The 233986-nt window shown below is 44.2% G+C and overlaps 2 protein-coding genes and 1 long non-coding RNA gene across 3 annotated transcripts; 2 read left to right on the plus strand and 1 right to left on the minus strand.

The window, feature by feature from the left end:
• The first annotated feature begins 14442 nt into the window (after positions 1-14442).
• Positions 14443-45821, plus strand: LOC134528835 (uncharacterized protein K02A2.6-like). The gene is made up of 3 exons (XM_063362501.1): positions 14443-14609; positions 14742-15646; positions 45802-45821. The coding sequence occupies exons 1-3, from the start codon at positions 14443-14445 to the stop codon at positions 45819-45821; spliced, it is 1092 nt and encodes a 363-aa protein (XP_063218571.1).
• A 4796-nt stretch (positions 45822-50617) lies between these two features.
• LOC134529908 (bone morphogenetic protein 4) lies at positions 50618-193774 on the minus strand. Its single transcript, XM_063364466.1, has 3 exons — positions 193625-193774; positions 115019-115136; positions 50618-52049 (listed from the first exon to the last, which is right to left on the minus strand). Exons 1-3 carry the CDS (start codon positions 193772-193774, stop codon positions 51301-51303), a joined length of 1017 nt encoding a protein of 338 aa, XP_063220536.1. The 3' UTR covers positions 50618-51300.
• LOC134529094 (uncharacterized) lies at positions 69270-73423 on the plus strand. Its single transcript, XR_010074461.1, has 2 exons — positions 69270-69412; positions 71655-73423. It is a non-coding gene; the product is annotated as an uncharacterized LOC134529094 (long non-coding RNA).
• Positions 193775-233986: the final 40212 nt, after the last annotated feature.

The following is a 233986-nucleotide window of genomic DNA, read 5'->3' on the forward strand; positions in this document are numbered from 1 at the left end:
TATGTTAAACTGTATATATTTCACTTAAAACCCTCCAAAAAGTTGTTTAAATAATATTAGAGGGTAGTGACAACACCGAAAACATAACCAACCTAGCCATTTTTGTTTGACTTTAGTTTCTATTAAATATTTGAATGTATATAGGACTGGTATAAAATATGGTGGATATATGGTGAAATTTGACAAACAGAATCCTTCCAAACGAAAACGAAAGTGGTAGTATGCATTTCAGTCTAAACAATGAAAGAGAACAAGAGGAGGAGCTGTCATCATGAAATTAGGAGTTGTCAGGACACAGCATGTTTTGACATAGGTGAAGCCACTTTTTATGTCGCTTTGGCCATTGCCGCCGTCCGGGTTCTCGTGTTCGAGACCGGGCGTGTATCCTAGCGGTAAAACTGGCTCCGATTTAAATTGTGTTCCGGGAGGGCACCAGGTTAGCTCAGCTTCTAACCAAATTTGGGTTTCGTGGGTGTGTGGCCACTGCGTGGCCCGCTAGGACCGTCGGCGAAGTTCGTGGTTGGAGGGGTCCCTAGCTGGTATCACATCACAGACCCTGTGCAGCATAATAGACTGATTCCTAGCTGAGATGGGAAGGCTTAATACAATAACAAACACGAACTCGAGATTATGCTGTCAATGACATGTCGCGCACAAAGTGCGGAGTGGTCGTTTAATCAGCTGGACAATTACAGTCGCAATTACACTTACATTATACTTGCACGGCGTACAAGGAATTACCCTACAAAATTACACTTGTTTAAAAATGAGTGCTCTGATGCACTGTCACTAGTTTAAGCCCTCATGCCAGACGAGGTTGAGGGGGAGGTTGATTGGAGACGGTGAATCCCGAAAATTGCTAATTTGGCGGCGCCCGTATTCACCTGTGTGAACCGCGGCCCACAGTTAGTTTTACACGTAGCGGTTGTCGGTGCCTCTGCACTCGACATTGAATAAAAGTTCATTGGTAGCGGGAGTCGGCCCGTGCCGTAAGGCGAACTACCCCGCGTAATGTCTCGTGCGGGGAGTTTAAAGTTTGTCGCGGCCTCGTCTTTGGTGAAGATGTGGAGACGGGGTGGACGTCGCTCGGTCGTTCAGTTGTTGTGTTGTTTGCCCGGCGCCAGCTCTTGGGTAGAGCAGCCTCACACTCTGAGGCGGGAGTGGACCGTTCGGCCCAGTGCAGCTGACCGAGGACGTGCTGACAAGGAGTAGCTAGCAGGAAGATTGGGTGTAGAAGAGAGGGATGCCCGCGGTCTCACGAAGAGTCGCTAGCGGAAAGGATGGAAGTTGGAGAGATGGATGCCCGCGGTCTCACGAAGAGTCGCTAGCAGAGGATTGCCCGCGGTCTCACAAGGAGTCGCTAGCGGATGGGTGGGCAGAGAGAGGTAGAATGAGAGAGAGAGAGAGAGAGAGAGAGAAGGAAGCCCGCGGTCTCACTAAGAGTCGCTAGCTGAGGAAATCTAAATGAGGAAGGCAAGCCAATAATACCACTTTTGCTTGCGATAATATTTATTCTCCCAGATTGGCTGGGAGAGGAGAGCTTACAATGGTATTTCTACTCCCAGATTGGCTGGGAGAGAAGAGCTTACAACGATGGTTTTCTCCCAGATTGACTGGGAGAAGAGAGCTCACAAAGGTATTTCTACTCCCAGATTGGCTGGGAGAGAAGAGCTGTCTAGGCTTGTTAGCCCGCACAATTTATACAAGTTTCTTCTAGAACCATTTGTGTTAAAGTTTTACATATTTCTATTTCTTTTGATCTTTTGGATTTTACAATATTATTTCCACATCTACAAAACATACTTACAATATCCACTTAATAATCTACCTAAATATTTACAATAATAACATATATAAAATAACTATAATACTATGTCTCTTTATATTTACAACTGCATCTGGTGGCGAGTGGTGGCACTACCATGGCCATGGCTGGAGTGTTGCGCCGCGGACAGGACTGTGACCCGGGTTTTTTGTTTAATAAAGAGGAGGTACGACGTCAGACGCCCCCCCCCCCTGGAAAAGCCCGGGTCTAGGCCGTCCGCACGCCCTCCAGCAGGTACATGATGCCTTCTCTCCTCGTAGTTGTGAGCGTCAGGGCCGGCCTGCTGGTTCCGGACTCCCTGGGTCGCCATTCACCAGTGTGTCCAGTTCGCTGCCGGTGACGTAATCTGCCAGGTACAGTGGGGGCCGGCGGCGTCGTCGGCGGTGTCTCTGGTTGTCCTCAGCTGGTTCCTCCACGTTGACCCGGAATTCGGCATCGGCGAGGGAGGCTCCATGCCCCCACCCACCTCGGGTAGGGGAGGGTGGTTCTGTTGTCTCAATGTCTTCCGGTTCTGTCACCAGGGGCTGCTCCTCTGTGGTGTTTACGCCCGCCTCTGGTGTCCCCGTGACATCAAGGATCTGAATTCATGCTGGGTGCCTCCGGTGCTGTCGCCTCGGGGTCGTGGCAGGGGCTTCTGCAGACCTCTCCATTCTTGTCCTTGGGCTCGGTGTTCCCTGGAACAGATGCTGCATCCCTTGGTGTGTGACAGATTGGTGGTTGTCCAGCATCGGTCCTATCACATCTGGAGTAGGGTCCTCCATGGCATTGTCCCCTTCCGGGAGTGCTGTTTTCCGGATGTGGTCCCGGTGTACTTTTCGCCTTTGCCTACCCCGGCGCACCAAATACATACTTTGACTTAGCCGTTTCAGGATGCGGTGTGGTCCCGACCACCTGGGGCTCAGTCCAGCACAGTATTTCCTAATTGCATTGGACAGGGGGTGTGTGCGGACATACACGTGGTCACCGGGCTGTAGCTCCGGTGGTTGTCGTGTGGTCTGCGGGGTTATCTGCTGAGTGTAGGCCCTCTGGTGTTCTCGGGCTGTTGTCAGCTCAATCTCTTGCTGCCGATATAGATCTACGGGGTCTTCCCCTTTGTCTGACACTCCGTGGGCCGTCCATTCGCCGGGCATGGTCCGTATCTTATCCAGTCCTTCTGCTTGCTTTGCTCGTCGACGCTCAGCATCTGAGGAGGTGCGTTGGGCATCGAGAACTCGTTGTTTGAGTTCGATCAGGTCCGCTGGGGGTGGGTCATCATCTTCCACAGTGAGCAGGCGACAGGTCATGTCTCTTGGCCTGTGGTCGTGTGATCTGTGGGAAGGTGGTATGCTTCCTAGTGTATATACTGCCAGGCGCTCACATTTACCTAAATTTACCAGGCCTGATGCTGGTGAAATCAAGGCATCCTGCTCTACCAACCATGGCTGTCCGAGTACCAAATCTTCTCTGAGTCCTTATACCACGACCGCTGAAGTTTGGGTCACCATCTCCCGTATACCCACAGTGATGATGGCATCTCCAATGGCTGTCCCGGTTCCAGTGTTCGTAGCAAGGCGCAGGGCACAGTGTCTGGGCGTGACTTCTGCGGGTGGTATACAGTGCTGGGCGACGAACACATGGCTCGCCCCTGTGTCTATAAGTGCGGCAGTCTGTCTCCCGTTCAGGGTGATGGGGATCCGCATCAGTCGGTTTTCTAGCGTGGTGAGCTGCCCCAGTTGTTCAATGTTGTTCTCTGTGGCTTGCAGCCGGGGATTGGCTGGTACGGGGTTTAAGTCTGTAGGTCCTACACCCCCTACTGCCCGTTTTCCCGCCGGTTGTTGTTGCTGTTGGTGTCTCTGGCAGTCCTGATGCCAGTGATACGTGCCCTGTGAGCATCCAAGACGGCACTGTGGTGGTCGACCTCCATCGCGCCGATTGCTTGCATTCCGCCATTCTGGAGATATGTTCTGGCTTGTCCCACCAGGTGGGCCCTCGATCGCCTGTGTTGCTGTCTGCCATGGACGTTCCTGCGGTATGGCCCTGCTTGTCCCTGCAGGTGCTCCAACCTGATGTCTGGGTCCTCGTTCGGGGATAGTTGTCCCAGTCCGACGTCCCAGGAGGTGTCGTAGGTTGCCTTCTGTAGCTGTTGCCTGTTGTATGTAGTCCTCTATCGTCCCATTGCAGTATGGCCTGAGGAATGGTTGCAATTCTTCTCGCATTAATGCAGTAACTTCTGGCAAAGCTTGCTCGGGGTCTTCTCCTGGGGCTATGCGCCGGTACAGCCGCATCTTGTTTGCCACGAACTGCTCTACTGACTCTGAGTCCTTTTGGGTATCGCCGTAGAAGCGAGCCTTACAGCTCATGACTGCCATGCGGTCGTCGAAGCGCCGTGTTAAGCGGGTAGCGAACTCCTGCCACTGCATGTCATAGCGTCCCCACAGGTTCCACCACTCACGAGATTGCCCGCGCAATTGTTCACTCGTGCGTTGTGTCCATTCTTCTATCTGCACCCCGGATTGTGTCAACCGTCCCTGACACCACAGCACAAACTCGCATGGGTCCTCATGCGCTAGCCCACTGAACTCCGGTAGCACTACGCGTCCTGTTGCGGTAGCTGTCCGCCCCATATGCACGTTTGGTTGCACTGCTGGGCTTGCAAGGACTTCCCAGTCTATGAGGTTTGCCCCTGCCTTCTGTGTTGGTGCCTGTGTGGGCCTTGGTGTTGCTATTGTATCCCAAAACAATGTACCAGTTGGTAACTCTGATCTCACTAGTTTGCCCTCAGATGTGTTGTGCCACAGTCCCTCTCCTGTCATTAGGTCAAAGTCCCTTGGTGGTTAACCTGTTTCGCGTGTGGTTGTCAGTCTGTGTGGTAGCATTGTTTACGAATTTCTACACTGTCTGTCCTGCACCCATTCTTCTACACTTGTTTAGTAAATATACAGTTCGAGTCGCCGAATGCTGCTGGCTGTTCGTGAACTCTGGTAGTCTCGATGATGAAGTGCCCCACGTTGGGCGCCAAATGTCGCGGCCTCGTCTCTGATGAAGATGTGGAGACGGGGTGGACGTCGCTCGGTCGTTCAGTTGTTGTGTTGTTTGCCCGGCGCCAGCTCTTGGGTAGAGCAGCCTCACACTCTGAGGTGGGAGTGGACCGTTCGGCCCAGTGCAGCTGACCGAGGACGTGCTGACAAGGAGTAGCTAGCAGGAAGATTGGGTGTAGAAGAGAGGGATGCCCGCGGTCTCACGAAGAGTCGCTAGCGGAAAGGATGGAAGTTGGAGAGATGGATGCCCGCGGTCTCACGAAGAGTCGCTAGCAGAGGATTGCCCGCGGTCTCACAAGGAGTCGCTAGCGGATGGGTGGGCAGAGAGAGGTAGAATGAGAGAGAGAGAGAGAGAGAGAGAGAGAGAAGGAAGCCCACGGTCTCACTAAGAGTCGCTAGCTGAGGAAATCTAAATGAGGAAGGCAATAGTGATGGGTCGTTCGTTAACGATTCGTTCAAAAAGAACGAATCTTTGAGAGAACGAAATCTTGCGATTCGTTCGCGATGTAAAGAACCGGCTCTTTGAGAGCCGGTACCTTGAAAGATTCGGTAGAACGAAAATGCGGAGAGAACGAGAGAACCGGCTCTTTGAGAGCCGGTACCTTGAAAGATTCGGAAGAACGAAAACGCGGAGAGAACGAGAGAACGAGATGAGAGAACCGGCCACGCGCCCGGTCTGATTCGTTCGTGAAATGATTCATGACGTCAGGAGTCTGAAGAATTAGTAATCACAGCGTGAGCATGTTCATAAGAGCAAACGATAACTGATCAAATAAAATAGGGTAACATGAAAAGTATCTATACCTGAAAATGTCAACTGTTAAGTAGTGGTTTAAAATTGCGTTTTCACATTCACATACATAAATTTGGGGGAAAAAAAAAAAACATGAATTAAAAATAACAGGGAAAGTAACTACAAATGTTCACACTTACCATTTAGGTGTTAATTAATGTACCTACTTCATTTTTCTCTCTTCATACTGAATCGCAGTAGTAGTATTCAATTTTTGTCTTTTTTTCTCTAAATGTGTTGGTCTACATGTAAACACTTTACTCTCTCTAGAGTGTAAATAGCCTGTATATTAATATTTGTAACTTAAAAAGTAATACAATATAAATAATCTTGTTTCATATACGCAACTGTGATTCACTGGCTACGAAAAGCAATGTTCAAGTACTAGCTATAATAGTGCGATTACAAATTAAAGTTAAGAAAGATCACTTTCGTACCTAACATTCTTAGATTTAATGCTCCCGTATTATATAGAATCACTGCATGAAGCATTTGCAGCGATCAACAGTCAATAATTTTATAACAGTCAGTATACAACTAGACGTTTGAAATTTCATTTACCCATGCAGAGTAGATAAAGATAACCACCCACGCGATCCAGCCTCCTCTCGTTATCGGGTCACGCGATAACGAGGGGAGGCTGGAAGCAAACACGTAGCCAATACTCTAAAGGATGAACGAATTACGACACCTGATAAAAGAGCCAGATCCTATTCACAGAAAAGAACGAAATGACCGAGATGAACGAATCGTTCTGAACGAATCTTTCACGGAACTGATCCGAAAGTACCGGTTCGGTCAAAAGAACCGTTCTGCCCATCACTAGAAGGCAAGCCAATAATACCACTTTTGCTTGCGATAATATTTATTTTCCCAGATTGGCTGGGAGAGGAGAGCTTACAATGGTATTTCTACTCCCAGATTGGCTGGGAGAGAAGAGCTTACAACGATGGTTTTCTCCCAGATTGACTGGGAGAAGAAAGCTCACAAAGGTATTTCTACTCCCAGATTGGCTGGGAGAGAAGAGCTGTCTAGGCTTGTTAGCCCGCACAATTTATACAAGTTTCTTCTAGAACCATTTGTGTTAAAGTTTTACATATTTCTATTTCTTTTGATCTTTTGGATTTTACAATATTATTTCCACATCTACAAAACATACTTACAATATCCACTTAATAATCTACCTAAATATTTACAATAATAACATATATAAAATAACTATAATACTATGTCTCTTTATATTTACAACTGCATCTGGTGGCGAGTGGTGGCACTACCAGGGCCATGGCTGGAGTGTTGCGCCGCGGACAGGACTGTGACCCGGGTTTTTTGTTTAATAAAGAGGAGGTACGACGTCAAGTTAAGCGGCTGGGTTAGGCCCCACACCATAAAAGAACCGGGGATGCAATGGGAGTTTACGTAAACAAAAAATAGGTTTAGGTTTTTGACTATAGTTACCAGAAATACTGCTCAGTGTGGAACAAAGGATGATGGCTCCCCTTGGAACACACGTCTGCCCCGGTCCGCGAGTCGCTCGGTACTGGAGTTTGCCCTTGGCGCGAGGGAAGGTGTCAGCATTCTCTCGCGCCAAAATTGCTAAAGTTCTGTTATTCGGAATTTATTTCAATAATAATAAGCTGAGAGCAGCTCTAAATTCATACATTAATTATTCTTAATTAAGCTGATTGTCAGATGGTCTTTAATAATTACTGTTATGTAATTAATTTGTGTAAATTAAGTTTAAATGTTCAGAGTCACACGAGAGACTGTTCTTCTCTTGCTGACTACTCCAGTGGCTAGTTATACATAAAAAACAGGGAGGTAATATTAACGTTAACACAACATGTATAATTAATTAATTCTGAAGGCCGCAAAGGAGGCACTCACAAACTTATTACCTATGGCAAGTTCACACGTGAGTGACTCGGGCACTCCTGCGTCGCACTTTCCTTGGGCGGGGGTTTTAATTAATATTTAAGTTACTATTCAATTATGTTTGATTGTTAACGAACGAGGGTCGAGGTATTTAATTAATTAGACACGGCCCTTGGTTCTACCTTGGCATCGGAGGCTCGCCTAACTCGGTAGGGGTGCATTCCGTTAGCGGGGTGGCATGAAGACGATGAAGACACTTCGACATCATCGATATGGAATTCTTACGGTAATCTGGGTGGAGACGATGCCTTATACTGTGATTGTTACAGTGACTCTGAGGCTGTTGACAAAGGCATAGACTGTGATGATACACCTAAAGCTTACAAGATCGAAGAATGTGGAGGTGTCCTGAGACCAAAACGATGGAAACGATGTGTTATAATAAATAAATCTGATAAATCTTATTATGATCACTGGGACGATGTGATATTAAAAGTATTTATAATACACAAGCAAGTAAGATGGTGGTAGAAGAGATTGATTACACATCATGGAAAGATCCAAACATATTGGTTGACCGGCTAAGACTTTGATGCCAAACATTAGTGCTCCTCGAATCCGCACAGACCGCTATGGCGCATCGCCGCCTCGCCCCGAGCATGTGCGACGTGAACGCACCTGGGTGCAGGTTGGTGCAACGCCTCGAACGTAAGCTGCCCTGCCTAATCGACTGTCGCCCGCGCGAAAGTCGACCAAGGGGGTACTGTTAGGTGACCTGATTACCTGGACTTTGAAATTAACATTCAGCACTCTAAAAAACAATATTAATTAAGTAATGACTATGCTTAAATATTAATTGTAATTCTGGACATTAGCGCGATCAGGCGGCGTGCATGGCCCGGGATTACTTTTGCACACAACACGTTTTCGCGGGAGCGAGACTGGGGAGTCGTGCAGACGTCACAGCCATCGCCAGTTAATCACCGCCCTCCAAGGAGACGAGACGCGAGTCGCCCGCGGAGCCTCTCGACCTCCGCCCTTGCCATCTCTACCGGAATTGCGTGAGTTTTCAGCACATCAGAAATGTGTCCTGTAGAGCGCGGCTCCCAGTAAGCGGGTCATGCACGACGCAGCGCATGTATAGCGTGCCTGACAATAAACCACTTTGAATCGAGCCCCGCGTATTTGTTACAACGCCCGTAGTATAGCGTCCCTGGTGGCTAAAACAGCCGGGGGTAACTCTGACGGAACGACCCTTACTGCCTGCCGGCCACGTGGCGACATCACACCCTGAGTCAAGAGTCTCGGCTATGCACTAGCACGTAGCTATTATTGCTAGTTGGTGTACAGAAGCAACTCCACACCCTCAACATCACCTTGGCAGAAGGCAGAAGGCGTCAAATGGCGCCCACCTAGTATGGCAACATAGCAACGCCGCAAATGCCATCCGAATCGCAGAAAATCCGGCAGAGTTACGCGTAGGGACAGCACAAAGGGGAGAGAAAGCGTGCGCAGACGTGCAGGCGCCGTGGAACGGGACGCGCCAGGGGAATCAGGCCACACCACCCCCCTCCCGCCCTAAGATCGTTCGCTCACTCCCTCCCGCATTCCACGGTTCCACACCCCCCCCCCCCAGTGCAAATCGTTCGCTCACACCCTCCCGCCAAACCCCTCGCGAGAGAGTGGACTGCCCCGACCGATCGCGCGCCGAGGACAAACGAGCGCGCCCGAAGATCACCGAGACGCCAGAGTACGTCACCAGCCGCGGCCGCGTAAACAACCGCGAGGCGCGTGCGTGCGGGCAAGACCGCTCGGTCGTAAGCGCAAGGGGGCGCACCCCCGGATCTGCCCGGGCCCGCCACCGATGCTTCATCCCGACGCTCGGGTCAAACAGCCGCGGATCGCGCATGGACAAGAGGCCGGACATAGCCATCACCATGGAGAGCTATGAAGCCGGGTGCGGCAAGCCGCACACCACCAGCCACAGCACCAGTGAGTACCCCCACCTGTACTGCACCTGCGAAACGGTACGCGTCAAGATGGAGGGGCAACCCAGAACCCAAGCGGGTCCCCATTGCGCCGCTGTCCACTGTCCCGGTTACCAAGGCGAGATAGCGAGATGCCAGCAGTGCGGAACAATTAAAACCGCGCATGCGCAGACGCCCTGGAATTCGTAAATTTCCGGGACGGACTTTTTCTGTGTGGGGGGTGCGAGCGACGCGCACGAGGCCACCCAGGGGGTCAGCTAGCCACCACGTCCCGCCCCCTCACCGGGCCTATTATCCTCCCGGAGTTCGCGGGCCTCAACCACGAGGATCCGCGCGTGTTTTTGCAAGCCTGCGAGGCGAGGCTCGTGCGGCACCTGATACCGCGGGAAGAGCGGGCAGAACGCGTGAGCGCGCAGCTGCACGGGGAGGCGCGCGAGTGGTGGACCCAGGCGGGCAGCTACAACGCAGACTGGGAGGAATTCGCCCCCCAGCTGGAGGCGCGCTTCAATGACACCCGAGCTCTGAACACGTGTCGGAGTGAGATGTTCAGCCGTTGCCAAGGGGACGGGGAGGCGGTGGAGACGTTTGTTTATAACAAGCTCAGACTATACCGCCGCCTAACACCGGGGGGTCAAACTAGCGACATACTGCCCTTCATAGTGGAGCTAGTGTCCCCCGAACTTCGCCCATTCTTGCGCGAAGCGGTGACTCGCGGGCTGGATGTTTTTCTCGCACGAGCACGAGCCGTAGAGCATGACCTCCAATCAGCTCGCAGCACCAAGGGCGTCGCTACGCCCCGGTCAGCCCCGTCCACCAAGGGGGCGGCGCGCGCAGAGGACGAACGTGCCGTAGTGCCGTACACGGACCCGCCGCCGCCGAGGGGCAACTACCGGCCCACCGACCCGTCCCCGATGGGGGAGGGGATGCCCTTACCGGGCCCTCCTCACCGTGGCGCAGTACAGACGCGTCGCGACGACCATCGCAGGGGAACACAGGGCGCCCAGGACAGCCGGCCACCCCGCTGCCGCTACTGCGCGACAGAGCAGTACCACTGGCACACAGAGTGCCCGACCCGCGAGGCAGTCTGGCGAACGCGAGGGGGTGTGGTGAAGCTCCCGGGAAACATTGTCTAGGGGGCGGTGACGCAGCTGGCCACCACCCCCCAATTAACAGCCCAGCTCCACCGAGAGACGCACCCTGGCGCCGCGGAACCACCCAACCGCCACCCCGCCCACCTATCACAGTTGGAGGGGGCCCGCCTCACCTGTTCGCGAAGTTCGCGGCCCGCCCCAGGTCGCCTGCGAGCGACGCTGTCCACCTGACGTCGGCGCCGCCCCTGCACGCTGCTGCGGGAGCCACTCAGCTGCCGTCTCACCCACCTGGTGCGGGTGGGGGCGGCTCGCCTCACCCGTTCACGGCCTGCCCCAGGTCGCCGGCGAGCGACGCCGTCCACCTGGCGTCGGCGCTGCCCCTGCACGCTGCTGCGGGGGCCACTCAGCTGCCGTCTCACCCACCTGGCACGGGTGGGGGCGGCTCGCCTCACCCGTTCACGGCCTGCCCCAGGTCGCCGGCGAGCGACGCCGTCCACCTGCCCTCGGCGCCGCCCCTGCACGCTGCTGCCGGGGCCACTCAGCTGCCGTCTCACCCGTTCGCGGCCTGCCCCGGGTCGCCGGCGAGCGAAGACGATCACCTGGCATCGGCGCCGCCCCTGCACGCTGATGAGGGGGCCACTCAGCTGCCGTCTCACCCACCTGGCGCGGGTGGGGGTGGCCCGCCTCACCCGTTCGCGGCCTGCCCCAGGTCGCCGGCGAGCGACGCCGATCACCTGGCGTCGGCGCCGCCCCTGCACGCTGCTGCGGGGGCCACTCAGCTGCCGTCTCACCCACCTGGCGCGGGTGGGGGCGGCCCGCCTCACCCGTTCGCGGCCTGCCCCAGGTCACCGGCGAGCGACGCCGATCACCTGGCGTCGGCGCCGCTCCTGCACGCTGCTGCGGGGGCCAGTCAGCTGCCGTCTCACCCACCTGGCGCGGGTGGGGGCGGCCCGCTCACCCGTTCGCGGCCTGCCCCAGGTCGCCGGCGAGCGTCGCCGATCACCTGGCGTCGGCGCCGCTCCTGCACGCTGCTGCGGGGGCCATTAAGCTGCCGTCTCACCCACCTGGCGCGGGTGGGGGCGGCCCGCCTCACCCGTTCGCGGCCTGCCCCAGGTCGCCGGCGAGCGATGCCGATCACCTGGCGTCGGCGCCGCCCCTGCACGCTGCTGCGGGGGCCACTCAGCTGCCGTCTCACCCACCTGGCGCGAGTGGGGGCGGCCCGCCTCACCCGTTCGCGGCCTGCCCCAGGTCACCGGCGAGCGACGCCGATCACCTGGCGTCGGCGCCGCTCCTGCACGCTGCTGCGGGGGCCAGTCAGCTGCCGTCTCACCCACCTGGCGCGGGTGGGGGCGGCCCGCCTCACCCGTTCGCGGCCTGCCCCAGGTCGCCAGTGAGCGACGCCGATCACCTGGCGTCGGCGCCGCTCCTGCACGCTGCTGCGGGGGCCAGCCAGCTGCCGTCTCACCCACCTGGCGCGGGTGGGGGCGGCCCGCCTCACCCGTTTGCGGCCTGCCCCAGGTCGCCGGCGAGCGACGCTGATCACCTGGCATCGGCGCCGCTCAGCACGCTGCTGCGGGGGCCAGTCAGCTGCCATCTCACCCACCTGGCGCGGGTGGGGGCGGCCCGCCTCACCTGTTCACAGCCTGCCCCAGGTCGCCGGCGAGCGACGCCGTCCACCTGGCGTCGGCGCCGCCCCTGCACACTGCTGCAGGGGCCACCCAGCTGCCGTCTCACCCACCTGGTGTTGGTGGTGGCGGCCCGCCTTGCCTCGCGGCCTGCCCCATGTCGCCGGCGAGCGACGCCGCCCACCTGGCGATGGCGCCGCTCCCGCACGCTGCTGCAGGGGCCACATAGGACTGTCGGCCTAGGCTGGGCCGAGTGGGGCCCGAGGCTGTTGCGCTGATCCGCATCCCGGTGGAGCTGAACGGCCAGCCCATCACCACGCTGGTGGACACCGCAGCCACGCATACCTACGTCGCTGCCCACCTCATCCCTGAGGCGGACCTGGTGCGGGAGGTCGTCATCGTCCAGCTGGCCACCAATGGGGCCAGCACGTTCACGACGGGGCGTGCCCAGGTAAGGGTCGGCGTAAGGGATTTTGTTAGTAGCACCAGTGCCCTAGTGGTGCACGAACTCCGCGACGACCTGATCCTGGGGCTGCCCTGGTTGGAGCAGGAGGACACCACAGTAGAGGTCCGGGGGAAGCGGGTCCATGTGGGGACCAGGGGCCGACGGGCGGTATATGGACTCAACTACAGGACCCCCTCACCGTGGGGCGAGCCCCTCCACCTGGTGGACCTCCGCCATGGTGTACCTCCCGTACATGTGCCCATGTTTGATGCGGTCTTGGGGCAGCGGCCCCAGGTGTTTGCCGCCGCGGACCTACTGCGCCGCATCACTATCACAGAACATTGCATACCAACCATACCACACCGGCCCCCTTTCGAGAAGCCCTTTGGGTTTGGACCTCGTGAGTGGCTCGCTATCAGGGATCAAATCACAGAGATGTTAGAGGATGGCGTCATCGAGCCAACAGAATCCCCATACAACTGCCGGATCGTCATGGCTAGCAAAAAGGACGGATCTCTCCGTTTTTGCATTAACTTCAAGCCCGTCAACGACATCGCCATCCCAGCACCACCACCCCTCATTAACATCACTGAGGCACTCACCGGGCTGGGGGACGCCCGCATATTTTCGTCTCTAGACCTCAAGTCGGGGTACTGGCAAGTCCCAGTACGTCCCGAGGACCGCCCCAAGACAGCGTTCACGGCCCCCGATGGGCGGCACCTCCAGTTCTGTGCGATGCCGTTCGGGCTGATGGACGCCCCCGCGACGTTCCAGACCATGGTGGTCCGCGTCCTGGACGGGTACATCGGCGAGTTTGCCACCGCGTACCTGGACGATGTAATTATCTTGTCACGGACGTGGGAGGACCATGTTCACCATCTCGCGATGGTCCTCGAACGGCTCGCCACACACGGACTCACGTGCTGCCGCCCAAGTGTCACATCGGTGCTGCGGAGCTGGAATTCTTGGGGCATATTGTCAGCGCCGAGGGATGCCGGCCCATTCCCGCCCAGCTCGACCTCATCGACAGCAAACAGGCACCCCGCACCATGAAGCAGCTCCAGAAACTGATGGGGCTGCTCAACTGGTTGCGGTCGTTCATACTCCATTTCGCCACTATCACCGCACCCATGACCGACCTCCTATCGCCCAAGTCAAAGTTCCGGTGGACGACCGCCGCCGAGCAGGCCCTGACCGCGATGAAGCAGCGATTCAGAGAGTGCCACACCCTATCACGCCTGGACCCAGACGAACCCATCTTCGTCCAGACGGACGCCAGCCAAGAGGGCATGGGGGCGGTGCTCTACCAGGAAGGGGGGGACGGGGAGCGGCGAGTGGCCGAGTATGCCAGTGCCAAGTTCGGTCCTGCAGAACGCCGCTATCATGCAAACGAGCAGGAGTGCCTTGCGGTGGTGTGGGCCCTAGGGCGCTATCGGCACCACCTCGAGGGGAGGCTGTTCACCCTGCGCACTGATAGCCAGTGTCTGCGGTGGCTGGACTCATCCCAGGGGCGGAAGTCCAAATTTACCCGCTGGGCTCTCATGCTCCAGGGCTTCGCATTCCGCGTCGAACACGTCCCTGGGCGGGAGAACCAGCTGGCAGACGAGCTGTCCCGTCACCCTGACCCCACTACTGTCTTCCAGGACCCCCAGGGCTGGGAGGAACTCCTGCCACCACCTCACCCACCAGCCAGCGGCACCACGGCACCCGCACCAGCGGCCCTCTACGCCATCCAGCGGGCGAACCCTACCACCCAGGCAGACACACCAGCCTACTCGCCCTAATGGAGCATGTGAGGCAGGCCCAGGTCGACGACCCCGACACGCAGCGCGACCTGGCCGCGTGTGGGGAAGGGGTTCAGCCCCATCAGCGTAGTCTGGACGGGGTTTTGCAGAATCGGGCCCCAGGTGATATGGACAGCTGGCAGATCCATGTGCCCCCTGCGACGAGGCAAGGGGTCCTTCAATTTTTTCACGACCATGATCTGGCCGGCCACCCAGGGGCTGAACAGACCCAACATGCACTCCGAAAGCTGTTCCACTGGTCAGGGGTAGCGCGGGATGTCCGCGTGCATGTGCGCAGCTGCCAACAGTGTCAGCAACGCAAGGCGCGCCGTGCGGACGGGGTAGAACAGCAGCGCCCCCGACAACCGGAGGAGCCCTTCCATACTGTGGCCCTCGACGTCATGGGGCCCTACCCCCGCACGACCCGGGGAAAGCGCTTCCTCGTTGTGACCACCGACGTGTTCACGCGATGGTCAGAGGCGTTCGCCGTGTCCAACGCACGCGCAGGGACGATAGTGGCCATCCTGGACAGCGAGGTGTTCCCTCGCTATGGGTACCCAAAGACGCTACTAACAGACAACGGTACCCAGTTCACAGGGAGACGTTGGGCGGCAGACTGTCGACGCTGGGGAGTTGAGCATCACACTACCCCGACGTATCACCCGAGGGCGAACCCGACGGAGCGACGCAACCAGGACATCAAAGTTCAGTTGCGCCTCCGCCTGGGGGATGATCACTCGAAATGGGATGTACACCTGCCCAAGTTGCTCTACTGCCTGCGCCGGCGAGTCAATGCCGTTACCGGCCATTCCCCCGCGGAACTGCTCCACGGTCAGAACCTCGCCCTACAGGTCGAGCTGCGGGTCGCTGAGGCAGCAGGGGCAGTCACCCGCCCACCAGCCATTGACCTAAGGGAAGAGGCAGGACAGCACCAAGCCCAGTTCCTGGCCACCCGAACCCCGCAGTCAGCCACTCTCCCAACACCACTGGAGCCAGGGCAGATGGTCTATGCCCGGTGTCACCACCTGTTGTCCGGCAGAAAGAACTACTGCGCGGGGCTGAGCCTCAAGTGGGCAGCCCCCCGGGAGGTCTTGCGACGCCTAGGCCCCACCACATACCTCATCAGACTCCCAAATGGTAGGGCCACAAAAATCCACAGGGACGACCTGCGCCTCGTTTCCACTGCCGAGGATCCCTCTAAGGGTAGGGAGTGCCCAAGGGCCCCCACCCCAAGCGCACCAGCCTCACGTGCCACGTCACCAGTCGGCCAATCACCCTACCACCAACCCACCACCATGGACACCACAGCACCGACATCACCACCCCCATCACCAGCTCCTCATCCTACGCCACCAGCCATGCCACCAGCCACACCACCACCCATCACCTCACCCGCCGACACGCAGGACGTGTGCCGACCCACCATCAGAGCTGACGCACCATCACCGATGTCACCGTTCGCATCACCAGTCACACGCCCCACGTCACCGACCATGTCACCTGTCACGACTTCCCGCCATCTTAGCCGAAGTGCGAGGAGCGAGCTAAGGAGACTTGGGCGTCTAATTGACCGGTTGGACCCAGGGGGCGAATGCCCCAGCGGGCCAACTACCATGACCGCTCAGCCATGCTCCGAGGTATTTTACCCCCCCGACCAGCTTGAGGTCAGGCAGTCCCACCGAGCGCGCAGGGCGCCGACGAGAGGATGCTGCGAGGGCAGCAGCCAAGAGGTACCCATTTCTCCCCCCGGCAAGGGGGAGGGTGGTGACCAGACAGCTCCCGGAGTGGGAGTGGGGAACATTAGTGCCGAGGGACCACGACAGTCGACCCGGGTCCGCCAAAATCCAGGGCACCTCAGGGAGTTCATTTGGCGCCCACTACGACCACCAGTAGACCGGAAACCACACCCCGACGTACCCCGCCTCAGTGTCATGTCTCTGCTTCCCCCGTTCGCCCAAAACACAGCAGCCCCGGGACCAATCCCCCAAGACAGTGTTGGCCTCAGTGCAACGAGGCAATGCGTGTGATCGGGGCGTCGATGACCATAGCGGCCTCAGGAAAAGGGGGGCATTTGACGCCAAACATTAGTGCTCCTCGAATCCGCACAGACCGCTATGGCGCATCGCCGCCTCGCCCCGAGCATGTGCGACGTGAACGCACCTGGGTGCAGGTTGGTGCAACGCCTCGAACGTAAGCTGCCCTGCCTAATCGACTGTCGCCCGCGCGAAAGTCGACCAAGGGGGTACTGTTAGGTGACCTGATTACCTGGACTTTGAAATTAACATTCAGCACTCTAAAAAACAATATTAATTAAGTAATGACTATGCTTAAATATTAATTGTAATTCTGGACTTTAGCGCGATCAGGCGGCGTGCATGGCCCGGGATTACTTTTGCACACGACACATTTTCGCGGGAGGGAGGCTGGGGAGTCGTGCGGACGTCACAGCCATTGCTAGTTAATCACCGCCCTCCAAGGAGACGAGACGCGAGTCACCCGCGGAGCCTCTCGACCTCCGCCCTTGCCATCTCTACCGGAATTGCGTGAGTTTTCAGCACATCAGAAATGTGTCCTGTAGAGCGCGGCTCCCAGTAAGCGGGTCATGCACGACACAGCGCATGTATAGCGTGCCTGACAATAAACCACTTTGAATCGAGCCCCGCGTATTTGTTACAACGCCCGTAGTATAGCGTCCCTGGTGGTTAAAACAGCCGGGGGTAACTCTGACGGAACGACCCTTACTGCCTGCCGGCCACGTGGCGACGTCACGCCCTGAGTCAAGAGTCTCGGCTACGCACTAGCATGTAGCTATTATTGCTAGTTGGCGCCCAGAAGCAACTCCACACCCTCAACATCACCTTGGCAGAAGGCAGAAGGCAGAAGGCGTCAACTTCTACATGGCTCGCTTTGTGCAGGAAACTATTCGTGCATCGAAGAAATATCCTTCATACTCAAAGAACTGAGGAAAGCTGGCTACATACAATAATGGCTTGTTTTACTTGCATTTGTATAATGTTGAGAAATAAATTAAATATTGAAAGTAAAAATTTAATGTTTTTATTTCTTGTATTCTGATTTCTAACTAAGACTTAGTTCTCGTAACTTGTGCTTCCAAATGTGCTGCCTTTATGTTGGTCGTGATTCCAAATGTGCTTCCGTTTTTGATTGTGCTTCCAAAATGTGCTGCCTTTTTGTTGATGGTGCTTCCAAATGTGCTGCCTTTTTGATTGTGCTTCCAAATGCGCTTCCTTTTTGTTGATGGTGCTTTCAAATGTGCTTCCTTTTTCGATTGTGCTTCCGAATGTGCTGCCTTTTTATTGATGGTGCTTCCAAAATGTGCTGCCTTTTGTTGATGGTGCTTCCAAAATGTGCTGTCTTTTTGTTGATGGTGCTTCCAAAATGTGCTGCCTTTTTGATGGGATTCTTGGTCCTCTTGTAAGTGTAAAAACATGTTACATTGGTTTAATTGAATATAATTAGCTGTCGATGAAGAAGGTCATGAGGATCGGAAATGACTGGTCTATACGTCTGACATTGTTCATGACTTGGTCTCGCGGTCCGAAGACACTTGGTGTATATTTATGGATGGTTTTCTACATGAACATTTTAAAGGTTATTCTAAGTATCAAAAACTAGACTTTCGTGTTAGTCTTATCGACAACGTATTTAATTCGTCGAACATTGTCGTATATTGTCTTGAGTTGTTTTTCGTAGAGTGAATGATTGATAAACTCCGCGAAAGGTAATGGAAACCAAAATATAAAATTTAATATTTAGTTACACTTGTCACTGGTCAAAAAGCAAACCGACTACAGGAATCCATTGATTCAATATGTGAATTAATGAGTTATTTTTTCCGTTACTTTTGGAATTTTTCCCGAATCTCTAGGTCAATAAATACAAATATCAAAGATGGAGGCCGTAATGGCTTATAGGATGATGGTTGATTTGGAAACTATGCTTCTTTTAGGATTTTGATCATTATTTATTGAAATTGATATTTTTTTACATAAAATTAAGATGTTTTGCATCGCCCAGGGATCTAACCCAGAACAGGATTCGTCGAATCAATAAGTATATTAATTGCAAATTTATTTAATGAATTTTGGATTTTTTTCCCTGAATTTCTAGCTAAATAATTACACGATTCCAAGGTGGCACCCAAATTTCAAGATGGCAGGGCATCTCAGTAATAATAAATTATTACTGCACTCTAGCAGGTTAGAATAAAACTAGCATGATGGTAATTCACTCTATAAGGCGAGTACACACACAAGATGGTTTCCTCCAGCAGACGAAAACAAGATGGTGACAATGACCTCTATCAGGTGGTAGCACCTGGTAGCATGTACTGAACACAAAATGTCGGATCCATGATGGTCGTCAAGGTCAAAGTCAAATTTCAAGGTAAAGGTCAAAGTTTAAGTTCAATGTCAAATTTCAAGGTCAAGGTCAAAGTTTAAGGTCAAGGTCAAAGTTCAATGCCAACAGTCGAGTTCAAAGGTATGAAGAACAGAAAATTATACTATCATGTCGCCAGCACAATCTAGCAAACGAAAACAAGATGGCAGCCTCCAGCGGACGAAGACAAGGTGGCGGACATGATGTCATATCAGTTGACGATATATATATCTTGGTATTGGTGGTGTGAGGTCGGTCTAGGTAGCTTCCATGGAGGAAGGATCTGTTGTTTATTTTTTTTTGCTCTTACCAGTTTCGAACCAAGGACGGGAATCGATCTGATCAATCAGTATTCTAATAAGTATTTTTTTTGATGAATTTTTGAACTTTTTTTCATTAAAATCGGATAATAAATAAAGATTTTCAAGATGGCATCCGTAACGATAATTGATACAGTGGTAACATAATTCAAAATGTCGTGTGTGGTGTAAGATGCTTTTATTACTTTTTATTGAGAATTTTTTTAAATACATTAATAAATTACTGGTTTACTCTCGCCAGAAATCGAACCGAGGACTGAAATCGTTTAAATAACTATACATTTGTAGTATGCAATTTTTAAAATATTTTTGGGAATTCATTCGGAATATCTAGCATTGAAATTACGGATTTTCAAGATGGTGACCGTAACGATAATTGCAACAGTTACATCTTAATACAAGATGGTGGTTCTGTCTCGAACAGCTGATATTATTACTTCAAATTAATGTAAAATTACAAGTCCGAATATGCATGTTATTTTTATATATACCTTATTTAATTCTCAGTCTGATAAATGTCTGGATGTGTGTGCGGTTTAAGTATGTTTTCCAACCTAGATATCAGGACTGCGATGGTTCGAATCACAGTGCTTCCAATGTATTTTGCATAAAAAATTAAATTTAATATGTTGATAAGGACCATAATAGCTATGGTAGGTAATGGAACATCGACCTTATGTGATGAGACAGAGCGATGCTGGCACTCTTTAGGAACAAACAGCAGAAACAAAGTCGACGGTATCCAAGATGGAGACCTCCAGTGGAACAGAAAAAAATCAAGAGCGACGCTGGCGCTCTCTAGGAACAAACAGCGGAAAGAAAGTCGACAGTATCCAAGATGGCGGCCTCCAGTGGAACAGAAAAAAAATCAAAATGGTGACCATGACGAAAATTTCGTCATGAGTGAGTCGGGAACTCGATTTAAGGATGGCGGATGCAATGTGGCGGTCCAAAATGGCCGCCAAGGTCAAGGTCAATGGTCAAGGTCACGGTCATCCAAGATGGCCGACATGATGTCACAATCCAAGATGGCGGACTGACAATCACACTCCACAGCCAGAAGCCAGGGCTCGGATGCCCTTTTATATACTACTATTGGCTGATTATTTAATTTACTTATTGGAACGCCAGTTGGCGTTAAATTTCATTCAAATTACTCAAACTCGCAGTCGGACGATCATACATACAAATATCAATTTTTTGACCTTCGGAAAAATGTTTTTTTTTTTTTTAGTGTGCGTGTGTGTGTGCGTGTGTATATATATATATATATATATATATATATATATATATATATATATATATAGTGTCTTATGTCCTTTACTATACCCTTGAAAATATGCGCACAAAATTTCATGATGATCGGTTAAGTAGTTTCTGTGTGAAAGCGTAACAAATAAACAAACAAACTCACATTTGCATTTATAATAATAATTATAATAATAATTAGTAAGGATATAGAATGCTTGACACTCGACGGCCAAAGACGAAAAATACTCGCAAACGCGTGAGACAATAGAAAGAGAGAACAAACGGTTTCGTCTCTCACTCGCACTGGCTAGTCATAACGGAGAGGCCCGAGATAGCCGAAGACCCTTCGTTTGTGTTTAGTTCACACGTACGCTCGCCCGCACACTAGCCCCACTTTTACAATTATGCTTTACTACTTTCTCTCCAATATTTCTAGCTCATGTTTACAAATACGAAGATGGATCTGGGAACTTTTTTAAATGTATTTTTTGATTCTCCACAACTTTTGTTTAAAACCTTTTTCGCTTAAACGCTTAGATTCTGAGAAAAACTGAGTCAAACCAATTTTTAACCCTTTTCTCCAAAAACTTCACGTCTAATTTCAAAAAGATTAACACCATTCGATTCAGCGTCCTCGAATTACCCTTATATCAAGTTTTCAGGTCTGCTGGTAAAAAGTGCTTACTTTGCCTCTCATTGACTGGCCTAAAACGGCCATTACAACTAGCATATGGCATGCTACACTATATACCTATCCTCCCTTTTACTGTTTTCCTATTCGACTGCTAGTGCATGCGTTGGAGTGACATAGCCTCTGACGTACTCTCCTCCTCTACAAGTTGCCCTACCACGTATCTAACTATTCCCCTCATGATACCGTAATTTTTGTAACGCTAGAAAATTGTAGTCCCTTCAGCAAAGAAGTTTCACTTCAAAATGGAAGAACATTTGGAAGCACATTAAAAAAAGAAGCACATTTGGAAGCACGTTCAAAAAAGAAAGCACCTCTGAAAGCTTATTCGAAAAAGGAAGCACATTTGGAAGCACATTCAAAAAAGAAACCACCTCTGAAAGCTTATTAAAAAAAAAGCACATTTGGAAGCACATTCATAAAAGGAAGCTGTATTATGAGAACTCAGTCTTAGAAATCAGATTAAGAGAAATAAAACTATTATTTTTGAAATCCAATTTTATACACAAGCAAGTAAAACACATCATTATTGTATGTAGCCAGCTTCCCTCCATTCTTTGAGTATGAAGGCTATTTAATTCTTCGTTGATATGCGAATAATTTCCTACACGGCGTACATAGGTGTTACTATTTTTTAGTATATCTTTTCGTCTGCGTTTTTATTTGTTACATATCGCCGGGGTGGGTGGGGTGCGTTCCGGTGGTTTTTATTTTATGTATGCTTATTTGCTATTTTTTTTTATTACCTCGGTAACTTATGTCAATCGTGCCGCAGCTAATTACTTAACGCTACGTGTTAACTGCAGGGGTCCTAACTATGCTATCCTAATATTATATAATTTAATTATGCTTATTACTTAAAGCATTTTTTAAAGACATTATTATGCTTATAATATGATGTGTGGGGTTATAGTTGCGCAGTTTATGGGTGACGCTCCAGCGGACAACATCTCGCTCTCTCTGCGCGGGATTTTTGAGGTTATGTTTCTTTAGTCATAGCTAGTATGGCGGTGTTTGTTTTTTTTAGGCATACTGGTGGTGGGGGTGTGGTAGACATAGCTAGTATGGTGCCTTTTTGGGGTTATGTTTCTCCCAGGTATTTATTCATAGCTAATATGGCGGTGTTTGTTTTAAGCATACTGGTGGTGGGGGTGGGGTAGACATAGCTATTATGGCGCTTTTTTGAGGTTATGTTTCTCTCAGGTATTTAGTCATAGCTATTATGGTGGTGTTTGTTTTAAGCATACGCTGGGGGGTGGGGTTGCGGTATTTGCTAATGGTTTAGACATAGCTAGTATGGTTGCATATTTTTTCGAAATTTAAAGACATGGCAGCATATGTTCGTTATTTAATTCCCCACATTTCATCTGGTCCCGTGGTCTAGTGGTCAAGGCGCCTGCCTTGTAACCATGACGTTGGTGCGTCCCCGGGATCGAATCCACCCAGCACCCAGGTTTTTTTGTATACAATTCCCGCCTTCGGAGCGACGGTGGCGCGCTCCGGTAACTAAAGGCTGAACTAAGATGGCGGCCTCCAGCAGACGGTGGCGCGCCCTGATAACCAATGTCAACAACAATGGCGGCCCCCCACGTGACAAGATGGCGGCGCCCAGGCTGGTACTGGCAGGGGGTGGCCACATCTGGATGATTATATGGCAACCGGGTGAAGCCGTTTTTTTTTTCCACCTCATGGTCGGCGCCATTTGTTACCCGCCCAAAACATTGCGTTTAGTGTGTGTGTTGTATTGCAAAAACCTTTCAAAATGACCTTATTTTAAGGAAGTGATCGTGGCTAACGTTGAAAATTCAATTTCGGTACTTATATTAAAAATGTTTTACAGTATTAATTTGGAACAAAATTACTTAGTAGTAATACAACTTGTCAATAAATCAGTGTATTCGACCTGCAAATTGAGTTTACTCACATAATTATATAAGAACAATTTATTTTGTCCACTTTTAATTATGTTTCGTAATATTCATAGTTTGTGCCTCATTCCCAGGAGTGATATTTATGTGAAACAAGGTTTAAAAATCATCACGAGCGTGCCGAAATTCAAACGCATTGAATAGGATTTACTTTTCATCACAAACACAGTTTATTCTTGGTTATTTTACAAAAAAAAACTCTTAAAAAAAAGACTGATTTGGTCCAGCCATTCAATCCATTTTAAGTATCTATAATGTAAGTAACCTAACACAAACTGTTAATGCCGATTGACACTAGTAACCTAACCTATCTAATTGTTCAAACAGTTAACTACTTGATTAATCGCAATGCCTCCTTACAGAATCAATTTTTTTTACGTAGAGCTATGCATTAGTTATTTCAGAAACTTTTGACAAGATTTGATTAATTTTTAGGTAGCACACCACTTTTTGAGAAAACATGTTTTTTTTTTTTTACTTGCCATGTTTTTATATAATTTCTTACTTGGACAGTTTGATACTATAGTTAACCATTTTAACATGTGGTTCTGTTAGGTTTAGGCTTATGTATTACAAATCTGTATTATGAGAATGTTCAGTTGGGTTAGATTAGGTACACTAAAAAATAGTGTGAATAGTTTGGTTGGGATTGGTTAGGGGAAAATATCCTTAAAAAAAATTTTTTTTATGTATATTTCTCACGCTCTGCGTTATTTAAGAACGCTATGTTATATTCTGTGTCAGAGTTTTGTATAAGTTTATTTGCAATGTGAGAACACTTGAATTTGCTAGTTTGAGATTAGACGAGTACACATCACTGGCAAGTACTGAAAGACTCGCTCACAATTTTTTTCTACAGCAGTGTTGCACATGAAATAAGGTATTAATATATTTTACTTAGCAGACCTGACAATATTAACCTAAACCTCAATGTGCGAATCTTAGATAGCCCAGAGTACGTAACCTAGCCTGAAATGGCCAAACCAACGACAACCACATATCTAGATCTTGAATTTATGAATAATGTTGACGATTGCTAAACTAATGCTGTAATGTTGTATGGGTCCTTACCAACATTTCACACATATCTTGTCTTTTTTTTTTACCTGACCTTGAACCCAACATCCAACCTGACAAGTTTTCCACACATTGTCGAACTTTGATCGAGCAAGCTGGGTGTATTGTCAGTTGCACAGTGGATGCAAGTTGAGACAAGTGTAGCTGTTTGTGCTGGTGTGTTTTGTTTTATATATATATATGTAAACAAAAGAAAAAAATATCAACTCTTGTGGTCTAAAGATCGGTTGTGGACCGGAGCAAGTTAAGCTTTATGACGGGGTACCCTTCTTTTCACATATTGTTACAATCATTTTTGCTTTCAACGTCCCATAAAGCCAGTTGTTCCTTATATAGTTCGATGAACTCTCGTCAAAAATTGTTTGTTATCATTAAACTTTATCACAACACTAGCCTTAATCACAGTACTGCTAAACTAACACTGCTGATTTGCACAGCCACTACAAAAGTAAAACTGTAGGCTAGTCAGATGAGCCGCTCGACAGATCTCCATACACGTTGCAATCCATATCAGGCGCTCAGTTCGAGTTGGACAGTGCTGTTGAGTCGAGCATCCAACCCAGCAACAAATCCATCGAGCATGTTGGTTTGAAGCTCACACACTGTCAAATATGTTCAAGCCGGCGGATCCCAACATGTTCGATAGTTTTGGGGGGCTTAAGATAATAGAAAAAAAAACTGAAAACACTACAAACTCATGTGTACTGCTGCCAACTGTGGGGTTGTAGAGTTTTTCGAACAGCCACCTGCATACAAGTATTGTGGTCAATGCATAGACCAGGTGAAAGACTGCATTAGAGTTAGTTTATTTTGTGAACTTTCTGTATATTACAGTAGAGGGTAAAATATGTTACTGGAAATTTATCCTACATAGAGAACACCTGCGTTACTTTAGAGGATAGCCATACAAAGTAAAAAAAATATCAATGTAAGCCACAAACTATTGCAGGGAGAAGTGATAAAGTTTTTAGTTCACCAGATTGCGGTCCAACTTTTCTGCTACATACATCTATGATGGTGGTTTCTGTCTGTTCTGATACTATATATATATATATATATATATATATATATATATATATATATATATATATATACATACACACACACATATATACATTTTCCCAAAATCTTTTTTTCTTCATTGAATCGTATATTGCATTAATTTTTTATTAAGGCAAAATTAGAGCACTGAATTATAGTTTTCTAAATTATTTCTATCCTATCGTACAAAATCTTGAGAAGGTGAATAAAATTTAGATACCCCTTCTTTTTTAACAGGCCCACCCTATTTGTTTAACAGTTTGAACTATTTATTATGTGATCTAATCATATCAGTAACATTGAAAATTGTTCAAGTTAAACTTGCGAGCACAATTAAAAAACTTTACTTTAAAAACATCAAGTACATTTTGACATCTTAATCTATGCTTAAATTTCAACGATTTCTTTAAATGACAAGGCGTAATTACATTAGGAAAGTGCAGTGACAGAATAAACAGGTGGGCGGAAACTGATGTACCCAGAAAACCAATCGGATCATGGCAACGTTTGCCACATACCAACCAGCAAAAAATTCTTGTTTGAACCTTCCAGGAATTGAACCTGGATCACCCCATGGTCTCTATTTTTAATGGAGGATGCGATGATCAAAGTGTCGCTGTATGCAGCTTCATATCAGAATGTTATATCAAATCTTTTAAGAAAGGTGGAACAGCTAATAAAACACTGTTACACAGCAATTAATAATGATAAAAAAATTCACACATTTGTAAGTTACTGTACTATGTGCCATTAATAACTATGCTTTTAAGTGATACATTTCCAATGCTACAGTACATAAAGCAAATTTACGAATCCAGTTATTTAATAAAGATCATAAGTTGAACTTAAAGAATTTTTTTAGAAAGTTAAGTGAGTATACCCATCTTAAAAATAATTTTGGAGAATAGTGTTTGGATACAGGCTGGCCTGTTGTGAAAAACTAAACAGTAAATAAATTGGTAAAAATACTTTCCTGGATCTATTTTACTGAACTGTGAACACTGTTCAAAATTTCATAAGCCACTGAATATTTTTATTATGACATAAACTTAAAGAAAGTAATTTTTAAGTCATTATAACATGCCTACTTATGAACCAGTTTTTTTTACTGTACGTGTGTGTGTATACAAATACATACAAATGGAAATACATCCTGTGTATTAAATTGAACAAATTAAATGTCCAAACTTACTGGCAAAGATTTGTGAGACAATAGATTGTGGAATACAGAAGAAAAATTTGAATAATAATTACGAGTTGTTAAGGTAAGAATGGAGCCATTGCACACATTTCCATTTATTTTTTCCTATAGGAACTTACCAGCAATCAGAATGAGGTAAAGACAATTATTGCTTTACAAGAATCAGTGCAATTTTAAGGTTCCTATATACCCCAGTAAACATAATCATGGGTACTTCAGCATTCAGTTTCAAATGTTTTTACTACTTAGCTCAAAATAGCTCTCAAGCTCTACCTCTTCGAGTTTACAAGTTAGCACATGGTTACTTGTATAATGTTCTGTTTATTTTTTATATCTCCATGGCAATACATTAACTTGAATGCAGATTCACAGGTTAACTAACATACATAAGCAAAAAATACTCAAGTCTCCAAAAAGCTATAATTTTTTTAATGTTAAATAAAATGATTGGTCAAAGTACAGTAATAAAAAATACAGAATGTGTAATGTATTAAAAATCCTCATGGTTAAATGTTAAAAAAATAATTTTTTCATAAAGCATTTTCACGAAGACGGGCACGGTACAATGACAGCTTGTCAAAATCATTCTCATGAAAATGCTGCGAACAAATCCTAGTTTTTTGAGTAGGTTTCCAGTTCTTCCTCCTCGTTGCAGCTATCCAAGTTTTTCTTTCTTCATTTTTAGGGAACCTAGAAAATATTCAGGCTGTCAGTGCAAAGTGAATCAACAAGGGACAAATATGATTAACCGTATCACTAGAACTACACAATTAATTTTAAAAAATACTCATCCGCTCTTAATTCATTGATTGAATAATAAGAACTAATTATGAACAACTGGTATAAATACTTCACACAGAAGTTCAATTAACATGAGAACCATTTTTCAGTAATTTTTGTAACATTACCTTTAAAAAAAACCTATACTCAGTATATACGTATTCTGTAAATCTACTCTCTTACTTGTGACAGTGCACAACTGCTTACATGACAATACAGTATTTTTAAGTAGCTAACCTAACTAACTGTACAATGATTTTACAACATGTAAAATGAGAAATGGATTTTTACCTGTGACCATTTGAATTTTTGATTGATTAGGTAAGCACTATTAAAATTAGGTACTGTAAAATCAGTTGTATGGTAGGATATGTTAGTTATATTAATAATACTATTAAATTGGGTGAGTAGGTTGTTAGGTTAGTTACATTTAAAAATTTCTGCAAAATTGTATGAACAGTTCCTGGTAAGGTTATATTGATAAACAATACTGTAAAATGGTGTGAGTAGTTGGATTGGCATTTTTTAATTCAACAAAATTCTTTTTTATGCTATAATCCAGCTTAATTATGAACACCTTCCTTCCTATCTTAAAAAAATCATAAATGTTTCATATAGTTACTATTTTACAACTTACGTTATTCCATACATAGATACGCATTAAAAATTGTTTTGTGAACCTAATACCTAACTAACTAATTGTTTGTCGTATATATTAATTTGACTAGAATACTAGTAACTAAATTAAGCAATTCTAATGACAAATTTTAAATAAGATTACAATTCAAAACGAAGCTATTTGTCGTCCCGATGTACAGAGATAGGTTAAAAACTTTATTTGAAGAGACGTTAATCGTTTACTTTGTGCGTATCACCCAGATATTAACGTTATAAAATGTAAATTACATGGCATGCAATCCCTTTATAGACATATTTTACAAAATTATTATTTTAAAAGCAAGCAAACAATTTCAACGCGCATGCATGCCCGCGTGCAGGAGTCGACTTCTGATTATAGCAAGTAAAACAAATACTGTATCAACTATTTGTTCAGATTTTACAATGACAAAAATATTAAAATTGTACTCACTGATGAAATGTCACCCCAGGAATCTTTCTATCTGTTATATTTGTACATCCAAACGCAGCGCACGTAACCATGATAAGCGGTAAACACGCAATGTTTTGGGCGGGTACAATATGGCGATGGTGACGTAGCATGTGGCTTCAACTACGTCACAGTATGCCATCTCCTGTCAATTCCTAACTCCATGGGTACTGGGGCCAGTGTTTACATTTCTGTGTTTACATCGGTCCCAGTAACGGCTTACTACTCCTACTGTTGCCACATGTCCAAATGAGCACAATTGAACATATCAAGATGCTGAAGAATGTATAAAATGGCAAGAATATTGATGTACCATTCCGATCCTGGATCCTGGAAACATATCCTCGCTTGTCTCAAAGTCAGCGTATCAATTGGATAGTAAAGTCCAGCTTCGATACGGAAAAACCAAGATACATCATCATCGGGTTTTAGACTGGAAGACAGTTCAATGCAGGAGTGAGACACTCTGGGTTCGATAACTGCCAAGTATGTAATGTAAAAATATTTTTAAACAGCGAAAGATACCTGTATATTACATGAACATGGACTTTGGAAATGGAATATTTCTTCTCGCATATCAAATGTATGCCAAGTTTCAGCAAGCAAACTATGGTTGCGGACAGTCACCGATACTGAGTCCCGACAGTTTCAAGAACAAGGCTCCGTTAATGGTGTTTGGTGTTTCCAAATAGAACGATCGAATAAATTAAAACATCATCGACTGTAGGATCGATATATCAACGAGTGGAAATATTCCACCAAACACTTATGCTATTTGTCTGATACTTCACATCGACTTGCATTGTACATTTTCAATAAACAAGCTTGTGAAAATTCTCTCATAAATACCGGTGCATTGTGAGATTTATTTAGACACAGACGGGCATTGCTAGCATCAAGATGTACTGCAACCTGCAAAGTTTTTAGAACCAAAATGGATTCTACCTCAAGAAAATTGCCGTCAACGAGGACTACTGCAAGACTCGAACCAGCACCTTTCGGCCTCCGTATCCCTGGAAAAAATTGGACGAAATAAGTAAATGCTCAAATGAATGGCTATACAAATACTACCATGGCCTGGAGTGGGACGAAGGTAAAAAACATACCACCAAGTGAAATACTCTCTAGATGATTTGCTACTGCAGAATCCGCGTGGCATCATTTATGTCACTGGAACTGAGCAGAATAAATGGCTGAGCAAAGTTTTCAATGGAGCCACCGAAATTGTATACCTGCAGACTGACTACGGCTGTCCTCCCCTGCACAAGCTTACTGCAATGTATGGCGAGCTACGACACGACATGTTTGAACGAGTATGTGCCTGTAAAGACTTGCAGCTAATGCAGCAATTGCACTCGCAGTGGAAGTAGAGCACTCATATATAAAGGTGTGCAATGGTTCGTGTATTCAGTTGTCGTTTGACCTGCAAGAAGAGGTTTTCGTTTCATCCTGCCACTGTGTACGTGAATGTAAGACCTAGCTTCAGTGGTGTCGAGTACAGCTACTGAAATGCTGGATATCTGCGCACATATATGGAAACCTGTGATGGAGGCGTTCAGCACTGGCGGTTTTCCCACTTTCCTATGTTCAACATAGTGACTCAGCAGCTGTTAGTTTGCTGCGAACCTGGAAAATGTGCTGTCTATCACATGAGTCCGCCCAAGATCCTTCCAGGCAGAATTGCGGAAGTAGTCGCTTTATCTGCACATGCAACATGAAACTTGAACATGTTGCAACCTGTTGCTACCTGCGATGCATTTATGCAGACGCCCAAACGACATGCGTCTCGCCGTAGTTCAGTCAGTGATCCTTTCCTAATAAACACCGAGTCAAAGCCAAGTCGCAGCCTGGCCGCAGACATCGTCGAAGCAGTCTTTGCAGAAGAATATGACCAGTCGATACCCGTGTTCCTGATCCCGAGACCAGCCAACCAGTTGGAACCGTAATCGATGAAGCAGTACCCTGAGTCTACGAGGTAGCCCGTGCAGTCATAATTGTTGGTTTAATTTATTGCAACCTAAACAGGACAGGATAAAAATGGACGAAGGTGTAACCTAAGCATAAGTAGATGTAATATAGCCCTACAGCTACAATTTTAGAAGCTACAATTTTTTCCAGTCATGAGCTGAACCCAGTACTTAATACACTATTGTATTAAGGTAAACTAAACCAGAGAATTTATTATTTCCTTTACAGTGAAACCTAATTAAAAATTACCATACTATAAAACTTTTAATATTTACAGATGTCACCAAGTAACAGTTAAGTATGAACTATAAAGTACTTCATGTAAAGATAACAGCAACTACATTGTAAACATTCCAGAAATAAATATGCGGCAATTGCCACAATATTTTGGCAGTGTTTACTGTCGTAATGGTTAACAATTGGGCGAGCATTTACCTGAAGACCTTGGGTACATTTAGGAACATCAGGGTAAAGCTTACCATTGCTATCTTACTCTATATTTGGTACAGACATTTTTTGGTATCAAAATGTCACTTTTTTAAGCCTAGTCTAATGCACATTTTCTGCTTGAAAATAATTCCTTTTAAAGTGGTGCCATAATCTCTTAATTAATATAGAAATTTTGATGCACAATCCGACAGTTTTCTTTGAATTGTGTTAATTATGCAGCATTTTTCAGAGCTGAGTTTTAATAAGGGTTTTATTCATATATTGTGTTATCGTTCTAGTCGGAACAGGTCAGCCCATTAAAAAGTCTTGATTAACTAATGTAAGAGAAAATTTTTTTAAAAATAAATGTCACTTTCAAAATACCTAGTTGGTGAAACGAGACAAATATTCTAAATAATTCAGTTTCATAAGAGTTAAAAAGTTACCCTTTAAACAAATTGTGCCTCAAAATTGAACAATTTATAACCTAAGGACGGTTTTAATTTTGACTCACAAAATTATCACCAACTGCATTCGAATGGGAATACTAAGAATACGTATGTAGCACACACTGCAGTAATTGGATAATTAAGTACAGAAGCTGTATGATGGACTGATCACGTTAACCAATTAATGATAAACAGTACAGTCAAGTTCATTTGAGAGATTTTATTGAAGTTCTGGATAATGAAATATTGTTACTTATGGTTATGGCGCGCCCAGCTGCAGGAATCAACACAGTCTCGTAGACCCGTGACAAATAAATTAAAAAAATCATGCAATATGAGACTGGTACCTCTGTTCAAAATGGCACAGGCAACAATGATGGCTGCTGTTGGCAGCTTGTTTTGTAAAACAAACTGTAAGCTGGGAAATTGCTGCTTCTAAATGCCAAAAATTTTTCACCAATCAATTTCTTGACGTATGTGAAATTAGGTTAGCATATGTACTTATGATTATAACAAAAGTCTATGTTGAAAAATTAACACTTTTTTTAAAAAATAAAATGAAAAAATTACTTTATAAACAAGAAAATAATGATATGAAAATATTAATTGTATAACAGTATCTCGTCAAACACAAAGGGTCATGGTGGTTGAGTGATACAACATGTGCCTCCAACCAAGGAGATCAAGGTTTGATTCACAGCCATGTCTAAGCCAAGTGTTCCGCATGTGGGAGAAATGACTCGGGTGTTATGTGGTTTATTTCCTCAGGGTATTTCAATCACCCAAAATATCCACATTCTACCAAGTTTCTAACTAAGACCATCATAAACAAATTATATAATTGATTTAAATATAAATATCATATTGACATAAACCACGTCAATTTGGGGAGAGAAAAAAACTAAATGCCACTTTTAACCACAGCACTAATTTTGTCAATAATTAATTATGCTTTTCAGTCATGATCATGTACATGCATTTCTTTGTCTGTCTTTGTCTTTACGTTGTGTCCACCTCTAAACTATTCCTACTGACAGTGGGCATGTCACAAATTTGTTAAACGATAAACAACACAATGGATGAACTGAAGCAAAAATGCTTAAATACAAGATGGCGGGTAATGATACCGTTCAAGTATCTGTGGATAACCGTATGACGTAAATCCTACCTTCTCGTAACTATTTCTTGTACGTTTTTCATATCCTGCACAACGCCTTATTAATCACGAGTCAGTGTATAATTTTGCCAGATTTGCTGAGATGTTTGGTGGCTGCGCGCGTCTTACAAGACGGCCACGGCGATGACGTCACGAGGTGAGCGCCAGAGGACTGACCCGCCGTGACTCACTGCTGAAACCGGCAGCTGCGTCACGCGGCCGCCCTTCCCCGCCCCACCGCGCCGCCGGCCCGCCCTCAGTGGCCCCGGTGCATCCGTGACAGGCAGCACTCTTCCGAAACCAACCGTCCAAACTCGTGACCGCTTATGGCTGTGTGCCGTGCGCGGTGAACAGGAACTTCACCTCGCGTTGTGCACCTGATTTCTGTCCAAACTGTTCGTTTACCAGGCACCATACTTTTCTAACGTTCATAGGCCGCCATTTTTGGTCTCGCACGCAATGAGACGCCGACTCCCAGCCAGAGCAGCAGTTCCCCGCGGTAAAATAAATGCTTCACTGTGATGTAACCAACAAAACAAACCACACAATTTTAAGGTTATGTTCCTTAATGTTTATAGCATCCTGTGGTTCAGTTTTTAGCACTGTAGTTAATATAATATGGCAGCAAAAAAATAATAATCACGAAGCTTTTTTAAGGATATATCTACGTAAACATTTAGAAAACGTATAGATTTTATATTTCACCCCTACTACACATTCATACCTTCACATCACCTACCTAAAGCAATAAGTGCTTTTAATTTTTCTTTATTTGTATTTGTCTAGTGTTCTGTTCGAAATATGGACATTAATGGGAAATTGAAAATAAATTTGTATTACTTCGTAACTTAATGTGCTGGTCAATACCAATGTCGCAAAAGGAAAAAAAAAAGCTTTCAAAACTTTAATTGCTACGTGTAATGATGTTATTATGCCGGATATTTGATCTTAAGGTTTGATAATTTACCAGGAAAGAACATCAAAATATTCTAAGGTAAATTAGCAGAACCATCGTCGAAATTTAAGTTTCAATTTGGGTTAAGAGTAAATGTTTTCCAAGTTTTCTGGGGAAGGCCGAAGTAAATGGCTCATTACCCCGCAATTTCCGCGGCCGCTACCGACAGTTTGTTGTTTTCCGCGTTTGCAGGTGGCACAGTGTACGTCGCTCATATACAGCGTGCCCATAAAACTATGTCCCAGTTATAAAATCTAGTAACTAGTATCAGCTGTAAGCGTTGTAGAGTGTTCGTACAAGGTCACAATCAAAGAGTAACTCAAACAGTTTTAGATAAGCGCATTCGCGAGTACTGCTTTGTTGTTTTCTCGCTTGCAGCGCCACCTTACGCAAAATGGCGACTCCTGAGAGTAGTTCTGCAATTTGCTAAGAGTGAATCTGTAATTTCAGTTCAACGTTGCGTTTCGTTTAAAGTTTAATCGTTTAAGTCCCTGATCGTTGGATTGGTCGTAATGGTCGAGACGACAGAGCTCTTTTTCGCTGGCCTCCACGTTCATCTGACTAAGCCATGCGATTTTTTTTCCCTTGGGGATTTATAAAAGATCGTGCTTTCGTTCCGCCACTACCTAACAATTTACCAGAGTTGAGACACAGAATTAAAGAGGCTATTTGCTTCCATTACTCCGGACGTGTTAACCAAAATGTGGGAAGAATTGGACTTCAGGTTGGATGTGTGCCGTATAACTAAAGGTGCACATATTGGACATTTGTAAGAAAAACTAGGTAGGTTTACCTTCAATTTGATGAATGATTTGTTGTAAGCAGTCTAAATTAAACTGTTATAATATACCATTGAAACTGGGCCATTATTTTATGGACATTCTGCGTTCTTGTCATTGTTCAGAAACTACCTAACAAAATGTTTTGTACAAAATTTGTATGTTCTGTTTCTTAAGATATATAGCTTTTAATGGTCAAAGAATTAATATTTTTGCTTTTATAATATGTTGGCAACAGTAAAAATAAAACAACACAAGTTTATCAAGAGTTATGAAATGTGGAAGTCATGTTATCGTCACCACAGATTTTCCCCTAAATTAGTCATATAAACGCATGGAATAAACATAAAAGGATTAACGTTAAAGAGTTTTTGAGTAAATGGAATCAGCAATAAGGCTAAAAATTGGTACTTACAGCATCATAATATCAAAAAATATATGTAGGCTATATAATTTTGACTTCTTAAAATAATAATTTAAAATATTTATCAATAATTTCAACACTATAATCTGTTTTGATCAATAATATTATATTATAAAAACTGACAAAATTTATGAGTTCTCAAATATATTCATGAGTATATCAGACGTAATTATTACATTATCTTTTTAAAAGCACTGCCAAATTAAATTATTTATTTTCTAAACCATTCCCACTTGAACTTTATGGTAGTAAAATTATTTATGTCTAGAAATAATTTACATTTTAATTACAATCATGAAATTATATTTTAGATTTGAAAATTTGATATTCTGTTGAAAAATGGTTAAAAAAATTTTTTTTTAATTAGTTACACTTACTTGTGGATAGCACAATAGCCATTAAAGGAATAAAAGGTCATTTTGCCGAAACGTTTCAAATAACAGACACTGGTTTTAAAATGCAGAACTATTATTTTTAGAGGTAAGGAGAAACGAAGCTAAACTTTGCGAGAAATTAATTAGCTACGCTAAAAAAAAAGAAAAAGGCTGGTTATATTAATAATCTATTGTTTTTAATAGTGATATTAGAAAACAAAGGCTGTATCCGAATACTGGCCTAATGGATCCCTTAGCTAAGGGATCCACTAAAAGTGCATCGTAGTGGACGCGGCCATCTTTGTGTTGAATCCGAATTCTCACAAGGGATGCCGATGCATCCCTTCACGCATCCACTAATTCGAGATTTCTAGGGATGCGACACTCGCATCCACTAACGCGTCCCTACATCCATTAGCTTCGGAATCGGGTTTTATTTTGTTTGTGTATAATATTACTTCAGATTTTCAGCATAAGATTTGTTAAAAACATTATAAGCGAAAGTGATAACTTAAACAGAGACAAATGAAGGCGTTAATAAATATAATAAAAATACGAATTTAAACTTAAAGGATAATTCAAAACTCATAAGTATTTTTAAAGTTTACAATTTATAAAATGTATTTTAATTGGTTCGCTAACATGTACCTGTATAACATACACGTTACATTATTTTTTAATTGGTAGGTATTTATTATTTACGTTTTGCTGAATATTCGTAGATATCCCTACACAAAATGGCTGCGTAAACATTAGTACGACTGACAGTCAACAGGTGGTGCTAGCAGTAAAAGTATTCGGATACTATCCATCCATTAGAAATGCGTCCTCTACATTGTGGCTGCATTTGCTAAGGGATGTAGGGATGTGTGTGCTAAGGACGCATCCCTATGTATTCGGATACAGCCAAAGCCTTAGAAACTTATATCAGCCTCTGTGCGAAAATTTTAATTAATGAATTTAAAACTCTTTCACTGTAGTAATGTATATTTATAAGTTTTAGCATTGTAATATCAGTACTGTTAGAAAGAATTGATACGTCATAATTAAAGAAAAAAAGTTAATTTCTGAAAACTAAGCAAAAAGAACAATGTCTTATACGTAGAGACTGGAAAAATTCGCGGATTGATTTCACGACAGCCTGAAATTCAAATAATTATACCTTAGTGCTGCCTCTGCTATTAGCTAATTTTTTTTCCTAACCTAAATTAAAACTAAGTGTGTTTGGGAGGGGTCTGGATTAGGGACAGACTCTAAGGGCGGTATTCCAAAACATTCAGGTAAGGTAGCGAATAAGCACTACCTTGTTAGGATACAACTGTAACCTATCTCGCAGACTGTATTCCAGAACGCGTCCCAATCCAATTCCTTTTAGGAAACGAAAAAGCAACTGTTTTAATAAACTGTGCCCTGTACGAGGCTAGAAACTGATTTCAATGCATTCTAGCGGATGTTTGGCAACCATCGATGGATTTGCTACGCCTAAATCCTTCAGATAGCAGCACTATCGTGCGAATTAATTGGCGTAATTTTAATTTTCTCAGGTAATTTTAAAGTTGTTGATTATTTGTTTTTATGACCATTTAACTATTCAAATATATTCCAGAATAGGTTTTGCTATTATAAAGTTTTATTTGACACACTAGGTAATTTTAAAGTTGTTGATTATTTGTTTTTATAACCATTAAAGTAATCAAATATATTTCAGAATAGTTTTTGCTATTATAAAGTTTTATTTGACACACTAAAACACATTATACATCCCCCGATTATAATTAAAATGACTATATATGAGTTAATGGCGCCAGATGCGATTCAGCCATCTGTGAGGGGGGTGACAGTAGATAGGACAAACTGAATCCTTAAAAATTAGATCATACCATGTTTCACCAACATCGGAAAAAAAAAATATATTACAAATTTTGATCTCTTTAGTTTATTACATATCCAGTTATTATAATTACATACGGCCATCTTTGTATTGTCTCGTGGTAATAATGGGATTTGAAAGTGAAAGATTATATTTTTTAAATTGCTGCGTGGCATATTGCCGAAAACGAAAATTAGAGGACGTTGGCCTGTCGTTCTCCATTTTACCTGCTAGCTACTTCTGTAGTTTTTGAATTTGAAAATTAAAAAAATATATAATAGTGGAAAATAAATATAATAAACAGAATTAAAATTCATTACTAAACGATCATCAGTTTCAATCTAATTATATAATTTGGACTTTACTAGTGCAGAAAAATATTTTATAAGTACACACACTTGCAACTCAACCTTTAAAATGATATGGTGGTCGTGCGGTTAAAGGCGTAACGAATCAAGTATTCTCCAGGCCTGGTGTTCGCGGGTTCAAGTCCACCTTGAATCAAGATATTTTTTTCTATTGCGGAAATTTTTTTCTTTTGCGGAAATAGTTTAACGTCCCATTATAAGGACTAACATAAAGAAATTTCACAATATCTGTATCCTTTATCGAAAAAATATAAGATATGGTGACTACAAAGGTGCCAACTATCACGCGCTAAACCTTTCTCAGGTTGTATCTGGCTGTAATTTTTTCGTTGTCAAGTTGCAAAGAAATGGTATGATCGCAAGGGTTTTGTTTACAAATTTAAGCAAACTATCATTACTATGGGAGTGGCGCCTCTCCCTTTACTTACTCTATGATCTGGGAGAAATCAACGAAAAAGTGAGCTCTGCGCATGCGCGTGATTTTGGCAACGAAACGGCAACAGATAGGACACCAAAAAACAGTGCCCTAAAAATAAGGTACTGGCCGTGTCCTATCGTGCATTTGGAATATGGTTAGGGTACAGGTATCGCATATTCAACACCTAAACCCTTATTTTTGTGTCTTGGAATACGGCCCTAAGTGCGTCTCAGGCCGAAGCCTATACGCTCTAATCATGCAGGGGTTAGCCATGCGGGAGCTCACAACTCACCTGGATGACTCTGGGCCAGTGAGAAACACTCAACCGTAGCTGTATCGAATCACAGGCCGCTACGTTGGGACACCTTCACAAGACAGCAGCCAATGAGAGGGTGGCATTTGACTGAGTGTACGTAGAACTATAAAGTTCATCCTAGAGGTCATGGAACCCACGAATTTTTCCGGTCCCTACTTATAGGGCAGTAAAACTTCCAATGTGAGTGTTTGAACTTGCGGTGTATCATTGTTGTAGCTGCATATAAACCATTAAGCTAATAACGGCTTCTGTGAAGGCTTTAATTTTTAACGCCGCCGAATACTTCTACACTTCGCACGAACATAAAGTTTAGCACAGCGACTCACATAAATGCCCGATGATTTTATAGTAACATCACAATTGAAACAACTGAGGAACATTTTTCGATACAGCAGTTCCCAAAGCCGTCCGCTCTGTGCCATGTGCGAGAGCACCCGGGAACCCGAAAGCATAAAAACAAAAAAGATGCAATTGTGAAGGAACGGTTACACGTATCAGCGTTCGCCCGAATATTCACCTTCGGCCAACCTCGGGTTTATTTATATTTATTTATATTTCTCTGTTTATTTTAATGTAGCTATACTAACCTAACTAACCGTCCATAGTGTTTTAAAGTGTTTTAATGTAGCTAACCTAGCCGACCACTTTTAATATTTGAATTCATTTTTCCTGCGCAAAAATAAAACAAATCCCGAGGTTGGTCGTGAATATTCGGGCGTGTTCGGGCAAGGACAGAACTTGATGTACATCTTAGGCTTCTCATCAGTGTTTAGTAGCCGACCTCCGTGGCGTAGTCGGATACACACCGGCTTACGGTGCGAGGGGTTCTGGGTTCGAGTCCCGGGTACGGCATGGGTGTAAAATTTACATGATGATAATTGATTACCAATGATGATTGCACTACGATACAATGACCCAATTTACATACTGATATTTGATTGATTGATAAGATAACATATGATAACGATGCGCATAAGGACACGTTACTCTGTGGCTGCTGGCGCATCCGCTGAAGACCACCCGAAAAAAAAATAAAAATAAAAAAAAATCAGCGTTTAGTAAACGGATATATGATATTTGGTTTTACGGCACATTTCATACACTTACATTACGTACCTAGAGCAATTATAAATACACATCTCCTTCGATAAAGGAAGTTGAACAAATAACCTTACGAATCTCAAAAACATTTTGCAATGTATTGATTTTTTTGCTGCCGTATTATAGCGAATACACTGCTAAAAATTAAAACATTGGAGGCACTGTGATATGACACAGAAAGCCTAATGAATCTAGAATATTCTGAGTACTGTGAAAGTATAAAGTTAGGAGACATTTTGTTCGTATAGCCTAGGTGTTATTGAAGCTTTGGTAGACTGCCGTAGTGGGTCTAGTATCGTGTCTGTGAGACATGTGAGTCTAAGATGCTTGGTTTACGTATGTTGCTATATAGCCCTCAAACAAGCCGAGTATCGCATATGTATGCTGCAGTAGACGTAGTATACTACACCTAGTTGTACTACACCTAGACACGTGTATTCATTTCTTTATAGTAGACGCAAGGTAAACCGAGTAGTCATTGTAGGTCTCGTGGTTCGGAAACGACTGTCTGTGATTTGTATTGAAAAACAGTACTGACATAGGTAAATAAATACAGATATTGCTGCTGTGCTCTACAATAAATTATATTATCTTGATACTGATTAAAACTTATTTTACAATTGGTTACAAAATATATAGTTTGTTGTTTAGCATACATATTTCAATTTGGCAGCTAGTTATTAAGGTTACTGTGATATGACCAAAGCGGAACTACTGCTAGTGTTGTGTATTGTTACGAGGATGCTAAGAGACGTGGCCGGCCAGCCTGTGAGATTACTAGGGGAAAATTCCTCCCCCCTCCCTTCTGGAGAAGGCAGGACACAGGTACAAGGACCTTCAATTAGCGGAGGCTTTCTGACAACCAACCGTCCCCTTTACTCTTCCCCAGTGCCTTCAAGTCTCTCTGGAGGGTTCGGCAAGTTCCCAGAGCCCCGTCGCACGAAGTGGTGTAACTAGGACGCTATTTTTCTCGCAACTTCGAGTGTTCAGTCAGGGGACTTTGATGACGGGACACTTCGGAGGGATACGATAGCTTTCCAAGGGTGGGACTTGAGAGGTATTAAAAGGTTGACCGAAATGAATACGGTGAGTGACCCCTTGGCGAGTGATAGCGGGCGACGAGAGAAAGGGAATAGTGATAGAAGACTGGAGCATTGGGGACGGTGTCGCGGCGCGGCGGACGAGTGAGTATTGCAGAGTGTGTGGTACCGAGGTGTGTGGTAAGAGACGAACTCTAGATATCAGAATAAACAGTGGGCTTATGAAAGTGTGGATAGTCGTTTAGATTGTTGTAAGTTAGGAAAAACTTGTACATAGTAGTTAATAAATAAAAATACTATAATTTGGGCTATCTTTTTCGAATATGTATTAACCACATTTTAAAATATGATTGCTGTGATGATGTAATAATTAGTCGGAAGAGGTGGAAGTAAGAAGGCGGACGTCGCATAAAGTATGAACTAGGCCTTGAGGGTGATTTTCGTGCCAGTCAGCAAATGAAGGTTGTTGTTCGAGTTAAGCAACGAGGGTGGCTTTTGAAGTTGTGAGTAGCTAGTTTAAATAAGTCAGTTTAATAAATAATTTAATAATTAATTGTGATGTTTGTTCTCGTGGTACTTTAAAATGGAAGCTGTTTTCGACTATGGGAGCTAGTGGCAGTCCCTCACGACCTTGAACTGGCGAGCACAGGCTTCCCCTTCTTCGCCACTGCGGCGGGCGAGCGCTGTCAAGCGGCAACCTCACACTACAAGGGGAAGGGCGCAGTGCGAGCGACGCGAATACGGGGACGCACCACAACGCCGAAATACCACAACGCCGAAATGCCAAATTGACCGCAACGCCGACAGCTAGAAAACTGCTCTGTACCACAACGCCGAATTACCACAACGCCGAAATACACTAACGCCGAAAAATGTCATTGCAGGACTGCCACAAAGGTTGGGTTAGGTTAGATTAGGTTAGGTTAGACTAGGTTAGACTAGGTTAGGTTAGACTAGGTTAGGTTAGACTAGGTTAGGTTAGACTAGGGTAGGTTAGGCTAGGTTAGGTTAGGCTAGGCTAGGATAGGCTAGGTTAAGTTAGGTTAGGTTATATTACGCTAGGTTAGGCTAGGTTAGGTAAGGTTAGATTTTATTGTGGTATTTCGGCGTTAAGGTACATTTAAGAAACACACACAAATTCATTCAGTTGTTATTTCGGCGTTGTAGTACACAGCAGTTTTCTAGCTGTCGGCATTGTGGTCAATTTTGACATTCGGCGTTATGGTATTTCGGCGTTGTGGTAACCAATCAAGTTACAGACATCCGTGACGTCAGTGCAGAATAAATAGTGACGCGACATATTTCCCGATTAGAAATATTTTCTATTTCCCATCGCGTCGCGGGCGTGGAGTTACTGAAATGAACGCCAACATTTTGTTTCCCAAAGATGAGCAAGCTGGTGCGTTGGTAATTTTATTATTATTTGAGCATTTCTTAAGGTATTGTTTGCTACACTGATTTGTAAAATATCATAAATGCGTTCGCGCGTGGTGATTTTTTCCAATTGAATGTTAAATTTTAATCAAAACACGTTTCGCTCAAACACGTTGACTAAAAAAAAAAAATAAAACCTGAAAGCGTTCATGGCTGTCGTATGTTTGTGGGTGTGTAATGGCAAGGAACATTTGATATTTATTAGTCTATTTTTGTTCGTCGTCTTGGTCAGAACCACATGTTTACAATAACGCGGTCGCATCGCGTCATAGCGATATTGTGATCAGAGCATTATGCAATTATTTTTTAATCTATCTGTGGCAATGGAATGCTTAAGCACGCAATTTCGATGCAACCGAGCATAGAAAGGTTATATTGCTTTGGAATTCCCAGTAAGTACTTCTTTTTTTTTTAACTAGGCGAATTGAAAACTTTTAACAAAAAAAAAACACTTTTAGCTATCTGAAAATTTTTTTATAAAACAACTTTTGAAATAAATAATCTCAAACAATCCTAATGTCATGGTTTTATTTTCTTCCTAAGGGGAGAGGTTTAAAATATAAAAATAAACTTTGTTTTAGTTGAAAAAAATTGGAATGTATTCAGCCAGTGAATTTCCTGTCTTTCTTGAACTCATAATGTTTTATTTAATAATTTTTTCATATAATCTATAGGAATACCTTATAGCTTTGTTTAAAAATAAATCTGTATATTTTTTTCTCTCGAAAACATTCGTCTTACTTAATAAGTTTAGGAGATACGATATGTTTTAACAAATATAGACCTACCTCGTTTTCATCCCCATTAAAAGACATATTTTAATAAATGCAAAAAAATACCAATATGTAATTATAGATGTAATTAATTTTTGTCTCGAACTTAATTTTCTAATTGATTTTGAAGTGCTTTTTTTGTTTGTTTTAAAAACATACCGACCCCTTTTAACAACCTTAGGTTTTGAATTTCGCAAACTGGTAAAATTGTGTTTCGTAATATTCATATGTTTATTATTGGTACCCAAAAAATGGATTATTCTTAATTTATTTCAGTGCTATTATTATTAAACTTAAAACCATACTTACACATTTTCAACGCTTACGGGTTGCATTTTGCAAAATAGTAAAATTGTTGTTGGTATATTTCGTAGGTTTATTATTTGTCACTTGTACCTTTTGTTATGCTTGGTTAACTTAGGGGATATAATTTACTATCTTCAATTTATATTTACCTATTTTTCACCCCTTAGGGGCTGACTTTTACAACATTGTAAAACTGTGTATCGTAGTTTTCTTACAGTATGTTTATTATTGGTACTAAAAATAATTTGTTATGCTTCATTTTATTCGGAGATATAATTATTTTAAAACCATATTTATCATGTTCACACCTTGTGATTGCATTAGGCAACATTTAAAAATTGTGGTTGGTAATTTTCGTAAGTTTATTATTGGTACTCTATATAATTAATTACCTTTATTAAATTCGGAGTATAATTATTCATCTTAAAATCAATTAATACCTTTTTCACCCCTTAGGATTAGATTTCGGAAAAATATATAAATTGTGGTTGGTCGTTTTCGTGTGTTTATTATTGGTATTCAATATCAATTATTATGCATAATTAAATTCGGAGATATAATTATTATTCTTAAAAACATACTTACCTCTATTAAACACCTTAACACTTTTTATTTCACAAAATATAAAAATTGTGGTTGGTAGTGTTGGTATGTTATTTGTTATTTATTACACTTGATTCAATTCTTAGTTATAATCAATAATCTTGAAAACATAGGTACATACTACATTTTCATACCTCAGGTTTTGAATCTCACAAATTATAATAATTTTTAGTTGGTAGTTTTCATGTGTTTATTAATGGTCCCCAATATAATTTAATACGTTCAACTAAATACTGAGATATAATTAATAATCTTAAAATCACACTTCTCCCTTTTTTTTACCCCGTACGAGATGAATTTCGCAAAATGTAAAAATTTAGGGTGGGAGTTTTCATGTTTTAATTATTGGTACCTAAAATCATTTACTACCCTTAATTATACATGACGAAAAAATTATCTTAATAACATACTAACCCTATTTCAGCCCTATGGAGTTGAATCACGCAAAATATAAAAAACTGTCGTTGATAGTTGTCTTATGTTAATTGTGCTTAGTTAAATTTAGACATATAATTATTAATCTTAAAATATACTTACTCCATTTTTACCTCACAGGGGTTGAATTTTGCAAAATATAAAAATTGTACTTTTTGTATTTGTATATTTATTATTGGTAGTCCGTATCATTTATTACGCTTAATTAATTTCCGAGATATCATTATTCTTCTTTAAAACATACGTACCCGTCTTTCACCCCTTAGAAGTTGTTTTTCGCAAAATTTAAAATTGTTGGTTTGATATTTTTGTATGTTAATTATTAGTACCTAATATATTTTGATTAGCTTCATTAGTTTCAAAGATATAATTAATCATCTTAAAACAATTTTCACCCCTTTATCACCCCTTTAGGGATGGAATTCTGGAATTATATTTAGCCTAGTTAGCCAACGACCTTTCTAATAAAAATAAGTTCATCAAAATCCGACAAGTAGTTTTCGATTGATGCTCGAACAGACAAAGAAAACATGTAAATAAGCGTTTTCAATATTTTTTCTTAATTTCATCCAATGTACAGACTTTTTGCCTCGAACAGTTTTACTATTAGTATGTATAACGTTTAGGTAGTTACACAAAGTTGTCAAGTTCATGGCTGAAGAAATAAGCACGGAAAAATTGTCAGCATTTAGTAGAATCTTGGTGGAGAGAGTCCCATATCATCTTTTTGATAATATTATGGCGAGAAATGTTATCCAAAACAAAAAGAATTTGTACTCAAATACTTTATTTATATATGGACATCCATTAAAATTAAAACTTAAGAATCTTGTACTTATACATTTTTCATTACATTTTCTATAATTATTTATTTATTTAAAAATAAATTTTTTTCAATCAAATATGGTGGAGTATATGTATTGCGTAAATCAATATTGAGGCCAGGATGGCGAATGCCCAAAAACCAAATAACTTCTTTGATTAAAAAGAAAGTAATATTTTCTGTTACTTCTTGATAGGTCAATTTTAAATTTTTTTTCAAGGTCAAGTTTAAAGGTTTATAATCGGAATATCAAGGTTTATTTTTCTAGATTTTGGAAGATCTTTTGGGACCAGTTGTAAATAGGTTAAGTACTTGTAGAACTGAAGATCGTGGTAAAGATCAAGTAAAGGCTTCACAATAATAGGTATTATATTCGTCAAGGTCGAGGTCGTATTATATGGGTAGTGAGTATAATTTAGAATTTAAAAAGATCTGATCACCGTTTTATTAAGGAGGAATTCAAGAATACAGTCTCCAGTTTGGATTTGTGACGTCACGGCAATAATCTTGGATGACCTTAAATTTCACATCTTTGAAGAAATTATTTTAGTCTTTAAATTTTTCCAAACTTTACTTTTAACTTTGAGAATATTTTATTTTTGAGGGAGAATTTACATCTTGAAATTTAAAAAAAAGAATATTTCGGCAAAATTATAAAACAAATCGGAGGTATTATTTCTTTGAAGAAGGGTCGTTTCATCTAAATGCCTTATCTGATGCCATTATGTAGCTTAAACTTGGATTTACTTAAGTATTAAAAAAAATTTCAAAGCAGTCGTGAGGACTGCCGATAGTAGTGAAAACTTTAAAACTATAAACTATAAACAAACAGTTGTTATTTTTGAATATCCAAATTAATTATCACACAGCAAATTTGTTTTATCACGTTAGTAAAATAACTCCTAAATTACTATAAATTCGCATTGCATAGTAATTGTCGGTATTAAAAAAAAATAATGATGTTCTTAATTTTTAGGTTATATTGCTACAAAGACTCCGTTTTCTTCGTTATTCAAACTATGTATATATATGAGAATATTAATATATCTTATACTCACTTATTACTGCACAACAATCGTATACTTAAGATTTAAAATAAAAATTGTACAAAAACACAATTTGAACACTGTATACACACATTCGATTCACATATGCACAGCACTGATGTACAGGGACTGAAAACTCGTACTGGCTGCGCGCGCACCACTGAGTGTGTATGTATATGTATATGTGTATATATATATATATATATATATATATAGATACACACACACACCATTCACGTCACGTGACCATGTCGATGACGACTTACATGAATTTACTCCCCATCCAAACCTTCCTATAGAAGTTTTCACTTCAAAAATCTAAACAAAATCCTAGGAAATTGGAAAATAAAAGCCTGAATATACGTAACAAATGCACCACCTCACATTCCAAAATGGCAGCAGGCCTCTTGCGTGCTACTTTCTGGCTTCTGGGTTGAAGCCGCGTACGTGGAAATGAGAATGTGCCCTGACGTTTTGGTGTGCCTTGTTGCAGTCTTTAGCAAGAGCGATTAGATCCTGAGGCATTGTTATCCTGATGCATTGTTGTTTATATAAGTCTGGCCAATCAGTAGGCATCTGCTTAGTAGGTGCAGCAAGCTTGACTAATTCCTGTATTGTGACAGCTGATGATTATCGTAAAAAAAAGAATGCCATATATTACTTAGCCTGTAGCCATCTTCTCTGTTGATGTTGTAGGATGTTTTTTTTTATTTCTGTAGCTTATCTGATCAGACTGTGGTTGGTTGTAGTTGGCAATATTTAAACTGAGTTGAGCTTGGTCGAAGTGGATTTTGCATGTCCTGTTTCATTTTAGAACTGTGCTATGGCTTAACGGTTTCTTTTGTATTTGATATCTGCTAAATATTCTTTTACGCGAGCAGAGATCCTTATGCCAATTTGTCCTACATAGGGTCTTGTTGTCTTGTTGCAGAAGCAGGACACTTTATAAACTCCTGTCAGGTTATTAGGTAGTTCTTTGTCTTTCGCAGAGTGCCTAAGATTGTCTTCAGTTTACTGACTGGCTTCTGAACTGTTCTGATGTTATGTTCTTGTAGTATGTTGGATACTCTTTCTGCAGTCCCCTTCATGTATGGTAGTGCTTCAAAATTATCTTTGCGGTACTGTTTTTTCTGTGAATGACTCTTGCTATTTCTGTCTTTTATGTAACCATCAGCTACCCGAGCCAAAGTGAAATCTCAGTTCTTCTTTTATACTGGATACTTCGCAGATATACTGTGCTCTGTTGATCAGTGTGGAGATTGCTGCTTTCTTGTGGATTGGAGGATGTTGGTAGCTTAATTTAGGTATTTCAGTGTTGGTAGGTTTTCTGTGCATTGTTGTGTTTTAATGTGCTACCACCTATATTGACGATAACAACCAGGAAAGGTAAAGTACCTTCATTTTCCACTTCCACAATGAACTTAATGTATTCATTAATAATGTTCGCAGGCTTCTGAAGTAGCTTGGCATCTGGGTTGTAGCCGTGTCCTTGGCACGTTTCGGTCGACATTGCAGACGCCATCATCAGGGAGCAGTTACCTAGTTGCCAATGTGGGATGAATGTGCTAACATTTGGTTTTTAGTAATCCATCTAGGACCAAAGCCAAGAACCCCAATGCAAGTGTTATGTTTAAGTCAGTTACAATACATTTTTTTCTTATTTTTTATATTTTACTCCTTTTTAAAGCATTTTCTCATGCAGTTGAGACATTTTAATATACGTATTCCGTAAAAATGTTTCGAAGACTCTTTGTAATATTTTGCTAATGGAACTATGGCAACCCACACACAAAGAAAAATAAGTTATAAACCGCTAGAATGGCATTATAGAGTTCGTTCACTATTTTACTCTCATTGTTCGAATGAAAATAATTGGCTGAGAAGTCTCGTAAGTAATCCACATCGTTGCACTCCAGAGACTTGAACGCTGTGGAGTGAAGAGATGAGAGAGTGCAAGCGGCTCAAGACTAGGTGTGGCATGAACCTCCCCTAGTGGGGCGTACCTCCCTCTGATAGGCAATCTCGAGCCACGAAGCGCGCCTCGCGAGCCAGCAGACACGCGGGCGTGGCGGGAAGGTCAAAGGTCGGCGTCGGAGCGCGCCCTGCTGGCGAACCCGACAGCCCCTCGCTTTGACTCACACGATTATTTTTATGGCGCGCAACGTAAATGGTTCATTGTGAGTTCACGAAGATAAAAATAAACCTCGGCTTTCTATTTCCAAACTTCATTCATAACATTCTTCATCCACCCCTGGGACCTGGCGCGGCGCTACCAGCGCTCCAGAACTTGCTGCTGTGTGTGAAGCGCGTACGGAGTCCAGGTGTGGTGTGCATGCAAAAAACACACCTAGCAGCTGGCGCGGAGCTACCAGCTCTACCAGCTATACTAGCGCTACCAGCTTGACCAGCAATACTAGCGCTACCAGCGCTACGTAACTCGCTGTGTCGAGTGCGTGCGGAGTCCAGGTGTGGTGTGCATGCAAGGAACACACCTAGCAGCTGGCGCGGCGCTACCAGCTATACTAGCGCTACCAGCTTGACCAGCAATACTAGCGCTACCAGCGCTACGTAACTCGCTGTGTCGAGTGCGTGCGGAGTCCAGGTGTGGTGTGCATGCAAGGAACACACCTAGCAGCTGGCGCGGCGCTACCAGCTATACTAGCGCTACCAGCTTGACCAGCAATACTAGCGCTACCAGCGCTACGTAACTCGCTGTGTCGAGTGCGTGCGGAGTCCAGGTGTGGTGTGCATGCAAGGAACACACCTAGCAGCTGGCGCGGCGCTACCAGCTATACTAGCGCTACCAGCTTGACCAGCAATACTAGCGCTACCAGCGCTACGTAACTCGCTGTGTCGAGTGCGTGCGGAGTCCAGGTGTGGTGTGCATGCAAGGAACACACCTAGCAGCTGGCGCGGCGCTACCAGCTATACTAGCGCTACCAGCTTTACCAGCAATACTAGCGCTACCAGCGCTACGTAACTCGCTGTGTCGAGTGCGTGCGGAGTCCAGGTGTGGTGTGCATGCAAGGAACACACCTAGCAATTGGCGCGGCGCTACCAGCCCTACCAGCTATACTAGCGCTACCAGCTCTACCAGCTATACTAGCGCTACCAGCGCTATGTAACTCGCTGTGTCGAGTGTGTGCGGAGTCCAGATGTGGTGTGCATGCAAGGAACACATTGCATTCGTCACCTGTCGTCTTTCAACATTGTATGAACTTACTACTAATCAAAGATCAAAAAATGTATTTTATTAAGAGTTTTTTAGAGATTGTTTTTAGATTTACCATAGAAAAAATTATTCAAAAAAACCTAAATATCTTCTGAAACCAGAATTAATCAAGACAAGACTATCAATTAGTGCATGGACATTAGTATTTTTTTTACAGAAAATAGCAATGATTAGATGCCCTTTTATGATCCTCTCAGTCATCAAAAAAGAACCGGGAATGGATTAATTTACCACAGGAAAATAATACTGAGAAACGTAATAATCACTGACAAACCAAAACTTTTTTTTTTGTTTTGTTACGAAAACGAAAACCACTGCAAATTTATATGAGTCAACACGGTAGAATATGTTGCAAACAAACATGTGGGGCAAGTATAAATAATAAACATAATGAACGCCTTCGGTCTTAAAGTAGATAGACGTACAACCTAGGCAGATACTGTAGGCAGTTTACGAATATTGCATAAAATTCATATCCAAGTATTAATATAGCGAGGGAAGCCAAGAGAAAATAAAGACATGACATAAATTTAAGACATAATAATTTATTTCAATAAATAAACAACTTGCTCAAAAAATTATTCAATACCTAATACACAACATTAAAAATATATAAAATAACATTCACTGTTATATACAATACACAGTTAATATCAAAAGCCAATACGTCAGTTCTGGCTTTGTTGGCTTAACAAACTATACGAACTATACTTAAATACAAAAGTTACTACTATAAACTTACGGAATAGCTATATTTCAGTCAACACAAAACATTTTAATCGTTTTATTACAAATTTTAAATGTTTTTGATAATTTAAAATGAGGTAAATAAAACACATTTAAATTTGTAAATAAAGCTAATAATTTTTTTTAGTACTAAGCCAGCGTTTTTAATAATATCTTAAAAGTCACAACGTTTTATTTGTGAGACAGGTATTTATTTTCAATGGGGAACCATTCTTGCGTCGTGAAACTTTGTTACCTCTTGTCACATCTAAAAGCGTTGGAATTTAGCCATTCAAATAAACTACGTTAGAACTAAGATCCGAAACATTTCTTTGAAGAAGAAGAACTTTCCCGAAGCCCATGGTTATCACGCTGGCCTTGTGACCTGGTATCGCTGCATTCCTACTTCTTTAACAGAACTCGGAGCGCTAGAGCTTTCAGGCGCTATGCTGCAACTTTAAAAACTTACCTCTCTGCAAATGTAAATGAAACCGTATTTTTTTTTTAACTCGATTCACAAGATTCAAACATATCTAACGATTCTTTTTACATGCTAAATAGGATATAAAATGAAGGTAAAATAATAACTGTATTTAATTTTATTTGTAAACTGTTACAAAAATTTGTAGCCAAAAAGTGTACACCGAAAAGCTAGAAATTCATCGATAAAAATATTCGGACGGCCTTGAAGAGATTTGTTTTTAGTATCGTAATACGTTTAACAGCTAAATATATATATTCCAAGCTAAAATCATGTCTATAGGCTTTATTTATTTATAAACTACGACGATGAATTTAATATTAAACATGGGCCTTATTTTTGGCATACTTATTACTATGCGGGTACATTAGCATTTCTTTTTTCATTTGTCCATTTCTAATTTCGTATGGTTCAATACAATACATATATGCAAAAAGCACATGTGTACGAAAGACATGAGGAAAAAACACTTCTCTTACTCAGAGAATATCTAGTTGATGAAAAGTTTTTTTTTTTACATATAACTACATAATTTTTCAATTAACATTTTCAGAAGTTAAACAAACAGATTCAAATACATTTTTTAAAATAATACTTTATACTTGTTTCATTATTAAAGCAGTCAACAACGTCGTCACTACAATTAGGACAAACAGCTTATTTCCCTGAATAATGTTCAAATAACATCTAATATTTGTGAGCATAAATAGTAATTTGTTCTGATATTAACATTTTTTAAATTTAAGATGCAAATTAAATTTCAAATATAAATTTCATAAAATTTCATAAGCGTAACCGAAAATGTTTTGAATATACTATACTTTATTTAATGTTTATTTACTTGACTGAACAATTTTACACATTCCAGATTTCTCATAAAAAATTACTTGCAATCAGTCAAAATATTAGGATAAATAACACTAAAATTGTTCAAATTGTGTATATCTAAACTTGTAGGATATATCTGCTTGCTCCAAATTTATTCTATGAAGCTTAAATTCGAAAGCTTACTATTCGATTTTGAAAAACACAATTTTTCGCAGAATCGTTATTACTATCGACAAATAAAATTCACTTTATTTAAACATATTATAAATAACGTTTAAGCGAATGCTATGACATAAATACTACACCTCTACAATTGAACTACAATCAACTTTAGACAAACAGTAATATCACAGTCAGGTTATTGCTAGAACACGTAGTGTCGCTTAGTAAGGTGAACTCTGTGGCAAGTCTTTAGAAACCGCAAAGTTAATGCACAGAGCTTTCTCTAAATAAGCACTATTTCTAACACCTTAAATTCCATTGAATAATTTCCACTGAACCCGTAATTTTAATCGACAGTTCGTCGTCATCGTTAAAAAAAAAAAATTCACCACGCTCGCTCAACTAAACTTTGGATTAAATACTGTACATTAATCATCTAAATCTTTGGAGGAATCGAAGAAATAGTTAACGCATGTTTCAAAAACTATCCGCCGCACACAGGCGGCGCGGCAGCGTTCATTTGGCAAACACATCAGTCGGAGCAAGACTAGCCGAAAGGAGATTTAAGAGCACTTGCAATCGATGACACTCATCCCTTCCCATTTGGTCACTTTGAGCTTGGAGCCGTCGTGCTCGTCGCGATGCAGGATTTCGAGGTCGGACAATTCGTAAGGGGCGCAGCACAGCTTGGGCGCGCGCTGCCGGTTCTTCTTCCAGATGAGCGACTGTATGAGCGCGTGGTGGTGCGCCGGGTTGAAGCTCGGCGGGCACCGGCCCTTGCAGAAGCCGGCGTCGAACTTCTTGGGCTGCACGATGAAGTCGAAGCCCTTGAGCTCCTTGAACACCACCTCCATGGAGTGGCGGCAGCAGCGCTGGTCCTTGCGGCAGCCGCCGCGCTGGGCCGCACCCGGGGGAGCGGCGGAGCGCGACACCCGGGTGGCGCGGAGAGGGTCTCCGGCCAGCACGTTCAGCACGATACCCGGGGCCGCTACAACCACCCCGCAGCGCTCGCCCGCCAGCTCCAGCCCCAGGTTCGAGGCGTTGCTGCGGGCCCAGGCGCGCACCGCCGCAGTCACGTCCAGCTCCGTCCAGGTGGGCGCCCAGGACACGGGCCGCCGCTCCAGCAGGCGTCTCTCCTCGCGGCCCAGCAGTTGGTAGGCGCCCACGTGGGCGGCGCGACACCCGGTGGTCGACACCAGCGCCCTCAGCACCGCCTGGTCGACCTCCGCCCCCCTCGGCAGCACGCCGTCCAGGCGGTAGTACAGCCACAAGGAGGCGCCCGCGCGCAGCGGCTGTGCAGGCTCCGCCGCTCCTGCAACACACCTCCGCCTGGTCACCTCTGTGCTCAGTGCTGTCAGCGTGTTCCAGACACGCCGTGCTCCTCAGCCACAAGCACGTAGCAGCTGTGCAGGCTCCACCGCTCCTGCAACACACCTCCGCCTGGTCACCTCTGTGCTCAGTGCTGTCAGCGTGTTCCAGACACGCCGTGCTCCTCAGCCACAAGCACGTGGCGGCTGTGCAGGCTCCACCGCTCCTGCAACACACCTCCTCCTGGTCACCTCTGTGCTCAGTGCTGTCAGCGTGTTCCAGACACGCCGTGCTCCTCAGCCACAAGCACGTAGCGGCTGTGCAGGCTCCACGGCTCCTGCAACACACCTCCGCCTGGTCACCTCTGTGCTCAGTGCTGTCAGCGTGTTCCAGATACGCCGTGCTCCTCAGCCACAAGCACGTGGCGGCTCTAGCCGCTCCACCGCTCCTGAAACACACCTCCGCCTGGTCACCTCTGTGCTCAGTGCTGTCAGCGTGTTCCAGACACGCCGTGCGCCTCAGCCACAAGCACGTAGCGGCTGTGCAGGCTCCACCGCTCCTGCAACACACCTCCTCCTGGTCACCTCTGTGCTCAGTGCTGTCAGCGTGTTCCAGACACGTTGTGCTCCTCAGCCACAAGCACGTAGCGGCTGTGCAGGCTCCACCGCTCCTGCAACACACCTCCTCCTGGTCACCTCTGTGCTCAGTGCTGTCAGCCTGTTCCAGACACGCCGTGCTCCTCAGCCACAAGCACGTGGCGGCTGTGCAGGCTCCACGGCTCCTGCAACACACCTCCTCCTGGTCACCTCTGTGCTCAGTGCTGTCAGCGTGTTCCAGACACGCCGTGCTCCTCAGCCACAAGCACGTAGCGGCTGTGCAGGCTCCAATGCTCCTGCAACACACCTCCTCCTGGTCACCTCTGTGCTCAGTGCTGTCAGCCTGTTCCAGACACGCCGTGCGCCTCAGCCACAAGCACGTAGCGGCTGTGCAGGCTCCACCGCTCCTGCAACACACCTCCTCCTGGTCACCTCTGTGCTCAGTGCTGTCAGCCTGTTCCAGACACGCCGTGCGCCTCAGCCACAAGCACGTAGCGGCTGTGCAGGCTCCGCCGCTCCTGCAACACACCTCCGCCTGGTCACCTCTGTGCTCAGTGCTGTCAGCGTGTTCCAGACACGCCGTGCTCCTCAGCCACAAGCACGTAGCAGCTGTGCAGGCTCCACCGCTCCTGCAACACACCTCCGCCTGGTCACCTCTGTGCTCAGTGCTGTCAGCGTGTTCCAGACACGCCGTGCTCCTCAGCCACAAGCACGTGGCGGCTGTGCAGGCTCCACCGCTCCTGCAACACACCTCCTCCTGGTCACCTCTGTGCTCAGTGCTGTCAGCGTGTTCCAGACACGCCGTGCTCCTCAGCCACAAGCACGTAGCGGCTGTGCAGGCTCCACGGCTCCTGCAACACACCTCCGCCTGGTCACCTCTGTGCTCAGTGCTGTCAGCGTGTTCCAGATACGCCGTGCTCCTCAGCCACAAGCACGTGGCGGCTCTAGCCGCTCCACCGCTCCTGAAACACACCTCCGCCTGGTCACCTCTGTGCTCAGTGCTGTCAGCGTGTTCCAGACACGCCGTGCGCCTCAGCCACAAGCACGTAGCGGCTGTGCAGGCTCCACCGCTCCTGCAACACACCTCCTCCTGGTCACCTCTGTGCTCAGTGCTGTCAGCGTGTTCCAGACACGTTGTGCTCCTCAGCCACAAGCACGTAGCGGCTGTGCAGGCTCCACCGCTCCTGCAACACACCTCCTCCTGGTCACCTCTGTGCTCAGTGCTGTCAGCCTGTTCCAGACACGCCGTGCTCCTCAGCCACAAGCACGTGGCGGCTGTGCAGGCTCCACGGCTCCTGCAACACACCTCCTCCTGGTCACCTCTGTGCTCAGTGCTGTCAGCGTGTTCCAGACACGCCGTGCTCCTCAGCCACAAGCACGTAGCGGCTGTGCAGGCTCCAATGCTCCTGCAACACACCTCCTCCTGGTCACCTCTGTGCTCAGTGCTGTCAGCCTGTTCCAGACACGCCGTGCGCCTCAGCCACAAGCACGTAGCGGCTGTGCAGGCTCCACCGCTCCTGCAACACACCTCCTCCTGGTCACCTCTGTGCTCAGTGCTGTCAGCGTGTTCCAGACACGCCATGCTCCTCAGCCACAAGCACGTAGCGGCTGTGCAGGCTCCACGGCTCCTGCAACACACCTCCGCCTGGTCACCTCTGTGCTCAGTGCTGTCAGCCTGTTCCAGACACGCCGTGCTCCTCAGCCACAAGCACGTGGCGACTCCAGCAGCTCCACCGCTCCTGCAACACACCTCCTCCTGGTCACCTCTGTGCTCAGTGCTGTCAGCCTGTTCCAGACACGCCGTGCTCCTCAGCCACAAGCACGTGGCGACTCCAGCAGCTCCACCGCTCCTGCAATACACCTCCGCCTGGTCACCTCTGTGCTCAGTGGCTGTCAGCGTGTTCCAGACACGCCGTGCTCCTCAGCCACAAGCACGTAGCGGCTGTGCAGGCTCCACCGCTCCTGCAACACACCTCCTCCTGGTCACCTCTGTGCTCAGTGCTGTCAGCCTGTTCCAGACACGCCGTGCTCCTCAGCCACAAGCACGTGGCGACTCCAGCAGCTCCACCGCTCCTGCAATACACCTCCGCCTGGTCACCCAGCTGCAGTGCTGTCAGCATGTTCCAGACACGCCGTACTCCTCAGCCACAAGCACGTGGCGACTCCAGCAGCTCCACCGCTCCTGCAACACACCTCCGCCTGGTCACCTCTGTGCTCAGTGCTGTCAGCCTGTTCCAGACACGTTGTGCTCCTCAGCCACAAGCACGTGGCGACTCCAGCAGCTCCACCGCTCCTGCAACACACCTCCGCCTGGTCACCTCTGTGCTCAGTGCTGTCAGCCTGTTCCAGACACGCCGTGCTCCTCAGCCACAAGCACGTGGCGACTCCAGCAGCTCCACCGCTCCTGCAATACACCTCCGCCTGGTCACCCAGCTGCAGTGCTGTCAGCATGTTCCAGACACGCCGTGCTCCTCAGCCACAAGCACGTGGCGACTCCAGCAGCTCCACCGCTCCTGCAACACACTTCCGCCTGGTCACCTCTGGTCTCAGTGCTGTCAGCTTGTTCCAGACACGTCGTGCTCCTCAGCCACAAGCACGTGGCGACTCCATCAGCTCCACCGCTCCTGCAACACACCTCCGCCTGGTCACCTCTGTGCTCAGTGCTGTCAGCCTGTTCCAGACACGCCGTGCTCCTCAGCCACAAGCACGTGGCGACTCCAGCAGCTCCACCGCTCCTGCAATACACCTCCGCCTGGTCACCCAGCTGCAGTGCTGTCAGCATGTTCCAGACACGCCGTGCTCCTCAGCCACAAGCACGTGGCGACTCCAGCAGCTCCACCGCTCCTGCAACACACCTCCGCCTGGTCACCTCTGTGCTCAGTGCTGTCAGCCTGTTCCAGACACGCCGTGCTCCTCAGCCACAAGCACGTGGCGACTCCAGCAGCTCCACCGCTCCTGCAATACACCTCCGCCTGGTCACCCAGCTGCAGTGCTGTCAGCATGTTCCAGACACGCCGTGCTCCTCAGCCACAAGCACGTGGCGACTCCAGCAGCTCCACCGCTCCTGCAACACACCTTTGCCTGGTCACCCAGCTGCAGTGCTGTCAGCATGTTCCAGACACGCCGTGCTCCTCAGCCACAAGCACGTGGCGACTCCAGCAGCTCCACCGCTCCTGCAACACACCTCCGCCTGGTCACCTCTGTGCTCAGTGCTGTCAGCCTGTTCCAGACACGCCGTGCTCCTCAGCCACAAGCACGTGGCGACTCCATCAGCTCCACCGCTCCTGCAACACACCTCCGCCTGGTCACCTCTGTGCTCAGTGCTGTCAGCTTGTTCCAGACACGTCGTGCTCCTCAGCCACAAGCACGTGGCGACTCCATCAGCTACACCGCTCCTGCAACACACCTTTGCCTGGTCACCCAGCTGCAGTGCTGTCAGCATGTTCCAGACACGCCGTGCTCCTCAGCCACAAGCACGTGGCGACTCCAGCAGCTCCACCGCTCCTGCAACACACCTCCGCCTGGTCACCTCTGGTCTCAGTGCTGTCAGCTTGTTCCAGACACGTCGTGCTCCTCAGCCACAAGCACGTGGCGACTCCAGCAGCTCCACCGCTCCTGCAACACACCTCCGCCTGGTCACCTCTGTGCTCAGTGCTGTCAGCCTGTTCCAGACACGTCGTGCTCCTCAGCTACAAGCACGTGGCGACTCCAGCAGCTCCACCGCTCCTGCAACACACCTCCGCCTGGTCACCTCTGGTCTCAGTGCTGTCAGCTTGTTCCAGACACGTCGTGCTCCTCAGCCACAAGCACGTGGCGACTCCAGCAGCTCCACCGCTCCTGCAACACACCTCCGCCTGGTCACCTCTGTGCTCAGTGCTGTCAGCCTGTTCCAGACACGTCGTGCTCCTCAGCCACAAGCACGTGGCGACTCCAGCAGCTCCACCGCTCCTGCAACACACCTCCGCCTGGTCACCTCTGTGCTCAGTGCTGTCAGCTTGTTCCAGACACGTCGTGCTCCTCAGCCACAAGCACGTGGCGACTCCATCAGCTACACCGCTCCTGCAACACACCTCCGCCTGGTCACCCAGCTGCAGTGCTGTCAGCATGTTCCAGACACGCCGTGCTCCTCAGCCACAAGCACGTGGCGACTCCAGCAGCTCCACCGCTCCTGCAACACACCTCCTCCTGGTCACCTCTGTGCTCAGTGCTGTCAGCTTGTTCCAGACACGCCGTGCTCCTCAGCCACAAGCACGTGGCGACTCCAGCAGCTCCACCGCTCCTGCAACACACCTCCGCCTGGTCACCCAGCTGCAGTGCTGTCAGCATGTTCCAGACACGCCGTGCTCCTCAGCCACAAGCACGTGGCGACTCCAGCAGCTCCACCGCTCCTGCAACACACCTCCGCCTGGTCACCTCTGTGCTCAGTGCTGTCAGCCTGTTCCAGACACGCCGTGCTCCTCAGCCACAAGCACGTGTCGACTCTAGCAGCTCCACCGCTCCTGCAACACACCTCCGCCTGGTCACCACTGTGCTCAGTGCTGTCAGCTTGTTCCAGACACGCCGTGCTCCTCAGCCACAAGCACGTGGCGACTCCAGCAGCTCCACCGCTCCTGCAACACACCTCCGCCTGGTCACCTCTGTGCTCAGTGCTGTCAGCTTGTTCCAGACACGCCGTGCTCCTCAGCCACAAGCACGTGGCGACTCCAGCAGCTCCACCGCTCCTGCAACACACCTCCGCCTGGTCACCTCTGTGCTCAGTGCTGTCAGCCTGTTCCAGACACGCCGTGCTCCTCAGCCACAAGCACGTGGCGACTCCAGCAGCTCCACCGCTCCTGCAACACACCTCCGCCTGGTCACCTCTGTGCTCAGTGCTGTCAGCTTGTTCCAGACACGCCGTGCTCCTCAGCCACAAGCACGTGGCGACTCCAGCAGCTCCACCGCTCCTGCAACACACCTCCGCCTGGTCACCTCTGTGCTCAGTGCTGTCAGCTTGTTCCAGACACGCCGTGCTCCTCAGCCACAAGCACGTGGCGACTCCAGCAACTCCACCGCTCCTGCAACACACCTCCGCCTGGTCACCTCTGTGCTCAGTGCTGTCAGCATGTTCCAGACACGCCGTGCTCCTCAGCCACAAGCACGTGGCGACTCTAGCAGCTCCACCGCTCCTGCAACACACCTCCGCCTGGTCACCTCTGTGCTCAGTGCTGTCAGCCTGTTCCAGACACGCCGTGCTCCTCAGCCACAAGCACGTGGCGACTCCAGCAGCTCCACCGCTCCTGCAACACACCTCCGCCTGGTCACCTCTGTGCTCAGTGCTGTCAGCTTGTTCCAGACACGTCGTGCTCCTCAGCCACAAGCACGTGGCGACTCCAGCAGCTCCACCGCTCCTGCAACACACCTCCGCCTGGTCACCTCTGTGCTCAGTGCTGTCAGCATGTTCCAGACACGCCGTGCTCCTCAGCCACAAGCACGTGGCGACTCTAGCAGCTCCACCGCTCCTGCAACACACCTCCGCCTGGTCACCTCTGTGCTCAGTGCTGTCAGCCTGTTCCAGACACGCCGTGCTCCTCAGCCACAAGCACGTGGCGACTCTAGCAGCTCCACCGCTCCTGCAACACACCTCCGCCTGGTCACCTCTGTGCTCAGTGCTGTCAGCATGTTCCAGACACGCCGTGCTCCTCAGCCACAAGCACGTGACGACTCCATCAGCTCCACCGCTCCTGCAACACACCTCCGCCTGGTCACCTCTGTGCTCAGTGCTGTCAGCCTGTTCCAGACACGCCATGCTCCTCAGCCACAAGCACGTAGCGACTCTAGCAGCTCCACCGCTCCTGCAACACACCTCCGCCTGGTCACCTCTGTGCTCAGTGCTGTCAGCCTGTTCCAGACACGCCGTGCTCCTCAGCCACAAGCACGTGGCGACTCTAGCAGCTCCACCGCTCCTGCAACACACCTCCGCCTGGTCACCTCTGTGCTCAGTGCTGTCAGCATGTTCCAGACACGCCGTGCTCCTCAGCCACAAGCACGTGGCGACTCCATCAGCTCCACCGCTCCTGCAACACACCTCCGCCTGGTCACCTCTGTGCTCAGTGCTGTCAGCCTGTTCCAGACACGTTGTGCTCCTCAGCCACAAGCACGTGGCGACTCCAGCAGCTCCACCGCTCCTGCAACACACCTCCGCCTGGTCACCTCTGTGCTCAGTGCTGTCAGCATGTTCCAGACACGCCGTGCTCCTCAGCCACAAGCACGTGGCGACTCTAGCAGCTCCACCGCTCCTGCAACACACCTCCGCCTGGTCACCTCTGTGCTCAGTGCTGTCAGCATGTTCCAGACACGCCGTGCTCCTCAGCCACAAGCACGTGGCGACTCTAGCAGCTCCACCGCTCCTGCAACACACCTCCGCCTGGTCACCTCTGTGCTCAGTGCTGTCAGCCTGTTCCAGACACGTTGTGCTCCTCAGCCACAAGCACGTGGCGACTCCAGCAGCTCCACCGCTCCTGCAACACACCTCCGCCTGGTCACCTCTGTGCTCAGTGCTGTCAGCCTGTTCCAGACACGTTGTGCTCCTCAGCCACAAGCACGTGGCGACTCTAGCAGCTCCACCGCTCCTGCAACACACCTCCGCCTGGTCACCTCTGTGCTCAGTGCTGTCAGCATGTTCCAGACACGCCGTGCTCCTCAGCCACAAGCACGTGGCGACTCCATCAGCTCCACCGCTCCTGCAACACACCTCCGCCTGGTCACCTCTGTGCTCAGTGCTGTCAGCCTGTTCCAGACACGTTGTGCTCCTCAGCCACAAGCACGTGGCGACTCCAGCAGCTCCACCGCTCCTGCAACACACCTCCGCCTGGTCACCTCTGTGCTCAGTGCTGTCAGCTTGTTCCAGATACGTCGTGCTCCTCAGCCACAAGCACGTGGCGACTCCAGCAGCTCCACCGCTCCTGCAACACACCTCCGCCTGGTCACCTCTGGTCTCAGTGCTGACAGCTTGTTCCAGACACGTCGTGCTCCTCAGCCACAAGCACGTGGCGACTCCATCAGCTCCACCGCTCCTGCAACACACCTCCGCCTGGTCACCTCTGTGCTCAGTGCTGTCAGCTTGTTCCAGACACGCCGTGCTCCTCAGCCACAAGCACGTGGCGACTCCATCAGCTCCACCGCTCCTGCAACACACCTCCGCCTGGTCACCTCTGTGCTCAGTGCTGTCAGCCTGTTCCAGACACGTTGTGCTCCTCAGCCACTCGCACGTGGCGACTCCAGCAGCTCCACCGCTCCTGCAACACACCTCCGCCTGGTCACCTCTGTGCTCTGTGCTGTCAGCATGTTCCAGACACGTCTTCAACCATCCGTTCACTTTAACAGTCATCCTAACTTACAATGTATTGCAAATTAATATTTTTGACGTGACAACGTCTAATAAATCGATGAACGCCGGCTGCACGCACGAAAAAGTGTCCCGTTACGCTCATTGTACGCTTGCGCTACATCTATCTCTCTTCCACTCGATTGGAACAACCATCGATTTGACTTTTTCGTGGCACACATTAAACTTGAAACACTCCCATTCGTTTCCTACTTTTCCTATCATCGGCCTATCTTCAACAGAATAACACAGATTGGAAGAAGTTAAATAGCAAACGTGTATAAAATTTATAGTTAAAACAATCTCTTCGTTAAAGTAATAAACATATTTGAATTAATGAGTGCAAATAAAAGTAAATTTATCAATTAAATTGTAGATTTCATTTCACTTCTTCTTTGTATCCATACAAAATAGTGATTCAATAAAAATGATTCAATTTTATTCATAAAAAGTATGCAATAATTTCATCAATGTTTTGTTATGACGTCACGCTTAACTATCTTCAGTAAACTTACTTTACAGACAACCAATTTTTTTTTGTAAAATCTCTTTTAAGTCTTGAACATCCTACAATCAGAATAGGTTACATTAATTTTATATTTCTTTAAGTTTGTATCGCACTGCTGTCTATTTGCAATAGTAAATCATAAATCACATATATTTTAGACTCTTTTTTTGAAATAATGCAATGTTTGTGAGTGGTATCCCTACTTTCCTGTAATATTTATGTGAAACATAATGTGCCGTATGTGACTGATTGACTGATTGACAGATTTGACATCGATTTGTTTGCTAATGGCAGCTCCCGACTAAGCGTGTTTTCATAAAACTCATCGCAACGCATAATACTAGTCCTGATCAAGTGTCACTTACAAGGAGAAGCATCATGCACTTAATAATCATTGTTGATACAATCGTAAAACACTTAGGTAACTTCAAAGATTTTAAAATTTTACATTAAAGGTCCAGTATCATTTAATTCAAACCCCAAACGCGATGTTTTAGAACTTTATAAATTAAAATTATCTTGACAGCAAACTCGTTACCAGACAGCTTTAGACAAAATAATTTCTGGCCTCCGAACAAACTTCGAAAATACTCATGCTCAAAATTCGAAAATTGTTTGACGGCCTACCGTATTTTTGTTTTTTGTCAGTATCATCAAGGTGGGGTCTAATACGCCATGTTGATATTATCATTTTCTCGTAATTTTCATTATTTAGGGGATTTTTTGTAAATCTGCTATACATAACTTGCATTTGTTGTTCTGTAACAAAGTTTTCAACAGATAGTTACTAAGTGTGATATAATTGCTGTAAAAGGTCGAGTACGTGAAAATAATTGCAAACATTTGCTCAACTTTTTACAATCATTATATAACACTTTGTAAATATCTGTTAAAAATATTTGTGACAGAACAAATACGCCCGTAAGTTTTTCATTCCGCCCCAATAACCGGGCGAACAGACTGGTAGTCAGTGAAACTTAACGGGTGACGAAGGTCAGTGAACTGCGTAAAAACGTGTTAGACCTAGTATCTTGTGGAAGTGTATACGACATTCCAGAACAAATGGAAAGATGGCGCCTGTGGGGTGTACAACACCCCGAGGTGGAGGCGGAAGAGTGAACACAGTACGCATGGGGGAGAAACTCTTTACCGAGACTGAGACCTAGTTTTTTGAAGTAGTTATGGGCCCGTCCGCTAGATAGTAGCTTTCATAATATATTGCTGACATAACTGCATTAATTTATTAGTAGAAGTAATGTATAAGCTATTATCAGGAAAACAAACCAGTGAAAATTCACTCTATTTAAGTAGCCACTAATTTTGAAGTGTAATACAATGAGTTTTTGCACCTCCTACTCCTTTATTGATTATATGACGGTTTATTACAAAACATCATTAAGTATTTTCGCATCGATTAAATTAGTTATGCGCCGCCAAGGAGATAACTTAATATAACAAAAAAAACTTTGTATGAGAATCTCTATTCCGATTTTTTATTTGCTGGTAGTTATGGGCCCGCCCAACAGATAGCGACACATGTCGCGTGAAACATGGTTTCAGTTTCCACTGTAGGAGTCGCACTTCTTTATTTACCTCCTTGTTCTGTGACAGTACGACAGTCACCAGTCCAGCACACACCCTGGCTGATCGAAGAAAGTAGTAGGAAACCATCGGTCGGAGCCCAGCGAGTCGGCGACGAATATGAAACATGACGTCGGGATGCGACTGGTGGATGATTTGTCTGAGAAATCAAACTGCGAGATGCTGCGGTGGGTCGCGGGTTGGAGTCCACTACGAGCTAGTGGCAGAAGCTGCCCATTGGCTCGACGAGTAAGCAAGTTGCTGTTGAAACCCGTGAGACGACCCGGCCCAAGATATTGTTCAAGGAGCGAGTTTGAAGAGCGGCCCCCGCTTGGTAGGTCTTGTCTCCAGTCAGCAGTCCCAGCAGCGAGTAATGGAACACCGAGGAGGAGGAGGACTGGCAGCTCGAGTGGCGAGTCCACACTCGCCCAGCGAGTACTGATCGGGGAGGCGACCAGAACATCCCAGCCAGTTGGCGAGTTGGGAGGAGCCCGTGGCACTGCAGGCGAGTCACCTGGCGAGTGTGTGTGCTGGGAGAAGCAGCCGCAGTCGCTATGAAGCATCAAGAAGAGACGCGATCCCTGGCTGAGCGAGCCGCTACCCCCATGACCCGACCTGGCTACTCAAGGCAGTAGCTGATCCAAGGGGAAGGAAGCGAGTCGGGAGCGAGCAGCCACAGTCGCTATGAAGCATCAAGAGGAGATGCGATCCCTGGCTGAGCGAGCCGCTACCCCCATGACCCGACCTGGCTACTCAAGGCAGTAGCTGATCCAAGGGGGAGGCAGCGAGTCGGGAGCGAGCAGCCACAGTCGCTATGAAGCATCAAGAAGAGATGCGATCCCTGGCTGAGCGAGCCGCTACCCCCATGACCCGACCTGGCTACTCAAGGCAGTAGCTGATCCAAGGGGGAGGCAGCGAGTCGGGAGCGAGCAGCCACAGTCGCTATGAAGCATCAAGAAGAGATGCGATCCCTGGCTGAGCGAGCCGCTACCCCCATGAACCGACCTGGCTACTCAAGGCAGTAGCTGATCCAAGGGGAAGGAAGCGAGTCGGGAGCGAGCAGCCACAGTCGCTATGAAGCATCAAGAGGAGATGCGATCCCTGGCTGAGCGAGCCGCTACCCCCATGACCCGACCTGGCTACTCAAGGCAGTAGCTGATCCAAGGGGGAGGCAGCGAGTCGGGAGCGAGCAGCCACAGTCGCTATGAAGCATCAAGAAGAGATGCGATCCCTGGCTGAGCGAGCCGCTACCCCCATGACCCGACCTGGCTACTCAAGGCAGTAGCTGATCCAAGGGGGAGGCAGCGAGTCGGGAGCGAGCAGCCACAGTCGCTATGAAGCATCAAGAAGAGATGCGATCCCTGGCTGAGCGAGCCGCTACCCCCATGACCCGACCTGGCTACTCAAGGCAGTAGCTGATCCAAGGGGGAGGCAGCGAGTCGGGAGCGAGCAGCCACAGTCGCTATGAAGCATCAAGAAGAGATGCGATCCCTGGCTGAGCGAGCTGCTACCCCCATGACCCGACCTGGCTACTCAAGGCAGTAGCTGATCCAAGGGGGAGGCAGCGAGTCGGGAGCGAGCAGCCACAGTCGCTATGAAGCATCAAGAAGAGATGCGATCCCTGGCTGAGCGAGCCGCTACCCCCATGACCCGACCTGGCTACTCAAGGCAGTAGCTGATCCAAGGGGGAGGCAGCGAGTCGGGAGCGAGCAGCCACAGTCGCTATGAAGCATCAAGAAGAGATGCGATCCCTGGCTGAGCGAGCTGCTACCCCCATGACCCGACCTGGCTACTCAAGGCAGTAGCTGATCCAAGGGGGAGGGAGCGACCAGCACTTCCTACAAGCAGCAAGGCCTGTCAAGTCTACATATTCGCCCTCAATTATCAGCGGGGAGCTACAGAAATAATTACTGAGCATTTGGACATTGTAAATAAATTTTCTTAAATGGCTAAAGAATAGCTTTTTTTTTTCAAATGAAGTCAATGGTTTATTTTATATTTATGTAGTCAGTTGGACAATGATAATGGACGTCTAGTCAGATTTTGTATGTTCGTTGTAAATAATGCAGAGTTAAACTTTTTTTTTTTTTACGGATTCCTGTTATACTTTGCGATAGTAATTTTATAATAGCAGATTGTATACAAAATAGTCATTTTCGCTAATAAATGGTAACTTTTATTTGGTTACAATACTTAATGGTTATTGGTTATTTTGTCCTAGCTTTGGCGAGGCGAGTGATTTCAATTGATCAAGTTGAACTCGACAAACCATTTTAAGAGCATTATTGTGTTTTAAAAAACTTTGTATAGTAATATTTGTCATAAGAATAATCGGGTATACTCTACTTTGATCTTTCTGCTGTGTAATTATCCACCTGCATAGCCCATCGCCTGCCATAAACAAAGGTACAGTGTTAACTTATATTAATAGTCTTTAACTATTATTGATGACTGGAAAATGAAAAAAATCATCATGACGTCAGAGGACCTACCTAAATACTTTATTTTCTCGTTATTTTTAAAGGTACTTGTATTTCTCATTTTACCAATATACATGCCATTGTAAAAACTATAGGTAACCGACAGGCCCTAATTTACAAATGGGCAAACTGGGCATTTGCCCAGAGCGCCAGTTTTCGAGGAGCGGGAGAATTTGAGTTGTGATCAAAATAGGACGTAAAAAGAGGGACAGGAAAAATAAGTTTAACGTGCAGTAAAGTTTTGATTTTTTTTAAAAAAGTAAAATAATATTAATAATGTTCGCAGGCTTTCACGGCCATTGTCTGAATTAGCTTGGCTTCTGGGTTGTAGCCGTGTCCTTGGCGAATAATTCACCGACGTTTCGGTAGACATCGCAGTCGCCATCATCAGGGAGCATTAGTAAGGTCGAACCGAAACGTCGGTGAATTATTACACAAGGACACGGCTACAACCCAGAAGCCAAGCTACTTAAAATACTATAATTTAAAGCGCAGCATAAAGGCGTGTAATCTCCCCGCACTCGTCGCAAGAGAACACATGACCGATTGCAGGTTGCCGAGTGGGGGGTGGAGGGGGTAAGCCAGACGAGCGGGAAAGGAGGGGAATGACAGGGTGGGCAGCTGTGAGAATGTCGCAGTGGAGGGGGTAACACAAAACATCTCTGTCTCAGTCTCTCTTCTTTGAATTCTGTTCCTCAGTTCTAGTTGAGACGCGTGGGGCGTGTCTGCTTTTTTTTTTTGTATTTTCGTTATAATTCTTAGTGTTTCTGGGTCTGTTATAATAAGTTAAAAGTTAAGTGGTGCTGAATATAAAAAACGCGCTGCTAAAAACCAGATTGACGAACTTGAGCTGCTTAACAAAGTGCCAAAAATAGGAACATATTTTTTTTTTACTTCGACTAGTTTAACCCCATCCTCTTGAGTGTCAGTGTTACTCGCCGAGACCATCGACTTCGTCACCGACCCCGTTTAACTTGACACAAGAAGACCTGCTGGAGACACAGACTGACCAATCTTGCGTCAGTGTTAACCTCGATGACGAGCCTGAAGTTGTCCAACAGCAGCAGTGCGGAACCAGCTCGCACGCAGAGCCAGATGTAGGCTTAACAATTTCATTCCTGCTGCTCGGAACATCAAGTCAAACTTAGTCGTTGCGAAAGTTCTTAAAAAAAAATTGGTTGTCTGTAAAGTCGGTTTACGGACGATAGTTTAACGTGACGTCATAACAAAACATTGATGATATGATTGCATACTTTTATGAATAAAATTGAATCATTTTTATTGAATTATCACTATTTTGTATGGGTACAAAGAAGGCGTGAAATGAAATATACAATTTAACTGATAAATTTACTTTTATTTGAACTCATGAATTCAAATATGTTTATTACTTTAACGAAGAGATTATTTTAACTATAACTTTTATACATGTTTGCTTTTTAACTTCTTCCAATCTGTGTTATTCTGTTAAGGATAGGACGATGATAGGAAAAGTAGGAAACGAATGGGAGTGTTTCAAGTTTAATGTGCCTCGAAAAAGTCAAATCGATGGTTGTTCCAATCGAGTGGAAGAGAGCTAGATGCGGCGCAAGCGTACAATGAGCGTAACAGGACACAGCGTAACGGGTCATTGTGCGTTACGGGACACTTTTTAGTGCGTGCAGCCGGCGTTCATCGATTTATTAGACGTTGTCACGTCAAAAACGTCCAAAACGAAACATAATGATGGATTTTTCGAAATCGCAGTGAACTTCTAAAGACGCCAAAATAACTTTGTCTCAAGCTATGTTTAAAAGAACTGTTCCTAATGGGGACACAGTATTACGAGATTGGTTGTTATACTTGCAGACAACTGGTAACGTATTCTGTAATCCGTGCTGTTTATTTTAACCAGCCAATACAAAAACACATGTTTCCACCGGTTTTAATGTCTGTAAGCACAATTACGAACTATTTAATCACCGTGAACAGTTACATGACCATAGGGGCAATATTCTTACGTACATCACGGGACAAAAATAATTAATGCAAGTTGATAAAATTCTGTTCACACAATATGAAGAAGTTGACTTCTGGCGAAGTGTACTATCGTTAATAGTTTCTTTTGTCAGATTTGTTGTCATCTTTGTGTTGGCAGAATTTTTGTTTAATTTCATTGTTGCGTTCGCATGTGCACTGATGAACTGCCGTTGTGCTGTCCATGTTATACGTTCCTCTGTTTGTTGCAGTGTTATCCAAAGTTGTTTTGTTTGTATTCATTGTTCTTATCGCAACGGTGTCAGGTCCGTAACTTTCCACCATGACTTTTTTTCGGACGTAACCAAGATTTGAATTGGGCTTTGCCGCATCATCTTCCAGCACCGCGCGTGCAAGCTACAAGTTTCAGAAGTCGTCCGCCAGCACGAAGTCATCGTCACGTGATCAAGTGGCGAGCACAGAGTAGGAGAATCTGGAAATAATGTTCGTTACTTCGCTGGTGGTATGAATACGACTCCTCAACAAGGCAACTCTACTGGAGTCGGCGCGCTGGCGCTGCACCGTCGTCGAAGAAAAGTTGCGTTCACGCTGCCCCCGACCACCGCCGAGCCGAATAGTTTTTCTTTGCTCTTTTAAGTTTTGTCTGTGCTTTTTTTCAGTTTTACGAGCTGAAAACACATGCACACAAGCTAAGCGAGGTATATTTTTTCTGCAAGAAGCTATTTAAAGAAGAAGACCAAAATGTAAACCAATATAGAAGCATCTCATCACTAATTCAAACCCAGTAACATTAGGAAATATGTTTGTGAGTTTGAAGAAAATAAGTATTTAAATGGTGAAATTTTTTTTTTTAACAATTGGTTTTTAAAATTAAGTTTTCAGGAACGTACATTAACGGATGAGTGATCATATTGTCGCGGGTTGAAATTTAGCAGGGTTGTTGAAATCAAATTTAGGGACTTTACTGACGGGACTCTGGGCTGGCTGCTCTGTTCACTCGTCAGCGCAAGTGGCGTGACCATGTAATTGGGGCACGGGGCCGGCGCGGCGCGCTGCGGGCTTGCAGAATTTTGTTTGTTTGTTTGGCCGCGCGCTGGCGCAGCCACGGGCCGCAGTTACTGGGGCGCGCTGTCGTAACAAGCCGCGCGGTGTGGCCTGCACATTGGGGTAGAGGGGGGGTAGTCTTCCCAGATGTTCTAGTTAGTTGTTTAGTAAATTTGACTTCAATAACGAGCTTTTGTTATGGTAGGCGCGGCAGGGCGCGCGAATTGAAGCGCAAGTGAGTGGTGACTCGGGGCTCACTCAGGCGGAGGCTATGCGTCTCACCTGTGGTCACGAGTTGTTAGTTCGTTCGTGATGTAGGAATTCAAGCTTTCGGGCGGAAGCTATGGCCGACGCCAGAGGCCACGAGTCGTTTAATTTAAGTTAGGTCATAATGTAGTCATCTTCAAGCTTTCGGGCGGAGGCAATGGCCCTTGTCACTAGTCGTTTAGTTATAATTTTTTAAAATGTAATGTTCGTTCGGATTTTAAGGGCAGGAGAGGCCCCTACGTTAGTTTTAAGTAATCGATCAAGAAAGGCTTTTCGGAAAATGTGAGTATGGACTTATCTTTGTTTTAATTTTAAGTATTAATTATGATTTGAGGTATTCGGAAGGACTAGGGAAGTGTTTAGTGAAGTTCTCTCATTCTCTCTCTTGTAAGGTCGTTCAATCGTTAAGGAAGTAAAGAGATTATTGTTTTAAATTGTAATCCCGCTATTTAAATGTTCTTTAAAATGATGTTGAGTATTTGACTTTAAGAATAAAATAATTTTAATTAAGTATTATGTTATTTTGCAAAATCTCCTTAGTTCAGCTCTCACCAGACATCCTGTACGGGATGACGAACCTATGATCCTAGGTACAGTAAAGTATTTTATGAAGTTAAGACTAGTTGATGCCAAGCGAGTTGTTTCTATGTAAAGAGCTACGATTCTCGCCCCCCCCCCTCTGAAGGTGGATCGTGACAGAAATGGTAGAGTTCGCCGGATAGGTTCTATTTCTGGAGAGAGAGAGAGGTAGATTTTTATGTTTATTATTAAGTTAGTTTCAGCTTCTGATAGCAGGTTATTAAGAGTTTACTTGAGGAGAGGATTACGGAATTTTAGTCTATAGTGGAGGAAGTCTTTGAGATTTTTTTTTTGACGTAACAGATGTTTATTTGAGGATACTTGTAAGGATAAAGTTTATAGTGATAAGTTGTTTTAAGTCGTTGAATTTATTGTAGATTTATATCGGGGATTATTACGTGAGGAGAATACGTTATAAGTTAAATGCTTATTAGAGATAATGCAAGTGGTTTAATTTAATTGAAGTTCATTTTAAGATTGTAGGTTAAGAGAATTATAATTTAAAATAAAGTTTTTTGTCGTAAATAGGAATTATTTTCAAGAGAAGTTTGTTTTGTTTTCGTGCGCGTAGGAGACGAGACGTACGAATTAAATCAGTCGAGGGAAGGATAAACGTTAGAAAGGAATTAAAGAGAAAACGAGAGTTTATGTAAAAGAGAGTTATAGAATTTATAGTGATGTTTTGTTTTAATTAGAAAAATGTTGAGAGTTGTTTCAGAACGACACGTCAGTGGACGTGGCAGAGTGAACACGTGACGGGGAGGTGCTGAGACCTAGCGGAGAACGGAGGAACCGCAAGCGAGGGTTGGCGCACCTGATGGAATTCGGTGACGTCACGGGCTCATACGGAGACGTGGACGGCCGTGACCTTGTTTTGATCAGCTGTACGGTAACTTAGCGATAAGAAAATAGACTATTGGTTAAATAAATTTAAATTTAAGTGTGTTTTAGAAGAAGAGGAACTTTCAGTATGTAAGTAATTTATTTTAAGAAGTGTATGATGTATAGGCTAGAAGTGTTTCGTTGTAAGTTGTTTATGTTTTTGTTAGTTAAATTCTACCTCGGTTTTAAAAATATTTTTTTGGGATTTGTAAACATTATTAAGGAGGTACACTATAAAATCGATAAGCATTGAGAAAACTGGGAAGGCTAGATTTTGTGTGTAGAGGGAATTTACTCCAAAAGAACAGAGAGACAAAATTAATGTTTTCATTAGGGCGAGGGACCCTAAGGTGAGGCGTTGTGTCCCTGGGAAGAAAGGGAATTGTAGCGCAGACCATAGGAGATGGGCTGACTACGGAATTAAGGGTCAGGAGAATCCTGAGAGTTGTGAGTAGTTTGGGGCAGGAGTTCCCCATGGTAGTACCGAAGTGGCTATCCTGTATGGGATAGGGTACCATTTCAATGAAGTTTGTTGGTGGGGTTAGAGCCCCCTGTGTAGTGGGCCTATAGCAGATAGGCACTACAGTGAAATTTTTGGTTATTTTGTGAGGTAAATTCCATGGAGGTTAAGTAAGATTGGATTCAGTTAGGAAGGAGGGAAATGAGAAACATTGCTGTAGAGAGTTAGTGTACTTTCCTAATGTGAAATTGAATTTTACTAAATTAATTTAGGAGAAAGTTTTGTTCGGTAAATAAATAATAATGGAAGATAGCTAGATAATTAATTAATTTTTTTTGAGTAAGGTGTTTTAAGTAATGAAATAAAATAAGGTGAAGTAATTTGAATAATTGGGGAGGAGTTTCTTTAAGAGTTTAGATAATTGTTTTTGAATTTATTGAGATATTCAGCCAGTGAAGTTTGAGTGTGAGAGATACAGTGAGATTTTAAGGAAATCGGTTGTTTATTAATTAGGACAAATGAGATTTTATGATTAAGAGTCAGTAAGCATAGTTAAAATTTACGACATGATATTTGTTGACAGTTTACAGTTATTAAGGAGAAAACAGAGTAATCTATTTATTTTTATTTTAAGGGTTTGAAGATAAGATTATGAATTTTTTTTTTTGAAAGTTTCTTGGGCATGTTTGAATAATTTTTATTTGGATTTTAAGAAATTACAGAGAAAATTTAATTGATTTACATTAGTTTGGAAGTATGGAGGTTTAGTGTTCGATTAGCCCTAACTTGATGGTCGGATCCCAAAAGAATGCCGTAAAACCGATAGCCAATTGAGAGGAATGCGGTAGGCGCTTGTGTAGAGGGGTTGTGGGAAAACTCCTTGGGACTGATGGCAGATCAGGGGCCCTAAATAGTGTGTGATGCTGTAAAACCAGTGCAGGGAAAGCCTGGTATGCTTAAATTTTTGGGCACAGGTTAGGTAAACCTGGGGTTCCATGGGATTTAGTCATGTTAGCTGCTGTGAGACATTAAGATTTCCAGGCTCCATAGTAAATTCAATGTAAATTTTTGTTTTCTTAAAATAATAAATTTGTTTTTAATTTTTTTGAGATATTTGATTTGTAACAGTGAATACAGACCCCGAGGAATAAGAGTTGTCATGCTGTGAGAGGAGAAGGTGGTAGGCCTAAAAGGGTACAGGCACCACAGAGGTTATGTGCATTGCATAATTTAAATATAAGGAAACTTGAGAATTTGAAATTTTGTTGTTGGTTTGTACACCCATAAGAAGAGTATAGGCAGAATTTTTATTGTTATGAGATGTCTAATTTAATTGAAAAGAAGAAAGTTTAAAGATGCAAGGTAACATTATTATTGTAATAATTGAAAGAGATTAAGAGGTAGAGAGAAATAGGCAGTTTTTGTTTGTAAGTACTAAAGTTTACAAATAGAAATTTAGTAACTAAGAATGAATAATAAGTTAAGTCTAGTGTAAAAGTTTTTTTTAAGTTTGTTAAGTTAAGAGTCACAAGTAAATTTTTTTTTTAGAGAGAATGTCTTTGATAGGAAGTATTAGAAACTTATGGGAATTTTAGGGTAACATAAATAATGTAGGTAATGAATAATAAATAGATGGTAGGTCTTAAGTTAAGATTAACATTTGAAGCAGAATTTAATTAAGAAGAAGGAAAATAAATAGGCCTAATGAAAAGAACAAAAAAGGATTTTATGGTAAAGCATTTTTTTTAAGTAATAAACAATGAATAATAATGTTGTTTCAGGGTAATGTGTACTAATAATACAATTTTTTTTAGGACCAAAGAACAGGAATTATGTAATTTAAATTAACATGTATTTTTGAAACTGTTACAGATTCCTTAAGATGAGCTGAGCAGCAGTCCAGTTTACAAGATGACAAGAGTTCGAGAGACAAGATACAAGATCACTGAAACAAGAGCCAAGACTGAAGATTCAAGAGAAGAGAAAGCTGGCAGCCATGGACTTACAAGTGGAGATTAATAAGGTCATGTAAAGTTTTATTTTTTTTTATGGAAGACAGTAACTGGAGTTTTTTTTTTGTTATAAACATTATTTACAGAACTTTTTAGGTTATAGTAATGTAATGGAACTAGTGAGTTGTGGTAGCTGTCAAAAAGAACTAATACCTTAAGTTTAATTTTTAAAGTTAATTTTCTTAATTTACAGAGGGATTAGTAGTTTTTTTTAAACCTTATTTAGGTTGGAATTTAAATACAATAGCTTATTATAAATGTGTACGAACAGTTCAAGTTCACAGTACTGATAGGTAGGTCAGATGATCTTATTGATTTTGATGATTTGTTGTTTTGAGTTGATTTTTAAGTGTTGTGAATTAGACAATGAAATAGTTCTGAAAACTTAAATTATTTCAAGCTAAGAAATAGTAAAGTTAATTGTAACTCAAAGGACACCAGAATTTAATTTTTTTTTGAATTAGTAATGTTTGAAAATTTTATACTTTACAAGAAAGGTTATAAACAAACAGATCGGATGGAACAAGGATGCAGTAAATCACAATTTCATTTAGAATTATTGATTAGCTTTTGAGGTTATGAAGTAAAAGTAATTATAGTTTAAAAGTTTGAATAAAAAAAAATGTTTTTTTTTATTTGTTTGAAATAGAAAGTTTAAAAGTTAATTAGTCATGATCTAGGTGGGTGATGGGGTGGGAATTGGCCACTCTTTTTCCCTATAACCTCCCTAACATGGCCTTCTATTACAACTAACAGAAATAAAGAAGAAGAAAAATGAAGAATTATTAGTTAGAATGTTTCTTTCATGAAGATACCTGATGAACTTTTACTGTTTGGAAGAATAGAAGCAAGGTTAGTCAGATATTTTTACTCAGAAGAAGAAGAAGATAAAGCAGTTTTATGACTCGACAAGCCAGAGATTGGTGTTTCCCCTCTGCGCTTCTATTGACTACGTTGTTTACTCTCATGGGATAGCTGGTTCGGCACCATGGAGAGAGATTGGTGGGCATTGTGGTTGCCCCCAGAAGAAAAGAAGAGTAGAAGAGGTTATGGGTGGGTCATGTGAACTGACCTTCAACCCAGTTACTTCGTGGGGACTATTTGCTGTATAGAGAAGATCAAGACTCAAGAGTTAGGGAAAATCATTGGAGGTCATGTTTCCCTTCCTTAAGTTTTTCCTATCAAATTATTTGCCTGATTAGATTATGCTAAGGGTGGGATACTTTATGTTAGCAGTTGAATTAATTAATTTTATTTTTTTGTGTGTTTGCATCCTTGCCCATCGATTGCAGTTTAGTAGTTAGTTTTGTATTTGTCAGGCGTGATGGTAATGCCTGTTGATGATGTTTCAGAATTGTAATCTGTTCGTGATGAGGATGGCACAACTCCGAAGCAGATGTGGGGAGAAGTTGTGAGCTGCCCTGGAAGCCAGTCCAGTAGCTGTTGGAGTTGAGTGGTGTTTGCTGATGGCCAGCCCAGGGAGCTACTCTTCTCGACAACACTGACTTCGAGGAGTTGCACCAACCTTCACGAGATAAGAGTTTAATTAATTGAAACACTGTAAGGACACTTAATTTTTTTTGAAGAACGAAAGAAGTATGGTAATAAACGGAAACCGAAAAAAAAAAATAATAATAATTATCAAGAATTTGCACATTGTTTAACGAATACTGAGAAACTAAGAACAGTAATTTAATTTGTAAAGAGAGCTTCACTAACAGAACAATTTATTTTAGAATTGAGAACTCGAGCCTCTGAAGGTTCCTGTGAGAACAAACCAGATAAAAGTTTTACATTTAATTTTATGAATACTTGTTGTTTTAAAATAAATCTTATGCAGAATCTAGATGTATGTTCAGACAGCAAGGAACTAAGAAAATTATTATTTTTGTGAAATGAGGAATTTATAGTTATGGTTTAATGGAAAAAGACAATTTGTAATTTTGAGGTAGCTCGATGGGGCTCGAGCTCTGTGAGGGGAGGGTTATGTCGCGGGTTGAAATTTAGCAGGGTTGTTGAAATCAAATTTAGGGACTTTACTGACGGGACTCTGGGCTGGCTGCTCTGTTCACTCGTCAGCGCAAGTGGCGTGACCATGTAATTGGGGCACGGGGCCGGCGCGGCGCGCTGCGGGCTTGCAGAATTTTGTTTGTTTGTTTGGCCGCGCGCTGGCGCAGCCACGGGCCGCAGTTACTGGGGCGCGCTGTCGTAACAAGCCGCGCGGTGTGGCCTGCACATTGGGGTAGAGGGGGGGTAGTCTTCCCAGATGTTCTAGTTAGTTGTTTAGTAAATTTGACTTCAATAACGAGCTTTTGTTATGGTAGGCGCGGCAGGGCGCGCGAATTGAAGCGCAAGTGAGTGGTGACTCGGGGCTCACTCAGGCGGAGGCTATGCGTCTCACCTGTGGTCACGAGTTGTTAGTTCGTTCGTGATGTAGGAATTCAAGCTTTCGGGCGGAAGCTATGGCCGACGCCAGAGGCCACGAGTCGTTTAATTTAAGTTAGGTCATAATGTAGTCATCTTCAAGCTTTCGGGCGGAGGCAATGGCCCTTGTCACTAGTCGTTTAGTTATAATTTTTTAAAATGTAATGTTCGTTCGGATTTTAAGGGCAGGAGAGGCCCCTACGTTAGTTTTAAGTAATCGATCAAGAAAGGCTTTTCGGAAAATGTGAGTATGGACTTATCTTTGTTTTAATTTTAAGTATTAATTATGATTTGAGGTATTCGGAAGGACTAGGGAAGTGTTTAGTGAAGTTCTCTCATTCTCTCTCTTGTAAGGTCGTTCAATCGTTAAGGAAGTAAAGAGATTATTGTTTTAAATTGTAATCCCGCTATTTAAATGTTCTTTAAAATGATGTTGAGTATTTGACTTTAAGAATAAAATAATTTTAATTAAGTATTATGTTATTTTGCAAAATCTCCTTAGTTCAGCTCTCACCAGACATCCTGTACGGGATGACGAACCTATGATCCTAGGTACAGTAAAGTATTTTATGAAGTTAAGACTAGTTGATGCCAAGCGAGTTGTTTCTATGTAAAGAGCTACGATTCTCGCCCCCCCCCCTCTGAAGGTGGATCGTGACAATATATTGTTCATAGGTATTTCAACAAGGATAGCGAGGTGCCGTCCAGTACGCAGTGTCCAGACCGTAGTTACTTCGGACTTAGTGTGTCCGAGCCGCTGTTATAGTCGCGTAGAAACAGCTACAGCCGCGGCAACAGCCCAGAAAGGCAAGGATAGCGAGGTGCCGTCCAGTACGCAGTGTCCAGACCGTAGTTACTTCGGACTGAGTGTGTCCGAGCCGCTGTTATAGTCGCGTAGAAACAGCTACAGCTGCGGCAACAGCCCAGAAAGGCAAGGATAGCGAGGTGCCGTCCAGTACGCAGTGTCCAGACCGTAGTTACTTCGGACTGAGTGTGTCCGAGCCGCTGTTATAGTCGCGTAGAAACAGCTACAGCCGCGGCAACAGCCCAGAAAGGCAAGGATAGCGAGGTGCCGTCCAGTACGCAGTGTCCAGACCGTAGTTACTTCATACTGAGTGTGTCCGAGCCGCTGTTATAGTCGCGTAGACACAGCTACAGCCGCGGCAACAGCCCAGAAAGGCAAGGATAGCGAGGTGCCGTGCAGTACGCAGTGTCCAGACCGTAGTTACTTCGGACTGAGTGTGTCCGAGCCGCTGTTATAGTCGCGTAGAAACAGCTACAGCCGCGGCAACAGCCCAGAAAGGCAAGGATAGCGAGGTGCCGTCCAGTACGCAGTGTCCAGACCGTAGTTACTTCGGACTGAGTGTGTCCGAGCCGCTGTTATAGTCGCGTAGAAACAGCTACAGCCGCGGCAACAGCCCAGAAAGGCAAGGATAGCGAGGTGCCGTGCAGTACGCAGTGTCCAGACCGTAGTTACTTCGGACTGTGTCCGAGCTGCTGTTATAGTCGTGTAGAAACAGCTACAGCCGCGGCAACAGCCCAGAAAGGCAAGGATAGCAAAGTGCCGTCCAGTACGCAGTGTTCAGACCGTAGTTACTTCGGACTGAGTGTGTCCGAGCCGCTGTTATAGTCGCGTAGAAACAGCTACAGCCGCGGCAACAGCCCAGAAAGGCAAGGATAGCGAGGTGCCGTCCAGTACGCAGTGTCCAGACCGTAGTTACTTCGGACTGAGTGTGTCCGAGCCGCTGTTATAGTCGTGTAGAAACAGCTACAGCCGCGGCAACAGCCCAGAAAGGCAAGGATAGCGAGGTGCCGTACAGTACGCAGTGTCCAGACCGTAGTTACTTCGGACTGTGTCCGAGCCGCTGTTATAGTCGTGTAGAAACAGCTACAGCCGCGGCAACAGCCCAGAAAGGCAAGGATAGCGAGGTGCCGTCCAGTACGCAGTGTCCAGATCGTAGTTACTTCGGACTGAGTGTGTCCGAGCCGCTGTTATAGTCGCGTAGAAACAGCTACAGCCGCGGCAACAGCCCAGAAAGGCAAGGATAGCGAGGTGCCGTCCAGTACGCAGTGTCCAGACCGTAGTTACTTCGGACTGAGTGTGTCCGAGCCGCTGTTATAGTCGTGTAGAAACAGCTACAGCCGCGGCAACAGCCCAGAAAGGCAAGGATAGCGAGGTGCCGTGCAGTACGCAGTGTCCAGACCGTAGTTACTTCGGACTGTGTCCGAGCCGCTGTTATAGTCGTGTAGAAACAGCTACAGCCACGGCAACAGCCCAGAAAGGCAAGGATAGCGAGCGGCCGTCCAGTACGTAGTGTCCAGACCGTAGTTACTTCGGACTGAGTGTGTCCGAGCCGCTGTTATAGTCGCGTAGAAACAGCTACAGCCGCGGCAACAGCCCAGAAAGGCAAGGATAGCGAGGTGCCGTCCAGTACGCAGTGTCCAGACCGTAGTTACTTCGGACTGAGTGTGTCCGAGCCGCTGTTATAGTCGCGTAGAAACAGCTACAGCCGCGGCAACAGCCCAGAAAGGCAAGGATAGCGAGGTGCCGTCCAGTACGCAGTGTCCAGACCGTAGTTACTTCGGACTGAGTGTGTCCGAGCCGCTGTTATAGTCGCGTAGAAACAGCTACAGCCGCGGCAACAGCCCAGAAAGGCAAGGATAGCGAGGTGCCGTCCAGTACGCAGTGTCCAGACCGTAGTTACTTAGGACTGAGTGTGTCCGAGCCGCTGTTATAGTCGCGTAGAAACAGCTACAGCCGCGGCAACAGCCCAGAAAGGCAAGGATAGCGAGGTGCCGTGCAGTACGCAGTGTCCAGACCGTAGTTACTTCGGACTGAGTGTGTCCGAGCCGCTGTTATAGTCGCGTAGAAACAGCTACAGCCGCGGCAACAGCCCAGAAAGGCAAGGATAGCGAGGTGCCGTCCAGTACGCAGTGTCCAGACCGTAGTTACTTCGGACTGAGTGTGTCCGAGCCGCTGTTATAGTCGCGTAGAAACAGCTACAGCCGCGGCAACTGCCCAGAAAGGCAAGGATAGCGAGGTGCCGTCCAGTACGCAGTGTCCAGACCGTAGTTACTTCGGACTGAGTGTGTCCGAGCCGCTGTTATAGTCGCGTAGAAACAGCTACAGCCGCGGCAACAGCCCAGAAAGGCAAGGATAGCAAGGTGCCGTCCAGTACGCAGTGTCCAGACCGTAGTTACTTCGGACTGAGTGTGTCCGAGCCGCTGTTATAGTCGCGTAGAAACAGCTACAGCCGCGGCAACAGCCCAGAAAGGCAAGGATAGCGAGGTGCCGTCCAGTACGCAGTGTCCAGACCGTAGTTACTTCGGACTGAGTGTGTCCGAGCCGCTGTTATAGTCGCGTAGAAACAGCTACAGCCGCGGCAACAGCCCAGAAAGCAAGGATAGCGACGTGCCGTGCAGTACGCAGTGTCCAGACCGTAGTTACTTCGGACTGAGTGTGTCCGAGCCGCTGTTATAGTCGCGTAGAAACAGCTACAGCCGCGGCAACAGCCCAGAAAGGCAAGGATAGCGAGGTGCCGTCCAGTACGCAGTGTCCAGACCGTAGTTACTTCGGACTGAGTGTGTCCGAGCCGCTGTTATAGTCGCGTAGAAACAGCTACAGCCGCGGCAACAGCCCAGAAAGGCAAGGATAGCGAGGTGCCGTGCAGTACGCAGTGTCCAGACCGTAGTTACTTCGGACTGAGTGTGTCCGAGCCGCTGTTATAGTAGCGTAGAAACAGCTACAGCCGCGGCAACAGCCCAGAAAGGCAAGGATAGCGAGGTGCCGTGCAGTACGCAGTGTCCAGACCGTAGTTACTTCGGACTGAGTGTGTCCGAGCCGCTGTTATAGTCGCGTAGAAACAGCTACAGCCGCGGCAACAGCCCAGAAAGGCAAGGATAGCGAGGTGCCGTCCAGTACGCAGTGTCCAGACCGTAGTTACTTCGGACTGAGTGTGTCCGAGCCGCTGTTATAGTCGCGTAGAAACAGCTACAGCCGCGGCAACAGCCCAGAAAGGCAAGGATAGCGAGGTGCCGTCCAGTACGCAGTGTCCAGACCGTAGTTACTTCGGACTGAGTGTGTCCGAGCCGCTGTTATAGTCGCGTAGAAACAGCTACAGCCGCGGCAACAGCCCAGAAAGGCAAGGATAGCGAGGTGCCGTCCAGTACGCAGTGTCCAGACCGTAGTTACTTCGGACTGAGTGTGTCCGAGCCGCTGTTATAGTCGCGTAGAAACAGCTACAGCCGCGGCAACAGCCCAGAAAGGCAAGGATAGCGAGGTGCCGTGCAGTACGCAGTGTCCAGACCGTAGTTACTTCGGACTGAGTGTGTCCGAGCCGCTGTTATAGTCGCGTAGAAACAGCTACAGCCGCGGCAACAGCCCAGAAAGGCAAGGATAGCGAGGTGCCGTCCAGTACGCAGTGTCCAGACCGTAGTTACTTCGGACTGAGTGTGTCCGAGCCGCTGTTATAGTCGCGTAGAAACAGCTACAGCCGCGGCAACAGCCCAGAAAGGCAAGGATAGCGAGGTGCCGTCCAGTACGCAGTGTCCAGACCGTAGTTACTTCGGACTGAGTGTGTCCGAGCCGCTGTTATAGTCGCGTAGAAACAGCTACAGCCGCGGCAACAGCCCAGAAAGGCAAGGATAGCGAGGTGCCGTCCAGTACGCAGTGTCCAGACCGTAGTTACTTCGGACTGAGTGTGTCCGAGCCGCTGTTATAGTCGCGTAGAAACAGCTACAGCCGCGGCAACAGCCCAGAAAGGCAAGGATAGCGAGGTGCCGTCCAGTACGCAGTGTCCAGACCGTAGTTACTTCGGACTGAGTGTGTCCGAGCCGCTGTTATAGTCGCGTAGAAACAGCTACAGCCGCGGCAACAGCCGAGAAAGGCAAGGATAGCGAGGTGCCGTGCAGTACGCAGTGTCCAGACCGTAGTTACTTCGGACTGAGTGTGTCCGAGCCGCTGTTATAGTCGCGTAGAAACAGCTACAGCCGCGGCAACAGCCCAGAAAGGCATGGATAGCGAGGTGCCGTCCAGTACGCAGTGTCCAGACCGTAGTTACTTCGGACTGAGTGTGTCCGAGCCGCTGTTATAGTCGCGTAGAAACAGCTACAGCCGCGGCAACAGCCCAGAAAGGCAAGGATAGCGAGGTGCCGTCCAGTACGCAGTGTCCAGACCGTAGTTACTTCGGACTGAGTGTGTCCGAGCCGCTGTTATAGTCGCGTAGAAACAGCTACAGCCGCGGCAACAGCCCAGAAAGGCAAGGATAGCGAGGTGCCGTCCAGTACGCAGTGTCTAGACCGTAGTTACTTCGGACTGAGTGTGTCCGAGCCGCTGTTATAGTCGCGTAGAAACAGCTACAGCCGCGGCAACAGCCCAGAAAGGCAAGGATAGCGAGGTGCCGTGCAGTATGCAGTGTCCAGACCGTAGTTACTTCGGACTGAGTGTGTCCGAGCCGCTGTTATAGTCGCGTAGAAACAGCTACAGCCGCGGCAACAGCCCAGAAAGGCAAGGATAGCGAGGTGCCGTCCAGTACGCAGTGTCCAGACCGTAGTTACTTCGGACTGAGTGTGTCCGAGCCGCTGTTATAGTCGTGTAGAAACAGCTACAGCCGCGGCAACAGCCCAGAAAGGCAAGGATAGCGAGGTGCCGTCTAGTACGCAGTGTCCGGACCGTAGTTACTTCGGACTGAGTGTGTCCGAGCCGCTGTTATAGTCGCGTAGAAACAGCTACAGCCGCGGCAACAGCCCAGAAAGGCAAGGATAGCGAGGTGCCGTCCAGTACGCAGTGTCCAGACCGTAGTTACTTCGGACTGAGTGTGTCCGAGCCGCTGTTATAGTCGCGTGGAAACAGCTACAGCCGCGGCAACAGCCCAGAAAGGCAAGGATAGCGAGGTGCCGTCCAGTACGCAGTGTCCAGACCGTAGTTACTTCGGACTGAGTGTGTCCGAGCCGCTGTTATAGTCGCGTAGAAACAGCTACAGCCGCGGCAACAGCCCAGAAAGGCAAGGATAGCGAGGTGCCGTCCAGTACGCAGTGTCCAGACCGTAGTTACTTCGGACTGAGTGTGTCCGAGCCGCTGTTATAGTCGCGTAGAAACAGCTACAGCCGCGGCAACAGCCCAGAAAGGCAAGGATAGCGAGGTGCCGTCCAGTACGCAGTGTCCAGACCGTAGTTACTTCGGACTGAGTGTGTCCGAGCCGCTGTTATAGTCGCGTAGAAACAGCTACAGCCGCGGCAACAGCCCAGAAAGGCAAGGATAGCGAGGTGCCGTCCAGTACGCAGTGTCCAGACCGTAGTTACTTCGGACTGAGTGTGTCCGAGCCGCTGTTATAGTCGCGTAGAAACAGCTACAGCTGCGGCAACAGCCCAGAAAGGCAAGGATAGCGAGGTGCCGTCCAGTACGCAGTGTCCAGACCGTAGTTACTTCGGACTGAGTGTGTCCGAGCCGCTGTTATAGTCGCGTAGAAACAGCTACAGCCGCGGCAACAGCCCAGAAAGGCAAGGATAGCGAGGTGCCGTCCAGTACGCAGTGTCCAGACCGTAGTTACTTCGGACTGAGTGTGTCCGAGCCGCTGTTATAGTCGCGTAGAAACAGCTACAGCCGCGGCAACAGCCCAGAAAGGCAAGGATAGCGAGGTGCCGTGCAGTACGCAGTGTCCAGACCGTAGTTACTTCGGACTGAGTGTGTCCGAGCCGCTGTTATAGTCGCGTAGAAACAGCTACAGCCGCGGCAACAGCCCAGAAAGGCAAGGATAGCGAGGTGCCGTCCAGTACGCAGTGTCCAGACCGTAGTTACTTCGGACTGAGTGTGTCCGAGCCGCTGTTATAGTCGCGTAGAAACAGCTACAGCCGCGGCAACAGCCCAGAAAGGCAAGGATAGCGAGGTGCCGTCCAGTACGCAGTGTCCAGACCGTAGTTACTTCGGACTGAGTGTGTCCGAGCCGCTGTTATAGTCGCGTAGAAACAGCTACAGCCGCGGCAACAGCCCAGAAAGGCAAGGATAGCGAGGTGCCGTCCAGTACGCAGTGTCCAGACCGTAGTTACTTCGGACTGAGTGTGTCCGAGCCGCTGTTATAGTCGCGTAGAAACAGCTACAGCCGCGGCAACAGCCCAGAAAGGCAAGGATAGCGAGGTGCCGTGCAGTATGCAGTGTCCAGACCGTAGTTACTTCGGACTGAGTGTGTCCGAGCCGCTGTTATAGTCGCGTAGAAACAGCTACAGCCGCGGCAACAGCCCAGAAAGGCAAGGATAGCGAGGTGCCGTCCAGTACGCAGTGTCCAGACCGTAGTTACTTCGGACTGAGTGTGTCCGAGCCGCTGTTATAGTCGCGTAGAAACAGCTACAGCCGCGGCAACAGCCCAGAAAGGCAAGGATAGCGAGGTGCCGTGCAGTACGCAGTGTCCAGACCGTAGTTACTTCGAACTGAGTGTGTCCGAGCCGCTGTTATAGTCGCGTAGAAACAGCTACAGCCGCGGCAACAGCCCAGAAAGGCAAGGATAGCGAGGTGCCGTCCAGTACGCAGTGTCCAGACCGTAGTTACTTCGGACTGAGTGTGTCCGAGCCGCTGTTATAGTCGCGTAGAAACAGCTACAGCCGCGGCAACAGCCCAGAAAGGCAAGGATAGCGAGGTGCCGTCCAGTACGCAGTGTCCAGACCGTAGTTACTTCGGACTGAGTGTGTCCGAGCCGCTGTTATAGTCGCGTAGAAACAGCTACAGCCGCGGCAACAGCCCAGAAAGGCAAGGATAGCGAGGTGCCGTCCAGTACGCAGTGTCCAGACCGTAGTTACTTCGGACTGAGTGTGTCCGAGCCGCTGTTATAGTCGCGTAGAAACAGCTACAGCCGCGGCAACAGCCCAGAAAGGCAAGGATAGCGAGGTGCCGTGCAGTACGCAGTGTCCAGACCGTAGTTACTTCGGACTGAGTGTGTCCGAGCCGCTGTTATAGTCGCGTAGAAACAGCTACAGCCGCGGCAACAGCCCAGAAAGGCAAGGATAGCGAGGTGCCGTCCAGTACGCAGTGTCCAGACCGTAGTTACTTCGGACTGAGTGTGTCCGAGCCGCTGTTATAGTCGCGTAGAAACAGCTACAGCTGCGGCAACAGCCCAGAAAGGCAAGGATAGCGAGGTGCCGTCCAGTACGCAGTGTCCAGACCGTAGTTACTTCGGACTGAGTGTGTCCGAGCCGCTGTTATAGTCGCGTAGAAACAGCTACAGCCGCGGCAACAGCCCAGAAAGGCAAGGATAGCGAGGTGCCGTCCAGTACGCAGTGTCCAGACCGTAGTTACTTCGGACTGAGTGTGTCCGAGCCGCTGTTATAGTCGCGTAGAAACAGCTACAGCCGCGGCAACAGCCCAGAAAGGCAAGGATAGCGAGGTGCCGTCCAGTACGCAGTGTCCAGACCGTAGTTACTTCGGACTGAGTGTGTCCGAGCCGCTGTTATAGTCGCGTAGAAACAGCTACAGCCGCGGCAACAGCCCAGAAAGGCAAGGATGGCGCGCGAGCGGGAATGCTTCAAAAATGTGTGGGGGAGGGGGTGGAGCCAAATCTGATTCATACCCGGACTAATAAACACGTGCCAGGAGGCTGTGTGGGCTTCTAGGACTCCCAAAACATTTGCCTCGTGATGTGCTAGCGGCGCACTGCCCCGCATAAATAACTCCCCCGCTCCGAGTCGCCCCCAACATTCTCGCGTCAAGACACATTCGTACCCCATGAATTTTGTCTTGTGACCCGTATATTTCGCGAGTTAATTTGGCAGAAAGCTGGACTCCATTGACCTCTATTTGTGAGCGCCGAGTCAGTGGTTCGGAACCTACCGTCTTCTCCAGGTCTCGTACATTCGAGTGGAACACAATATAAGTGGGGAAAAAAATACGTTTCGGAAACAGCCATATTTTATTTTGAAGCTTGATTTGATTACTTTAACACAAAATAGCATTCGTAAGGTTAACTACTATTGTCGAAAAAGCGTAGCTTGTCGTGGAAACCTATATTCAGTATTGATAAGTTTATACAGATTTGAGTCCAGGTTTATCCTGACAAAAAAAAGTTGGAAGCTTCTACACAACTTATGGTATATATAAGTGATTCCAAAGTCTGGTTGGTATACGTCTCTGAAGTTGTGGCTGTAAATAACACAGAATTTTTTAAGATAGAATGTGGAGATTCTGAATTATGTTTAATTGAATGAAGTTCTAAACTCAACGCGAATTTTGTCTCAGCTTAAAATTTATTTAATTGAATAATTGGGGGTACCAACACAAGACCAAAAAAATGTTGTTAGCCTCAACTTTAAATACGGATACCAATCTTTGAAATCACTTTATACCATAAGTCGTATAAATGTTTGACGTGACAACGTCTAATAAATCGATGAACGCCGGCTTCAAGCACGAAAGAGGATGACTCATTGTCCCGTTACGCTCATTGCACGCTTGCGCCGCATCTATCTCTCTTTCACTCGATTGGAACAACCATCGATTTGACTTTTTCGAGGCACATTAAACTTGAAACACTCCCATTCGTTTCCTACTTTTCCTATCATCGTCCTATCCTTAACAGAATAACACAGATTGGAGGAAGTTAAAAAGCAAACATGTATAAACGTTATAGTTAAAATAATCTGTTCGTTAAAGTAATAAACATATTTGAATTAATGAGTGCAAATAAAAATAAATTTATCAATTAATTTGTAGATTTCATTTCACTCCTTCTTTGTATAAAAGTTATAGTTTAAATAATCTCTTCGTTAAAGTAATAAACATATTTGAATTAATGAGTGCAAATAAAAGTAAATTTAGCAATTAAATTGTAGATTTAATTTCACTCGTTCTTTGTATCCATACAAAATAGTGATAATTCAATAAAAATGATTCAATTTTATTCATTAAAGTATGCAATCATTTCATCAATGTTTTGTTATGACGTTGTCACGTTAAACTATCATCCGTAAACCGACTTTACAGACAACCAATTTTTTTAAAATTATTTTGTGGTGAAAAATCTACAGCCGAAGCTTGTCTGTCGAATTTCGACTTGGCTCCCAGAACGTGATTGCGAGATGGTCGTGCGGAGACTAGTGACGCTTGCTCGGAGTTGTGAAAGCGAGACATGTTCCCACTGGAGCAGCGCTGTTAGGGCCACGTGCCACAGTGACAACTAGCGCGCCAGATCTTTCCCGGACATTGAACCCATTGCAGGCCATGAATAAAAAATGGCAGGAGGACGCGACGATCGCCGCCAAACCATAAATAATCGTTCCAGTCGCGAAGCGGTGTTGTTCACAGCTGCGGTATTCGGTCGCCCGGGAGAGACAAGACTTGTAGATGTAGCGCAACGCACGAGACCGTTTTTTTTCCCCTAACCTAAGTTAAAACTAAGTGTGTAAGGGAGGGGTCTAGGTAGGGAAGACTCTAAGTGCGTCTCAGGGCAAGCCCTATACGCTCTAAACATGCGGGTTTTTAACCATGCAGAAAAGGTCACGTGCATCATGTGCTAGGAGGGGATTGGCCAGCCATGGCAGACGTTTTCGCCATGACTAACTCCCCTCACTCTTAATTCTAGACTAAAACTAGATAAGTTGGGCCCAGGTAAAACCTCCATAGACAGAGGGAAAACCCTGGGCACATACATGCGGGATGCAAAGGTCATGCATTATTACAAGCAGGTGGATTACAGGAATAGAAGGATGGTTCTGGAAGAAGAGTGGGGCGTGGTACAAGTTCTACTATGCAAGGGGTGGGGCACTTGGACTTTTAGTCCGCATTGGTTTGGTCAGGTCTGGTCTTTTGGGGGCGGCTTATGCCGTTTCCCGTCGTGCTGCCAGTTAGCACTCATTGTGGCTGAGTAATATGATCGTGTAAGTGGGGCGGTCGCGAACTGTGGCGTCGGACTAGACACCAGAGTGGTGACAGAGCTTCAGGTCGACCTGTCGCCAGTAAAAGGCTGTCGGTCAGTTAGAGAAATTGCCATCATCTGTCATTGAAAAGTCCTAGCTGCAGTACGGAGCGCGACGCACGAGACCGTGAGGCAAGGTTTATGTATGACGAGGGGGAGGGGGGGGTAGGGGCAGGAAGGGCAGGAGGGGCGGATGGGTGGATGCGTGGAGGGGGAAGGGAGGGAGAGCGACCCTACACCTGCCTTGTGCCTGGCAGCCTCGCTGCAGCGCGCGCGGCACGCTTCTGCCCTTCCGACAAAACAAACAACTCCGTTTGCTCATAATTTGAAACATCCCTCTCTGTATTTCGCGCCGCGCTAAAATTAGCGCCGTGCCAACAAAATGGCGTCCGGAAATAGGCCGCGCAGTAAGGCAGCGAGCCTGTTTCATCGACAGTGCAAACAAAGATATCGTATTAATAAATCGAGCGTAAAAATAAGTAATCCTGAAATACCGCAGCAAGCATGCGAGCAATGCGCGCGCCTGGTGCGCAGGTATCCTGAGCGCACCGACCACGTGGGTGCGATGACGTCACAGCCCCGCCCCCGGCCGTTGCGTCAGCTCGGGCCTCGTGACGTGAGCGTAAACGGAACAGATTGTTGGCTCAATTGAGACCGACACTGCGTCTGCTTCCACGTAGCCGGCGACACATTGGGAGGGCGGGTTCCTTCCAGTTCCTTCCTAATTGATGTCTATTAGATAAACAAACTGTTTCTGAACAATTTCCCATGCCGATATTTTTGACGTGACGTCTAATAAATCGATGAACGCCAGCTGCACGCACGAAAAAATGTCCCGTTACGCACATTGTTTCGTTATACTGTGTCCCGTTACGCTAATTTTTCTGTTACGCTGTGTCCCGTTACGCTCATTGTTCCGTTACGCTGTCGGTGAGTGCAGTAATAATAGGTTATGTTACAATTGACTAAAAAATTATGGTGATTCATATAATTGATGATAGATATTTGATTATAGTTTATTTATATGAAAACTTGTTCATAATTATATTTAAACTTTATAGCTAAACGCCAGTTTTGAAAATTAATTACAAGTCATTTACACGTGAACTGTTTCGTCGACTGTTTATGAAGTGAAGTGAAAAGTTAATGTGGTTTTCATTGCTTATTACAACAACAATTTCGGCAATAAAGGTTAATTATTCTTGCATTTTAAAATTCTGATTACTAGTATAATTTCAAGTATTTATTCTTTTATTATTAAAATAAAAATGATTCAATTGTATTCATAAAAGTAGCAATCATTTCATCAATGTTTTGTTATGACGTCACGTTAAACTGTCGTCCGTAAACCGACTTTACATACAACCTATTTTTTTTTTTAAATAATTAACAACTTCTCAAGTTCACAACAAGCAAGGTAGGGTGTGTGAAGAGAATATGATTATTTACACTACGAAACAATGCTGTGAGTGATCACTTTATTCGCAATTCCATGATGGCAATCCTGGTTCACCCCGGCTGGATCGAACACTGGTGTTAGCGTGTGGAAAGCTGAGCGGATGTTACTGTGGGTGTTAGCTTTCAAGGTTAATGCCGTTGTGGCCACCTACGAATGCCACTACAACTAAGTTGAAGGGCTTCATTGCAAGTCGCTCTCTGCCAGGTAAATCTGTCAGTCTAGTTCTCAGTTTGAGTCATACGGCCCTCTTAACTTCAGTTCACACGCAGTTAGTACTACTGCCACCACAGCGGGGTGAGTAAACTTAACTTATTGTTAGGAAATTACTCACATGTGAAATACAGTAATGTGATAAGAATATACTAGGTAAAAGAAATAGTTTACTTGCAAATAATTGAATTCAGCTCAAAATTACAAAACACCGCGCAGGTAGACAGTGGCAAACATTGAAGCGGTTTTATATACCAGCCCAGCAATTCTGGTTTCGGTGTACCGTGGTTTCACAAAAGGCAAATTCTAGTGTTGTTCGTAGCAGTGAATCATGACTAATTCCTTGCGTAAAAGAACAACAAACAAACAGGTACTGCATAAATACTGGATACAGTTACTATTCTCCAAGAATTGCACAACCCTTAGCCAAGTAGGTTAGGCAACATACACACAACTGGAGCGAGTTATATACCTCGTTTAGGGTAAAATTTCTATCTAGATTCCTCATTCCACTCCAGGTTCAATCCGGATTGAAATATTACTTAAAACACTTTGTTGTTGACTGAAGTTGGAGTGAAGTGAGATAATCCACTCCACTTGTTGAGGTGGACTGGACTGAAGAATCCGGATTGAGATTTTACTTTAAACACGGACTGGAGTGAAAAGAAAACACGCACGAGCAAGCCGCCGCCATATTGCATTGTTTGTTATTGGTCTCGTTGCATTTCAGGCATAATTTGTGAAAATAGCAAAAAAAGAGCAGAGAAATGTGTGGATAGAAATGGAAGTAGAGTTATTGTTAAACGTAATGATTGAAAAACATATTTTAAGATTGCTGGACGGAAAAAAAAATATAGGAAAGGTGAGATATTTGAGTTAGTGAAGGCATAAATTGACAGTGCGGGGTTCAAAAGAACAACAGAACAGATATAATTAAATGGAAAGGATTGAAGGCAAGTTTTTTTTCAGTCCATGTTGATTCCAACTTCGATCTTGTTTAAATTTCAATCTGGATTGTGATATTTACCATAAACGCATTTCGTCAGTCTATGTTCGTTACACATTAACTCCGAGTTCACTCCACTCCAGGTTCAATCCGGATTGAAATTTTACCCTAAACGAGGTAATAGTGGATAGAGCTACTACCCACTTAAAACTGCAGGTCCCCTTAGCTGTGCAGGTTAGGCAAAAAATTGGTTGTCTGTAAAGTCGGTTTACGGACGATAGTTTAACGTGACAACGTCATAACAAAACATTGATGAAATGATTGCATACATTTATGAATAAAATTGAATCATTTTTATTGTTTTATCACTATTTTGTATGGATACAAACATTGAGTGAAATGAAATCTACAATTTAATTGATAAATTTACTTTAATGTGCACTCATTAATTCAAATATGTTTGTTACTTTAACGAACAGATTATTTTAACTATAACTTTTATACATGTTTACTATTTAACTTCTTACTATCTGTGTTATTCTGTTAAGGATAGGACGATGATAGGAAAAGTAGGAAACGAATGGGAGTGTTTCAAGTTTAATGTGCCTCGAAAAAGTCAAATCGATGGTTGTTCCAATCGAGTGGAAGAGAGATAGATGCGGCGCAAGCGTACAATGAGCGTAACGGGACAATGTGCGTAACGGGACAATGAGTCATCCTTTTTCGTGCGTGCAGTCCGCGTTCATAGATTTATTAGACGTTGTCACGTCAAAAAAAAAAACATACCACCAAGCGAATCTGTGTGAAGGAAGCAGTTGATTTACGGACGCCTGATCAATTCAAGAATGCTGCAGCAACTATCAAACAAGTTATGTACAAACCTGTCATTTCTCTCCTGTATAAATGTAATATGTAAGTGCAAATTTTAAACGAGATTACATAAAATATGGGTGGTTTCGCAAAAATACGTCACATATGTTACAATTATTGGTAGTCTTCACACTCGACTTTGCTGGAGATCCGGCAGTGTTGCGAGTGTTAGTACCCATTTTTTTAAATTATTTTTTTTTTTCATAAATGTAGTGATTTGTGTTTCCTTATGAAGGACTCTCAACACGAAAGAAAGGAACAAATAGTACGAGCATTTGTACATCCATGTTTAAAGGGAAAATGTAATTACTAATATTAATGTGATAAATAATCTAAACGCACGTTCGATTTGAATGTAGTCTTCAGAAACTAGCAATTAATTTCTCAAATAGAAGCGGCCTAAACGAGCAGTTTCTGTGTGTTCCTGGCCACTTCGAATTGGATAATTTTCCCCGAACATCGTTTTACATAACAAGAGCTTTATCGTACACGATTTTTATCAAATGTGACAGTATTTATTTGTAGTCTAGTAATGATTACTTAAAAAACAATTTGAACACACGGTATATGTACATATGTTATGCATAAACTAGCCAGTGACAGTATTTGCTTAACATTGAAACTTTTACCAGTGGGAAAAAATATCCCTAAAGGATAGCCCAATTAAATACATTTTAATTTATTAGCTAAACTTTAAACTATTAATTAAATTACAATTATTTAAATATCTGTTCTCAGATTCACCACTCTTTCATTAAGACCACAATTTGCTCTCCCCACTGGAACTCGGCTTGACAGTAGCTCTCTCTACTGCTCGTCTCTTACCGCGCTCTTCTGTCCCAACTCACTGCCTCGCACCACTCACTCGTCCGCCGCACACATCGCCGTCCCGGATGCTTCAGTCCCCGATGCACCAATCATCACACACAAAGCCCGTCACTCGTCGTCCGCTATCGCTCACCAAGGAGTCATTCACCCTCTTCACTTCACTGCCTTCGCAGGTTAGTCTCGCCTTTATATATTTGCAAAGTTCTGCCATGAAAAGGCCATGTAGCCCTCTGAAGTGGCGTGTCGTCAGAAGCTACGAGAAAATGGCGTTCTAGTTACGCCACTTCACGCGGACGGAGCTCGGGGAACGTGCCGAACCCTCGAGAGCCGCAGAGAACCCCCGGGCTCAATGTCAAGGCAACGAGGAAGGGCGAGGAGTAGCAAGGCGCCATACCTAATCGGATTACCGTGCAGCAGTAATCGAGGGTCGGGTGCTACCTGCATCGCACCCCTCCCGAACGCTGACGCGCGGGCTGCTAGCCAGTCTCGTCGCTAGTTTTAGTAAAACTAATATTAAAGTTATTTAAAATCTGTATCATCTGGAAATACTTTCCCAAGAAGTACATTTAACGCTTAGAAAAAGCAACTTCTAACTGCAGGAAAATGTTCAAATTTGAAATAAATTGAGCTAAAAAACTTTGGAAGACGTCTCTGTGCTTCGGCCTTCGCCTCTCCTTACCCTCTCTCTCCCTCTCCTATATTTCCTTCGCCCCCACTCCGACCTACCTCGCTTCCCCTCGATCCCCTCCCTAGCGCCCTTCTGATCATCGCGCATGCGCTCTAGCCTGTGTTTTTAAAGTCTATAGAGCGTAACTTTCTACAGCGAGGGTCCCGGAAAGGTTCTTCGGGTAAGTTATGGCAGTCTGATGTCATGGAGCTTGGTTGTTTGTGTGTTGTGGCCGCGCCTTAAACACGAAGTTGGACACAGTTTCGTTCTTCTAAATTCTTGTTTCGGCAGCCACAGTCAAAATTGTGTCCTGGTTGACTTGTGTTCAGGCTGCGCGCCATTGTCTTGCGCTCCATGACTTTTCCTCAGGTTTCTCCTGGAGGCACTCGTAAAGTTTAAATATTTTAGGAATGATAATCCTTTTTGGTCTTTCTTCAACGTAATAATTGTCTTTCTTGGCGGTTGACCCGCGTTTAAAATAAAGACAAATAATCATTGTCTTGTTTGAAACCACCTTGACCATTAGTCCTTTGGCATAATGTATAATGTAACTTTCACCCGCAGTATATCCTAGTCGCTAACGTTCGCTTGTATGCCATACTTAATCGCATTACACCTTTTCTTGGTATCTTAAGAGTTAATACCATTTTTGCATTAAATTTAAGATGTTCGCAACCTTGTACCGTTAGGACTTGTAAATTTCCGTTGTTTTTTGCACACGCTTCTGTATTAAGCCCTCCCTTGCTTGTTATAGTTTCTTGTGTCAAAGGACAAAATGTATTTACGCTCGTTTCTTGTCTGTTCCTAGCCCCATGGGCCTTGAAATTCTTTGGGGGCCTTAAAGTACTAGTGTTTTAAACTCTGAATTTCTGTTCTCTATTCACGTACTTGCATCTTATTTTGCTATATTTAAAGTTCTGAATGTTTTAAATTAATATGCTTGCTTCTTTTGTTGTTTTCCGATATGCGGCTTGTAAAGTAACTAAGTAGTTAATTTTGTAAAATAACTAGTTAATTTTGTAAAATAAAATAAGGGACGTTACATTTTTTCGAAATCATGTTTTTAATTTATAAACCTGACTGGTATACAGCAATTATATGCTATTATTCTGTGTTGGTACCAAAACAAACTTTTATTATTGATTTTTGATATTCGCTCGTGACTCATCAGCAAGAATTCAACTTATATTGGGAGCAAGTCACTATACTTCAAAATGTATTTCTTTATCACTGATATTAACTTTTATCGATCTGAAATAATATTAAAAAATATTCTTTACTACTTTGACAGCTACAATTTGTTCCCGTGGTTTAATTTTGTATTCAAAACATGTAAAAAAAATATTAATCCGAATTTTAGCTATTGCGAATTGGTTACATTAAATTATATAATCTAATAAATATTGATTGCGTAATTTGTAATATATCCACACATTAGATCTAATTGAAACCAGTACTGTAATAACTTTAGCAAGGGACATGGCTAGACCTTTTTTTTTTATCCAAAACAATTTTCTCCTAATTTTATACTTTTGAAACACAGAAAGGTTGTGTTTTGGTTGGATGTCGAAGTCTCAAAACAGTATTGTATTGTAAAATACAATTATACATTAGCTACAAGACAAGGAGACTGAAGAATGCAAATCTCTTGCAGGTGAGTAAATAGTTCGTAATGGACACTCGTAGAGCTACGCAGACGACCAGCTAGTAACCCGCCCTGTCACTGACGCTTGGTTGTTGACTACGACGACGTGTCCTCAGCTACGACAAGAGAAGAAACGTAGCAGAAGCCATGTGCAACAGAGGTGGAAGAAACATAAGTAGGAATTTCGAACGGAAATAGAAATAACAATCATGGGAAACATTTTCCTGGTTTGGGCGAGATATAGCTGAACACTGCACTTTAAGTAGCCGCGGACAAAATATTTGCAAGTATTAGCCCTATAGATATATTTTGTGGTGCAGCAAAATAGTACTGCAGTGTCCAGAAAACCATTTATTAGCAACAGCACAATTTGGAATTTGTAAAACGTCATATGATTGACACCAACAATCTATTTTTCCTGTTGAAGAAATTTATAGGGCCCGCCTAGTCGGGTATTTGTTTTGGTGAGGTGTTTTGTTAAGTGTCGTGTATTTCTAGCACGGTATCAAGTCTCCCAAATGGCGCGCAGTCTTCTCGTCGTGCTTAGGGCAGTGATGGGATGTGTGCGGTAATCAATCCTAACATTATATTGCATGGAAACGAAGGTAATGGTGCAATTGGAGTGCTTTCAAGAATCTCTATAGAGTGTTTTATTCCTAAAAAAAATTGGTTGTCTGTAAAGTCGGTTTACGGACGGTTTACGGACGATAGTTTAACGTAACAACGTCATAACAAAACATTGATGAATGATTGCATACTTTTATGAATAAAATTGAATCTTTTTTTATTGAATTATCACTATTTTGTATGGATACAAAAAAAGTGAAATGAAATCTACAATTTAATTGATAAATTTACTTTTCTTTGCACTCATTAATTCAAATATGTTTATTACTTTAACGAAGAGATTATTTTAACTATAACTTTTATACATGTTTGCTATTTAACTTCCTACAATCTGTGTTATTCTGTTAAGGATAGGACGATGATAGGAAAAGTAGGAAACGAATGGGAGTGTTTCAAGTTTAATGTGCCTCGAAAAAGTCAAATCGATGGTTGTTCCAATCGAGTGGAAGAGAGACAGATGCGGCGCACGCATACAATGAGCGCAACGGGACACAGCGTAACGGGACAATGTGCGTAACGGAACACTTCTTCGTGCGTGCAGCCGGCGTTCATCGATTTATTAGACGTTGTCACGTCAAAAAAAAAATATTCTGGTAACTCGCGTTTTAGCCATTTTACCTCTACCGAAAAAAAAAAAAAAAAAAAACTGTTTCAAAACTAAATCCGGGAACAGAACTACTCATTCGCCCTCAGCGCTTTCTTAAATGTTTATCGTACTCAGACGCCACTGTGATATTTTGAGCGGTTTTCAAATCGCGTGGTTTGTTTTTTTCTGAAGCTCTGCACATCGTGTGTGTGCCCGGGTAGGCAGGGCACTTAATGCCAGCATCAAACCTTTAAACTGTTTCCGAAGCGCATCTCTGAGTAGCCGGCAATTCGCTTGCCGCAACTGGGTCCTCCCAAACCAAGCACGCGCGCTACTGAGAACTGTGTCTCGGCGACTTGGTAGTCTCCTAAACCCGACAACCAAGTTAGTGGCTCTTCCATCTTTTCAAATGTTCTTTGTGCGAGCCATTTTCTGTTTGCGCTTTCGATGCGGGTAAACAAATAATAGAGGACTGCGGGCTTTCCACGCTGTTGTTATGATTGGTCACGCATTCAGAAAGATGGGAGACGATCTTCGGTCCAGTCAATACTTTACTACGGCCCATGACTGCTACTTCCCCAGTTCACTGACCTGTGAGGCGCACATCCGTCTGAGCTGGTGGCCGCGATCAAGTAGGCTACCTCATGCTCGCCAGACATCCGTGACACACACTACGAGCCCGAGCACAGGCCTGCCTCTCGGCATGGACGAGCTACGAGCCAGGGCACAGAACTACGAACCCTGGCACAGAGTTGTACCACGGCATGGACGAGCTACCGAGCCAGGACACAGAGCTACGAACCCTGGCACAGAGTTGTACCACGGCATGGACGAGCTACCGAGCCAGGGCACAGAGCTACGAACCCTGGCACAGAGTTGTACCACGGCATGGACGAGCTACCGAGCCAGGGCACAGAGCTACGGACCCTGGCACAGAGTTGTACCACGGCATGGACGAGCTACCGAGCCAGGGCACAGAGCTACGAACCCTGGCACAGAGTTGTACCACGGCATGGACGAGCTACCGAGCCAGGGCACAGAGCTACGAACCCTGGCACAGAGTTGTACCACGGCATGGACGAGCTACCGAGCCAGGGCACAGAGCTACGAACCCTGGCACAGAGTTGTACCACGGCATGGACGAGCTACCGAGCCAGGGCACAGAGCTACGAACCCTGGCACAGAGTTGTATCACGGCATGGACGAGCTACCGAGCCAGGGCACAGAGCTACGGACCCTGGCACAGAGTTGTACCACGGCATGGACGAGCTACCGAGCCAGGGCACAGAGCTACGAACCCTGGCACAGAGTTGTACCACGGCATGGACGAGCTACCGAGCCAGGGCACAGAGCTACGAACCCTGGCACAGAGTTGTACCACGGCATGGACGAGCTACCGAGCCAGGGCACAGAGCTACGGACCCTGGCACAGAGTTGTACCACGGCATGGACGAGCTACCGAGCCAGGGCACAGAGCTACGAACCCTGGCACAGAGTTGTACCACGGCATGGACGAGCTACCGAGCCAGGGCACAGAGCTACGAACCCTGGCACAGAGTTGTACCACGGCATGGACGAGCTACAGAGCCAGGGCACAGAGCTACGAACCCTGGCACAGAGTTGTACCACGGCATGGACGAGCTACCGAGCCAGGGCACAGAGCTACGAACCCTGGCACAGAGTTGTACCACGGCATGGACGAGCTACCGAGCCAGGGCACAGAGCTACGAACCCTGGCACAGAGTTGTACCACGGCATGGACGAGCTACCGAGCCAGGGCACAGAGCTACGGACCCTGGCACAGAGTTGTACCACGGCATGGACGAGCTACCGAGCCAGGGCACAGAGCTACGAACCCTGGCACAGAGTTGTACCACGGCATGAACGAGCTACCGAGCCAGGGCACAGAGCTACGGACCCTGGCACAGAGTTGTACCACGGCATGGACGAGCTACCGAGCCAGGGCACAGAGCTACGAACCCTGGCACAGAGTTGTACCACGGCATTGACGAGCTACCGAGCCAGGGCACAGAGCTACGGACCCTGGCACAGAGTTGTACCACGGCATGGACGAGCTACCGAGCCAGGGCACAGAGCTACGAACCCTGGCACAGAGTTGTACCACGGCATGGACGAGCTACCGAGCCAGGGCACAGAACTACGGACCCTGGCACAGAGTTTTACCACGGCATGGACGAGCTACCGAGCCAGGGCACAGAGCTACGAACCCTGGCACAGAGTTGTACCACGGCATGGACGAGCTACCGAGCCAGGGCACAGAGCTACGAACCCTGGCACAGAGTTGTACCACGGCATGGACGAGCTACCGAGCCAGGGCACAGAGCTACGGACCCTGGCACAGAGTTGTACCACGGCATGGACGAGCTACCGAGCCAGGGCACAGAGCTACGAACCCTGGCACAGAGTTGTACCACGGCATGGACGAGCTACCGAGCCAGGGCACAGAGCTACGAACCCTGGCACAGAGTTGTACCACGGCATGGACGAGCTACCGAGCCAGGGCACAGAACTACGGACCCTGGCACAGAGTTGTACCACGGCATGGACGAGCTACCGAGCCAGGACACAGAGCTACGAACCCTGGCACAGAGTTGTACCACGGCATGGACGAGCTACCGAGCCAGGGCACAGAGCTACGGACCCTGGCACAGAGTTGTACCACGGCATGGACGAGCTACCGAGCCAGGGCACAGAGCTACGAACCCTGGCACAGAGTTGTACCACGGCATGGACGAGCTACCGAGCCAGGGCACAGAGCTACGGACCCTGGCACAGAGTTGTACCACGGCATGGACGAGCTACCGAGCCAGGGCACAGAGCTACGGACCCTGGCACAGAGTTGTACCACGGCATGGACGAGCTACCGAGCCAGGGCACAGAGCTACGAACCCTGGCACAGAGTTGTACCACGGCATGGACGAGCTACCGAGCCAGGGCACAGAGCTACGGACCCTGGCACAGAGTTGTACCACGGCATGGACGAGCTACCGAGCCAGGGCACAGAGCTACGGACCCTGGCACAGAGTTGTACCACGGCATGGACGAGCTACCGAGCCAGGGCACAGAGCTACGGACCCTGGCACAGAGTTGTACCACGGCATGGACGAGCTACCGAGCCGGGGCACAGATCTACGAACCCTGGCACAGAGTTGTACCACGGCATGGACGAGCTACCGAGCCAGGGCACAGAGCTACGGACCCTGGCATAGAGTTGTACCACGGCATGGACGAGCTACCGAGCCAGGGCACAGAGCTACGAACCCTGGCACAGAGTTGTACCACGGCATGGACGAGCTACCGAGCCAGGGCACAGAGCTACGGACCCTGGCACAGAGTTGTACCACGGCATGGACGAGCTACCGAGCCAGGGCACAGAGCTACGGACCCTGGCATAGAGTTGTACTATGGCATGGACGAGCTACGAGCCAGGGAACATAGTTACGAACCCTGGCGCATGGTCTTACCACGAAATGGGCGAGCTACGAGCCAGGGCACGGAGCTACGGACCCTGGCACAGAGTTGTACCACGGCATGGGCGAGCTATGAGCCAGGGCAGAGCTACGGACCCTGGCACAGAGTTGTACCATGGCATGGACGAGCTACGAGCCAGAGAACATAGCTACGAACCCTGGCGCATGGTCTTACCACGGAATGGGCGAGTACGAGCCAGGGCACAGAGCTACGAATCCTGGCACAGTGTCATACCACGGAATTGACGAGCTACGAGCCAGGGCAGAGCTACGGACCCTTGCAAAGGGTTGTACCATGGCATGGACGAGCTACGAGCCAGGGCACAGAGCTACGAAACCGGGAACAGTGTCGTGCCACGGCATGGACGAGCTACGAGCCACGCTAGAAGAGGATATTGTAGCCAACAGCTAAGCGACAACGATTCTAGTAGAGACCAGAACATTTGTCGGATCGATGTGGCGATAGCGTGCATTTGAAAACACACGTTTGGCGTGAGTGTGAAATGTAATCGCTGCTTGCCAGACACGTCTGGAAAAAGGCGCCGAGTCAATTTTTAAACTCGTGCCAACGGCAGCGCCTGGAAGACAGCCAAGACCTCGCACGGCTACAAACCAGTGGAAAGATGGCAGTGTCCGTCACATCTGCAGCGCCTTGTAAGCACAGCATGCTGGTTACTGAACCCATCACTTGCTTCACTCGCTACTCTTGGCTAGGCCACAATACAAACATTCGTGTCAGTTTATCGTGATTGTATTAATTGCAAAGGCATTCGTCCGTATTAGCGTCTTCCTGTAATGTCGAGTGTTTAGAAGTATTATCATCGATTGCACCTTTTTCACGATTCTAGGTATAGGTTTATTTGTGCTAGTACCACAACTGCCACAAGAACGAAGATCCGTAGTCTACAGCGCGAAAAACAAGTTGCGTGACTTCATCAATATGCGTAATTAAACCTCGAAGCTCAAATAGAAATATTTTTATTTTATCTGACAATAATTTGCGATAGTTTTTTTTTTTCTGACGAGCTCGGCGGCAGTCTCGTCAACATGGCCGACCTCCCAACAAGATGGCGACGGTGCCAGCAACCGCCCGCTGCCCCACGCCAGGTTTTCATCATCGCTCGTCTTGTTTGTCCAGTTTCCTTTGAAAAACATGGACAATGATGGGAAAAGGAAGGATTGCGAATTGCTTATGGCTACGAGGAACACCTGTATTTCGCGAATACATTTCGTGTCAAGGTATTTCACAAAATACTGTAGCTTTTCTCCTGTGGTTATTGGCTGAGGTCGGTGAGAGGTGTCGTCCCGCTCTGACGGGGCCAATGAGAATGTGGTCCCCGTACTGCTGCACCCTCACAATTTGCCATGAGCATGACTCTTAGAAAAAGCTACAGTGTTTTGTGAAATACCTTGACATGAAATGAAAACGCGAAATACGGGTGTCTCTATTTATGGCGTGTTATTTAACCTGCTGATCAGTACCATTTCGATTTCAACCGATTGTGAGTTATGATTTCCTACTAAATGTCACGATTCCACAGGAATTTCATCGATAGAATTTATAAACAACTAACCCGAAAATAATTAGGAAAAAAAAATAGAACATTTTACTGAGATAATTAGGCAAAACCATTGTCGGGATTTGTTCTAGGTTGGCTCGGAAACGATGCTTGATCTTCTAAATTTTGCGGCGGAGGGTAAAGTGTCAGGACCGCCGCTGCCCTCGCTGGACCGGAAACCCACCGCGGGCGCGCGTCGATACAGGCGGCACTATCAGCCGCGGGTCAATTTTCGCCCTCTTGGGCCACGCTCGTTATCGCCGGCCGTTATCCGGCCCCGCTGATTGGCCGCCTGCGACTGGCCGCGCGGAGAGTCGCCCCTCGCGCGCCGGCGACCCTGCGGACACGGCGGAGTCCCCTCGCCCGGCCAGAGGCAAGTCTGCAGGCACGGCCGTCAGTCGAGAAGCCTTCATTTACACACACGAGAGAGCCACACCCGAAGTTACCCGAAGTTCACGCTCGCTTTTTTGACGTGACGACGTCTAATAAATCGATGAACGCCGGCTGCACGCACGAAAAAGTGTCCTGTTACGCTCATTGTACGCTTGCGCCACATCTATCTCTCTTCCACTCGATTGGAATAACCATCGATTTGACTTTCTCGAGGCACATTAAACTTGAAACACTCCCATTCGTTTCCTACTTTTCCTATCATCGTCCTATCCTTAACAGAATAACACAGATTGGAAGAAGTTGAATAGCAAACATGTATAAAAGTTATAGTTAAAATAATATCTTCGTTAAAGTAATAAACATATTTGAATTAATGAGTGCAAATAAAAGTAAATTTATCAATTAAATTGTAGATTTCATTTCACTCCTTCTTTGTATCCATACAAAATAGTGATAATTCAATAAAAAAGATTCAATTTTATTCATAAAAGTATGCAATCATTTCATCAGTGTTTTGTTATGACGTTGTCACGTTAAACTATCGTCCATAAACCGACTTTACAGACAACCAATTTTTTTTTGTTCATTGTAAATAAATATACAACTCATGATAACTAATGGTCAATTATGTTAGGTTAGCTACATGATAATTACTTTAAAACATTGTGGACGGTTTATTTGTTTAGGATAGTTACATTAAAGATACTGTGAAATCATGTAAACGGTTTCCCCCAAATAAATACACCTGTTGTGGTACGGAAAAAAAAAGCGAGCATGAACTTCGGGGAACTTCGGGTTTGGCTCTCTCGTCTGTGAAAAGTAGGCTTGCCAACGTGAGTATTCGGGTATGCCCAGAAGGACGAGTGAATCGTAGGCTTCCCGTCGGCTGGGCCAAGTCTGCAGGAACGGCCGTCAGTGGGGAAGCCTTCATTTCACAGACGAGAGAGCCACACCCGAAGTTACCCGAAGTTCATGCTGGCTTTTTTTTCCCCCGTTCTATCTCATATCATTAATGTAGCTATCCTAAACAAATCAACCGTGCACAGTGTTTTAAAAGTATTTATAATGTAGCTAACCTAACCTAATTGACCATTAGTTATCATGAGTTACAATGAACAAAAAAAAAACCCGAATATGCACGATCGGGCGTTTGGCTCTCTCGTCTGTGAAAAGAAGGCTTCCCCCGTCAGTGTGCTGGTAGTTACTTACGCATGCGCACAACTGTGGACAACAGCCGTCGTCCACCGGTGCTGGGGGACAGAAGGTGCCGAACCATAGAGTTCCAGTCTGAAGACATTCCGCTCCATCCCCTGTGTTGTAACCGTAGTGACCAGCATCAAAATAAGTTGTCACTATGGCAACGTACCCCTACCGTACTTTCAACAATCCACCCTTATAGGCTTTAACGGTGTTCTCAATTTTTTTAAATAAAACTATTTTACACAATAGAAAATATAGTTTGAACAGGTAAATAACAACAGCTACCATTCAGACTGCAATAAAAAAAAATTGGTTGTCTGTAAAGTCGGTTTACGGACGATAGTTTAACATGACAACGTCATAACAAAACATTGATGAAATGATTGCATACTTTTATGAATAAGTTTGAATCATTTTTATTGAATTATCACTATTTTGTATGGATGCAAAGAAGGAGTGAAATGAAATCTACAATTGAATTGATAAATTTACTTTTATTTGCACTCATTAATTCAAATATGTTTATTACTTTAACGAAGAGATTATTTTAACTATAACTTTTATACATGTTTGCTATTTAACTTCTTCCAATCGGTGCTTTCTGTTACGGATAGGACGATGATAGGAAAAGTAGGAAACGAATGGGAGTGTTTCATGTTTAATGTGCCTCGAAAAAGTCAAATCGATGGTTGTTCCAATCGAGTGGAAGAGAGATAGATGCGGCGCAAGCGTACAAAGAGCGTAACGGGACACAGCGTAACGGGACAATGTGCTAACGGGACACTTTTTCGTGCATGCAGCCGGCGTTCATAGATTTATTAGACGTTGTCACGTAAAAAATGGTTTGTTTCTAACAGACATCACTTTGACATATGGAGCAGTTGCCCAATCGCGTGGGTTCTTTCGGAGCTGAGCTCGCCATCTGGCATCTAACACCCCATCATCATTGGACGAACTCTCGCTCTGCCTGAAAACATAGGATGGATGGAGTATGCTAAACTTGTACCAAAAACTAATGCAACTTGCATAACGCGATTTTCCCCACAACAGCGACAGGGCCACCGAAATTCCCTAACAGAGCATGAATAACAATGCATTTTGAATCGGTGGCCTGTTCAAAAGAAATGATGAATCACGTGACTAATAAGTATTATAAGCCGATAGTTTAACGCTCTAGTTTCGCACACGCTATTTTATGAACACCGAATCTTTCCTAACATTTATAATCAACCACGATGTTTGCTTATTACAATGAAGACGCAAGATGGACGTCGACATAGACATATCAACCAATGTTCTCAACTACTTCCGTGCAATGCAAGTGTCCGCAATGTTTCACCAGTCACTTCTCCCGCGGCAACCAACATGGAGGAACATCAAGCAACGTTTGCTTCAGGGTCATGTCCAAAGGCTATATCTGACCCAAGTAAAACATTCCCAAGAATATTTCTGTGACTGCACAAGAACATTTTAGCACTTTTAAAATCTAAACTGTAATGTAATTTTTGGCAACATGTTTATGTTGGTTTTGTATACGTACGAGGCCTTGTTTTTTCATGTGTAGCTCTCAATTGATAGGCGACAATAATAAATTTTCCATGAACTCTTAGCATGTTTTTTTACGTGTTGTGCAGTTGTTTTTCGTTTCACTGTAGAGATCTTAACTATGCAACTCGGCCTGTGGTGAAGGCTATTTCTGTCATGGGGTCTTATTTTTTGTAGTTTTTTTATGTGATATCTCTGCTGTTATCTTTTTCCCTTACCACCCAAGAGCATGTCTAATGTTGGCAATGGATAAGTTCAACCCGACTTTGGTAATAAAATTCTAAAACTTATCGGGTCACGTACTATGTTTTCTCACATCGCTGTCCACTAAATGAGAGTACCTTCTTTATTCACGTCTAACATTTTGTTCTTTGCAATGCCAATAAAACCTCAACTATATGTAATCATCGCCATACTTAAAAGTAAACAAATTCACAAAATTACAATGATAAACATTTTTTGTCAAAAACTACATTGTTTTAGTTTGTAAACATGTGTTTACGGAGGTAACATTGTAACGCACCCTTGAAACCCCTTACATTTATAGATAATGCAAGTAGGGAATTTGATCTACCCTTTGGATTATCAGTAGTTGCGCGCATTGTGGACAACCAGAATTAGCCTGTTATCAGTCACTTAATCTCTCTTCGTTACTGATAACACAAATAATTTGCCGAATGAAATGAATGATTTGAATTCGTACCCTCAATATGTCTGTACTAAAGTAGTTCTAGGTAAATAGAAAACCTTTTTCCATAAAATATAAACTTTTAGTTTTTCAATTATACGACGCACAACTCAGCAAATACCCATAAAAAATGTTTACAAAATGTTTTGAAATTTTTGAATCTGTGAAGGCTATGGAACAGTTTTGGAGAACTGGGAGAATCAGTTGCTTTCACCTATTCAACTGCCTCGAAAAAAACTGTGACAGTTTTCTAAATTTAATTTGGAAAAATAATTTCTACTTATGATGTTTCTCAAACCAGCATGTACGTATGCTCAAACTACTGTGGTATTTGCAGTAACTAGAAATAAGAAAATTATCAAAGGCAGAACAGCCTGTAGCGGGAGAACGCAATCAGCGCGTGAGAACGCCATGAGCGCGGGAGAACGCTATGAGTGCGGGAGCACGCAACGCGAACAGAGCACGCCATGAGTGCGGGAGAACACTATGAGTGCGGGAGCACGCGACGCGAACAGAGCACGCCATGAGCGCGGGAGAACGCCATGAGCGCGGGAGCACGCGACGCGAACAGAGCGCGCCATGAGTGCGGGGGGACGCCATGAGTGCGGGAGCACGCGACGCGAACAGAGCACGCCATGAGCGCGGGAGCACGCGACGCGAACAGAGCGCGCCATGAGTGCGGGGGACGCCATGAGTGCGGGAGCACGCGACGCGAACAGAGCGCGCCATGAGCGCGGGAGCACGCGACGCGAACAGAGCGCGCCATGAGTGCGGGGGGACGCCATGAGTGCGGGAGCACGCGACGCGAACAGAGCGCGCCATGAGCGCGGGAGCACGCGACGCGAACAGAGCGCGCCATGAGTGCGGGGGGACGCCATGAGTGCGGGAGCACGCGACGCGAACAGAGCGCGCCATGAGCGCGGGAGCACGCGACGCGAACAGAGCGCGCCATGAGTGCGGGGGGACGCCATGAGTGCGGGAGCACGCGACGCGAACAGAGCACGCCATGAGCGCGGGAGCACGCGACGCGAACAGAGCGCGCCATGAGTGCGGGGGGACGCCATGAGTGCGGGAGCACGCGACGCGAACAGAGCGCGCCATGAGCGCGGGAGCACGCGACGCGAACAGAGCGCGCCATGAGTGCGGGGGGACGCCATGAGTGCGGGAGCACGCGACGCGAACAGAGCACGCCATGAGCGCGGGAGCACGCGACGCGAACAGAGCGCGCCATGAGTGCGGGAGGACGCTATGAGTGCGGGAGCACGCGACGCGAACAGAGCACGCCATGAGCGCGGGAGCACGCGACGCGAACAGAGCGCGCCATGAGTGCGGGGGGACGCCATGAGTGCGGGAGCACGCGACGCGAACAGAGCACGCCATGAGCGCGGGAGCACGCGACGCGAACAGAGCGCGCCATGAGTGCGGGGGGACGCCATGAGTGCGGGAGCACGCGACGCGAACAGAGCACGCCATGAGCGCGGGAGCACGCGACGCGAACAGAGCGCGCCATGAGTGCGGGGGGACGCCATGAGTGCGGGAGCACGCGACGCGAACAGAGCGCGCCATGAGTGCGGGAGGACGCCATGAGTGCGGGAGCACGCGACGCGAACAGAGCACGCCATGAGTGCGGGAGGACGCCATGAGTGCGGGAGCACGCGACGCGAACAGAGCACGCCATGAGTGCGGGAGGACGCCATGAGTGCGGGAGCAGGTGCGTGGCCGAATCGCAAACACGTGAAAAACTCGCCCGTGTCGCAACAGCCGTGACATCTGCACTGAGCCGGTCTCTTCGTACCATCGACCCAGCTGGGTCTTTTTTTTTTCTTTCATTTTTTACTTATCTGGTTCAACTTGAAAGAAAACAAGCCATTGCAATGTAGATGACATCATTAGGTCATCCACAAATAAACAAAACAAAGTCTGTGATAAGGATTCCGAGAATATGGGTATTGTAACTTTGTTAAATTGACTGTTCAAATTGCTGTGCAAAGCAAGGTCTATATCACATTTATTGGTGTCTTCGTTTAAGAATCTGGGTTCATGGTTTTATATTCGCAACTTGAAAAGACGATGACATAGCTGCAAGATAAATAACAATAAGAGAACTGCTGAATGCAATAAATCCATTGAAGCAGTTGTTAGAATAATAATTCTAGACATAATTTGGCGGCGTGTAACTTTTTCCTATGTATCATAATCTATTTTTATCCTTTTTCGTTTTAGGCTATTCTGTTGGGAATTTAAAACAGTAGAACCTAAACTTATTGTAAAATAATGTGCTATGTTGAATGAAATATGTGCAAGGTGTGTACACAAAATATTAGAAATTCAATACTTTTTTCATATAAATCGATATATATTGTAATGAAAACGTTTAACTTGTATACCAGATACATTTTAATTCGTGATTCTTATCGTAGGGAACTATAGATTAATCTAAAATAAATAAAGAATATGGTATATGACCTATGTGCCCTTGTAAAACGAATTTAAATATGTACGTTGAGACTGAAGCCTTTTTTTTTTCAATAGCCACTGCTAGGGTAAAACAGCTTTTGCCTCTGGTTAAAATGACTCATGATTCGACCAAACTACCTGTATATCTCCCTGGATTTAATAAGGCCCAGGGTTGTCAATAAAATGCCAAACATATTGATTTTTTTTCCTAACCTAACTAAAACTAAGTGTATTTTGGAGGGGTCCGGGTTAGGGAGGGACCTAGGTGCGTCTCAGGCCGAAGCCTATACGCCTAGTCATGCTGGGATTAGCCATGCAGGGAGAGAGTCGCATGCATCATGTGCTAGGAGGGGATTGGCCACCCATGGCAGCGATTGGCGCCATGACTAACTCCCCTCACTCTTAAATATAGACTATAACTAGAGATAGGTTGGGCTTAGGTAAAACCTGCATAGACACAGGGAAAACCCTGGGCAAATTTGCATGCATTAAGTGTAGGAGAATACAGGAGACAGAGGATGGTCTGGATGAAGAGTTGGACAGAGTAGAAAAGAGTCTACAATGCTGGGGGTTGGGCACTTGGACTCGTGTATCCAGGACTGGAGTTAGTGACCAGGGACGCAAGCGCCCCTGGTGGTGAGTGGTTACACTGACCACTCACTCCGCCGCCAGCCAACACCCAAACATATTGTGGGACACGGTGATACACGGTGAGACGCGGAGAGACGCGGAGAGACACGGTTAGACACGGTTAGACACGGTTAGACACGGTTAGACACGGTTAGACATTATAGGACCTGCTAGTACATGGTGTTGTAGATATAAAGTTGAGGTCAGAAAAAATAATTTTCGTTTAAAAACTATTTTAACTCTGTTTACATATACAGTGAGAAGTGATCCATATATTCTGACAAAATAACAAAGAAGCACAGAATTTTAGAAAAAAAAAAATATATATATATATATCAGCTAGACAAAAGCTGAAGCTGTTATGAGAACATGAAAAAAATAACTTAAAATAGGCCTACCTTATTATAAATTTAGTAAAAAAAAAAATAGAACACGTGAACGGCAAGCTAAAATGTTGAGTTTTAATCGATTTGTCCTAAAACTGTTACGAGGAAAACTATTCGATCCAGCAAAAACCATTTTAGTTCTGAATGCATGAATACTTTTCAAGTTCGACTAGCTGTTTAAGGATGAAAGAACAATCTTACTTTTTGCTGTATAGAAGACAATTTACCATTAGTGAATTCCAACGCTTTTTTTACACGCAGTATTTGTGTTAATTCGACAAACAGTCTAATATTTTTTATTACAGTTTAATTGTTAATTTATTTTTATTTTATTATTGAAAGGATAAATCGGTGAAGTTTGGATTCCGTGCTTGCGCAAATTACAATCTAGTAAGAACACTCCTTTGAAGCAATTGGTGTTTAGCAGTTTAAAATAATAAAAATTTATTTACCCCTTTTTTTACACTTTGTTAACAATATTCACTTAATTAACCAGGAAATTTAGCACTCACGAAAGCAAGCTTGTTATGTGAGTGCATCTAGTGACTTCAAATTACATGCGGTATTTTGACGATAGTAAACATTTGTAAAAGTATAATAACTGAGAAATAAATATATAAAATATAACCTAATAAACCTTACATTAGTTTTATAAAGATGAAAGTTATAAAATTCGATAAAATGAATAAACAAAAAAAAAAGGGGGGGGGGGCTTGTCTATAGTGTCAGTTTACGGACGATAATTTTACGTGATAACGTCATAAGAAAACATTGATGAAAAATTGCATACTTTTAAATTTTCTAATATTATTTACAGTTTTTGCAAATTTAATTTAAATAATTTGTTTAAATATAATCACGAGCAATTAGTCACGAGCAATTAGTTTAAAAACCCGCCTTAACCTGTTTGATATTATAGAAGATTTTCTCGCACGGTGGTTGGCCGGTTCTTGCACGCTCGGCTCAGGAGGAACGTGACAATTTTTCGTGCGTGCAGCCGGCGTTCATCGATTTATATGACGTTATCACGTCAAAAAAAAAGTGTACATTATAACTGAATGCAGTCAACTGAAGCACGCAATTGACGCCGTGAGGAATATTCCCAGGCCTGGAAGCCTTCTTTTCACAGACGAGAGAACCAAACGCCCGATCGTGCATCTTCGTTTTTTTTTTTTGTTCATTGTAAATAAATATGGCGGTGTTGATAAATGGATACTAATGGTCAATAAGGTTAGGTTAGCTACATTGTAAATACTTTAAAACATCGTGGACGGTTGATTTGGTTAGATAGCTACATTAAAGATACGCAGGGGCGCAACAACTAAATTTCCAAAAGGGGGGGGGGGGGGAATATACCTTTTTATAAAGAATCATCGATCCCCCTATTGAAGAGGGTGGTCCGGGGGTTCTCACCCGGGAAAATTTGTATTTCAAGGTGGGAAATGGTGCTCTTTAAGCAGTTTTATTATCTAAAAATTGATTACACAGAACCGTGTTTGCCCTCGTTTGCCCCCACTTCAAAGTTTCAGAGGGGGGGGGGGCAAAATACCCTTGTCGTCGTCCCCCCTGTTGTTGCGCCCCTGAAGATACGGAAAGCGAGCATGAACTTCGGGGAACTTCGGGGAACTTCGGGTGTGGCTCTCTCGCCTGTGAAACGAAGGCTTCCCGCCCAGGCCACCAACGGGCGAAGGCGGGGGCGCGGCCGAGAGATGCCAGTCTTGTGTGTTCCAAGTTTAACGGCCGCCGCGGGCAAGCGTGGTTTGTAACACTCGCGGAATGCCCGCTCGATATTTCGGGCCAGAGGCAGAGCTTGCAGCAACTCGCGCTTGCAGTAAGTAGCAATCTGAGGCCAAGCCACCCAGGGGTCCTCATCGAGGTAACCTGGGTGTAGCAAAGAAGAAAAGTTAGTGCTCTTGGTACGCCCTCACGGGTTTAGTTCCAGGAGGTGGAGGAGGAGAGGCCAGGCCGGGCTTTGCCCGTGAATAACTTGCAGTAAGTAGCCCCGAGGCCTGTATTGCAATTCACAACAACAGCGTCACTTTACGGTTCGTCGCAGTTCCTTCCTTCTCTCTCGGCAGTGTATTTCCCTTCGTGCGTCGACGACGTGAAACTAACAAACAAGCGTAGCTTGGCTTCTGGGTTGTAGCCGCGTCCTTGCCAAATAATTCGCAGACGTTTCGGTCGAAATTGCAGTCGCCATCATCAGGGAGCAGTTACCTACGTGCGATCTCTACTCAGTAGGTAACTGCTCCCTGATGATGGCGGCTGAAATGTCGACCGAAACGTCGGTGAATTATTCGGCAAGGACGCGGCTACAACCCAGAAGCCAAGCTAATTCAGACAATGGCCGTGAAAGCCTGCGAACATTATTGTTACGCTGATTATCACTTCAATTTAACAAGAAGATATTTCGCGAGCTGATTCGAAAAAAAAAGTCAAGATCGAAACGTCTGTATTTCGTAGGCCTACGGCTACCGCAAACGGACCACAGTCTGTTGCTATGACCCAATGGTAAAAAGACCAGATAACATTAACCTCTACAATATGTCAAAAAACGATATTTTCTCTAATATGGGCAGGATTATTAAGTCTTACCTGGAGGTCATTAAACCTGAGAAAAAAACTATGGTCCTGCGATTACAGAAACGTTTTCAAAACAAGCAAATTATTTTAAAGACAATATTTTCTCGAAATACACGTCTACAGTTATCTCAAGATAGCTGTCAGATTGATCGGTTTCGGAACATTTCAAACAGTTACATCTTTGGAGTGCAAGAAATTTAATAATTAACCGTGCGCGCAACATGAGCAAAAAAGTCCCATTCATAAGTTATTCTGATGCTGGCGGAGACTGGCCTGCGAACACACACACTGCCTAAAAACACCCAGTATGAAAAAATAAATTGGTTGTCTGTAAAGTTGGTTTACGGACGAGTTTAACGTGACGTCATAAAAAAACATTGATGAAATGATTGCATACTTTTATGAATAAAATTGAATCATTTTTATTGAATTATCACTATTTTGTATGGATACAAAGAATGAGTGAAATGAAATCTACATTTTAATTGATGAATTTACTTTTATTTGCATTCATTAATTCAAATATGTTTATTACTTTAACGAAGAGATTATTTTAACTATAACTTTTATACATGTTTGCTATTTAACTTCTTCCAATCTGTGTTATTCTGTTAATGATAGGACGATGATAGGAAAAGTATGGAACGAATGGAAGTGTTTCAAGTTTAATGTGCCTCGAAAAAGTCAAATCGATGGTTGTTCCAATCGAGTGGTAGAGACAGATGCGGCGCAAGCGTACAAAGAGCGTAACGGGACACAGAGTGACGGGACAATGTGCGTAACGGGACACTTTTTCTTGCGTGCAGTCGGCGTTCACCGATTTATTAGACGTTGTCACGTCAAAACATGACTCTGGCAGAGATTTCTTTCGTCAGAGGCTCTGGGAAGACGTGACGTGGTCGGAGATATCTCCGACACAGTGCCACACTTGCTGCTGACACAGTTTCTGTTCGCTCGCTGACAAACGTGTCAAGCACTCGGCTGCAAGCGGCCGCAAGCTTCCACGAAGCGATCATTGTGAACCGAGGTTAGTCCTCGTTTCACGAGTTGACGACACCTGTGATTCCCGTATTATCACTTTTCTTAAAACACTGAAGCTTTTCTGTTCACTTTTATTTTTGTCAGCTATTATGCAGGTGAGTAATACATGTTCTTTTGAGCAAAAATCACGCAATCATTAGCCCAGTACCCAGGGACATAGCCAGGGAGATAGCCAGGGACATAGTCAGGGATATAGTCAGGGACATAGTCAGGGATATAGTCAGGGACATAGTCAGGGATATAGTCAGGGACATAGCCAGGGACATAGCCAGGGACATATCCAGGGACATAGCCAGGGACATAGCCAGGGACATAGCCAGGAGGTCCGTGGGTCCGAAACACTCCCTTAAAGGATTTAAATGATAAATTTAAAAAAAAAAAACTAGTGAAGACAGACTAAGAAAATTACAGAAACTAAGCTACATAAGGTTACAGGGAGCTTTATTTGGAAGGATTTTTGTAATCCATATAGTGAACTACAATAAATGCATACCTAGCTCCACATACCTCATACACAGAAGCAGCAGGAATTGTATTTGCAAGAAGTCTATATTTAATGCCAGTTTGCACTCATGTTACTGTAAGCATGTGTTTCATACAAACTTGACATGTGTGTCATATGTTAAATAACATTTTTATATATGTATGTATTTATGACTTGTATTAACAAAAGCATCAAACAATTGACCTAAGAAAAAAAGTATCAAAAAATTTTAAAAAAGTATTTTTAATGGGCAAAATTATACTTAATTTCTAAATGCAAACGTTGTTGGACTTCTAAAATTTTACTATTACCTGAAATTTGAGTGTGAATTAAAAAAAACTCATTTTAAAAGAAAACTTTCTTATAAAACATGATATAATGGTTATACTGGACATCCTCCACAAAACTCTGGCCCCGACCCTGTTGTGCGTCTCACGAACAAGACGTTAGATACAGCCACACTCTGGATAAGTAAAGTGGGGAAGGCACGAACAAGACGTTAGATGCAGCCACACACTAGATAAGCAAAGTTGGGAAGGCACGAACAAGATGTTAGATACAACCACACTCTGGATAAGTAAAGTGGGGAAGGCACGAACAAGACGTTAGATGCAGCCACACTCTGGATAAGTAAAGTGGGGAAGGCACGAACAAGACATTAGATGCAGCCACACTCTGGATATGTAAAGTGGGGAAGGCACGAACAAGACGTTAGATGCAGCCACACTCTGGATAAGTAAGGTGGGGAAGGCACGAACAAGACGTAGATGCAGCCACACTCTGGATAAGTAAGGTGAGGAAGGCACGAACAAGACGTTAGATGCAGCCACACTCTGGATAAGTAAAGTGGGGAAGGCACGAACAAGACGTTAGATGCAGCCACACACTGGATAAGTAAAGTGGGGAAGGCACGAACAAGACGTTAGATGCAGCCACACACTGGATAAGTAAGGTGGGGAAGGAAGTCGCCCTGGCGCGGAGCTGCTCTCCGATTGGTAACACGTGACGCACAGTTGGGCGAGGGGTGGGGGGTGGGGCAGACGCAGGAGGAAGTAGTCGCGCCGGTCGCCAAGGGAAGTAGTGTCAGCTGCCTCAAGGTGTGTGGTGGAGGGGAAGGCCACACCTGGCGCTGGCAGCCGCCTCACTGCGCGTGCAGGCGCGAGTGTTGTCGGGTTTCCAGCCCGCGGGCCGTGACGTGGCATTCTCAACACCCAACCACAGCGACCAGAGCGTCATTCTACAAGCTGCCCAACTTAACGATAGCGCCTGCGGATGGTTCCATTTGACTAGCTCATTCATGCGGCCAGTGACTGTAGCCACGCGCACAGGAGCCAGGCAACTGACGGACCGTGTGGCTTGTCGTCAGTATTGGAGAACAACACAACGAGAGCCCGTCATCGCTACCGCCGGACCCACGTGTTGCAGCACAAACCTGTATATATTACAATTCCTGAACATCGGGAGACGCACCAATCGTAATGTTGTGCCAAGTGAAAATTTACAAAAGCAAAATTGTTCAAAGCCAGTCTCTGGGAAAAACTGTTTTTTATATAAATAATATTGCAGTATACAAATTGTACTTTCAGCCAAAATGTTTTTTTTTTGTTTTTTTTTTTTGTTTTTTTTTTTTTGGGGGTATCTAATCGTTGTAGGTAATAACTTACTGTTGGTTCAGTTAAAGTAAAATAAAATAATACAAGCACAATAAATAACCTTCAACAAAAATATTAACTCTATAATTGAACACACGTTTTTGAGTAAATAAGTTTCCATATACTACTCGGGAATAAAATAATTATTTAATGTAACTGCACACCTGTTAAATGGAAAAGCGAACTGGTTTTATTTCACTCAGCATTTAAGAATGATGGACATTAAGTTGAAATTTTCTTGTTCCTTTGTTTGAGTTGGTAAAATAATTTTTATACAATTTCTTAAACCAGTTTAATAAATAGGTAATTAACTAATAATATAAAATTTAAACTCGGTAGCATTTTGAACTCGTAACGTAAAATTAGCACAATTATTTCTGTGAATTATCTCGATGAAGCGACTAATTGCATGTAATTTTATGGCTGTACCACAAAACTGCCTACATTAAATCAGACACCAATTCCCTTATTTTTTTAATTTTAATATTATTGGATTTTCGAAATAGCCAGACAGGGAAATTCAAGTTAATTAAGTCAAAAGTTGCATATATATATATATATTATATATATATATACTAGGAATTTAATTTTGTTACTTTAACTTCAATACATCACTTCCAAAAATGCAACAAAGTTGCCTAATCACACTTTTAAACGATTTTAACTGTAACTTAATTAACCTAACCAACAATTTGCAATATTAAAATATTTTTAATGTAGCTAACATAACCTAACCAACCATTCACAAGTTATCAAAAATTTGTAATAATTACGCCAAACCTTAAAAACTAACATTTTGGAATTTTTATTGATATTTCTCGTAAATTTGGCTTTCCTTCAGAACTAATTTTTTTACCACTCAAAAAAAAGTCTAAGCGAATCCCCTATAAAATGAATTTAAAATTTAAATCCTCAAAGTATTGATTTCAAATAAATAAAGAGAGGAATAAACGAACATTTAGGAACGCGGCCTTGGAATGAACTGGTGTGAATCTTATGTTTCCCTACGAACCTCCGGCAGTTACGTTATGTGCCGGATTTGATAATGAGTACGGCAGTTCTCAGCGAGCAACAAGAGAACTATTTACAAGCACCGCGATATCGCGGCGATTAACTTTAAACTTTATCAGCAATACAACGCTGTTGTTGTGCATTTTTAAACGGAAAACTAACTGGCAATTAGTAGATACTTATGCAAGCAACCTTTTTCAATTTATTTTTAAATTTGCTTCTGAAGCAATTATATCCGTTAATTGCCATATTCTATGCTTGTGTGCCCGAGGCCTGGCGAAAGCTTGCAATGACCGCCTGACTGTTATATACTAAGGGTTTGGCCAGACATTTATGACTGGAGGAAAAAACCAACATTTTCGCCAAGTTTTAAAGATGTGTTTGGGCGACGGAAAAAAAAAACTTTCGCAGTGGTTTTAAGGGACTAACAACCTTCATGTTGGGGAAAGAATGTAGTGAAATTTCGCCAGGACTGCAGACTACAAAAATTTTTTTGGGACTTTTTTTTATGAATACTGTGCTATCGTAATATTCTTTTTAGCGTGAGATGGTACAAAAAACCGGGTGGCAAAGCAACCTGAAGTGACGTCAACAGACACACGGGTGCAGCAGCGATGCGCTGATCAAATGGAAGGATAACTGTGGACACGCAAGTAATCTTTTCTTTTTTTTAAAATAAGAACTGCAAACACATTTTTCAGCCCAGAACAATATTTCATTATGGCAGTTCATAGTTAAGGTTACGGTTGTATAGCGAGCCGAACTATTGACAGAAATAAATAAATGTATATATTTATTGTAATTATTTAAAAAATTTATATGTAATATTAAAATTATATATTTCTCCGTAAACATTTTCAATTGCTAATGTTACGTATTTATAGTGGGACGCCGGCGTCACAAAAAGTTTTGGGTTAGTTTCAGCTAATAAATTTGCATGCTCCTTAAATCTGAAAAAGGTCCTATGAGCTCAGCCATTGATAATGTGCAATATAAGGCTGTATGCTCTGTAAGGTTGCTGTGTGTAGATTTGGGCACACATAATTTGTTGAGCTCGAATGATGGTCTAAGCGAGAATTCCTTTAATTTTTTTTTTAATTTTATTGAGAATGTGGTCATTTAGTACTTTCTAGTTTCTGTTTGAGGAAACTGCGCAATTTTAGCTACTCACCATAAACCCCAACTGTGGTTATTTAGGTAGGCCTAATGCGCGGATAGCATACGCCTTAAAGGGGCGGCGACGGAGATTTTTAATTTTATGCCAAATTAAATTAATGTAAAAAGGTTTTATGAATAATAACTGACTGACCTAAATTCTGCATACTACGTAAGAATTATTATTTAATCATCCAACGGTCATACGCTAGTAAATATAATCAAGTCAAACAACGAATAGGAAGCATGAAATCTCGTGTAATATTTGCTCAACTAGGATTTCAGTTTTTAAAAGAAACAAATCTGAACACCTTCGGACATTTTAACTGTGGTCAATCACGTCATAAAGGACAATAGAAACACGCCGAAAACAAAATGATTCACTGATAAATGGTAGCGTAGGCTTAACCTCAAAGTTCACGGGGCTGTTAAAGTCGCTGTTGATCATTATAGCTGTCTCTGTCAATTTCAATGGTTTCCATTGTATGCAGCAGCCATGCCAAAGCATTGCCAATTAAGATTCTTACATTATAACCTAGCTTGTAAAATGCGAAATAAACGCGTGTTTTTGTAACACAAGAGATCCATGATTGATTATAAAATAACTCAGTTGCAAGACGTTGAAAACCACAGCTTGCAATATGAACAAGGTACCAACAATGTGGAATACTGGAACAAGATCTTTTACCACGTAAAAACAAAATACATTTGTATTTTACAAACAACTTAAGAAACTAGATCACAAACTTCCTTTTTGTAATTATAAACAAAAAATTTACAAAATGTTGTGGTTATATGTAAAACTAATGTTGTCAACTAATGTTCTAGACTATTTATTTTACGATTCCTACTCTCCATGTTTTTCATAAAAAAATATCTTAACATTTTGTGACCAAAAGCGTCGTATAGTAAAACGTGGCCTTCGAAAAATAAATTAATCAGCAGTTTTCTTTGGTATAATACAAATCATACTTCAGAAAGCAAACATAGTAGATCTTAAGTATTGACAAATACAGTTTAACTTCACAAACACCAGCCTATACACATACAAACATTTCACGTGTGTCTAATGTAAAAATCACTGGCACATATCGAGTAAACAAAAGTGTTTGTGGCTTGTGATTGTATTGCCAAACACACGCTGGAGCAATTGGCTGGTTACAAAGGGACAAAAGATGGATGTGTCTATATTCAACCTTCAAACTTCGGCTGCAGGTATATCACGTAAAAATAAGTTTAAAATATAGGTACATATGACATAAGGACTAAATTTCTACCCAAGAATTCATTTGCGTATACATCGCTGAACAATCAGTGCCCCTGATTTTATGCAGCTGTTTCGAACGAGTGTTAAAGAGTGTTGCATAGCTGCCAGGAGTAGATAACTGTTTTAAATTTTTTTTCTCGGAAAAACAGTGGGGTGTAGGGCAGTACAACAACGTGAACTTTTTTCGATACTTTTGACATGTCGATAAATGACCATATTATTTCTCCGAGTCAACAAAAATGATGGAAAATAACGATTATACCCTAAATTATTTCAATTATATAAATTTACTTAAGCGGAAAGATTTACAGTGTTCGTAAAACTTTTCTCCATTATACATTGTACAGGCGCTTGGGGTTTCATTTATATTCCTTATAATTTTCAATAATATACCGGTTCGGTTGCACTTCAAATGTGTAAACCAGTCATGGACACAATTAAGACCATATGTCGTACATGTATTTTCAAATTAATTTTTACATGATGAATCTCCGGCCGAAGATTCAATCTAAACATGTAACTCACCTGTGTGCGCCATCGTGTAGAACTGCTGCACTTCTTGGCTCTGCGGGCCTCTGCTGTCGGCCACCCTCTGCAGGTACACACGGTGCATCCTCCCGTACTCCTCCTGGCTGATGTTCATCTGGAAACATCTGGGAGTCAGCAACAACACACTTCCAGGTCTCTACATGCTGTACACTGACAACTACTGAGTGAACTGCTTGACTCTGCGGGCCTCTGCTGTCGGCCACCCTCTGCAGGTACACACGGTGCATCCTCCCGTACTCCTCCTGGCTGATGTTCATCTGGAAACATCTGGGGATCAGCAACAACACACTTCCAGGTCTCTACATGCTGTACATGGCCAACTACTGAGTACACTTCTTGGCTCTGCGGGCCTCTGCTGTCGGCTACCCTCTGCAGGTACACACGGTGCATCCTCCCGTACTCCTCCTGGCTGATGTTCATCTGGAAACATCTGGGAGTCAGCAACAACACACTTCCAGGTCTCTACATGCTGTACACTGACAACTACTGAGTGCACTGCTTGGCTCTGCAGGCCTCTGCTGTCGGCCACCCTCTGCAGGTACACACGGTGCATCCTCCCGTACTCCTCCTGGCTGATGTTCATCTGGAAACATCTGGGGATCAGCAACAACACACTTCCAGGTCTCTACATGCTGTACATGGCCAACTACTGAGTACACTTCTTGGCTCTGCGGGCCTCTGCTGTCGGCTACCCTCTGCAGGTACACACGGTGCATCCTCCCGTACTCCTCCTGGCTGATGTTCATCTGGAAACATCTGGGAGTCAGCAACAACACACTTCCAGGTCTCTACATGCTGTACACTGACAACTACTGAGTGCACTGCTTGGCTCTGCAGGCCTCTGCTGTCGGCCACCCTCTGCAGGTACACACGGTGCATCCTCCCGTACTCCTCCTGGCTGATGTTCATCTGGAAACATCTGGGGATCAGCAACAACACACTTCCAGGTCTCTACATGCTGTACATGGCCAACTACTGAGTACACTTCTTGGCTCTGCGGGCCTCTGCTGTCGGCTACCCTCTGCAGGTACACACGGTGCATCCTCCCGTACTCCTCCTGGCTGATGTTCAACTGGAAACATCTGGGAGTCAGCAACAACACACTTCCAGGTCTCTACATGCTGTACATGGCCAACTACTGAGTACACTTCTTGGCTCTGCGGGCCTCTGCTGTCGGCTACCCTCTGCAGGTACACACGGTGCATCCTCCCGTACTCCTCCTGGCTGATGTTCAACTGGAAACATCTGGGGATCAGCAACAACACACTTCCAGGTCTCTACATGCTGTACATGGCCAACTACTGAGTACACTTCTTGGCTCTGCGGGCCTCTGCTGTCGGCTACCCTCTGCAGGTACACACGGTGCATCCTCCCGTACTCCTCCTGGCTGATGTTCATCTGGAAACATCTGGGAGTCAGCAACAACACACTTCCAGGTCTCTACATGCTGTACATGGCCAACTACTGAGTACACTTCTTGGCTCTGCGGGCCTCTGCTGTCGGCTACCCTCTGCAGGTACACACGGTGCATCCTCCCGTACTCCTCCTGGCTGATGTTCATCTGGAAACATCTGGGAGTCAGCAACAACACACTTCCAGGTCTCTACATGCTGTACATGGCCAACTACTGAGTACACTTCTTGGCTCTGCGGGCCTCTGCTGTCGGCTACCCTCTGCAGGTACACACGGTGCATCCTCCCGTACTCCTCCTGGCTGATGTTCAACTGGAAACATCTGGGAGTCAGCAACAACACACTTCCAGGTCTCTACATGCTGTACACTGACAACTACTGAGTACACTTCTTGGCTCTGCGGGCCTCTGCTGTCGGCTACCCTCTGCAGGTACACACGGTGCATCCTCCCGTACTCCTCCTGGCTGATGTTCATCTGGAAACATCTGGGGATCAGCAACAACACACTTCCAGGTCTCTACATGCTGTACATGGCCAACTACTGAGTACACTTCTTGGCTCTGCGGGCCTCTGCTGTCGGCTACCCTCTGCAGGTACACACGGTGCATCCTCCCGTACTCCTCCTGGCTGATGTTCAACTGGAAACATCTGGGAGTCAGCAACAACACACTTCCAGGTCTCTACATGCTGTACATGGCCAACTACTGAGTACACTTCTTGGCTCTGCGGGCCTCTGCTGTCGGCTACCCTCTGCAGGTACACACGGTGCATCCTCCCGTACTCCTCCTGGCTGATGTTCAACTGGAAACATCTGGGGATCAGCAACAACACACTTCCAGGTCTCTACATGCTGTACATGGCCAACTACTGAGTACACTTCTTGGCTCTGCGGGCCTCTGCTGTCGGCTACCCTCTGCAGGTACACACGGTGCATCCTCCCGTACTCCTCCTGGCTGATGTTCATCTGGAAACATCTGGGAGTCAGCAACAACACACTTCCAGGTCTCTACATGCTGTACACTGACAACTACTGAGTACACTTCTTGGCTCTGCGGGCCTCTGCTGTCGGCCACCCTCTGCAGGTACACACGGTGCATCCTCCCGTACTCCTCCTGGCTGATGTTCAACTGGAAACATCTGGGAGTCAGCAACAACACACTTCCAGGTCTCTACATGCTGTACATGGCCAACTACTGAGTACACTTCTTGGCTCTGCGGGCCTCTGCTGTCGGCTACCCTCTGCAGGTACACACGGTGCATCCTCCCGTACTCCTCCTGGCTGATGTTCATCTGGAAACATCTGGGGATCAGCAACAACACACTTCCAGGACTCTACATGCTGTACACTGACAACTACTGAGTGCACTGCTTGGCTCTGCAGGCCTCTGCTGTCGGCCACCCTCTGCAGGTACACACGGTGCATCCTCCCGTACTCCTCCTGGCTGATGTTCAACTGGAAACATCTGGGAGTCAGCAACAACACACTTCCAGGTCTCTACATGCTGTACACTGACAACTACTGAGTGCACTGCTTGGCTCTGCAGGCCTCTGCTGTCGGCCACCCTCTGCAGGTACACACGGTGCATCCTCCCGTACTCCTCCTGGCTGATGTTCATCTGGAAACATCTGGGGATCAGCAACAACACACTTCCAGGTCTCTACATGCTGTACATGGCCAACTACTGAGTACACTTCTTGGCTCTGCGGGCCTCTGCTGTCGGCCACCCTCTGCAGGTACACACGGTGCATCCTCCCGTACTCCTCCTGGCTGATGTTCATCTGGAAACATCTGGGAGTCAGCAACAACACACTTCCAGGTCTCTACATGCTGTACACTGACAATTACTGAGTGCACTTCTTGGCTCTGCGGGCCTCTGCTGTCGGCCACCCTCTGCAGGTACACACGGTGCATCCTCCCGTACTCCTCCTGGCTGATGTTCATCTGGAAACATCTGGGAGTCAGCAACAACACACTTCCAGGTCTCTGCATGCTGTACACTGACAACTACTGAGTGCACTGCTTGGCTCTGCAGGCCTCTGCTGTCGGCCACCCTCTGCAGGTACACACGGTGCATCCTCCCATACTCCTCCTGGCTGATGTTCATCTGGAAACATCTGGGAGTCAGCAACAACACACATCCAGGTCTCTACATGCTGTACACTGACAACTACTGAGTGCACTACTTGGCTCTGCAGGCCTCTGCTGTCGGCCACCCTCTGCAGGTACACACGGTGCATCCTCCCATACTCCTCCTGGCTGATGTTCATCTGGAAACATCTGGGAGTCAGCAACAACACACATCCAGGTCTCTACATGCTGTACATGGCCAACTACTGAGTACACTTCTTGGCTCTGCGGGCCTCTGCTGTCGGCCACCCTCTGCAGGTACACACGGTGTATCCTCCCGTACTCCTCCTGGCTGATGTTCATCTGGAAACATCTGGGTGTCAGCAACAACACACTTCCAGGTCTCTACATGCTGTACATGGCCAACTACTGAGTACACGTCTTGGCTCTGCGGGCCTCTGCTGTCGGCCACCCTCTGCAGGTACACACGGTGCATCCTCCCGTACTCCTCCTGGCTGATGTTCATCTGGAAACATCTGGGAGTCAGCAACAACACACTTCCAGGTCTCTACATGCTGTACACTGACAACTACTGAGTGCACTGCTTGGCTCTGCGGGCCTCTGCTGTCGGCCACCCTCTGCAGGTACACACGGTGCATCCTCCCGTACTCCTCCTGGCTGATGTTCATCTGGAAACATCTGGGAGTCAGCAACAACACACTTCCAGGTCTCTACATGCTGTACACTGACAACTACTGAGTGCACTGCTTGGCTCTGCGGGCCTCTGCTGTCGGCCACCCTCTGCAGGTACACACGGTGCATCCTCCCGTACTCCTCCTGGCTGATGTTCATCTGGAAACATCTGGGAGTCAGCAACAACACACTTCCAGGTCTCTACATGCTGTACACTGACAACTACTGAGTGCACTGCTTGGCTCTGCGGGCCTCTGCTGTCGGCCACCCTCTGCAAGTACACACGGTGCATCCTCCCGTACTCCTCCTGGCTGATGTTCATCTGGAAACATCTGGGAGTCAGCAACAACACACTTCCAGGTCTCTACATGCTGTACACTGACAACTACTGAGTACACTTCTTGGCTCTGCGGGCCTCTGCTGTCGGCCACCCTCTGCAGGTACACACGGTGCATCCTCCCGTACTCCTCCTGGCTGATGTTCAACTGGAAACATCTGGGAGTCAGCAACAACACACTTCCAGGTCTCTACATGCTGTACACTGACAACTACTGAGTGCACTACTTGGCTCTGCATGCCTCTGCTGTCGGCCACCCTCTGCAGGTACACACGGTGCATCCTCCTGTACTCCTCCTGGCTGATGTTCATCTGGAAACATCTGGGTGTCAGCAACAACACACTTCCAGGTCTCTACATGCTGTACACTGACAACTACTGAGTGCACTGCTTGGCTCTGCGGGCCTCTGCTGTCGGCCACCCTCTGCAGGTACACACGGTGCATCCTACCCGTACTATCACTGATATAGATTATAACGGTTATTTAATTTTATTAAAAATTACCTGATAAATGTAGGCTAACATTTCGACAATTTCTTCTCAGTATACGACAGATAAATGTAAACAGTTCCTATCTGACCTACAGTATGAATATAATTTTTATTACAAGAAAACATGCGTGCACACGTACACATGTACACGTGCACGCGTGCACACGTACACACGTGCACACGTACTCTCAGAGACCGGCGGCCGCTCGGTCCAAGGGTCGATAGTACCTTGCAGTACGCGCGGAAGGACAGGTTCTCGGAAGCAGGCCTCCAGGGCCTAATTACGCCGCCACCGCCGGCGCCGCCGCCTTGCTTGCAGAGCGCCTAATGCGCGGCGAGCCACCCCCACCTAACCTGATTAACGGCAGGTAGGGCGCGACACGTTAGGGCTTGCTTTCCGGGAAGCGCCTAACGAACCAGGCGGGGGTCGCGCAACTATGACAAGGCGCGCCTGCGTCACAAAGTTCTGGCGTCCCTCGGCTGTGCTACAGCACGGCCCAGCTAGCAGTCTGCCACGTGTGTCCGGCCGTGGGGAAGCCTACAACTCACGTAGTTTCGGTTCCCTACCACGTTCGTGCAACTTCGGGTTTCTCTCAAAAATTGAAATTAAAAAAATCGAAGGGTTAGGTTAGGTTAGGTTAGGTCAGTCACAACATGCTCTTTTTCATTGGAAACTTCTGATTTAGCGGCTGAAGTGGCGTTAATACCAAAACGCAAAACTTCGGAAATCTACGAAAATTCTTGCACGGAACCGAAACTACGTGAGTTGTAGGCTTCCCCTGGACGTGACGTGACACAGACTTCCACTCGGCGTGGCTGTGCCACTTCGACCTGCGCTAGGACAAGCGAACAGCTCTTCAAACACACATTTCTTCCTTGCTGAACCAACCAGCGCGTTTACGTTACCAACCCAAGCTTTTATAATTATCACACAAGAAGCGAACAGCTCTTCAAACACACATTTCTTCCTTGCTGAACCAACCAGCGCGTTTACGTTACCAACCCAAGCTTTTATAATTATCACACAAGAAGCGAACAGCTCTTCAAACACACATTTCTTCCTTGCTGAACCAACCAGCGCGTTTACGTTACCAACCCAAGCTTTTATAATTATCACACAAGAAGCGAACAGCTCTTCAAACACACATTTCTTCCTTGCTGAACCAACCAGCGCGTTTACGTTACCAACCCAAGCTTTTATAATTATCACACAAGAAGCGAACAGCTCTTCAAACACACATTTCTTCCTTGCTGAACCAACCAGCGCGTTTACGTTACCAACCCAAGCTTTTATAATTATCACACAAGAAGCGAACAGCTCTTCAAACACACATTTCTTCCTTGCTGAACCAACCAGCGCGTTTACGTTACCACCCCAAGCTTTTATAATTATCACACAAGAAGCGAACAGCTCTTCAAACACACATTTCTTCCTTGCTGAACCAACCGGCGCGTTTACGTTACTAACCCAAGCTTTTATAATTATCACACAAGAAGCGAACAGCTCTTCAAACACACGTTTCTTCCTTGCTGAACCAACCGGCGCGTTTACGTTACCAACCCAAGCTTTTATAATTATCACACAAGAAGCGAACAGCTCTTCAAACACACGTTTCTTCCTTGCTGAACCAACCGGCGCGTTTACGTTACCGACCCAAGCTTTTATAATTATCACACAAGAAGCGAACAGCTCTTCAAACACACGTTTCTACCTTGCTGAACCAACCGGCGCGTTTACGTTACCAACCCAAGCTTTTATAATTATCACACAAGAAGCGAACAGCTCTTCAAACACACATTTCTTCCTTGCTGAACCAACCAGCGCGTTTACGTTACTAACCCATGCTTTTATAATCATCACACAAGAAGCGAACAGCTCTTCAAACACAAATTTCTTCCTTGCTGAACCAACCGGCGCGTTTACGTTACTAACGCAAGCTTTTATTATTATCACACAATAAGCGAACAGCTCTTCAAAACACATTTCTTCCTTGCTGAACCAACCGGCGCGTTTACGTTACTAACCCAAGCTTTTATAATTATCACACAAGAAACGAACAGCTCTTCAAACACACATTTCTTCCTTGCTGAACCAACCAGCGAGTTTACGTTACTAACGCAAGCTCTTATAATTATCACACAATAAGCGAACAGCTCTTCAAACACACATTTCTTCCTTACTGAACCAACAGACGCGTTTACGTTACTAGCCCAAGCTTTTATAATTATCACACAAGAAGCGAACAGCTCTTCAAACACACATTTCTTCCTTGCTGAACCAACCAGCGAGTTTACGTTACTAACGCAAGCTTTTATAATTATTGCACAATAAGCGAACAGCTCTTCAAACACACATTTCTTCCTTGCTGAACCAACCGGCGCGTTTACGTTACTAACCCAAGCTTTTATAATTATCACACAAGAAACGAACAGCTCTTCAAACACACATTTCTTCCTTGCTGAACCAACCAGCGAGTTTACTTTACTAACGCAAGCTTTTATAATTATCACACAAGAAGCGAAAAACTCTTCAAACACAAATTTCTTCCTTGCTGAACCAACCGGCGCGTTTACGTTACTAACCCAAGCTTTTATAATTATCACACAATAAGCGAACAGCTCTTCAAACACACATTTCTTCCTTGCTGAACCAACCGGCGCGTTTACGTTACTAACCCAAGCTTTTATAATTATCACACAAGAAACGAACAGCTCTTCAAACACACATTTCTTCCTTGCTGAACCAACCAGCGAGTTTACGTTACTAAGGCAAGCTTTTATAATTATTGCACAATAAGCGAACAGCTCTTCAAACACACATTTCTTCCTTGCTGAACCAACCGGCGCGTTTACGTTACTAACCCAAGCTTTTATAATTATCACACAAGAAACGAACAGCTCTTCAAACACACATTTCTTCCTTGCTGAACCAACCGGCGCGTTTACGTTACTAACCCAAGCTTTTATAATCATCACACAATAAGCGAACAGCTCTTCAAACACACATTTCTTCCTTGCTGAACCAACCGGCGCGTTTACGTTACTAACCCAAGCTTTTATAATTATCACACAAGAAACGAACAGCTCTTCAAACACACATTTCTTCCTTGCTGAACCAACCAGCGAGTTTACCTTACAAACGCAAGCTTTTATAATTATTGCACAATAAGCGAACAGCTCTTCAAACACACATTTATTCCTTACTGAACCAACAGACGCGTTTACGTTACTAACCCAAGCTTTTATAATTATCACACAAGAAACGAACAGCTCTTCAAACACACATTTCTTCCTTGCTGAACCAACCGGCGAGTTTACTTTACTAACGCAAGCTTTTATAATTATCACACAAGAAGCGAAAAACTCTTCAAACACAAATTTCTTCCTTGCTGAACCAACCGGCGCGTTTACGTTACTAACCCAAGCTTTTATAATTTGAACACAATAAGCGAACAGCTCTTCAAACACACATTTCTTCCTTGCTGAACCAACCGGCGCGTTTACGTTACTAACCCAAGCTTTTATAATTATCACACAAGAAACGAACAGCTCTTCAAACACACATTTCTTCCTTTCTGAACCAACCAGCGAGTTTACGTTACTAACGCAAGCTTTTATAATTATTGCACAATAAGCGAACAGCTCTTCAAACACACATTTATTCCTTACTGAACCAACAGACGCGTTTACGTTACTAACCCAAGCTTCTATAATTATCACACAATAAGCGAACAGCTCTTCAAACACACATTTCTTCCTTACTGAACCAACCGGCGCGTTTACATTACTAACATAAGCTTCTATAATTATCACACAATAAGCGAACAGCTCTTCAATCACACATTTCTTCCTTGCTGAACCAACCGGACCGTTTAGGTTGCTAACCTAAGCTTCTATAATCATCACACAATAAGCGAACAGCTTTTCAAACACACATTTCTTCCTTGCTGAACCAACCGGCGCGTTTACATTACTAACATAAGCTTCTATAATTATCACACAATAAGCGAACAGCTCTTCAAACTCACATTTCTTCCTTGCTGAACCAACCGGCGCGTTTACGTTACTAACCTAATCTTCTATAATCATCACACAATAAGCGAACTGCTTATAATCGATTGGAAGCACTATTTATTTAGTTGGTAGCAAACGACAAAAATTTTGCCAGAAAAAAATAACGTTGGCGAGTAAAGAGATCAAGGATCGTTACTGTGTGATAACAGTTACTGTAAGAGAACGTGTAACTGAACTTTACAAGAGATCTGACGCCCACCGACTGAAATTGCGCCTCAGAAGCTGGGCTAATCACCACTAACAGTGACGAGACTTTTCAACCGGATGGAAGCAAGTACAGTATACCTAAAAGATAATACAGTTGTTTGTTTGGTACCGAGTAAAAACCGATACGTTACGTATTCACTAAACGTAAATCATTGATTGTTTCCGATTTTTCTTTTCCCACAATTTGGAACGGCATTTCTCGAGTAAACCCGTTTGTATTGACCTCATTGTCGACGTGACTTAAGGCCCACTTGCATGAAACAAATTGAGTCAAGACTTTACGGTTGCTGTGTGCAATTTGAATCGAGTAGAGTGTAACGATTTCGCAACAATGACAGAGCATCAGCCATGAGGTAAATGGACTTCGTGGTTGTGTGTGTGACGAGTGTGGCGTCTCTTACGACCTAGGTAACACCCAGGACGAACTAGTTGTCCCTGGCAGCAGAACTTCGGAAGGCAGAGGATAAACTTTGCGGGATCACTTCGCGCACTGCGCCTGGGAACACTTTAGGGACACCTGTATTTCGCAAATACATTTCGTGTCAAGGTATTTCACAAAATACTGTAGCTTTTCTCCTGTGGTTATTGGCTGAGGTCGGGGAGAGGTGTCGTCCCGCTCTTGACGGGGCCAATGAGAATGTGGTCACCGTACTGCTGCACCCTCAAATTTGCCATGACTAGAGACCTGCAAAATTCGCGGATTCATTCGGTGATAGGCTAGAATTAAAACACATATACCTCTTAGATTATTTTTAGGGCCATGCAGATTTCGCGAAAAGATTTCGAGACTAGATGAAAGTTAAAACACTATAGCATCATCTGCGTTTCGTGATTGGGTGAGTTTCTCCCAAGTACATATTGAGTGTAAAATCACCAATCACAGTGACTCAGTGCGGAAGTAAACGCGTCCTGAGTGGCTCGGTCAAATAAGGCAACGAATTCTCTCGCAGGCAGCCGCCAATCACAAGGAAGAAACCACAGGTGCGGGTATACCTTGTTGCAGTCTAATGGGTGTTCAGATCTTTTCGCCTAAAATGCCTGCCCCTAATTATTTTGCTATCGGCTTACTGTTCATCTGGACGAATCTCAACCAATTATAAACCTCCAACCAAAGAAGGATCTAATCGCAGACAAACCAGCTGACACGACTTACAAGTCGGCAGCCAATGAACTTGCGTTATTTTCCCGAGTGTACAGGGGTATGTGCAGTCTATCCTGAAGGCCATCTAAACCGCGAATTTTGCAGGTCTCTAGCCATGACTCTTAGAAAAAGCTACAGTATTTCGTGAAATACCTTGACACGATATGTATTCCGAAATAAAGGTGTCCCTAGGAACACTCCAAGTGCTGGCATGCAGGACCTCGGCAACGTACTCACGTACTGGTTTCACACAGATTCCACGACGGCAAATACGTCACGGCTTCGCACGTGATCACAGCGCGGGCCCAACCTGTTTCCGCGACCAAGTATAGGGTGGAACACAAGTGTCGAATCCACGTGACAAGGCCTGCCTCGCGCGAGCTGCTGGCGCTAAGATCGACACTGGAACGCGCAATCAAGAGCCCACTCGCCTCTATGCGCTTCAGTTGCGATCCAACCGAGACCTCACCTCGCACGTCAGAACTATTTAGTCAGAAAAAAAGTTACTGGGAACAAATTAAGTTTTTATTTTTATATTAATAACAGCCATATATACATTGAAAGAAATGATTTATTCGCGTACATAAAAAAAATTGGTTGTCTGTAAAGTCGGTTTACGGACGATAGTTTAACGTGACAACGTCATAACAAAACATTGATGAAATGATTGCATACTTTTATGAATAAAATTCAATCATTTTTATTGAATTATCACTATTTTGTATGGATACAAAGAAGGAGTGAAATGAAATCTACAATTTAATTGATAAATTTACTTATATTTGCACTCATTAATTAAAATGTGTTTATTACTTTAACGAAGAGATTGTTTTAACTATAACTTTTATACATGTTTGCTATTTAACTTCTTCCAATCTGTGTTATTCTGTTAAGGATAGGACGATGATAGGAAAAGTAGGAAACGAATGGGTGTGTTTCAAGTTGAATGTGTCTCGAAAAAGTCAAATCGATGGTTGTTCCAATCGAGTGGAAGAGAGATAGATGTGGCGCAAGCGTACAATGTGCGTAACGGGACACTTTTTTTCGTGCGTGTAGCCGGCGTTCATCGATTTATTAGACGTTGTCACGTCAAAAAATTCTCAATTAAAGTTACAAGAGTTTTCCATAACTTATAAGAATCAAGCTTTTATATATATATATATATATATATATATATATATATATATATAAGTATTTCTTATTGTCTTTAAGGCCGCAACTAAAAATTTTAACAGCCCTCTCGACTAGGTCAAACGAAAAATATCAGTTTGTGTAAGTCAGAAACGGCCTTAAGGGCCCGCCTACCCGGGCACACACACACACACACACGCGCGCGGTGCGCAGAGCTTCAGGAAAAACGCGATTTCAAAACTACTCAAGTTATCCGAGTGGGGTCTGTTTACAAAAAAGCGTTTAAGAATTCTCCGAGGGCCGATAAATATTTTGGTTCACGGATTAAGTTTTTAAACTGTGTTTTTTTAGAAGAGTTAAAATGGCTAAAATGCGTGTTTTCAGAGAAATTTTTAGGCACAAAAAAAACCGGCGCAGATCCTTGAAAACACTTGAAGGACTTGCAAGACACGTATATCTTCATTTCTCCGCCATATATAATGTTACGGTCACCGCTCAAATTTCAGTAAACGCCAGTTCAGAGCCTTGCGCTTAGAGGCGATACCGCGTTGGAAATACCAGGGAACGTCGCGCATTCATCCCGCCTCACCAACACAGACACACCCCTGTGGAGGCGTGCCGCCCAAAGAGAAAGGTTCATGACAGCTGACATTAGACGTGAATGGCGAGCACGGCGAACAGGTGACGCTCATTCATGCAGGGGCCACGAGGAAAGGAATGTCGGCAGTGAGAACACGCGAAGAGTGCGGGGATGGAGGGAGGTGTTTCCACGAAGGGTGTTTTCCCCCTGGGGCGGCTAGCTGCACGCACCACCCCTTCCACTCACCCCTTCCACCGCTGCCACCCCTCCCCCTGCCCCTTCCACTGTCTTCCGCGCCTTCCGCGCCTTCCTCACCTCCCGCCCGCGCAGTCGATAACGTCTGCGTTACACTTCAGCAGAATGTGCACGAGTTTTCGTGGAAGTTATTAGCCTTTGGGCGGGTGATTACATTAGCGTTTTTACGTTGGCCAGCCTTGTGACACAGCTGGTAGGGGGCCAGGGGGGGTATTTATTTGTTCGCGGAAAACCAGTTCGCCCCACGCTCCCCCGAGCAGCTATCTCCCTAGCTTGCCCGCACGTGCCTACCTTTCCTGCGCAAGGAAACATTCCAAAATTCAAACCGTAGCTGGCATGGACGGTTACAGGGTCACCAACCACTCAAACAAATTCCTTGGAGACAGTCTGTAAGGCCGGGTTTATTAACTACCCAATCAACGCAAGAAGATCACGGTCGTTTATAAAGCACGAAAGTCGCAAGACGTTACCAACCCATAACATTAAATTTTAAAACAGTATGAAAATTTCTACCCCAGGCTTCTTTTGATAATTCATATTACGAAAACAAAATATATTGTAAATAATATGATTTAAAAGTTATTTTCTTTCACTGTGCGAAACTTTTGACAAGTAATTGACGTTGTGTGTATATTAAAATAGAATATCGCTAGCTCTTATGCACAAAACGTCTGCGTCTGTAACAGTTTTCGGAACACTTCCATTCAAAAATGGCCGTTGGAAACGCAAGCCAAAAGCACGAAAACTTGGAAGTTGAACCATACTTGCGTGTGTGTTAGTGTGCCTTGCGTAGTTTATAAACCAGGCCTAAGGCCAACTTCTTTATTAAATGTAGAACACTTCAAGGCGGTCAAGTGCCGAAGGAAAATATTTGCACTAACTTTTAATTTGTGCATTACGTTGATTACATAACCTTTGTGGCAAAAGTATCACGTATTATTTGTATAAACTGCATACAGAAAATCTATGTTAAACTGACTTTATTATTTTGTCATATAAATATGATTTAAGACTTGGTGATTAAGGTTATATTGTGTGCAATTTAAGTTTGGCTTCAATATATATTTTTTTATTTAGTTTGCCTATAGGAGAAAAAGAATTGTGTTATTTTTATATGCCGTTATGTATGCTTAAAATATTCGGTAAATGTATGCAATATTTAAGGCTTGTAATCACCCACGACGAACTCGCTTATTTATTTTGCCATTTGCGTATGTGTGCTCCCCCAACAAACGTTTTTGCATTGCCATGTTCAGTACAAGCACTCAGCATTTTCACTGGCCCAAGCTCAGCCCTCTGGGAGTTTAAAGAGAATCGTCAAGAAAACATTTTCCACTCGACAACTATAACTGATTTTTCTGCAACCTTTCAGCGTAGTTCGAATTTAGATGCGAGTTTGGCCACGTGTGTTGCGTTGTTTCATTTCGAAAGCCCCAGGGGCGACGCCTAAGTCGAACAGTATAATAATGAGCTGTCTCATTTCATGGGAATTTCATCCTTTATAAACTAGTACGCGTAGCTTTGGTGCTCTCTCAAAAGGTAATATCCTGCAAGTTTGTTGAAGTCGGATGGACTAATGGTAAGTAGTGGGATGATTTTAACGTACCAATGTTTTGAACTGAATTAATGAATAAAAGAAAGAATGAATATAGGCTTAGTATCTCTTCAACATAGGGATTTTGAACTTGTGTGAACAAAGACCGTAGATGCTCACAACACGAGAAGCCTTAAGATGTCCATTAAGTTCTGTCCCTACCCGAACACGCCCAAATATTCACCTTCAGCCAACCTCAGGATTTGTTTTATTTTTGCGCAGGAAAAATGAATTCAAATATTAAAAGTGGTCGGTTAGGTTAGCTACATTAAAACACTTTAAAACACTATGGACGGTTAGTTAGGTTAGTATAGCTACATTAAAATAAACAGAGAAATATAAATATATATAAATAAACCCGAGGTTGGCCGAAGGTGAATATTCGGGCGTGTTCGGGCAGGGACAGAACCAAGGAGCATGTAAGAAGATCTGGAGTGGACATGTGTAGGGCGAGAGCGAAGCCAGCCGGTTGCGAAGAAGGGTTGAAAAGAAAGAGGAAGAGAGCGTATTTCTACTGCAAACGCAGCCCCAGCCCACTTGTCCTTGAGGTTTGAGTGGCGCTGGTGTGCGGCTACAATGGTGATTTCCTGTAGCGCATATGGCTGTACAAATCTATGGAATTCCAAGCCGGATGGCGTTGCTTTTCACATGTATTAAAGATTTTTTTTTTCATTTGTTAACTAAATTAATTCCCAAAACTTTTGAAGCATCAGAAAAAAGTGGCAAATGTTTTAAACAGAAGTAACTAATCTTCGAACTTTTCGAAAAACCTAAGAAAACTATTTAACAAAGAGAAGTAGTTTCAGTTGTATAATTCTTTACTTTTTTCATAGATTTCCAAAACGTGACGATCAACGACAGATCTGGGAAAAAGCGACAAAGCGGAAAAATTGGACTGCGTCTCCGAACAATGCATTGTGTACAGTGCATTTTGAAGACAAATGGGTCTTAAGAAGCGAAAATCTAACTCGATTAAAGGATGATATGGTGTTCGATATATTAAGGTTTCCCTCAAAGGAACGGTTTCACAATGCTTTTAAGATATTAGATAAATCCCAACATAAGTTTAAAACATTTCTCTTAAGAGTGTGCGTCGTAGCATTAAAAGACGTGCCTTAATTATTTTGCAAATTTATCATTGTTATGGTGACGATGTCAGGGGTTTTCGTATTTTTTTTAGAAATATAGTACAGTATGTATTAGCAACTACGTTAAGAACTGTTATTTTATTCACACAGAGAAAAGAAATACAAAATGTTAAATTTGGCGTCTGTCTTTTTATATCCTATATAGGCTTGTTATTATATTGTGTTGTAACATGTATAAAAATGTTAAATATATTCAACAATATTTGGTAATTATATATATTTAAAAACTTTTATGTACGCTACTTGAAACTACGTGAAAGGTTTTCAGTCTATAAATGCCTATTCTATGATTTTTTAAAATTATTAATTCTTATGCAAACAATTAATAAAATTGAAAGTTTCTTACATTGTCAGTATATGCATAGCATTACAGTTATTACAAACAATTCTCTACCAGTGTTAAGCTAAGGTTTGCATGTTACGTTGGTTGAGTAAGTAGACTGGAACATGAACATGATATTTAAAAGACATCTAACTTCTACTAATACACGTATATTACAAGAGATTTGTAATAGATTAAATGAAGTAAGTAAGAATTCGTTTTTTATAAACGTTGTGTATGAAATTATAAAATTTGAGAAGTATAATAACAAAAAGAAGTGCGTTACGAAGACATATGTCGGTAGTGTAACCCACTGAAACATTATTCCCACTTCAACTCTCTGTAAAAATAAAAGTATTGGGTTGAATGCGTCTAGAGTGGTATATAAATAAAATTTGAAGCTTCTTCCTAATTTCATACGCAGGTGTCCCCCACCTATAGTTGCAAACAAAAATTTTTCCTCGATGTTGAAATTTACTCTGCGTATTCACAAAAAAATTTGGCAGTAAATAGGTATTTAATTTTTAAAAATGAAAGTATTCATGTTTCGAAAAAAATATTAAAGCGGTGTGGGGAAGAATGTTTACAGATAATCCAGTAAAATTTTCAGTTTGATTGTTTTGATAGTTTCGGAGCTGTTGCGAGTTTAGTTTGGAGGATTTTTCGACCGCGCGAGACAAGTTTGGCTCGTTTTCGTTTTCTTCCAGCGTAGGAAGCAGGGAACAAACGCCGATACCCGGCTTCACCTCGCATCCTTTGCTGGCCTTCCCTTGTCCTCTCCAGATGTATTACTGTATATTAGCTCCATGGACAGAACTTGATGTACATCTTAGGCTTCCCTCACAACACACCACACTATGCACTTAAACCGTATGAGCTACATTCCTCCCGTGGCGTTCGTTCCCGGGAAACCTTCTTTTCACAGACGAGAGAGCCAAACGCATGATCGTGCATCTTCGGTTTTTTTTTTGTTCATTGTAACTCATGATAACTAATGGTCAATTAGGTTAGGTTAGCTACATTATAAATACTTTAAAACATCGTGGACGGTTGATTTGGTTAGGATAGCTACATTAAAGATACTGTGAAATCAAAAATCAAAAAAGCGAGCATGAACTTCGGGGAACTTCGGGTGTGGCTCTCTCATCTGTGAAATGAAGGCTTCCCTTCGTTCCCCCTCAGACCGCAAAGTGCGCAGTTACAAGACAAAAGGACTACGGCCGCAGGATAAGTTGCAACCGGGAAAGTCCACCTGCTGAGTGAATCTCGCTGTAGCCTTTTCAAACACTCGTAGTCGGCAGTATGCTTCCCGCGACTGCATTTTTCAAACGCGTGCTTGAAAAATGCATCTTCAGACTCCAAAACACTCAAATTTACTACTAACTGAAATCCTATAAAATTCTGTTTTCATCTTAGACGAATATACTTGTCATAATTACATTATTCTCAAACTTAATGACTTGCATCCATGCATTCTCTTTCTAAAACTGTTGAGGACTCTACATTATTAGTTACGTACATTCTTAATTTTATGCACACAACACATTTTTTTTAATAAGATAACAATCGCGATGCTACTTTTCATCTGGAAAACCGCTTAAGTTTGCTGCATCCTATGTTAGGAAAAAGTATGACTTGTTTTTGAAAATATTGATTTAAAAGGTATATTTTACTAACAATTAACTGGCCACACAAGCAACATTGTGCCATGTCAGGTCATTTCATGCACAAATATCTGTTTATCTTCATCGTTGTGTTCGTATATATTGTGTGTTGTCCAGTTTTTGTTGTCTGTCTGAATTTAGTGTTAATTGTTGAAACTGCCCCGCCGTTGTTAGCCCACTGAGTTCAATCTGTGCTGTTATTTTGTTTTTCATGACTAAATTCCTTCCACAGAATTCTTGTACTATCTGATATTTAAGTTTAAATGTGTTCGTCTGTGCTGTCTTTGTGTTGCCCATAATACATGTTTAGGTTCATCGTTGGGTTTATCTAATTGACATCAGCTGATCTATGATCTAGGCTTGTTCTATGTGATTTTATGTTCTCATTTTTATTTTTTATTTTGCATTTATGAATTTTTCCCATTATAAACAGTGCAAAACTGCATTGACAATTTTTTTTCTTTTCTTTGCAAAAATTCATTGTATTACACACCACAAAATCAGTGGCTACCTAAATCGAGTGAATTTTCACTGGTTTGTTTGCCTAATAATAGCTTATACATTACTTCTCCTAATAAATTAATGCAGTTATGTTAGCAATATATTATGAAAGCTACTATCTAGCGGACGGGCCCATAACTACTTCAAAAAACTAGGTCTCAGTCTCGGTAAAGAGTTTCTCCCCCATGGCTTGATGGTTGTGTGCGCGGGGTGAGGTAGACCATCCCCAGAGGGGTTTGAGGGGAAGTAGATGGGGAAAACCGGTTCGCAACGCACTCCCCCTCAGTGATTTGCGCCGTGGTAAAAACATTCCGACTTCGTCTAACCGAACAAAAATCGGGTGTGACTTGACGTCAAAACGTGAAGTTGGATTCACTATTAAAAAAAGAATTGGTTGTCTGTAAAGTCGGTTTACGGACGATAGTTTAACGTGACAACGTCATAACAAAACATTGAAAATGATTGCAAACTTTTATGAATAAAATTGAATCATTTTTATTGAATTATCACTATTTTGTATGGATACAAAGAAGGAGTGAAATGAAATATACAATTTAATTGATAAATTTACTTTTATTTGCACTCATTAATTCAAATATGTTTATTACTTTAACGAAGAGATTATTTTAACTATAACATTTATACATTTTTGCTATTTAACGTCTTCCAATCTGTGTTATTCTTTTAAGGATAGGACGATGATAGGAAAAGTAGGAAACGAATGGGAGTGTTTCAAGTTTAATGTGCCTCGAAAAAGTCAAATCGATGGTTGTTCCAATCGAGTGGAAGAGAGATAGATGCGGCGCAAGTGTACAATGAGCGTAACGGGACACAGCGTAACGGGACAATGTACGTAACGGGACACTTTCTCGTGCGTGCAGCCGGCGTTCATCGATTTACTAGACGTTGTCACGTCAAAAAAAAAAAATGTACAGTTCAGTTTCTTGTCGTTGGGAGTTTCCAATACACAGCCGCTATCGACAATAAAGTCTCTCCATAAATTCCACAGGTTGTTAATTTCAGCCATGACAACGTCTCCGGGGGTCGTGATGTAACGTGTGATGCGGTCATGCGGTGATGAGATAGCAGCGTTGCAATCAACCACATTATTCTGCATTGCAGCCTAGAGTTAATTAAACAAAGGCGAGTGAGCTTACATACGCGCGTCAGTATCTATACTTATTTATTTCGTACATATAAAAATATTTAAATTAATAATAATGTTCGCAGGCTTTCACGGCCATTGTCTGAAGTAGCTTGGCTTCTGGGTTGTAGCCGTGTCCTTGGCGAATAATTCACCAGTAGGTAACTGCTCCCTGATGATGGCGACTGCAATGTCGACCGAAACGTCGGTGAATTATTCGCCAAGGACACGGCTACAACCCAGAAGCCAAGCTACTTCATTTAAATTTAAAAAAAAAAATTAAAATTTTAAAACATAACTTTTGTAACAGAAAAAAAACTAGAACAATGAATACAACAAGCGTTAGTTACTAATTACAAGTATATACAGGGTGAGTTTGAATTCGACCGACCTTCTTCGGTTGCAGGTTCATCCCGAAAAAATTAATTCAAAACACACACATGACTTCCCAAGGCTTCACTGTAAACATATTTCGTAAAATAACATATACAACAGTTTACTAACTTAAATATTTGTAGTGTAATAGCAAGTACGGTTTGTGTAATTTTACACAAATGTTTATAGATGAGGAAACTGTCAGACTTCTATAAAAATATAAACAGTAAATATTTTATTTCAATAAATTATGCGTTAGATAACAAATTTGGATGTATATATAAAACTTAACATACAAGTGTAAAATAAATATCCTAATTTTTGAAAGTACACTTTAGTTGTATATACACACACGCCATTGTAAAAAGTACATAAAATTTGTCCCAACAGATTTATCACTACCACGGAACTAGGAATATACAACTTATGTTACTATTCACACTGACAATCCCCCATTTTATTTACATTATGTTACGAAAGTCGTATTCCCATTTCTTCGTGATTGTTATTGTGCACGATTGTCGTGAGAATAAGATGCTTGACTAATGATCAGAAGGGCAAAATACAGCTATTTAGCTACAATAAACAAAATATATTTGTAAGTAATACTTATTAATATTTTAATTAATTAATTAATATGTAAATTTGCTAAACGATGCAGTAAAATTTAACTGGCACTTGTGGTGAATTTACAAACACGAAGAAAAACACACCAAGAGCTATTGCAAATTTACCAAACCATAGCAATTGTGAGTTTATACTAAATTTCATGCTGTAGATGTCGAGTCCCGAAAGTACCGAAAGAACCGGGAATCGATTTTAAATTCCCGGTTATTTTACCTTAACAAAAGGACCGGGATTTCCCGGTTCTGTTTGGAATACAGGTCTGCTCAGGAAGCTACTTAGGGCGGTATTCCAAGACAACCAGGTAAGGTAGCGAATAAGCACTACCTTGTTGGGATACAACCGTAACCTAACTCGCACACCGTATTAAAGAACGTGCCCAAACCAATAAGTTAGGTAACGAAAAATCAACTGTTTTAATAAACTGTGGCCCTGCACGAGGCTAGCAATTTATTTCAATGCATTCTAGCGGCCTTTTGGCAACCATCGATACATTTGCAACGCCAAATATACTACAGATAGCAGCACTAGCGCGCGAATTAAATTGTGTAATTTTAACTTTCTCAAGTACTTTTAAAGTTGCGATTTTTTGTTTTTATGACCATTAAAGTGTACAGAATGTATTCCAGGATAGTTTCGCTATCATAAAGTTTCATTTGGCCCGCCATCACGCTTGGTACGTCCCCCGATCACAAAAATGACTATATACGAGTTAATGGCGACAGATGCTGTTCAGTCATTTGGTCGAAATCAACGAAAAAGTGAGCTCTGCGCATGCTCGCAATTTGGGCAACAGAAAAGCAACGGATAGGACACAAAAATCCGTTGCCTAAAAATCTGACACTGGCCTTGTCCTATTGTTTTAGTGTCTTGGAATATCGACCTTAGATACTATTTTCGCACGTAAACAGCAATCAGATTACATTGGATCCCGACTTCCAATTAATTTCGTTACTGGTAAATATTGATTTGGGCCTTATGACATCCGTCATCATAAGCATTTTTTCAACATAAGCATTTTACACTTCCGCGCCTTGAAAACCTCCAATTGAACGACCCTAGGGATCAACATAAACTTTTTAACATCCTTTCTAGCAAACATTTTTTTTGATGAAGCAGCACTGTGCCTGAAATGTCAGAACGTTCACATCCACAGCGTAAACATTATTATTTTTTTGACGTGATAACGTCTTATAAATCGATGAACGCCGGCTGCACGCACGAAAAAGCATGACTTAGTGTCACGTTCCGCCTGAGCCGAGCGTGCAAGAACCGGCCAACCACCGTGCGAGAAAATCTTCTATAATATCAAACAGGTTAAGGCGGGCTTTTAAACTAATTGTTCGTGATTATCGTGAAACAAATTATTTAAATTAAATTTGCAAAAAACTGTAAATATTATTTGAAAATTTTAAAGTACTCAATTTTTCATCAATGTTTTCTTATGACGTTATCACGTAAAATTATCGTCCGTAAACCGACTTTACAGACAACCCCCTCCTTTTTTCTTGTAAATTGACAGAAATAATCATGTAAAATTACAGATTTTTGTATATATTTTTTCATTTACATGAAAACAGTGTATCGCTACAAAATAAATGTTTGCAATTATATCACACTAAATAAGTTCCAATTGTTTAATAGTTGATTATATTTTCAATAGTTAAAAAATTATTACTTGTATGAGATACAAATCAAAATTTCTTTATGCGCGCGCGAAAATAATTATTTAGTAGTTTCCAAAAACGTATTACTAATACGCAAAAATAATCATAGCAATGAGTTCTACAAATATACAATATTGTTATTGTAGTTTTGTAATCTATTTCTTGGCAAAAGGTTTCCAAATAAATATAATGTAAAAGTACAATAAAGTTTTCTGGGCAGCGAATTTTATCTGCTTACATAAGCGGCTGGGAAACTTCGTAAACGGGAAAACCAACGAACGTTGTGTTTAACGAGTAGGATTTCGCATGGAAATCTTTTCCACGCTTATAAATTAAGTCGCAGATTTAATAGCATCACGCAAATCATAAATCTGCACCGTAAAAAAATAAAACCCAAGACCAAACAAATTTTAAGACCTTATTCAATCATATTTAACATCATGCTGAAGGTTCAAATAAAAATTTCCTCACCGAAGTGAATAAAAAATTTGCGTGTGTGTAGCTAACAGTATTTCCTAATATCCGCCCCAACGCAGGCGGTAACAACGCCTGAAGCTAGTCGGGCAAATTATTGCCGCGGTAATAAACCGGACTTACATTAGCCTGGCATCAGCCAACAGAGTAGGCAACATTGGTTTCCTGTCCACAGCAGGGCGGTGTCGCCCTCAGTTCTTCCTAGTTTCCGTCCCAACGCAGGCGGTAACAACGCCTGAAGCTAGGCGGGCAAATTATTACCGCGGTCATGGACCGGACTTACATTAGCGAGGCATCAGCCAACAGAGTAGGCAACATTGGTTTCCTGTCCACAGCAGGGCGGTGTCGCCCTCAGTTTTTCCTAGTTTCCGTCCCAACGCAGGCAGTAACAACGCCTGAAGCTAGGCGGGCAAATTATTGCCGCGGTCATGGACCGGACTTACATTAGCGAGGCATCAGCCAACAGAGTAGGCAACATTGGTTTCCTGTCCACAGCAGGGCGGTGTCGCCCTCAGTTCTTCCTAGTTTCCGTCCCAACGCAGGCGGTAACAACGCCTGAAGCTAGGCGGGCAAATTATTGCCGCGGTCATGGACCGGACTTACATTAGCGAGGCATCAGCCAACAGAGTAGGCAACATTGGTTTCCTGTCCACAGCAGGGCGGTGTCGCCCTCAGTTCTTCCTAGTTTCCGTCCGACGCAGGCGGTAACAACGCCTGAAGCTAGTCGGGCAAATTATTGCCGCGGTAATAAACCGGACTTACATTAGCGAGGCATCAGCCAACAGAGTAGGCAACATTGGTTTCCTGTCCACAGCAGGGCGGTGTCGCCCTCAGTTCTTCCTAGTTTCCGTCCCGACACAGGCGGTAACAACGCCTGTAGCTAGTTGGGCAAATTATTGCCGCGGTAATAAACCGGACTTACATTAGCGAGGCATCAGCCAACAGAGTAGGCAACATTGGTTTCCTGTCCACAGCAGGGCGGTATCGCCCTCAGTTCTTCCTAGTTTCCGTCCCGACACAGGCGGTAACAACCCCTGAAGCTAGTTGGGCAAATTATTGCCGCGGTAATAAACCGGACTTACATTAGCGAGGCATCAGCCAACAGAGTAGGCAACATTGGTTTCCTGTCCACAGCAGGGCGGTATCGCCCTCAGTTCTTCCTAGTTTCCGTCCCGACACAGGCGGTAACAACGCCTGAAGCTAGGCGGGCAAATTATTGCCGCGGTCATGGACCGGACTTACATTAGCGAGGCATCAGCCAACAGAGTAGGCAACATTGGTTTCCTGTCCACAGCAGGGCGGTGTCGCCCTCAGTTCTTCCTAGTTTCCGTCCCGACACAGGCGGTAACAACGCCTGAAGCTAGGCGGGCAAATTATTGCCGCGGTCATGGACCGGACTTACATTAGCGAGGCATCAGCCAACAGAGTAGGCAACATTGGTTTCCTGTCCACAGCAGGGCGGTGTCGCCCTCAGTTCTTCCTAGTTTCCGTCCCAACGCAGGCAGTAACAACGCCTGAAGCTAGGCGGGCAAATTATTGCCGCGGTAATAAACCGGACTTACATTAGCGAGGCATCAGCCAACAGAGTAGGCAACATTGGTTTCCTGTCCACAGCAGGGCGGTGTCGCCCTCAGTTCTTCCTAGTTTCCGTCCCAACGCAGGCAGTAACAACGCCTGAAGCTAGACGGGCAAATTATTGCCGCGGTCATGGACCGGACTTACATTAGCGAGGCATCAGCCAACAGAGTAGGCAACATTGGTTTCCTGTCCACAGCAGGGTGGTGTCGCCCTCAGTTCTTCCTAGTTTCCGTCCCAACGCAGGCGGTAACAACGCCTGAAGCTAGGTGGGCAAATTATTACCGCGGTCATGGACCGGACTTACATTAGCGAGGCATCAGCCAACAGAGTATGCAACATTGGTTTCCTGTCCACAGCAGGGCGGTGTCGCCCCCAGTTCTTCCTAGTTTCCGTCCCAACGCAGGCGGTAACAACGCCTGAAGCTAGGCGGGCAAATTATTACCGCGGTCATGGACCGGACTTACATTAGCGAGGCATCAGCCAACAGAGTAGGCAACATTGGTTTCCTGTCCACAGCAGGGCGGTGTCGCCCTCAGTTCTTCCTAGTTTCCGTCCCAACGCAGGCGGTAACAACGCCTGAAGCTAGGCGGGCAAATTATTACCGCGGTCATGGACCGGACTTACATTAGCGAGGCATCAGCCAACAGAGTAGGCAACATTGGTTTCCTGTCCACAGCAGGGCGGTGTCGCCCTCAGTTCTTCCTAGTTTCCGTCCCAACGCAGGCGGTAACAACGCCTGAAGCTAGGCGGGCAAATTATTACCGCGGTAATAAACCGGACTTACATTAGCGAGGCATCAGCCAACAGAGTAGGCAACATTGGTTTCCTGTCCACAGCAGGGCGGTATCGCCCTCAGTTCTTCCTAGTTTCCGTCCCGACACAGGCGGTAACAACCCCTGAAGCTAGTTGGGCAAATTATTGCCGCGGTAATAAACCGGACTTACATTAGCGAGGCATCAGCCAACAGAGTAGGCAACATTGGTTTCCTGTCCACAGCAGGGCGGTATCGCCCTCAGTTCTTCCTAGTTTCCGTCCCGACACAGGCGGTAACAACGCCTGAAGCTAGGCGGGCAAATTATTGCCGCGGTCATGGACCGGACTTACATTAGCGAGGCATCAGCCAACAGAGTAGGCAACATTGGTTTCCTGTCCACAGCAGGGCGGTGTCGCCCTCAGTTCTTCCTAGTTTCCGTCCCGACACAGGCGGTAACAACGCCTGAAGCTAGGCGGGCAAATTATTGCCGCGGTCATGGACCGGACTTACATTAGCGAGGCATCAGCCAACAGAGTAGGCAACATTGGTTTCCTGTCCACAGCAGGGCGGTGTCGCCCTCAGTTCTTCCTAGTTTCCGTCCCAACGCAGGCAGTAACAACGCCTGAAGCTAGGCGGGCAAATTATTGCCGCGGTAATAAACCGGACTTACATTAGCGAGGCATCAGCCAACAGAGTAGGCAACATTGGTTTCCTGTCCACAGCAGGGCGGTGTCGCCCTCAGTTCTTCCTAGTTTCCGTCCCAACGCAGGCAGTAACAACGCCTGAAGCTAGGCGGGCAAATTATTGCCGCGGTCATGGACCGGACTTACATTAGCGAGGCATCAGCCAACAGAGTAGGCAACATTGGTTTCCTGTCCACAGCAGGGTGGTGTCGCCCTCAGTTCTTCCTAGTTTCCGTCCCAACGCAGGCGGTAACAACGCCTGAAGCTAGGCGGGCAAATTATTACCGCGGTCATGGACCGGACTTACATTAGCGAGGCATCAGCCAACAGAGTAGGCAACATTGGTTTCCTGTCCACAGCAGGGCGGTGTCGCCCTCAGTTCTTCCTAGTTTCCGTCCCAACGCAGGCAGTAACAACGCCTGAAGCTAGGCGGGCAAATTATTGCCGCGGTAATAAACCGGACTTACATTAGCGAGGCATCAGCCAACAGAGTAGGCAACATTGGTTTCCTGTCCACAGCAGGGCGGTGTCGCCCTCAGTTCTTCCTAGTTTCCGTCCCAACGCAGGCAGTAACAACGCCTGAAGCTAGGCGGGCAAATTATTACCGCGGTCATGGACCGGACTTACAGCGCGAGACGGCGCGCGCATCCTGGTCTGCGACCTTGGGTTTTCTGTCCACAGCGCGGGCACGAGGCGATGTGTCAGCTTGTTTCCAGTACCCGCTAGCTGAGGGCGTCTCGCTCGTCTCACGACAGAGACTAGAGATTCCCAAGTGAGACTATTTGATACAGAGGTTGGTATCTCCTAGTATAGTGGATTTATTAAAACCCATTTCCTAATTATATTACAAAAATTAAAAAAAAAATTGGATGTCTGTAAAGTCGGTTTACGGACGATAGTTTAACGTGACAACGTCATAACAAAACACTGATGAAATGATTGCATTCTTTATGAATAAAATTGAATAATTTTTATTTTAATAATAAAAGAATAAATACTCGAAATTATACTAGTAATCAGATTTTTAAAATGCAAGAATAATTGACCTTTATTGCCGAAATTGTTGTTGTAATAAGCAATGAAAACCACATTAACTCTTCACTTCACTTTATAAACAGTGGATTGGAAGGGAGATAGATGCGGCGCAAGCGTACAATGATCGTAACGGGACACAGCGTAACGGAACAATGTGCGTAACGGGACATTTTCGTGCGTGCAGCCGGCGTTCATCGATTTTTTAGACGTTGTAACGTCAAAAAAATTGAGAAATGAACCCAGAGATCACCGAATATTAAGGGTTGGGAACAAGTGATTGTTATTGTTTTAGTTGTTATTGTTTTAGCTGTTATTGTTATTGTGAGCTGGTGGCAAGCACTGGGCAGCGATCACTGAATTCGCCGCGTGCTCTGACGTCACCCGCCTGTTCCGGAGTCGATCTTGTCCATCTCCGCCCAGCTCCTCTGTGGTTCCCAGTTGCATCTCCTCCTTCGCTGTTCGATGTTCGTTTGTCATCGCGGCAACCGCTCGTCGCCTGCTTCCCACGGGGCATCTGTCGTCGCTCGGCCGGTCGAGTGGTCCCTGAACCCCGCCGAATTAGAATTCGTGCACCTGTCAATTTGCGGGGTTCGTTTCTGGGCATATGTTGCTTAACAAAGATGTGTTTTGACGTGACAACGTCTAATAAATCGATGAACGCCGGCTGCACGCACGAGAAAGTGTCCCGTTACGCACATTGTTCCGTTACGCTGTGTCCCGTTACGCTCATTGTACGCTTGCGCCGCATCTATCTCTCTTCCACTCGATTGGCCTATGCGTCCGAGGAGAAGAACGACAGCGGCAGCAATCAACTTACATCTATCTACACGTGAACTGTTTCGTCGACTATTTATAAAGTGAAGTGAAAAGTTAATGTAGTTTTCATTGCTTATTACAACAACAATTTCAGCAATAAAAGATAATTATTCTTGCATTTTAAAAATCTGATTACTAGTATAATTTAAAGTATTTATTCTTTTATTATTAAAATAAAAATGATTCAATTTTATTCATAAAAGTATGCAATCATTTCATCAATGTTTTGTTATGACGTTGTCACGTTAAACTATCGTCCGTAAACCGACTTTACAGACAACCAATTTTTTACCTTTCCTGACAGGCATTAAACTTATGCCCCTCAGTTTGCGTAAGACCTGTATTGTGCTGTGTTCACCCGAACCTAAGTCGTTCGTTCTGTGGCTGCAGTACTTGAAGGTAGCCATTTCAGGTTTTGGTGGGTTTGATGTCATTGTCATTGGCAGAGACCGCTGCTAAGCAGTTATGTTGTAGACGTAGCGGTGACCTTGACTCGTGCTCTGAATCAAGCAGCCCGCCGCCAGGAGAGTAAGATATATTTTCTTCTTTCTTTGCCTCTCATTCTTCTGCTGGAGCAATTGGCCTCCAAATAATATACCCAGCTTCCCTTTCAGGGAGGTCTGTCTTCCTCGATCGTGACATGCCTGGCCATTGTGTCTGCACAGTGCAACTTTTTTATGGTTAAAAAAAAAAAGGAATCCAGTTACAGACCTTTTCCCCATTATGAACCAATATAATCGAGAATTTACTTTCCGTCAGACTTTAGTCGTCCTTTAGCCGTGTTGAATACCACTCGATACATTTCAAAAAACTCACTTGTACAGGTGCTTGAAACTAACTGTAAGGATGATTCTAGAATTTATTATCTTTTTATTCCTTAAAAAAATTGGTTGTCTGTAAAGTCGGTTTACGGACGATAGTTTAACGTTACGTCATAACTTAACATTAATGAAATGATTGCATACTTTTATGAATAAAATTGAATCATTTTTATTGAATTATCACTATTTTGTATGGATACAAAGAAGGAGTGAAATGTAATCTACATTTTAATTGATAAATTTACTTTTATTTGCACTCATTAATTCAAATATGTTTATTACTTTAACGAACAGATTATTTTAACTATAAATTTTATACATGTTTGCTATTTAACTTCTTACTATCTGTGTTATTCTTTTAAGGATAGGACGATGATAGGAAAAGTAGGAAACGAATGGGAGTGTTTCAAGTTTAATGTGCCTCGAAAAAGTCAAATCGATGGTTGTTCCAATCGAGTGGAATAGAGATAGATGCGGCGCAAGCGTACAATGAGCGTAACGGGACAATGTGCATAACGGGACAATAAGTCATCCTTTTTCGTGCGTGCAGCCGGCGTTCATCGATTTATTAGACGTTGTCACGTCAAAACGTTTGATAGCTTGTAAGCATCACTGCGTAATCCGTTTCGTTTGAATGCGAAAAAAAAGCCGAAAAAAAAACGCATCCAAAGGGAGTACGTTTAGCGCGGGAAACAAGACACCATGTGATTTGTGACCGCCGGGAACTCGTCTCTCCATGTACGTCTAACCTGAGTAGCTGGTTGTTTGCCATGTAAATCCGTGTAATTTACGAGGTGCACTGGCATGGAAGAGGTGTACGTATAAAAGGAATGCAGTAAGACCATCGAGAAAATTCGTCAAGACAAGAAATTCTTTCAATAGTGATAACACGCGGCATTAAGCATCACTAAATGATTTAAAAAAAAAACTTGCATTACTCTACAATGCATTAATCCGAATATTGACGGAGAGTAGCGCATATTTTAATTTCCAGGCAAAAAAAAAATATTTATTTTACACTATTGTAATTGCGTAGGTTAGTAATTTGTACATGTACGGTAGAACACACGTAATGTGTAAGATGTGTCTACCTATGTATGTAATATAAATAGGGTGATTATAAATGAAATAATTTAATAAAGTATTATTTTTCAATGGTTAAAACTATTTTTTTTCTACAAACACCATAAAACAAAATAAAATTAATCGCAGAAACAGCAATGGTTTGGGCCTGGTGACAAGCAATACAAATGTTGTGGTAGTTTTCTTATATTGTTTCCAAATTAAGCTTTCTTTGTAGACAAACTACATGTTCCTTAACATTTATTTTTTACGCATTTTAATGTTTTACATTAAATTAAATATAACAAAAACTATATTTGCAAAAAAATTTAACAAAAATTCTGAAGGAAGGTATTTTGAACGTAAACGCCAGACAAACTACAACATTTTCACGTCACACGTCCAACGATTGCACTCTAAGGACCACTTGCAGAGTCAGGGAAGTAAAATCCCATTAAAAACTTTGCAGGTTAGTTAAATGGCAAAATACTTTCCTTCGTCTCAAGTCACGACCGTACAAGTCAGCCCAGCATAAAAAAAAATGTGATTGAATACAACCATCTAGCTTTCCTTATAGTTACGTCATTCAGGATATAAGTTAACCCACCGCGTAATATTTTACCAAAGCGGAATTTTAGTTCAACATTCACAGAAAACAAGTTTTTACAGCTTAGTACCACTTAACAACTAACGATACATCAAATTACTTTCATGGTCCACACTAAAACTTCAACGATGGTTTGAGGTGGACACACACACAAATAAATAACAGTAACTTAGAACATGGGTCGTATGCACAAGATTTGACAGTCATGGTTTCGAACCTACAGATTCAGAACGCATAACAATGTCGTATGTTGGGAAAATAAATTAATATATTTTATTTCTGATAAGGACGCATGGTGGCGGAGGTGGGAACTGTTTGTGTCTCTCTTTATCATAAGAGTGGTAAGAAATCGTCGAGATATAACTTTTCTAAGATAATTTTTGCTTAAAATACATATCATGCAAATTATCTGCAAAGCTTAATTATAAAGGTTGCTGAAAAAAAAAACTAAAAATATGTTGCGAGGTTAGAAATGCTCACTAAAACTTCTACATAATATATTATAACCTAAATTAATTTATATACTGAATTACGGTTTTCATAGGCTGTTAGTAGCTGTCGCGGTATAGTTACCAGATGGATAAAATTATATTTACAAACATTACCTATACACGTCAGATAAGTATATTGCGAAATTTCCTTGGCTAAAAATTAATGAATTTTAAGTCAATTGTGAACAGATTTCGCACAGGTCATGCGCACAGCCGTGAGCATAGCCTACTACGCATCCGCTTATGTTTTTGTTTATTGCAAACCGAGCTTCCTTTGGCAAGTGTCATAACGTTATTCACTCGCAGTCAACAGTAAGTCATTTTTAAATGTTTATGGCAGCGCTCAAAATTTGACCTTTAAAACTCGTAACACACTGAAAATAAATTTCTCGACGGAATAAAATTGTGCGGGATAGGTTATTATTTCAATGACATTAGCTAGGATGATTTTAATTTTTCTAGAAATCAGCTCTATTGCAAAATTCCTCAGCCACACGCGTAATAAAAAAAATGTCGGTGACTGTCGCCTGTCGTATCGTTGCGTCAGCTGAACGATATTATAGCAGTGTTATACGATAAAGTACTGCACTGATATGTATAAGATACAGAGTTGCCGACAGTTTTAAGAGTACGCGTCGACTGGGAGCCCGCACGGTCAGCGCGTGTTTGTGTGGAATTATGTCCAGGGCCGCGTTGTTCCGGCTGTGGCAGCGACGTGTGTATCGCGTGCGACCATGCCCCCGTCAAGATCCGGCAACGGCCTCCAAGGTGACTCGCGGTTCACTCCTCGTCGCCGGCAGTTCTCCGGGCACATTCCGGCAGCTGCCATCCAGCTCACCTCCCCTCCTGACCCCCTCCCACCTGCCACTCCCCTACCCCCCCCCCCCCCCCCCAACAACACACTCCCCCTCCCCAGCGCGGCGCCGGATGCGAGTCCATTCCTGAGACCAGTTCCGAATGTGCCTGTGCCACATAACCTCAACTCTCGCAGCGCCCTTTCCCGCCTCCCACTGTCCCGACCGCTTCTCGCCCAGGTAAACACTGCGCGTGCCTTAGAGCCCGTCTACAATAGTCCGAACCTGTGCGTGGTCCGTGTCCTTATCCGAATGTGAGTGACGTCACATTGTCTCACCGAAAACCTGCCCTGTCTACAATTGCGATGTCCGATGTCCGAATGTATTGATTTCTAAAGTTGTCACCAGAGCGCAGTAAATGTGCCAAACAAAATGTTTTTGTTTATTGTTTTGATGCTTTGTAGTTTGAGATTGAACTTATGAAAGTTGTGGGAGTTCAATATTATATATTTATTCAGTAAGGCAAAGTGGCTCTTCTTGACTTACAACACCTTCCATTTCCTTCAATAACAAAAACAAACACCACGTTTTCAAACGGGAACCGGAAATTCAAATATCGTGAGTGTTCTGTTCTTTTTCTGTGTCCGAAGTACACAGGTCGGGACAAAAAGTTCAAATTGACGAATGTCTTCGGACCAGGTAGGTTCGGACCTTCGCCCACTTGACGCATGACGTCAGAGGGTCACGTGGACCATTCAGCGACGAGTGTCCTTCGGACACAGTTTAGGACATTGCTATTGTAGACGGGCCTTTACTCGTCCCAGAATGCAGTTTACACGATCCAAACAGCACAGCTTGAATTTGTTCTGAACAATCAACAGACGAATGATTTACAACTGGAATGATTGTTGCTCGGCGGTTATGTCGCGTTGACCGTCTGTTAACTGGAAGGTCTAAGAAGGGATGCTTGCAGTTCTTTTCTTTCGTTCAGAAGAGTTAGTGCGCCGTCATGCGCAAACTGAAGAGGCTGTCACGAAAATTGCCATTCACACGCTCTTAGTGTCACTTGAGTAAGCTCGAGCTAGGATTGAGCGCTACAACAGGACTGAAGGTAGCACGCAGAAGAAATAACTCTGTGCTTTTAAACAGATCCAGCCTGAAACCGCCGCTATTATCTGGGGGAACACGGAAAGCCGGCCAATTGTAGCCATCAGGAAATATCATGTTGATCTCAGGGAATTTGTATCACAACCGACAAATAAAGAATTTTCAGATTTTTAATACTGGCTGCATAAGTTACATAGGTATGTCAGTTTGTCATTGCCAAGCTGTTGTGTAGGAAACGACTTATATACTAGACTGGAATTGCACACTGTAGCTAATTGGCTCTTTGGCATTCATTTTATCTCGGGTTATCTAGTAATCACGAACTTTTACATAGCTACTTTGATTTCGTCAAATGGGGCCACACACGCTGTTTTGGTTTGCGTAGGCCCAATTATAGATTACATAAACACGCGATTCATTAAAGTAACCTTTTGTACATTTAGGGCCGGTTTCACAAAGTCTGGTTATCGTCCGGTTATCTTCTGATTAAAATTTAAGTGCTGGTTAGCAGAATTACCTGTTTCTCAATATAGGGTTAACAGTAATCGGCCGATTAACTGATGGTAACCAATGGTTAAGTTAAACACAAGAAGAGGTTCTGATTAGTTGGCTACTGCTGATAGTTTTGAGGTTATGTATATTTTTGAAGCTGTTTGAAACCACATAGTGTGCAAAACAGAGATAATTGATTTAAGTGCCGCATGTGATGATGGCGAATGAATTGAACATTTTGTTTGAAGATGATGATGAAGAAATTGTTGATTATTTAAATAGACCACGAATATTTCGAGTAAGGCCAAATCACTTTCAAATGAATGACAGTGAATTTGCAATGAGGTTTCGGCTTAGCAAAAATACGGTCCTAGCACTGTTGCTTTGTGCCATATTTTTTGTATATTAAGCGCCCCATGCTTTTTTCTCATTTATACTAGTATTGCTTATATACTATTGTCATAAATTAAATTTTAAAATTATTTTTTACTTTTTAGTTTGATAATCTTTAAAAGCATGTTTCTTTAGTTTTTTAAACTATATTTATTTTTAACTTTTTAGTTTGATATTCTTTAAAAGCATGTTTTTTTTGTTTTTTAAACTATATTTATTTTTAACTTTTTAGTTTGATATTCTTTAAAAGCATGTTTTTTTAGTTTTTTAAACTATATCTTAATATATATAAATCTCGTGTCACAATGTTTGTCCTCAATGGACTCCTAAACCACTTAACCGATTATAATAAAATTCGCACACCATGTGCAGTTCGATCCAACTTGAGAGATAGGATAGTTTAAATCTCAAATTATAGTCGCAATTTTAATTTATTGCGATTTATAAAAGCGAAATACCACTCACTGACTCACTCATCACGAGATCTCTAAAACTATACACCCAATTGACTTGAAATTTAGCATAATTATTCATTTTGTGATGTAGACGCTCACTAAGAACGGATTCTGCGGAAATCCGATCCCAAGGGGAGTTTCGGAGGGGGGAGGGGGGGGGGGTAATATATCAAAATTTCCATTTTTTGGTAGGAAATCACCATGGCAACGGCTGTTGCTTTGTTGATGCTTCATTCGTCTCTATGACAACGACTATTTCATTGTTAGTGCAGTCCTCATCACCGTTGAAATTTAGCTGGTATCTAAATATCAAAAATTACCCTTTTTTTTCAAGTATTTATATTTTACAGACTTGAAACTTCACAGTAATGTTCCTTATGTTACGCAGGATGACATTTTCCGAAAATTAGATCCCATGGGTGGTTAAAACAAGGCAACAGGATTTTGCATTGTTCATGCCTTCTGCGTCTCCATGGCAACGGGCATCGCGCGACAGTGGCGTACCCACAAGGAGGGGCATGTATAATGAGCGGCGCAAGCGTGATCTGCCTGTAGACTGCCGTAGCGAAGTACGGGTACATCAGTTGTACGTTGCGTGCACGAGTCGGGAAACCATCGGTGCTATTCATTTTCTCTCCGGTACATTATACAGCATTGTAATAAATTTTCACTGATTTTTTTATTATTTACCATTACTGTAAATGGGTGATGTGGCTTAATTTTTTTCCATTAGTATAGCCGTGCGAAGCCGGGTCGGGCAGCTAGTTTATGTATAATTATCATAGGGAAATGAGTTACCGACACTACCTATTACCATCTGAGATAACTATTTGGAGTTGCAACGTCACAAAGAAATGGTAAAGTCTCTCCGAATCATTTACAGTTGGCCGGGAGTAGAACCCACGATCGCTGAATCCGAAAGCTGACGTCACAGAAGTCGCGCGCCTTAGACCGCTCGGCTAACGAACGTAATGAAATTGGTGGGACATTTTACAGTGATAAGCCACTCACTCTTAGTCGAATGAGTTACAGACGGACAGACAAACAAACATACAGGTGAAGCTAATATAAAGCATGTAAAATAGAAAGACAGTTGGAAGTGTTTGACATTGTTTTAGGTAAAATTTTCCACTAAAGATATAAGTAATTCCGTTTCCGAAGCTAGAAAATTTCCGGATCGTGGCCGCTTATTTTCGTCCATATTGATGTTTGTTTACAATTTTCTCTAACCGAACCTTAAACACTGGCCAAAAGTAACAAACGAAGGTAGCACGACAGCCAATTGCGATCCAATACGTCATCGCCTGGTTGCCATATTTCCCTTAACCGTTGTTTAGTTAAAGACTCGTTAAAAATACGTTGGGAAACAGTAAAATGATAATCAGTACTTTAATGTCCTGTTTAAATTAATCGTTCGATTAGATAACCGAAACTTTAAACAGACTTTGTGAAACCGGCCCTTAGTAAACTTTACTGCTATATTGTCAACGTTTGTCGCTTTGTCACCACAACCATCCAAACATATAGTACGACTTATTGCACACTTTTGGTATGTTGCAAGAATGGAAGTGAATTTTGTTCTGTAAATTTAAATACGTGCTAGTTTCGTGATTAGAAAAATCAATAAACCGTTATTTTCATAAGTTATTCCTATATAAATTAAGTACATGGCGATTACATGTTAAATAATCACCTGCAACTAATTACATACATTTTATGTGTCTGCAGTAATTGTGTATTATAAAACGTTTTGTGTAGGTTTTTTTGCACAAAGATCATTGCCTTGGCATGCGACATCGTGCGAATATTGTTTTAGCAAACATGCAGAAAAAACCGAGATTTATAAGCACCGTAAAATATTTTTTAAGTAATGATCATGAAATATATTTTGTGATGTAAGAAAAATAATTCAGTGAACACTGTAAAATGTTTTGGTGTCACAAAATTTGGTTGATATTTACAAATTATTTTGAGGTGGACACAAATGTGTTCTACTCGTGCTCCACTTGGTAGAAATCATTTACTCTTATTTGTTTGTACTGCCTTGGTTAAGAATCTTATGAACACTTGTCTCTTGCCAAGGCCGACGGTTTAGCGAGTTTTTGTGTCGGAAAATAACCAAGTAGGGCCTATGCGTTCTAATTGTAATGTCCGATATTACCCATAAAACTATACAGGGCCTGATTAACCCTTAGGCTAATTAGGCTGCAGCCTAGGGGCGGGGGGGGGGGGGGCTGAAATCGTGTCTTCGCATGCACTGTTAATCTAGCATCATTGCATCTACCCTACATATTTCAACTAGACCGAGACAAAACACTAAAACTAAATGCGTTGTGAACTGAAAAAAGGTTGGGACTCTCTGATTTTAACTTTTATAGGTAGTATGAACCATGTTAAAATGTTCACACTAGTAAACAGAGTCAAAACTAATATACTGCTTGTTCGGCCGGCCGTAACACACACACCTGGCGGGGGCGCATCCTCATAATTAGCCCAGGGCGGTCAGAGAACACTTCATCAGTCGCTGAAACTATAACTTATTCCGTGAATGATAATTAGGGACCGGAAAAATTCGCAGGTTCAATGACCTGCAGGATGAACTCCATAGTTCTACCTACACTCGGTCAAATGTCACCCACTCATTGGCTGTTGTCTTGTGAGACGTCCCAACGTAGCAGCCTGTGATTCGATAAAGCTTTGGTGGGGCGTTTCTCATTGGCCCAGAGTCATCCAGGTGAGTTGTGAGCCAATAACAGAGGCAGCACTGAGGTATAACTATTTGTATTTTTAGCCTATCGCGAAATGAATTCGCGAATTTTTCGGGTCTCTAATGATGATAAAAGGTTCGAGCAGGAAGACGTTACATTGGACGTGAGTGGACATAAGTCAGAGCAGCATTACGTGCGAGCTGCAAGGCCCGGTCAGCCAGACAGGGAAGCACTTTACAGCTCTCGGTCATCAAACCAATTCTCACGTAGGTGTCACATTCCCATCTGACATATAGGCATGTGTGTTCCTAGCTTTCCCCTTTTGCAAGCTCGCGTACCTTTAACTTCCCCAACACCGCCCAACTTGCCTAACTTTCTTAGCTTAAAAAGCTTCCTTAGCTTAATTACCTTCGTCAGGCGGCGCTTTATTAGAATTTTCTATTCGTTTTTTCTACGAGTCAACAGAATTTCAGACCCCAAACATACGGCACTAAAATCTGATAAATAAATAAAATGCACTATACATTATTATATTATAATATATTATATTATGTATATTATATTATATATAAATATTGCTTTTTCAAAGTTTCCCATTCTCGAATATACAAAAGCCATACCGACATATGGTTCAAAAGAAATACTTGGAAAAACTAATTTTATATTGCTCTTAAGCTCTTTAAGAAGTCAGGCAATTTTCTCATTATGAAGTATTCACATAATAAATTAGTAATTTTCTCCGTACCTTTAAACTTCCCAGAAACTTAAGCTTTATACTTATATAAGTTCATCGTGGAGATATGTTTACTGTATGATCTATATCAAAATGATTACCATAAATATTTCGTTATTTTAGAGTCGGGGTTCTCACATGTTGTAGCGGGGCACACGACCGTGGGCCAATGCCTGCTACAGGACCGGGGCCCAATGAACGTTCCGCGCGTCAGCACAGAGCCGCGTAGTCAGTGAAGGGCAGCCTTCTTTTCACAGACGAGAGAGCCAAAACCCGAAGTTCCCCGAAGTTCATGCTTTTTTTCCGTATTTCTTTAATGTAGCTATCCTAAACAAATCAACCGTCCACAATGTTTTTAAAGTATTTGTAATGTAGCTAACCTAACCTAGTGGACCATTAGTATCCTTTTATCAACACCGCCATATTTATTTACAATGAACAAAAAAAAACCTCCCGAAGATGCCCGATCGGGCGTTTGGCTCTCTCGTCTGTGAAAAGAAGGCTTCCCGCTGGGAACAGCGAGGTTCTGAGTGTGCCAAAGTGAACTGAGGTTCAAAATGACTTCATCGGCCTGAGGAAATGTGTAAAAGGGGCCCGAATCGGACCAGCAACGAAGACGTTGGCAATAAACACAGCAGCCAGCAGCCGGCGAGTTGGAGACTCGCCGGGCGAGTTGTCTTGCGGAGGCGACGGCACAGAGAACTCACTGCGGTGCCTGAACGAGTAGCCTCTACCAGCGATGGTCCAGGCGACGGAGCCGAGTTGCAGAGTTGCAGAGGGGCTCGGCACATCATGACGAGGCAGACCCACGTTCACGACTAGCGATAAAGAAGGAAGGCAAGCAGACGCCTCTGTCTTATCCATACCTTAATATATTCTTGGGAAGCCTTCTTTTCACAGACGAGAAAACCAAACGCCCGATCGTGCATCTTCGGGGTTTATTTTTTTGTTCATTGTAACTCATGATAACTAATGGTCAATTAGGTTAGGTTAGCTACATTATAAATACTTTAAAACATTGTGGACGGTTGATTTGGTTAGGATAGCTACATTAAAGATACTGTGAAATCAAGTACACTGTTTCCTAGCCCTGGATAGCTACATATTAAAAAGTTATTTGCTAAGCAACCATAAAATTATTTTACAGTATTTTTAATGTAGCTATACTTACCTAATATAATCAACCATCCACAATGTTTTAAAGTATTTATAATGTAGCTAACCTATCCTAATCGACCGCAAAATTTAATGCCACACCAGTTTATACAATGAGATAGACCGAAGAAAAAAAAGCAGGCATGAACTTCGGGGAACTTCAGGTGTGGCTCTCTCGTCTGTGAAATGAAGGCTTCCCTATTTTCTTACTGAAAATACTTGGACCAAAGTTCTGAAAATCTCGGCGATGAATCACTTGCACGTCACAGCAGATACACTTCTATGAAGTCAGAACGTTGTTGCAGTCGCCAATCTTCTCGGCTGAGCATGCTTCGAAATTCGTCCCAAGTTAAAGCAGGCGTCAAGTGAGGCAAGTAATGCTAGTGAGCTATCTCGCAGAGACTTGTTTGCAAGGCACAGTGTCTGGCTACAAGATGCAGACTTAAGTATATTAGATAAAGCCTAAGGTGAGACAAGCATAACTCATGCTGTGACGACATCAAACACACGCGGTTCATCAGGTGCCCGGGCTATGTCTTTATTCATCATCATATGCTTATTAGGGTCATTACTTGGATCATAGTGCCTAGAGAAATTTCCACACACTATGCTATCAGGTTATACATATGAATTCTTCTTCATCTGTTGTTTTAATGACAATCAGAATAATATGTATCGGTGAAGACACCGCCACACATAAATACAACACAGATTTAAAACAATAACGAAATTAATATGCTAATCCACCCGCACTGGCTACAGCCATTGCTTCATCGTCATGTCAAGAATTTTTTCATTTACCTATATCGGGTAGTGTTCGTGAAAAAAAATGCTGTTAGGTTTTATACAGGCGCCTTACATTGAACTAGTTGTTATCAGTAAGCCTAAGTATTTTTTAAAACATCGTTAGAATGAACATTGTGTACTTTACCACAAAGTGTTTTAAGTAGTTGTGAGCCTTCCGCTACGCTAGACGTATAACAAGTTTCTATCGAGCCGGTCTGCTAACTAAAACCGCTCAACTAGTGTCTAGTGTATTCCTAGCTTACTTTCCTCACTCTACACTCTGTTCAAGATATGGTGAAACTATTTTGGCAGATGCTGCAAGCAATATTCAGACGTTTACAGCTGAATATTGTTTAATAAAATAAACATATTTGTATAGTAACAGAATAGCTAATCATATCTCAACAACTTATTTATTTTTCAATTTTATAATATTATCCCGCTGTAAAATTATGTTCTTTGCAGCACTTAAAAGTATCACCTTATTTTGAACGGAGTGTACCTAGGTTACATCATCCTAACAATTGTACATCAGCCGCTGTAAAAATCTTATTTATTATTCAAGGCCAACCTTAGTACTTTCCTTTCTTGCGGTGACAGTTCTTACCAGAAACATGAAACCTATAACCTTGATGTCACCTGACTGACAACTTTTGGACAAGGAAATTTGAGGTTAATTATACTATATTTCCTTCAAATGTTTTTGTTTTTTTATACATACTAAGTGAGGATAGCAAAGAAAATTTTTGTTTCCCATCATTAAAGGATTTTGAACGGAACTGAATCCTTGTCAAGATCATAGATTAGCATACTCGCACTCGTCTGTGACGAAACTTATGTGAATATAAAAGTGTGTCCACCTGCTTACTTCGGCAAAGTGTGTTTTTGCATTCTGCTGCTATCGGCCCTCTCTTCCGTGCTAAACTTGATTAATATGTCAATAATTCTATTTGCTTGTTTATGAAATAGCGCGAGGGAAGTAAAAGGTTTGTTCTTCTCGACCAGGTATTGCGACCAGTCTAGTACAAGATGAAAAATGCCATTCCGAATGTTTCAGGTGAATAAACGAAAGAGTAAAACAGCTTTGGGACACTGGTGAATGTTGGCAGCTGCTAAAGCGCCGAGCCTGGCGAATGTAAGGGCGCTACGCCTTGGCTGCGACTTGCGAGGGTGGCTGGTCACAGAAGTTTATCCAGACCCTACCCGCGACAAGAGCAGCCGGTGGTCGTGTGCACTGCCCTGCACTGCCCTGCACTGCCCTGCCCTACATTTCCCTGCCCTACACTGCCCTGCCCTACACTGCCCTGCACTACACTGCACTACACTTCCCTGCACTGTCCTGCCCTGCCCTGCACTACCCTGCCCTGCACTGCCCTGCACTACCCTGCCCTGCACTGCCCTGCACTGCCCTGCACTGCCCTACATTGCCCTGCACTACCCTGCACTGCCCTGCACTGCCTTACACTGCCCTGCACTACACTGCACTGCCCTACACTGCCATACACTGCCCTGCACTACACTACACTGCACTGCCCTGCACTGCCCTGCACTACACTACCCTGCACTACACTACCCTGAACTACACTACCCTGAACTACACTACCCTGCACTACACTACCCTGCACTACCCTGCACTACCCTACACTACACTGCCCTACACTGCCCTACACTACCCTACACTACACTGCCCTACACTGCCCTACACTGCCCTACACTGCCCTACACTGCCCTACACTGCCCACACTGCCCTGCACTACCCTGCACTGCACTGCCCTGCACTGCCCTACACTGCATCGCCTGCGGAACGGCTCTACCAGTCCCGCACCTGCGCTACAATCGCCATTTCTTTTGTTTTGCCTCGGGACTGTGTCATCCATGCTTAATACAACACGCCCGCACGTAAAAACTGAACTTTATAACATTCTTCAATAACTTTCCATATCCATAGGTCAAACATAGCTATCTGAATTTCAACTACATCCATGGAAAAAAAAACACTAGTCTCTCTGAGATAACATAGGTTGCAATAAGTGAACTTCTCTCATGGATATTTTCCCTCGAGAATGCAAAACTGTGACACAGCATTGTACCTTCACGAGGTTTTGCGTTTCTGTTGGCGCCATGATACAGAGAGACGTATTTACACTCTTCAATTAATAGGTATGGATGTATTACTACCCCACAAACTAAACTAATTTATAGTTTACAACTGGACTATATTCAAATCAAGTTTACCAGTGTCCCAAAGTGTGCGAGGTATTTTTTAAACTAATATTTAAAACTCACAAACCTGCATTTACTATTTTTTTTTTTTATTTCATGAGCGTCTCAATGAAAAAGTAATTTCGAAGTTCACTGAAGTTAGGAAATATAACTAATAATGTAATGTGCATATTTAACTATCTGTATGAATAACATTTCACCAACTTTGACAAACCACAAGCGCTCAGTCATCCGGGACAATCAAAGCTCGTTGGCGTGAAGTTGACGGCAAGCCAGTTATGTGATTGGTTTCACAGAAACTGGAGACGAGGAATTATGCTGTGGCTAGTCCAGGCAATAAACAATCCAGCTTTCCCGGAATGATTCCTGACTTGTCCATCGGCACAGACCTCGTGAGAATGCAGTCACATACACAGTGTCGCCTCGTCAGGGGTGTAAGTGTGTCAGTGAGGCGAGATGATAAGCGCGACGCTCGCTGGTGCTTCTAGCGCGGTGTCGCCTCTGGACTGGCGCGCAGTCTTCTCGTCGTCACAGGATAACTGTGAAACTTGAGCGGTGACCGTAACATTATATGGCCGAGAAATGAAGATAAAGGTGCAATGCAAGTCCCTTAACTGCTTTCAAGGATCCGTACCGGTTGTTTTACGCCTAAAAATTACTCTGAAAACGTGCGTTTTAGCCATTTTAACTCTTATAAAAATACGGTTAGAAAACTTAATCCGAAATCAAAAGTACTTTTCGGCCCTCAGCTAACTTTAAATGCTTTACGTAAGCAGACCCCACTGGTATATCTTGAGCAGTTTTCAAATTGCGTTGTTTTTCCTGAAGCTCTGCACACCGTATGTGACGAGCTCACCAGGTGATGACGTGCCTCGGTGAAGGGAGCTAGACAAGCCGCTACAAGAAGCGAGTGAAAAAAAGGGAGGAGAGATTCCAGTCTGGACTTGATAATTACACCCGTGTTCGATTTCCCGGCGAGTGGGGGAGAAAGGCGGGAATGCATGCAATGTTTTGCGACACCGGGGAACCTGCTCGGATGTAAATCGGCGTGGAATTCCCCAGGCCCCGCACCACATCAGCTTTTTTTTTTTTTTTTTTTTGTCGGGTTAACGAGTGGCGACCGACAGGAATTTCCAGCCGCAGGGCCTGAACGTTCCAGCACCCGCTCTGACGACACTGGCCATATTCGTGTGGACACGGACACTGGCCATATTCGTGTGGACACGGACACTGGCCATATTCGTGTGGACACGGACACTGGCCATATTCGTGTGGACACGGACACTGGCCATATTCGTGTGGACACGCTGTGGTCCCCGAGGCGTCTTCAACCCAGTTTCTTCCGACTCGTAACACACCTTGCTACTCGTTTCATTCAGGCGAACACTGGCCGAGCAACATGACCTACGCTATGCATAGAGACCCGGAAATTTCGCGGATTATTCTGGCCTCAGGATAGAATTCAAAGTTATAGGTAGGGACACCTTTATTTCGCGAATACATTTCGTGTCATGGTATTTCACAAAATACTGTAGCTTTTCTCCTGTGGTTATTGGCTGAGGTCGGTGAGAGGTGTCGTCCCGCTCTTGACGGGGCCAATGAGAATGTGGTCACCGTACTGCTGCACCCTCACAATTTGCCACGACTCTTAGAAAAAGCTACAATATTTTGTGAAATACCTTGGCACAAAATGTATTCGCGAAATACAGGTGTTCCTAGTTATAGGTGTGCTCGACCCATGTTTACTTTCCCATTGGTTGATTTCTTAGCGAGAACATTTTTATCCTTGTTATTTGGCACTACCTGATTCGCTTACTTCTCTCCTAGCTGGGCATCATTGGCTCACGGTCGTAGACGGGCGTGTCCAAACAACTGCGTGCCAATCATGAACACAGTGCGAGAGTGTGAAGGTTTGCATTCCAGCTTGCGACTAAATGAATCCGCGAAATTCCCGGGTCTCTAGATGCATGATGCGGCTAGAGACCTGCAAAATTCGCGGATTCATTCGGTGATAGGCTAGAATTCAAACACATATGCCTCTTAGATAATTTTTCTATTGGCTTATTGTTCATCTGGACGAATCTCAACCAGTTATAAACCCTCAACCAAAGAAGGATCGAATCACAGACAAACCAGCTGAGACGACTTAACATGTCGGCAGCCAATAAACTTGCGTTATTTGCCCGAGTGTATAGGGGTATGTGCAGTCTATCCTGAAGGCCATCGAAACCGCGAATTTTGCAGGTCTCTAATTGATGCCACGTCTCGCCACGGAATGCAATTCTTTCGAGTTATGGTAAGTACAAGGTTTATGGGTATCTATTCCCCTTAAACGAGTACAAAATTTATAAAAAATATATATATAAATTCTTATTATGTTCCTAATTTGTGTTTTCATGGTTTGGTGAAAAACTTCGTCGAAATGGGGCTTAAAGCAAATCGGGAATTTTCAGAGAAATATATAGATATAAGAATTAAACATTCAAACTCAAAATGTTAAAAACTTACGAAAACCAGTAAAGTTATTGGCTCAGAATGTTTTTTTTAATCTGACGTAAGATTCTTCTGTAATTTTGTTTCTAGTTTTTTTATCGATTTTGTTAGGCTAAATTTAAACTTATAGTGCACATGGAAGAAGTGAGCGATGCGAGGAAACATCTACGGCATGAAAACGTCTGGTTGTAAACACATCATTTAACTTTTAGAGGCTGGTTTGAAGGCAGAGTTTTTACTAATTCTTTACATTTACACTAAATATATTTGGAATATATTAATTTCATTGGTAAACTGTTTGAATAAGAAAAATTTTGATGTGCCACGAGAGCATTAAGCATGCCAAACATGAGAAGCCTAAGATGTACATCAAGTTCTGTCCCTGCCCGAACACGCCCGAATATTCACATTCGTCCAACCTCGGGATTTGTTTTATTTTTTGCGCAGGAAAAATGAATTCAAATATTAAAAGTGGTCGGTTAGGTTAGCTACATTAAAACACTTTAGAACACTATGGACGGTTAGTTAGGTTAGTATAGCTAAATTAAAATAAACAGAGAGATATAAATATATATAAATAAACCCGAGGTTGGCCGAAGGTAAATATTCGGGCGTGTTCGGGCAGGGACAGAACTTGATGTACATCTTAGGCTTCCCTGCCAAACCTAGACGACTTCAAGAGACGGCGAAAGCAAAGAGATTGCTCAGGTTTGGTTAGCACTTGGTCAAGTCAGCTCTCGTCTCCTTCCTTACTTCTGCCTAGCTGTACTCCCATCAGTTATAAATCATTCTAGTTCAAGTAAAACAAATACAAAAATAAACCTCAGCTTCAGTGGTCACACTTAAAAACGGTTAGAACTGAAACTTCTCTCGTCGTTGGGCGCCTACGTGACTGAGCACATGCCCAGAAATGTTTCAAGTGCAACAACACACGGTTAGTGGCAGCGATTGTTTCCAAAGGTTATTTCAAAACAGTGGCCCGAATGTAATGTCACTACCCAGAGCATTTCATACTCTTACTAACAACCATGGGGGAGAAACTCTAATTACCGAGACTGAGACCTAGTTTTTTAAATTAGTTATGGGCCTGTCCGCTAGATAGCAGTTTTCATAATATATTGCTGACATAACTACATTAATTTATTAGGAGAAGTAATGTATAAGCTATTATCAGGCAAACACCCCATGAAAATTCACTCTATTTAGGTAGCCACTAATTTTGTGGTGTGTAATACAATGAGTTTTTGCACCTCCTACTCCTTTATTTATTACACGACGGTTTATTACAAAACAACATTAAGTATTTTCGCTTCGATTAAATTAGTTTTGCGCCGCCAAGGAGATAACTTAATACAACCAAAAGAAGTATTAACTTCAAAAAACTTTGTATGAGAACCTCTATTCCGATTCTTTATTTGCCGGTAGTTATGGGCCCGCCCAACAGATAGCGACACATGTCGCGTGAAAAATGGTTTCAGTTTCCACTGTAGGAGTCGCACTTCTTTATTTCCCGCCTTGTTCTGTGGCCAAGGAAATAACTTAATATAAATAAACAAACGTATTAATTAAAAAAACTTTGTGTGAGAACCTCCATTCCGATTTTTTATTTGCTGGTAGTAATAGGCCCGCCCAACAGATAGCGACACATGTCGCGTGAAACATGGTTTCAGTTTCCACTGTAAGAGTCGCACTTCTTTATTTCCCTCCTTGTTCTGTGCTAACAACTGAATATGATAATTCTTATTGGACAGGGTTGAAGTGCCACGGTTTCGCAAAGAGACAACGGAACCTCCATTTGGACAGCCGCGTCATGCCGGAGGGTTTGAATGGAAGCCTCGAACCTCGTCATATGAGAGAGTCACTCACTCACTCACTCACTCACTCACTCACTCACTCACTCACTCACTCACTCACTCACTCACTATTAAAACTCCGTTATTTCAGCCTGCCCAATAGCACTTTGTCCACTGCTACTTATTTTGAGGTAATAGCGACATTGTTGGCTGTAACCCACAGAAAGAAAAACAATAATTAATGGTTAAAAAAATACAAAAATATTTTTCTGATTATTCCACTAGAGTAAATCTATTTATATAAAATAGTTTTTTTTTGTACAGTAAAGTAATTTTGAAAATGCTCTGAATGGAACTCAATTGAAAAAAAAAAAAAAAGAGTTTGGAAAAGTAGCATTTGAAAAAATGTGATGTTTGGGACAGTGTCAAACGGTCAAAGTTAGTTTATGAAACAATTTTAGCTTGGGATTAAATAAAAAAAACGCAGTTGTAGCTAAACTAATAATATTTTGGATTACTTCGTATTCAAAAGAAGCATTCTAACAATATTATTAAACTCTTTTAAGTGTTCAACACAACTTATTGTTCACAATAGCACGCCCAAAAAAATTCATTCAAATGACTTACAATATCTATATATACATATATATTTAGCAAATTTGCAAAGCAGTAATACCAATGTTTTATTTTATGTGTTACTCTATTCCTTTTAGTATTATATAAAAAGTACCAAAAGCGATATGTATTTGTAGAATAAAATAGCCACTCTCACTGGGTATTGAGAAGTTTTGGTGACTTCCGGCTGTAAAATCGCTGTTAGCCGTCTGAATCAGTTTGGTCTTCAAAAAGAAACATGAAAATTAGCTGGAATAAAATAACTTCAGATGTTCACCATTTTTAAATTAGTTTCAGATAATAACACTAATAACAAAGGCTTTTGGCGATTCAATTGTTGAGTGTAGCAAGAATTTCAAAAGAATCAAAACATTATCAAGGTGAAATCAAAAAGTCAAACAAACACACTTAACAATGGAAATATACATAATAGTTTGAAATATTACAGAAATACGTGCGTGTATAAATACACTTATTACGCATTTATGTTTGGAAGAAGAAAATCCCACTGGTAAAGGCCTGGCTTATTAACATAACAATTCATTACTTCAGTCATGTGGACAAGTCACAGCACTCAGCACCTGATATTTTTGTGTTAGTTCTCCTCTCGCTGAACTGTTGCCAACATCGTGCCCTTCAACTACCGGAGTTTAAACTCGGATGCAGATAGTTTTCTTAACTGCTCTTACAGGTTATTGCGTCACGTCTAGGACAGCGGGTGATTAGTGTCGTCCCATAGACCTAGTAATGATATAGGCGTGATATAGGCAGAGTCTCACGTTGAACTGTTTTTTTGACGTGATAACGTCTTATAAATCGATGAACGCTGGCTGCACGCACGAAAAATTGTCACGTTCCGCCTGAGCCGAGCGTGCAAGAACCGGCCAACCACCGTGCGAGAAAATCTTCTATAATATCAAACAGGTTAAGGCGGGCTTTTTAACTAATTGTTCGTGATTATATTAAAACAAATTATTTAAATTAAATTTGCAAAAACTGTAAAAATAATATTTGAAAATTAAAAAGTATGCAATTTTTCATCAATGTTTTCTTATGGCGTTATCACGTAAAATTATCGTCCGTAAACCGACTTTACAGACAACCCCCTTTTATCCCCCCAAAGAACTGTCAAACCACTTGTGACGGACGGCAAAAGACGCGTTGCTCAGTTGTCAAATGTCGTGTCACTTCGTACGTCCCAGTTGCAATACAGTTTAGTCTCTCGTGTTCATCGTGAAAAAAGCGCGTGTTCGTTGGCGTACCAACAGCAGACACACGCTCAACGCAGTGATTGATCGGGACAGTGGTGGAGGCTCGTGTGCACTAGACAAGGATCCACTTGGCAAATATTTGCTGGCCTGCAACTTAGAACAGCCCAATCACATCGCGAGTGTTCTCAGAATGATCCGTCGACCGAGTGTGTGTCAGTCAGTCGACCGAGTGTCTGTCAGTCAGTCAGTCAGTCGACCGAGTGTCTATCTGTCAGTCAGTCGACCGAGTGTCTATCTGTCAGTCAGTCAGAAGACCGAGTGTCTATCTGTCAGTCAGTCAGAAGACCGAGTGTCTGTCAGTCAGTCAGTCAGAAGACCGAGTGTCTGTCAGTCAGTCAGTCAGTCAGAAGACCGAGTGTCTGTCAATCAGTCAGTCAGAAGACCGAGTGTCTGTCAGTCAGTCAGTCAGAAGACCGAGTGTCTGTCAGTCGTCCGAGTGTCTGTCTGTCTGTCAGTCAGTCGTCCGAGTGTGTGTGTCTGTCAGTCAGTCGTCCGAGTGTGTGTGTGTCTATCTGTCAGTCAGTCGACCGAGTGTCTATCTGTCAGTCAGTCAGAAGACCGAGTGTCTATCTGTCAGTCAGTCAGAAGACCGAGTGTCTGTCAGTCAGTCAGTCAGAAGACCGAGTGTCTGTCAATCAGTCAGTCAGAAGACCGAGTGTCTGTCAGTCAGTCAGTCAGAAGACCGAGTGTCTGTCAGTCAGTCAGTCGACCGAGTGTCTGTCAGTCAGTCAGTCAACCGAGTGTCTGTCTGTCAGTCAGTCAGTCGTCCGAGTGTCTGTCTGTCTGTCAGTCAGTCGTCCGAGTGTGTGTGTCTGTCTGTCAGTCAGTCGTCCGAGTGTGTGTGTGTCTGTCTGTCAGTCAGTCGATCGAGTGTGTGTGTGTCTGTCAGTCAGTCGTCCGAGTATGTGTGTCAGTCAGTCGTCTGAGCGTGTCTGTCAGTCAGTCGTCCGAGTGTCTGTATGTCAGTCAGTCGATCGAGTGTCTGTCTGTCAGTCAGTCGACCGAGTGTAAGTCAGTCAGTCGACCGAGTGTAAGTCGCTCTCAAGGAAGCAGCGATGTCCCCGCGCCAGGCTAGAACCACAGGCCTCCTGCTTGAGAATGGCAAAATTTTTCAACACTATATGTATCGGTCTTTCGAAATATCACTTGAATTATTTCGATACCGATAAAACATCGGCTTGGAAATAGATATTTTCGATATATCGGTCCATTATAATATAGAAACGTTTACCCTTGCTTTACATATTATAAATTATTATTTAAGTATATTTTATATTGATTTCTTGGTACATCTAAGCTAATATCGAGGAATTACCTAATACAACACCACTCAGTTACATTGCTACACTGATAACACTGAATACGAATATAAAATCAGTTATTAGACATACGTCCACGCATCTACTTCCATGTCACCAACCGCTACCCTCGCCCAACAGTCAACCTGTCATATTGCAACGCTTCAACCTACCAACCTATAAAATTCCTTAATGTGATCTCCAATATTTCCCTTTTACCCCTCATTACAAAAAAAAATTGGTTCTTTCCGAAGTGTTCGGTCCACCATTTAATTATTTTTTTTCTGCCAAACATATTTACAGATAATTTTAATAAAATTGTTTTTATCTTTAAAATATATTGTATATTCACATGCGATATACTTATTCGGAACAAAATATCGATATCAAAACATTATCGGCACTAAAATATCGATAGCAAATTATCGGAAATATCGATATTTCCGATATATCGTAGCCATCCCTAATCCTGAGTACAGTCAGAGTGCAACTTTTACTAAGCACGTAGTTAACTGTTCTGTGGTCGGGAGGCCGTGGGTTAGGAAATGCGGTTAGGTGCCCTGCCGAGTCTGAAACATGGGGGAGAAACTCTAATCACCGAGACTGGGACCTAGTTTTTTGAAGTAGTTATGGGCCCGTCCGCTAGATAGTAGTTTTCATAATATATTGCTAACATAACTGCATTAATTTATTAGGAGAAGTAATGTATACGCTATTATCAGACAAACAAACCAGTGAAAATTCGCTCTATTTAGGTAGCCACTAATTTTTTGGTGTGTGATACAATGAGTTTTTGCACCTCCTACTCCTTTATTTATTACATGACGGTTTATTAAAAAACAACATTAAGTATTTTCGCATCGATTAAATTAGTTTTGCGCCGCCAAGGAGATAACTTAATATAACCAAAAGAAGTATTAACTTTAAAAAACTTTGTATGAGAACCTCTATTCCGAATTTTTATTTGCTGGTAGTTACGGGCCCGCCCAACATATAGCGACACATGTCGCGTGAAACATGGTTTCAGTTTCCACTGTAAGAGTCGCACTTGTTTTTTTCCCTCCTTGTTCTGTGGTCTGAAATAGTTTGTCGGTTTGGAAAACAGATGTCTGGACGTGTTACTCGGAAAGGTTAGTTTTTAGTGTTAGGGGAATGTCAAGTATGCAAAACGGAATGTGTGGTTATCTGAGGTGAGGTGTCGCGTCCGTGGCTGGCAGCAGTCGCCGAGCTGTCACGCAGAGATAACGACTTGGTGACAGTTCCGTACCTAGAAACCGCCAATTGGGCTTGATGCGCAAGCGGGGGTCTGGGAAAGGTCAGGAGGTCCGATACACCACACATGTTCCTCCTCACACGTTCCTGAAACGTTTCACGAAATTTCAAATATTTCAAGTAACGTTCAACACAAAGGAGTGCCTTTTACGACAGCAGCTGTAAGGAACTTTCAACCTTTGACAGCCTACTATTCTTGATTAATTTATAAAATAGTTAAAATATGAGAGCTATTCTGTAGCTGCATCAGTGGCGGATCCAAAGGGGGGCACCAGGGGCAAGTGCCCCCCCCCCCCCGAAAAACCAGTTGTCTGCTACATTAATATTGCCGACAAAAATTATTGTTTCTGAAACCAATAAAATATTTTAATATAATTAACGAATTTCTTGTAGAATCATAAAATCTGGTGGTTGGGTGTTATGTGTAGTGTGAGTAGATTAAATTCAAATTTAGTAATTTTAAGACATTTTTTCTCTGGCTACTCTGAAATCCTAGAGTGCCCCCTCCGAGGTGAACCTCTGGATCCGCCACTGAGCTGCATTGCATGTGTTTGAGTAGTTCATTACGTCACAATATTCAGCTGTCGAAAGAGAATATCTGAAGCACTGTGTGCTGTTTGGGGTACAACGTGCTATATGAATAAATTATTTTACTACTCGTAAACACCAAGTCAAGGACTGTGGAGGAGTAATTTGGGAGGTGAGGCTGAACTCACAGGGGAACCCTAAGATGTACATCAAGTTCTGTCCCTGTTCGAACACGACCGAACACGGCCAAACTCGGGTTTATTTATATATATTTATATTTCTCTGTTTATTTTAATGTAGCTTTACTAACCTAACTAACCGTACATAGTGTTTTAAAGTGTTTTAATGTAGCTAACCTAACCGACCACTTTTAATATTTGAATTCATTTTTCCTGCGCAAAAATAAAACAAATCCCGAGGTTGGCCGAAGGTGAATATTCGGGCGTGTTCGGGCAGGGGCAGAACTTGATGTACATCTTAGGCTTCCCGAACTCGCAGACCCTCATAGACCCACACAGACCCACACGCGAGTCTAGATGCGTGACCTCACTGCACTCTACTCTGTCCAACTCTTCTTCCGGAACCATCCTTGTTTCCTGTAATCAACCTGCTTGTTATTAACGCATGAAATTTTTGCATCCCGCATGTTAGTGCCCAGGGTTTTCCCTGTGTGTATGCAGGTTTTACCTGGGCCCAACTTATCTAGTTTTAATCTAGAATAGTCAGTGGGGGAGTTAGTCATGGCTAAAACGTTGCCATGGCTGGCCAATACCCTCCTAGCACATGATGCATGCTACCTCTCCTGTATGATTAGAGCGTATAGGCTTCGGCCTGAGACGCACTCAGAGTCTTCCCTACCCAGACCTCTCCCAACACTCATAGCTAGGAGCAGGCATTTTTCGCGAAAATATCTGAACACTTATTAGACTGCAACAAGATATACCCGCACTTGTGGTTTCTTCCTTGTGATTGGCGGCCGTCTGCGAGAGAAGTCGTTGCCTTATTTCACCGAGCCACTCAGGACGCGTTTACTTATCCTGGGAGAAACTCTCCCAATCACCAAACACAGACTATGCTACAGTGTTTTAACTTTCATCTAGTCTCGAAATCTTTTCGCGAAATCTGCATGCCCCTACTCATAGCTTTATGTTAGGTTAGGGGGAAAAAAAACAGAAAAAACCTCACTGCACGCTGTGTGGGTGACAGCTGTCTCGACACCTCTAAGGGCAGGCAGTCCCTTGGCCAAATGCCCATAACTCCCCCAGTTTACAACATTCGCGCGTTCAGTGTACTTAACTACACATTGCAAACACAAAGTATAATTAGTAAGATAAAAGTTATTTATTTGTTGTGATGTACAATCGTTTCCGAACCTCGGGTTTATTTATTAATATTTATATTTCTCTGTTTAATTTAATGTAGCTATAGTAACCTAACTAACCGTCCATAGTGTTTTAAAGTGTTTTAATGTGGCTAACCTAACCGACCACTTTTAATATTTGAATTCATTTTTCCTGCGCAAAAATAAAACAAATCCCGAGGTTGGCCGAAGGTGAATTGTTCGGGTGTAATCGGGAATGACAGAACTTTATGTGCATCTTAAGGTGGGTTTACGATTGAAAATTAAGAATTAAGACTTAAAACTTAGTCGTGTACTTACCATATGACTCTATGTAAACTAGTTGAATGGTTTATGATTTTCGTGTGTGAATTTTGACGGGTCACGTGCGAACCATATGATGACTTAAGACTTAACACAAATGGTTATATTTTATATTTTTCGTTAAGACTTAAGGGAAGCGACCAATCACAACAAACCGGAACCTTTCAACCGGAAGTTTATGTCTTATTATTGGACCGAGCGAGGCAGTATTTTTGGTAAGAATTCGTATATTTGTCATTTGTAATCAGCATCCATTTCGAAAAATAGATATCCCATTTGTCAATAACCTATTTCAAACCTGCTTCTCCGTTTCTAACAATGGCCGACCATGTGTTTTGTGCTGTGATTGGTTAGAATTAACGACTTCTATGTCAATCATAAACTGGAAAATGTAGTTTTGACTTAATCGTGTGCTCGATGTTAAGTTATAATTCTTAAGGAAATCAATCGTAAACCCAGCTTTAGGTCTCCCTTGTAAGGACTAACCAAATATTTTGTCTAATGTTGATGTTTGTGGAACCGGCAGAAATAAGCTACACATCTGATAGACGACGCGAGGTCGACGCAGCAGGTAGTTGGTGCCGACGTAACGGGCCGCATCAGACTGGCGGGCGCCTGCTGCTGTCTCCCGGAACAGCCAGACAGGGGCTGGTGATTCGCTCGGCTGCAGGCGCCGGGAGGGGGGGGGGACACAGCCGGATCCAGTTCGCCCGCCGCGCGGTTTTCCCCAGCGGGATTCCCCTCCCCACCTTCCACCCCCACAGCCACACCTCATCCTTGGACTGAATGTCAACAATGGAGCCGTGCACGAAGAACAACCCGCACACAGGTGCCTGGTTCGCGCTCAATTAGTCAGGACATGCTTGAGATTGGGATCCACTTCCTTGGCGTGGTGCCGCCAACATCCTCCGCCACAACCACGTCTCATCCTTGGACTGAATGGCAACAATGGAGCCGTGCACGAAGAACAACCCGCACACAGGTGCCTGGTTCGCGCTCAATTAGTCAGGACATGCTTGAGATTGGGATCCACTTCCTTGGCGTGGTGCCGCCAACATCCTCCGCCACAACCACGTCTCATCCTTGGACTGAATGGCAACAATGGAGCCGTGCACGAAGAACAACCCGCACACAGGTGCCTGGTTCGCGCTCAATTAGTCAGGACATGCTTGAGATTGGGATCCACTGCCTTGGCGTGGTGCCGCCAACATCCTCCGCCACAACCACGTCTCATCCTTGGACTGAATGGCAACAATGGAGCCGTGCACGAAGAATAACCCGCGCACAGGTACCTGGTTCGTGGTCAATTAGTCAGGACATGCTTGAGATTGGGATCCACTTCCTTGGCGTGGTGCCGCCAACATCCTCCGCCACAACCACGTCTCATCCTTGGACTGAATGGCAACAATGGAGCCGTGCACGAAGAACAACCCGCACACAGGTGCCTGGTTCGCGCTCAATTAGTCAGGACATGCTTGAGATTGGGATCCACTGCCTTGGCGTGGTGCCGCCAACATCCTCCGCCACAACCACGTCTCATCCTTGGACTGAATGGCAACAATGGAGCCGTGCACGAAGAATAACCCGCACACAGGTACCTGGTTCGCGGTCAATTAGTCAGGACATGCTTGAGATTGGGATCCACTGCCTTGGCGTGGTGCCGCCAACATCCTCCGCCACAACCACGTCTCATCCTTGGACTGAATGGCAACAATGGAGCCGTTCACGAAGAATAACCCGCACACAGGTACCTGGTTCGCGCTCAATTAGGAAGAACATGCTTGAGATTGGGATTCAAGCCTTGGCGTGGTGCCGCCAACATCCTCCACCACAACCATACTTCATTCTTGGACTGAATGGCAACAATGGAGCCGTGTACAAAGAATAACCAGCGGGTACCTGGTTTGCGTTCATTAGGCAGGACATGCTTGAGATTGGGATCCACTGCCTTGGCGTGGTGCCGCCAACATCCTCCGCCATAACAATACTTCATTCTTGGACTGAATGGCAGCAATGGAGCCGTGGACGAAGAATAACCAGCGGGTACCTGGTTTGCGTTCATTAGGCAGGACATGCTTGAGATTGGGATCCACTGCCTTGGCGTGGTGCCGCCAACATCCTCCGCCACAACCACGTCTCATTCTTGGACTGAATGGCAACAATGTAGCCGCGCACGAAGAATAACCAGCGGGTACCTGGTTTGCGTTCATTAGTTAGGACATGCTTGAGATTGGGATCCACTGCCTTGGCGTGGTGCCACCAACATCCTCCGCCACAACCATACTTTATTCTTGGACTGAATGGCAACAATGGAGCCGTGCACGAAGAATAACCCGCACACAGGTACCTGGTTCGCGCTCAATTAGTCAGTACATGCTTGAGATTGGGATCCACAGCCTTGACGTGGTGCCACCAACATCCTCCGCCACAACCATACTTCATTCTTGGACTGAATGGCAACAATGGAGCCGTGCACGAAGAATAACCCGCACACAGGTACCTGGTTCGCGCTCAATTAGTCAGTACATGCTTGAGATTGAGATCCACTGCCTTGGCGTGATGCCGCCAATATACTCCGCCACAACCACACTTCATTCTTGGACTGAATGGCAACAATGGAGCCGTGCACCGAAGAATAACCCGCGCACAGGTACCTGGTTCGCGCTCAATTAGTCAAGACATGCTTGAGATTGGGATCCATTGCCTTGGCGTGGCGCCGCCAGCATCCTCTGCCACAACCACGTCTCTTTCTTGGACTGAATGGCAACAATGGAGCCGTGCACGAAGAATAACCCGCACACAGGTACCTGGTTCGCGCTCAATTAGACAGGACATGCTTGAGATTGGGATCCACTGCCTTGGCGTGGTGCCGCCAACATCCTCCGCCACAACCACGTCTCATCCTTGGACTGAATGGCAACAATGGAGCCGTGCACGAAGAATAACCCGCACACAGGTACCTGGTTCGCGGTCAATTAGTCAGGACATGCTTGAGATTGGGATCCACTGCCTTGGCGTGGTGCCGCCAACATCCTCCGCCACAACCACGTCTCATTCTTGGACTGAATGACAACAATGGAGCCGTGAACGAAGAATAACCAGCGGGTACCTGGTTCGCGCTCAATTAGTCAGGACATGCCTGAGATTGGGATCCACTGCCTTGGCGTGGTGCCGCCAACATCCTCCGCCACAACCATACTTCATTCTTGGACTGAATGGCAACAATGGAGCTGTGTACGAAGAATAACCAGCGTGGATACGAGGATTGTCACACAGCCATGCGACTCTGGAGCAGATACGTCTGCGCAGACGCAAGAGGCTGTCCGCCAGCACAGGGGGGGGGGGGGGATAGCCAGGTTACGTCCGCTCGCAAACATGACACGGGAGATGAAGAGCCCACCTAAACGGGCGCCGAGCGTGGTTTAAGGAATTTCCAGGGGAGGAGGAAGCGAAAAAAAAAACTGTTTTTAGAGGAGTGAGGCACGAAATATAAACCATTCTCCTACATACCGCGGCTGCCAGCCGCCAGAGCAGTCTGCGCGCGATGACGCAGCAGTCGGTCGCCTGTGCTGCTCGTACCAGGAACGGTCGTTCAAAGTTTGCGATGCATAAATACACGCTAAACGCGTTCGTATCATCGCGTAGGAATTTCAAAGCCAATGGAAGGAAACAAAATGGAAATCAAACAGACTACTTTTAGCTGCGACTGCAGTTTATCTCTATTTTATATTTCTCTGATATTCTGAACTCTTATTTTTAACTGCTGTTTGATATAAAGTGGAAAAATCTTTCAAGGAAAAAGAGTTAAGCGCAAAGAAGCTTTCCACGTGAAATGTATGTAACAGTTATTCTCCATGGAGTGTTTCCAGTTTACAAAATTTTTGACAGTTGGCAATTATACTGGCTACCAACAACAAACCATGTGCTTTAACCTCAAAATAAGTCCATAGTTTATTAGCTTGAGAAACTATACATTATTTTATTTATAATAATCGCTTAAATTGTTTGTGCTGTTTCATTTTTTAAATTCTCTCATAAAATGTGCAGAAGTATGTGCGTGGAAGCAACTTAACAGCCACAAAGCCATATCCGGAGAACCTCCGGGGTTACTTCCGATTACGATGGGCAGCTAACTGAATTATAATTTTACCTGTAAGTTTTTACTGTCAGTTGGTTAGCACTTGTAGATCAGTGAAATCCACTGGGTATCAGTAGGAATCGCCCAAGACAATGCGGTCCGTGAGGTTCGATTACTCTGACTCGTCCTAAACAGCTCTGAGCCACTGATACATAGGTAGCAGCAGTGTGGACGACAGGGCCGGTGCAAGGTAAATTGGTGCCCTAGGCGAAAAACCTTAATGCCCCCCCCCCCCTAGGACACCACAAAAAAAATTTTCCTTGCCTCAAAATACATCACGTAAGCCTAAGATTTTGTCAACAATCAAATGTAAGCAGGCTTGTGTTTTTTTTTTACTTTTTTTACTTATTACAAATCATAAACAGGTCACCGTGGACTTTAAATAATTACTTATATCAATATAAACAATCCAAACTGTTACAAAAATCTATTTTCATCTAGTTTCAATAATCGTTAAACATATTATATGAGCTGTTATGTGTCGTGCTGCGCCGCCCCCAGCTACTTGGCGCCCTAGGCGGTTGCCTAGTTCGCCTGTATGGACGCGCCGGCCCTGGTGGACGACTCTCATAAAAGACTCAGTCCCTTGACGCAGCCATCGAGTCCAGGAAAATATAGCCTCGAGCCAAGTACAGCAGACTACAACTCGGTGAACACAAACTCCGGGCAATAATAAAAAATAATAATAATAATAATTGTGAGCGAGACTTTCAGCACTCGACAATGATGTGTTAACATCTCACCTCGGTAACAAGCAAATTCATGTGTTCTCATGTTGCAGATAAACTTATAACATGAAACTCAGACATCAAATTTAACAATGCTAGACATGGTAAATATATGGAAAGTTTTCATTTTAGGGAAAAACTGTAAATGGTTTTCCACTTTTTAAAACCTAACTATAACCCTGTTTAACAAGATGGTACTATTTTGTTGAGGCTAGACTTCTTTAGGGACATTGAGGGTGAAATTTTAGTATGCACCAGAGATGCAATGAAATAATCGCGCATTACACTAAGGAAAGCTGACAGGTTGAAAATCTAATGCGCATGCATGCAGAAGCTACTATAGCCTCGAGCCGAGTCCTCAAGATGGTGGACCCACTGGAGATATACTAAGCGTATTTTTGTGCCAAATAAACTTTATGGCCTTGAAACTATCCTGGAATACATTTTGTAAACTTGAATAGCCATAACAAAATAAAATATCAACTTTAAAATTACATATAATTTACTAGCCAGTTGGCGAAAAATGTGCATGGCGTCTAAGATATTAAACATTTGGTTGGTTCTCTACAGCATTATGAATGTGGCGCTATCTTTGAAGTATTTTTAAAACTAAAAGTTGCAGTCCAATATAAACCTGATTTGGACTTGATTTTCGACAAGGAATTTTATTAAAATACTGTCCATCTTGCTAAAATTCACTAAACATTTAATACTATAAATTTCCCACACTAAAATATTAACCTGACATATTTTGGTAACACTTGGACATCGTGGCTTTTTAGTACGGAAAGAAAAATAATTGGAAAACATGGTTTACACACACTACACACGTCCCTAAATTTACCCTGAAGGCATGACTTCTTAATTCCCACTGATTCATGAAAAATAACAGTTTAAACCTTACATTACAATACCTGTAATTCACACTGCCGCCACCATTCATTGTTTACCCACGATCATGTGTCTGTTTGTTTAGCACAACTGTAACCATCTATGGAGAATAAAAAATACGCTAATTCTTTCAGCCTACCAAGACCATTGGGAAACAGTAAGGAGAATGCGTATTATAATCATTGTCAAGCCATTTAGTTTAAGGTCATTTGAAACTTGGGATTACATTTTACTAGTTTAACAAATATATTTCAGGGTAGTTTCACTATCATAAAGTTTCATTTTGCACACCAATACGTTTGGTATGCACCCTAATATTTACCAAAGTGACGATACGCGGGTTTATGTTCCTACACGTGCGTCCGCCATCTTTTAGAGGTTTCTGAGACTTCTGCGCAGACGCAGCACCGTTGTCCCGCATTTCTGTTCTACTTTCACGAAATGACTCCTACCAAATGCCGTATACCGAGAGCTAGGATGTGGCGTCATGGAAGCAGTCTGACAAGCATGCCACCAGAGCCGTGACCATTCGGCGCGCAAGGCCTCAGAGGTGCCATCTACAATCAGTAACCCACCGCAGTCCCGAGTCGTCTAGGCACCTAAACCAACATTTGTGGGATTACTGAACTGCACAACACGCCAGGTGACGTCACTCAAAAGTCCATATGACGTGAGCTGTAGTTTATGAGACCACTAATTGGTCTCTCAGATTACAGCTGGGAGTTGTTCAGTTCAAATAAACAACGGGAAAAGTAAACGTAGCAGGTATGTGGGTGTGCCCTCCTAGCCAAGTGTGTGAATCTCTACAAAGCCATAATTAAATGTTAAGGCTATTCACCGTCGTAATCCGTTATATCACCGCGATGAACTATCAGTGATACTACAAATTAGCATATATTTATAGTACGGAAATATTCATCAAGTATGTCCAACGTTATTGGTTGTTATAACAAACTGCGAATGCCGGAAAGTGGATGTAGATACCAACTCTGGAACCCGTGGTTTTGATACTGATACAGGACAGAAAAGTAAAACCCCCGCTACACATGTATGCAGTGTTTTACAAACGAAAACCCGGCAACGCAATTTTCACACATCCAAAAAATATGACTTTGAAACCATTTACTGTACCATAGCCAAAGTTTCCATGAGTCTCCAAATGGAATAAAAGAAATTAGCAAGCATGAGGACAAAATTATATCTTTTTCTAACTGGTGAACACTAAATTAAGCTATATGATTCGCAACAATGAAACGAGGCATTTTGAATTTGAGTCCCGTGCTGAACTTACGTAACCAACTTATTGCATGGCTTCGTGTTAAGTTCATTTTAAATCCGTTAAGATCAATATACATCGTCACTAGTGTAAAAAACGTATTTTTACTTCTAAAATTGACGGTTTGCCAAGATTTTTTGAGCGTGGATTAGGACAAATGAATTAATCACTATTTAATAAGTTCCAATATGATTAAACAAAAAAGATTGTGACAAAGATATTCCGACAATGAAAAATGTATGATTTTTTGTTTCATCAGTGTGAAAATGCCATTTTCGGCTATTTTTAAGCGGTTCTACATAATTTTTACCTTAAATAAAATATATTACAAGATGGCTATGATGACTGGGCTGAATAATAATCTCTTTTCATACCATAAAATTTGGCAGACACGTGCATAAAACAGGCGTGCATTTTGAAACCACTGCAGATTAATGTTACACATTCTTGCAAAATTTCAATTTGTTAATCATACTATTTGATTAATAAATATGTTATGCGTATGTTACTTATTTAATGCTCAGCGGCTTGAACTTCTCTTTTCATTACAGACAAAATGTCACTAAGTCATGGAAACAGTGTTGGAGGGGGAAATGATCGCTGTTGCTAAACAGTCCATACTACAGATGAGTGAATTCGACCGTCAAAGTTCGGCTGCAGGTTCATCACGACAAAATAATTTAAGTTGTAAACATATACGAGTCTTGTGGTCTAAAGTGCTTCACAAGGTTGGTAGACGTGTTTGAAGTCTGAGCTGAATAACATTTTTATTGTAAATAATAGATAAAGTTCTTAAGTTGGAACACTGAGCGTCTGGCTAATGTTTAATTGAACGAAGTTCGTCAACCACCCATATATTTTGTAGCTGTATAAAAATTATTTCCTTTAAATAATTGGGGGCAACACCTTTATTTTTCACATAATTTTGTGACGTGTTACTGCCCCCAATTATTTCAGTTAAATAATTTTGCGGCAGCGACAACATTTGCGGTGTTTGTAGAACTTCAATCGATTAAATATAACTCAGACACTCAAGTGTTCCATCTTAAATACGTTATTATTTACAATAAAAATTATTGTTCAGCCCTAACTTTAAAGACGTATACCAGCCTTGGGGAGCACTTTAGACCATAAGTCGTATATATGTTTTCAACTTATTCTGTCGTGATTAACCTGCAACCGAAGTTCGTCGGCCGAATTCAGACTCATCCTGTAGATGGACATTTGCCCGCTAGATGTGTACAGTATTGTAACTGGCCCTTTATATTCACGAGTACACTTGGTGTTGCTCACTCAGCACGACGTCCGGCCATGTCCATCCGTCAAGCGTCCTTCAATCGAGAAGCCTAAGATGTCCATGAAGTTCTGTCCCTGCCCGAACACGCCCGAATATTCACCTTCGGCAACCTCGGGATTTGTTTTATTTTTGCACAGGAAAATGTGCTGACTGGCGGCGGAGTGAGTGGTCAGTGCAACCACTCACCACCAGGGGCGCTTGCGTCCCTGGTCACTAAATCCAGTACTGGACAATTAGCAAAGCGGACCACGAGTCCAAGTGCCCAACCCCCGCATGGTAGACTCTTTTCTACTCTGTCCAACACTTCATCCAGACCATCCTCTGTCTCCTGTAAACTCCTACACGTAATGCATGCCAATTTGCATCCCGCATGAATGTGCCTAGGGTTTTCCCTGTGTCTATGCAGGTTTTACCTGGGCCCAACCTATCTCTAGTTATAGTCTAGATTTAAGAGTGAGGGGAGTTAGTCATGGCGCCAATCGCTGCCATGGCTGGCCAATCCCCTCCTAGCACATGATGCATGCGACCCTCTCCCTGAGTGGCTAATCCCAGCATGACTAGGCGTATAGGCTTCGGCCTGAGACGCACCTAGGTCCCTCCCTAACCCGGACCCCTCCAAAATACACTTAGTTTTAGTTAGGTTAGTAAAACAAAAATCAATCGCACAGGAAAAATGAATTCAAATATTAAAAGGGGTCAGATAGGTTAGCTACATTAAAACACTATGGACGGTTAGTTAGGTTAGTATAGCTACATTAAAATAAACAGAGAATATATATATATATATATATATATATATATAAATATATATAAACCCGAGGTTGGCAGAAGGTGAATATTCGGGCGTGTTCGGGCAGGGACAGAACTTGATGTACATCTTAGGCTTCGCTCCTTCAATCACGTGACCTTGTGGCCGGCAGGGCCACATTTTTACTTGTAATTTATTTTTGTTGCTGGTCTCTAGTTTTATATGGTTTTTTATTTCACGTATTTTTACGCTTTTTTAATAAATGTTAATTTATCTGTAAATTTTTTTAATTATATTTGTTTCTGTTAATTAGTTATACGCCTTTTGGTAGCTATCGATTATGAGTTTAAGAACATCGATTGTGTTTCACGTAATTACCACTTGGCGAGCGCCCGGCGGTTGGCTGATGACGTCAGACATTCGGCTTGCCGGGAAGAAAAAATCAGCTGGGCCGGTGTGAGTGGGTGCCGAGCGACCGTCGAGGACAGAGCCATGTGACGGCGCGGACTGGTGTGCCGGACGGCAACGGGCGACGAAGAGTATTGGGCTGGAGGCTCCACGCTGGGTGACAGGGCAATGGATTGCCCTGTGATACTGAACTTATCAAGGTAAAGAGAGGCCGCAATTTTGATTTTTACCCTCGTGGTGCTGCACTGGTTTTTGGCAAACCTAGTGAACTGTGTATTTTCCCATACTAAATTTTATTTGGACGGAACTTTTATTAGCCAGTTTGGTGAAGAGGCCCATTTGTTTTCACACGTTGTTCCAGTGTGGGATTTTTTTAAAAAAGGTCGCCCGTTTGCCTGTAGTTGTAATAAAAGTATAAGTTTGGAAGAAACGAACATTTTGCAATTTGTTTTTGAGAGTTTGTCTTCGGAATTGGCATACTTAAAGTTGCATTTAGCTAATATATCAGCTTGTGCAGTATTATTAAAAGTATGTGATCGGTATTGGACTACATGCGCAGCCTGATGTTGGTTGGTGCGGCCATTCTACGTTTTTATGAAATCATTGGCAAGTTAATAAAGAAGTAAGACTTTGTTTGAAGTATATGATAAAAACTTCGGTGGTAACATAGTTATGTTACGTGAAGAGTTTTTGCTACATTTCCCTTAAAAAAAAAAAAAATAAGATAATTTTTTTTTGGTCATCGTTCACGCCTTTGTGAATTCGTACCTATGGCCCGGCGTGGCATTAGACTCTGGAGTTGGTGAGGAAGGTCAGGAAAGCCAGCGCACGCCTAGGATATTAACTTTGTTTTTTTGGCAAGTCTTTAGCAACGAACATCTGAAGAAAGACTAAACCGTTGATTGAGAGTTTAAGAACTTTATTTAAATAATTTGTTTGTACTTCAGTATTATTTTTGTAGATTTTTTATATATTTGTATTGATTGTCTTGTTTGATTTTTGGTATTAGGGCAGTCAGTAAATTTTGATATTTTATAGTGGCCACGCCTCACGCCCTTATATATTTTTATACTTGTTGTTATCAGTATTTATATTTTTACGATTTTTTAAAGGTTATTGTTAGTATCGCAAATGGGGATAAGATGCTGCCATTATTAACGTCAGCTTTTGTAACTAAGCTTGTATGGTTATGTATAGTAAAAATTATTTTTGCAAATTTCTATTTTTTAATAACATACGTCCAAAGTCTTGCCTCTTGTTTGTTTAATGGTTACTCTGCTAATATATCCTTTCAATTTTTTGGCCTGACCCCTGGGCAGTGGTGTGGGGAATTTATATTGTTTAGCTTTTTATGCCTGGTTTTAATATTTATTTTTTCCCTTCGCGCCCAGAGTGAGTCGGGGACGCAACCCCTCTTCCAATTAAGGAGGAAGAAGGGTTACAACCTGCGCAACTCTGCTAGGCAGAGACTTTGGACTTTTGCGATTTTGCTGACTTTTTTGATTTTTTTAATAATGGCAGTTTCTTGGATTTATAAACTTCCCAAAGAACAGGTTTACGCTAATTTGCAAGCAGCGGGAGTAGAGAGTGGTCTGGAGGATGACATTGATACCTTACGCAGGAAATTAAGTACCCACATTAAAGAAGGGAGGAAAAAACCTGTTGAGGAAAATGTGGAGAATTCGGAGATCAGCCAAGTAAATTCATTGAATACTGCTATGCAAAGTAAATTGCTTTTTAAGGAACTGGATAGGTTGCCATCTTTATGTTCCGGTGGGCCAAGAGATTTAATAAAGTTTTGCTTGGGGGTAGATAGTTTGAAAACTAATTGTTGTTTACAAAATGAGCAAGAATTGTTAAGGTGTATTTCGACTAAATGTAGCGGGATCGCTAGAGACGTGATTACGTCAGGTATAAATAAGTCTGTTGGATGGTCGGTAGTGAAAGAGAATTTGTGGGAATATTTGTGCCCTAAGAGGGTGAAGGACGATCTAATTAAGGAATTGATTTTCCGTTTTCAACGGGAAAATGAAAGCACCTTAGAATTTATACAGGATATTAGAAATCACGTTAATGTATTTGGTCTGCAGTTAGATGATCACCGTTTTGTAGCTATTATTTTGGAAAATCTAAATCCTGCCATCAGACACGAATGCGCATTTATTGGCAGACCTAATAGTGTGGAGGAACTCAACACTTGGGCTATCCAGGTTGATAATATTTTTTACGCTAAATGTGAATTCGATAAGTGTAAAGGCAAAATCAATTTTAAACCGGTTTGTTTTAAAACGCCGGGTAGTGAAAAAATTGATAAGACTTGTTTTAAGTGTAATAAGGTAGGGCATTTTGCTAAGGATTGCTCGGTTTCGAAGGTTAATAAATTTGTTTGTGGTTTTTGTGGCAAAAATGGTCATTCAGAAAAAGTTTGCTTTAAAAAGAAGCGGGAGCAAGAACAGCACCAGGAATTATAGTGGTCTTTAGTTTTTGATTTTTTTGTTTTTAAAAGAGAAGGTTTTGTTTAATACGTTTCGGACTTGACTTTGGAGCTTGTTTGTTTGTTTTGGCATACTTAGATCCCGTTTGTTCGGTTTGTGAGTTTAGTTTGTCTTTTCCGTTACTTGTTGGAAAATCCTTCTCTTGTTTTTTTTTTTTTTTTTGAGCGTTGAAATTTTGACTGAGGCTTTGGAGGCAAGTTTTCCTTGTTGCAGGTTTGTTTGTTTGAGTTTGGGCTGGTTTGTTGGATTAGAAGTTTTTGAGAATACTTTGTCTCCAAGTCCAAGGTTTTTTTTTGACGTTTTAGTTTTTTAAGGTTGCTGTTTAAATTTTTTTTTTGTTCAAGGCGGAGGTTGTGGCCGGCAGGGCCACATTTTTACTTGTAATTTATTTTTGTTGCTGGTCTCTAGTTTTATATGGTTTTTTATTTCACGTATTTTTACGCTTTTTTAATAAATGTTAATTTATCTGTAAATTTTTTTAATTATATTTGTTTCTGTTAATTAGTTATACGCCTTTTGGTAGCTATCGATTATGAGTTTAAGAACATCGATTGTGTTTCACGTAATTACCACTTGGCGAGCGCCCGGCGGTTGGCTGATGACGTCAGACATTCGGCTTGCCGGGAAGAAAAAATCAGCTGGGCCGGTGTGAGTGGGTGCCGAGCGACCGTCGAGGACAGAGCCATGTGACGGCGCGGACTGGTGTGCCGGACGGCAACGGGCGACGAAGAGTATTGGGCTGGAGGCTCCACGCTGGGTGACAGGGCAATGGATTGCCCTGTGATACTGAACTTATCAAGGTAAAGAGAGGCCGCAATTTTGATTTTTACCCTCGTGGTGCTGCACTGGTTTTTGGCAAACCTAGTGAACTGTGTATTTTCCCATACTAAATTTTATTTGGACGGAACTTTTATTAGCCAGTTTGGTGAAGAGGCCCATTTGTTTTCACACGTTGTTCCAGTGTGGGATTTTTTTAAAAAAGGTCGCCCGTTTGCCTGTAGTTGTAATAAAAGTATAAGTTTGGAAGAAACGAACATTTTGCAATTTGTTTTTGAGAGTTTGTCTTCGGAATTGGCATACTTAAAGTTGCATTTAGCTAATATATCAGCTTGTGCAGTATTATTAAAAGTATGTGATCGGTATTGGACTACATGCGCAGCCTGATGTTGGTTGGTGCGGCCATTCTACGTTTTTATGAAATCATTGGCAAGTTAATAAAGAAGTAAGACTTTGTTTGAAGTATATGATAAAAACTTCGGTGGTAACATAGTTATGTTACGTGAAGAGTTTTTGCTACATTTCCCTTAAAAAAAAAAAAAAATAAGATAATTTTTTTTTTGGTCATCGTTCACGCCTTTGTGAATTCGTACCTATGGCCCGGCGTGGCATTAGACTCTGGAGTTGGTGAGGAAGGTCAGGAAAGCCAGCGCACGCCTAGGATATTAACTTTGTTTTTTTGGCAAGTCTTTAGCAACGAACATCTGAAGAAAGACTAAACCGTTGATTGAGAGTTTAAGAACTTTATTTAAATAATTTGTTTGTACTTCAGTATTATTTTTGTAGATTTTTTATATATTTGTATTGATTGTCTTGTTTGATTTTTGGTATTAGGGCAGTCAGTAAATTTTGATATTTTATAGTGGCCACGCCTCACGCCCTTATATATTTTTATACTTGTTGTTATCAGTATTTATATTTTTACGATTTTTTAAAGGTTATTGTTAGTATCGCAAATGGGGATAAGATGCTGCCATTATTAACGTCAGCTTTTGTAACTAAGCTTGTATGGTTATGTATAGTAAAAATTATTTTTGCAAATTTCTATTTTTTAATAACATACGTCCAAAGTCTTGCCTCTTGTTTGTTTAATGGTTACTCTGCTAATATATCCTTTCAATTTTTTGGCCTGACCCCTGGGCAGTGGTGTGGGGAATTTATATTGTTTAGCTTTTTATGCCTGGTTTTAATATTTATTTTTTCCCTTCGCGCCCAGAGTGAGTCGGGGACGCAACCCCTCTTCCAATTAAGGAGGAAGAAGGGTTACAACCTGCAGCCAATACAACGGCCCGAAAATTCCCTCCGTCCGGCTGTCCGTCCGTCCGTCCGTCAAAAGCTTGGCAAACTCATACTTTTGATGGACGGATGAAAATACACCCTCTAAATGTCCGCAAGGTTTATTTCGTGTCAAATATTATTAATTAGGTAAGTTTTGAAATTTGTTTAATTGTTTAGCTGCTTAAATAATAACATTTTAACGTACGTGTGTACATTTCAAAGGTTGATTTTTGAAACAAAAACTGTTCGAAGCAAAGAAGTGTAATTAACTTACGTATAGTATCTCGTAAAATGTTTAAATAAATACCAGAGTGAGAAAATTTTATTTTAATGAGTTATTAGTGCAAAGCTTAGGCATGATCGTAAAACTTACATACATAAATGCTTATACAGGGAAATGTGTCTCCAAAATTCAAGCATCTCGTCAGCTGGCAGCGTTGAAATGGAAAAATGATCCTAATGAACGTGCGGAATGTTGTAAATAGGTTTGTGGCCACGTCTACATGATTACATGTTAACCGGGTGAAGCCTTTTTTTCTCGATAATGGTCTGCGCCGTATTTGGTAGACGGCCTAAGCATTGACTGTAGTGTAGTGTTTGCATCGTACAAACAGTTTTAAATGACTTTATTTTTTATGGAAGTGACTGTGTTTGATGACGGAGATTCTAACTTGTAACGAGGCGTACGCCCGTTACGTCAGCAGCGAGTAGCCTTTAGGGCACTCACACACGGGTGACTTTACCGCAGTGACTGAGCGACAGAAAGTCGCGGCTTCAGGCGACAGTCGCTTGAATCAAGCACACGAGCGTCATTCTGTCGCAGTAGTTAGCATGCCTTCCTGTACTCCTTGTTCGGAACGCACATGTTAATAAAAAAAAACAAATGAAGACAGCAATGGGTGCGTCCGCTAGTAAGTCAGCGACTTATTAGAATCTGTTAATAAATAAAACTTTGCCTTTCTCTTTCTTCTCTTCTGCATCCAGGTCATTCCAGTTTGTGTTAACACTTTACACACACCTGCTCACAACTTCGTTTTTAAATTTCTATTACTATAATTTTTTTACTGAGCAATTATAGAGTCCAGGTGGTTTTTCTACCTCTGAAATGAACAGTTCAGATTCTATATTGGTTGTTGAAAGCCGTGTCGCTGCTCTCGGCAGTCGCTGCTACACTTGATGTCGCCCGCGAGGAGGGACAGGTCTGAACACGCGTGTTCCATTGTCCTCGGCGATCGCTCAGGCGACTGTGTGTACGCGGCGACTCGCGACAGAAATACAACCAGTTTCGTCTTTTTTAGTCGCGGCGACAAAAATGACGCTCCTGTGCATGGATCAATTACAAAGCATTGGTTCCATCAAGAGAGACTTTTTAAGTCGCTGCGACAGAGAGACTGAAAGTGGCCCGTGTGTAAGCGCCCTAAGTCGGTGAACCGTCCAGCGAGCGTGTATGACGCAACAAAAACACACCTGGGAAGTATTGGAATGTTCTCGGTCTTATCGACCACTGCAGCCATCGAGTGTTTAAGGAAACTCGGTCCATTAGGAGTGACCGGGATACTCGCCTCGACTATCGACGCCGCCAGTCTGCCGCGAGGACAGGGCGCTGGTCGGCGCGACGGAGAAACATGGCGGACGACGGCAGTATGGTGTGTTGAGCTACTCGCCCGTGGGTCACGGGTTGGGTTCCTCCACCAACGAGTGGCTACTCTCGGGGTGGGTTGGGGGCCCCGACAACGAGTAACGCCTGAAGTCATCGGCGAAGCTATCGCCCACGTAACAGATTCGTGTCCACCAGCCAACACCCACCACTCACTGGGCGAGTGGACCTCAAAGCGACGAGCAACGCGACGACCAGTGACGTGGGTTGGAGTCCTCCACCAAGGAGTGGCTACTCGCTGGGCGAGTAGTGGTAACCCGGACCCACTGCACCGGCACGGCTACAAAGAGGATCTTCACGAGCGCAGAGCGGGTGCTCGCACAGCGAGTGCCGTCTACATGGCAGAGGTGGGCAGGGACGTGGGTTGGAGTCCTCCACCAAGGAGTGGCCACTCGCTGGGCGAGTAGTGGTAACCCGGACCCACTGCACCGGCACGGCTACAAAGAGGATCTTCCCGAGCGCAGAGCGGGTGCTCGTACAGCGAGTGCCGTCTACATGGCAGAGGCGGGCAGGGACGTGGGTTGGAGTCCTCCACCAAGGAGTGGCTACTCGCTGGGCGAGTAGAGGTAACCCGGACCCACTGCACCGGCACGACTACAAAGAGGATCTTCCCGAGCGCAGAGCGGGTGCTCGCACAGCGAGTGCCGTCTACATGGCAGAGGCGGGCAGGGACGTGGGTTTGAGTCCTCCACCAAGGAGTGGCTACTCGCTGGGCGAGTAGAGGTAACCCGGACCCACTGCACCGGCACGACTACAAAGAGGATCTTCCCGAGCGCAGAGCGGGTGCTCGCACAGCGAGTGCCGTCTACATGGCAGAGGCGGGCAGGGACGTGGGTTGGAGTCCTCCACCAAGGAGTGGCTACTCGCTGGGCGAGTAGAGGTAACCCGGACCCACTGCACCGGCACGACTACAAAGAGGATCTTCCCGAGCGCAGAGCGGGTGCTCGCACAGCGAGTGCCGTCTACATGGCAGAGGCGGGCAGGGACGTGGGTTGGAGTCCTCCACCAAGGAGTGGCTACTCGCTGGGCGAGTAGAGGTAACCCGGACCCACTGCTCCGGCACGACTACAAAGAGGATCTTCCCGAGCGCAGAGCGGGTGCTCGCACAGCGAGTGCCGTCTACATGGCAGAGGCGGGCAGGGACGTGGGTTGGAGTCCTCCACCAAGGAGTGGCCACTCGCTGGGCGAGTAGTGGTAACCCGGACCCACTGCACCGGCACGGCTACAAAGAGGATCTTCCCGAGCGCAGAGCGGGTGCTCGCACAGCGAGTGCCGTCTACATGGCAGAGGCGGGCAGGGACGTGGGTTGGAGTCCTTCACCAAGGAGTGGCCACTCGCTGGGCGAGTAGTGGTAACCCGGACCCACTGCACCGGCACGGCTACAAAGAGGATCTTCCCGAGCGCAGAGCGGGTGCTCGCACAGCGAGTGCCGTCTACGTGGCAGAGGCGGGCAGGGACGTGGGTTGGAGTCCTCCACCAAGGAGTGGCCACGCGCTGGGCGAGTAGTGGTAACCCGGACCCACTGCACCGGCACGGCTACAAAGAGGATCTTCCCGAGCGCAGAGCGGGTGCTCGCACAGCGAGTGCCGTCTACATGGCAGAGGCGGGCAGGGACGTGGGTTGGAGTCCTCCACCAAGGAGTGGCCACTCGCTGGGCGAGTAGTGGTAACCCGGACCCACTGCACCGGCACGACTACAAAGAGGATCTTCCCGAGCGCAGAGCGGGTGCTCGCACAGCGAGTGCCGTCTACATGGCAGAGGCGGGCAGGGACGTGGGTTGGAGTCCTCCACCAAGGAGTGGCCACTCGCTGGGCGAGTAGTGGTAACCCGGACCCACTGCACCGGCACGGCTACAAAGAGGAACTTCACGAGCGCAGAGCGGGTGCTCGCACAGCGAGTGCCGTCTACATGGCAGAGGTGGGCAGGGACGTGGGTTGGAGTCCTCCACCAAGGAGTGGCCACTCGCTGGGCGAGTAGTGGTAACCCGGACCCACTGCACCGGCACGGCTACAAAGAGGATCTTCCCGAGCGCAGAGCGGGTGCTCGCACAGCGAGTGCCGTCTACATGGCAGAGGTGGGCAGGGACGTGGGTTGGAGTCCTCCACCAAGGAGTGGCTACTCGCTGGGCGAGTAGTGGTAACCCGGACCCACTGCACCGGCACGGCTACAAAGAGGATCTTCCCGAGCGCAGAGCGGGTGCTCGCACAGCGAGTGCCGTCTACATGGCAGAGGCGGGCAGGGACGTGGGTTGGAGTCCTCCACCAAGGAGTGGCCACTCGCTGGGCGAGTAGTGGTAACCCGGACCCACTGCACCGGCACGACTACAAAGAGGATCTTCCCGAGCGCAGAGCGGGTGCTCGCACAGCGAGTGCCGTCTACATGGCAGAGGCGGGCAGGGACGTGGGTTGGAGTCCTCCACCAAGGAGTGGCCACTCGCTGGGCGAGTAGTGGTAACCCGGACCCACTGCACCGGCACGGCTACAAAGAGGAACTTCACGAGCGCAGAGCGGGTGCTCGCACAGCGAGTGCCGTCTACATGGCAGAGGTGGGCAGGGACGTGGGTTGGAGTCCTCCACCAAGGAGTGGCCACTCGCTGGGCGAGTAGTGGTAACCCGGACCCACTGCACCGGCACGGCTACAAAGAGGATCTTCCCGAGCGCAGAGCGGGTGCTCGCACAGCGAGTGCCGTCTACATGGCAGAGGCGGGCAGGGACGTGGGTTGGAGTCCTCCACCAAGGAGTGGCTACTCGCTGGGCGAGTAGTGGTAACCCGGACCCACTTCACAGGCACAAAGAGGGTCTTCACGAGCGCAGAGCGGGTGCTCGCACAGCGAGTGCCGTCTACATGGCAGAGGCGGGCAGGGACGTGGGTTGGAGTCCTCCACCAAGGAGTGGCTACTCGCTGGGCGAGTAGTGGTAACCCGGACCCACTTCACAGGCACAAAGAGGGTCTTCACGAGCGCAGAGCGGGTGCTCGCACAGCGAGTGCCGTCTACATGGCAGAGGTGGGCAGGGACGTGGGTTGGAGTCCTCCACCAAGGAGTGGCTACTCGCTGGGCGAGTAGTGGTAACCCGGACCCACTGCACCGGCACGGCTACAAAGAGGATCTTCCCGAGCGCAGAGCGGGTGCTCGCACAGCGAGTGCCGTCTACATGGCAGAGGCGGGCAGGGACGTGGGTTGGAGTCCTCCACCAAGGAGTGGCCACTCGCTGGGCGAGTAGTGGTAACCCGGACCCACTGCACCGGCACGGCTACAAAGAGGATCTTCCCGAGCGCAGAGCGGGTGCTCGCACAGCGAGTGCCGTCTACATGGCAGAGGCGGGCAGGGACGTGGGTTGGAGTCCTCCACCAAGGAGTGGCTACTCGCTGGGCGAGTAGTGGTAACCCGGACCCACTTCACAGGCACAAAGAGGGTCTTCACGAGCGCAGAGCGGGTGCTCGCACAGCGAGTGCCGTCTACATGGCAGAGGCGGGCAGGGACGTGGGTTGGAGTCCTCCACCAAGGAGTGGCTACTCGCTGGGCGAGTAGTGGTAACCCGGACCCACTTCACAGGCACAAAGAGGGTCTTCACGAGCGCAGAGCGGGTGCTCGCACAGCGAGTGCCGTCTACATGGCAGAGGTGGGCAGGGACGTGGGTTGGAGTCCTCCACCAAGGAGTGGCTACTCGCTGGGCGAGTAGTGGTAACCCGGACCCACTGCACCGGCACGGCTACAAAGAGGATCTTCCCGAGCGCAGAGCGGGTGCTCGCACAGCGAGTGCCGTCTACATGGCAGAGGCGGGCAGGGACGTGGGTTGGAGTCCTCCACCAAGGAGTGGCCACTCGCTGGGCGAGTAGTGGTAACCCGGACCCACTGCACCGGCACGGCTACAAAGAGGATCTTCCCGAGCGCAGAGCGGGTGCTCGCACAGCGAGTGCCGTCTACATGGCAGAGGCGGGCAGGGACGTGGGTTGGAGTCCTCCACCAAGGAGTGGCTACTCGCTGGGCGAGTAGTGGTAACCCGGACCCACTTCACAGGCACAAAGAGGGTCTTCACGAGCGCAGAGCGGGTGCTCGCACAGCGAGTGCCGTCTACATGGCAGAGGCGGGCAGGGACGTGGGTTGGAGTCCTCCACCAAGGAGTGGCTACTCGCTGGGCGAGTAGTGGTAACCCGGACCCACTTCACAGGCACAAAGAGGGTCTTCACGAGCGCAGAGCGGGTGCTCGCACAGCGAGTGCCGTCTACATGGCAGAGGCGGGCAGGGACGTGGGTTGGAGTCCTCCACCAAGGAGTGGCTACTCGCTGGGCGAGTAGTGGTAACCCGGACCCACTGCACCGGCACGACTACAAAGAGGTAACTTCACGAGCGCAGAGCGGGTGCTCGCACAGCGAGTGCCGTCTACATGGCAGAGGCGGGCAGGGACGTGGGTTGGAGTCCTCCAACAAGGAGTGGCTACTCGCTGGGCGAGTAGAGGTAACCCGGACCCACTGCACCGGCACGACTACAAAGAGGATCTTCCCGAGCGCAGAGCGGGTGCTCGCACAGCGAGTGCCGTCTACATGGCAGAGGCGGGCAGGGACGTGGGTTGGAGTCCTCCACCAAGGAGTGGCCACTCGCTGGGCGAGTAGTGGTAACCCGGACCCACTGCACCGGCACGGCTACAAAGAGGATCTTCCCGAGCGCAGAGCGGGTGCTCGCACAGCGAGTGCCGTCTACATGGCAGAGGCGGGCAGGGACGTGGGTTGGAGTCCTCCACCAAGGAGTGGCCACTCGCTGGGCGAGTAGTGGTAACCCGGACCCACTGCACCGGCACGGCTACAAAGAGGATCTTCCCGAGCGCAGAGCGGGTGCTCGCACAGCGAGTGCCGTCTACATGGCAGAGGCGGGCAGAGGATGAGTCAGGTCGTCACTGGGTCCTGAGGTAGCGCGTGACAGAGACATGAGCCGCGTCACTAGCCGGTGTTTAGTGAACCCCGTCGCTAATTTGGATTTTCAAAAATAATATTCACGTGAAATGAATACTGTAAACATAACAATGCAAGACAATTATTAATGAAATAAAGTCACTTGGTTCTAAAGAAATCCTTAATGGCGTGATATATCTTAATAATTAAATTAACTGTTTCGAGGAATTCTCTTAACATATTTTTTTTAGAACTCCGCCATAACAGCCGAGTGCCTTCTTTAAATATCTTTGATTATAATTTCAATAAGTATTGTAATGGGATGCAAAACTGAACCAAGTGTGTGTGATAAGTCGGAAATATTATATGTATCAGTTTACTTAGTCATAACTTATGTTTGCAGGCATCTTTGGTAAAAGAAGCTCCCCGCTTTAGGAAGAAAGCTCAGATTTCACCTTCAGATGTTTTGTTTCCCGGGATATGTAAATGTTTTTTTCTCAATAGTCTCATTTTTGAGAGGTTTTATTTTATAACCCACACATAATATCATTTTCGTCCCATTTTTGAAACTAATTCAATTAGTATTTTCAAGTTATCCAGCAACAAAAACCACAAACGTTTACGCGTGCATGGTACAATTAACCTCTGCCAAAATAAATAAAAAGAAGTGTAACAATATGATCATCATTTCAAATAATTTTATGTATGTCCACAACCAAAACGAAAATTTCGATAAACTAAAAGCTTCATAACCATAAAATATTTTAAGATGCAAAATAACGAGTTTTAGGTTATCGAAAACCAATTATTATGGCTAGAATACGGATCATGCCTTTAAATCATACTGGTTGGTGCTTTATTTCGAGGTTGGTAATAGCGCAGTGACTAACTTGATACAAAAGCTTAGCTTCAGCCGCCTGTTCACATCACTCACACTTATTATATTAAATGGTTAAAATTAAATTTAACAGAAGATTTTAAAAAATAATAATATTTTCACTTTTTTTTAGTTTTTTCTTTTGCGATGCGGTTTAAATAGTGTTAAAGTCGACTCGGAGCTATCAAATCAAAACAGTGCCACCTTAGAGGCATAAATATTAGAATCTGTTATGTGTCAGATGTAACACGCGTTTATCGGGCAATTTCAATTGCGAGATCTTGCTCCATTTAGAAATAAAACTTTCACTACCGCCGTATTTAATTTTTGCATTCGTGGTTCAGCTAGTACAAACTAAAAACGCAGCACAAGTTAACACATAAGAACAGGTTTATACACACTAGTAATATTTTAGTTTTTGGTAAATTCGGGTACAATTGCGTATCAGAGAGGTTGGTCTCGGGTACCGGGTACAGAGATTTGGGTACGTGTACCCGAATTCAGTACATCTGGCAACACTGCTGCCCTCCCCGCGCGAAGGGCGACGAACGCTGTCGGCCGCCGCCAGGGGCGCATGCGCCACTGGTACCAACCCAGGCGCGCACAAACACCAATAGCTCCCGACCCCAGCATGGTTCAGTCTTTTCTGCCCCGACCAACTCTTCTTCCTGGACCATCCTTCTTGTCCGGTACTGAACCTGCCGGCTTAATGCTTGCACTGTTTAACCCCGCATGAATGGGCCCTGTGTCTATGCAGGTTTCACCTGGACCCAACTTAACCAGTATCAATCATCAATCAATCAATCATCAATCATCAAGCATCAATCGCTGCCATGGCCCGGCAAATCCCCAAACAAAGCTCATGATTAGAGACCTGCACAATTCGCGGATTAATTCGGTGATAGGCTAGAATTCAAACACATATACCTCTTAGATAATTTTGCTATTGGCTTACTGTTCATCTGGACGAATCTCAAAACAGTTATAAACCCTCAACCAAAGAAGGATCGAACCACAGACAAAACAGCTGAGACGACTTACAAGTCGGCAGCCAATGAACTTGCGTTATTTGCCCGAGTGTACAGGGGTATGTGCAGTCTATCCTGAAGGCCATCGAAACCGCGAATTTTGCAGGTCTCTACTCATGATGCATGCGACCGTCTCCCTGCATGGCTAATCCCAGCATGATTATGCGTAAAGGCTTCGGTATGGAACGCACCTAGAGTCTTCCCTAACCCAGACCCTTCCCAAACAAACACTTAGTTCTAGCTTTGAATATATATACTGTATAGAAGTCGCGAGTGGATAGGATTTACTCTACGTTTTTCAGAAGCGTATGATGAGCAGCTTGGGAACTTCACCGCTGCAGTGCGCTGCCGTAACGCCCTGTATCGTCTTAGTTGTTATTCACATGTTAGAGCGCAGCTCTGTCGCCCGCTGTCATTCCCCGCACCCCCGATCAATCATTCACTGCAGCTCAAGTTCGTTTAACGGGAGGGGGAAGGGGTGTTTGAAGAGATCGACACTTGTTCGCTAGGGACCACCACAAGTCGATGCCCTAGAGATGGTGGCGATTGCGGCGGTGAATTAACCAACTACCTCAAAACCGTATTAGAAATTTTAACCTGGGCTGGCGACTTCTATACAGTATATATATTCAAAGGTTCTAGTTGCTGTTCCAGCTGTCACGTGGCGAACGTTTGTGTGCTTGCCAGTGGAACGGAATGTACATTTTAGTGCAGGAAATTGTAGATAACATATTACACCCAAAATTTTAAACGAAATGTAAACGGTTTTACTAACATTTTACACTGGAACTGCACAGGCAATTTGCTAATAAAAGAACTGTTCCTGTATCGCACGAACTAGTAAATAAGGCATAAACTAGTGTACTTGTCATTGAATTCTGGTCGCTAGCATAATCGACACACATCCACAGGAAACAAGCCCGTCATAATTTCGCCAAAAGTTGAGGTGAGCAAGAAGGTGTCCACATTTTTTTTACGAGAAAGTTCCACTTCCTCATAAAACCATTTCTCTGAGATTTTTAGAATATTTGCTTCAAAAAATCGAACCAATTATTTCTGAAAAAATAAAAAAAACTAAAAGTAATTTTCAAATCAAAATCAGACTTTGGCTGTATAATATAACTGATGAGATTTTTCTATTATTTAAAAAGGGATTTCTTTTCTATGTTAGCATATTCTCGTTTATTTTAAAAATCATGATTTCATTTTTAATAAATTTTTTATTCATACTTTCTCAAACCTAACAATTTGCTCTTAAAAATAGTATCTAAAATAGTCAAGTTTTTTTTGTTTTGTTTAGTTTTGTGTTTTTATCACTTTTGTAATAATTAGTTTCATTGTATTATAAAACTGTTCAAATTAAGCAGGTAGCATAAAGAGAATAGTAGCACTCACGCACATGCTTGCTGTTGTGATCGTTGAAATTGTGCAAAACGTAATGCTTCTGTGTAAATGATGTAAAAATAAATAAATAAATAATAAAAATATAGCCGTGTGTATGACAATTTCGCTTCCTCGACAACCACCTTCTCCTGGCAAACGTCAGAGACCGGCATCGCACACAGCCTTGTACACGTAGCTCAAAGCACAAGCTTGTTCGCGCGACAATACCGCCGAAAATCAGCCATGCACCTTAATTGGAGTCACTCGGGATGCATCTCAGCGCAGCACAAACTGCATTGGCGAGCAATTGTGTCATCGCGCTCGTCCGTGGTTATCGCGTGTAGCGAGAGCTACTGGGAGCAGCTCAAAGGCATGGCGGGTTCCACGTGTCGGTAGTTCTCTGCGTGCTCGAGGTTCCAAGTGCCAAAAAAAAAGTGGTTGTCTGTAAAGTCGGTTTACGGACGATAGTTTAACGAGACAACGTCATAACAAAACATTGATGAATTGATTGCATACTTTTATGAATAAAATTGAATCATTTTAATTTTAATAATAAAAGAATAAATACTTGAAATTATACTAGTAATCAGATTTTTAAAATGCAAGAATAATTAACCTTTATTGCCGAAATTTTTGTTGTAATAAGCAATGGAAACCACATTAACTTTTCACTTCACTTTATAAACAGTCGACGAAACAGTTCACGTGTAGATGTAAGTTGTGTGCTGCCGCTGTCGTTCTTCTCCTCGGACGCATAGGCCAATCGAGTGGAGGAGAGATAGATGCGGCGCAAGCGTACAATGAGCGTAACGGGACAATGAGTCATCCTTTTTCGTGCGTGCAGCCGGCGTTCATCGATTTATGAGACGTTGTCACGTCAAAAAGCGTGAATAGGTTGAAAATTAAAAGATATTTTTGAGATATCTTCGATATTGCGTTATATTAACAATAGTTAGGCCCATAGCATACTTTACGAAAACCTGAGACGTTAAAATCATTTTGAAAATGAATAATTAAATTTAAAAAAAAAAATGATTTCGCAAAATGTACTTTTAAACCGAGCGGGATTATAATATACAATATGATACCGTGGGAAATATATCTTCTGTATCGTGTTCTATACTAGAACAGGTAGGGCTTAGCATGCAATAAGATACTCGAAAGTTAGTTTAATAAAGAAACAAAACTATCGCATGAATGTTCCCCGCCCAAATTCCCTATATTCCCGCGCTTGTTCCGTAATGACGTCAAGAACAACCATGATCGTGATGTCATCAACATTGTTATGGTATCGGGATCTAGACTACTTTCCATACACACTCACCAGATACTAACCAAATTTTATTTTCAAGCTGTAAATGTCACGAAAGTGATCATAATTATGAACTTTTGCGTGATCTTTTTTTTTTTAACCGGTTCTAAATAATATTTATTATATATCTATTTATAATGTTCGAGACGAAACATAAAATGCAAGAGAGTCAATTTGATAAATATACAGGAAAAGCCCTCAAACAAAGTAATGACAAGACAAGTAAATGAACACATAGCATCTGAGACAAAGTCTTGATGACGGAATAACTAAGCACTTCCTGTATCCCCAAATATTACTTAGAATACTTAGAGAACTATGTAATTCATATTTTGTTCATTAAACATTTTTTAAACACAAATTCTATTAGTCTTAATGTCAAAAATGTATATATTTGAATACAATAAATTACATTTATATCCGTGCGTGTATGGATCCTTAAATTTATTACGTAACTTCACATACGTTAAGAATGCTGACACGATTTAATTTTTTTTTTACTCAGCTTTACACATCGTTTGGTACCTTAAAAAAAATTCACATTGGAGATTTTCCTTGAAGACGTTTTTAATTTAGGGCTACTTCAAAAACATTTTCAAGAAACAAAAAAAAAAGCTGAAATAGTTTTTAAATAACTGCGTTGGTAAGCGACAAGACCGCAGTGATTGTTATCAATGTAAAGTAAACAAATCGATGGCAAAGTTCAAGGTGGCAACAAATCTAAAAACACTAGGCCTTAGTTCAACTAAACCTTTTCCTGCTGAACTAACAGCACTAATTTACTGTCACAGACTGCAAACGGATTTCAAATATTAGTTGTTCTTTATTGCGTATCCAGTTTATATAAAAGTTCTATAATTCGAAAATTTCAAAATGAAATTTATTTTTGTTATAGTACAGTTTCACATAAACACGTGCAACTGCTTACATTTTTTTTTACGTTAAAATATTGGTAATTATACAGCTTTGAAGCACAAAACATCGGATTCCTTTCTTTATTTAATTTTGTGTTAAACGCAACTGGATACGCAAAAAGGAACCATTAACATAATTTCGTGGCACTAAACTTAGTTTAGTTTGATTAAATTCAGTCTAACAAGAATTAGTAACTCGTTTATATTAGTAACAATTGACTGTAAAAGTCCGTAGCAGTGTCAATTTGAAAGTTTGGTAGAAGAATACAAAAAATTTAGAACTGCACTAATAAGAAATTTTACGATGTTGAACTAGAACAAAACATTACATAATATAGTATCCACCCATGGACACACATACAGTACTCAGTGTCTAGAAGTCTTTGGTTCTCATGTACCTTACACACATAATTGCATCTCAAGTAATTTAGTTATCCCACTAAAATTAACAATAGGCTCGTTGCCGCGCACAATTCAAGCAAATATGAAGTCAGCACATAAAATCTTTGTGTAGTTGATGCATGAAATAGGCCGAACATAAAAATTCGTTCAGATAGTGTGTGAACAGATGGCCCCAACTGAGAAACGAAACACAGTTTGTGGGTCACTGTGAGACGGATACGCTGGTGAAGACTAATGTTTCGAAACTGTCACTAGCCAAAGTTTACTGACTGAGACACAGGAAGAAAATTTTATTCAAAGTGGCGTTGAATTCGGGGAGAAAATCAAGTGTTCCTCAGTTAGGTTTGGCACGATCGTTCTAGCAGAATGAATTGTCGAGGGCTTATTAAAAAAAAACTTGAGATGCGTTCAATTAAATAAGTTTTTTGTTTGCTTGAAGTTCCGGAGTGGGCATGTGACACAAATATTCTGTAACTAGGCCACTTGAAGAGGATTTGGATCCTGCGACTCCGCAACATTCGAAAGGCCAACGGTAAAATACAAATGACGCTCGCCTCACCTTGGCGGGGTCAGGCAGCCGGCCCAGTCCCAACCCTTGAAGCACTCGCTGCCGCAGTTCCTCGCTGTCTCGCAGCGACGCGAGCGCGCCGGCGGCCGCCACCAGCAGGGTTGCCAACCACAGCTCGCGGCGCGCGGCACGGCGCACCATCGCTGTCGGCGACTACTGGCGCGCGCGCCCCGCCGCCGCCTACTTATACCCGCGCCCCCTCTCCCCGGGCCGACAGCTTCCCTGTTGCCGGAAGCCGTCTCGGAACCTTCCTTCGGGGAACGCCGGGAGGGCGGGTAGCGGAGGGCTAATTAGGACACAGCAAATAAAAATGTATGGTCCCTCCGTAGGGATCGCGCCGTGAGTAACCGTTCCAGGAACCGCCCACCTATCCCCCTCTGTCTCGCTCGCACGACCGTAACGTACCAAGCGAGTAAGCGTGATGCCGGGCCACGTGGGCGGCAAAGGACCTCCCGAGATTCCGGGAACTCGGCTAACTTCGTGTCTGGCCGCCGCCGCTCGCACCCGCCCCTCCTCTAAACAATACCCCCCCCCCTCCCCAACACCACCCAACCCCCCCCCCCCTCCCCAAGGCAGGCAAGAACCAAGGCGACGTGAGAGCGTGTCACTAGGGTGGGGGTGGGAGCGTTGAAACACGACTCTGATCGCCGAACCAGCGGGTATCCCACTTAGTTCCTCCTAATCAAAGGTTATGACTCCAGCTAAGAGAATTTCCCGAATCTGTTCTGCGGCAGCAGAGTGAAACTGCGTAATGGTGCGACACTGGGCTCGCATTCCAGAAGACGCTCGTTCCAAACTCGGACCAGCCTTCCTGATTTCAATTCCCCGTGGTTTCCCGAATTAACTCTGTAATAACTTATAAAAGGCTAAGACAGGTTCCTTTCATTCTGCGGCAGGATTCAGTCACCGAACACCTAAGTACGCTTTTTACGATTGGTCTGGTTTCTGTGATACGTCATGGACACTGAACAAGGAGATGTTTCGTGCTACACTGCTACACTGTCCAGAGGGACACCACTACTGTCGTCCTGCCGGCAGTCAGTAGCAGACGTCAGTAGTTGAGTACAAGGCCAGAGAAGCTCACTTTGGTGTCGAAAGAGATTTAAAATGTGTGTGTCTTTAAGGGTGGCTGGCTTGATCATCGGTGACTTCCCAGGCCGTGGTCACAACACTGTAATTTCGTAACACGAGCTTTCATAATCAAATTCTAATTCAGACAATTATAACTGTAGTAATTTTTATACATTCCGTTGTGATGACCGAGGTTTTTGTTATAGCTGTTTAAATTAAATTTGTCAAAGAGTCACAACTACTTAAAATAGTATTTTTAAATTTTTATTTGTGTTATAGATACTTTAATGTAATAAGAATATCAATTGAACAAATACAACTATCATAAAGGTAACACCGTATTAAAAATTGAGGCACTACATTTAGAAGGATGAGTAAAGATAACCTATAACCAAACACACTCAAATACATGTATTCGTGTACGTTGCGATGATGGAAAGAGGCGAATGTTTGAGTATCCTACTCAGAGACTTAAGGCCCGTCTACAATAGTCCAAGTCTGTGGGTGGTCCGTGCTCTTAACTTGATGTGAATGACGTCACATTGTCACACGGAAAACAGCCCTGTCCACAATCGCGATGTCAGATGTCCAAATCTACTGATATCTACAGTAGTCCCCAGAGCGCAGTAAATATAGAGCGCAAAAATAAGTGTTTTTCGATTGTTTTTGTTTATTATTTGTATGCTTTATAAATGTGTACACAGCTAAGTTGTGAAATTTGTGAGAGGTCATTATATTTATTTATTCTGTAATGCAAACGTAATAAATGTCCGTTATTTTCGGTTTACCTTATGAAACGGAAACCGGAAACAGCAAATATCAAGAGTGTTCATTCATCTATGCTACCAAAGGACACACATTGAGACAAAAAGTTCAAGTTGACCAATGTATTTGGAGCATCGCCCACACCACGCTTGGCATCAGAGGTTTCGCGTGGGCCTATCAGTGATGAGAAGACTAAGATGTACATCAAGTTCTGTCCCTGCCCGAACACGCCCGAATATTCACCTTCGGCCAACCTCGGGAATTGTTTTATTTTTGCGCAGGAAGATGAATTCAAATATTAAAAGTGGTCGGTTAGGTTAGCTACATTAAAACACTATGGATGGTTAGTTAGGTTAGTATAGCTACATTAACATAAACAGAGAAATATAAATAGGATATATAAATAAGCCCGAGGTTGGCCGAAGGTGAATATTCGGGCGTGTTCGGGCAGGGACAGAACTTGATGTACATGTTAGGCTTCCCTATCAGTGAGCAGTGTCCGCCGGACACAGTTTGGAACATTGCAGTTGTGGACGGGACTGCAAGGGGACAGCTGATGGCTCGAACCACCCTCCGGGGCTTGGTTCGACCACCAATCCTCGAGCGCCCGGAGAATAGGACACGCCCTCGTGCTTAGCAAACTGCACGTCACATGGCCAAGGTGGTCGGTACTGCCACTGGTACATAGCTACGACTACATGCAGTTTCAGCCTTTCGACTCAGGAACTATTCCAACTTTTATTTCTGACACAAAACAAGTAAACTAAACTAATTTCCTTATTTAAAGAATGTATGTGTATTCCTGCAAAGGATATATACATAACAAGAATGTTGTAGTTAAATCTCTGGAATTCAACACATCATATAGCCTAATCTCAGTTAAGGCTGTACGGTTCTCACAAAATATCATTTGATTTGGATATTTGCCATTCCGAATTTATTTTACCTTTGTCATAAAAACTAAAGATATCACCAAAAAAATATTGTAATAAGTAGTTACAATTACTGAAATTATCTATACAAATATTTGAATGAGGAATGGGGCTCTCGATGAATTATTTTAAATTTTGGAACCACTTCCAACATCATAAGAAAAATAAAATAATATAGACGTTTGAAAACTTTCTTTTTTTGTTTAAGCATTTCTGTTGAGCCAACTGCGGGGCAAATGTGATATTATCTATACATATTTTTGACATAATCTACTACGCTTATAATGCATATTTATAGTTTTTAAGCATATGCATACCTGTATTATAATCGTCTAAATATACATTTCAGAACAAGTCTTTGTAGCACTTCTGTTGAAATTGACATTGGTTGCCTCCGTGCGCTTCTAGGTATCTCTGAGTCCACAATCTTCCATAGATTTTTTTACATACGTGACTTGGGATAGTCCTGTTATCAAAACCGCACTTAACTATTTTGATCAAATAACAAGAAACAAAAAAAAACATTGCCACCCAGTCATTAACTATGTATTAGTAGAGCTAAGAAATACCATCATACAAGAGAGAGACTACACATGTCAAAGTCCTCCCTACGTGGGATCAAGCGAAGCCCTTCTTCTATTGCAATTTCGATAAAGCATCCTGCATCCCACATAAGACAGTGACTGATTTGAACCACAGCAAATTATAAATATTTGTAATATTATATATAAATGGCTGTTGGTATATATGACGTTGACAAACTTCGACACCATTTGACCGATCACCATGAAAGTACGCACCTCTGAGTGTTTTTTCACGAATAATGTTTTAATGCTATCCATTTTGCTATAACTCGCCAATAGATGGCATTGCAGTGCATAAACTTCTACACCGTTCAACCGATCGCCATGAAAATTTATATATATATATAAATAATGCGTGTGTGTATATATTTATACAGAGAATATTTTCACACTATCCACTTAGCAATAACTCAACACTAGATGGCGCTGCAGCGCAGCAACTTCTATACCGTTCAACCGATCGCCATGAAAGTTAGTATATTGAGATTTGTACGGTTCTTAATCCTCAATAACACTAAACCGTGACTGTGACTGTGATTAGTATTTGGTGCGTGAGTTTAAAACGGAATACCATTTCAAACGCATGATATATTCTAGATTACAAAAAAAACATATATATGGAGGTAAATATATAAACACTGGCGGGACCACATCTGCCAGATTCTGCTAGTATATTGTTAAGACCTAAGTGGGGGGAACTGAGTTCGTAAGGGATAGCCCAATTATTTTTATTACTTTTTTTATTAATTACTAATATTTACATTACTGATAAATAATTGTACTTAAAAATGTCCGATCACCAATCACTGGCACTTAAAAAGGTTTATTCGCAAGTCACTCAATGTCTGCCAAGTTCCACAGTTCGCACTCCTCACTGGAGCTAGTCTCAACAGTGGTTCGCCCCTTACCTCGCGCCTGTCCACACACACAGTCTCGCGCCACTCTCGAAGGGATCTCTCACCCTCTTCGCCGATGTCGCACTTCCCTTTACTCGCGGAACTCTCGGAACTCTCGGAACTCGCTCGAAACTGCCGCGGAAGTCGGCGTCGCTGCTTATGTACTTGTGGCGCACCTTCTCGAACCGACGAGAGTGGTTGTGACGAGTCGCATTATCCCGGGACAACCCGACGCCCGAAAAGTCCAGAAAGGCGGTGTTTATTCATGCCACTCCGCGCGGCGGCCCGTGGAATTCCCAAGGCCGTTCAGCGATAGATAACGGCGAGTAGGAAGAGTGATGATGAGTAAGGGGAGAGGGGTGGTGAGCTCAAGCTGCTCTTATGCGTACATGACATCAGTGGCCATGTGAGACACCCCGAGCCAGACTACCTTTGGAGGGTCCGCTCAGGTATGTGGCACGCGTCGCGGCTCTGCTTCGTAGTTCGTAACAATATTATATATATGGCAACTTATGCTAAATTAAATTCGGACTACTTTTGCATTGACTTTTTATATTTCAACGTGACCTGACGCGACATCTGTTAATGTAAAACAGAACTAGTATGATAGTGTATTTTATAGTTATTAATAAATTGTTCACAGCTATATTAATTACAGGCATGGTGACTCATTCTTCTCGGACTGGTTGACAATGCAATTGCTGCAGCAAGAATTTTGGTAAAAGCTACAATGCTCGAAGATATTAGAAGCCCATTTCGCAAACTGATAAGTTGTGATAGGTGCTGCAGGTCGTTTATGGGAAGAAAGTTAAAAAAGGAATAGCATTACTTGTAAAGTTATGCTCATATACAAGCTAAATGACGAATATGTACCCACTTGGCTTAATAGTCCAGTCAAATTAGCGCTCAACCTCGGAATGAGAGATAATAAGCTGAATTTTCGTATATACCTTCATTTTGGCATTCTAAAAGTTGTCTCAAAAGTCTCATAAAATCTCGTGTCTGCGTCGTAAGTTATTCAATGTCAAAGGTGTAAAAAAAAAATAGTTGTTCACGATTAAATTGTAGAGCATAAATTTTGCGACAAATTTTATTTGAAATATTTTTTCATGCGCTCAACCGTTTTTGCGATAGAGGGCGGTGAGCCATACGTACTGTAATGCAAGGTCAACCGTGAAAATGTGTGTGAATACTACCTTGAATTTTCAATTATTTGTATTATTATAGTATTATAGATTTTCATTGCAAATCAATTTAAATCGTAAGAAATGTACAGCTGCTGAATAGAGAATAAAATTAAAATATACTAACTCGTTTTACTTCTACTTAAAATTTACTTTGAATAAATAAATATAACTATCATAATATAATAAGTATAATAAATTATGTAATATCTGAAAACTTACACATTTTAAGATAAACTAATTAATTATATTTCTACTTAAAATCTACTTTTAATAAATTAAGATATACCTACGATAAGTATTTCATTTAATGAGTTTTTAATTACACAAAGTAGGTAAGTATTACTGAATGAATATATTAAAAATATGTAAAATGTTATTGAATACAATGTATTAACTAATAAAGAATACAAATAATTCAAAATTCAAGGTAGTATTCACTTATATTCACGGTTGACCTTGCATTACAGTACGTATGGCTCACCGCCCTCTATCGCAAAAACGGTTGAGCGCATGAAAAAAATTTTCAAATAAAATTTTCCGCAAATTTTATGCTGTACGATTTTTATAATAGATGTAAACATCATTGGAGCAATATTATCGGAGATAATCGCGAAAACTGTTTTTTTTTTCCCCTTTGATCTTGAATAACTTACGACGCAGACACGAGGGTTTTGAGACTTTTTAGACAACTTTTATAACGTCCAAATGAAGGTTTATACGAAAATTCAGCTTATTATCTCTCAATCGGAAGTATTTTATGCTAAAGTGACTGGACTATCAGAATAGTAAGCTGTATGATGAAAATGTTTTTCCTAGTCTTAAATGCAATTATTAAAATAGCGCTCTTGATCTTGACAAATAAATTGAATTGAATGATGCAGATTTAAAGACGACAGAATGCGATAGAAGAAGTATCTACATGAAATTTGAGAATATATTCAAACCTATTTCTAATAGGCTCTCCGAAATGTGAAACACTGTTGGACTCTTATCAAGGACGCCTTAAGAAGATGACGCAGCATCAATTTCGAAAACATCCAAATCTTGCAGTTATCGAGATAAAAGATGGCAGTGACGTGGTACTGCCCTGGGCAGTAAAGCCAGTCCCTAACGAAACCCATTTCCTTAGCAGTTTTCATACAATTTTCTGTTAGTGCGCCTGTCCTCGTGTAGGTAACATTTCAGTACACTTCTAAGGGGTCTGGCTCTGGGTATAAAAGTTTTCATGCCCGAAGTCTTAGCCAAAACCGTTATAGAACGTGTTATATTTTTCTGGTAAACTCACGAGTGGAAGTGAAGAGGGCGGACCCATGAATAGCATTATAAATCCCTATATTGTCTTTTTTGTAAGCATTAGGGGATGGAACAAACGTAATGGTATGCCAAACGAAACTTTATGATGTTAAAACTACCCTTAAATATATTTGGTAAACTAAAATAATCTTAGAAAGAAGTAATCGCAAGTTTTAAAATACTTAATGGAAATCCATTACTGTCATAATAAGTGTCTCCATCACTTCGCACGTGTCTCGGTAGTGTTGCGTTTAAGCGCGAGATTGTGGTAATCGTGGGGTATGTTTCGAAGCGGTTCAAACTTTCGACGCTGCAATTATTTTTAAAACTTCGTCTAATAAATCGATGAACGCCGGTTGTACGCACGAAAAAGTGTCCCGTTACGCACATTGTCCCGTTACGCTGTGTCCAGTTACGCTCATTGTACGCGTGCGCCGCATCTATCTCTGTTCCACTCGATTGGAACAACCATCGATTTGACTTTTTCGAGGCACATTAAACTTGAAACACTCCCATTCGTTTCCTACTTTTCCTATCATCGTCCTATCCTTAACAGAATAACACAGATTGGAAGAAGTTGAATAGCAACATGTATAAAAGTTATAGTTAAAATAATATCTTCGTTAAAGTAATAAACATATTTGAATTAATGAGTGCAAATAAAAGTAAATTTATCAATTAAATTGTAGATTTCATTTCACTCCTTCTTTGTATCCATACAAAATAGTGATAATTCAATAAAAATTATTCAATTTTATTCATAAAACTATGCAATCATTTCATTAATGTTTTGTTATGACGTCACGTTAAACTATCGTCCGTAAACCGACTTTACAGACAACCAATTTTTTTTAAAATAACATATTACTGAATTATACATATTGTGCTGTAAGAAAGTATGTATCAATTCATTTTGTTTATCTTTTTGTTATAATATTATTAAATACATAGCTCAGACCATTGGTTTATTATTTCATACTAGATAGATTTATTATTACTAAAAATTATATTAAATTGTATGTTAGTTAAATTCAAACAAAAAATTAATTATCTACTAATTAAAACATCAACCTTTATTATGAAACAAATGTCCATACATTTATAATAAATAAACAACCAAATCATAGAAACCCACACCTTGTTACACTAAATGAAAATGTGAGATGATTTTCCTTCATTCTAGATTTAAGTTTGTTAAGCGAACTAAGCGGGTTTCTTTGTCTCACTGGGATACAAAATTTTTTAACTACAATTTCTTAAAGTAAGTAGTAAATTAAGTTAGTAATCAAGTAACACATAGTGAACATATGTGATGAATCGGTATTTTTTTTTACTATTACTATGAAATTTGCACATTTAATACTGTGAATTCTTTAGATGAACTGTCTGATTAATGTAGTAATATTATAAATATATAATAAATATACTACATTAAAGCAAAACCAATTTCCTTTGTAGCCGGAGAAGCCGGCTGCCATCTTGTATTGTGACGTCACGGCGGCTATCTTGGATGACATTGACTTTGACCATTAAATTTGACCTTCAAAATTTTCCAAAATCTGCCCAAAATTCACCAAAATCCGTCAAAATGTCCAGTTTCTAGTAAAAAAAAAAAAAAAATTCTGTTAAATTATATAAAAAATTTGAAAAATTAAAAATTTCTCTATTTCGAGCGAAAATTTCCCGTATTGATGGAAAATTTCCCATTTTAATCCTCAAAAATGCCAACGCCTTCAAATTCCCCAAAGTGGCTTAAATTCCCCAGCGACAAGCCGTTTTAAGCCGCCGAGGTCATGATTTTGTCAAAAAGGATGCTATGACTGCCATATTGAATTGTTGCATAACTGTTGCAATTATCGTTATGGCCGCCATCTTGAAAATCAGTATTATTTAAGCTAAAAATTCAAGAAAAACTTTAGAATTCGTAAAAAATTAATTAATAGAATTTTAATAAAAATTATTTTAAAAACACCATTGCACATATCGTTATAGCCTCCATCTTCGATTCTAGAAATGTTTCACATATCGTTACACCTGCCATCTTGGTTGTATATGATGTCATCGTTGCGCATTTCGTTATGGCCGCCATCTTGTATTCCAGAATGTTGCAATTTTCGTTACAACCGCCATTTTGAAAATCGGGAAAAAATTTCAAATTCATAAAAAAATTAATCAATAACGTAGTATTTAAAAACACCGTTGCAATATTCGTTATGGTCGCCATCTTGAAAATACATTATTATTATCAGATTTTAATGGGAAAATTTTAAAAATTTATAAAAATTAATTAATCAAATTTTAATAAATTATTATTTTAAAAATGTACTTCCTACATAATGTAGTCCTTGTTTCGAACCTGGTGAGGAAAAATTTTTTTACAAAAATGTGACCAATCCTTTTTCCACAGAAGCTGCCGGCAGACTGACCTCCCACCACTAATGTCAAGGTATATATCGCCAGATAGTATGACATCATATCCACCATTTTGTTTTTGTCTGCTAGAGGCCGCCATTTTGTTTTCGTCTACTAGAGTGTACTGCCGCCATATTAGTTTAATTTTTCACCTGCTAGAGTGCAGTAATTATTTATTGCCATGGCACCCGCCATCTTGAAGTTTGAACACCAACTTGGAAAATCGTAATTATTTAGCTATAAATTCGGGAAAAATTTCAAAATTCATTAAAAAAAATCACTATTAATATACTGATTGATTCGCTAGATATCTGTCTTTGGTTCGATACTTGATCAATGCAAAAAAATATTTTAGACAAAAAAATACTTATTTAATAAATCATGTTCAAAATCCTAAAAGCAGCTTAAGTTCTTCATATACCACCCTACTGTAAGCCGATATGACCATTATCTTGGAAATGTGTATTAATTGACCCAGAAATTCGGAAAAATTCCAAAATTCATCAAAAAAATTGCTTATTAAAATAATGATTGACGCGATAGATTTCCGACTTTGGTTGGATTCTCGATCAATGTTAATGAGCTGGGAGCCAGGTAAGGCTTCGTTATTTTTGAAGTGCCCGCCGCGGGACAACTGTTTTTTGTTTCTCAACCGTGCGCTTCCCCTCCCGTTCAGCATTACTTCTCCCTCCCTCCCCTCCTGATTCGGTTCCTTTCCCTGCGCGCATGCATATGAGTGATATCGTAGATTTGGTTTTGAGGGCAGTATGACATATTGCTCCTTGGTCGTCGAGCTCTTGAAGCGACAGAAATTAGGAAGCTAAGCTTAAAGTGAGGTTGATTATTTCCATGTGATCGTGAGCAGGATAGGCCTTTTGTAACCTTGTTGAGTGGAATAAGCTCTATTCGCCTTAATCCATTAGTGTTTGAATTTGTAATTGCTTGCTTATGATGGTTCAGAAGCCTTTAAACGATACAATGGGTTCTTTTGATGGTTTTTCATGTAATTTTACTTCATTTTATTTATTTAATTACATTTGGGTTCAAAAAATTCAATTTATATTGTATTAAGTGATTTAATTTGATATATTAGGTTTCCGACTCATTTCGGTATATGTTGATTTATTTAATTTCCAATTGTATCGTTTAAGATTCTATCGGTTATTTCACATTAATATGATCAAGTAGATAACATTTCCACACATTTCAGTCTTTTTTTTTTTATTTATTTCGTTTATGTTTATGTTAGTTTATGTTGTTACTACATTTTGTGCGTGACATTTGGGGGTTCACTTTCGAGTATTGGCGTGCTTGACGATAGTATAGCCTGTATACTAGCCATTTGTATCACGATGTTGGTAATGGGTTTAGCAATCGCAATCTGGTATTGTTTAGGTTCTAAGACAAGGGATAAGATGATTTGACGTTAGTCATTTCTTGGACAGACTCGTCAACAGGCAGTCGATGTCAAATTTAATTTGTGAGATTTAGCGAGGTTTGGGATCGTAGCGAATTATGTCCGATGTACGATGTACACGGCCGATCATACTTTAGTCTTGACCTTGAACTTGTGTTCAGCTATGCAAAACTGGTAGTTACTCTTCGTGAGAGATCTTGTAACGACAATAACTTGTTTGTAGATACGTCAGTTTAATAAACATGTATGGCCAACTAGATGTCAGAGGTTTTACATGGCGTGTGAACCATAACCAGTTCAATAATTAATTGTGTTTCATGATACTTGTGGCATTAGTTGATTGTATTTTACAGCTCTGTCAATCAGTTCTTGTAACAAATAAAAGGTTGTGTCTAAAAATTGATCGTTCTTTAAATGCCACAAACGAATTTCCAATCTTTCACATGCATACGGCATGAACTACTTGGAATTTATTTCAGCATAATTTAAATAAGTAACCAAGGCAGGGGGATCCCGTGGTCACTTTATGATGGTTACAGAAAGGATAACTAAAGCTTAAAATAAATAATAAATTCTGTTTTCCCATAACATTTTGTGGAGTTTTTTAATCATACATTCTACGAAAAACAACACTAGACAAGTTATACATGTCCGACGAAATAAATTCGTTGTCGCACTTCCTAACATGGAAGTCTATTTTTTTTCAGTGCATGAAGTACATTCCAACCAGTTCATGTACAATGCTCTACGTATAGGCCAAGAATCTTCGGGCCACGAGACCAGGTCATGTACAATGTCAGACGTATAGACCAGATGTCTCCGAACCACAAAACCTTCTTCGTCGATAGCTAATATAAAATATTTAAAGCAGTTAATGAATCATCTGTAAGTTCGGTTGCCCATTTAGCAGACCCTGTGCGGACTAAGCTAGAGAGCCTCGCGGCTAAGTCCACATTTCATGAAGCCTAGTCCACACCTCGTGACCAGGCTATGTGAAACATGTCCTAAAGGAACAAATATCAATTAGTTATGCGACCAGTCGAATAGCGCCAAGCAGATTGAGGCCAGGTGCAGTGCCGATGGAAACGGATTCATAAAGATTTATTTATTCCAATCATCTCAATGGTGACAAAGATTGATGTAAACTCCGTGGTGCGCGAACGCGTTTGGCTCTAGCGCAGAGTGAGATGCAACTGAACGAGACCCCTTATGGTGATCAGGCTCTAAGGGTCATCTTCGCACGCTTAAGTGTAAAGGAGCGGTAGTCGAACTAAGCCATGTTTAATAATATAGTCGCACATTGAACAATGTTTTTAATTAATTGGTGATTTATAACAACCAGGAAGTGTTTTATAATCGTCCGTTTTAAATCGCACAGCGCTAATCGATAGTCTCCATGCGCGACTATCGAACAGCCGGTGACGGCGCTCGTTCCGATCGTCGCACTTTTCTGCACCGCAGAACACTCGTTCGAGCTGCGCACTCTCGCACTCGGTCCCGTGCGAGCCGAGGGAGCTCCGATGTGTGTCGTCAAACCTCTCACAAAGAGGAACTGACTAGAGAGGCAATAGAGTTTCTAAAACACTTAAACTGTATATGATGGACACAATCTTTATCTTAATCTTTATACTTTTTACAAAAGAGAGACAGTTTAATTAACACATTATAAAACTTTAACAAAAAATACAACTTTGATTTGAGAAACTTACATCATTCCAAAAGACACTAATTTTTAAATTTTCTTAACTGGCTCACATGGACATGTTTGGTTTGGACCCTCCAAAACTACTGACATATGTTTGAAAACTTGATTATTTTGAAGGGGCCCAACCTCCGGAGGGCCAACTATGTTGCAAAATAATCCCCTTTGGAGCTGAGAAAGTGAGATTCAAGTAACACTCAATCTCAGACTTTAAATGACTCATCATTTTTGTTCACATTATACATCACTGACAGCTCCTAATGATACTGGGTTAAATTTATGGATACCTCGGCCCGAGTATCCTCAATGTTTTAATTATTTACAGATTCCCACAAAAATGGTTTCAAACACCACACATTAACCAAAGGGTGAAACAAAGAACTTTCTAAGAACAGCTGAAATGGAATAGTTATTGTAGTATCAACTACAATATTATTGAAACACAAAGCCAGGTAATACATGGATTCATCCCACTTGTACTGCGAATCATCAAGGAGAGCCCAAAGAGCTACCTTCTAGGTCCGATTATATCTCTCACAGATATTTTTTGGAGATGGTAGAGGGTAGCATCGACCAATTTACTTCCCCATGTAAAAACAGACATTTTATCTCTACTGACGAAAAATATGTGGCATTATCCTAAGCTATTAAAACAGGTAATCCAAAATTAGGAAACAGGTGTTGTTCCAGAATTCTTCATATTTCCCTAGCACTAATATTTCTCAGTGAAAAAAAAAAACTTAGTAATGCTATCTACACCCACAAAGATATAAGTATAACCTGAGGTGATTCGCAGCAAAGGAACGAAAACATCTTAATACAAATGTTTCCAAGAATAACTAGCTGCATTAGTATCATATTTACCTTCACTTTTGACATTATGTGATTTCGCCTTTTGACACTTTACACAAGCCTTACCCTTCCTCTTTTACTCTTTACGGAAACTCGGCCAAGTAAACAACTGATTAATCCGAGCTATGCTGTTATTACCTACATGACAACCAAAATATTAATTATGGTAAAAGTCAAAAATCATGCTGCGAACTTCTTCTGGTGCAAAAATACGAAATTTACCTGCTTTGGTTGTTAACCCTATTAATCATTTATTCAGACACTACTCTGATGTTCCCTCGGAAATGCTACTCAAAATCTTCTGACACTCTTTATACTTATCCTGATATTCGGGAACTGCTGTAATTCTGAAACAATACTTTTTTCAACTGTTTTAATCTCAGGTTCAGGTTGACTGTTTACAGGATTTTGAGGTTGAAAAATTATTCATAACTAAAAATCCACGCAAGAGGGTCGTCAACTTTGTTTTCGGTCTCACAAGTATGATCCACCTCTTAGCTAAAGGCAGACAATCTGGCTAACAAATGTGCTAGAATACCATCACGTTACTTTGAAGCAAGTAGCCAACTTAGAGCTTGATCGTCTCTATACTTCTCGAAAGCTCCTAGTTCAAGATATTCTGAGAACGTTTCCATCCCAAAAAAACATGCCAAACACTCCTGCACGTAGGTGGTGTAGTGCAATATGTCAGTTTTTCTCTGACGTGCCTATGGAAATGTTACTAGCATCTTAAAATAACATACATTTCTCCTTAAAATTGAGAAGTTTTAAGACAGGAGGTTGACCAAAAGCTTCTTTAAATTTAACGAAAGCTGGTTGCTGTTCTGCTCCCCAAACAAAATCCACATTTTTCCTCTTCGGGTAAGTTATGGAGTTTGTCAACTGTGCAAAGTTAGAAATGAATTTAGTATAAAACACCACCATCCCCAAAAATTGTTTTACGCCTTTCAAATTTTTGGGAGGATGAAAATAAAAAAAACTGACATTGCCTTGCCAGGATAGGTCCTCAACTCTCAATTGGAAATCATAAACCCTAGGTAGCATACATGGATCTCTGCCCAAGCAATTTTGTTTGGACTAAAGGTTAATTCTGCTTTATGCAATGTTTCGCGCACCTGACAAATATGATTTAAAAGTTCCTCAAAAGGTGTTCTGTAGATGCACAGATTGTCAATATAAGTGAATACAAAGTCATGCAAAGTGATGCGCTGCATTTATTATTAAGCTAGATATGCACTAACTTAGGTATGACTGTAATGTGGTACTATGCCATTTTACGTACATATAAGAAACAAAAACCTAGTATGTGGTATCTATTCCCTAATAGCATCACTACATTAACATTGACAAACTCTAGAATGCTCTTTGGCAGAATACTAAAACCACTTGAGTCTTGGATAAACTATTTGCATATGATGCAGATATAATTCTTAAGTGGTGATGAGCCCTAAATAAAGTGCTGCGTGGGTTACCAAGGTAGGTTCCAAAGATCTTCGGACCATAAACTATTAAAAGCTGAAATGTCCCACGTGTCGGCCAGGGATGACCGGCTGTTATAGTCGATGAGAATGCCTGGAGGAAGTAAGAAGACAGGGGAGGAGATTTAACTGCTCATCATCTTTGAAGAGTCGCTAGCAGGAAGGGGAATGCCACCATCCCGAAGAGTCCTAGCAGGAAGGAAGATGCCCACTGTTTTTGAAGAGTCGGTAGCAGGTAGGTCTCTGAAGCATCGTTAGTAGGAAGGAAGAGAAGGAGAAAATTTCAGTAATAAATCCCCAATATTACTTCTCGATTTAATTTTCCCCAGATTTCTCTGCTGTGAAGATCTCTGATATGGCAATTTTTTTTAACTACAACCCTTCCACACTGGTCAGTCTCACACATTTGAAGTGGCTGTGGGCCCCTTTGGTTCAAAAGGATGAAGTTAAGGAGGAACCTTTACATACCAGACCAAGACTTATATGCTTTCTGTTAGCATTAAAAATGGCCTTGCTAAGAAAAGGGAACTGACGAACCAGCTAGGTGCATCTGTGCGCTGGGATCAAGACCACAGGGGAAAAGCGAATTTTAGCCTTTATGGCTCTCTAAGATAAAAGTGGCAGGCAGCAATAAACCAGCGAACACACTGGAGGAAACCTGCTCCCTATAGCTAAATGATGCCTAACCCGATGTTCTACAAGAAATCAGGGAGTGGTGATTTGGAAAATTTTGAAGCGCATTCACTTATCCAACGTGAATGCACGAGTTGTTGATGTCTTTCTAAGCCCTGTGCATGGCAGACACACCCTGTGTTGTGCCCATATATTTTAACAGAGGTGTCGGTGAGAGGTTCTCTATAGCCAGCCTGCAACATAGGCGCAACAGAGCCATAAAGCAGCGAGCTGCCTCTTGCCTCCACCACCTCACCGCGAGTGGCGTGCCTCGCCCGCTACCTTGCGACGAAACGATGAACTCATCGCCCTGCCATGCTTCTGGTGTCACCTGCGTGATCCCTCACCATTCGTGGTCGGGCAGGCTTTTCGAGTTGTCGTCTCTCATAGTCCACTAATTTTTTCAGCAGTTCTGAGACCTTTCACAAATTATGCGGCTAGTTCGATACTTTATACCTCCTGACTGCACTGCGAACTGTTAATTTTTGCCTGTCTTCTGTTGTGATGCATCAAGCCACGAGAACACCTCGTCCCCTCTCCAATGCCAGTTTCTCCGAGATTCGAGTTTTCTTTGGGCTGTCCAAGCCAAGGCTGAATTTGGCTGGTCTGGTCCACAAGTCGGTATTTTATACTTCCGACTACCCTTACTACTAATCATAGTTGGGAACCTCACTATCCTCCACACACTGGCCACACTCAGTAGCAGTTGGTTGCTGCATCCAGTAAGCTTGCCTGTACAATGCATTAGGCCCCATATATGCTGTATTAGAGGCAACACCACCAGGTGATGCAAATGGGAGAAATTCCTGAACATTTTGCTGATAGTCCTTTGACAGTTACTTGACAGAGCAGTCGGAGAGCTGCGATTGTTTAAGTTACATATACAACCAGGTCGTACTTTAGTCTCTGACCTATCATTACTTTACATATTCCTATGGAAGATTTAGACACTACATCTTATTGTCTATGGTACACAATACACAATATACACATGGCAACTGTAGTACTTATTATATATATCAGTAGGAGTAGTAGGCTGTTACTGGCTCAATGTAAACATTGAAATGTAAACACAGCGCCAGTACCAGCCTGGGGGCCGCCATTTTGTTTCATGGGGGCCGCCATCTTGTCACGTGGAGGCCGCCATTGTTGTTGACATTGGCTACCAAGGCGCGCCACCGTCGCCGCCACTGGGGGCCGCCATCTTTTTCCGTCTGCTGGAGACCGCCATCTTAGTTCAGCCTTTAGTTACCGGAGCGCGCCACCGTCGCTCCGAAGGCGGGAATTGTATACAAAAATACCTGGGCGCTGGGTGGATTCGATCCCAGGGACGCACCAACGTCGTGGTTACGAGGCGGACGCCTTGACCACTAGACCACGGGACCAGATGAAGTATGAGGAATTAAATAACGAACATATGCTTAAAAGAAGCTATGCTTAAAAGAAGCTATGTCTTTAAAATTTCGAAAAGCAATACTAGCTATGCTTAAATTTCGAAAAAATATATGTCTATAAACCCCACACCCCAAGTATGCCTAAAACCCCAGCCATTATGCTTAACCGCCATATTGTTAAATTATAAAAATGATCCAAAAACAACTACCGCCATACTAGCTATGACTAAACCGCTATGCTTAAAATACCTGCCATATTGTATGCTTAAACCGCCATGTTTAAATGTCAAAAAAATATGCTTAAAAGCCCCGCCACTCCACAACCGCCGCCATGTTGTATGCTTAAAACAATTGACGCCATGATGTATGCTTAAAGCAAACCCCCCACCATTATGCTTAACCTGTCATGTTTAAATTTCGAAAAAGAAATACCACCATACTAGCTATGCCTATAGACCCCACCACTCCACAATCGCCGCCATGTTTAAATTTCGAAAAAAAAATGCTAAAATCAACCACCGCCATATTAGCTATGACTAAACCCCTCCACACCGAGTATGCGTAATCGCAATGTTTAATTTCCAACCGCCATATTAGCTATGACTAAAGAAACATAATAGCTATGTCTACCCCATCCCCACCACCAGTATGCTTAAAACAAACACCGCCATATTAGCTATGACTAAATACCTGGGAGAAACATAACCCCAAAAAGGCACCATACTAGCTATGTCTACCACACCCCCACCACCAGTATGCGTAAAAGCCCCGCCATACTAGCTATGACTAAAGAAACATAACCTCAAAAATCCCGCGCAGAGAGAGCGAGATGTTGTCCGCTGGAGCGTCACTCATAAACTGCGCAATTATAACCCCCCACATCATATTATAAGCATAATAAAGGCGCCATGTTGTATGCTTAAAACCCCCGCCATACTAGCTATGCCTAAACAATCATATTTAAATTTCGAAAAGAAATAAATCGAAAAAGAAATATATGTCTATAAACCCCCACCCCAAGTATGCCTAAAACCCCCACCATTATGCTTAACTGTCATGTTTTAAATTTCGAAAAGCAAACCGCCATATTGTTAAATTACAAAATATATTAAAATCAATTACCACCATATTAGCTATGACTAAACCCCTCCAACCCCACTACAGGTATGCTTAATCGCAATGTTTAATTCCCAACCACCAAATTTCGAAAAAAGAAATGTTTAAATGATACAATCATTCTAGCTATGTCTATAAAACCCCACCCCTATATTAGCTATGACGAAAACCCTCCAATCCGAGTATGCTTAATCGCCATATTTATATTTCGAAAAGAAATAAAATACCGCTATATTTAAATTTAAAAAAAAATATGCGTAAAGGCCCCGCCATACTAGCTATGCCTATGCCACCATGATGTAAGCTTAAAACACACACACACACACACACCCCAAGTATGCCTAAAAGAAACCCCCTCCATACTAGCTATGCCGAAACCGCCAATTTAAATTTCCAACAGCCATATTTAAATTTGGAAAAGAAATAAAATACCGCCATGTTTAAATATCGAAAAGCAAATACCGCAACCCCACCACCCAGCGTATGTTTAAAACAAACACCACCATAATAGCTATGACGAAATACCTGAGAGAAACATAACCTCAAAAAAGCGCCATACTAGCTATGTCTACCCCATCCCCACCACCAGTATGCTTAAAACAAACACTGCCATACTAGCTATGACTAAATACCCGGAGCAACATAACCTCAAAAATGGCACCATACTAACTATGTCTACCCCACTCCCACCACCAGTATGCGTTAAAGCCCCGCCATACCAGCTATGACTAAAGAAACATAACCTCAAAAATCCCGCGCAGAGAGAGCGAGATGTTGTCCGCTGGAGCGTCACTCATAAACTGCGCAATTATAACACCACACATCATATTATAAGCATAATAATGTCTTTAAAAATGCTTTAAGTAATAAGCATAATTAAATTATATAATATTAGGAAAACAGAAAATAAGCATAGTTAGGACCCCTGCAGTTAACATGTAACGTTAAGTAATTAGCTGCGGCACGACCGACATAAGTTACCGAGGTAATAAAAAAAATAGCAAATAAGCATACATAAAATAAAAACTCACCAGAACGCACCCCACCCACCCCGGCGACGTGTAACAAATAAAAACGCAGACGAAAAGATATATTAAAAAAAATAGTAACACCTATGTACGCCGTGTAGAGTGCAATCCGCACAACCGACAGCGTTTAACGATAAGTAAACCTATAAAATATATTACAAAGCGGGAGCAGCCCGCTCACGAATATGTTTTAGTGTTATAAGCATAGTTAAAACCTAAAATATTGTAAAGAAAGTTAAGTATTAAGCATAGTTACTATTATTTTACGTCAAGTAAAAAATAAATATTATACAAACAATGTGTAGTAATCGGCTCTCTGCCAAGGTGTTAAGCATTACTTTACGTCGAGTACAAACACCGTGCTGAGAGCCCCGCTCGTGCGACCAGGAATGTATTAAGGGACCCCTGCAGTTAACACGAAGCGTTCAGTAATTAAAAATAAAATGTAGCTGCGGCACGATCGTCAGAAACAAATTACGTATGTTACCGAGGTAATAAAAAAAATAGCAAATAAGCATACATAAAAAAACTCACCGGAACGCATCCCGCCCACCCCGGCGACTTGTAACAAATAAATATAAATAAACGTTGTACAAACGACCGTGTAGGGGAGCTGTAAGCCTGTTCGCGCACCGCAAATAAGCATACATAAAGGAAAAACTCACCGGAATGCACCCACTCCACCCCGGCGATATGTAATTAAAAAAAAAAACGCAGACGAAAAGATATATTAAAAATAGTAACACCTATATACGCCGTGTGGAGAGCAACCCGCACAACCGACAGCGTTTAACAATAAGTAAATTTATAAAATATATTACAAAGCGGGAGCGCACGTCTGTACTCCGTAGACGCACTCTGAAAACTGTTGACAAATTCCTGGTGCGACGAAAGCCAGCGAGAAAAGAAAGTTATTTTTCGACCCTGGCCCGCGCGCTATACCAACTTGCAGGAGAGCCTAAGCGTGGAACACAATTAAAAACGTACAGCCCAGTACTACATGAAACCGCCGAATGCATGTGACAAAAACCTTAAATCAAGTGTAAATAACAACCAAAATTATATAGCAGACACTCACAAACGCAATACAGCGCAATGCAGAAAAACCTCAGCAGCGAAAACTCCCATGAAATAATAATAGTTTAATGAGACAGCATGATGCAAAGAGTAAAAAGACATCCCTATACGTAAAATAAAACAAACGCGAAAATAGAGATATGACGTAATAAAATAAACAATCGACAGCAAAAGCAAGAAAGGTTATAAAAATACTAATTCAGTAACACATTGATGAAATAAATAAGGACGGACCCCCAAATACCACTAGGCTAAACACAACCCATAAGTAAATCACAATAAACCAAAACCAGAATTTTAAAAAATTTATCTACGAGAACAATATTATAAAAACTACCACACTCTCCAACACACCAAATGGCATGACCCGATAAATGACAACACAAAGAAATATCAATAACCATAAATACCTACATAATCAAAATATGTTATTAAGCAACCGAAAAATACACCACAGCCCACATAAGACCTCGCGAACGAACGGCACAACACCAGAGACAAAACATGCTATTCCCATTTGTTAAAAAGACGCACATACGAGTCTTTAGTGCTAGCCCAGCTAGTATACATTCATTAATAAATAAAATTCTTTATAGTATTTGTGTAGGCAATAAATAGGAAGTACAAAGCGATATAGCCACAAGACGTTATTAAATATAGTAATAAAGTGTATGTATAGCCATTAAATAATATATATGTAAGTAAAACGCGTTATACCCTAAACTAAATACCTGCAGGTTTATATAGTCAAACTTTGTAGGAATATAAACATAAGTCGTTTTAACGGTCTCTGTAATACATATGCTTATCATCAGCTCTGACTAATTTATCTTTCATATAAGTAAACTAGTTCCCGGCTATAAACATAGCATGTTATTCTAATAAACTATGTATCATTATAAAATAGTTATACCATCGTTACTAAATAATCATACAAAAAAAAATATTAACTGCTATCCATCCTTCCCTTTCGCTCATGACATAGAGTGTGGTGTTCTAAATATGGAGTGAAAGAATATTATATGAGTCATGTTGTAAATGCTTATAAGATTATTGTTCACTTCCCATCAAGGCTAGATAAAACACAATCTCTATATAGTGGTAGAGGAATAATCAGAGACCAACTATAGTCCTCATACTAGTAAATAATAATTAAGGATATATCGGGGTAAAAAAAATAACCTATATAACTACACCCAATAAGCATAGAAAGCTCTGGCGTTAATAACAAAACATAAAGTAAAAGGTTACTGGTTCAGGTAAGAATATATATTCTACTACTATGCATTCCATTAAGCATAAGAAGCACTATAATCCCATTCCGACGAAACCAGAATAGAACACACCAGTAATGTTTGTGAAAGAACACACGATGATATTCATATTAATAACCACTTAGCCAAAATCGTTTGCAGACATAGCAAATCCATGCCTCAAAAACCACATCGCTTCGGCGATAGTCCAGAAAACACAAAAATTATATCTGCCTTCCCCAAGAGACCGCCACAGTCGCCTCGGCGAACCTCGTGAGGTCACCAGTAAGTAACTTTCACTTGCCGGAGGGCAGACGTAAATAACAAACACGCAGCGCCCCTCCGAACACAAGCCTCCAGCAGGATAAAATAATATATTAAAATATCTAAAACAAGGATGCCTTGCAAACTATTAATTACACCACCCATGCCTTTAAACTAAGTAACGTGAACGACGAAGCCCGACAACGACTTTCAAGTGACAAGGAGTAAAGAAGGAAATAATAATTACATGAAAGTAAACATGTGGTGTACGAATACTCATTGCCCACCAACTATGTACTACCTACTAGTGCTAATCCATGTATTGCCAGACATAAAATAACCAATTCTCTTCTATATAAAATATCTTTACATTAAAATAAACATAGTGTCAGGATAATACTAATAATAAGTATTGAAGTAACTGAAGCGTGTACACAAACAAAACTGTATAATTCTCATCATAAACGTTCCTTGAAATTCTACCATCACATATATAATCCTTTAATATTATCATAATATAGTTACCAGAAATAACAAGTCAACTCGAAAAAACCAAAACAACGCCTACAGGCATATTGCAGCCTACATCGAAACGACCATAAGACTCAAACCCAAACACTTCATAAACCCACAGAGATGGTCAGGAGAAATTACATTCCATATACTACAGATGCTGTACTAAAAAGACACATGTATGCCAATAAGAACAGGTGTAACCGCCATAACTGAAAGTATTATATAAAAGAAACAATACATTAAATACCACAGCCTCAAAAAACACAAGACAGGAGAATGAACCAAAAGAGCAATTTCAAAAGTCTAAACTGAACAGAAAATTAGGTAAATATTGACGTATACACATGAGAGTACAATTAAGTAGAAATATATATTTAAAAAAATACACTACCTAGCGTAAAAAAAAAACTCATTCAGAAAGATCAGACATCGCTTCCCCAACACAAAATGTTCGATGATAATAGTCACAATCCCTAATAACATGCATGTGAAATAGAAAGAGTTAAAGACACAGACTTTAAAAAGACAATCACTCGTTAAAGACGTGTAAAAGTTAAAGGACTAAGCTAAATGAATATAATGAAGCGTGCGACAAAACACGTTTCCTATAATAAATGTCACATCCCAAATAAATTAAATTCATCATCTAAAAGTAAAAGTTTTTTTGTTCACCTAAACGAAACCTAAGTTCAAAAACACATATGTAAGAGAGTTACCGCATTATAATTAAGTATATTGAATGGAATTGCGAACTCTTGTTCGCACAAATCATTTTAATTATGTATGTTCGCAAACAAGTTGAAAAAAAAATGGATTAGTGTAAGAAATTTGATGTTTGCTCAAGTGCTATGTAGTGACAAGAAACGATAAATACGGAATTATGTATAATTAGATACCAACCATACAATTATAACAATTTAAACACGAAACATATAAAAAAAATCCTCGGGTATGTCGTATATCTAGAACCATACTGTCATCAGTAGTTGCCTGTACACATAATGAAGTAATAATAAAACATCCAGTGGTTACAAACAGAAATATTACAAAAATATGCACTTAACAATGACTTAGGTTATCCAGAAGCATATAGTTATAAATATATCAATTAAAAAGCAAACCAAATTACCAATAATATGGAATCACTTCAAAAAAAGTAAACAGAGTTCAGACATTACAAACACAGAAATGTGAAAAAACGCATCAGTAAGATGAAGCTTCAAAGACCAATTCCCCTCGCGGATAAAGGATGATAATCATTGCAGTAGCACGCATTGTCCCACATATGTATCGAAACACAAGGTTAGATCGTAACACACACACACACACACACACACACACACGACTTCCAGGATGTTTCCACCATCATGTTTGGAACCTTTATACTTATTTTAAATCTAAATTTACATTGATTAACAACGAGAACTGTAATATATAAACAACAGCACCGATAGTAGCTAAACACAAGCACACTTAATAGAATATTCTCCATCACTTTCACAAACCCATATAAAGACCTTAAACTCTGCCGGCCACCGCAGCCCAGCACGAGTTGCCAGACGTGTCCTTCACAGAAAGAAGGGGTTGCCAGTGCGCAACCAATATGTAATTATTGTAAAAGACGCATCTAAAAAATCAAACATGAACGTTAAATCTGGCTAGCAGTCTCATAGTTTAAGTGAAAACAGGCCGGAACACAACTTGGTAAAATAATATTAGCTATTCCTAAACCTTAAATATATACAATGTAAGAAATCGCACTAGCCAACTTAACACTCGTATTCCACAAAATATAAGTTCATCGAGATACAATGACACACGAATATATGCATGAATGATAGATAAATACTATAGAAGTCACAAAAATTCAAAACATATTTATCAAAGTACCCTTTCAATACCAACCCCAATGAAGCAGAAAATTCCATTACACCCCAAGCATTGTATATGAAAGTAAGCACATATCACAATTGAACTAGAAAAAATAAATATAAAAAAAAGCTAGCGAACACACAGACAAATATTCATCATAGCACCATTGGGTGGAAAGAGGATAGTACCATCAATTTCATCTCTACAGCCACATGCATTAAGAATATATATATATATATATATATATATATATATATATATATATATATATATACATGGGCGTAGATCCCGGGGGGGCAGGGGGGCCCGGGCCCCCCCTGGAATTAATGGGCCCCTCCTTGGGGGGGCCCACTTTGTTATTTTAAAGTTAATGGTGTACACAACATATATATATATATATATATATATATACATGGGCGTAGATCCCGGGGGGGCAGGGGGGCCCGGGCCCCCCCTGGAATTAATGGGCCCCTCCTTGGGGGGGCCCACTTTGTTATTTTAAAGTTAATGGTGTACACAACATATATATATATATATATATATATACATGGGCGTAGATCCCGGGGGGGCAGGGGGGCCCGGGCCCCCCCTGGAATTAATGGGCCCCTCCTTGGGGGGGCCCACTTTGTTATTTTAAAGTTAATGGTGTACACAACATATATATATATATATATATATATATACATGGGCGTAGATCCCGGGGGGGCAGGGGGGCCCGGGCCCCCCCTGGAATTAATGGGCCCCTCCTTGGGGGGGCCCACTTCGTGATTTTAAAGTTAATGGTGTACACAACATATATATATATATATATATATATATACATGGGCGTAGATCCCGGGGGGGCAGGGGGGCCCGGGCCCCCCCTGGAATTAATGGGCCCCTCCTTGGGGGGGCCCACTTCGTGATTTTAAAGTTAATGGTGTACACAACATATATATATATATATCAGATTATTATTTACAACGACGACAGACACTTTGACATGCTTTACATTCCTACCTTCGAGTTCCGTAGTTATTTTCCCCTACCCCTTCTGCGAAAGCCATGGTATGGAGTTTTCTAGTGAGAACATTGAAACCCTTAATTCCTAGAAACCGTTCATTCCAAAGGACGAAGCTAGGGTAGGGTTCCGTTAGCATTTCCTCCCCATTGTTACGCACACTACCTTGTCCTCTGAAACGACAGTATTATAGGTTTCAGGTAGTCTGTTTTTAAAGTGGTTTTGCTCTCGTGTGCGCCAGTCTTCTGCTTTCTTGGCAAACATCAACATGGATAAGTTCGTGACGCGGAAGAAACGGAAAACAGAATCTGATTCTCACCTGGTAAGCTTGATTGTTTTATAAGTAGTGATTATTATTTAAGTAATATATTTTATTTAAGTGATTATGTAACGTTATTTTTCCCAGGAAATAAAGAACTTAATACTTTAACAGTTATTATAGCAGAATTTAGTTTATTTACGAACTGAAACTTATATACCATTTTCTGGAATTTTTTAGCTCATCTCCATTCTGTAAGGCTAGCTGCTCTGTACATTACATGTGAATATACAGGGAATAATTTTTTTCCTCGTCAATATGGAATTTAAAATCACTCTCCTTTTATTATCAAACGATAATTTTCACAATTCATGGCCGATAATCACTTTATAACATTTGTTATTTGATAACTGCAACACTGCACGAGTAAACAGAAGTAAGAGTGAGAAAGAAGTATTTAAACGTTACATATCCGTATTTAAGTTAATAAGGAAGCAAACGCGTCTCTTTAATAACTAATCAAGCGGCATATTTTAACTAAATAATTCACTGCCAAAATACTGATTATACTAAATATAAGCCGAGAAATGTATGTGGTTCAATTAGCTGTAGTATAAATTTCATAGTTCTATCTCCGATATTTAACATTTGTGTCTTTAAGATTTTTTATTTTTTACCTGGTTGATGGCTTTACTAAATAAAATAGTCTTTAAGGGTTTTAATATGATTCGATCGTTAATTTTATGTTGATCCGTTTATTAGCTTTGGCGCTTTGGGTTTTTAGGGCGCATCAAACACTGTGAACAAAGAATTTTACGAACAGCATTTGAATCGCAGTAATTATGTGATGTGGCATAAAAAACCCGACAAAGTGCGAATCGAACTCGCGCACGAAGGGTTCCGTACCATTATCTATAAAAACTGCAAAAAAAATCATGTCTGTTGTATGGGAGCCCCACTTAAAATTTATTTTATTCTGTTTTAGTATTTCTTGTTATAGCGGCAGCATAAATACATAATTTGTGAAATTTTATTCTGTTTTCACTGGTGAAATTGCTCTTAGTTATTCCAGCTTCTTCATGCGAAGTTGAGCGCAGCTTCAGCGCTCTGAGGCGTCTGAAGACACGGTTAAGAAGTACCACGACTCAAACCCGTCTCAACTCAGTGACTGTGTGTCATGTTCACAAAAGTCGTTTGGATGAACTTAGTTTACATCAATTAGCTAAAGATTTTGCTTCAAGATCTGAAATTAGAATAAACACTTTTGGAAAATGGGTGGGGTGTTATCTATTTGCATTATAATCACGTATATTATTTTTATAGATTTTTTCATGGATATTTTATGTATTTAGGTTAGCAAATTATTCAAACATGTTTGAGAGATCACTTCTTATAGTCATTAATTAATGATTACTAAAACATATGTTGCTCTGCTTTATTGTTAATATCACTTACGTAAAAATAAAGTGTATAACATACGAGCTTATCATCCAGAGAAGACTTGTTTCAGTTGACCTCTAGCGCAAAATTCTTAAACCACAGAATTCACGGGCCCCCCCTGGAAATCCTACAGATTTGCGCCCATGTATATATATATATATGTATATATATATATATATATATATATATATATATATATATATATATATATATATATATATATACATACATACTTTTATTAACCTCACAGGAATCTTTTAGTGTATAATCGTTGTGTAGCAAAATTAGGAGGATAAAATTACAATGTATTTAAAAAATAAATCTAATTACAACTATTAAAAAGTATGTGCGCTAACTCACAATTGTAAAACCATTAATGAAAAACCTACAAAACCTCTCTCTTCATATCTCTCTCTCTTTCTCTCTCTCTCTCTCTCTCTCTCTCTCTCTTTATCTCTCTTATTCGCTCTATATACTGGTTGCGAAATTCCACGATTGATACAATTAACTTAGAGATAACCCCCTCACCGATGCATTGTAACGTCAACTACATTCCGCTTTTGAGAGGGAAACGAGTGCAACTCGAGAACACTCGCAGGCTCACAGCAACATCCGCCACATTTACACACAGAACTAACCACTCGTACCCACCGGATGGGATACGAACCCCGAGCACAAGGCAAATACCTCCGCTTAAACACAATAACAAGTGATCTAAATATAGAACGATAGTGCTAACGCGAGCAAACACATTGGTTAAAAACTTTTTAGAGTAATGGAAGCAATACGCTCTTCAATTCTGTGTGTCAACTCTGGAAAATAATTATGTAGCGGCGGCAATATTTTACAACATCTTTTATAAAGAACCCTAAAGGGAAAAAAAATCTCAAAGTAAACGATGAAAACAAAAAAACGTAGTATTTGTCGGTCGATGGTAGGGAAATAATGTGAGATAAAACATTAAAATAATGTTAAATAAATATATTAATTTTTACTATAAAATGAATCCACGTATAACCATAAGTTTTTGATAATAAATCAACAAATCAATATAGATTTAAATTAATTAAAAAGTTGTAATAATAAATTCTTAAATAAATTTATTTCCTTTAACAAATTAACATATAGGTTTCAATTAATTAAAAAAAAATAGTTTAATGCGAAATTCACCGACGTTTTGGTCGACATTGCAGTCGCCATCATCAGGAAGCAATTATCTACAAAGTAGTTGTAATAATAAATTCTTAAAATAAATTTATTTCCTTTAAAAAATTAACATATAGGTTTCAATTAATTAAAAAAAATAGTTTAATAATAAATTTTAAAATCTATTCATTTTTTTATTATAAAAGGACTCTGCTTTTAACCATTAGTTTTTGATAATTTTCAACAAATAAACATAAATTTACAAATAAACATAAATTTAATTATTAAAAAAATTAATTCATAACAATATTATTAAAAAAAATTTTGCGGCAGGTTCTCGTCTTGGCCACCAGAGTGCAATACTCATCCCTCCCATAAGAGACAGCTTGTCACAATCGACCTTGGCAGCAGTCGCAGTGCGATTGCGATTTTAGTTCGCCTACGACTCGCGTGAGAGCGCAGCGAACAGGTTGCAGTCTGCTTCGCCCCTTCGGGCATCTCCGGACACCTTCGGGCAATCACCACCACCCCCTTCTTTGGCTAGGGGCAGATGCTTACTTTAATTAGGCGCCCCGACGCCATTTCAAAAAGATTCGGCAGGCAGCACGCGGTAAGGGCGGATCTCTCTTCGCAGCCCGAGACAACGCGCTTCTGAAAAGTCGTGAACGGCTTTCTCTAAAGCATGTAGTTGGTTATCGACAAGGCCATGTGCCTTAGCACTCAATTTTTAATTTTTTTGCTGCCCGAAATAGTTTATTTTTTGAAATAGTTTTTTGTCTTTACTTATTATTCTTCATGGCGACAGCAATCTTCCGCGTCGCGCATCACCTGGCCATCTCCAGGGACCGACCTGATCTACTCCACCCCGCAGCTTAGGTAAGTTATTTCGTCGCCCCACACACACTTTTCTTTTCCTGTTCTCGTGGGCTTAACTTCGCCCAACATCAGCCGCCTGTTAACCAACCTAATTTGATGGGAATACTGGTTGCAGGCGGGGATCAAGAACTAGGATGAGAGATTCCGCTCCAAATTCAACTCCCATGCGTTTCATGAGTTAGTTCACCGAGATTCATCGCCTCCTGCAATCGTAGAATTTCTCAAGAGTTCCAGCTTTCAACATATTTTTCCCTGAGTGGAAAAACCACAAAATAATTTATAATTCTGAACAACCAGTTTCAGGACACTTTTATTCATTTAACGAGTAAATGTAATTTTTTTTATAATTTGTCTTATGAAGAGCCTGCGCGCTAAATATTCAATGGCCTGTAAAGTTAAGAAACCAAATGACCTTTGATTCAGTCAAATATAACCATTGTTACTTATTATAATATCTCGCCCCGGAGCCTCCCATTTGGTTTATTGTTTAACAAGATTTAATGTATTAAGTATAGCAAATAAGGTCAACAATTTTCTTGGTATTTTGTTTAGGCTTTAATGCCATGGGTTATCTTCAGTGGAATAAGGTTTGTAAAGAAGAAATAACAGCAACGAAATAATTAAGTAAATGCCAATGTAAACCAAACCAGATCTTATTATTTTCATATCCTTGATCACGATCCACATAACCTTACCAAGTTTTAAGGAGGTTAATCATAAATTTTGTTGTGCGTGCGCTGTGCCCCTATGGGTAATGTGTTTAGTACTGTTTCTGCCTGGCGCTTCCACGGCCAATCTATATTCGTTCTTTAGACGACATTTCATATTGATTGAGCGCAGCAGCACGTTACATAATGCATGTGGCTGTAGAGATGAAATTGATGGTACTATCTTCTTTCCACCCAATGGTGCTATGATGAATATTTGTCTGTGTGTTCGCTAGCTTTTTTTATATTTATTTTTTCTAGTTCAATTGTGATATGTGCTTACTTTCATATACAATGCTTGGGGTGTAATGGAATTTTCTGCTTCATTGGGGTTAGTATTGAAAGGGTACTTTGATAAATATGTTTTGAATTTTTGTGACTTCTATAGTATTTTTCTATCATTCATGCATATATTCGTGTGTCATTGTATCTCGATGAACTTATATTTTGTGGAATACGAGTGTTAAGTTGGCTAGTGCGATTTCTTACATTGTATATATTTAAGGTTTAGGAATAGCTAATATTATTTTACCAAGTTGTGTTCCGGCCTGTTTTCACTTAAACTATGAGACTGCTAGCCAGATTTAACGTTCATGTTTGATTTTTTAGATGCGTCTTTTACAATAATTACATATTGGTTGCGCACTGGCAACCCCTTCTTTCTGTGAAGGACACGTCTGGCAACTCGTGCTGGGCTGCGGTGGCCGGCAGAGTTTAAGGTCTTTATATGGGTTTGTGAAAGTGATGGAGAATATTCTATTAAGTGTGCTTGTGTTTAGCTACTATCGGTGCTGTTGTTTATATATTACAGTTCTCGTTGTTAATCAATGTAAATTTAGATTTAAAATAAGTATAAAGGTTCCAAACATGATGGTGGAAACATCCTGGAAGTCGTGTGTGTGTGTGTGTGTGTGTGTGTGTTACGATCTAACCTTGTGTTTCGATACATATGTGGGACAATGTGTGCTACTGCAATGATTATCATCCTTTATCCGCGAGGGGAATTGGTCTTTGAAGCTTCATCTTACTGATGCGTTTTTTCACCTTTCTGTGTTTGTAATGTCTGAACTCTGTTTACTTTTTTTGAAGTGATTCCATATTATTGGTAATTTGGTTTACTTTTTAATTGATATATTTATAACTATATGCTTCTGGATAACCTAAGTCATTGTTAAGTGCATATTTTTGTAATATTTCTGTTTGTAACCACTGGATGTTTTATTATTACTTCATTATGTGTACAGGCAACTACTGATGACAGTATGGTTCTAGATATACGACATACCCGAGGATTTTTTTTATATGTTTCGTGTTTAAATTGTTATAATTGTATGGTTGGTATCTAATTATACATAATTCCGTATTTATCGTTTCTTGTCACTACATAGCACTTGAGCAAACATCAAATTTCTTACACTAATCCATTTTTTTTTCAACTTGTTTGCGAACATACATAATTAAAATGATTTGTGCGAACAAGAGTTCGCAATTCCATTCAATATACTTAATTATAATGCGGTAAATCTCTTACATATGTGTTTTTGAACTTAGGTTTCGTTTAGGTGAACAAAAAAACTTTTACTTTTAGATGATGAATTTAATTTATTTGGGATGTGACATTTATTATAGGAAACGTGTTTTGTCGCACGCTTCATTATATTCATTTAGCTTAGTCCTTTAACTTTTACACGTCTTTAACGAGTGATTGTCTTTTTAAAGTCTGTGTCTTTAACTCTTTCTATTTCACATGTATGTTATTAGGGATTGTGACTATTATCATCGAACATTTTGTGTTGGGGAAGCGATGTCTGATCTTTCTGAATGAGTTTTTTTTTTACGCTAGGTAGTGTATATTTTTAAATATATATTTCTACTTAATTGTACTGCCGTCGTCCGGGGTCTCGGGCTCGAGTCCCGGTGTGGCTCCTAGTGGGAAAAGGCGGTTCTTGATCTGTGTTGTCCGGGTGGGCGCCAGACTAGCTCGTTTCTAGTCGTGAATTTGGGGTCGTGGATGTATGTGCCCCTGCGTGGCCCACTAGGGCCGGCGGCGGTGTTGCGTGAGATGATTTTAAATAAGAGACGTGGAGTTGAGGTGGTGGTGTCGTACCTTTTATTCAGAGGAGCGAGTCGTACACGATACAACACTCTACAGAGGTCCCCGGGGGTTTTTTACTTGTTATTCCGTGGCGCCTTATTGTTTGTGTTCCGCGTTACGTGGCCTCGGATGCTGTTATGTCTCAGACGTCTCACTGGGTACGTAGGTAACGTAATTTCGTAACACAAAGGCGGGACACAAAATACACTGAATTAAGGGGGCGCGTACAGGTTACGTGGCACTCGTTACTCGGGTAACGTAAGTTAGCAATACAAAATACGGGATACAAAAATACACTGAATTAAGGTGGTGCGCACAAGTTACGTGGCACTCGTTATTCGGGTAACGTACGTTAGCAATACAAAACACGGGATACAAAAATACACTGGATTAAGGGGGCGCGCACAAGTTACGTGGCACTCGTTACTCGGGTAACGTAAGTTAGCAGTACAAAATACGGGATACAAAAATACACTGAATTAAGGGGCGGGCGATTGGAGACGGCCAATCCCGTATGCAAATGTCTCGGCGCGGGTGTTGTGCCCACTGTGGTGAAACACGCACCGCAATTAAGTTTGTCCAAGTTCCCTTGCGGGTTTGTGGTCAGCGCCGTGCGCGTGACCTTAAACAAAGTTCCGTACATTGCGGGAGACGGCCCGTGCCGTATGCTGAAGAGCAGCCCCGTTGACCAAGTGTGGTGCGGGGTGTCCTTAAGTTGATGCGGCCGGATTAGGTCCGGGACCGAAAAAAGGGACCGGGTACTCACGGAGAGGTTAAATAATAAAAGGGGTTTGGTTAATTAATGGCTATAGTTACCGGACGTTACTTTCAATGTAGACAAAGGATGTTGCCTCTCCGTGGGACGTAGGTCCGCCCCGGTCCATGAGCTGCGCTGAACTGCCGAACTGGCATGGCGTCCGAGGGAGGCTCGGCCTCTCTCGCGCCAGGCGTGACCTCATTACGCTAGACTCCAAACGGGTGTGTCTGGAAGAGATTTTATTGTCGCTAAAATCCTCATTTAATGTTTCAGGAGGAATGGGTACGGTTCTTCTCTTGTCTACTCAGGTTTCCGCGGCTTTGTCTTTAATTGCTGTTCGGGTCGCCTGACTCGGGTGGGCCATGGCCAGGGGTGTGTTCCGTTAGCGGGAGCGTATACTGGCGGGTGCAGGTCGGGCTCTGGGGTGGTCGTCGGCCAGACGACGTCAAACGCCCCCCCCCCCTGTGAAGCCCGACCTTGCGCCGCTTATGGTCCCGCTAACATGGGGCCACCCCTAGCTCCGGCCGCTCCATCCCGGCGTGGTTCGCGGCTCAGCAGCTGGTTGGCTCCGCGTACTGGACCTGGTGATCAAGGCCGACTGGGCCAACGTGCGCGCCGCCCCGGTTGCCGTCGTGGCAGGCGTGCCGGGGGCGGCGTCGTGGCGCCGGTGTGAGGTCAGCGGCTGATAGGGTCAGCGCACTGGACCTGGTGAACGTGGCCGACTGGGCCAACGTGCGCGCCGCCCCGGTTGCCGTCGTGGCAGGCGTGCCGGGGGCGGCGTCGTGGCGCCTGGGTGGGGTCAGCGGCTGATAGGGTCAGCGCACTGGACCTGGTGAACGTGGCCGACTGGGCCAACGTGCGCGCCGCCCCGGTTGCCGTCGTGGCAGACGTGCCGGGGGCGGCGTCGTGGCGCCTGTGCGGGGTCAGCGGCTGATAGGGTCAGTGCACTGGACCTGGTGAACGTGGCCGACTGGGCCAACGTGCGCGCCGCCCCGGTTGCCGTCGTGGCAGGCGTGCCGGGGGCGGCGTCGTGGCGTCTGGGTGGGGTCAGCGGCTGATAGGGTCAGCGCACTGGACCTGGTGAACATGGCCGACTGGGCCAACATGCGCGCCGCCCCGGTTGCCGTCGTGGCAGGCGTGCCGGGGGCGGCGTCGTGGCGCCTGTGCGGGGTCAGTGGCTGATAGGGTCAGCGCACTGGACCTGGTGAACGTGGCTGACTGGGCCAACGTGCGCGCCGCCCCGGTTGCCGTCGTGGCAGGCGTGCCGGGGGCGGCGTCGTGGCGTCTGGGTGGGGTCAGCGGCTGATAGGGTCAGCGCACTGGACCTGGTGAACGTGGCCGACTGGGCCAACGTGCGCGCCGCCCCGGTTGCCGTCGTGGCAGGCGTGCCGGGGGCGGCGTCGTGGCGCCTGTGTGGGGTCAGTGGCTGATAGGGTCAGCGCACTGGACCTGGTGAACGTGGCCGACTGGGCCAACGTGCGCGCCGCCCCGGTTGCCGTCGTGGCAGGCGTGCCGGGGGCGGCGTCGTGGCGCCTGGGCGGGGTCAGCGGCTGATAGGGTCAGCGCACTGGACCTGGTGAACGTGGCCGACTGGGCCAACGTGCGCGCCGCCCCGGTTGCCGTCGTGGCAGGCGTGCCGGGGGCGGCGTCGTGGCGCCTGTGCGGGGTCAGCGGCTGATAGGGTCAGCGCACTGGACCTGGTGATCGGGGCCGACTGGGCCAGCGTGCGCGCCGCCCCGGTTGCCGTCGTGGCGCCTCCTAGCTCCGGCAACAGCTCCACCCGGGTGGTGCTCGCGGTGGCCGCAGTTGGTAGGGCCCGAGCACCTGTCCCGGGTCGTCCCACGCCGAACATCCGGGGGTTGACTCGTCGAGGTAGCCTTGTGGCTGACAGGCCCTGCGCCCTGTTCCCAGGTCGAAGTCGGCCAGGCGAACTGGAGGTCTGTGGGCCCGTCGGGGTCGTTCTGCGGGCTCGCTGGCGGGTTCGCTTGTCCCCAGTCGATGTCCCGGTCCGCGGAGGTCCTCCTTCGGCGGCGGTTGACAGTTCGTGGACTGGTACGGAGTCCATTCCCGTTCGGGTATGGCGGCTGATGCTGAGGCGGCGATCTCCGGGTCGGTCTCTCCGGGTTGCGTGACGATCGGCGTTGGCCCGTCGTCGTCGCCCGCATCGGATTGACCTATGCTGTGCGACAGCTCTGCGATCTCCACGGCCTCTGCTTCATCGCCCCGTGGGTAGCATTGTGGTGGGGGGCTCTCGTACACCCCGCTTCCCTCCCAGGGTACCACTGCCGTCTCCGGTGCGTTCTCGTGGATCTCTTCTGGTTCGTCTGGCACGTCGTGGGCGGGGTCGCCCCCGGTGTCCCCCGTGGCCATACTAAGGGCATAATCGTCGAGGTACGTGGGCGGGCGCCGCCACCGCCGTGGTCGTGGCCTCGCCTCGTCGTCTGACGCGGCCTCTGCGGGTGATGTCCCGGGCGTGTATGCAATTTCGTCGCGGGGCCTGTTGGACGTGGTGTTCGTGAACACTAGGGTGCGGTATGGGCGCGGTTCGGGTCGGCTCCTAGCGGGGGTCGCTTCTGGCGAGTTGTCCTCTACCTGGACGGCGTCGCTCTCCGGCGTACGGCGTCCGTTGTCGTCCGGAGTGGGGGGTCCTGCGTCCCCGTCTGGGTTCCTCTCCCCAGGCAGGGCGGTGAGCCGGATGTCGTCCCTGTGCACCTTTTTCAGGCGCCGTCCCTCCGTGCGGACTAAGTACGTCGTCCTGCCTAGTCGTCGCCGTACCGTGTATGGCCCGCCCCAGCGCGGGGCCAGGCCCGCGCACTAGTTGCGGGGTGCGGCTGAAAGTGGGTGTAGTCGCGCGAACACCTGATCGCCGACCTGCACGGCGGGTGGAGGATGATCTGTGATTGGGGTGATCCGGTTGGCGTACCTCTCCTGCCTACGTCTTGCCTCGTCGTGCAGAGTCACCCGTCGTTGGTCGCGTTCCTCCGTCGTCTCGTCGGGGTGTGGAGTGCCGTGTGTGGCCCATTCTCCCGGTAAGGGCAGGTTGTGGCCCTGTATCATTTCGGCCGGTGTGCGGCCGGTTGCGGCGTTGGTGCGGCGTCGTACACAGAAGAGGGCGTCAGCCACGTGCAGGTCCCACTGCGTGTGGTCTGCCCCCAGCCGGATCCGGAGCTGTGCCTTCAGTTCCTGGTTCCGGCGCTCTGTCGGGTTCGCTCTCGGGTGGTAGGCGGGCGTCGTGTGGTGCTCGATCTGGTGTTCGTCGCACCAGCCCTTCCAATGTCGCCCCAGGAACTGACTGGCGTTGTCCGTCAACACCGACTGGGGGTATCCCCAACGGGACAGGAATTCCCTGGTCAGCAGGCTGATGATGGTAGGTGTGCGCACGTTCCCGCATGGATACACCTCCGTCCACCGCGTGAAGAGGTCCGTCACGACAAGGAGGAAGCGTTTGCCGCGCGGCGTGCGGGGGTAGGGGCCCATTACGTCTAAGGCTATCGTTTGGAAGGCGGTGGTGGGTTCCCTGGGTCGCTGTTGCTCCTCGCCGTCACGCCGCCTCGCTTTCCTCGCCTGACAGACCTCGCATTCGCGCACGTACGTACGTACGTCGTACGTGACGCGGGGCCAGTGGTAGTGCCGGGTGACTTCTCGTCGTGTCTGATCGGTCCCCGGGTGTCCAGCGAGGTCGTGGTCGTGGAAGAACCGAAGGACCGCTTCTCGGGCTTCCGTCGGGACGTAGGTCCTCCAGTCTTCCTGGTGTCCGGGTGTGTGAGTCTGAATCAGGCCGTCTTGCACGCGCCACGCCTCGTGTCCGGCGGTCGCTTGCTGGCGGCGTCTTGCCGCGTCTATTGACGTTTCCTGTGCTCGACGTACCCGGTCCTGGACGTCGGCCACGGTGTTGGGTGGGTCTTCGTCCCCGTCCGCGTCGGCCGTGATTCGCGCGCATGCCGAGTCGTGCGATGCGTGTCCGTGTGGTGTGTCCGGGGGTAGAATCTCCTCCCAGTCGTCCTCGTCCGTCAGCTCTGTTCGGTCGTCGGGTTCCCGCGACAGTAAGTCGGGGAGCTGGTTCTCCGTGCCGGGAACGTGCTCGACGTCGAAGTCGAACGACTGGAGGAATAGCGCCCATCGTATGAGTTTGCCTTTCCGCCCCTGCATCGTACGCAGCCAGGTGAGGCAGCTGTTGTCCGTCCTCAGTGTGAAGCACTTCCCCTCCAGGTGGGGCCGGTACTTTTTCATGGCCCAGACTACGGCTAGGCACTCTTGCTCGTTGCTGTGATACCGGCGTTCGGCCGGTCCGAGCTTCGCGCTAGCGTAGTCGATGACCTCGCGGACCCCGTTCGGGTCCGTGTGAAAAAGCACCGCGCCCACACCGAGTGCGCTGGCGTCGGTCTGAAGGTAGAGGCGGCGTCCGGGGTCTACTCGTGTGAGGGTGTGACAGCGAGTGAAGGCGGCTTTTATTTCTTCGAAGGCGCGTTGCGCGGGTTCGCCCCAATGGTACCGTGCCCGTGGTGACAGGAGGTCGGTCAGTGGTGCGATGGTACGGGAGAAGTCGGGGATGTACCCCCTGAGCCAGTTCACCAGGCCGATAAATCGTTGGAGTTGCTTCCTCGTCCGCGGTGGTGCCGCTTCAGCGATCTTGCGCAAGTGAACGGGTTGGGGTCGGTTGCCAGCCGCGCTTACTAGGTGGCCCAGGAATTCGACCTCCTGGGTCCCGATATGACACTTGTGGTGTGCGGCCGTGAGATGGTGTGTGGCCAAGCGTTCTAGGACCAGCGCCAGGTGTCTGGCGTGGTCCTCCCACATCTCGGAGAAGACGATCACGTCGTCGAGGTACGCGATCGCAAACCGGCCCAGGTACCCCTCCAACACTCGGGTCATCATTCCCTGGAACGTGGCCGGTGCGCACTTTAGCCCAAAAGGCATGGCGCGAAATTGAAACTTCCGCCCGTCTGGTATCGTGAACGCGGTTTTCCCCCTGTCTTCCGCCCGTATGGGCACTTGCCAGTACCCAGCCTTCAGGTCGAGCGTACTGAAGACTTTCGCGCGGCCGAGTCCGGCTACGGCGGCGTCGACGCTGATTTGAGGTGGGGGTGAGCTAATCGTGATCGCGTTTAGCGGCCGAAAATCGACGCAGAAGCGTAGCGAACCGTCTTTCTTTGGGGCTAATACGACGCAAGCATTGTAATGACTGTTGGACGGCTCGACTACCCCGTCGCGAAGCATGTCCGCCACTTGCTCCCGGATGGCCCTCTGCTCCCGGAACCCGTAGCCTCTCGGGGCCTCGTGTACTGGGTTGTCGTGGGTGGTCGGGATGTGGTGTTCGGTGATGGTGGTGCGTTTCAGTGGGTCGGCTACCGCGAAGACGTCCTGCCTTTCTGCCAACACGCGTTCCACTGCTGCTCGGTACTCGTGGGGGACGTTGTGGCGGAACTGGTCTAAGGTTACTTTCTCCCCCTGACTCTCGGGGGTAGTGCCTATGGCGTACACCGTGAGCCGCTCGCGGGTGCCAATGTAAACTCGTCTGGGTTTCATTTCGATCACCGCATCTTGTCTCGCTAACCATGGTTGGCCTAGTACTATCCCTTCGTGTAAGTCCTCTACCACTAGGGCGGTTACCGTGGTGACGTCGTCCCGAATGCGTACCTCGAGTTCGGCTTGCCCCAGTGTCCTTACCGGTTGCGTGCTGGTTGCTAACCGTAACTCGGCTTGGTGGGGCTGCAGCGTGCCGGGGGGTACCAGGTGGGGGGCCACGAACACGTGGCTCGCGCCCGTGTCTACCAGGGCCGCCGTGGGTTGCCCGTTGACTTCCACTGGGATACGGAGTAGGCCGTCGCGAGGGCGGACTAGCTGGTTTATCTGCGGTGTGGCTGCTTCCGCGGCGGGTGTGGGTTGGCTCGGGTTACTCGGAGGCGCGGGTTTTACCGCTGTGCCCCCGGGTGGGCGTTTCCCGACGTGTTGGTGAAGGGTGGTGTTTGCCGGCGTGGGCAGTCGACATGCCAGTGGCGGGTACCTGCGGGGCAGCCCAACTGGCATCGCGGTAGTGGGGGTTCCTGCTGTGTCGATGACCCATCGGGCCTACCAGGTGGTGGTGCGTCCTCGATGGCTCGTCGCGGGCGGTCGGGTGGGTAGCCCCCTGCTTCCCGGTTCTGGACGCTGGCTATTCTCTGACCCATTGGGCGTCTGGCCAGGTCCCGGTCGGTGTTCGGGGGGTCGTAGTGTCGCAGTCCCCGGATGTTCCGTTCCGTGTCTATGGCTTGTCGGACGTAATCCTCGACTTCCTCTGCGCGGTAACACCGCATGAACGGTTGCAGTTCATTGTGTAGGAGGGTGGTAATGGTTGCGAGCGCGGTGGCTGGCGCGGCGCCGGGTGCTACTCGATTGAACAGTTGCATTTTCTTGGCCAGAAACTGCTCGACGGGTTCGCCGTCGCGTTGGCGTTCGCCATAGAACTGTGTCGTGCATTGGACCAGTGCGTGTTCCGTGTCAAATCGGCGGTTGAATGACGTGGCAAACTCCTCCCAGGGCATGCCGAAGCGTCCCCAGATGTTCCACCATTGGCGGGCGGTCCCCTTCAGCTGTTCGCTCGCTCGCCCCGACCATTCATCGGTCGGTATTCCGGACCGTGCCAGTCTAACCTCGCAGTGTGTTAGGAAGTCTCTGGGTACTTCGTGCCCTATTCCGCTGAACTCGGGTAGTGCTAACTTCCCTGTGTAGCACGGGTTGCGTGTATGCATCCCCGTGTTTGGTCCGGTGATTGCGCTTGGTGGTGGGATGTATTTGGGTGCCAGATTGGTCCGGGCACTCGTGAGGCCCATAGTCGGTAGTATGCCTCCCAGTGTGACGTTAGCTTGTGCCTCCGTCTTAAGCGGTGCCCATGACCACGGTAATTGGGTGTGCGGCTCGCCGAGTAACGTCTCGCTCCAGGGCTTGCCCCAGGTCTGTTCGGTGACGTTGTCCCGGGTGTTCGCGCATTGGCATGTCCTGTACCACGGCAGTGATCCCGTCAATAGGTCTATTTCCCTTGGTAATAGGCAACGCGTGCACACGAGGTCTGTAGGTGGTGCCTGCATGTTGAGCTGTATGTTGTACGTTCAAGTTCGCCGTCTGTGACGGGTTGTTCGTAGTCTGGGCGCGTGTTGTAGCGCGCGGGTTTTAGATCGGCGGCGGGCAGGTGGCCGTACAGCCGCACAAAGAGGAGGCGAAAACGGTCCGCGCGGAGTGGGGGTATCGGGATGGTTGCCCGAAGCGGAGAGCGTGAAGCGGAGTGACGAGGTGGGGGTAGGTGCCCGGACAGCCGCACAAAGAGGAGGCGAAAACGGTCCGCGCGGAGTGGGGGTGGTGACGTCGCTCCGTTGCTCGCCTCGCCGTGATGACGTGCGGGGGTGGGGGTGGTTGGAGTGTCCTTTGTCCGCTCGCCTCGTCGCGCCGGTCTGTCTGGCCTTCGACCCTTCCTGTGTCCAAAATGGCCGTTTCGTGTCTCCGCTGTCGCCTGTTGGTGAATTTATTTCGAAAATGTCCAGAAGTGAGAAAAAAAAAATTTTTCACGTTATTTTCTGCCCCACGCAGCGGGCGCCAAATGCCGTCGTCCGGGGTCTCGGGCTCGAGTCCCGGTGTGGCTCCTAGTGGGAAAAGGCGGTTCTTGATCTGTGTTGTCCGGGTGGGCGCCAGACTAGCTCGTTTCTAGTCGTGAATTTGGGGTCGTGGATGTATGTGCCCCTGCGTGGCCCACTAGGGCCGGCGGCGGTGTTGCGTGAGATGATTTTAAATAAGAGACGTGGAGTTGAGGTGGTGGTGTCGTACCTTTTATTCAGAGGAGCGAGTCGTACACGATACAACACTCTACAGAGGTCCCCGGGGGGTTTTTACTTGTTATTCCGTGGCGCCTTATTGTTTGTGTTCCGCGTTACGTGGCCTCGGATGCTGTTATGTCTCAGACGTCTCACTGGGTACGTAGGTAACGTAATTTCGTAACACAAAGGCGGGACACAAAATACACTGAATTAAGGGGGCGCGTACAGGTTACGTGGCACTCGTTACTCGGGTAACGTAAGTTAGCAATACAAAATACGGGATACAAAAATACACTGAATTAAGGTGGTGCGCACAAGTTACGTGGCACTCGTTATTCGGGTAACGTACGTTAGCAATACAAAACACGGGATACAAAAATACACTGGATTAAGGGGGCGCGCACAAGTTACGTGGCACTCGTTACTCGGGTAACGTAAGTTAGCAGTACAAAATACGGGATACAAAAATACACTGAATTAAGGGGCGGGCGATTGGAGACGGCCAATC

The sequence above is a fragment of the Bacillus rossius genome, chromosome 2 (genome assembly GCF_032445375.1).
Source record: "Bacillus rossius redtenbacheri isolate Brsri chromosome 2, Brsri_v3, whole genome shotgun sequence".
Taxonomy (NCBI): domain Eukaryota; kingdom Metazoa; phylum Arthropoda; class Insecta; order Phasmatodea; family Bacillidae; genus Bacillus; species Bacillus rossius.

What these genes read in the sequence shown, in the direction of transcription:
- LOC134528835 (XM_063362501.1), top strand. Translation starts at nt 14,443, where the DNA reads ATGGAGCATGTGAGGCAGGCCCAGGTCGACGACCCCGACACGCAGCGC. An exon ending in CATGTGCCCCCTGCGACGAG is followed by an intron (nt 14,610 to 14,741) that starts GCAAGGGGTCCT and finishes GCATGTGCGCAG; the next exon opens with CTGCCAACAGTGTCAGCAAC. An exon ending in TGCCGAGGATCCCTCTAAGG is followed by an intron (nt 15,647 to 45,801) that starts GTAGGGAGTGCC and finishes GCCTTGTTGCAG; the next exon opens with TCTTTAGCAAGAGCGATTAG.
- LOC134529908 (XM_063364466.1), bottom strand. Translation starts at nt 193,774, where the DNA reads ATGGTGCGCCGTGCCGCGCGCCGCGAGCTGTGGTTGGCAACCCTGCTG. An exon ending in GGCTGCCTGACCCCGCCAAG is followed by an intron (nt 115,137 to 193,624) that starts GTGAGGCGAGCG and finishes AGATGTTTCCAG; the next exon opens with ATGAACATCAGCCAGGAGGA. An exon ending in CTACACGATGGCGCACACAG is followed by an intron (nt 52,050 to 115,018) that starts GTGAGTTACATG and finishes GGTGTGTTGCAG; the next exon opens with GAGCGGCGGAGCCTGCACAG.